Genomic DNA, 202,913 nt, shown 5'->3' on the forward strand with positions numbered 1-202,913 from the left:
AGTTTTTTAATCAACATAGACGTAATGAATATCAAGTTTTGTGATCACATTTGACAAGAAAAACACACAATGACACAAAATGTCATCGATTTTAAGAAGGTATAGACACAGATTCCAGAAACAATTTTATGCTTTCTGTGGATATTTTCTTGATCGGTTCCACTGTTGTCGAATTAACAAAAATTACCAGACTTTAGTAAAGGCATTCTACGTCACAAGCTTTCACATATTCGAATGTTTACTAAGTTTCGAAGGGTGTATTTCTGAAATTTCTGAATTTTGAAGCGAATCTTTCAGGTGTTGGATAACTAATGGAAAAGGGTTTCCATAAATAATTTTAAATTCGATTTTGGAGTTTTAGGAAACTTGCCCACTCTCGCGAAAGCCTTGCATAAGCAAGTTTTCGTGGAAAAAAACGAAAACTGACGCTGTCCGGCACTAAAACCAAGGCCACCTAAACAGAACATTCCTCTGCAGGAAGTAATGAACCATCAATTAGCCCGAAACGGAACCCCTACCTTTTTGCCGAGCGGCACTACTCTTTTGAACTCTCGAATGAATAGGTGAACACGTGAGCTGCCCCTTCCACAATATCTTCGCCTCTTTGTCTGACGCATAGGTGCCGGTTAACCGGTCGAATTCCAATGGGGTTGGAGAGTGTGAGCTCTCGAATTTTGTATCTGCGCCACGACCCTTCGAAAGTCCCCGAGGCGTAAGAGCCTTGATAACGATATGTGATTTCGTATCGAAGAAATATAGGCCCAGAAGAGGCAGATGGTAGGTTTGGGACGTTCTCAAAGAGCTGTCGGATGCAGATTTTATTTTCGATGGTTGGCTTTGTGAATGCTCTTTTCGTCGACGAACAACAGGATGGAAGGGCCTGGAAGAACGACAAGGGACGGTCTCGGTTGGAAGAATGTGAAAGGAAACTTTATTCAGGATTTCCGTTTGACCCGAAGAGCCGAATTTTTGGTGGCTCCTAACTGTTGCTGCCTTTTCTTCGTGCACGAACATTTCATGTTACACCATTGTGATTTACTAGAATAGAAAGCCTTAGAGATCTCTCCGAATACAGAGTTTATATCGTTCAATTGTTCACAGTTTCAGAAGAAATTTGAACAATATTGCTAAACAATAAAAAACGTGATATTGTGGATATTTCTTGTGACCGGCTGTTGTGGAACAGATCAAATAGGCCAGAAACCTTTACATCGGCTGCATAAATTAGTTCGGTCCGTTTTTTAAGCTCAAAAAGGCATTTAGTCCAGAACAAACTGAAAATTTTAATTATACAGAACTAATGACTATTACTTTTTTCTACCTATCAGAGAATTTTTGAACTCCATATCGAAAAAAGCCTGGGTTTTGAGGCATTCCTTGTTGGAAGTCAAGTCAAGATTTGAAACATCTTGCTGCATCCTCATGGGAAGATAGGTTGTCCGGAGAAAGGCTTGTCTTCAACTCTCAAATTACCATTCTTGAAAGGTCGAAAGCGTTCCCTACATGATTTATCAGTTGGGGCATTGTACCGCAAACTAGAACAAGCATTCGATGCATGTCAGCTGCACTTCTCACCCAATTGAAGCAGAAAACTTCCACAAATACTGTTTAGGTAATACATAATCCAGCATATTCAACACAGTAAAAGAAGATTTTGCATAGCATTCACCTACCACTATGAGGTATTGATAACTGTCGAAGCCTTTTCTCCGAAACGCACAGAACCAATTTGTTCTCCTAATATACAGAGTGTATTTGAAGATGAGACTTTTTTCAGCAGAAGGTAGAACTGGTCAAATTGAAGCGTTTCACCAAAAATCACCTATAGAAAACTTTCAAAATGACAAGTTGAAAAAAAATGTGAAAATGATTATTGAAAGAGATGCTAATACGACCGTAGACAGTTTGTTAGCTGAATTATCGCAAAGCGGTGGGAAAAAACTTATCTCTTGATTCAACCATGTCTTTTCGTTTAGGATATTGGCTCGTTCGATATTTACGTGATAATGAAAATGGAAACTTAGGATTGCTGTATTTTTCTCATTATTTTCTAGTGACTTACACGATTTTATGAAATAGCTCATTTCGATACCGACTAACAGAAGAGACACAAGTGTAAAAAATAGAATACTTCAAAATCTCACCATAAAAATTCGTCTAAATAATTCACGAATTTTTTCACAATGGGCATCACAATTTTCTTGTTCGAACATTCCAACAATTTTCGTAAAAATGGGATGAAATGGGGAAAAACATAGCACCTTTTTTCAACATAACTAACATAAGCACTTTCAAGAAACTGCCTCGATGAACTTGATACTGAACCATTCAATGTCCAGCCATATGTTTATGTTTTATTTCGTTTTTGCGATGCCGGAGTCACCTTCCACAGTCCCGTACTTGAAATTCAATGAAATTTTGTCAAATTTCTAGGGGTTGTATCTCAGCCATCTTGGATAAATATGCTATAGAGACAAGTTTTGGTTGAATGACTTATATTGATGAGTTCTACCTTCTGTCAAATAAAGCCTCACCTTTGAGAACACCATGTATATGAGCTTCGGAAGTGTAGAAGTTGCAACCTGTTTTAGTCTTCAGTTTTTCGAATTTCTTTCTCTTTCCTATTTTCCAATAGATAACTACTGATATAGGTATGATGTATATATATGTGTGAAAATAGAAACTTCTACATAATTTAGTTTAATACAAATGTTGATTAGGCATACAAATGCGTCTTCAGATGTCAATCGTATTGAATCAGAGTAGAGGAATACATTTTTGAAAAAAATTCAACTTTTTTATAAATACGGCAAATTGAAATTAAGTGCACTTTTGTTTCAGTTTCAAGAATTATTTCAACCATCTGTGGTTGAATGAATTCATCTGAATATTCTAGATTTGCTACGTGAAAAAGTTTATGGAGGTCACTCATACACCAAGTATAATATATTTTTTTATCGCAGAGCTCATTTCCATCATTGTGACTTATCACGAGAATATTATCTTGAATATTAGCATGCGAATGTTTGCCCACCCCATTCATGTTCACACAATTTTGTCAGAGGAATTCTTAGAATCCGTATATTACATTGGAAATTTCATGCAATGAACATTCCTCACAGAATGCAAATAGACAAACTGACTTTTGACTGTTTCTGATCACTTATTTCATTTCTACTATCACATTTGCTAAGGATAGCCCAATTTTTTTAGGGATCGAAATATATGTGGTACCAATTTTTTGAATGAGCTTGGAGTAGACAAGTTAAAGTTTCTCTCCATTCGAAACAAATTGACGATCAATTATTTTTTTTTTGGAGGCTAATATTCACAACAATAAGATCATTCGATATTTTTCAGGATTCATTTTGAATAAACTTCAGAGGAATTTCTTTTTTATTTTAGTTCCATATAATAAACTTCCATCAAGTAGAGACTGAATCAATCCAACAAAATCCTCTGTTGATTGTCTCAGTACAGAAACACTGCTAGACGAACATCAAAACAGCATCTTATATATGGGGTTTTAGTATACTTTAATAAATGAAGAGTTCTACTCTGGGTATTGAATTAGCAAGGCAATAAACTTGAAGGGAGCGTGCATAAACCAGCACGAAGGCATCACTTATGCATGCAACTTTATGCCCCATTTCTTCCGTATATAATGTTATGGTCTCGCACTTTTCAGCTTTGACACGATTAGGAAAAGCGATAATTTTACTTCCACGATAAGGGAACCACTCCCACGAATTTGTCGACTCCGCATTTGATCGATTGTTTTTTATCAGTGAACTGAATCGGGAAATCCCAGTGCACTTTTTAAGGGAAATTCAACAGAAGAAAAATATGACGTATGATATTTTGATTTCGTACTGTTGAAACAGGAAAAAAAAGCTTTCCACTGAGACCCGAAAAACTGATTCTTCACATTTTTTTAACATTTTTCATTCAGTGTTTTTGTCTATGTAGACTATCATAAAAAATGGTGCATTTATTCCTTCAGGCAACAATGCACACAAAACAGTAACACATGATTCAACATTTCGACGAATAGTTTTTTACAGTAAGTAGAAGAGCGAAACCGTTTCCGGACCAAAAGTGTGAATGAAGTAGGTATCTCTATATGAGGACTAAAGGAGAGCACCCACAAAAGTAGCGTTGCACTGACATGGCACATACATGACAAAGGTAATGCAAAATAATAACTTCACTCAGATGTTCGACTTCTTAAAATTATGAATCGCATTTGTCATGTATGTGTCATGGTCAGTTCTACGCTTCTTTGGTGGGCGCTCCCACTAGAAATTGTTTACAACCTCAGTAAAATTGAATCAGGATTTATTAATTTCAGTCAAATTTCCCGAGTAACAATTAAATTGTTGTCATATTTCATTCCAAAAAGGTTTTCGTAATGTTACATTCTTCTATAACTTGAGTATCATTCATCCTCAAAGGTTCCACAATTCTCAAAAAGTCTTCCAGGTCACACTCAACGCTACACTTCTTCATCTTGAGAACTTCCAATCCTTCCTCTGTCTTATACAGCAGTTGAACAAATGGCTTCGACGACTTGGTGTCATTCCTGAGTTCGAAGATCAACGCACTGGCAAAGGGCGCTTCTCTGAATACTTTCAGTGCATTAGATATATCGCAGATATTCGTTTGATGCCCAGTAAACAGAACAATCTTCTTCGCAATCAACTTCTTGGTCAAGTTGGTACTAGCGGCCTCGAAGTGCTTCGAGATTTTATCGAAGAAAGGACCAGTACCAAAACGAGCCAATTCGCTGTCGTAAGTTGAAACCTTGAAGGTCTGATCTGACCATTGCTTCATGACGTCCGGATAAACCGAGTGCGTCCAATTGGGTAGTGTTAAGTTATTCAGTTCTTCAATCCTCAACGTATCGTACCATGGCTGGATATCTGTGAAACTTTCAATCTTCACCCCCAGGTTAGTTTCGAGATATGCGTAAAGCGCGGAGTTCAAAGCGTCGATTTCCTTGAACTCAACGGAGTTTAAGAGGTCCTGGTATATTTCTTCGTATCTGGGGCAGATACTGCCCATCTCGAAGATGTAATCTTCAGATTTCGGCTTCGAATGTATCGGTATCGGTCTCCAGGGTAAGTTCGGATTCCAGATTTGGTCTTCTGTCGGCGGATAAAGGCCAGCCAAATTGGATGCGGCTGACATGAGGCATCGATCAGCGGAAGCCGATCTCACGTAGATGTCTTTTTTGTTGTATTTGGACGGGATGAAATCTGCATATCTTTCTCGGAGCCATCTGCCTAAATTATAGTGCTGCTGAATTCCCACCTGAAAATTATTTTTACGTGAGTTTTTTTTTAACCCAAGATTTCATATTATACAGGGTGTTTCATCAGTCGTTAGCCATAGCCTAATTGTGAATGCAGATCATCCAGGCATTTCAGAAAACTTGCTTGTTTTGTATCCTAAGGCTATTAGTTTCGGAGATACAGGGTGGTTCATGAACATTGGCCTGAATTTTCGGTAGCCTTAACTCTGGAATGCAAGGTCCGATTTCGATCAAATTTTATGGGTTTGTTCACTTCGGAATGCTCTTTCAAACGGTCCATGAAACATCAATATTTTCAGGGCAGTACTCGGAATATCATGATTTTTCTTTCAAGCCCCAAAATCTATATTTTTTACATTCCTTACAGAAATTTAGTTATCGCCATGAAAAACTACATAATTTATTCTAAGGAATTCAATATTCACTTTGCATAGCACACTCGTCACAAGGGAATAGGGACCGGTCCAATTAATATTTTATGACATTTTTTCGAAATGCGGTCCTGTTTTTATTCCTTCGGTGATAATATTTATTGTTCTTTGCCGAGATTCTCGATTATTTTAAATTCTGTTCGATTCTTTTTCATTTAAAATGAAAAAGGGTTGAGCAGAATTAAAAAAAATTCAAAATCTCGACCGAAGACAATGAATAATATCACCGAAGAAATAAAAACAGAACCGAATTTCGAAAAAATGACCTAAAAAATGAATTCGTCTGGTGTCTATTCCCTTGTGACGAAACTAATAGCCTTAGGATACAAAGCAAGCAACATTTCTGAAAGGCCTGGATGACCTGCATTCACCATAAGGCTATGGCCAAAGAGTCATAAAACACCCTGTAGAAAAAAGTGTAATTTTTTTGTGTTCTCATTAAGGACATATGATTTATCTCTACTCATCATTGACGTAAAATAATGAAGAAACGGACAAAAATTAAACAACTAATCAACTTTTGGAATATTGATAATATAAGAATGAATTTCACTTGAATTTTAATAGTGCCTTAACTGAAAGGCCTTAACTTGAGCCCTGCCTTGAATTTGTTGGTGCAAACTACCATAGAAATTCCAAATAGTTACAGTAAAAGTCATCCAAACTGTTCTTGGTGCTTCAACTTCACTGTAAAAAAAGGTGTTTGATGAAGATGAAGCAAAAATGAAGAAGATGATCGCTTGTCCTTGATATGAAGAAACATGGGGTCAAATATGCATCCCTTCTGAGATATAGGGTGTCAGAAATGGGAACGCAACAAAACTTAAGATTTGTGCATTCTTGATCCCACTTTTCTTCAAACAATATCAATGGTTTTTTTCCGCAACTCCAGTGAAAACCCTGTAAAAATTAAAAAAGTGCGATTTCTTATTCAAATATTTCATACAATTGTTTGGATCAGACAATGTTGGAAATATGTGAGAATTAAAAGTGAATCTTTCATAACAGCAGGTACATCGACCTTTCATTTCTTCCAATCAATAGTTTGGCTATTATTCTCTGGAATTCAGCTTCGAATAGATATGAAATTATCTCCAAATATATCAAGTACGCACGTGTAGCTGACAAGGATCTTTTTCAATCAAAATTTCTATTACAATAAAAACTACTTCATTTGATTGCCTGTTTACATACTCCAATAAAAATGATAATGATCTCAAATTGATCTTCAGCAATCTCTATAGTAAATATACATATTGTTAGATATAGGTGAATGTATATTGTAAACAGTGCTTCAATAGTTTGATGAATCAGCCAAATATTTGGGAGAGAGTTTTGGTAAAATCGAAAAGGAGTATTCACGAAATATCTTGTTTCTGTGGAAAAGATAAAAATGCCATTTTTACCAAATCTTGCTCAAATGTCTCAAGCCGTTTCGGAAAAATCTAGGAATTCGTAGGTATTTACATATTTGGAATACATTAAACGCCCTGTATCTTGGCAACAAAGCATTTCCAGATAAAGGCCTACAGGACCTTCCTGACTGAAAATAATTCAGAGAAAAATATCCTGAATTTGTTCGCAATACGGATTAATTCAAATGCATACTACCCGCTTATATGAATATCAACAAGTGTTACGATCTGAATTGAACTAGCCAAGTTGCCATCATCAGGACCCCAAATGGACTACGCTACATAGAAGAAAAGCAGATGCTGACCATGGTTTCGGTCTCCTTTGACCTCGTCAGAGCAACATAGCTTCTTCTCCGATGGAGAACGTTCAGAATTGATGGACTCTTATCCAATACTGGCAAGTGCTATCGAGTACTATCTAGTGAAGAGAGCACTGCTGAGTACTGTACAGTAACACAGAGCGCAATGTTTATGAAACACACTGTATATGAAAAATAGCGCGGTTTGAAATGAAAACCGAAAAAATTGAAATTTTTATACAATTTAGTTTTTCAGAAGATATCAGTTTTGTGCGTTACTTTTCACTCACTCCGTGTGCAAATTTAACTTGAACTTACATTCGTCAATTCGCCTCTTCCTGCTGGCCAATATTTGTGGTCGCTGTAAGGATCCAGAGGTGCAAACTTGGTTGGAGTACGATCTCCATGTCTAGCGATCTGCAAGAAGTAAAGTTGGATTTTAAAATTGAATCGAAACTTTGGTGGAAATTTAATGGCAGAAATTCACGAATGTCTCGTGTAGATAGTGTGCAGCACGATTGGTCTAAGTTTTACGATTGCGTGATGGCAACATTACTATGATTATGAAAATTATTCGTCTTTCAGGAGCCGTTCTTATGGAACACTTTCATTTTGTCGTAAAACTGTGGATTATAATAGCTACACTCAAAACTAACCTGACACCTTTGTTAAACGGCTGATGATTTCAGCATGCTCTGCCGAAGAATAAAGAAATACATTTAATTTTTTGGTATTGTATCATATATATTGTGTCGTTTGTAACTTTTCTCAGAAAAATTTTATGCACCTACAAGAAATCAGAGTCTTGTAATTTTTTCAAAGAAGTGTCTTGAGGACCATATTTTGTACGTGTGCAAACATACGCCTCTTCCAGGTTTTGAGCAGTGTACTTTCTGTGAACTCGAGAATATGAAGGTCACTTTTATAAATCGATTCACTCACCACAACAACTGAGATTAAATTGCTGTTATTCGTTGCCTGAGCAGCTACACAAACTATAACTAAACATATTATTATTAACGACTTCATCTCCATCGTAATGTTGCACTACAACATCAATACCAACGGCACTATTATATTGGTTGATAACGTTATCTCTAGCATGCACTCAACAGAATTTTCAATTACTAATTGTGCGGAGAGTAATTCTCATCTGTCTGATGGATTTCCCAGTTTGCTGATTGAATAGCTCTGATTTCTACAACTGGTGATGTGTTTCCATTCGTCTTTTAAGATATGTTAAGTTGTGAATATGTTAGGAAAGGTCAATTTTAAATTTCCCTCTTTTTGACAAACAGTATATGTCTCAATTATTTTTTTTCTTCAATGGAAAGCTTACATACTTACTTACATATTTTATGACTCTTCTTTGGGGGTATATCAAGTTAGACATTAGTACCAACATCAAATTCTCATTCTTTGTTAGTAAAAATGATAAGTGAGGAAAGCAGATCTTCTCTCTAAATGATGCTACCCCCCCATTTGCAGTTTAATTTTTTTTACAAGAATGATGAACAGATATTTTGTTTCCAATAATTATTCAAAAATACGAAAGCTTAACATAACGGATAAAAAAACACGAAAACTCCGTTTCCGTAGATTCCACGACATTTCATAAAAATTAGGATTTACTTTGCGATAGGAAATTTAGCACAAATCTTTTTGTGAAGATGAAGTAACGAATCTTTGTCTTATTTCTCTGCTTCAAATGCCTTTTCATCATGTAAAGCAGAACATCGTAGTGATCGCACAAAAAAGGTACCTATTCATAAAAATCGACAATCCTGGTATCAAACGATGATCAGGGAAAATCGGGAGGGTGGAAAAAAATGAGTGCAAATCTTGACACACCAATTCTACGCCGAAGACGTGATAGCACATTTTTCACGTATCAATAAAATCCCTATCGCGGGTTTCATAGCGCAAAATTGGTTTATTTTTCCGCTTTCTCATCATAAAATGTCCATATCGTCGAATAGGCGATAGGAAATTTATGTAACTTTCATTTTCTCCCCGAATTACCAGTGTATCGATCGACGTATCGTTCACGGGTAACTGCCACTTAACAACCACCCATTTGTTACGCGAAATATTCAATAAAACGAACCTCGATGAGGTTATGATGGAGTTATTACACCGATAAGGACCAAAGTCCTTTGTCAGTATCTTTCGCACGTAGATAAAATGATACTGGAGTGGTGAATATAAGAAATTATGGTTGGTTGGTTGGTATAAATTTGCGCACGACAAGGTTTTTCAATCAGGAAATATTATTGGTCGCATTCAGCGGACGAAACAGTTGCGCAACTGTTACCAAACGCTAGCGTAAACGTTCGGTGACATATGCGCTACATTCTCAACACGTTCTGGAGCGGACGCCACTTTTGGGAGCGGATTTGATTTGTGCTAGGTAGCGGTAGCGGAAAGGAGCAAAAGTTGGACTTGAACTGAGTAGGTAGTTGTTATTTAGTGTGGAAGATGCACGAGCTTGAGTTTGTTGAGGAAAATAAAATGAAAATTGATGGAAGGTAATAAAGAAGGATGTTAAATAAGTTATAGGAAATATACTAGAGCAACAAAGTAATTCGTCAGAATTCTAGGTTATGTTTTTCACAAAAAAAAACTGACTTAACCAGCGCAAGGTTAACGAAACTTAAAAAATCCGTTTGTTTACTTCTTTCCTACAGACTTCTCAACTAATCAGCTGATAGTGACAGCTCGTTGGACTGCCTTATCCTATCTCGGCTTGCCAGCGAACGTTCAACATGTTCCCGACCGCTACCGCTACCGATGGGTAGCAGAAGCGTTTTGCGCTCCGTCCGCTGAATGCGACCATTGGTTATTTGGGGGTAAAAAACTCATAGCTATATGTTTTTATAGGTTCAGACGAATTGCAATAAATCCAGGACATTTCTTCGCTGAACGACAGGAATACAATAATATTATTTCATCACCTTTTATGTACTATTATACAGAGTGACTAAAAATCATAGTACAAAATTTATGTTTTCGGTGAAGATGATTGGAGAGAAGACAATATTCGACTACTGAAATTCAAGAGAAATATCCTTCAGCAGTGAATTTTGTTTCATATGATTCCGAATCCAGTGTAGCGGTGAAATCATGTTTCTCTCACCTCTGGCCAATTAATTTTGGGCATCCACGTGAGATCTCTGAACCGCAAAGCTGACTGGTCCTCTTTGTTATCCTCAATAACAATTTCGACCTCTTATGTTCTTTTTCCTTATTTTGCTCAGTTTATTGCTTCGCAATACTGAAGGATCTTTCTCTTTCAGGTAGAAATTGGAGTGAAATTTAGAAATATAGTTTAAGTAATATGAGGACCATTTCGATAACAGGTGGAGTATCTATTGTTATTTGACATCTATCGTCCTTTTTTTTTTCATCAAACTATCAAATGAAATTAGGGCCTAGAACCTCAATTGGTTTGTTTATATTCAGTATCCTGATTTGATTCATACTACATTAAAAGCTGTGGGGTGAGTGGATATTTTCCACAAGATGTAGTGAACTGATAGGCATAAAACACATAATCTGGCAGAGCTAATCGTTTACAATACATTAAGCTGCTTGAAAAACGAATTTTTATTTTGCATTTATTTGTTTTTTCTCTTCAGTAAAACCCAATTTTTTTTCTTATATGTACAGAAAATATGTATTTATAGTGGCAGAATGCAAGAAATGCGGAAATTCTCCTAAAAACTGGAATTCTGAAAATTCCAAATTAATTATTCTATTCACATTCTATACAAAGCTGTCCTCTGCGTGCATAACTACCTTCTCTGCGTACTTTTCAAGTACCAAGTTATTGACAAGTTGTGGCAACAGATTACGGAGTTCTTGAAGAGTTTCTGGATAGGGTCTGTGGGCATCAAGACCTCTTCAAAATTGGTCCCAAGCGTGCTAGATTTGATTCAGCTCAGGGGAACTTGAAGGCGATGCTTGATTGAAATATCCTGGTTTTATCTAACAGTTATTTTAACCAAGAGCTGCTTGAGACTAGTCCGTTCTAGAGTTTATAATCCTTCGGAGTACTAATGAACTCTGCCATCGAAAAAATATCTACTCCAAACCACAATTTCTCCTACTCGAAAAGGATATACTTCCTGGATAGGGCAGAGGCGTCTCTTTGCAATCTGGACCCTTCAGTGAAGAGTACCTATCGCCATAAATCTATCTAGTTAACCCGCTTCAGTGCCAACTCTTCAACGAAAGTGAGTTAAACTCTTCTTAGCAACCATGTTGATGTTGAATTGTGTTCATGGGGACTTTTTTTTTACCTGAAGCATTTTTAGAAAACAAACACAGTTCTCCAAGTCAGTGAGTCTGTCTTCTCGTCAAAAGAGTTAAACTGCCTTCTGCGGGGGTTGTAACACGTGGTCTTGGTCTACTACTTCTCCGTTAGCATCGTCATCGGATTAAAATCAAAATTCGATTTTTGATTGCGTAACTGGCTATAGGCAATGAGATCACTTCCTATGGGTGTCGTGCTATTTTGGTATATAAGAAAATGAAAAAACCGATGAACGCGCCGCAAGGGCGTCAAAGTTAACGCTTGCCTTAACTCGTTGTGGGCTTGGAATAGACACTGATCTATCAATATAAAATGAACAATCGTACAACTCTCTGGAAGAACACTCCTAGACTCGCAGAGGTGAAAAAGATCATAGTACTTTCACAAAACTATAACATAAAGCTCCCGAGATCACCACGACTTGAATTTAGGGTAGAAAGTGAGATTGCTTTCGCATGGGTGAGTCAGCAGATAGAACGTGGATTGGAAGAAGAAATAGCTGAACACGTTATACGCAAGTTTTCAGAACTCCTGTCTTGCTATACATATGGGGAAACATCGAGGTAACAGACAAGGGTGGATTTACCAGACTCTATAATGATAATCAATTACGCACAAAATTGTTAATCAAAGCCTGATAGTGCTAATTTTTCAGTTCAATCAATTATTGGTAAAAACGGGTTACTCTAAAATCACGTAACTTAGAAGAAAACAGGCGTATTAGACAACTAGCTGAAATTGTTAACAAGTCAATTGAAAAATCAGTCAAAACTTGTTTCAGACATCTTAAAGCCTCTACACAAGCTCAGAGTGAAGGCTACATACACAAAGTCACGTTCCTCATCAATCATTCTGTGACAGGTGTCCTAAAATTCTTCCAATCGCCTAGAATTTTCCTCTATACTCTCGATTCAATCGAAAAAACAACTTTTTTCTTCGAATGAGAATCCAGTAGGCTGTACGCTGTGCCCGCAGAAGGGGGAATATTCATGATTTGTCCGTGTCATCTGTCGCAAGTTGAATACAGGTCGCGTCGTCGGCCTGAAAATGAAATTAGAGCCGGCAGCTAGGGATTCTCTCGGCAGCCAAATATCTCCTCCAGTGGCACGTTCGATTCCGCCGGAGATGCGCATGCTCCCGTTCTAAATATAGCTGGCGGACCAACATCAAAAATTTAGGAGGTTAAGGATACTACGTTCCGACTTCATGGCTGGATCAGATTGAAACGAGAGTAAAAGCCTGAATGGAGAAGAAAAAAAATTGAGAGAATTCAGGGTTGAAAATCCAGAGATCGTGAATTTAAATGCTAGGGTAATCAAAGAAGAAGAGCAGTCATATTTTGTTTTTATTAAACTTCAATGGAAACCATTCTCAGCAATCTCCTGATTGTACTGAAGTTCAGAAAAAATTCCTTTTCTTCTTTTGGACTTGATTGATTTTGACCTGCTAGTTTGTCTAGCTGTTTTATATATTCGACATTTTCGCCACCTGTGGTGTTAATCTTGGAGGAGTATCCCTGATATATGATGACATATTATTGTCGAAAGCGATCGTTTCTTATCAATAAAAGACTTCACACTGAAGTACCGACTTTTCTTCATGTCTGTTATCATTCTCCCTCAACACCCTTTTGCATTGTCAGCAAAACGTTCGATGTAGCAAGCCTTAAAATTCCATCCCATGCCTTCAAGTTTCTTTTCCAATCTTTTTTTGTTGTCCTTTTGCACGTGGTTTACTATTCATTTTGAATGTTGTCTTTGTTATTTTTCAAGGTTTGTTAAGTTGTATTCTTTAATATTCTCATAATTTTTTTTAACCTGTTGTTAGTGTTTTGTTAAAATCGATTTTTTAGTCCTCCCATCAAATGAATTTCTTGTTATTCTTCGTCCATTGAATAATTTAATGCTTTACGCCTTGTTTTTTCCAATAATTGGAAGATTTGAAATAATTTTAATAATTCTATAGTCGATCAATTACGTTCTTCTGCCTACAAGCTCTACATGACAGGATCGATGCAATTTGATCGAATAAAAAAGCTTCGAATCGAAAATCATTTCCAGCTTAGGAAATTAAGTTCCCTAAATGTGTTATGATCCCGAAAAACGTGAATGTTGTCTGTCAAATCATAACCTATGAAGGCCATTCAACCCCTGTCAACATCAGCATATTTTGCTCAGTATTTTTTCACTGTGTAACAACAATAAGGTCGAACATAAAAATTTTATGTTGAGTGTCTGCGATTGATGTTGTCGCAAATTTGCATAACCCCCTTTTCGCACTCCCACGCTCTCTATTCTCCCTTCATTCCCTCCCGAATTCTGGGCATCACCAGATCGTGCGAATGCCCTGCATGCTCGAATGTTCCGACCTAACCGATCGTTAAAAACCGCAAATGTGCGGTAATGGAAACATCAGAAGACCCCGGTATATTCTGATGCTCCGTTCTGGTAATAAATATTGCATAAGCTATAAATTCTAACCAGCAGCTCACCGCCTATCTAGAACTGGGGATAGAATTGCTCTCCACCTTCAGGTCGCTTCATTATTGTTCACCCCAAATCTCACAGAAACAGAGAAAGATTTTTGCGTTATTTGTCTGCCTAATTACTTGGGAACTAGATTCACCAAATTACCTGACTTTCTGGTCAACTAAATAACCTGTCATCGAAGTACTCAAGTCAATGTGTTACTCATTCTTCCGAGTCATTCATTTTTCCAAGTCAATAAAGACAAATTTCAAAATAATAATTCATAGAAGAAGATTATATGCGAATAAGGTGGAGTAGGAAGAAGTACTCCAATAATCGAATTTGTAGCACAAAGGAATCATTAGCCATTAACTATCAGTTAATGATTCGATAAAGCAGAAAGAACAGTTAAACAGTAAAACTCCATTTGTGGAAAATAATAAGTTTATTCATCAATGTCAAGAAAAATGAATATAGGTCGAGAAATAACATTAGCCACATAAAGAATTCAACGGCAAATGCATTTCCATCGCGTAAATAAAACAAAGGAACTATGCAATTAGGGTGAATAATTTATTGAAGTTTATCTTTGTTGTCTCAAAATTTCATATTAGTGATAGTGAAGAACTCGTTGTGATCAATATTTGATATACTGAAACGATAATATGCCATATTTTTCATGGCACCGGAAGAATCTAAGCTTGACATCCACTTTATGTCAATGTTTTGGCAGAGAACAACAGTTTGTCTCTGGTTGTGGGTTCAATATACAGAGTGATTCTTTGACATGTACATATATTTTAGCAGAGGATTACTGATATCGGGGGATATGCTCCTACACCCTACCATTTTGCCCAATTCCGCTCGGTTGAGAAGATACATGCTGTTAAAAATCCATAAAAAAAATAGTTATTTTTGTACCAAGGACGAAAAACAGTCTATTACAGTCGAGCCTGCAGATTGTTAGCCGAGGATATCAGCAGGCGAGACAATATAGACAGTTTTTTGCCGAGGTGCATATTGCATTTTTCGTCGACCTCACATACCTTTATGAAAGTAAGAAATTACCCGCTTTATGGCCCCATCTAGGTAATTGGCAATTCCCTGAGCTCTGGTGAAGTGTTACTGTTATCCATATCGCTATCAGTATCCATTTTTGATCATACTGAACACTAACATTCAGACCACGTTCCTAATTCACTGGTAAAATCTAGCTGATTTCGTAAAGAATTAATTTGACAACATCAACTGACAGTTATTGTCACAATAACTCATGTTTTTATCAAATTCTGTATTCACAAAATTGATTCAATCGGCCCGGGATCTGATATATTGCTTAGTGAAACAGCCGGACGAAAAGTGAATCAGGACGAAAAGTACCCGCCTTAAAGAATTGTCGATTTTTCGTTCGGAAATTAGTACGTTAAATGTCATTTTTTGTTCTGATCGATGAAAAAAGTAATTTTCAGTAAATCTCAAAAACGGCAAAATAAAACAGAATCATTTTCGGAATTTCAATTGATATTTTGAATCTTCTGCGGTAACAAAATTCCACCCATATCTTTTATTCTCTCATTATTACTATTACATTCGATGGTATTTACTATTCGGTACAAACAGGTCGATCTTTTATCGAGATTACAGAATCGTATTACTGAGGCATTCACTCGAAATAGGAACAATGAACTAACATCGTTAATTTTCTCTTACAGATGGCACAAACAAAATCGTCCAAAATTCTCGAGCACAGAACTGATCCTAAAAGAGAATTAAAAAAAATTAATTGTCTAACAGACTCTCTCGCGTAAGAACCACAGTGCGATAAAATGCGCTTCGGAAGGGTGATAGATGGAGACGGCAGGGAAAGGGCCTTCTTTCCAACGATGCCAAATCATCCCCACCAATCCCAAGGCACCACGTAATGCTGAAGTCCGAAAAGTGCGAAACGTTGTAGCCCCGAAACGGTTCCAATTGATAAAAGTGCGGAAATATGAGTGCGTTCGGTCATCGGGTGACAAGATAATGTGTGACAGTGCATCGTTCAGATCGATATGCAGTGCGTGACAAAATGAGCGAAGAAATAAGACGCGTAGTGGACCATGCTTCGGATGCCATGGCGCCTGCAGTCTCACAGAACAAATACGAAAGTACCGACGATTACGTGATCAACGAGTACATGGAACGTCTAGGTACTCGCTTGAACATTCTAGAAACCGAGCTGAAGTATGCGTGGCGCGCTCTTGACCTCCTGTCGCAGGAGTACATCAAGATGTGGGAAAGGCTCGAGAAACTCGAGGGCCTCCTTTACGAGCAGCAGAGCGTCATATCCCAACTCCTCGACCACTATACTTCTGGCGGTGGTAGTCACATGGGACCAATGGCTAGCGGTGCGGTGGCTCTGCTCGAGGGTCGTTTGAGTGAACTGGAGGTGATCCGGGAAATCCTGGGCAACGGTACCGTTGAGGATGGCCTGGAAGAAGGCCTCGATGTGACAGGTGCCACCACCCATCCCCAAACCGCTGTCATACAAGAACTCGACGAGTGTGACGCAGACGAGTTCAACGTCCCCGATGAGGCCTTCTACAGAAGCCTCAACCAAGCTTACAGGGAAGATTTAGTTGGCTGTGATCCTAGCATTCAAAATAACCAGTTAGATCTCATCTGGGAGGAGAAGGAGGAGGCGGATGAGATGGGGGAGAAGACTGAGATAACTCAGGATCCCAACAGTTGCGAAGAGGTTTACAGTTCCATGGACTATAGGGAATACAAGGGCAATTCGCCCTGCGTAAGCGAACAGGATATAGCTCAACTAAGTAGGATAGATTCTTTAGACCATGTTGCAATCGAAAAACTCAACGAATTAGATAGACTGAGTAACAAATTACAACAAGATTCGGCTAATATAAGGCAACTTCAGAGGAAACTGTTGGAGTCTCCTTTGTCAGTGGCTGGCCTACCTAAAGATATCGCGGATTCTAAAGAAAAAGCGGAACAATTGGACGATAAGATAAGGCAGATGTTCGCGAGTGAGAACTGGAGCTTTTCAAGCGAAGCCAAGAACCACAATGACCTCATATCAATGGCTAAATGTGAACTTCCTAACGCCATTACTAACGTAGGTTACAATACTAGACCTAGCTCGAGACCGAGCTCTAGACTCTCGGTTTCAGATAGCGTCATAGGTACTGATAACGAGGTAGCAGAAGTTTTTAGCGGTAACATCAGAACTCCAACTTCCCCTAGGAGAAGAACGATAGAAATAAGCACATGTACCACTCCCTTCACTACCGTTACTGGTAGATTGGCCTATAGCAATGCCGTGCAACACGCTGAAAACGCAGAAGCGGCTGCAGCCATGCAAAACTCGAAGAACCCCTTCTATTGCAGCGCTTCAGAGTTGAACTCAATAATCGCTGCGACATACGAAGCGGTTACAAACTCATCCCCAGTGTACAACGTCAGATCTGAAAAAGTAAACTCTCCCACACTTTCAATATGCAGTATACGAACCAGGCAGGATGGTTATATTGGTTCGTCGGACAAAAAAGACGAGTCCGTTCGGCCTTCTTCAAGAGCGAGTCCAGCTCACAGCACGACATCGAGAGACATAAATTTGTCGTACAGTCCCAAGTATGGTGACTCTCAGTCTGCATCCAGTCAAGTCTTCCTTGGAACTCATAGCATAGTTCAGCCTTCGTCAATTAGTAGTAAGGATCGTGGTCACCTCAGTCCAAAAGCTCCAAACTCGCCCAGATCGCCAAAAACATCTCCGAAGAAACACAAGTCCAACTCTACGAATATTGTTGCCGCGAAGTCCGACTCTGGCCTGTCTTCGATGAGCGGATGGTCTAGCCTTGAGAAATCTCCGGGTTCTCCGAAGAATGGCTCGCTTAGGTCCTATGTAAACTACGGCGACAGCAGACACTCAAGTTTCGACATGCAGTATAGAAACGTATCCCCCGCTCCTTCTATAAGAGGACAGTATTTGGAGTCCAACACTGACTCGGTGATAGCGCCCGAACTTTTTTCAAACGGTTCCATCTTACCAGGGGGTCATCATCTGTCAGCCTTCACGTCTGTGAAGTCCCCATGTAGCCTTGAAACGTCTGAGGGTTATGGAACGTTCGTTCCTGCCCCAGCTCCAGCTTCAGACATCAACGTCAGTCCCAGGAAGAAACCGAAACACCAACAAGTGTCCGACCCGAACACATACGGTGAATACATGTATAGAAATGATCAACCAGCAATTTATTCGGTGGCAGGTAATCATTCCCAAACTTACACATCGGTGTACACCAGCAACAGTGCTGATTATATCAATCAGACTTTGAATTATCCCGATTTGATCGAGCCTTATGAAAACAACGAATACCAAAACGCCCAAAGTTTACAAGTATACAATACTTTAACGAATACTCAATACCCCGATATTGGTGCAGAATATGCGGAAAGCCACAGAAAATTGGTGAGGGTTCACTCACAACCCAACGATTCTAATAGAATACACAATAACGGCAGTTACAAACCGGGTATCTATCCCACAGCGCTACCATCTGGCGATACTACCTACCATACTTCGCCAGTACGATATGGCACAGAGCCACGTGAATCCAGAACACTAGAATACAATGACGGATCATGGAGGCACAATCAAGAGAACATAGAGTACAGAGATGGAGAATACAATTATCAAAATCCCAATACAAGGGATTATTATGACAGCCCTTACAAAGATAACAGACAACACAAGGATTCCCGAATCCCAGAACAACCCATATACGAAAATCAGTCTCAAATCGACCAGTATAATAAGCAGTGGAACCAAAGACAGGAAATTCCTTTCCTCGAACTGGACCTGAGGAATAGAAACGTCCCTGATTACGTTCAGAACGCTCAAAGCTCTGAAACTGACAATGTTATCATAACGCAGTCTGGATACATCTCTATTTCTTCGGGTATGACGGACTCTAAATCGGAAAGGAAAAAGATCCGACGTAATAATACACTGAAATCAGCCATGAACTCAGTTTCCCATTGGTTGCCTGATCTCCATCTGCCGAAACGTAACAGATCGTATTCCTTGCCTCCTGGTGCGCATCGTCAGGAACTAGATAAAACTCGTCGAACTCTCATGAAGTCCAATGATAGTCCGAGGAAGAAGAAGAAGAACGCAATCGTTTCCACTGTATCGGGAATTTTTCAAAAGGCCAAAAAGAGGGCTTATAATCGGACTCAGTCTTTGTCCGATCCAGAACAAACTGAACACGAATGGATAATGAAACGGGCAAATTCTCTCATTACAGATGTTGACGGGGATAGAAGCGAGGACAGCAGTAGCGCCTTCTCAGAAAACAACTACGATAGAGATAGTTTGTTTCAGAAAATGTCCACCAGCAGACACAGTACCAGAAGAAGTAGCCCCCACGAGCTCCAGAATCAGTTTCACAATCAAGGAGAACAGAAAAATATCGAAAATACTGGAGAAGAAAATCGTACAGAAATGGGTTTCGGAAATGTCGATCAAAAAGAATCCTCACCACCTCTCCGAACAGATGAAGAGGCCTCCAACGAGAATGGAGCATCTATATTCGCGAAAATAGGTGACAATAAAAGAAACTCAACATCGTCAGAAAAGAGCGAAGACGCTGCAGCAGCTGAGCCGAAAATGAAGATTCCAGTATGTAATCCATCTATGGAGTTTGCAGTTTCCAGAGCCCTAGGAAAATACAGACAAAGACAGTCCTCGACAACGTCAGACGAACAATATAGTAACGGTGATACTTCCCTGCCTGAAGAAGATTCAAATATGCACAAACCAAAAACCCCACTTAAATACGATGGTCTCGCCCCACAAAAATCATCGGATAGTCAGTCGAGCGAGTCCAATAAGCCTCATGAAATTGAAAATAACGTTCCTGAGAGTAGTCCATCCTCCATTCCTATGAAAACTCAACTCAATAGATTTTTTCCAAGACATCAACAAAGCTTAGAGATTCCAGGTTATCGTATGAGCCACGAAGAAGAAGATAATAGAAGCACCCACTCCTGGAGAAGCACGTCAAGGGTTTCATCGCGGAGACAGAGTACCGAAGACAGTATAGACAGTGAAGATGAGTGGTACTGTTACGAGTTGAAGAAACTCGAGGAAATGGAGAGACAGTCACAGCTTGAAGCCGAAATGGGTCACGCACTCCAAGAAGAGCCTGAGTTAGAAGATGAATCATACGAGCCCTTAGAAGATGTTAAGGAGAAGATGTCGTTTGTTCTACGAGAACTACGTATGAAAGCGAAGGTAGTAGAAGGTGTTTTGGACGAGAAAGAGAATAACTTACACGTCGTTCAGTCAGCTAAAAGACGTGAAAGCTCTAGAATGTCGAGTGAGTTTGACTCTTCGATTTTTGCCAGGGTCAAACCCCAAAGAATGGGCACTATGGATTCCAGAGACGAATTCGAAGTGAACATCAAAGAAATCGAAGACATGGTCAAGGAGCAGGATGAAGAGCATTCATCTGGAGATACATCTGGTCCAGACAGTCCACACCATAGCACCGATGAATACGAAGAGAACGAGGCTGCTTTCAACCAAGCTTTCGCGCGTTGCATGAGCATTAGAGATAAAGAAGACGAAGAAGAAGCGAAACCAGAGGAGATTCCACCTGCAGAAACAGATACCGCGACTGTTCCTAAAATAACAGTTGAATCTGTTCAGCAAAAAGCAGAAGGCAAAGAAACCGGTCCCCTTGGCAGCAAATGGAAGTTGCTTAAAGCCCTGAAGGAGAAGAAAGCTGAAGAAAAAGAGAAGATTGTCGACAGACCCACAGAAACCCCAACAGAAAAAGATAAAGTGAGTATGTTGGGGTACATGCAAAAATTTTATGAAATACATGTTAGAACCTGAACTGTCCCTATCTCATCAATCCCTGGAACATTTGACGACCGAAATAGCTACAGCTATTCTAGACGAAAACCACTCAAAGCTAGATTGATGTATTGAGAAAACTGCTTATGTATTTAGATTTGTGATAGTAAAATACTCTGACAGCCGCAACCGCCTATTGCTATCCAAAACAATAATATTTATAACAATAAAGTAACTTTGTTAGAAAATTTTTAACGCTTGACATTTAGGTATACCTACTTCTTAGGGCATAAACTTCATTCGTCACCTTTTTAATCGAAAATCACCATGGAAATCAAGATACGAATATGATAATATTGCAGAAAGAGAAATTAAGATTTGGAATATGATTGTTGTTTTCATATGGCACTAGACAGATGTTAAGTTTGTTCCTACAAGTCATACGTTGGAACAATATGCCTTTTCCTGATATTCTGTCCATACCAATTATGCATGCTTATGCTGCACTCCTAACTGTTGACTGTTTCAATTTCTACTTTATTTGTTGAATCTCTGCAATTGAAGTCATCTGTAATTTATTGTTGATCATATTTATGAGAAACAAAATCTTGTAGAAAAAAAGCAGATTGCTGAAAACCTCTAAAGCAAATTGATAAATAATTCTCTGAAAGCGAAATATATAAAGGTCAGTGATTCTGCCAGTTACCTACACAACTGTAGCAGGACCAATCTAGTGAGTAATAAAAATAGAATTAAAATTTAATTACCTGTAAGGGCAACAAAATCCTTCCCTCTTGTGGTTCAGTGCCTAAATATACCCAATACTTACGCGAAATTGACAATCCTAAAAACGTGCACTCCTAATACTAGTTGTTTTCGAACAGATAGTGAAATTGAATGTCACACATGCGCCGAGAACCATATTGACCTATGATTCATCTATCACTAGATTGCTTCTGCAGCAGACATGCGCGTAGCCGGTTTTAGGGACCAACCCAAGAAAGGCATAGCAAAGTCTCGATTCCGAAAGTTGGAAACTACACATTTCATTCAATTATTGTTCTTCAGGATAATTGTTGACTAGCAAAGTTCTATTCTGATGTCTGCTCCACACAAAATCCGTTTCTGTTTTATCGCCTCCTGTGATAATGCTTCAAAATAATGCATGACAAAAGTATCAAGACAAAAGCTGACTGGCATCTGAAAGTCAATTATTCCATGTCTAATTATCTTAAGATTTCCTGTTGATTTTCGATTATTAATTCATGAAAAAAACTAAATAATATTTACTACAAGCATATATCATAACCATCATCATCATATCCATTTTCATATCACAAATGAGTAGAATTGTTTGAAGGAGCACATTAAAAATTCATTTTCCACTTATGAAAATTTCCCTTTATGAATAGAAAGAGAGAGAAAGAAAATATGGAAAAGCATTCAGAAAAATCGATTACTCGAATATTATCAATGTGTTTCGAAAAATATCTTGAAACGATACTCGGCTACTAGAAGTGATATTCGACAAACCTTTCTACAATGAAATCTGTTAGCAGTATGTTCCCCTCAACTGATAGAAATCCAAACAAAATCGTCAACAATTGGACAAGCTAGAGCGTTTTCAAACCTGCCACTTCTGTGACCTCTAGAGCCACGTATATATTAAAAATTTATGACATAAATGCATTTTCCATTTCCATATATTCGATTTTCGATTTTTTTCAATGCTATTCACATGCACTCATAGACCTGATAGTATTCCTGAGTATTATACACAATAACATTGTAAGCAGTATTATTTTCAAAGCTTGAAGGTGATGTCAATTATTATGTTTAAAATTCTGGAACACATCGAACTGTTACAAATGCATTGTTGGTACAGAATAATCCCTACATATCGAACATAATGGAGTTTACCTATCCTGTTACAATTTAATGGCCAAAAAATATTATCCTGAGAATATTTGTTCAATTTTCCAGACCCACTACTGTTTTTTTTTCCTCGAATTGTTGTTTTGCACAAATGTATGTAGGTGTCATTTCAATTATGATTCATTCGTTGAAATTAATGTAATTTGCCCGAGTGCTAAAATTGACCATTCATTTATCCCCATTCATGGTGTTGCATTGTTTAAATATAACATAAATATTCGCGTATTTGTACGATTCGTTAGTATTGGCTTTCATTAAACGAATTATCCTCAGCGAATAATAGAAACAATCCATCTTCAATTTTGTGACAGTTTTATGTGAAACAGATCTGATATTTTTGATAGTATATTATTCATGTAACTGTGCATAAATATTGTTGAGAATTTATTGAATAAACCTGTATTTTTGACCCTATAGTGGATCACTTTGTTGCTTTTTGTTAATGTATTTTTTTTTTTTTTAGAATGGCTCTGGCATTGGCGGGGATTCAACAGGAAGATCAAATGGGTAAGTTTGCTAATTTACTTTCAATAGTGAGTTCTTGGACTTAACGGATTAAGAATGTTTGAGAATGCACTATTTCGCAGAGAAATAATGTCCAATTTCTAATGGAAATTCATGAACCATTTCGTATGAACCAATCTAGAAATATAACGGCGCGAATAGAGCCTCATGACTCATTCCGATGCACCTCAATTTTTCAGCAGATAAACCCAACCTCTAATTAATATCCTGAAACCCCAAATTTGATCTACGTCCGCTTTTACGCTCAAACTATGCCAAGCGTAAAACTAATCCTAATTAAGGATGCCAAAAGCGGAAGCCCAACCTACAAGTTTGCGATTTAATCCAAGATTTAATAATTCTCGATTGTGGAGTAGCTATTCGTTAGGGCGACCCTGAAACTTCACTTTTTATGTATCTGTTGATAAACGGCCAAAAAGATCGGTTGGAACTGTATAAGGACTGTGAGACTATAAATTGTCGTGCAGAAAGAGGAAAATGGTGCCTGCAAGGAAGATAATGTGTTATCATAAAACACAAATCAGATACCTATCACCCTTTGTGCCATATGGTAGCTACAGGGTGAGCCTTGAACTTAAACATATATTTTAACAGTAGAAAAAAATATTTTTTCCTTCCACCATTTTCTCATGAAACCACTCACTGAACAGAAGTTATATTTTGTTCAACCAAAAAGACGTTTATCGTACTTCACTCACTCTTTTTCTCCATCAAATCTATCTCATACTGATGTATACCTTATCTGGCTATCCCTCTTGTTCATTGTATCTCAGTCTATCGAATCTATGCAATCTGAAACCCACGTAAAAGAAAACCTTGTGATGATACTGATGCCTTCTCCAATTCCTCTACACCCTTGTTCTATGAGAACGTAGGGCGGCACGTCTAATCAGGAAAAAGGTGAAATGTGATTATTGCCAAAAGTACAGAAGGAAGTTGAGGATCCTACGCTCTGATGAAGTCTTAATTACTGAAAATCTGCCTCGTATTCAGCTTCCATTCAGGTTTTTGTTCTTGTTCCCGATTGATGGAGTCTTTTCTGCTTTATTCATCGAACGAAAATGATATCGAAGCTGGATTTTTCCTGCTTCCATCTATACAGGGTATCGAATTGTTTTGAGTCAAAAATAAGGGTAGCATTGGAAGAAGAAATCCACGTCAAAAAATTGCAGCAAGAACTTTTCCACCACATTTTTGGACACGAACTTCTTAGGTCTTGGAGAACCAGAATGCCGCCATTCCATCGATTGTTGATTTGTTTCTGGATCGTAGAAATATACCCAAGTTTCATCCATAGTAACAATTCGGTTTAAGAAGTCTATATCGTTTTTAAATCGAGCACAGATCGATCGCGATGCTTCTACCCTTGCACGCTTTTGGTCAACATTCAAACATTTGGGGATCCATTTCGCAGCAATTTTTCTCATGTCCAAATTGACGTGAACTATATGATGAACGCGTTCGTATGAAATATTCAGTGCTTCAGATATCCGTTTTAGCCCAATTCGACGGTCTGATAAAATCGTGTCATGAACTGCATCGATATTTTCGGGGACTGACACAGAAACTGGCCTTCCCAATCGGTCATCATCTTCAATGGAAAATTTACCTCTTTTGAACCTTGCAGTTCAATTTTTCACGGGCGCATACGAAGGACATTGATCACCAAGGGTATTCAGCATATCTTGGTAAATCTGCTTACCTCTTAACCCTTTTAGATACAGGTACTTGATGATGGCTCGATACTCCAATTTTTCGATTTTCACAATTTCGGTCGACATCTTTTTTCTTTTAATTTATTGCGTAACTCTGCTTTACTTTTTTGTTCATAGATAAACATTCAATGAGTTATTGTTCGTTGCTTTGGTAGCGCAATATTTTTTTTATGCATGGAACTGGTCTAGACTAACTAGATATCAATACATCCCTGTATAGAGATATAGCCATTTTAAGTTTCCATAATGAGCTGTGCCACCCCTAGAAAAACTTCAGAATAAGTAGCTCAATCTGTGACACTACACATCTGTGGATCTTTCGAACAGTGTTGTATGCAGCCAAGTACCTAATTCGTCAAATTTCACAGATCATTTTTAATTTTTGATCGTCAAATTACTCGAAAACGTCGCATTATTCGAGAGAATATGAAGAATACTTTCATTTTGCAAAACGTTCAAATATTCATTAGATAGAGTCCAACTTAGTTCCAAGATTTGGGTTCTTTGAATTCTTGGTGAACCTATATTCCGAAATTCATTCCATTTGATGAAACCGTTTGTGAAAAAGAACTTAAAATATTATTTTTTTATCGGTTTGCAACAACCTGTATCTTTCAAACCGAGCAGATATGGAAAAAATGGTAAAAAAGTGTTTGTTTTGAGCTCAAGAAATATTTGTACGAGTCAAAGGCTCACCTTGCATATATATTTGGTAATGTGCTCGTCTAATTGAACTAAATAACTAGTTTCAAAGAACCAATAGGGCTATGTAAAATATAGCGGGGAAAGTATCAACAGAAAAGAAAAAATTCTCAACGAAATTTGTATCTCAGAAACTGACTGTTCCCTGATGACCCTCAGATTGTGCAAGAATCTCCAAAACATTATTTTAGGGAAAAGTGTTATGCTCGTCATGAAACTTCTGACGTCAGTGCTAACCTCTTCTTTATCATGCCAATTCTACTCTCTTGAAGAGCTGCATTTTATTTTTATTTCACTCGCTACAACAAAATACCCACAACTCTCGTATTTACTTTGAACGCTACTGAAAACATTACCGAAATGGTAATGGATGTCCGTTGAGCGACACGAAAAACTTCGGAATCGAGCAATAAAAGTCACACACGCCAAACAATGGCGCGACCGATAAGATCTACGTCTTTCCTCGCCGATTGTACTGATCCGGTACCAAACACGCGCGAAACCGAAAATGTTCAGGCTCGAAATTCGTGAAGGATTTATCACCTCGCGTGTCACCCAGCCGTGATTTTGAGGAAAGCGTTAACGGGTGACCCCTTCAAGTCGCTGAAATACGAAGACAATAATGAGTGGTTTTGGGCGATGTTTTCATTTGTGCGAGATTATTAAGTTTAGCACATAAGCGTGCGCCTTTCCTGTTTTTTTCCCTTAAAGAACCAACAATTCGATTTTGTGTCACGAAAATAATATCATGAAAAGTTGATTCTAATACTGTCTAAATGAAAGAAAGAATTGTTGAAGTCGATATCGATTGACTTGATTTTGAGTCAATTCCAGACTTGAGGAGGTCAGAAACTTTTTCTGGAATGAAACTAATATTCTTCTTCCTAATAGTTATTCAATAAGGTGACCGGTTTCGTAGAAGCTAAAAGCTCCACATCTTCAGACCTATTGCAACAAGAAACACATCAGTAAAACAAAGGGGACAAAACAACAGACATTACCGATATATAAACTATTCCAACTCAAAATATTAAAAAGGGTAAAACACACGGTCAGCTGATTTTGACAAATCGTTAGAGTACCCTATTAACGTCAAATCAAGTTTCACAATGTTAGGTTATGTCAGAGAAAGAAGTGAAACGTCATAAAATCGTCTAAAGAGCACAAGCAACACCACAGTAAAGAATTTAAAATATGCATTTCATCAAAGTCTAATTATAAATTGAGTATAAAAGTTGGAAAAAGTCTTTTATGTTTTATTATCTCATATTTTTCTAAACAGTCCATAATCTTGAAATCAGAGCCACTGTGAAGGATTCTTATCGTCCAAATTGAAATTGCGTCCTTGTTCAAACAAATAGTTACCGAAATGGGAGTCATTACAATGTTTTCCCAACCTAAGGATTCTCAAATGTTCATTTATTCTCTGTTTGAAAGTTCTACTCGTTTTTCCAATGTATAAGACACCGCAAGTTAGAAATTTTTTGACCGTTGCAAAAATTTACGATTCTTGTCCACCAAATATGTTCATTTACGAGGAATCAAATGTTTGCTCCCTCCTATATGTTATCTGAATGGTTTATTGTTCCTCCGTTGATAAATTTATCAGTCTCAGGCAAGTTTGCCTTTCTAAGAATTTCAGATCAGTCATTTACTCGCGATTTCACCATCACCTTTGATTTAAGCTCTGAAAATTTGTTTCAAAATAATGCCCCAATGTAAACTTTGTGCGGATGAAGCCAATAGGGCTAATGAATTGGAGAACGGAATTTTCGTAGAATTTCCGTTCCGAACACAACTGTAGTCCGGTTTTTGGGGTGATTGTCTCTCATCACTACAGTACAGTGCTAGATAGGGGCTTCAAGCGAAACCGGTGGGCCGCTTTGAGAAATAGCTTCAAATATCATCACGATGCGACACCTGTCCGGTAAAGACCGAACCAAACCTCACTTACTGTGCAGACTCCTACATATCCAGTCATATGCAGACGGCTGCGCACTTATCGCTAATTCGAAGGATCTACAGATGATGTTGGACACCTATAAACATATATACGAAGCTTTAGGCCTTACACTCAATACTGACAAAACCAAAACCCTGGTAAGTCCGCCAGAAAGCCTTCAAACAGATATCAGATATATCTGAACCAGGTCAAGCAGTTCAAATGCTTGTAAACTTCATAAATGCTAGGGCTAACCTAGACACGGAAATACACAACCAAATCCATTCGGCATCACGGGATTCTGGAAGCTGAAGGACAGAGTGTTTCAAAATCACGACCTCAATCTGAAGAAAAAGACAGCTGTTTCCAAAGCAATGGTCCTCCCAACGCTTCTTTACGGAAGCGAAAGCTGGACGCCCTACAAGTGACATATTAAACAGCTTGAACAAACGCAACAACGTCATCTAAGACAAATAATGCACATCAGATGGTTCCACAAAGTTTCAAATGCAGACGTCTTGCAGCGCTCGAGTTGTATAACAGTTGAGACTCAAGTAACGAGGGCCCGACTCAGATGGAGCGACCACATTCTGAGGATGCAATACACAAGACTCCCCAAAATAGCTCTGAATGACGAATTCACAGAGGGTGCTCGGAAACCAGGAGGCCAGTATAAAAATTTGTATTTGTAGTTCTATCTCACAAACGGTTATATAGAATGGAATGAATTTCGGAATGTAGTTCGTCATTGTTTTGATTGATCTTTTTCGACCACAAGATATCACTCACGTCTTTCAGTTTTTCCATTACAACCATAACGCACCATAAAAACACCAAAAATTCAAAGAATTGGGTTCTTCTTCTCTTGAAACTATGTCTAATGCGTATAATGCGCAGTTTTCGAATAATTTGATGTTCAAAAATCTGTGAAATGTGAAAAATTGGGTACTTTGGCTTTATACACCTGTGGATCTAATGATCCACAGATTTAGCTAGTTACTCTGAAAGTAATTTTGTTTTTCCAGGGGCGGTACAGCTAGCTCATTATGTGAAGGCTATATCTTTTTATCAGGGCTGAATCGGAAACAATGTTAAGAAAAAAAGTGTTTCTTTTGATCTCAAGAATCCACTGTTGAAATATTTTTACGAGTCAAAGATTCAAGTTGTATATCCGGATTCAATATTCTCCAAGCCCAACCCATTTAGGAACGCATATTCCTGAATCAAAAAATCGCACAAGATAAACTCCGCTGGAAACATCGAAGAACACGGTATCGCCCTCAAAACCGACTCATCTTCATTAGCGTTGGCTGGATCCGATTCGGTTCGAAGAACATATACAAAAGGAAAAAACGTCGAGTGAAACCAGATGAAAGGGGCATACATGCCGGCTGTTTCTCTTTCTCCCAAAATACACATTTTCATTGCAATTAATCCCTTTCAAAAGAAGAAAAGCGTTAATTTCTGGCGTGGGCTACCTCAGAGCTTGACCAGCGACCGCGAAAAGGGCTCAAGGGTTGCGCAATTAGAGGAATGTTCTCTTCATGATATACATTTTATTTCTGGATTTCCTAAGTTCGGTTTTCCAGTTCTGCAAATTTATGGGGGAACTCGTTTCAGTCCCGAAACAGAAATGTGTTCTAGCTGAAAACTGTTAATTGGAAGTACAGAAGCATAAATTTCAAACAAACAATTATTTTTCCAAACAAATTATTTGAGGCATCTATTGAAAATTTCGCTCATGGGGATTCTTGACCATGAACTATCCTCATAAAGCCTCGGAGAAAATGTTGATGAGAATCTTATACATTCAGAGAAATTTTCGAGAATTATTTATCAGTTTGTCCTAAGCTGGACCTGAAAACAAAATCAGTTACTGTGTCAATATAAACTAGTTGTTGCAGAAAACAAACGTGCCATGTATCATCAAAATATATAGGGTGGTTCTTTATGGGTAATTGAAAAAAATTGGCAAAATCAAAACACTCTGTATCTGGATTAGAAAGAGATACTCTATTTAAATATAGGTTATTCTCACTCACCTTATTGTCCTCTATCTACCCTTAGCTTCCTCTCATTCACCAATGAATCACCTTGTATATTATTAGATGTACGCGAATTATCCACTTCAACTTGTGAGCAGTGTATTTCGAGCGTCCGATACAGGGTGGGTCTTTGACTCGTACAAATATTTCAACAGTGGATTCTCGAGGTCAAAAGAAACACTTTTTTTTACCAATTTTTACGAATCGGCTCGGTTTAAAAGATACAGGATGGTGAAAACTATAAAAAAATGTTATTTTCAGTTCTAGCTCACAAACGATTCCATCGAATGATATGAATTTCGGATTATAGTTTTCCATTTATTTGATGAATCTTTCTCGAACACAAGATATCACCCACGTCTTCCAGTTTTTCCATTATGACCATTGAATAACATAAAAATACCAAAAATTCAAAGAACCCAACTTCTCAAACTAAGTTGGACGCTATCTGATAAATATCGCTAGCAGCCCACAGGATCTACAGATAATGCTGGACACCTTTAAAAATATATACGAAGCGTTAGGCCTCAGACTCAATATCAACAAAACCAAAATCCTGGTAAGTTCGCCAGAAAGCCTTCAAACACATATCAGCCTGGAGAATGAAACGCTAGAACAGGTCGAGCAGTTCAAATACTTGGGTAGCTTCATAAATACTAGGGCTAATCTAGACACGGAAATACACAATCGTATCAATTCGGTATCACGGGCATTCTGGAAGCTAAAGGTCAGAGTGTTTCAAAATCACGACCTCAATCTGAAGACCAAGACAGCTATTTACAAAGCAGTCGTTCTCCCAACGCTTCTTCACGGAAGCGAAAGCTGGACGCCCAACAGGCGACATATTAAGCTGCATTCACAATCAATTCGCGGGCCGAAGTGCACTTCGGCACGAAATTTACCATTCGCAATAATCTTGGAACCAAATACTCAAATGCATCAAAAATGTAACTGATCAAAACATAAGCATCAGCATCATCTATAGCCGGCACGAAATTCCTTGCCGAAGTGATAGTTTGCGACTTGCAAGAAATTTTGTCTTGAATTTCATTGTGAATGGTAACGGAGAACGCCACCTGCTAAGCTTCCGTGCCGAAGTGCACTTCGGCCCGTGAATTGATTGTGAATGTAGCTTTAAACAGCTTGAACAAACGCAACAACGTCACCTAAGACAGATAATGCACATCAGATTCCACAAAGTTTCGCAACGCGCGAGTTGTACAACAATTGAGACTCAAGTAACGAGGGCCCGACTCAGATGGAGCGGCCACATCCTGAGGATGCAAGACACAGGATTGCCGAAAATAGCTCTGTATGGCGAATTGACAGAGGGAGTCTGGAAACCAGGAGTCCAGTATAAGCGTTTTAGGAATACACAACATCAATCCCTAAAATCAGTTAATGCCAATCATAACTGGGAACAACTGGCTTTAGACAGGTCACAGTGGAGGTCTTTGGTCCACAGCTATAATGGAGACTCGAGAAGAATACAGCGGCGGCCAGATCTGGTTGGTGACTATCCATGCCCGGAGTGTGGAAGTTTCTGTAGGTCACGGTTGGGTCTCTTCAGTCACAGGAGGGCACACAGTCGCAATTAGCCCTAAGAAAATATAAGTCTGTTCTTTTTTTATGTCTTTTTGTAGATTTATTCCCGGTAACGGGATACTGCAATGAATGAACGAATGAATGACTGACTGTTTTGTAAAATAAAATTATTCTTCATATTTTCTCTTATAATGCACTGTTTTCGAGTAATTTGATGTTCAAAAAAAAAAAATATCGATGAAATTCGAAAATTTGGGTACTTTGACCGAATGCAACCCTTTCAAAAGATCCACAGACGTGTAGTTTTCCAGATTAAGCTAGTTATTCTGAAGGAAATTTTGTTTTTCCGGGGGTGGCACAGCTTAAAAATTGAAATGGCTATATCTTTTTATCAGGGTCGGAGCGGAAAAAATGGTAAACACAAAGATTGTTTCTTTTGACCTTAAAAATCTACTGTTAAAATATTTGTACTAGTTAAAGACTCACCCTCTATATCGAGTAATGTTCAATAAGTATTACAGTTCCTTCGGATGATCAATCTTTTAATGCGATAAATGATTCAAGAAATGCTTCAAATATGCATTTGAAACGATCAGTTCTTAAACAATACGTTCTGTCCTGGTATACAATGTCCCCATGATTTCATTCGTTCCGCCTGCAGTGCAAAAAATAAGAGCAATTTTCCAACAACCAAAATTGCTGTCATGAGTATCACCTACTTTGCATGTTCGTTAGTCAGTGCGAGTTTCTAACTTGAAATAATTTCAATAAATCGAAGACATTTTTTCTGCGAATATGCACCAAATTAAAGCAACAAAGTTGATTTCATTTCGGCCTGAGGAAGGCGGTGCAAATACACGCCGAAACGTTGCTCATCCACTTGTTCCCTCAACCGGAAATTCGTTCAACTAATTAAACACGGAACGATAAAACGATCGAGGAGCATAGTATCAAACCTCCACCCCATACTTCCAAGTTTATTTCGACACAAAATCCGCTGCAACGGCAAAATGCGCACATTCATTAACTTCCGTTGTAATACGTTCGCAACCCCTTTGTGCCCGTGGCCGCAAATGATATTTCATCATGTCGCAACATCGCAACAGCGGAATTATTAATGGTGTTTTCTTTTCCGTTTTTTGCAGGCATCCTGGGGACAATCCGTTCTACAGCAATATCGACAGCATGCCGGATATCAGACCCAGGAGGAAGTCTATACCACTCGTATCGGACTTGGTAGGTAGCGTTATTTATTGTCACATACCACCACGCGTCGTCCTTTATATGATACCTAATTAGTGGCGGAGAGATTTAACGGACGATGCTAATTGAATCTTTGTCGATGGGGTGGTGAAGAAGCTATATATTTTCTTTGATGTCCATGATTAGATCTTCAACTATTGTTATTAGTTCTTCCAGTTCACTTTTGAGGCTTGAGAATAGTATTCTGATATTGATCACTATAAGTCCATTTTTAATACAGTTCAGTCGAACAGAGCAAGAATTGAAAGTAATGTACATTATAGTATGGATAATACAATGTTAAGTTAGAACAGAATGGTGGAGACTGTGGAGAGCCTTCATACCATTCAGTGGCTGTAAGAGGCTGTAAAAGGAGAGTGTGATGTGGCGATGAAAGTCTTGAATGAAATGATACGACAATAATTTCAAAAAATAATTTCTTATTTGACAAGCAGTGCTTAGGTTGTTTTACCATTGCTGTTCTGGAATTGACATGAATTCTAGGAAAATAAAATGAAGTCTAGAAAAATAAAATAAGTTGTGAAAAAATTTTGAAAATTCTAACAGAAAATAAATACGAATTCTGAAAAAACTGAAGCCAAGTCGGAGGCTTACAAATTCAAATTCCACACTGAATTGCTTAGGTAGTTCACATTTATCAATATTTGGTGACTTTGATGTGTAAAACTATTTACCCAATATTCTGTTCTCTTTTAACACTTCAATTATTCATTTTCATGATGCTCATAACTTTCAATTCTTACAGTAGCCAACTGGACCTGAAGTTTCCACAACATCTTTTAAGTCTAGAAGCCCAAATTCTCTGTAATTTGCATCGCATAAACGAAAATAAACACAAAAGATTCACTTTAAGTGATATTGATTTTATGAATCGAAGAAGCAAGAATTTCAAATATTAGGATACAAATGTGCTGAAAGAAAGATTACTCTGTTTGGTACAGAATATTAAGCAGAGAATCGTGCTTGGCCCATATGGAAAATTGTATGAAATTCTTGTGAACATAAGCAGTTCAAACATTCTTAAAGAGGAGAGCAAATAGAAATTCCAAATTGTACCGTATATTGATTATATTCGAATGAATGTGAAACTTATCATTGTGGATAAAATCTAAAATAAGAATAGCAAAGAAAATTTGTTCTTCTTTCTGAAAATAATGGGGTTGAATTGTAAAATTATTGAACAACTTATTTATTCATCCCCAGAATTAGGAAACCCACAAATATCACTGCCAGAGAAAATATGTATGGCTTCTTCACATCAGCTCATACACTTCTCAAAATGAGATGTTCGAAATAGGGTCTATTTTTTTTAAATTCAGGTATCGATGATTTCAGAGAATATAATTCCAAATGAAAAATATTTGAAATGATTCAAAATCAGCAGCAAGCTCATTTTACATTGAGTTTCACTCTTTCATCTTTCGAATTCAATTCTCAGAAGTAAGTTCAGGCATTATGGAAAGTTTCTGAAGTTCCTAAGAAGGATTGCGGATGAAAAGTATCGTTATTAAGGTTATTCTGAAGGAATCTATCAAGAGAGTGATTCTGGAAGTTAATTAACATGCCATTCCCGAACACTTTCATTTCAATTGGAAATTTTTTTATGGTTAGCCTGAACTTTATGTTGGAACCAACCAATTTCAACGCAATTTTCACCTTGAATAACCTGTTTATCATCTAAAAGAAAAGTCAGAATAATTATGATTAATGAAAAGGTCTTCAGAGTATCCAGAAGATCACAACAGATTTGGAGAAAATATGAAAACCACTTTCATTCGATGAACTTATATTTTATGTACCTTATATATAGTATTCCAGTTGAGGACTGAACACTTTTTATAAAAAGTTTTTGTACTCCACTCGTAGTTTTCAACAAAAGTACTAGGTGTATAAAAATTTAGTAATTTAATAATATTGTCAGAATTCTGGATTCTCAAATGATCTATCAAATCTATAATTGATTTGTTGGCTCAAATTGTATTATGAATAATATTTCAATTTCTTCGTTGTCATTGTTCAGTACTTAACGTTAAATGTCTCCCATTATCTCCCAATCATTCCTTACTCTGATCATTGAACCTTCAGGCACTTTGTTATCCGAAAACTCAGGACCTGTTGGATCATGGCAACACTTTTTCGAAATTTTCAGTTAAAATTCGTTTTTAAAAATAATTCTAGTTGCTTGATCAAGTCCTGGGTACTACCGTGATCGTAAAAAATAAGATATTTTCCCTATATAAGAGACAATTTTTGCTCTCATCGAGTAAGTACTTTGTAAATGGGTTGAAGTGTTGTTTGAAGTTGGGTGTACCTAAGAAAGGTGAAAAAGCTCCTGATTTCAAAACCTTTATTTTTTGCTATCACGAATTTCATACCTATCCTTGTTCACAACACTCCTATCCTGATGTCTTTGTTTTGTGAGTGTTGAATGTACATCCCTCTTTCCACTGAATCATTTACTAATGTGAATGGTCGTTTGTTCTCTGTTTGATGGTTTGCCCTGCGCGGCTTCTAATCTTCAGGTGCTCAAGGTATTTGGTCTAAACTTCCTACTATACATTCTTTTTCTCTCTAAAATTTGATCATGAACCGCTTGGAGTGCTTAGCAGCAAAAGGAAATCATTTATGTGCTCATTTATACATCGATAAATTCCCAAAACGGGAAGAAAAAGATTGAAGATGAATTGAATACTTACGTTTATGGACAAGCTCTTTGGATTTTCTATCGGGATACATAAATTCAATATTTCAATCTTTTGGTTTCAAATTGAATTTGAAACTACAATCATAGGGGTCTAAAAAACGTACAAGGGCTCAGCTGTCAACTAAATTGGAGGGACTAATGCACTAATAGAATATTTATAAGTATGGTAAGGGTTATAATAAGTGTGCTCACCTCTCCAATGCCAAAATGGATAAGATTTAACAGCTCTAACATTATCTGCCTGTTTCCATGTTGAGACATGGGAAACTTAGAGCTTCACCCACCTGAGGATGGTATTGTGATAGCGAAACACGTGTCGTGGTTTGAAAACTAATTTTTGTGAAAATCATACAAACTGTTTTAAGTTTTTACATTCCATCTGCAGGTTATAGTTTACATATTAACTTGTGCTTGAGACAATTTAGCTCTGATACAGAATCTGGCTGTTTCTATTTTGAGATATGGAAAAACATTGACAAAAATCCTTCCTTCTGGGGGTCTCCTCTGAAGAACCTATAGGTTGAGCTAACTAATGTCTCATGGATTATTTGGCTCAATCATGTATGACCAATATGCTTGATATCAAATTGCACTGAGATAATATCATAAAATGAATCTCAACCTGCATCATTTATTGGTATGCTCAAAGGGGTTCGTGATTGGTATTATAAAAAAGATCTGTTTCCAAGACATTCCTCAACAATGAGCAACCTTATAATTAATTTCTTAATGAATCCGAATTTGCAGTTCACCGAATGTATTCTGAATACGTTTATTGAGGGGGTAGAATTTCTCGAGTTACAGTCACATAAATGATTTCCATTTGATCAAAAACTGGATATTCAAGTTTTTAGGCATAGTTGAATCGTTAGAAACATTTTCACTTTGAAAGTAACGAATATTCCATTTGATCCTGTCAGTTCCTCTTCGAACAAATAGCTTTTGTTTAGACATTTCTCAATTGTAACACATGCTTACCTGCCAACTATTCTGTTTTTAATTCGAAGTGGATTAACATCATTATTCAAGTAAAATAAATAAAATACGATAAACCTTATCTTGCTCTTGTTGATATGGATTGAATAAGGCTTTAGCAACAATCAATCAAAGCGACACCTTTCATGTTATTCAATGAATTAGATAATTATCTGGAAAGTGTTATTCGAAGAAATGAACCTACTCGCCTTTCTGGTTCATGGGTTAAACTTTCTTCTCATGAATAAACATTTATTTAACTCACTTGTATGAGTTAATATTATGGAAAAATTGCAGCTTACCTTTAGTCGTTCCTTTTGGAACTGCTGAATATGTCTTCACGGAGAAAACAATGAATATTTGGCATGTAAACGTAGCACATAATCATCATATAAAAAAATAACCACTTCTTTCCAACTTATTAGTAGACTTTTTATGTAGAACTTGGCATGAAACTTTCCAGCTATTTCCAATCGAACATTTCAATACACCACCTCAAATAACCACCACAAAAGCAACAGGTAAGGCTTAATGAAGGCTTACAGAAATGATAGCTGCAGCTGATATACACTTAATCACATAATGAGAGGTTATAGGATTACTATCCTTAGAATAGTGCATTGCTAGAATTATTGAACTCTGAATAACAGAGTTCATCACAGCCTGTCGGTTGTTCACACAATTATAACTATTGAAGGATACAATCAATGAATTGATAAACAGGATTTCTACGTTATACGACAAAATTATCTAAATTTTTTGAAGGGCCAAATATATGGTTTTGCTAGACAAATTTGAGTTCTATCAGGAATTGTGTGAAAAACCCTTAGGATCACTTATGGGTGCCGTACACACTTCAACTCTTTGATCGTGTTTGTTAGTTGAAGCCTGTATGACACCATTAAATTGTTGAATTTTTTAGGAAATATTTTTTCTGCTTATGACTCGCTTGGTACTAGTGTAGATCTGGCGACTTTTTATAGAATATTTAGTGATATTGTGGCTTTGAATTCAAACTGATGAAGTTATGTTATCCAGACTATGGCCGCCACCAAGAGAAACGCAGGATTAACATCAGCTGTTCCAAGAGCTACTCTGAATGATGAGGAATTGGTAAGTTGAAATTTGCTATATTCATTAAGCAGTCGATCGAGGGACATCCATGAGAACACTTGAATTAACGCTGTTAACTTCTCTTCTATGTTTTATATGTAATTATGGATCTGCTAACATGCTGACTAGACTGCTTGACTAGCTACTGTGGTGCTTAAATTAAAATAGCTCTGCGAAATTTCAGAGTTGCAAATTATCTCAAAGATAACTTGTACAAGAGATTTTAACTTTGTTCTGCAGAATTCTAATTAGAATTCAATACATTTGTTGGAAGAAAAATCATCTTAGAGCTGAAAGTGTCATTGTAAAGAGTAACTCTTCTAGTTATCTATCAATACTCCATTCACTTTTATTTTAGCACTCGGTTGGCCATGAAAATTTGACACATTTCACTCTCTATGGAGCGAAAATGTGGGGTTATGACGCTTGTCAAAACATTTTTGGGTTTTAAATCAACGCTATGTTGCCGGTTTAACGTAAAAGTTTCTGTTATTACGTATTTCATCACAATGTCGAATCTCTTCGGAAAATATGTGACGAACAAAATTGAAGTTTATACAATCTGATTGAAAGCATACCAAATCCAGTTATTTGCATAGAAAATACAAGAGATCAGTAAAATATTAAAATATGCACTAGCTTGAGGAGAGTTAATGTTCGTTATCTTCTTTGGCTGAAGTTTGAATACGTTACATCAGTTGCAGATTTCAAAAATATTAACCTGAAGATGAAATGCATATAATGCAGTGGTTGGGCATGGGTATCTTCCGAAGTAAGTAACAGATAATTACTAGAATGTTAAATTCTTCAACAAAAATCATCTTGCATCAATATAAGTAAAAGGAATAGAAGAAAATTTCAAGTCAAGATGAACTTTGACCTTTGACCAAAAATTTCACATGAATAAACAATTAACAGGACAACTGGCTCGTATTTGTGGCTGTTCATCTTAATACATTGATATAATAATAATAATAAGGTATTTATTGGTACTGGTACCCTAAGTCATTTACAATGTATAGGATAAGTCTAATGAAAAATAGAAAAATCAATTTTCGGCAACTTATTCTACGATGACATTCATCGAAAATTCTGTAGTGAACTTTTCGCACTAATTCACTCAAACATAAAAGTCTCAAATGCCACCACTTTTTTGTGTCTCTCAATAGAAGGAAATTCTTTGTCATCCTCTTCATTCACAATCTTTCTGATTGTAGCAATATTCAGCTGAAATATAAGTCGTTTAGATTGAGATGAAATATTACATAAATTCTTTTACATTCAATATGTTCGCTACCGTCTGACGTATTCTGGATTTTAGAATATCAGGGTATAACTATTTGAATGAGCGGACCTGAATTCTTAATAGCACTTCCTGAAAGCCTGTCTCTTTTTTCAATCACTTTCAGCATTTTTGTAATAGTGATTGATATTAGGTTATCTATGGTTGTGGCAACGGCGTTATGACATTAACGACATTCTAAGAAAATTCTCTGATCCCCTTCTATTACTATAGCGACAACCACCCTGTTAAAAACCATGTCTGTATTTTATCATCCATTCAAAAAGGTCTGTCTCCTTGTGGTACTTCGAAATTCAACATCAAAATATCCCCTTTAGCGCAAACGAAACACGGTAAGCACCGGCTATATTCCGCTTATTCGGTTACATCGATGTTTACCCAGCTTTACCAACAACGAGAAACATTTTTGAACGTCAGTTTTACGGGTCAAATCCAATATTTGCCTTTTCCCGATCGAGGGAGCTCGAAATCGAAGTCAACATGGAAATAAGGCATCGTCTACTGAACCGCACCGCCATCCGATCGATCCAAAAATGCCATGTAATTACGTCGAATACGCCACAATGATACTTATTTCATTGAGTGTGCATTTGCCTAATTGTGTTTGTACAGAATTCGAAAAATATCGTAGGTGGGTCATTATACGTTGACAATATTTCCCGCGTATTGTTTGTTGCCGATTGATTGATGATGTATTGGGGTACCGAACTCGTAATTTGTTGATGCCATGAAAATTATTGGTTATTCTTTGTATACAAAAATTCAAAACTTCACTAATATTGTTCTGAATTTCATCGGGGACAAGGTCAAGCACAATAAACAGGAAAATCCTTCAAATCTAGAGTGATAGAACTGCTAAAATCTTTTCTGGTTGAAAAGTTCGATAATATATATATATGTATAGGGTGAGTCTTTGACTTATACATATATTTTCAAAAAAGATTCCCCTCTAAAATTTTTTCTTTGGTCCTTTATCTGAATGCCACTGAATCCACAGAATAACCTCAAGACCAAACACATTACAGATAGAGATGTGTACTCTCATATGTAGATTTAGCTTGTTATTCAGCAGAAGGGAATTTTATTTTCATCATTCATTCATTCCTTGCTGTATTCCGTTACCGAGAATAAATCTACAAATAGACTCAAAAACAGAAGTATCGGAGCGATCAAACTTATAATTTCTTAGGGCTACTTGCGACTGTGTGCCCTCCTGTGACTAAAGAGAGTGACTTGCAGATCCTTCCACACTCTGGGCATGGATAGTCACCAACCAGATCTGGCAGCTGCTGTATTCTTCTCGAGCCTCCATTATAACTGTGGAACAAAGACTTCCACTGTGATCTGTCTAACGCTAGTTGTTCCCAGTTATGATTGGCATTGACTGATTTCAGGGATTGATGCAGTACCTATATCCTTAAACCGCTTATACTGGCCTCCTGGTTTCCGAGCTCCTTCTGTGAATTCGCCATACAGAGCTATTTTGAGGAGTCTCGTGTCTTGCATCCTTAGAATGTGGCTGTTCCATCTGAGTCGAGCCCTCTCTACTTGAGTTATACAACTCGCGCGCTGCAAGACTTCTGCATTTGAAACTTTGTGGAACCATCTGATGTACATTATTTGTCTTGGATGACGTTGTTGCGTTTGTTCCAGTTGTTTATTATGTCTCCTGTAGAGCGTGCAGTTCTCGCTTCACTAAAGAAGCGTTAGGAGGATCACTGCTTTGTGAACAGCTGTCTTAGTCTTCGTGACTTTGAAACACTCTGTCCTTTAGCTTCCAGAATGCCCGTGATACCGAATTGATACGGTTGTGTATTTCCGTGTCCATGTTAGCCCTAGTATTTATGAAGCTTCCCAAGTATTTGAACTGCTCGACCTCTTCTAGAGTTGCATCCTCCAGACTGATATCTGTTTGAAGGCTTTCTGGCGGACCTACCAGGATTTCGGTTTTGTCAAGTTTGAGTCTTATGCCTAAAGCTTCTTACATATGTTTATAGGTGTCCAACATTATCTGTATCCTCTGAGCTGCTAGCGATAAGTGCGCAATTGTCTGCATATTAAAGTTCCGTGATAAACTTTGTACGGGTTTTGCTCTGAGGCGCTTCAGGTTAAACAGGCCTCTATCAAATCTGAAACTTATTCCAACACCTCTTACATGCATACTCATGTCAACAATTATCGAGACAGCTATGGCGAAAACATTGAACAGTAAAGGCGCTAACACGCAGCCTTGTTTTATTCCAGAGTTTTCATCATAGTTTTTTATGGTATCCTTATCCTGTTTCAAAAACATCATCTCAAACCGAATCCAAACAAGTCGAACAACGAAACGTGGATAAGAGCTGTCGTTCATTTGAATAATGCGAGTTTCCACAAAACTCACAATAGAAAGAAATTCTTGGGTAGAATCTTGAAGCGACCCTTCCTAACACCCATACCGTCAATCTCCTACAGCAGCTTTACGATCCTGTGGAATATTCTTGTTGGGTTTGGCCCCATTTCCGAACTGGGAGATGTATGTGACGGAACTGGCCAATAAAAATGTCAACGGAGTTGAAGAAACGGTTTTCGAAGTGTCCTAATGGTTTGTACAAGAAATAGGGCAACGCTTCCAGTGGATTGACCTTGACTCCAGCAGTTTAGGTAGGAATAACAACTCCTGAAACCAACCTCGTTTGTGTAACGGACGATTGGAAATATTTGGCAAATAATATAATTGATTCTAACTGTAAAGGTACAGAGTGAGTAAAATGTAACACATAAAATTCATATCTTCAGTATTTTCACCATTTTACAGAAAAAGGCACGTCAATTTTCATAATAGTTGAGTTTGTCATACTCAACGAGAGGTTGAGAGTTGTAGAATCTTAGATGAATATCTAAATTCTCAACCAGAAGGGAATAGAATGTTTGTTGCTGGGAATTATTTGGTCATTGATGAGTGTTTTTAGTTTTTATCAATCCTTTTTTAATCAAATTTTTTCCTTGCTCAACCGAATAATATCGAAAACATGAATTATTCCTAGGGCACTAATTTCACCTGAACTCTCTAAGCCTGAGGTCAAGAAACATCCTGGTCCTTGAGAGGAAACAACTGAGTTTGATGACTTGCCTTCATACCAAAAGTCAGTCTTATTATGTTATTGAAATTACATTGTTTATCAATTGGTACTCGTTACTCCTTCAAGTTGAATAATGAAACTATAGAAGGTTGGAACAGTGAATATTGGAAAATAGCTAGTCCAAATCCTACATCACGAGGCATTACTTAACCAAAAAGTCCAACATCTCATCAAGACACGACAACCATCCAGTACGTGATACGACTAGATAATTGTTGAATCTAATCCGCAGATACGCTTCCTCAAGACCAGTAGTAATACGTTGGATTAAGTTGGAATCAGAATAGGATTTGAATATAAATGGAGGTGTCAATACACCTTGTAATTTCGTTCGAAAATTGCATGGAGCCCCAGATGAGAACGAGGAATTGCAGTTCTCATTTCCTCCAACTGGAAAAAAAACACTGTTGCATTCATTCTACGGTGAATAATATCATTGCATAACTCTAATTGCTCTTTCTCTTTGTCGAGGAGATATAAGCTTTGAATAATGAAGCAGTATTCGAAATCCAAGTTCACCATTCTTTCATTTACTTCCCAAACAGAGAGCTTACATCTGTAGATAACACTAGAGTTGTTCTCCATTATTCTCTATCAGGATGTCAATTCTGTTACCCTGCTCTTCGAAAACTTTTTACTCAATTTCTGCAACCCCTGTTAGACTACTGCCAATTACCCATTGAAATTCATCGAGTAAAAATATGAAGAGGATATTTTCTTGATAACATCTGTAACGACAATAAATATAATTCGTCCAAAAAATCCTAAAAAGCTCGTAGTTTAACCCAATTGATAAAATTGTTCAGATTGTCAATTCAGGTGTTTCCTCAATATGTTTGTAGAATATATATTCAATATTTTCGTATGTTAACACATCTTTTTATAACCAGAAGGAATTTCAAGAAAGTGTTCACAAATCTTTCGACCTTGGATGAAGAAATAATCGAGCCTAAAAAAACTGTATAACTAGAAAACCCAACTATCCAACAAATATAGCAAGAGGTGAACCTACTGAATCTGTTATATGCTTCACTCACTCTTTCTTCAGTGAAAGCCATTATATTCTCCACAAAACAAGCCCTCAAATGAAATAATCCTTTTGGTATAGACGAAATCCTCGAACTCACAATTCTAGGTACTTATACTTCATGCATATGGAATTCTCACTTCGTCAGCATCGAACTCAGATTTGAGTGTAAATGCTGGAGCTAATGTGGGGAGCATTGCCTTTGTCGTTGCTCGGAGTGAAAGGGTAATTAGTTCCAGTAAATTGGGGGAATAGTGCGCAGGTGGTCGTTTTCCAGGACAATTAGTACGCTAAAATAGCAAATCACCGACATCCACTTGGGTGAAACTTGAAATGTTCCCCTTCTCCCAGATTCAAACCTCTCGTTAAGTTAAAGATATTGATGGTTTTCGAAAAAGACAACCTCTTAGCAACTGCAGAATGTCCAATCATCACAGGAACTTCAATTTCCCTAAGCAATGTCAGAAGATGTCCCCATAAAGTCAATCTAACATCGACAGTCTTGATAAGAAGATTACCTACCAAGCGTTTGCGTAAACAATCATGGGCAATGAAGTGGGGCGAAATGGATGTCGATAGGTACGTGACGTGTAGTTTATATTTCCATTATTCATCAACATCTTAGCTACTCATGGTCTCTAAGAAATACAGTGTGCTTTTTTTCTGCTCTATTGTCAGCAGATCTTCAGCAAGATCGGCTTACTCATCATGCGCTGATTCTATTTTAAGATGGTCTGAAATAGTCCTCAGTCATTCATTCATTGCTGCATCCCGTTACCGGGAATTAATCTACAAAAAGACATAAAAGAACAGACTTATAATTTCTTTCGGCTAATTGCGACTGTGTGCCCTCCTGTGACTGAAGAGACCCAACCGTGACCTACAGATCCTTCCACACTCCGGGCATGGATAGTCACCAACCAAATCTGGCCGCCGCTGAATTCTTCTCGAGTCTCCACTATAACTGTGCACCATAGATCTCCACTGTGACCTGTCTAACGCTAGTTGTTCCCAGTTATGATTGGCATTAATTGATTTTAGGGAGTGTTGGGAGGACGACTGCTTTGTAAACAGCTCTCTTGGTTTTCAGATTTAGGTCGTGATTTTTAAATACTCTGTCCTTTAGCTTCCAGAATGCCCGTGATGCCGAATTGATACGGTTGTGTATTTCCGTGTCTAGGTTAGCCCTAGTATTTATGAAGCTTCCCAAGTATTTGAACTGGTCGACCTGTATGTGTTTGAAGGCTTTCTGGGGGACTTACCAGGATTTTGGTTTTGTCGATATTGAGTCTAAGGCCTAAAGCTTCGTATATATGTTTATAGGTGTCCAGCATTATCTGTAGATCCTCTGGGCTGCTAGCGATAAGTGCGCAGTCGTCTGCATATTGGAGTTTCATGATAACCTTTGAACAGGTTTTTGCTCTGAGGCGCTTCAGGTTAAATAGGCCTCCATCAAATCTGAATCTTATTCCAACACCTCTTACAGGCATACTCATGTCAGTCCTCAGATTCCATAGTTCGGAGAAAGACGTTTTGACAGATACATGGATAATTCTTATAGGGTTTTTTTCCTGCCTAATTATAAAAATATATCACAGTAATAGATAAACTGTACACAAAAATCTAAATATCATGAAGATATTGAACGAATTTAACCCAACCTAACACGAAGAGAAAGCAGCAACATATTCTCAATGAATATACTCAATTCATAGTGTTCTCAAGCGTTTGATCCGAATGTTACTTCGAGTTACTTTTGATTTTATGACTGACCATCAATCGATTGATCCAACAGAAAATGCACGTGTACAAGAAGACTCTCCAGGCCCTGATCTACCCTATCAGCAGCACAACGCCGCACAAGTTCCTACCCTGGACCGCCACATCGCCCACCTATTGCTACGAGTGCGAGGGGTTGCTGTGGGGCATAGCCAGACAGGGAGTTAGGTGCACCGAGTGCGGGGTCAAGTGCCACGAGAAGTGCAAGGATCTCCTCAACGCCGATTGTCTGCAAAGTAAGTCCCTCTTTCTTTGTGCTATTGTTCTTATTCGTTTACATTAGCTCATAAATGTTGTCGACCTGCTCATCCATTCGGAATGGGGAAGCTGATGAGCATTATGATTTTATCAATGGCTCTCTTTGAACGGAAATAAACAACCTTAAAACTGTAATGGGGGGTCATTCTGCGTTCATCAAGATTTCCATAAAAAATTACCTTTTTTCTCATCAGAAGATAGAACTGTTTAAGTTAAACCTTCCTTCAAAAAAAAATCCCGATGAAAACTGGGTGTAAAAAGGAGAAGCAATAATACCACCACCTAATGAGAATAAATTCAGAAGCATACCACTCGCCGATATGAATATCAACAAGTGTTACGATCTGAATTGAACTAGCCTGTTTGCCATCCTCAGGACTAATTGGAAAACGTTCCACCCAAAAAGAGCAGATGCTGCCCATGTTTTCGGTCTCATTTGACCTCGTCAGAGCAACACAGCTCCTTCCTCGATGTAGTACTCCAGCGTCATCCAGTATGAAACGAAATCCGGTTCAATCCCCCCCCCTGACCGAAACCCAGACGAAGACTATGGCATATGTCCCATATTTCCTCTAATTCAGTACTCTGGCCTGCTGATTGCAGACAACATGCGTGGAAGAATTCAGAAGGTGGCAACACATTCTTATTATTGTATTTATGGCTTCCCTGTTGAGGCGTTATCATTACTCCATTAGTTTATCGCTGGCAAAATTTCTGCCGTAAACTGAACGTTTACTAACCTTCTCAATTCTTTCAAGCATGTTGTCGGCAATAAGCAAGCCAGGAATTTGAGGAAATATGCGATTGTCTTCGTCTTCGGTGGAACATTCTCCATTTAAATGTCCTGACGATGGCAAATTGGATAGTTCAATTCAGATTGTAACACTTGTTGATATTTATATCGGCGAGTGGTGAGCATCTGAATTAATTCTTATTATTGCTTGAGTAGATATATGTAAAAGGAAACACACCAAATTTTATTATATTTTTATTCTTAGGCGATCGATTTCGGATTATTATTATTCCATCATCAGGCCAGCTGTAAATACACAATAAAAATGGATATTTCTTTTTTATTTTTATTCTTCAGGTTGAGAGTATGCAACTTATCGAGACTTACTGTCGTATGAAAGTTAAAATGGAAACAAATCGTTCTTCATTATTTATTGTTTCTACTATTATTTGTCTACTTTTCTGTTTCGTTCTTTAGTTTTTTTAATCAATCGTCTGAGATCATATCAAATTATTTTATTTGTTGTTCTTAGTAGCGTGGTGTCAATTGGAAATATGCTCTGCAATACCTATTGTTGCATTTATACACCCTATCAGACCTTCATTCTTCTACACTGTTCATCGCCCGTTCACAGTACATCAAGAGGCCTTTCGATGAGTGTTGCCCGGTAAACATACGGTAGCAATAATGGTACTTTGACATCGAAAACGAACAATTTTGCGAGCAGTTTTAGTACAGGGTTAATTTATCTACATTGTCTTGCACGATCATCTTAGTTTTTCTGATAGCCCCAAAACATTATTCAGGTAGTCTCGTATTATTGTGAAGAATGATGGTTAATTCATTTGTTTCATAGTCCTGGCGCCGGCATCGCCTTCCATACTGCATTTAATTAAATCGCATTGAAGTTAAGGTGATTATAACTTCGCCATCTTAAATAATCTTTATGTAGGTAATTTTTGGTCATATTATTCAGTTTTTCACTCTAGTCGGCCAACATTATGGTTTCGGGAAATATTTCAATGATAATGTCAAAACTGAAATTTATTTAAGTAAAATAGCGCCAGGTTTAATGAAATTAGGAAGAAGACTGTCTCTGCCACTTAAAAGCTTATAATCAGCGGCGCACTGCATGTACAGGATGATAGTTTTCGATTGACATCACATGCAACGTTCCCTGAACGTTCATTTACCTGTCTCTCGCGAAACGATTGTCGCGTTACGTAATGCGACAGAAACGTACGTGTATAAACGGCTACATGGATTTACATCAAGTTTAATTGGGAATAAATGGGCAAGCAGACGCCTCTCGGATTGGACGGTTAAGCGGGATGCAAATGGGGTAGTTCGAACGAACGATTATGGTTTCGTTCGGATACACTTCACGTTTCCGGTTCACGTCTGATGACTGTCATTCTGTCGTTGACGGTCTCCTTGAATATATATCGTTTCCGTGGGATTCCGTTATTGTCAGGTGGACGATCGTTATTGGTTTGTGCGAGCTCGTTCCGGGCGCAATTCGAATTGTGGAATTGGGATGACCGCGGATGTTCAGCGATATTTTCCGGTGGGTAGTAAAATAGAACTGTTGTTAACAAGCGCCGCAGCTAGCTTTTATGGGTAGAAAATTTGGTTTAAAACGAAACTATTATGGAATCCCTTTATAAAAGGATGTATATCAGAGTCCGAAATAGCCGAGGCTAGCAAGCATTCGCGACAATAGTGGTCGAGGTGCATATAAAATTTTTTCATCGACCGCACATACCTTTATGAGTATTGATATCAATATCACTATTATTATCCATACTGATTATTATTAACACAATATTCGAACTACGTTATTGAGTAACTTGTTAAATTCAGCGGATTTCGTAAAGAATTATTTTGACAGCATCAAATGACAGTTGCTATTACGGAAATTACCCAAAAAAGCGTAAGCAAATTGAAAATTTTTGACGTCTACTAAAACTCGAGTGACATCTCACAAAATTCAATTGTTTTTTATCGATAGAATATTTGGTGAACTTTGACAATCAATGTCAATTTATAGTTAAACGTCAGTTCTGACGGAAGCATCTTGGCAGCGATCACAGAACGGAGTGCACGTCACACTTAGTGGGAGCGCCCACCAAAGTAGCGTAGCACAGACCTGGCACATGCATGACAAAGGCGATTCATAATTTTCAGATATCGCACATCTGAGTGAAGTTTCAGTATTTTGCATTGCATTTGTCATGTATGTGCCATGTCAGTGTTAAGGTGCCTACAGATTAGTCTGAAGTGACGTGGGCGCACGTCATAATGCGCATGATTCAAAAATCTAACACGGGATTTTGCGCGGAAGCGTTCAAACTGTTCTGACGTGACGTTGGACGTGCATTCCCCATAGACTTATAATACATGGACTCACTGTCACGTGACTTTTCAGTAGATCGAGAGGTTGGGTGCATTAAAGAAAGAAAAGCTTATGCGTTCTAATCGAATAAGAAAGAGATGAACTGATTCCGTGTGGGCAATGTCAAAATCATATGATGGATATAAACAAATATGTGACGCAGACGTTGCCCACAAGGTGTTCAGTATTATTCACATTATATTTATTCTTGAATGAAACTCACATAATTTTTATATTTTCCATTAAGAAGGAATGTTAAGGAATTCCTGAATTGCCATTCTCGGAAGCTTGTTGAACATTTATTATGGAAAATTTTTACAATTTTCGCAGACTTTGCCCACAAGGTGTTGATACGTTGATTATTATTCTCATTACATCTATTCTTGAATAAAACTCACATATTTTTTGACATAATTCATTTCAAAGAAATGCTATGGAATTCCTGTGTGTCTTCTCGGAAGCTAATTGAAAATTTTCGCATAAACTTGTGTTCTATAACCTTTTGACAGCTTGCCCACAAACTCTCCATCTTATTCAACCTACCGACTTCTCTCTCACAGGCGGAGTCCATGTTATTATAAGTCTATGGCATTCCCACGTCACGTCAGAACAATTTGAACGATTCCGCTTAAAGTCCTTCGTTAGATTTTTGAATCATGCGCATTATGACGTGGTCCCACGTCACGTCAGAGTAATCTGTAGGCACCTTTACGCTACTTTGGTGGTCGCCCTCCCTTAGAATAACGATTAACCTGTCATAACTCGCCAAATACTCGTTAGAAAACTATGTTGGAAAAAGCATTTTTGATCAAAAATAAATGGTGCAGCTAAGGGCCACATCGATTTTATTTCATGAATGTTTATGATTATATTAATTAATATTATTCTAAATTTATTTAAAAATGTTATAATTCTATCAATCTATCGGCCATAAAAACCTGAAATCAACAGCTTCATGCACGAATTATTCAGAAAAGTTCTATATTTTTCTTCATCTCTACATTATATGAGAATAATACACGAAAATCCAATTTGATAAATTATTCACACTATAGTGAAATTTCCATCAAAATTGGACATCTGGTTCCGGAGTTATGGAAATAGAAATACATAAACAAACTAACAATCACACGGACTTTCACATTCATAATATTAGTGAAGATTATGCTCGGTTTCACGAAAATGTCTCAATCGCCGTGCCTTTACCTGGCCGTATCATAGTTACAACAGCCGCACGAAAAGTGTTCGCGGATGGAAAGTATCTGCGGACGAAGAGTAGGCCATCAAAAATAGTAGACTGGTACGCAGGTAATTAATTCAAAGGCTTGGCCCAAATGTTGACGGAAATAGGGATGTAATAACTGAGTAAGCTTCCCTCTCAATACTCCACGAACTGAAGAGGATTTTGTTGATATTGTTTTCCCCTTTTGTGGAAGTTCGAACCCGCAACATTTTCATTGCAGTTTCTTCAAGAGTTCATCGAATCCACAACAAAACATCGGGGGCTTCGTGCCACTTAACGCGAATCCATTCATTCCACCCTGGCATGCCTCCAACATCACCATGCACTTGTTGATTTCGTCGAAACCAAACAGCGAGTACAACCGGTAATTTTCCGACGAAATATTACGTATGAGTTCATTCAATGCTGCTCCCCCCGCCCCCGACCGATCGATGCTCCAGATCGTCCCGAATATGCCCCGAATACCCAATACCAGCCGGATGGCGAAATGCCCTCCTTGATAAATCACTCCAGACGTCTAATCGCGGACGATTAATTGAATTGTAATCGTTTTGAATTGTACGAAGTTGCCCCGAAGTTGCCGCGCCGCACGGGGGGTGGATTGATCGCTTTCCGAAAGGGTTCCAAGGGGACTGGGATCGCGAGAACGATGCGTATGGAAATTTCTCGAAGTTATCCACTACTTGCGACGCCTAAAGTCCCCTCTGGTAAGTGGTTTGAGGCCGGGGGTTGTTTGAAAATCGGCGAACGCGGTCTGTGAAAGTCTAGGGGTGGTTTGGCTAACGACGGGTTTTAGGAGAGGCTGTGGGGGCCATTTGGTTGGGGATGGCAGTATTTGTTGACTTGTTAAGATCTGGTTCGTTTGAAATAGAATAGAAAACATCTTTATTTCTAATTATTCCTTATATTGTTATATTGTGTTTTTATCTTTAAAAAAAAACTTTATATGCTGATGATTTACTGAACCTGTTTTGTCGTTTGTTCTGTTCCTCTAATGAGGTATCACTTATTATATTTTAGTGTAGTATTTTTGTAGCCCTGATGAAGAATCAATAAAGATTCGAAACGTTGGCAATTTTAACAAGGGTTTTTTGTTTCCTGTTGATGTTTCACCAGTCCTCAAGCTGAGATTACCCATTATTGACCAATTATAAGGACGAGATTTGATAACCAATTTATTTCTAATCACTACATACCTACAAAGAGCAAAAAGAAAATAGTGTCAAAACAGAAAAGAATTACAACTTATTATAAAATTCACCTAAATCATAAGGCTCCAATGTTATTAACATTTCATATATTGTCTTTTCAAATTTTTTTACATTTGTTTCCCTTCTAATATAATTCGGCAGTCGGTTGAACATTTTCAAGCAAGAATAGTAACAACCTTTTTCAGTCATTGTGAGGTGATGCTTAGGATATATGACAGACAGGCTAAGCCTTTGTGGGAATATTCTTTATTTGTGGAGCATGTATTTATAGTTTCTGCAAATAAAATTATTATAAATTATTATTATTATGTAGTGTGGGTCTCTTATCTCAAAATTGCTTTTGCCCAAATCATTTTCGAAAAGGTGCTTATTCTGATGAACAAAACTTAGGCATTCTTGGATGTAAACTGCATAGACTGTGAGAATCTTATTCTCCCTGAATAGACCTCTACAAGATTCTCTATACCAAAAATAATCCTCAGAACCTTTTTCTGTGTTAAAAAGATATTATTGATATTTCTATTCGATCCATAAAAAATTATTCTGTACCTACCTCATTTTTGATTCAAAGTTAGAGAAACAGACTGTTTTCAACAGTTCTTTCCTCAGGTATTTGCACAGCACTCGGTTGGTATAGCATACTGAATTTAAGCTGGTGTTTGTTATTTCTATATGCTCTCCCCAAGTGAGATGTTCATCTTATGTCAATCCTAGGAATTTTGTAGTTGTTTGTAGGTTAAAAATATCGACTGCGAGATTTTCTGTCGAAGGAACAGAAGCAAGTATGACCTGTGTGTTGACCTGTGCACTGTGCGATGCGTACTCTATTATCTACAATCAAAATGTCTAGAGGTCACAGAACGAAAAAGCTGTCGAAATTTTTCGTGTATAATGATGGAACGATCTCGTCTAGAACCATGCTCAGCATCTGCTCTTCTTCGGTGGAAGTTCTCTATTTAGTTGTCCTGATGATGGCAAATTGAAATAGTTCCATTGAAAATTGCAAGCTGTCAAAGTGGCTAGTTCAATGCAGATCAGGGAATACCAACACCTGTTGGTACATGTGTTGGTATTCATATCCGCAGGTAGTATGCATCTGAATTAATTCTTATTTATGGTGAATTTTTTTCAAACATTTCTGTAGTCGGGGCTTGACTTTTGGGGCATCTACGGAACGCATATCTTCTATTTTTCTTCTTATTCCTTTAGTAGGGGGAGTCAGGGAGACTTGCTCAGGGAGGAGACTTGAACCACCTCAAATATTTCAATTAAAATTTTGCGCTACCGGTATCGTAAATATCTTGCGATATACTCGTAACAAGGCGAAGTACAAAATATGTAGAGTCATTCGGGGCAACTGTGCGCACTTTTGCCTTTCAATCCATACCCTGTTTCAAATGTTGAAGCTAGGAAAATTAAAACATATTCATGAGATAGAGAATTTTCTAATCTATAAGAAAACATCAAAATGCAAACAAACAAAAACGTTTTCTCTCCGCAAAAAAGAATTTAATAGAGAAAGTCGGAGTGCGTTCACATGCCCCGTATTGCGGGTAAGTGTGCGCACCCTCACGGGGTAAGTGAACGCAGTGCTTAGTGAACCACACAATCAAAACAAATTACAAAATAATGTCATCAAAATGTTACAATATTAGAGAAATGCTGTTTATTATCAATACAGAAGCGCCTTTTTTCAAGCAGTGCATTATTGTTCGTGCCACAATTCTTGGTGAACACAACCCTTGATACATTTCCCTGTTGGTGGCTCTTCATATTTTTCTGAACAAATAGGACAATATTGATTGAGTCTTTATCAAGAATATCAACAATGCCATACTCTATTCCTTACTGAACTTAGCCCATATAATGAATCTATGCGCACACTTACAGGCGCACACTTTCCCCAGTAAGCCAAAATTTGAATTGACGTTCTTATAGAGTTGAGCAGCTGAGAGAACCTAAAATTTTTCATTATATATTTAGATTAATATGCCCATGATCGAATAAAATATTGTTTAACACTGAGAGACTCGGAACTTGGACCTGGCAGAATATGCGGGGATGCTAAAAATAAACAAAGTAAACAAGAAAACTAGTGAATTTGATTGATTGCAAATAAAAAGTTAAAGAAACATGGCACGGCGCAATCTTATGAAAAACTATTATGGCGATTCTGCGCCCTTGCTTCACCTAAATGAACCCTTCTTTCATACATTGCATAGTCGAGATATACGCACTGCGCACACTTACCCACTGCGCTCAGTTACCCCGAATGACTCTACTTCATACGCTGATACATCTGATGATGAAAACCTTGACATAGACAAACGTTGGTCATTGGAAATTGTTTTCTTTCAATGTTTTATTGATAAACTAACTTATGGTCAAGTCTCTCTCGCCCCCTGTTCAAATTTCTCATGGGTTAGAGAGGCATGAGCCAATTTTTGGTTCCTAAAAAAAGAATTGCTGTACTCAAAATGTACATCTCATCATCAATCTAATATAATCTATCGTTACCTATTTGGGCATGATATCTTCACGCACAAAAATGAGTTGCTACCATTCACAGATACAACTGGAGTGGCTTCAGAGTGAAAAGGGGTTCAGCTCTCCTTACTGACTAGTACTCTTATAGTTCAACCTTTTTGTTAGATCCACCTTCAGAAGCTCATTCGACCAGCTTTAACAAGGCTCGGGGCTTCAGCCCCCGCTATTCTACTGTCTTATAATTTGCTCCACTTTCATTGAAAACTCAAGAAAAATCATTATATGATGTCAGGCTCTCGACCAATTTAAATATCGATGCACTAATTTCGCAGTGTCGAATTTATACCGGATAATCCGGAAAATTCCTGATGGGATATTAAATGCATAACTTCGTCACGCGTAGGTGTCGAATCTTCTCATCCCACGTCCCAAAATTCTCGACGAGATTCACGGCAGGGCTTCCTAAAAGTTTTTGCATTCCAAGATTCGCCGGCGTTAAGCCTTATCCAAAGATCGAAACTCTCCAACTCTTCGCGTAAATATTTATAAAGACGTCCGTCGGTGCTATCATTCGAGTTGGCGTAGTCGCGATTTTGACGAGATAATCCATTACGTACAGCAGCGGCTAGGCTTACGTGTTAACGAAGACCGAAATGCGACTATTCAGGAAATGCAGCGTACGAAGAACAATGTAAATTGGATTAATTATAAGACTGCTAAGCCCTGATGGGCAGTGACGCCTCGTTTTCATCGGATCAGGCGATCTAATGAGCAAAGCGATGATAACCTTCAGCGATACGCAATTACCTCAGGAACGCACCAAATAAAGTATTGTTCGGAAACTTTGACAACTCTTCTGACCACAGATTTTGTGATCAAAATGGCCGCCGCAGTTTGACCGTATGATTCACTCAAGCTGCGCCTGATTACCGATGGTCGACAACCAACAATACACCTTCAGTTATAGATGGTCATGAAGGATTGAGATGTTGTTTTATTGAAAGTAAAACTCCCGATCGATGGCTAAAATCGATTCTATGGATGAAATCAACCCGCTGACAGAGGTTATGAAGCTCGGTCTATTCTGCTATAGTATTCGCTAGAAATAGAGGTCTACGAATACACCTAGAAGTTCTAGAAGTTCAGAGGTACTAGCTTAGAGCTAATAAAGAAGTTCAAGAGTTTATTGTGTTATTAGTTATATCCCTTGTGTGCTGGAAGAATTTCCTAAATGAAACGATAACTCCAACATTTTTATCCCCAAATGGTTATATGAAAGTGTGAGAAAACTGACTATTCAACTGGAAACTACAATTCCGAAGCTTGTCGTTCCAATAATTCGAGCTAGTCTTGAAAAGGCGTAGAAAATCCAAGAGAAATCGAAAAATCTAAACGCAACTGTAGACCGGTTTCAGGCTCATTGTCCTTCGTCAGTACAGTGTAGCGCTAAATATTCTAACCGAAGGATGTTGATCACAGTGCGCCACTTGTCTCGCAAAGACAGGAGTCTACAGAGGATGTGAGGTTTTGGTTCAGTCTTTGCGATACAGGTGGCGCATAGTGATGAGAATTTCTCAAAACGTCGCTTCAATTTCTTTTATGACCCCATCCTTCGGTTGGAATATTCAGCGCTACACTGTACTGACGAGGGACAATGATCCCGACTGGAACGACACTTTTTCGGAATTGCTGCTTCTAGATTGACACTTCCGACGTGCCCGGTTGGCACTCGGAATACTGTGTACTTCATTTAAACTGACTATTATCGACAATATTGACTCGTACAATTCAAAGGTTTGTGGTCATGCCATAGAAGATTGTGACGTGAATCCGAAGTGCCTAAAAGGAAAGAGGCGAAATAAGAGATAAATAAATAGAAATAAGAGACCTGTTATGAGTTCTGTTTAACATACCTCATGATTAAGAAAATTTATTCAGGATGATGGTCAAAAGAAGGTAACCCAAGTTTTTTACATTTTCAGAATTAGCCCCCTTAGAGACAGAAAATAGACAACTGAACAATGTTCACTTTACTAAAAGTACCTACAACTTGAATAATTTAAGAGCCTCTGATATTCTTCAACGCTTAAGAAACTGAAATTATATTTCTTCAAATTTTTTTGTAGAGATCCGAAACGCAAGCATTTTCTATCTACGTAGTCTTATAAATCCAATCCTGGTAAAAAGTATTCCCCATGGTGAGGGAAATGAATTTCCTCCGTAGAAGCTCGCATGACATATTCCATTACAAATAAATTCGTGCGTTCTCCAGAAAACAATGCAGATCCTTGACTGGGATGGAGAAAGAATTATTTTGTTCGAGTTTCATCTATTCCGGGAAAAACGAATCTGGGGGTTTTCCTATCATCTTCAGTACTAGGTCAAAGGAAAAATTACGATTTTTCTCAGCAAATACAACATTTCTCTTTATTCGACTATCTGGCAGAAATGATTCATATAATAGCCTGTAATGTCCACCAATGTAATTCCTGTTCGGGAGTTGCCTCCTATACAGTGTTCTCCTGTCTCTCCTTGAGTCACAACAGTGCGTTGAATATGAAGGAGTCAAGTAATTTTAATTTGTTTTAGCCTCGGGAGTTCCACAGGGTTCTAATTTGGGACCCCCCTTATTTTCGTTATTTATCATTGCATATATCTTAATTGAAGAAATTTCTCTGTCCACTCTTATTTTATTTGAAAACATCGCTATACTTTTATTTCTACTCCTACAAAAATTTGGTCATCTTCGGGCTTTTAAAATGCATGTCAGGTTGTGAAATGAAGTTTGAGACATTATTTTTCATAAGCTGTGTTTACTTGAACATAAAACAAATTGGTATCTGCTTTTACGCCATTTTGCAATATTCTCCTTACAAAAACCGAGTTGAGAATCTTCTTTTCTGAATATGCCAGTTTCAATATGACATTCTTTATAATTACTGGGAGTGTTTTGCTAGATACTCAGGAAAATAGACAACCACATTTCTACACACTCTCATTTCATTATGGGTCGGAAAATTAAATATACCATCCGTATAATTCTCACTATACGTATTTTATTTCAAAGTGAATAGTCAGATTCCAAGCTATAATACATTGAAAATGAACTATTCCATTTTCTAATATTTCAAATCTATTGGTTTATTCATGAAGTTTGACTATATCTGCATATTGCGCACGCAAACGACAGATTTAGTTGTGTCCATTAAATTCGAAATAGGGTCACGCAACAGGGTCTTCTAGAGAAGATAATTGCCACTAATTCATTGTTGTGAGTTAACTGATTCGAATTCTACGTTTCCCTTATGAAAATGTAGTGTTACACACTGAAAATGAAGCGAAAAATCTCTTCTGCAAATAAAAAACAATATTATAATCTAATAAATTCAAATGATAAAGTATTCTAGTAGAAACATCAATTGATATTTTTCTGAACATAACAGAGAAAAAAGAACTTTGAGATATTATCAGAAGAAAAGAAGTGACCCTGGTTGAAATAGAGCGCTTGGCTACTGTTCTTCGACAATACGAAAATAAAACCCATCCGGAGTGGAAGCTGGGAACCTATAAACGTCAGCTACTTATCTCAGATTCTGGCAGAATGTCCTACCTACTTTATGAAATGTCTCGAGAAAAGTATAGTGTTAAACTCAAACTGAAAATTACTTTACCACCCCTACCCACCCTTCAATTACAATATTTCATCCTGACAACATTCCAGACAATCCGCAAATCGTATAAAGCCAAAAATAAAATCTAATTAATGCCCCAGACTTCCATCTGTTTGCTGCAAACTGCAGAATACCGATGGTTTCGTTTACATCTTTTATTTGTCCCAAACTCGTTACAAGTTCTGACTTCAACCGAGTTGTAGGACGTAATCCGATTTGAATAAGGAATTTTGCATCCAGAATCCGAATACCTAATTTGCCGGATCGCATAATTAGATGTCTATAAATCCGGAACTTCGTACTGCTGAAACATGTTGTGCATTTTTCAGTCATTTCTTAATCAGATTATGTATACGAGATGAAGCAAATCTGGCAGACGTGAGCTTGAAATACTCTTGGTGAACACAAACTGGAGATGGAATGTGAAAATAGGAGTGGTTTTTGAAGGAAATTCAGAACAACAGATATTGACGCTTTTCTACAGAGTGGTGTAATTTAATTCGAAGTCCCCTTCCTTGGAAATTGAATGAAAAAATATTTTCATTTATTCTTTATTCTTATATTATATCAAATTTTAAATTCTTCTACCAAATTGCTTCAACTACTCGGGTCTTTCGTATAATTACGTCCAGTTCTCCAGAAAAACATTTGACATTTTTTATCAGAATTATGCATGCATATGTTATCCACTTTCAACGGTTTTCTTCAATACAGATGTTTTTTCCCAGCGGAAATAAAAAAAGATGATATTATCAGATTTTGAATGTATTGGCTCCATTCTAAAATCAGTTGTTCTCGATCAATTCTAGTGATCAATAGTTTTTCTTTCGTTTGAATTTCTACACTCGATCGCTATGCAACGCGAAACACGCAATTTGACCCAAGAGGAATGTGCCCAAGCGGTAGTTTTGCGAGAAGAAGGGTGGACATACACAAGAATTGCAGAAAGGTTTGGAGTTTCCCTTACAAGTGTGTCCAGAATGTTGCAGCGATTCAGGGAGACAGGTATGAATGTCCGAAGACCAGGACATGGTAGACCACGGGTAACAACTGCCATTCAAGAACGTTACTTGAGAGTTTCTTCGTTGAGACAACGGTTTTGCAACCGCTCGCCTCCTTCAAATTCAGCTTGAGCAAACTCATGAGGTGCAAATTAGCACTCAGACAATAAGAAATCGCCTCAGAGAATATGATTTAAGGCCTCGTGTCGCGGCAAGAGGCCCAGCTCTTACCCCAGCCCATCGAACGGCGCGTTTGGATTTTGCGAGAGAGCATATCCATTGGGAAGAGGCCGATTGGGAAAGAGTTCTCTTCACAGATGAGTGTAGATTCTGCCTCTTCCATTGTGATCGACGTTCCCTTGTATACAGACGTCCACATGAAAGATATGCTCACTGCAATTTCCTGAATACTACTGGTTTCGGCGGAGGATCGATTATGGTATGGGGTGGAATATCTTTGACTGCTCGCACAGACCTAGTGGTCGTTGATAATGGAGCTATGAATGCTGATAAGTATATAAGGAACATTCTTGAAGAGCATGTAGTGCCATTTGCCCCATACATTGGTGAAAATTTCATTTTTATGGACGATACTGCCAGACCCCATCGTGCGCGCATCGTTCAGGAGTACCTTGAAGAGGTTGAAGTCTCTCGAATGGAATGGTCAGCAAGAAGTCCAGATCTCAATCCGTTGAGCAGGTTTGGGACAACCTCAATAGAAGGCTGAGAAGTTCAGAAAATCATCCAGCTACTCTCAATGACTTAGGAATCCAACTCGGGGAAATCTGGGAAGGATTAGATCAGAACATTTTAAGATCACTCATTTTGAGTATGAACCGTCGTTGCCGAGCTGTAATTAACGCAAGGGGTGGAAATACCAAGTATTAAATCACTTATCAGCATTTCAGTATTTTGAAAATTGTTCATTTCTCTTCTTTCACATAAGATTCGGTGAAATCCTGAATTTTTCTTCCATTTAATGTGTCTTGTTTCGTTCAAAACCTTCCCGAAAGAACATAAAAAATAAGTTATAAAGTCAATGTAGAGTTAACATTCATTAAAATTGAGATTTTCAGAATGTGCGTTAATTTTTTTGCGCAGTGTATTTTCAAGCAAACAATTCACTGATAAATCTCATCCAAACATTATCTCAAAGATGTTTTTTTTATTGCTTCAAACCAAAAACTTTCGTCGAACTCATTCTCGCGCTTCATGCACGTAATGAAAATTCTTGCGGAGGCTTAAACTTCAAAGGGGATGTATTCAGATCCCGCAACACCTCTGCATCGTACTAAAGCTGAAGAATCGCATTCATAACCTCACTTATCTCGTAAGAGATACAGCCACATTTATTATGCTCACTGTCATGCTATCCTTCCGCATCTCTTAATTAATCCCTGCATCATTTGAAGCTGCAAATTAGCCGGCAAATAGGTCAGATGCTACGGTATGCCCATATCCATTTACAGGCATACCGAATGAGGTTGATTATGAATATCCTTCTTGGTTTGTGATGAAGAGAACGTCCTGGTTCGGTGCCGCCATTATACGACGCTGTTGCGAACGATAGGGTTGCTTCAATTATTCGAAGGATTAAAAGATGGAGTAACAGTGAGATTGAAGCAGATAATGATGGGGGTTCATGCAGTTACAAAGGAGATAACTCGAACACAACAAAACTTTTGTTGGGAAAAGATAATGTTAGAAGGACTCAATTCAGTGAAAAATAATAACTCGTCAGTGTTGCCAATCATTTCAGAGTAAAATCAAAATGGGAATTCCAAGTTGAATGCAAATAATCAATAGTGTCGAGGTTTTTCATACACTGCGGAAAAAAATTAACGCACATTAAGGAAACCTCAAATTTATTCTACAACTGAAGGTGTTCTCAATGATAATTATTTTTATCAGAATTATGCATGCATATGTTATCCACTTTCAACTGTTTTCTTCAATATAGATGTTTTTTCCCAGCAGGAATAAAAAAAGATGATATTATCAGATTTTGAATGTATTGGCTCCATTCTAAAATCAGTTGTTCTCGATCAATTCCAGTGATCAATAGTTTTTCTTTCGTTTGATTTTCTACGCTCGATCGCTATGCAACGCGAAACACGCAATTTGACCCAAGAGGAATGTGCCCAAGCGGTAGTTTTGCGAGAAGAAGGGTGGACATACACAAGAATTGCAGAAAGGTTTGGAGTTTCCCATACAAGTGTGTCCAGAATGTTGCAGCGATTCAGGGAGACAGGTATGAATGTCCGAAGACCAGGACAGGGTAGAGCACGGGTAACAACTAACAACTGCCATTCAAAAACGTTACTTGAGAGTTTCTTCGTTGAGACAACGGTTTGCAGTCGCTCGCCTCCTTCAAATTCAGCTTGAGCAAACTCATGAGGTGCAAATTAGCACTCAGACAGTAAGAAATCGCCTCAGAGAATATGATTCAAGGCCTCGTGTCGCGGCAAGAGGCCCAGCTCTTACTCCAGCCCATCGAAGGGCGCGTTTGGATTTTGCGAGAGAGCATATCCATTGGAAAGAGGCCGATTGGGAAAGAGTTCTCTTCACAGATGAGTCTAGATTCTGCCTCTACTATTGGGATCGACTTTCCCTTGTATACAGACGTCCACATGAAAGATATGCTCAGTGCAATTACCTGAATACTACTGGTTTCGGGGGAGGATCGATTATAGTATGGGGTGGAATATCTTTGACTGCTCGCATAGACCTAGTGGTCGTTGATAATGGAGCTATGAATGCTGATAAGTATATAAGGAACATTCTTGAAGTGCATGTAGTGCCATTTGCCCCATACATTGGTGAATATTTCATTTTTATGGACGATAATGCCAGACCCCATCGTGCGCCCATCGTTCAGGAGTACCTTGAAGAGGTTGAAGTCTCTCGAATGGAATGGCCAGCAAGACGTCCAGATCTCAATCCGATTGAGCAGGTTTGGGACAACCTCAATAGAAGGCTGAGAAGTTCAAAAAATCGGCAGCTACTCTTAATGACTTAGGAATCCAACTCGGAGAAATCTGGGAAGGATTAGATCAGAACATTTTAAGATCACTCATTTTGAGTATGAACCGTCGTTGCCGAGCTGTAATTAACGCAAGGGGTGGAAATACCAAGTATTAAATCACTTATCAGCATTTCAGTATTTTGAAAATTGTTCATTTCTCTTCTTTCACATAAGTTTGGTGAAATCCTGAATTTTTCTTCCATTTAATGTGTCTTGTTTCGTTCAAAACCTTCCCGAGAGAATATAAAAAATAAGTAATAAAGTCAATGTAGAGTTAACTTTCATTAAAATTAAGATTTTCAGAATGTGCGTTAATTTTTTTGCGCAGCGTTGATTTTGGAACTAGTGACCTTATTCTTGTGTTCTTCAATGAAGTAAGCAACCAAAAAAATTAGTAGCGACTGTGAATAGCCGTACGTTTCATTATTTCGCTTGGACCATAAGCCTCTATAACACGAAACCTCGATGAAAAACGGCGAAGCGTAGTAAAAATGGAAATAATTATACGGATGATTAAAATTCGTGGCGTTAACCCCGCCAGCACTCAACCACATTTTTCGACACCAAATTACGAGCCTCGCCACTCATCGTGAAATTTAATGAAACGCCATTCCATCAGATTCATTTGCTCCTTTCCATATCTCCCCGATACGTCCGGGTTCGTCCATTTCGTCGGTTTTGTGTTTGTTGTCCCTCGGAGACCCATTCATTCCCGCCAAACTTTAAACATTAATTATTTCTGGAACAAATGTCCGCCATCAAGCAATCTACGAATTTTCAAGGAGGGATGCCTATGCCCCACTCTCGGTTTAGAGGTCGTTGAAGTTTTATTTCATTATCATTATGACATCTGTATGTAGAACTGTGGATTGTTCTTCGGAAAATAAAGTTTTCACTACGTTCATTAAATGCTGAACCCTCTGGAAATTGCATAACCGTACCACAGAATTTCAATTAGAAACAAACAAATGCATTCCCAACCTCAAAATGAGTCCATGGAAGACAAGAGCAGGAAGAATAAATTATTGTACTCAGGGCGCTGGCTCAACTTTTATTGGTCTGGAACTGGAGCTTCCGAACTGTCGTACATCTGTCAAGAGCTTCTTTGTGAGATGGTTAGATAGGAAATTTGCTTCTGAATGGGAAGAGCCAAAGCTCATCACTGCTTAGTCCTGTACTTTTCACTCTGCCCTCAGCAATTGAGTCTGGTGACAGGTTTTCTAACCATAACCATTTGATAAATTAACTGGTTCTTCCTTAGGCAATACCTCACTGAGGTACAAACAATATAGATAAAAATATTTACTCCCCTCTCATCAACAGAACCCTTAGAACATAGATACATGGAAGGGACATTCAGTGCTCACAACAATGTTTTGTAGTACACACATTCGATGTTTCTCTGTCTAGCGCGGCACTAAGGCAGTGGCGTTATATTGAAAAATGCACATACTTCCTATCTATTCCAACTGAATATTGATGTGACCCTGATGTCCAAATCAACTGTCTCAATTGTGATTGGCAACACTAAGCAAATATCTCACTGTAGTCTTTGGAATGTTTATTTTCCATTCCATGTATCTGTGCTAAGACAGTACCCATTGAAAAATTGCTTCACTTCGGGTTTCTCCTCATTGGATTAACTACATGGTCCTCGATCCATACAGGGTGACAATTCAAAAACTTGACAGGCCAAATATGTCGCGACAAGGATGTTTTCAGAGAAAATGCCGGAACAGGTCAATTTTTATTCGGAAGGGGGACATATTTTGAGCAGAATTGTAAGCCGAAATCTCCTCAACCCTAGGTGTAGGCGCTATCACCCCTAAATTCTTCATAGGGAATAGAGGGTGAGCTAAACCTCAATTGGAAAACAATATTTCTCTCTACGTAAAACTATTGAGTGAGGTATAGCTCACCCTCTATTCCCTATTAATAATTTAGGAGTGACAACCCCTACACCTAAGATTGAGGACATTTTGGCGCACAATTCTGCTAGAAACATGTCCTCATCCGAATAAAAATTGACCTGTTTCAGCATTATCTCTGAAAACATCCTTGTTGAGACATAATAGGCCTGGCAAGTTTTCAAATTGTCAGCTCCTGTAACTACTTCAAGGACTCATTAAATATTTGCAAACCTTAGTATTCATGTAGAGGGTCAAGTATTCTTTCAATTGAGGTATAGCTCACCTCCTATTCCCTATTGAGAATCAGAATATCTAACAGCTCTATAATAAAAAAATTGCTAAAAATAAATGAAAAGGGTTTAATTTAACCCAAGTTCTACTAAACCTAGCCCCAGATTAATGCCAGTTATTGTATTCCAACCCTTGCTAACGTTCAAACATCCTTCCCTCAATAAGTGCCCAGAATCAATATCAGCTGTGAATGGATGGCTAGGTCTGTCGGTGAACAGTGTTTGCTGGAACAGGCAGGCTGTCAGCTCCGGAATCATCAATTTTTGCTGAATGGCCATCTTGAACGTTCGTGAACACATGCCACGTAACGTTTCTTCCTTGCCTTTATTCCAGGAGCGAAGCGAAAGGTTGAAATATTGTCCGTGTTAACCGTATCACCCTCTGTGTTCGTTTTCAAAACGATTGTCAGTCACCTTTCTACGAAATCGGAAAGGTATCAGATGTATTTTTCCGGAGGTTTATGTTCGGACTGGAGTACAGATTTTTTGAATCTCGCAGGTTTTTGATACCTCATTTCTCATACTTCAAAAAATATTCTTCTGTTTTGTTTTATGTGGTCCACCCTATATAGATGAATGATCCCCGAAAGATATATTATTATTATTTTCGTACAACACTTTTTTCCTGAGAATGTGGAGAAGGTGGACATTTCTACTATCCTTCAGAATTCATTCATTTATCACCAATGGTTGCTGTCATCCACATGAAATGAAGAATACCATCGTGAGTTAACTGACAGCTCTTAATGAGTTCCAAGAAAAACTTAGTAACGAACAAGGTACATTCAGTCCGCAATTAGATTCACTCGAGTGGAATATTCAGACTTTAAATAATTCATTTCAATAGAATTTACATAACACCTACAGGTTGGCATGCCATTGACAGGAATGAATGACATAGATGGAGGTACAATAACAGCAATTATACAGTGCAATTACGTATTATTTTCTTTCATTTCTGTATAAGAAGGAGCCATGTCATTCACGAATAAAATAGTTATTTTTCTTTCTTTCGTAACGAAATGAAAACTCTGAGTGAAACAAACCCTAAAAGGTATCGATTGTTGGTGTGCTGCACAGTACAATCACCCTGCAGAAATAACCAATGCAGTATACTAGATATCCCCAAGTATATTCGTTCGTTGTTTGTATTCTTCCCCAGGGAGTTGAAATTACGTTTGGCAGACACAGCTGAAAGCATCCATTGCCTTTGATGCCACTGCGACCTGGTACCAATACTAATGGCAGTCAATGCCTTCGCCTAATTACAATAAATTGTATTTGCGTTTGTTCCCTGAAACTGCAGGAAATCGGTTTGCAGGTTGACCAAATATTGTTCCTCTAATCAACACGTCTGCCTCGTTTCTTTAAAGGGTTCGCAGGCTCCAACGAGAATGTTTGCCTCAAATTTGAACAAAATATCAAAATACTGAGGTTCACTTACATAGAATATAACCACAGTCCTTGTGGGTACAAAATAATACTTATATTTTCATCATCAGGACAAGTAAAACAAGATACACCTACTACCATAATGGTTCAAAAAAAACTCATATTCACCTGGTTACAGAAGGCCTCGCCAATGCAAGCCTGCACAAAAAAGTCTTGGACGAGAAAATCATAGGAGGAATGAAGCCCTTTCTGACTCTGGAGTTTATTAGAACATCTCTGATTGGTGGCACAACAGACCTTAAGGTCGCAGAGAAAAGTTACCAAGCTATAACTACTACCAATTCTGTTGAAACTTCATGCACTCTTGAGAATGTGGTTTAAGAAGATCGGTTGATTTTTGTGCAGGTGCAGGTGGGTTTCTGTGGCGGTTCTGTATCCAATGGATCGAAATAATCTTTTCCGAAAGGCATGAAAGTACAATAGGTAAAACCACAATAACGAGCTGTTCAAAATGAGATTGACGCGTGACGTTTTCGAATTCGAAATTCTGCCTCATCGTCGGGGTAGAATGTGTCGTGATGTGAGAGGGTTCTGGAATCCCGAAAGGAAATGAGAGTGCTGATTCGCATTCTGCCCATGATAGAAGGACAAACTGCGTCCTGATTACATTAGTGCCGCTCCTGCCCGTCGTTCATCGCAGGGAAGGATAATGAACTAAAACATATAGTCGAACAATCAGATGTAACCCGTTTCGGGTTCCGCAGGATGCTGTTCGTCATTCACTTCGTCAGTCCTGCTGACGAACTCCTGCTAGTTTTTCGTCGGAATCAGCGTTGGAAATTTAAATCACGTGGTTTTCAAATTTTTTTGCATTGTTGATTTTGAGAGGCGAAAGGTAGGTTTGCAACCGCTGTAAATACTGAACGCAAACACTGATTTTGAAATGTCGCGGATGCAAAAAATTCATTCACAAATATTCAGTTGAACCTTGTAAGCATTCATTAGTTGAAATTTTGCAAACAAGACATCTATCCACTGCACTGTCCAAGTGTATTATATAGGAAAAATTGGGTGTAGATTTTAGTTCGTTTTGAGAGGCTTCGATTTCGAATTTGCTTTTCTCCCTCATCAGAGCTGTTGTCGATATTCTAGGTCAAAAATTACAGAGTTTAAAGGAGGCTGCTACCTTAAGATCTATTGTGCCCCCATCAGAGTTCTTATGAAGTCCAGTATGTGGGATGGTTTCAAGGACATTACCTTCAAGCTCAAGGACATAACCTCAAGCGAGCTATTCTGTCACCAGGTGATCTGGAGCTTCAGCCTCTTCCTAACCACAGAATCTGAATTCGTCATTTTCTGCTAGACCCGTTCTCATTAGATGCTTCCTGAGGTAACAATGCCCTGTTGTAAGGAAAATCCAGTATAAGTAGGTCTAGCATATTCTTGCTAAGATTCAGAAACTTCTTAAATCTCGCAGTATCAAAGTTCTCAAGAAACTTTTTGGATTTTTCCAGACATTGGACATTCTTGTCCAATGAAAAGCTTTTTTGCTCGGTTTTTGATAAGTGTATTTGCCCTCTCATTTTCTTTAAGATGTCAGACCAAGAGGACCTTGTCTATTTTATTGAATTTCATTCGACACTTCTATTTTGTCTTCGAATCGATGACTTTGGTACTAAGTCCTTTAAGAGTAGCTTGACTATCCAAATGGATACATCTCTGTTACTTTCTTTCTGGATTTTTTCAATTCAAAGTTTTTGCCTAAGAAGCTCTTGAAGGAGAACCTGATGATAGTGGGCGTGATACTCCAGCACCATTTTCTGTCGTAGTTTTCGAACCATCTTGGAAGTTTAGGCGATGGATTTTTTTTTCCTACTCATCATTTTAGTGAAGGTTGTTCATACGCTTTTTTCCTGATAGTTTCGTAACTCGCCAATGAGATGGAAACCAGGTATGATAACTTCGATTGACTACATAAGGTCGTCCATCTTTTTCTGCTAGAATTAGGGTGTTGAAGCTTGAGCTGAGATACATGCGGTAAGTTTGTTTGATGTCTCCATATCGCGAGACACCCGAGTAGTATGTATTTGGATTATGGCTTAACGCCAACACAACACCCAACAAATTCTCCTATAACTCAGGAAGACGGAGGTATTGTTATCAACTGGCACTCCTTACGCTTCCTATTCATTTATGTCAGCGTTACACGCGGAAGCACTCTATGGCAATGTTTTCTTCCACATTAAGCACACGTGTAACCCTCAATTCTCACTTGAAATGACAATTTTCCTGATACCACAAATTTCATTGTTTACCTAGATCTTCGATCTGAATCGAACTAGCTAAGCCTCATCAGTCAGAGTATTAGTAGAAAACCTTTCATCGAAAACATGCTGATCATGCTTTCGCTCTTAGTTGACCTTGATAGAGCCATACAACTCAAAAACGTGAACGGGGTTCAATTCACTTCTCTAACGAACAAATTGAATAAATTGGAAGATTGGATAAATGTGGGTGGTTCATCATGAACGAGGAGGAATAGTCCTTTAGACCCACAATCTTTATTAGGTGTGAATGACGACTATAGACTTTTCTAAACAGTCTCAATTTCAAGTCATGAAAAAATACATATAAGCTTCAATGCTAAATTACTGACACTTTAAAATCTAAAATTTTATTCTCCTGACAGGCTCGCATTATTCATAATTAGCAGAGTCGCATTACAAATTGTATTATTGCACACCTACCAAACTCCAAGGTGATTGCGATATCGAACGATAAGTTCGCATGAAACAAACTATTTAAGACTAACTACCCTTTATACATTTCAAACTCAGCAACTGTTCCCTGGAAGTTTATTCTTCCCCAGCCATGAATGTTGTCATAATTTAATTATTCAGCATTCGTTGCTGCATGAAATACCATTCTGGAAACAGATGGAGGTAATCAGAAGTTAATTAATTCATTATTCATGCGAACGTTTCAAAACAGAACTTCCTTTAAAGCACTACAAACGGTATGAGCCATCATTGCTGGCAATGCGCTTCTATTTCTTCATCGAATAATTGGCAGTTACTGTAGATGAAAGAGAGTATTATCTTGGAATTACCCAAATAATTGACCGCAGGAAGATTTTCTTGGAGGGTTTGGAGTTAATGTTTTGAACGAATGGTTCATTTGAGTATTCTAATGGTGGCTTATGCTTCTCTTAAGTGAATAACCTGCAGTTTTATTCCAGGTCTTCATTAATCGAGAACTTAAAATGAAATGAACTTATCTGTAGAAGTTATTGGACGATATTTTTATCGCCCTGCTGATGAAAACTTCTACAGTGACGAATTGTTCTTTGAAAAAAGTTTCCAAGACAGTTGATACTATGGGTATTGTGTTTTTCTTCGATGGAAAACGCTTTTCTTCATTGGCATGAAAGTCATCAACAGAGGATATTCGAAAACATTACAAACGATCGTAGTTCACATTGATCTACCTAGTAGGTAGATCTGGCTTGAACAGATATTTTTAAACAACGAATCTCTTGGCCTACGCTGATCTACCCAACAAATGGTGATTATTTGTATACTATTTCATCAAAATCACCCATAAAGTACAAGGCAAATGTGATTGGTTGAAATTTATGTAGAGATACCTTGATTTCTTCCCAGTAACGAGAAACTTTCCATTCTCTGTCGTATTGGTTCAGCATTCCTCAATACGATAAAAATTTCATGAGGACGATTGGCTTTATTGTTGTCGTCGAATTTCAACGGCACAAAAAGTTGCACGTAGAAAATCCACGCTGAAGGAAATTGTTGGAAACTCTTCGGGAATCCACCCTTTGAATCATCTCCCAACTGCATCGAATTCCAGAAGGGATTTGGTAATAGATTTTCCACCAGGAAAACCGCCTATATGAACATCATTGGTTGGGTGTTAGCATAACATTACAGTTGGAACGAGAGGTACTCGAAATTCGATAAATAGTTCACAAACAACTCGAATAGCGGTGGCTATTCGTTTGTCGAATTTTATACATATTTACGCGGGCCAAAATCAAAGCGTTGGTTCGGATGAATCGATAGAGAGGTGTCAGAGGGCCAGTTTGATCAATTTTTATGTGGTGAGAATTAATTGAAAATGGGGTGAGAGCAGTGGCTCTTTATAGCGGTTATTCGTCAGTCTTGTTCATTCAATTTATCACATCGAAACCACTATTTATATCTCTGCTGTTTTTGAATAAACAAGTGATGAGCTTGTTTTTTTTTTCAATGGATGTTGGGCATGCATTCATTCCTGAATCGTTTTACAAATCTAACATTAAATATCATTGAACGATGTATATACATTTCTGATAAATACAGATACGTGGAAAAACCTTGCAAAATCTGGAAGAAGATACAAGGCTTTATCAATAATCACGTGGAGAACTCAGTAGATTCATGTTACCTGGTAGCAGATTTTCTTGCAGATTCAGAACAGCTCAACTATTGCATCTTCCCGCTCAACTTCTGCTTCTCTACCTTCAGCTATAAAGAGTTTTTCTTCCACTAAACTGGCAAATTGTGAATCACAATCTCGTCTGCTGTAGGTACTTCCCTCTGTGTAACCTTCAACCCATCGAAAACTGGAAATGGAAGGCAACAATTTTTGGGACATCATCTTAATGACATACCTCTGCCCTTTCACGAGCTCTTTCTTCAAAAAATAATATGATAAATAGAAGTGGGTAGCTTCATTGAAGAATTTGAAGCCCCCATTTTCATTTCTTCACGAAAAGTTGCGTCAGATGCAGTATTTTGACTGATAAATTATTTATTCCCGCTCTCTTCAACCTTTCCCCCATAGCAAAGAAGAAACATCGACCATCAGCGTGGGATCGAACGAAATGGAAATTTTTTGCGGCACATAAATATCATTGTGTCCTTCTCAGGTCTTCCGTATAAAATATCGTTCATAGATATCGGGAATCTTCAATAACCCTGCGATGTTTATGGAACGCGACGAACGAATGAATCGGCATAAATTTGAAAATGGTAGCGCATGTTTCGATGTCAGATGTCAGCGGCTTTCAAGGGCTGATAAAACATGGCAGGTTGAAAAAATAGATCCAGGCCCTATTTTAAGAAAGGAAAACGAATATAACTTGCGTTCGTAGATATTCAAAGGCAAGTTATTTAAATCATTTAGAAGTTTGATGTTTTGTGTTGCGAAACAGGGCCTATTCAATAAGAATTGTCAAATACTGTCAAATAGTTACAAATGATCGATATGCTCATCAGACCATACATTCCCCAGTAAGTTGAATTCCAATATTTCAAGAAAGAAGAAAAAGGAAGTAATTACTATTCGTCGTCCTCTAGAGTCAGTAGTAAACAAACCAAGGTGACTCTGTAGGAGAAAGTCACAGAAGACGTTTTCAGTTTTGTTTTTCTGTAGGCAAAATCTGCATAAATATTTTTTCTACGATACCAAGTTGATGGAGATGAGCTTTCTGCGTAAAAACATCTGAAAGGGATTCTCAGTTTGTTCTGAATTCATTTACATTTCATAGATCATCTGGTTATAGTTCTTTGACATTGACGTAACCGTTCACCTTGAATTTCCAAATCAGCTACAGTATGTACACTCATGTACCTACTAATGCTGTGTTGTATTTGTCCATTGTGGTGGATTTCATCCCAGCTTCACTGTCAATGAGCACTCTCATGGATTTTAAAGTTCAGTTCTTTCCTAAAAATATCTTGTAGATTTCGGTGGTGAATATTTCCGCCTGGAAAATTAAATGACAGATGACAAAAGACCAACTGGATAATTTACCTCGAAGGATAGTTCTTGGTCAGAAAATAAATCTATATAAAACTCACTCATTTTTCTCATGAAGCTTGAATGGAAGAGAGCTGGACAAAACATTGAAATTTCACGAATGAACTCCATCAAACAATCAAAATATCCCTTTCATTCCATTCGTTCAGTGTCGAATTTGGACAGTGACAAGGAAATGGCGTATATAGACCATAGAAACAGGAGACCAACAGCGGCATAAAAAACTGTGGGACGTAACTGGTTATTTATGACTTCCTTTTCCATGTTTTTCATCGACAGAATGTGGTATTCTATCCATTTCATGGCGAGTTATTTCTCGAATACATTTATACGAAGCAAAATCGAATCGAACTTATCTTAGCGATAGATGTACGAACAAAGAATATCCCTTCTAGATGAAGATCCAAAAACTGCCCACATTTTGAATTTGAATATTCACAGAATTAACGAGGACAAAAGATATACTTTGGAAGAATAAGCTGAATGTTGAAATGCAAAAGGAAAAAATGATAATGAAACTTGAGAAACACCTTAAGGTTTTTACATTGAATACCTACTTTTCTGTTCCTTTAATGGTCTGGTATTTCAACACTCATAAGTTGTATACTAATCCACAAAATTAGTCATGTGACGAGACCATAGAAGGCTGTAAATTTAACGTCAAAATATTTGGCGGGAAGATATTTCGCATGTTCTGAGAATTCCGACGAGTTAAAGAGTCGACGAGGAATGTTGCAGATTCTAGATGTAGTGAGACAGCCGAAGAATTGAGCTTCAGATTATTGGCTGATTCTCAGTTTCACTCTTCGATCCACCATGAATAGGAGAAATAGCGGAAATCGTAAAATGTTGAAGGAGTGAGATTTTAATTTTGATGAATGTCTTTGCCGTATGAAGTAAACCTTCTTGCCTGACTTTGAATGAGATTATAAAAAAACACACGAAAATCGTCAATATTCCAAAAGTCATCAGAGGAAACCATAGAATTGTCGGAGTTCGGCTAACTTCACGTTTATGGCCATACCACGCTGACAATGCCAGTTTTCGTCTGAACCAACTTCGTGTTATACTGTTCCAAACATGATTCGAGTATGCATGAGAGAAGAAATATCTCTGCCAATAAAAACTTTGGCATTAGTGATTGGAAAATATAGTGTGTTCACTGAAAATTTGAACTGCAGTAGCTTTTCACCAAGAAATATAACTTCGACCAAAGTGTAGAAAATTCTTTGTTTGATTTCTCTGATGGTCGATTTTGTTGTAGAGATTACCCAGAGAAATAAATAAGATATTTGCATGTTTTCTTCATAATTTTCTGAATTCAATATAGCGAAAAATTTTAATATCCTTGAAGGGAGCAAATGAGTCTGGTCGTTAGTAAGGTTTTGTATATTCGTCGAATACTTGATTTGTAGGCATTACAATAAAACGGTAGTGCTCACCACCATATTTCAATGAGAAAATCCCTAAATAATGTAACAAGTGAGGAAAATAACTGGAGAACATATTGTTCAATACTTCTGGTTAAGACACATTTCAACATCAAAATTACGTTCATTATAGTTCTCAATGATCGAGGTATCGAATCATTATGTTCACTGTAAATTCTTCTCATGATTCTCACCAAAAATTAGAAAAAAAAATATTGTCAGCTTACTTCTCCATCTAATGTAACAATTCACCTTATTGAAAGACTTCAAAGGAAAGGTAAAGGAGACGTTTGAGTGGGGAAGATCCTGATATGGACCTGAATCAGCTTTCAATCGAACTCATTACCGTCCCATTGAGCCCTGTTCATTTCCCCCATCAACCCCACCCCCTGTCTGTCAGGGGGCGCGATTCATTCATCGCAGAAATATATAGGTCAATTTCTGGACGTTTCTCTCGTTATTTATAACAGACTTCCGTTTCACGTCCGACGTATAAATTGAACGTTTTTTCCGCCAAATAATTCCGATTGATTTATCGCTAGGTGTTGGACGGAAATGGTTGCAAGAACCAATTTCCAATTTTCGAACTCGAAAGAACAATCCGCGCTGGTTGAGCGGGGGTAATCCATTCGGAAACTGCGGGTCCGGTACGTTTGTAGTAATGAAGCTTGTAGGTCAGAAGCTTCGAAAATCGGGCTAGAGTTAGAGTAGTGTAGATCTAGAAGTGAGTACGAGACCCGTCGTACTATGTTCCTCGAACTGGCATGAAGAGATATTTGTATTCTTATTGGTTTTCTTCAGAAGAATTAGATGAATTGTACGTCAGAAAAATAATTCGGGTACTTTGAACGATCTTACAGTAGTTCCGTTCGTTTGCATAAAAAGTGTAGCACTTTTTTACACTCGATTTGATTTACACCAGTGTAGAGTAAGTGTAGTTTATCTACACATAGTCAAAAGGAGATGTAGATAAACTACACCTCCTCTACACTAGTGTAAATCCAATCAGCAAACGAATACTAAAATAGAGTGTAGAAAAGTGCTACACTTTTTATGCGAACGAAAGGACCTAGTATTTATTGCAAATTTACGAAATTCAACGTTGATATAACAGTTCTTAAATCATTTTGATGAAACATTGAGAAGACGATCGATCGTTAAATTAAAGATCCTTGGATGTGTACCTGCTCTGTAATTACCCTTAATGTTCCGGAAACTACCAATATTACCATTACCTGCTCTTTCCCGATTTTTACTTGTTCTGAAATTACTCGTGAATGTTCGGGAACCATCATTACCCACTTTAGATATTTAGAAGTAAAGTTAAATGCTTGTTTATATATCATCTCGTTCAGTACCAAATATTTCAGTTAACCTTAATAGCGAAGCAGGTGTCGTGGTTTAATGACTTATGTAAGTGTTCAATTATGGATTTCCATCAAGTCTCGGCCGCATCAATTCAAACGATATACGTTTGATAGTGTAAAAAAACGATATTTGGGTTAATATGAAAGTTCTATAGTGAAACTACTACGAAAACTGTACAGTTTTCGTAGTAGAAACAGTTTTCTGTTTCAATCACAACTTTAGTACATCAAACATTCAACAGTTGTCCTTCTGTCAAACCTAGTAAACCACTTCTATTTTGGATTCCATTTCTCTCACCAGAGGAGAAATTAATCGCAAAAAAAGCACGAATTTTGATCCTTGAGACTCAAACACTTCAGAGGTTCATTCTAGGATCAAGATTTATAAACAGTATGTTTTCAAAGGAGAGGCTTTTTTTGAAAGAAGGTAGAAGTATATCAAAATGAAAAATGTCTGTATAAAATATTCAAAATGGCTGAGCTGCAACCCCTAGAAGTTCGACAAAATTTCTTCATCTGGTCATCATCAGATCACTTGAACAAATATTTGTATCGTGCGATTTAGGGTGTAAAAACTTGAGATAGTTAATTCAGAGTGCTTATGTTGACAAAGTGCTTTTATTGTCACCCTATTCCATCCCATTTTTACGATGGAGGGTTTCAACAAGAAGAAGGTTGTGACGACAATTGTGAAAAAAATTGTGAATAATTTAGACGAATTTTATTGGTGAGATTTTAGACTAATCGTTTGAGTTACTAAATAATGAGAAAAATTCGGCAATCCAAAGTATCCATTCCCACGTAAAAATCAAACTTGCCGATATTCTTAAGGCAACCTTATGGTTGAGTGAGTCATCATGAGATCAGTTTTTTCCCATTGTTTTGCGATAATTCAGATAACAAAAATCTAGGGTCGTATTAGTGTCTATTTCAGTTATCATTCTTAATTCTATTTTTAACTTTGTTATTTTTAAAATTATTTATCGGTGACTCTTAGTGAAACGCTTTATTTTGACCACTTCTAATTTCTGTTAAAGAAAAGTCTCACCTTTAAATACCCCCTGTATATTTATTAAATTTTTCCAACACATTCTGACCTCAATTCGTTGAGCTGCACTTGAGCTGCAAAATGGCGTATGCGGTGGTTTGAAATAAGGTTACATTCAAATGCATCAACATCCGAATTAATATTAACCATTATTAATGTCTTGAATGAGACTGCCAATCCATACTTGGCCGATCAAACCTACATTTTTTATTAAGTTAATTTCAATCAATCAACGGACCTGTTTGATAGGAATAGATTCAGCTGCAACTTTTGCAGGGCAACGAACAAACAATCTTCTCTCCAACCTACATTCACTGACATCTTTTTTTCTCAATTTTCAGGAGCCGCAGAAAAGAGTACGAAACATGGCGCCGAAGATAAGGCCAACAGCATCATAACGGCAATGAAGGACAGGATGAAAACTCGAGAGCGAGAAAAACCGGAGATATTTGAGCTTATCAGGTAACCCCATTCGCATTTTTTCGCCCTTTGACTTCGAATATTGCTCCCTAGTATTTCACACAATATGCCTGATATTTGAGAACGATGCTCTAGGTTCCTACGAACTTATGAGATTCAAAAATGGCCGAGATATGCTTCGTGAGTTTTTTTGTTTGAGAACTGTCTGTGATAGACAATATGGTACTCTGAACAATTCTTTCGAATTATTTATTGGTAGGAAGGTATGTTGGGGAAAGGAGATAAATATTTTTTCCAGTTGGCTTCCTTAGTTTGTGAAAATGCCCATATTATTCCTCCAGAAAGTTTTTCCTTTTTAATTTTTTCATCAAATCGTAACAAAATAAGTCCTTTCTGAGAGATTCTTCTTCGTTTTCACAAAAAAAGTTATGGGAAACTAGATTTTATCCGGAAAAATCCCCATATGATTTTATGGGTCAAGCGGAGCAATCTGAACGAAAGAACATTCTTGCAAATCCCATCTCCTACTCACTACGGGAACGGAAATGCGACAAATTGTAAAGAGAAAAGTTTTCTCCGAGTTTCAGTAATACTGTCAGCGTTTCGGATTCCTCGTCCAACTCAATTGAAAATTACAAGAATCAAAAGACGAGTAGGGCTCCATTGTCTTTCTGTTCAATTTGTGGTTTTCACTGAAGAAAGAAGCGATGAGGATATATACTGAAGGACAGTGCGCGTTAGAGATCAGTTTTATACCGAAATTTGTGGGATTTTTACTGGTGCTGGGAGTTAATAACAGAAAACTGTTATAAATTGAATTGAGTTTCAGCGTAGTTTGCATAAAATTTCGATTAATATGAAGCCCAAAGCTAATAATAATTTAACAATTTGGAAATGCCCGCCAAAATCGTTATTAAAGCTAAACAATTACCAAAATCTACCTCAATTGAGGCCTTCATGAATATCCATAATATTTCAGCGTGAATAACATCAGCGGTTCTCTCGTATATAAAGTAATAAAATATAAATGGTATACGTAAGTAAACTACCCTTACGGGTGAGGCAAACATAGAAATGTGATAGGTAAACGACATTTCAACGAGCGCTTTAATTAAAATCCAGTTAATTAAGCAAGGAGTATTTACACTGCATACGAATAAGTACCGAGGTGGGTTCTCAGGAAAGATACAGTATGTTCCGCGATATCACAAACTTCAGATCGATATAGCTCATCAAAAAACACACCAATAATAATTCGAAAGAATTTTTAGAGAGGAAGAACTAACTTTAATAATATTTAGTCACATATTGTGTTCTGTCATCTAAAATCTGAATTCTTTGCACAGTGACTTTTTTCAAGATCTTAAATTTCATGGAGGCATATCTCAAGGTATACAATGATTGGAATAATATTGGTTATACCTATTAGATGAATTTTCTTAAGAATGTTGAACTGGGCTCTTTTCCTATTAACTGAATATTTCTTGCAGAAAAGAAGTGTGCCAATTTTTATTCAATTTGACCCTTGATCGATGGTTGACGAATGATATTCAGAAAAATCTTGAATGAATTGAAAAATTTGAGTTGAATATAGATTCAAATTTTCTATCAAAATATTTCCTTTTTGATAAATATTTTGATACAATATATCCTACATCAACTTCTTCATTTTCGTTTTTCACTTCTACAAATGAAATTTTGAATCGCATTTTGAAAAATAGAAAGTTCGAAAGATAGTATATTTCAATCAGTTATGGTCTTGAGCCATATAGATCACAGATAATCATAAGAATTAGCGGAAAATTTTATAAAGTTCGAATCACAATACTGTTCATCCGATTCTGGAAGAAATGTTATTGCAAAATATAATCTAATGCTCCAATAGAACAAATTCAGTGTTGGAAAATTCAGAAACAAATCATATAATCAAAAACTTCAAAAATGTCATGAAACTCATGACGAAGATTGTTAAAAGATTCACAACTTCTTCTTTTAAACCAACTCTAATGAACATAATGTTACTGTAACACTCATCGGGATAGAAATCTTCGAAAATGAATTAATAATCCATAAGTTATGAATTATCTGACCTTAAAATTCTACAAAGTTTTTTTTGTTTTCAAGAAGAGTCCCTGCCTCGTTTCCAATGAAACATTGTTTAATTAATTATTCCCATAAGACCAGGCTCGTGGGCGGACTGTAATCTACTCGAATTTATAATGCGGAATTAACGAATTAATTTCGAAATATCTTTTCGTCCTATCAAAGCCAATAATCCTTTCCAAATGCCAGCATAGCAGTACTAGGATAAACGGAAAACGTTCGGTTCCATTGAGAGCGACAACATTAAAATAATTGCTGCCGTTGAATGGCACATACCGCAGTCGGGTGCCTTCTGGCGATATTTTCATACTAGCGACGTTTTTGTCATTTCGACTATTGTTTTTCAATTAATCTACCGCTCTGTACAATCAATTTTCCATGCACTTTATTTGTCGTTGTCCGTGTTTATTGTGCGCAACTTCGATTCTAGTTGTTCCGACGAATCTGTTTGTTTTTTGAGCGAAAAAGTTTCCGGATATATACACAACTGGCAGAACTATCATTCGAATGTATATACCATTGCGCTTCCATGAAAAGCCGAAATATGTGGTGGACTTCTAAGAGAAAAGAGTAATTTATTTCAGAACCTTCAAAACAGAAGGGTCGTAGACGTATACGCATTCTGAGGTCAGAATGATCCAGAACCAATAATATATAATAGATATTTATGACGGCAAATGATAATATATTAGTAAATTGATGACCGATTTTAGCAACCAGGCGAGACAATGGACAGTTTTTTGCATATTACATTTTCTAGTCGCCTTAGTTGCCAATTAACCAGCTCTGGAGAATTGTTACTGATATTCATATCACTATCACTATCTGTTTTTGATTATTATGAACACTTATATTCAAACCACCCTAATTCATCCGTAAAATCTAGCAAATTTCGTGAAGAACTAATTCGGCAACAGCAAAACTGACAATTATCATCACAGGCACCTACGAAAATGAATCATAGTAAAAGTGGAAAAACAAAAAAAAATATTTCCTCCTAAACTGGGCCGGAAATTTGAAATTTTGGTATGAAAAAATGGGTTTTCGAACACGCTGAATCTATTGAGAGCAGTTTCGTTGAGATTTTCATCTAGAAAATGGCATTTTTCAAAAATTGCGAATTTCATTTGAGAATTGGTCAAGACGGAACGAACGGTTGCGCCGAGATGGATTACATTATCGGATTTATGACTAGAAGAGTTGCTCTTTCAGAATATGTATCACATTTCCATCTACGGTTACTTTTATTGGGAAATAAACGACTCGAAAGCTGACCTACGAAAAATCCTTAAAAAACTGGGTTCAGTTAAAAATTCGTCAAGACCGAAAGGTTGCGCCGAGATGGATGAAATTCTCAGATTTGTTACTAGAAGAGTTGGTCTTTCAGAATATGTATCACATTTCCATCTACGGTTACTTTTATTGAGAGATAAGCGAGTCGAAAGCTGACCTTCGAAAAATCCTGAAAAAGCTGGGTTCTGCTAAAAATTCGTCAAGACCGAACGGTTGCGCCGAGATGGATGAAATTCTCAGATTTATTACTAGAAGAGTTGCTCTTTCAGAATATGTATCACATTTCCATCTACGGTTACTTTTATTGAAAAACAAACGACTCGAAAGCTTACCTACGAAAAATCCTTAAAAAACTGGGTTCAGTTGAAAATTCGTCAAGACCGAAAGGTTGCGCCGAGATGAATGAAATTCTGAGATTTGTTACTAAAAGAGTTGCTCTTTCAGAATATGTATCACATTTCTATTTACGGTTACTTCTATTGAGAGATAAACGACTCGAAAGCTGATCTTCGAAAAATCCTTAAAAAGCTGGGTTCAGTTAAAAATTTGTCAAGACCCAACAGTTGCGCCGAGATGGATGAAATTCTCAGATTTATCACAAGGAGAGTTGCTCTTCCAGAATATGTATCACATTTCCATCTACGGTTAATTTTATTGAGAGATAAACGACTCGAAAGCTGACCTTCGAAAAATCCTGAAAAAGCTGGGTTCAGTTAAAAATCAGTCAAGACCGAACGTTTGCGCCGAGATGGATGAAATTCTCAGATTTGTTACTAGAAGAGTTGGTCTTTCAGAATTTGTATCACATTTCCATTTACGGTTATTTTTATTGAGAGATAAACGACTCGAAAGCTGACCTTCGAAAAATCCTGAGAAAGCTGGGTTTAGTTAAAAATTTGTCAAGGCCGAGATGAATAAAATTCTCAGATTTATTATTGGAAGAGTTGCTCTTTCAGAATATGTATTACATTTCCATCTAGGGTTACTTTTATTGAGAGATAAACGACTCAAAATCTGACCTTCGAAAAATCCTTGAAAAGCTGGGTTCAGTTAAACATTCGTCAAGACCGAACGGTTGCGCAGAGATGATTTTCTTCAAAACAATTTGTTCAACAAATTTCGCAATGAAGAAATATAGAATATCAAAAAATGAGGAGCTTAACTTAACTTAACCCATTTTCGGAAAATGTTTTACAAAATAAACACTCCTTTCATTCAGTCCAATAAAAATTAACATTTCTGAAAAATAGTACACAATTAGCTACAAAAGATCGATAGGAGGAACTTAAAAGGTCCATTCCCCAATAATGGGCTCCCCACAATAATTCATGGATATTTCTCCATTGCAAGCCGTAATTTCAAATTTACATGAACATCCATATATCCTGATAAACCGTATGTGAGGCCAGTATACGATCATCGATCTTGACTATGTGCCAAATATAATGTATGTTCCGATGGCGTAATTCAAATCCGCTGTTTGGCATTCACGAAATTATTTTGTCGTTCATTTTCATACGTCAAATGAAGTGGGTTACTGGGTTATCGAAAAACCTGTCGGGGTATTGTATGAGAGTTGAGAGCTCTCCCTCAGGAATTGTTATTCTGGATTACTTTGTGCGAATATGCTGAAGAATAAGCTGAATGTTTCTCATGAGGTGTGACCTGCAGAAGAGGTTTATAAACATCTGCTTAGATGTTATCGTTCTTGATTCGCAAATAGTTAACATTAATATTAGAATCACGAATAATCCAAAACAATATTGTAGTCACGGAAACGTGCTAAATACTAATTTGGAAGCTGCGGAGGCCAGCAGCAGTCCATAAGGTACAAATTGGATTTTCAGGTCCCTCCGGTTATTTAGGACCGTCGCTGGCTGCCGGGTTATTTGGGGCCTATTTATAAGAGTTTTTAGGGGTAATTTCTGCTCACGCTGGAACAACCGAGTCATTTGTAACGGACCGAGAGATCTGAACGAACGTTTTGCCGCTCAGGAAAAAATTATCTCCGTCCTTATACTTTATTGATTGTTCCCAATTACGGGTATTATAAATGACAGCTATTATCCCGTTTTGGATGTCGCACGGTGCTGCAGAGCCTACTGAGTATCGAAGGGCTACAAAAGAAATAGTAAAGTTGGAGAAAAACGAAAAGTACTCAAATTTGGAAAACGAAATCGGTAAAATGGCGGCCGTCTACTGATCTAGTTGTTTCTGGCATATACGAGGATGTACTGATGTCTAGTTAGCCTAGACCAGTTCCATGCATAAAAAAATTTTGCGTTACCATACCAACGAACAATAACTCATTATATAGAAGTGTCAGTGTGAAGTTTGAGGTCAAAAAAGTAAACCAGAATTACGCAATAAATTGAAAGAAAGAAGATGTCCACCGAAATTGTGAACATCGAAAAATTGGAGTATCGAGCCATCATCAAATACCTGTATTTAAAAGGGCTAAGAGGTAAGCAGTTTTACGAAGTTATGGTTAATACCCTTGTTGAAAAATTGGACTGCAAGCTTCAAAAGAGGTTAATTTTCCATTGAAGATGATGACCGATGGGGAAGGCCAGTTTCTGTGTCAGTACCCGAAAATATCGATGCAGTTCATGACTTGATTTTATCAGACCGTCGAATTGGGCTAAAACGGATATCTGAAGCTCTGAATATTTCATACGAACGCGTTTATCATATAGTTCACGTCAATTTGGACATGAGAAAAATTGCTGTAAAATGGATCCCCAAATGTTTGAATGTTGACCAAAAGCGTGCAAGGGTAGAAGCATCGCGTTCGATCTGTGCTCGATTTGAGAACGATGTAGACTTCTTAAATCGAAGTGGTGCTATGGATGAGACTTGGGTACATTTCTACGATCCCGAAACAAAGCAACAATCGATGGAATGGCGACACTCTGGTTCTCCAAGACCCAGGAAGTTTTGTGTCCAAAAATCTACTGGAAAAGTTCTTGCTTCAGTTTTTTGAGATTGTCATGGAGTAATCATGCTTGATTTTTTGGATAAGGGTAGAACAATAACCGGATATTACTATTCGACATTACTGAACTCTCTACGGAAAAAAATTTAAAAAGAGAAAACACGCGGAAAGCTATCCAAAGGTGTTTTGTTTTTGCAGGATAATGTCCCTGCACACTAATCTCATGTTGTCATGCAAAAAATTCGTGATTTGGGGTTTGAATTACTAGAACACCCCCCTTATTCACCAGATTTGGCTCCATTCAACTATCAACTCTCTCCTCAACTGAAGAAAAGTTTAAAAGGTCGTTAATTTTCTTCCAACGAAGAGGTAAAAGAAGCTGTGGAGGTCTGGTTTGCAGAGTAAGAAGAAACATTTTTTTTTTAAGTTTAGAGACGTTGCAGGTTTGCTGTAATAAATGTATCCAAGTAAGAGGTAAATATGTTGAGTAATAAATTATTTTGACATTGAAATTCTGTAAGGTTCTATAGTAGGCTAAGAATTTTTCAATATATCCTCATATCGAGCGGTATAGACCGCATTTCTTCGGTTATTCGTTGCTTGAGTTGAGGCAGAGTGTGTGGACGATGTTTTAAGACACTATCTTTGAGATAGCCCCAAAAAATGAAATCTCAGATGCTCAAATCAGGTGCAAGCTGGCCACCCCACGTCTCCTCTCAGTAGAACCAGGCGCCCTGGGCACATCTGTCTCAAAACAACTATCAAATTCGAGCTGTAGCCCTATCCTGGAAGAACAAGATATCGAAACGTACCGCTAGGAACTTACTGTGAATCGATGCAGTCTGTTTCAAATCATGGTACCGACGAAAATCAGCAGATCCTAAGAAACACAAAGAGCCCTTCCGCACCACCACCCTTCAAAACTCGCCATTCGACTCTGCCACACCCTGTGCAATTCGAGTGTTCAACAATTGGACCAACCAATTGCGTGAACTGTCCTTAAAAAAAATTTATTTCAATATACAGGGTGAGTCTTTGACTCGTACAGATATTTTAACAGTAGATTCTCGAGGTCAAAAGAAACACTTCTCTACTTTACCATTTTTTCCGAGTCAGCTCCGTTTAAACGATACAGGCTGTTCAAAAATCATAACAAAAATTATTTTCAGCTCTATCTCACAAACGGTTTTATCGAATGAAATGAATTTCGGAATATCGTTTTCAATTCATTTGATGAATCTTTTTCGAACACAAGATATCACCTACATCTTCCAGTTTTCTCATTTGACCATTACGTACCATAAAAGTAGCAAAAATTCAAAGAGACTCTTGAAACTAAGTTGGACGCTATCTAATAAATATTTGAACGTTTTGTGAAATTAAAGTATTCTTCATATTTTATCGTATAATGCGCTGTTTTCGAGTAATTTGATGTATAAAAATATCTGTGATAGTCGAAAAATTGGGTATCTACTTTGGCTGAATGCAGCTCTGTTTAAAAGATCCACAGATGTGTAGTGTTACACATTTAGCCAGATATTCTGAAGCTTATTTGTTTTTCTAGGAGTGGCACAACTCATAATGAAAACTTAAAATGGCTATATCTTTTTATCAGGGCCATTTAACCTCAAGAACCTACTGTTAAAATATTTGTACGAGTCAAGACTCACCCTGTAAAGATGACAAGGTGAATAAGATGATGAATTTTTGGAAACTGGCTCGATATTTCAATCAATATTAAGATGCTTCATTGTTCTACTAGCGCCTTCAATATTGTGAGAGTTTAAGATTCAATTAGTAAAGATCAGCTCTCCTCAAGAAATCGTTCAATTTTCATCGTCAACCATCGATTCAGCAATATTTCACAGCGCTAACACATCAAAGAGGTTTTCTTTGTTATTCGAAAATAGAAAAATATGAACATGTTTCTTGTGTTATTCATAACTTAGGGAGGTGTTCGGCGTTGAGGAGAAGAGCCATGCGGGCCACATGAAGTCCGTGAAACAGTCGGTCTTGGATGGGACATCCAAGTGGTCCGCCAAGATAGTCATCACAGGTTTGTTCACGACGATGTATTGAAGACCTAGAAATGGAGATATGTCGATGTATATATTTTGTTCTATGCGGTGGAGACGCGCATCGGAGTGTAAACCATGCATGCGCGTATTTAATCGGCTTTTTTCTAGGTCTGGTTTGGACTTCCGATGTCAAGTCTCCACCGGAATGCAGAATGTTAAAGTGCTGCTTTTGCTATCATGGATATATAAACCAGATCCTTTTCCCATACTGTTCCAATAATACCCAAACATTGACTTTCACATGCCTAGTCATAAAATACAACAAACAATACACACCAATTAGTCATTTCAGACGTACCTACAAGTTTTGTGTGGCAAAGAATAGCCCCAATAAGAAACACTCCTTCTGACAAAAATGATGTATTTTTTATGAAATATCTTTGAAACGTGACATTTTGAAATAACCCATTTCCCAAAAGCACTTAAAAATGAAAAACAAAAATAGGTATTTAAAATTTAAAGCGTTTCATGTGGATTGCACAAGTTGGCAACATCAACTGAAATATGCCTTGATAATAAAGGAAAACAAATACATTATCTTGATGAGATAGACAAAGATGGCTGTCTATGAAGTCTGCGACGAACGAGGAAGGTCGTAAAATTTTATGGGATTTTTATGGCCGGTTGCAGTTGAAGCTCGCCAATAAGTAGGCGCCTGTAGATCAACAGCTGTTAGTTTATAAACAAGCTGATCGGACATTGTTCTTTTCATTGTCTTGTATGCGTTGCTGCCAAATCGTAAACTCCGCACAAAGAGATTGAAATTTTAAAACCCCATATTCGAAGGATGATTTTGAATAGTTTCCGCGGTGAATTTGAAAAAATCGTGAATGAAACTCATAATTATTCAGTTTAAACTTGCATATGCAGTGATAACCCAAATTGAGGAGAATTCCCTATTTCAGGTATCCATAATGAACTGGAACTATGAAAATGAGTGTCTCTCTTTTTGTAGTCGTTGGCCTCAGCAATGTTGATGATTTCAATCGGATTGAACAAATACAAAATACAACAATTGTTGCGTTCATTGATGTATTCTCGAGACTTATTTTGCATCAGATGTATGTTTGGTCATTGATGTTTTTCGAATCGTCAATTTCAGTCTTTGCGACTCTAAAAGATCAACAGTGCCAGCGACCACTTGCCCTTCTAACTTCGAGACAGTTTTACAAGATAAGTTGTTATTTTCACGAACTGAAAACGAATTTCCATCAAATTAAACAGACTCAACCAAATGAATGAGTTCAAAGACTGAAGCATCCGCCTGCAGAACGCAATCATTATAATTACGGTATGGAGGGGACCAAACTCTGCGATATTCGAATCGGGCAAGAAGTTTAGAAGATTCAGTGGGAAAATTGGATGTAATAATTCAATTCTTTGTTGTATTGGAAATCTCATTTTGCGCTCACCTGAACCTGCAACACACCGGATACCCGGCATGGGGCGATGGTTGGTTGGGTGGGGGGTGGTTCACGGTTGAATTTGGGGTTGTACGTGATCCCATTGTGTCACGGAGAAAACTGGATATTGACTCTCTTGGCGCCGAAGAGGGTCGATTATGAGCGAAGATCTCTATTCAGTCGTAAATTTTTCTGATAAAATTTGATAGGGTAATAATATTGGTTACTTCCTTTGAACTTTGCTTTGTATCTGTTATTGGACAGTCAAGCTTATATTGATATAATATACTTGTGTGTACTTGGATACAATGGGGAATTTCCCTCAATTTGGGTTATCACTGCATATGCAAGTTTAAACTGAATAATTATGAGTTTCATTCATGATTTTTTCAAATTCACCGCGGAAACTATTCAAAATCATCCTTGAAATATGGGGTTTTAAAATTTAAATTGCTTTGTGCGGAGTTTAAGATTTGACAACAGCGCATACAAGACAATGAAAAGAACAATGTCAGCTTGTTCATAAAATAACAGCTGTTGATCTACAGGCGCGTACTTACTGGCGAGCTTCAACTGCAACCGGCCATAAAAATCCCATGAAATTTTACGACCTTTCTCGTTCGTCGCATACTTCATAGACAGCCATCTTTGTCTATCTCATCGAGATAATGTATTTGTTGTCCTTTATTATCGAGGCATATTTCAGTCGATGTTGCCAGCTTGTACAACTCTCACAAAACGCTTTAAACTTTAAATACCCATTTTTATTTTTCATTTTTAAGTGCTTGAAATAATATTTTTTGGGAAAAGGTTGAATGGTTATTTCAAAATGTGACGTGTCAAAGATATTTCATAAAAAATACATCATTTTTTTCAGAAGGTGTATTCCCTATAGTAATCCCAACTTGGGTTTCTTTTTTGGAGCAAATACCTGGGAAGTTCATTAGAAGACCACCGAAGATAGTGAATATCTTTCTCGATATTTCATAGATTTAGTCATGACCCCCTACTGATCATAAGTACCATTATTACATGCTTCTTTTTACCTAAATCAGACATTAAAATCTTTGAGGTTGACCTTGCATATTTCTCTAAAACCCTCTCCACGCTTTCTACCGTTTTTCGGCATATAGCAAGCGGTATGGCCCATATGTCTTCGGTCAGGCGCTGCTTGTGTTGTGGCAGGGTGTGTGGACGATGTTTAAAGACCTTATCTTGAAGGTAGCCCCAAAGAAAGAAGTCGCAGATGCTCAAATCAAGTCCCCCCACGTCCACTCTCAGTAGGGGGACTAATTAGTAGGTACTGATTACAAGTACCAGTAGTACATACTTCTTTGTACCAAAATCAGACTGAGGTGGACCTCGTAAATTTCTCTGAAAACCTTTCCATGCCATTCAATACAATGATAGCCATCATTTTCGGTCTGTTCAATCCTAATACTAGGTTGTTCAAAGTGATCAATTGAAGTTAGGGTGTAACGAACTCAGAAAGTGTTTGATTTATCCTTCATACTATCAGTTTTTTGTTCGTTTGCGATACCATGATGATTCCAAACCCACAATCAGTTCATCTCCTAAGAAAAGAGTATTTCATATTGCAGGCTGAACTATATGATGTCCTTGGCTGCACGCTGGAGAATACTCTCAGATGATAGGTACTCCGGAAAACACATTTACATACAGGGTGTTTTCAAAGGTGAGGCTTTTTTCTTGACAGAAGGTGGAACTCATCAAAATAAGTCGTTTAACCAAAAATTCTCTGTATAAAATATCCAAGATTGCTGAGAAATAACCCATAGAGGTTCGACAAAATTTCATTGAATTTCAAGTACAGGACTGTGGAAGGTGACTCCGGCATCGCAAAAACGGAACAAAACATAAACATATGACTGGGCAATGAATGGTTCAGTACCAAGTTCATCGGATTGGATGCATCAGGTCACTTTTTAAACAATCATAATTGGTGTATCGTGCAATTTAGGGTGAAAAAAAAAATGTAGAAAATCGAGGCAGTTTCTTGAAAGTGCTTATGTTAGTAATGTTGAAAAAGTGATATGATGTTTCCCCATTTTTGTGAGGATTTTTGGAATGTTCGTACAAGAAGATAGTGATGCCCGTAGTAGAAAAAGTCGTGAATGATTTTGACGAATTTTATTGATGGGATTTTGAAGTATTATTCTATTTTTTACACTTGTGTCCTAAGTCTCATCTGTCAGTTGGTATCGAAATGAGCCATTTCAAAAAATCGTGTAAGTTACTAAAAAATAATGAGAACAATTCGGCAATCCTAAGTTTCCATTTTCATTACCACGTAAATATCTAACAGGCCAATATCCTAAACGAAACCACATGCTCGAATCAGGAGATGGGTTTTTTCCCACTGCTTTGCGATAATTCAGCTAACAAACAGTCTAGGGTCGTATTAGGATCTATTTCAGTAATCATTGTCAATTTTTTCAACGTTGTCATTAAGAAAGTTTTGCATAGGTGATTTTTGGTGAAACTCTTCATTCTGACCAGTTTTACCTTCTGTCGAACAAAATGCCTCACCTTCAAATACACCCTGTATACTATGAGAGTCTGAGAGCCCTGAAATCCCTTTTTGAGGAAAAAGTCAATTTCGATTCCGTAGTAAAATGGAGGAAAGCAGTTAAGCGGAGGGGCCTCTAAACTTTTGCTCATCCAGAACCAGTGCTGTCCATCTGTCATACATCTGTCAAGAATTTCTTGACCTTATAAGGTGGTTACTTTCTTTGGATACAATGTGTACAGATGGTTTAATATAATTGAATTTCAGCTCGAATTCTTCTTCAATAAGTATATTTGTTTGAAGTCTATTTCGCGTATCTGAGATAACTCAAAATCCGCTCACACAGTTTCAGTGATTCCAACGTGTTATTGGGTATTGCAGATGATTTTGTTGAGCTCCATTTCTGCGAAATATCGACCTTCAAACTATAGCCCATTAACACAGATTGCTCCAACACGATTGTCACCAAAAGCAGCGTTCGAAAAATAAACCCCTCGCAACTTTTCGTTATCTCGACACTCCTTTTTTTGCACTGTTCGAAGCTGGAGCATTTTTCCATACAACCTGACGGAGAATACCGGTCGTAAATGTCAAACTCCGGTCCGAATCAGAAAATGTTGCAATTATACGGCAACGCGTAATTCTTCGGAAAGCGAAATTCATCTCGCCGAACCGTAAATCTCATCTAGTTGGCACTTTCACATGGTCATAGTTCCGCGGCTCGCCGAACAAAAGGCTCCCTAAAAATCCCAGATGTGTTCATGTATTGTGGCGAAAAGTCGTAAAATACGTCATGTTTTCCCCCTGTTGATACCGAAGGCGAACTCGCGATTTAATATGGCGCAACGACTTGTGTAGAGAGGAAACTTCGAAGTGAAAAATGTCGCATGTGGCAAAAAAAATTAGCGGATGTATGAACCGTAAATTTGAGTTAACATTCTGCTTTTGGAGACGGTGTGGAATTTTTTGCACTGAAACGACCCAGGAAGGTTAGATCTGAATACCGGGAGAACAGAGTGGATCAATGGGAGTAGAGAGATGATTTTTTCATTACGACACTTGAAGGCACTCTTGGTAAGCATTTGGTGGTAGAGAGTTCAATCACAAAAAAAGTTATTCTGGACCGAATCAAGCAGTGCATGCGAAATGGTCATCGTTTGCACCATGTAACATATGAATTATTATTATTTGAACTGCGGTCGTTGTGGCACTATTTAGCCTTTCGGGAACTGCGACCATGTAGATCTTTTGTTCTCTACCCTACTCATTCATAGGAACCTAAGGAGGTCGTCAATGGTGTTGATAAAACTGACAACATTATTAGGGGCCTTAGCCGTTACCTCGTGGGTATCCAGGACAGGTTTCCCCATATGAGTGGTTCTTAGGTCCGCCAGCTCTGGACACTTGCATACCGTGTGTTCAGCTGTATCTGCTTCTGATCCACAGAGCCTACAAATCTCATCTGCTGACTTACCAATACGGTGTAAATGATATTTGTACCGACAGTGCCTGTCAGCAGTCCCACCATCACCCGAAGCTCAGCTCGTGACAGCTTTAGCAGTTTTCTGGTGTAGGTCGGTGAAATCATCACGAATTTCTTTGAGTGTGTAAGTCCAGAAGTGTTTTTCCAGAGGGTTAATCTATTGTTCAACTCCCATTGTTGGACCGCTGCCTTGTATTGGTATTTTCCAAGCCCACAGAAAGGCTCAGGTCCAGCAGGTTGCTCTTTTTGCAAGTTCATCAGCTTTCTCGTTTCCTTCAACCCCACATTGCCCTGGTACCTATAGCTGAGTCACTTTGTTGTCTCTGGCCAGTTGCTTTATGGTATTACGGCACTCCCATGTCAGCAGAGATCTTTGGGAGTGTGATTCCAGGGACCTCAGCGTGGCCTGGCTGTCCGTGGTGATATTAATACGCGCACCTTTGAGGTTAATTTTGAGACACTCCTGAGCGCAAACGTAAACAGACAGTGTCTCGGTCTGTACAATAGAGGGTTCGCTTCCCAAGGCTTTGGAAATCTTCAGTTTAGGTCCATATGCGCCAATGCCGGTGCCCCTTTCTGATTTTGATCCATCAGTCAACCACGTGGATGACTTTTTGTCCAAACGATTTACGAAACTTATTGCACTAGGATGGTCAGCTATGACCGTTTCAAAGGGTCATATGTAACATATGTATCTTCTCACCTTGAATAGAATTCAACAGGGTCTAGGCTGTCTAGAATCATGAGGATTAATCCTTCATGATCAATGAACTTGAATAGACTCAAACCTTATATAGGCATGAAAGATTTTTTTTTCAATGAAGTCTTGAGGAATCGTATTCCATCTTCTTTCATCGCAGTTTTGAGCTCTACGATACTTGATGGAACCGTATCTCTGGCTCGAACCCTATGTTTGAGCTCACCCCAAGAATGTTTAATAGGATTCAAGTCTGACCTAAGGACTGGTCACACCATTGTCCCAACTTCTATCTCTTGAGGAACCAGTGAGTAACACAACAAAATTTTCCCAGATAGATATACCCTGCGTAAAGCACAACATGATCAAGGAAAATGTCTACAACGTATTATTAGGCGATCAGACCTCCTCTCCGACCAACACCAGGACCAAAAACAAGCTCGGTCCACATTTTGGTGGATATTTCAGTCCACAGCATTACCAAAACCGTGTCCCTGGAGGTCTATAGGCCGTCCTCTATTGTCGTTGCCATAGAGACACATTCTGATCTCTCCAGTGAACAGGATGGAGCTTCATTTCTCAATAGTCCAGTTAAGATGTTCACGAGCAAGTTTAAGCAGGACTTGACAGTTACCTGCGGTCATTTTCAGGCCTCTGGCTGACCGTCTTGGTGGCAAGTTAGCTTTCTTGATGCGTCGTCTTATTGTCCACTGACTGACAACCACGCCTCGAACCCTTATATGTCCCTGTTTCACATCAACGCTAGTGAGATGACTATTTCTCAGCAAAGATGTGCTGTGATGTCTCTTTGCTTGTGATCTCCAAGTGAAGCCATGTGTCTACTCGTGAAACAGCAGATTGGCTCATGTTAAGTTCACGAGCGACTTCTCATTGATTATAGCTTGGTACAACTTGGAATTTTGTGGACATGTGTATCAGCCAATGTCTGATGAGTGACAGATAAGAACTCGAGTAATTTCTACACCGTAGTTTGTAGATATAAATACCAGGCTTTCAAATGGAAAAAGTTTTATGGAAATCGGAAAAACCTTTTTCCGAAAAATCAACCCTTTATCCTAGGGTTCGTCTTAAGTCGATTTAATTGCACGAAAGTGTAGATTGCATTTGGAACACCAAACTTGTCGGAAGCTGCTTCAAGACTCATACATAGAGAGGATCAATTGATTCATTGGAGGCAAGAATGGAGTCCAACAAGGTACTATTTCGGGGCCAACATTATTGTGCGCTTGTGGCTAGGAACAAGAGTTATATTATCCTTCATACCAAATGCTCACCTGCATCATCTACTGCTTTTTCTTTTAACAGAAAACTCGCAACTACATCAATTCTTTAAAAAGTTGCGAGCAATCACTCTGACCAGTCTGGCCTAAGAAAAATTCTGGATACTTTGTGATGTGATTCGTGAAGCCAAAGGTTCTCAAGAATTTTCATCTCTCATACTAGCACATACCTTCCGTCATCTACTTGGGGTGGAAAAAACTCAACCCCTGGGAACATAAAAGCCCACTGAAACGCATAATACGATATTTATTGGAGATATCAATTTTTCCGTCGACAAAATTCAATTTGGAATATTCAATAAGAGACACTATATGAAATGCCTACCTAAAACACATGTATATCCTGTTCCATCGAAAGAGAATAAATCAATTGCATCCTGCGATGTTATTGGCGTATTCGAGTGCTATAAATCATAGGCGGCCATGTCGCGAGTACGCGTGATATAATTTGCATTACGTTTCGGTCATGATTTCGATCGTATCACGACTAGAGCTGTATTTACTCGGTTCAAATAGCCCTTAAAACATGACTCGATAGCGTTCAGTTTCACGTGGTTTTTGTGCTCAGTTTTCTGTAATCTTGTCTCTTTTTTTACCATCTTCTTTTCACCATGCAATTTTGTACTTCAAATATAATTGGTGGTTGAAATTTGAGAGCATATACCTAGAGCAATTGAAAATATAACGTTAATAATATAAAAAAAAATTTAAGTGCATGTTCTTTGGGAGCTACTCAACGATAGCTCTTTTTAAACGGTATGTTCTTCAGAATCTTCGAAAGGTTATGAAAACCTGAAAAGTATTACGTTACATTCACTTGTTATTTGATACCAGATGAAATGAAATGAAAATCACCAATAAATTATTCAGAGGTGTATCAAAATAGGGTGATAAGGAGTAAAAATATCCACAACTCTTTTGCACATCAAATATCTACTCCTTCGACATGATATTGTGAAATTTCAGCACTCAGGTATGGTGTTCAAATAGAGTAGCTGTCTACTAAAAGACGTTCAAACGAATGTGGTATAAGGGACTATCTTCATTGAGGTTTATTTTCAACTGCATATTATATGCTTTCAATTTTTGTCCACCTATGTCAGAATCATCACAAAAAAACACTATAGTTGAGATCATTAATTTTTCTGTCCAAATATTTTATCCATCAAGCCAAACCCCCGCTTTTTAATGAAAAAAAATCAACAAATTTGTGCCAATAAATCGCTAATTGGAAAACTTTGTAATTCCAGCGAAATGTGGGGAAACCAGGCAATCGCTTAATTCTAGCAATACCAAATGCGGCTCATTAAATGACCCTTATCACCTGCTGTACATTTCCAACTCAATAAAAATAAATCTAAACGGCTTCCTAAACCTCGACCGTACAGCAACTTTTATCTCCCGAAAGTCGGCACCAATTACATCCCACTCGGGAATCGATAAATTGAACAATACTAACTCCTGCTCTCCGCTGTCCTGCAGGACCCCAAGGAAGGAGTATCTTAATGACAGCCGTAGATCTTTGCGTTTGTACACTTTGTTTTGTGTGTTGGAATTGGCAATTGTCGATCCCGACCGAGTCACACTTTATTAGGTCCATAGGGATGGGGTCCCTCCCCGGTCGAGGAGTAGTTTGTGGTGGTTGTATTTGCATATAGCGGTGGTGGATCGGCGGGATATAGAGAGCTGTAAATTACCCAATAATTTCATAACGTATGCAACATTCCAGCTGAGTAAATGTAGATACAATTGATAGTTATAACGTACAGTGTGGTCTAACGAAAACTTAAAACTATTTTCCGGCTTCAAATTGAAAATGTGGAAAATCCCTCGGATCCGTCAATTTCCGATTCGAGGGGAAACAACTCCGGTTTTCGCATCCTCGTAACTCAACCCCTATTTTGAATATGGAAGAGGGGTACTGCGATACCTCATGTTGAATATCTTATCGAGTTCTTTACTACATGACCTAAAAGACAGCCACGTTGTCCCAAACCTGCTCAATCGGATTGAGATCTGGACTTCTTGCTGGCCATTCCATTCGAGAGACTTCAACCTCTTCAAGGTACTCCTGAACGATGCGCGCACGATGGGGTCTGGCATTATCGTCCATAAAAATGAAATTTTCACCAATGTACGGGGCAAATGGTAGTACATGCTCTTCAAGAATGTTCCTTATATACATATCAGCATTCATAGCTCCATTATCAACGACCACTAGGTCTGTGCGAGCAGTCAAAGATATTCCACCCCATACCATAATCGATCCTCCCCCGAAACCAGTAGTATTCAGGAAATTGCACTGAGCATATCTTTCATGTGGATGTCTGTATACAAAGGAACGTCGATCACAATGGTAGGGGCAGAATCTAGACTCATCTGTGAAGAGAACTCTTTCCCAATCGGCCTCTTCCCAATGGATATGCTCTCTCGCAAAATCCAAACGCGCCCTTCGATGGGCTGGGGTAAGAGCTGGGCCTCTTGCCGCGACACGAGGCCTTAAATCATATTCTCTGAGGCGATTTCTTATTGTCTGAGTGCTAATTTGCACCTCATGAGTTTGCTCAAGCTGAATTTGAAGGAGGCGAGCGGTTGCAAACCGTTGTCGCAACGAAGAAACTCTCAAGTAACGTTCTTGAATGGCAGTTGTTACCCGTGGTCTACCCTGTCCTGGTCTTCGGACATTCATACCTGTCTCCCTGAATCGCTGCAACATTCTGGACACACTTGTGTGGGAAACCCCAAACCTTTCTACAATTCTTGTGTATGTCCACCCTTCTTCTCGCAAAAGTACCGCTTGGGCACATTCCTCTTTGGTCAAATTGCGTGTTTCGCGTTGCATAGCGATTGAGTGTAGAAAATCAAACGAAACAAAAACTATTGATCACTAGAATTGATCGAGAACAACTGATTTTAAAATGGAGCCAATACATTCAAAATCTGATAATATCATCTTTTTTTATTCCTGCTGGGAAAAAACATCTGTATTGAAGAAAACCGTTGAAAGTGGATAACATATGCATGCATAATTCTGATAAAAATAATCATCATTGAGAACACCTTCAGTTGTAGAATAAATTTGAGATTTCCATAATGTGCGTTAATTTTTTTGCGCAGTGTATTATATATTTTTTTTTACATCACAAATACCAGCAGGCTAGGATTCGAATATTGATCTCCTCATTGCAACTTTTACATCCTCCTGCAATATCAACTAGTCAATATTTCACCAGGTGGTCGAAATTCCATCAGAAGATTGCCTGTCCATCGAGAAAATTCTGTCTCGTTGAAATTCGCACAGAATGCAGGGGAGAATCTGATAAAAACATTCCTCCAATTACTCGGCGAAAAATGCAATAAAAATCTGGTAGATACTCTACTCATTATCCATTTCCAGAAGGGGAGTACCTTCCGCGAATATTTTATGCGTCTACCCTGAAATTCATTATTTACCGGTCTTGCCAATAGCATCCCTTATTGAATCCTGGAACACTGGCGGAATTTGAAATATTTCCTAATGAATTCCTTTCATGGTTAACGGAGATTAAGAGAACGTCTTGCTGGGAATTCGATCGATGTTATATTACCGCCACAAAGCGTACACGCTGGCGTGCTGAGATCCCATTGACCTCCAATGGACCACGGCCGAACAATAAACAAATACCGGCGGATTGTTTTCATTGGAAAAATCCCGGATGGAGGGGAGTTCTTCTGACCTACTGGATAGATGGGGGTCAAAGTCGTTTCGGGATACTCGAGCTTAGGAATAGGTAGACATTTTGTCAGTCGTTTTCTTCTATGATTGGTTTTCCGAGTGATGAAGGAGCACAACATTTATTCGGTCTTTGGTTTTTGAACAAATTTTCTATTTTGGGAATTTTTCCCTATCTACTGATCACACAAAACCGGTCATAAGATGAAACCGTTATCAGATTGACGTCAAAAGAATTTTGGAAATGAAGATGGTCTTTCTGAGAATCCCAAGCTGAAAAGGGTTGATGTGGAATGAAGTGAATATGGTAAGAAAGCCAAATATTGGAATTTTCCAATTTTCCCAGAATTTGTAATGAATACAGGTAGTAGCTGAAAATCACTCAATTCAGATGTGCGATATCTGAAAATTATGAATCACCTTTGTCATGTATGTCATATGTGCCGTGTCAGAGCTACGCTACTTTGGTGGGCGGTGTTTTCATAAGAAACATAAAACGGGGTCTTACTTTTGATATCCATCTTCAAAATATTCATCAAAACACAAAGCCAACTAAACATTTGATATACTTACACAAGATTTACTCTATAATACATCTCCAAATGCCCTAACAAGTGTATCCCTCCTCCTCCTCCTCCCAGCTTCCCCAACTTCCCGCCTGCTGTGCTCAGATGTTTTGTATTCGGTATTCTGTTGTTTCCGGTTCCTTCGATGCGCAGAACTACATTTTCTGTGGACCCAGACACACACATTGATTCAATAGAGCAAGCGGAGCAAATGACCATTGAAGGCACATCCAAGTGGTCGTGCAAGATTGCTATTACAGGTATTGCTGGCTGCATTCTATCGGGAGGTTCTGTTCATATTTTGATCTATATTTACCTATTGTCTTTGTTATTTTCCGCAGAGAACTCTTGTTCGCGTTCGTGCATAATGCCAAGCAACAGGAAAATCTTGTTTTGGGTTCTTACACACACGATGAAGCAATGAAATTTTTAATTGGGGTTCGAAAATATGTGTTGTCTTACTCGTGAAACAAATGAAATATTTCAGAATTCTATGATATAAAGAATTTCAATAAAACACAAAAGTGTTTCATATTTCTTCAGAAACTTCATGGTCTTATGAAACAGATTATGTGAAGCGAGTTAAAACGCTGATTTTCATGCAAGCACAAAATCTGAACGAATTTGCATGAATAAATGCTGCCACACTTTCGCTTGTGAACTCAGGAATTACTAATTTACATTTCAAGCTGTTGGAGTTTACTTTCCAGTGCGAGTTGTTGTTGGATGAAAATGAGCCCAAGCGAAGGACGATTCAACAAAAATTCGCTGCACTTGAAAGGGTTCTCCTGGCGTGTAATGCAGACTACTTTTCGGTGTCTCTCATTCAATGAAGTCGAACATTATGATAGAGATCAGATTCCAGAACTATTACATCATGATAGGGTGGTTTGTTCTCATCTGTCAATTGGGAACATTACCACTATTGAACAATTTAATGATCATTCAAACTGTATAATGAAGAAAAAGGTTCATTATGATGAAGAAATCATCAGCAAGCTTGATTCGGACAGTTCCTTCCTCACATACACACATCTGCTGAAGCAAACATCAGTACAAATGAAGAGACATCATCAAGGCATATACAGATGGTTGCGCCACCTATCGAGGGATGGGGGTTTAGAAGGCCGTGGATAGGCAGACCTGCTACCTAGACCATACTTGGTGTCTGTAGATATCTTGCAAATATATATGAGCACATATTCTCGGCAGAGCTTTGAAAAGTTCAGGCGAAGCTTGAAACAACATGACTTCAGAGTTCTCGAATGGTTTCTGGAATTCTATCAGTCACTGAACCTTTCATTAATTTGAATTATCGGTACAAATTTCTTTCAAAAGTATACGGAGTGATTAAGAAATAACGTTTAAATATATCATTCTTGATGTCTAGCAAAATCTCATGAAAAATGGTCTCTTTCTGTAATACGCCAGATGACTACAAATGAGTTTGGTTGTGTGCATAACAAAATGTGTGGAAATGATGACTTCTTGATGTCCTTGTAGATTTGATAGGGATCCATTGAGCCATTCTAATAGATGCTGGAATAGTTCCAAGCATTAAGGTTCAACGCCTCATAATAATATATTTCTTTGCGTTCTTGGATCATTGCCAACTAAGAGTGGAACATTCGGATGTTATAATAATTCTAATGCGATATTCTCGCCGACTTTTACCTACGAGTGTGGCAGTTAAAATTTATGCATAATTTCCCTACCTGTTCTTCTTTGCTTTCACGTTTTTCCGTAATTTTTCTGGTAATAAAAATGAAAAATAGTTACCGTTTGGAAACATTACTCCAGAAATTCATAAAAAGTAACGGAATATTTGGAGTTGTTTTCCAGGCCATTTCTCAGTCAGAAACTGTGCTTCACCTTCGTTTAACGTCCAAGACCTAAATGAAATATTTCGCCTATTTTCAATTCAAATGAGGAAGTTGCTTGACATTACGCACCATGAATACTTGCTAAGTACCGAATGCCTTTCTCCAGCTTGTCTGAATTCTTCCACACCAATGAAAACACAACAGAAGGAACTCCAGAAAAAGATTCAATAACTCCACGTATTTTTCACACCCAATAACACCAAAACCCTTCTTTGTAGTTTGAGCTTTAATTCTCTCTTCCTGTATCTCTCGTTGAAGCTTAAAATTCCGATACATGGATGTACTGGATTATGTACATTGCAAGATACCGAAATCTTTTCTATCCTCTGAAACTGGAAAGTCTTCAAGCATGTCCCTTAAGCATGTCTCAATACTGAAAATTACAAACATAAACCAGAAAACATGAACAAACAGTGAAAAGATATGCAGGGGGTGTATTTCAAAAAGAATATAGAGGGAAGGATGAACTTAATTCGATGTGAGAAGAAGAGAAAAAATTCATCAAGTATTCGAACTCTTTCTCTAAGATATTGAAATCATTAAATGTCATAGTGAAACTGTTTTGAAAAACTTATGCTGAAAGAATCATTCATAGGGGGATGATGACAGATTTCAGTTAGGAATAGTTCTCACAAATGGAGTTATCAAAAAATAAATTTACTAGTTTACACGAAAATTTATAATTACATTTAAATTCTGGTTTATCAAAGTTTTTCAATTTTTTTTTTTATTTTCTAATATTGGATATCGAATCAAATTTATGTGAGCAATATGGCTAATTTAACGGGAAGAATCAGTGTATTATGATATTTTGATATTTCTTAATCAGAATAGTTGCAAAAACAACAATTTCTGATTGGACTGTTCTCTTGAACTGCACAATAAATTCCAAAGGAAAGGCTCTGTACTCAGCAGGTTTAACGCGTTCATTTAACGGGCTATTCTCGTGAAAAATATGTACTGAGGCTTGCCCATAGAATGTAGCAATTGACCTGCCTGAAAATCCGATTTTGAGTAGAAATTTCTACAGTTGGAAAGCACCTTACTAAGAACCGCTTACTTTTTTGATCTTCAACAGTTAACCACACCATCATCCTCAGAGGACCGATGCTATTTCCACCCATCAGTTTTTTCAGGGTAACATGCTGAAGAAGTCAATCGCAGATTCCATATTCATATATATTTTCATCTTTAGCCGTAAAACTGAAAGAATTTTCTAAATTGCCTTTCCACGAGTAACAAATTCATCATAGATAAAAACCATGAGATTGACATTTTCAGCGGATACTCGAAAAATAGTTCCAAATTTTCATAGTCCATTAGTGATAGCTAGTTATATGATTATTTATATGATAGAATACCTTTAGATTCACTTTGAAATTATTTATCAAATTTGTTGTCTTCCTTGATACAGAATGCCATCATGTTATTTTAATCTGAAACCAATATATTTTTATGTATTTTCTCTTTATTTTTACTACTGCTCTGATACGAATAAAGATACTATCAATAGTTTGTTTTAAAAATTTTAGAGGAATGTTTAATTGTTTTTTAGTATCTAATTATTTCTCATTTCTATACGGTAGTCCAAGACAAAAGTGAAAAATTTGGAACGCATTAATCTCACTGAACATGCACTAAAAATAACCACTGACAACTTCTCACAAATCTTACATATTTTTACACATTCTTTTCTATTCGACACTTCACAGAAATATTTTTTCAGGTTGCTAGTAAAAGAGTTTATTTGAAATGGTGAACGTTGAAGAATTTGGTTTCAAATATAGAAAAATCTTATGGAAGTAATAAAATGATGGTATCTTTCAAAATATCCACAGATTAGAAATTTCAATTCCATAAAATGGGAATAAATTTTATCCATGAATTTTTCGAAAAATAAACTAAGTTCAACAAAAAACATTACACAGTGAAAAACGAAACCAAATTCAACAACAAGATAAAAAGAAATAGTATTACTTGAAAAGAAACTTGTTACAATTTTGCAGACAGAAACAATTCAATCTGCGAAAAACCGGATACAATATTCGATTCAGAATGAATAAAATCAATTCAGCTACTTTCAGAGAGTTTCAAACTCTGAAAGTTTCGCTTCATTCACTCTTTTCTTTTCCGATGCACGCTAACAAATTTCCTCATGCATGTCTCACGTTATTGGCGTATTTCTTATTTCGATGGTGCTTATTGGTTATTTTCAGAAAAGTGATAGCCTTAGTAAGTACTAACTGTCCTTTATTCAGCTTGCATCCATAATAAATATTTCTCTAGAGCCTCATCTATATGAAAAATTGGAGCGAACAATGATGAAACTACTATTGGGTTATTTCATTATTTTTTTTGGAACTTTTATTCGAATAATGAGCCCTTAACGCTAAATCTACACTCTACAAGTTTCATCTCTGTGTATATTTCGTATAAAAACTCAACTGAAATGTTCCTCGCTGTTCGCTCCAATTTTTCCCACCCTTACACGTCTAGGCTTCCAAAGCCCCACTAACATACTTGCTGTCGCCTCCCCCACCCCTGAATAATTCGATAAAAATGCAATTGAATGTTCCAGTCAAGTCTGCACAAGGTCTAATCGCCAAGGATAAGAGCGGAACTTCCGATCCTTATGTCACAGTGCAGGTCGGAAAAGTGAAAAAACGCACAAGGACTATGCCTCAGGAACTCAACCCAGTCTGGGACGAGAAGTTTTACTTGTAAGTTGATATGATCCTTTTTCTAGGGTCAGATAGGAGGTCAGTCGATGAGTTTCATGTTTGATTCAAATCGAAATTTATCAAATTCAATTTTAAATTATTGGATTTCGTGAGGGATTGCTACAAACTGGATTTTTATAGAGTTTATATTCTGCTATAATAAAGGAATGATTACTTCTTAACCGAGAGGCAATGAATAAAGTTATAAGAATTAATTCAGATGTTTACCACTCGCCGATATGATTATCTATCTAGCCAATTTACCATCATCAGGACAACTAAATGGATAAATGGAGAACGTTCCACCGAAGAAGAGGAGATACTGACCATGATTTCGTTCTCATTTGGATGGTACTCGAGTACTTGTCGATAATACTCTGAAGCGACCACTAGTATTTAATAAGGATTCATCAATTCCTAGCGTTTTCCATCGGAGAAGGAGCTGTGTTGCTCTGACAAGGTCAAATATGGCCGAAACCATGGTCAACATCTGTTCTTCTTCGATGGAACGTTCTCCATTTAGTTGTCCTGAAGATTGCAAATTAGATAGTTCAATTCAGATCGTAATACTTGTTGATATTCATATCGGCGGGTTGTATGCATCTTTATTAATTCTTTTTATTATATTCTGCAATGTTTCGAAGGAATTTTCATCTGCCTTTTGGCACATCAAGACATTGTATGTATTTATGGGATTTTTGGAAAGTTTTCTCCATATTACGCCCTGAGTATGGGCCATTTTTTGTACCATTTGTTATATTTCACTTCGATGCATAGTTGAACAGTAAAAACCTGGAAATACATAAGCTAAACTTAAAGAAAATTCAGAAAAATATGAAGATCAATCAAAGTTGGCGAATTAAAATATTTCCAGGAATTCGGACTGCCTTGAATTTTGCAAGATAGTATCCTACAAAATTTTTTCCCACATCCACGAATAATTCAACTTTTTCCAAACTAGTTGGGTGAAACTCACATATTTCTTCTTGAATTTCTCCTTCCCACAGTGCTCCTTCCTGAATTCGAAACTGGGTTCCCTCTGCGATGCAAAGAAGTGGTAGCTATTAAAACAGAATGAGCTCGAAAAAATTCTATAATGCTCAGACAATTAGAGCGAAGAGCGTAGCACGAAATGGGTACGAGTTATTAGCGCAATCAAGATGTCACTGGAGAAAATGAGAAAAGAAAGTCGTATTTTAACCCTTTAGAAGTAATGCACTCTAACGTTGGAATGAACGGTAGTTTTATCGACTTATTTCTCCATATTTGGTCCAGAATACGTTCTTCGAATCAATTATCTGTGTTTGAACTTGTTTAGTTTCCTGACAACGATTTGCTTTTGTTGAATTTTTATTTTTTTCTTGATTTCTTACTTTGCTTATTTGATTTATTGAAATTTTTTTTCTATTCTGTTGTGGATGCCATGCTCTCTAAATATTACCCAAGAGTGATCTACAACCAGTTTCAATTCAATTGAATCGGATTTTGCCCATCAACCAACTCAATAACCTCTCCTAAAAAATATCAATCATTCTCCTGCTTTCTTGAGGGAAAATAGTATTTTTTAAAGATTCATTTCGTAATTCATACGATTCCAACTCAGACTGTCAAAATATTATTTGTACGAACTCCCCTCTTCCAAAAAAAAAAAATGAAGCAATATTTGTCGAGAATCTGCAAACATCTTCGTTTTATATCGGATGTTATTACATTACTTCGGTAAATAAACATGTTTTCGTTCCCCTTTTTCAGCGAATGCCATAACTCATCTGATCGAATCAAGGTGAGGGTTTGGGACGAGGATAACGACCTCAAAAGTAAACTTCGGCAGAAGCTCACCAGGGAATCGGACGATTTTCTAGGCCAAACAATCATTGAGGTGAGTTATATCTTAGACAAACTCAGTGGCGGTTCGTCAGTAGGGGCATAAGACAATGCGTCCCCTATACATATGCTCATAACTGTTCTGAGAATTTTGGACGTCATTGAAATTGAAAATGTTCACACCCATTTTACGCCCTTTCCTATATTGTGAAGATATGTAGTCTTCTAGAAGCAATAAGAATATCCCTTAACGGGAATCTCCTAACCGGAAACTGGGTTGGATATATGAGGATATGGAATCAACTGGACTCAAACCTCTTGCCAAAACCGTCGGATGTTATGCCAATCATCTTTCGATTTCGAAACGCCCTTAGAAACGGTCATAACTGACCGTCCTAGTGCATTAAATTTCGTAAATCGTTTGGACAAAAAGTCATCCACGTGGTTTACTGATGAATCGAAATCAGAAAAGGGCACTGGCATTGGCGTCTATGGACCTTAACTGGGGATTTCTAAAGCCCTAGGAAGTGAACCATCTATTTTACAGACCGAGACACTGGCTGTTTACGTATGCGCTCAGGAGTGTCTTAAAACGAACCTCAAAGTGGCGCATATCTCACCATAGACAGCCAGGCCACGCTGAGGTCCCTGGAATCACACTGCCACAGATCTCTGCCGACATGGGAGTACCGTAATACCATAAAGCAACTTGCCAGAGACAATAAAAGTGACTCTACTATGGGTAAGGGTATCGTGATGTTGAAGGAAATGAGTAAGCCGATGTACTTGCAAAAAAAGCATCAAGGTTAACACCTGCTGGATCTGTTCTGTTGTCTTGAAAAATATCAATATAAGGCAGCGGCCCAACAATGGGAGTTAAACAAGAGAATAACCCTCTGGAGTAACACTCCTGGACTTACTCAGTAAAGAAATTCGTGATAATTTCACCGACCCACATCAGAAAGCTGCTAAAGCTGTCACGAGCTGAGCTTCGGGTGTTGGTGAGACTGCTGACAGGGCAGAGTCCAGACCTGGCTGACCTGAGAACCACTCATATGGGGAAACCGGTCCTGGATACTCACGAGGTAACGACCAAGGCCCCTAAAGATGTTGTCAGTTTTATGAACACCATTGACGATCTCCTTGAGTTCCTATGAATGAGTAGGGTAGAGAACAAAAGATCTACATGGTCTCAGTTGCCGAAAGGCTAATCGAGCCACAACGACCCCGGTTCAAATAATTATATGCCCTCAACATTCGTGTCTACATTCAGATACAACATTCCTAGCGCTTATCTTCAAAGTTTCCTATGAAGGAGCCTCGACTGCCTGAGACCACTGCCCTCGCTCTATTCAGAGGAAAATTTTCCTGTCTAGCCATGTTATAAAGGAAGTTCCTGACAGATTAGCAGTGCTGGTTACAAATCAGCAAAAGCTGAACAGGCTCCCTGCTTAGCCAGTATGTCTGAAATTCTTAATTCTTCTGGCTGCCTCATTGGACCTTTTTACTTTCACGTTGATCAAACCAATCTAGAGCCCATATCCAACGCTCCTTTTCATGTTCTTTTACAAAGCCCTTCGGACTCAAATATATCAAGTTATTTCTTCTGTCTGAGGCATACTGTGATTAGTACAGGTTGCGGCAGAGCCAATTAATTGACTAGTTTCAATGGGCTTTAAAAAAATGGTGAAAGTTGAAGAAAAACGGTTTTATTTATTCGAGTCAGAAAGAAATGCAGTGTTTGTACTAAGAACGATATCGTTAAGATGGCGGCTGTCATGATCGATGCACTGATGTAGTCAGTTATTCTCTGCTTGAGTTGTGGCAGGGTGTGTAGACAATGTGTGGACCTTATCGTTAAGGTACCCCAAATATAGTAGTTACAGATGATCAAATCAGGTGAGCTCCATCACGGGTTCAACGTCCACTTCCACGCCCATCGATAACGCCCGTTCTTGAAGGTTTTTTCATCACTTTCATATGAAACACAACAGCTTCACGCCCATTTCCACCTCAAAATCCAACCCCTGCAACCTATTCTTGTGTTTTTCAGGTACGCACACTGTCGGGCGAGATGGACGTCTGGTACAACCTGGAGAAGCGAACCGACAAGTCGGCAGTGTCGGGCGCCATCAGACTGCACATCTCGGTGGAGATCAAGGGCGAGGAGAAGGTGGCCCCTTACCACGTACAGTACACCTGTCTGCACGAGAATCTGTTCCATCACCTGTGCGAAATGAACAACGGGATAGTGAGCCTTCCCCAGGCGAAGGGGGACGACGCTTGGAAGGTATACTTCGACCAGGCGGCCGAAGAGATAGTGGACGAGTTCGCCATGCGATATGGCATCGAGTCGATTTATCAGGCCATGACGTGAGTAGATTCGTTCAATGGTTTCCTAGTTGCGGACAGTGATTAATGGTTTTGTTGGCGCGTGGGGTCAACGTTATTCGGCGAAATTTCGACATGTTGCTTCGACCAAAACGTGCTAGTCTTAAATGGCGCCACATAAACTCTTTCATCCACAAGAAAAATGAATTTTGAGGATTAATAAATTTTTTGCTAACTTCCTGAATGGATAATGGATAGGAAAATAAACAAGAACACACCTAATATCTATATTCTATAAGTATCTACAATATGTATTAAATTATTCACTCATAATATAATTGATAATTGAAATTATTGATTTCATTCGAAGTTTTCGAAGAAACAGATTAAGATTCCCAACATTTGTAATTAAATGTATAGAGAAAATATCATTTATTCATTTCTATAAAAATGAGAGTATAATTGGGTTGTGTTTGAATCTGGTAACTTTTGTATGAAACAACGATATCAAATGATTAAATATTGGAGATTAATATCAAACCTAATATGGTTGGTTGCAAACTAAATTTGTTATTATTATCGCAAATAGGGAATACTCCTTCTGGCGAAAATGATGTATGTTTTATGAAATATCTTTGAAAAGTCACATTTTGAAATAACCATATCAACCGTTTCCCAAAAAAAATTATTTTAAGTATGTACTTAAAAATTAAAAATAAAACTGGGTATTTAAAATTTAAAGCGTTTCGTTTCTATTGCACAAGTTGACAACATCGACTGAAATATGCGTTGATAATAAAGGACAACAAATACACTATCCTAATGAGATAGACAAAGATGGATGTCTAAGAAGTCTGCGACGAACGAGGAAGGTCGTAAAATTTTATGGGATTTTTATGACTGGTTGCTGTTGAGGCTCACCAGTGAGTACGCGGCTTATGATGGCTGTAAATCAACAGCTGTTATTTTATAAACAAGCCATTGTTCTTTCATTTTCTAGTAGGCGCTGTTGCCAAATCGTAAACTAGAAACGAAGCAATTTAAATTTTAAAACCCCATATTTGAAAAGTTATTCTGAATAGTTTCCGCGTTGCATTTGAAAAATTTATGAATGAAACTCATAATTATTCAGTTTAAACTTGCATATGCCGTGATAACCCAAATTGAGGAGAATTCCCCATTAAATAGGACTCGAGAGAATAAATACTACTTCGTTCGCCAAATGGAATGGAAAAAGTGGGTTTATCTTTGTTGATTTTTTTTTTGACATGGTAGCTTATGTCCACGGTTCAGGTGGTATATTCGATTGGAAATACTTCAGTGTAAGGTTTCCGGGGGTGGCATAGCCCCCAAAACAACACAAGCACATTCTATGGACATCCCAGGGACGTCTCTCAAAAAATTGGAGTATTTCCCTGGGACAGTCTCTATTGGGACATAGGACATACAAGGAATAGTCCATGGACATCCCTTAGCTGCCAAAATGGACATATTTGGGACGTATCTTTCGGTACATGCTAGGGATATAACAGGTACTACCTACAACATTCCAAAGATATCCCATGGTATATCATAATATACTCTTACCAAAATGGTGAATACGTTGAACATCCCTGGATGTTCCAAGACTGGTAAAAATAAAGCGTTTCACTGAAAATTACAAAATAGGAAACTTTCAAAATGACAATGCTGAAAAAAATTGAAAATGATAACTGCAATAGATCCTTATACGACCCTATATCATTTGTTTATTGAGTTATCGCAAACTATGGGAATTATTTTCGGGAAATGAAAATTGAAACTTAGTATTGCCGAATTTTTCTCATTATTGAGTTACTTTAAAGATCTTATGAAACGGCTCACTAATTAAAATTCTCACCAGTAAAATTCGACTAAATTATTCACAATTTTTTTCACAATGATCATCACAATCTTGCCTTGTTCGAACCCTCCAACAATATTCGTAAAAATGGGATTAAATGGGGTAACAAAAATAGCACTTTGTCAACACAAGCACTCAATAAACTCTCTAATATTTCTACAATGTTTTTCCCCAAATCGTACGATACAACAATTTTTTTATGCGACCTGATGTAACTAATCAGATAGACTCGGAGTCACCTTCCACAGTCCCGTACTTGAAATTCAATGAAATTTTTCCGAAATTCTAGGGGTTTAAGTTCAGCCATCTTGAATATTCTAAATAGACAATATTTAGGAGAATGAGATATTTTGATGACTTCTACCATCTGTCAAATAAAAAGCCTCACCTTTGAAATCACCCTGTGTTTTCATCTAGGCAAAATCGGGAGAATCTACTCTTACAATATACGTACAAGACAAAGACTCACCCTTTATGTTTCAAAATTGGTTGCATTTTATCCAAGAGAAATTATTATCGAGAAGATTAGAGTGTGCAAAAAAGTGAAGGCCGACATGGCTATAATAAAATCTTTCCTTAACTTTCACTTACGATCCCATACAAAATCAGAGGACAATAAATCAAACGAGGACAATTCAAATTTTTTGCCTTTCTTCCATAAGGAAGCGAACTCGCTTTAACCTGGAGTTTGAGTTTCCGCTTTTTTTGGGACACTAGAATCTTAATCCGATTGCGAGAGGGGGGAATATTGGAGTGAGATCTCTGGGATGGAAGTAACGGCAGCGTCAGTGTACATAAGGGAATACTGGGGAAATTTTTAATTCGAATTCCTGGTCCAAATCGGATATGAGACGGGAATGCATTAGGAATAAGGGAAAATTTATGCACAGGAGGAAATGGGTGGAGGTGTAGGTGGATTCTTTGTCGAGATTGGAATAGGCTTACTGGAAAATTATAAATTCGGAATCTCCTGCAGAAGGTGTAGCTTCTTGTCAAGAAAACCTGAAATGCTCTATTATTCATTAAAGTTTTAATTGGCTGCAATATCTGCACTACTGAAATTAATCTCAATAAAAAATATTGTTTCGTGAGACCACTAGATGTGACCTGAATAATCCTAGAATTCGCCATCACGTAGCATAATCTCACCGCGAAACGTCGTGCTCGCAGAACTGATACTACCAAATAAATTAAAATGTCAAGAATCTCAACAGGTTATGGCACCAGACATCTCGTAATTCTCCTTAGTTTTCAATAGGTTGAAAGTCTTGAGGCAATATTACTTCCCGTATGAATCTTTGTCATATTTGTGGAACGTTCTACCGTTATCCCAGCTTTCAAAGGAATACATCCTTGAGTATGCAGAGTACATTGTCGGCATGTGCTGCAGAGAAATCATCTCGACTTCAGGCGTCTCAGAAACACCGTCATAAGCACGTGAATGCGGGGAAGATTACTTTATTTGTATTCATACCGGCGGCTTGGAATTTGACAGATTGTTTTGACGTTAATGTGTTTCTCCCGAACGGGAGGCGACGATCTTCGACGTGTATTTCTGCGATAAAATAGTTTGATGGAATTTCCCGGCGTTGTTCTGGATCGGAAATTGGTTATACAGGCTGTCCCACGATCGGCGGCCTATTAGGTTAGGTTAAGGGGGGACGACTCAGAAAATTGTTCTGAAAATTTTTCTACTGGGGCTTACGCTCCTGATCTATCTGACTAAAATATTTCCAATGTTTCGACGTTGCCGCTTATTCGAAAAATTAGATTTTCTATGTTGTCATAGACTTTTTCACACTGTGTCAGCTCCTTGCTTTTGCTCGAGTGTCAGTGTAGCAATCAGTGAAACCCCACGTCTTTCACAGAATCTCAACAATAGAAAGCCGGGGTAGACATTAAATATCAATGGAGAAGTGTATCAGTGAAGACTAGGGTGGTAGTGTCTTCAAGTCTCTACATTTCAACGGGTTTTGAGTATTGAAAAGAGTGCTTATTTCTAACTAAAAACCTGGTTGTAAGTAATTTCAGAACAAACTCTCACTGGCAATTAATGTCTACAAAATGAATACAATATCAACTCGTGGAACTTATAGGTATGTGGGCTGTTAAGAAATTTGTTACAAATAGGCTGAAATTAATTCAAATTTGGAAACCTGGCAAGTAACACGACCTTTCGGCGTGGATCTGTCACAGCTGTTGGTACCTTAGTCAAGATGCAGTGCGAGAGAGGGCTCTCTATGTCTCTTTCGCTCTCACTCGAGGGTCTTTTCAAGATAGCTGCCTGTTTTTTTTTTGGTGTAGCAGGGAGAAAATCTGCAAATCAGACGAACCACCCTCTCCTGAGGGGGAACAAGTGTGGGGATTCTCATTCTTCTGAGCTCGAGACACACTAAAAACCCTTAACTGCTTCTTGAATATTGGTTCCGGGCATTTGCCTATAAACCGTTCATCTCTTAGTCGGTTTTCTTCTCGCACACTATCGTGCTGGGATTTCTGTGTTCATCTTCTAATGGATAACCGTTTATTGGATTTTTCAATAAATTTGTGTTCTTATTTTAATCTCTTCTTAATTGATCTCTTGGTCTCCTTCGGTAAATTCGCATTCTCCTTTTGTCTTCCTCTGGGTCGTAGTCCACTAGTCTCCTGAGTTCTTGATTCGGATGGTTTTTCGCTGTTTCGTATAATTTCTCTGCTTTTCTGTTCATGAATTCCGTTATGGTTTCCCATTTTAGGTCCCTATAAAGCTGCCTATTCCTGACAAACCAAGGTGCATCTATTGCACATCGTAGCAGCTGGTTTTCAGTGGCCTGAATTTTTTTGATGTGGCTCTTTGCCGCGAAACCCCAGGCAACTGATCCATAAGTCAGTTGAGGCCTAGCAACGGCCCGTATTATCTTCAATTTTGTCTCTTTCGGCATGTGGCTTCTTATTCCTTTTAAAGGGTAGAGTCTATTCATCGCTGCTTTCGTTTTGTCGATTGCTTGTTTGATATGACTTTTCCAAGTAAGTCCATTGTCAAGCGTTATTCCTAAATAGTTGGCTTCATTTTTCCAGTCGATTTCTTCGCCGTCAACTCCTAGATTCGCTGTGGGTCGCAGTCTTCTCTTCTATAGTAATATTGCTTGGCTCTTTTGTCCATTGGCCTTGATTTTCCAATTTATGCACCAGTCATTTGTTTCGTCAATCGTTTCTTGTAGAACTCGTTCGTTACTTCTGGGTTGCGGAATAGCTGCCTATCATTTAGTGGCCATAGAGTCCGGTGGTTGAAGTTGACGGAACCCTGTCACATTTCTGTGATCAACAAAACTAACCTAGAACCATTATCAAGTTTATTAATTTTAGTTCAATAATCAAAAGTCGAAGCTGGAACCTAATCTGCCGGAAATCGGTGGGGTAACGAAAAAAAGATGTAGATTATGTCGATAATTGGCCCCAAAGTCCTGCTGGAAGCTAACTGCTAGCTTCTTCTTCTTCTACTGGGCTGAACTGAGGCCCAGTGACCCATTGTTCATCCGCTTGTACTTGGAGAGATTCAAATCCTGAGACACGCTGACAAAAAAGCCACAAGTAGACAGATATGAGTCCCTCGCACCATAGGAATCGTGAGTGTTGTGTTTCCTTGGTGTCCATCCTTAACTCTTCAAGGTTGCTGCAGATAATCAGAATATGTTCAACCGATTCACCAGTGCTCCTGTACCAGTGGCACACGGAACAGCCAGTCAGTCCCATTCTTGTATTTATAAAAAAAAATGGCCAGTCATTGTTGCAGTCACCAGATTCAGCTGTTGCCTCTCAAGAGCCAGAAGTTTTTTGACCCCAAACACAGAGGACGGTCTCTCAATGAGAAGCCTCGACTGCCTGTCGAGTATCACGTAACTGATATCTTACGGTGCCAGAAACTGGCAATCTAACACAATATGATATGCCTAGATTAAGCATACTTTGAACTGCAGGTCTGGATGTTCAGCTACAGAGAAAATGGAAAATATTACCCCAGAGGTGCACTGAGAAAACAAAAGGGCTGCAGTACCTTGATTAAAAAACCTCAGTTGGTAAAGCTCTTTTACAAAAAACACTCCAAAACTCTCTAACAATCTCACACTAGATCTCGAACTCCAATTAAATTTCGCCTCACCTTGCAGGGCCTCGGAAAAAATCTCCCTTCCTCACTCAGAAAATTCTCCCCTCCGGGCAAACTCATAACCCCATTGAGCAGACATAACTTACACTGTTATTCAATAATTCCAGAGAGAGATGAAAACTAACTGTGAGGAGGAAGAATTGAAGATGTTATAAGAACTTTGAAGAGTATCGTAAAAATCTGCAGTTGGTACTCTTCCGTTTTCCCTGCCAGTCGATTCTCTAGTGGTCTTCTCTTGGTCTATTTTGTGGTTTTCTAGGTTTTCTAGGATCCTTCTCATGGATTTCCTGATAGAGGAGTGTTGTTGGTTGCTCGAAGTTTTCGGGTTTCGGTTGAGAGGGGAGGCTTTTAGAATGATGAAACAACGTGTTAAACTCACAGCACCTCTACTCAACGAACACCGAGCAATCTCCATTATGTTTCTCTGCCGAAATGCAATCAGCGTTCGTCAACAACGCAATCTGTGCTGAAAATTGCAGAATTAGAATTCTCGATGCAAAATGATTAAACTCTTCCATTTCGCAATATAACGAGGACCTATCTGAGATGTTTGTTCGACAAAAAAGAGCCTCCCTAATCGCAACTTCGGTGTCTTCAGCCACGGCGAGACCAAGTGGCACTCGACGCCTGGTAATTAATTTCGAGATCGTTTCGCTGTTTGTAGAGCCGAATTTAGTCTGAGAATTCCGGCGAGAAATAGTTCGGGAATCGGCGTGAATAATCGCATTTTCCCGCTGAAGGGATTTCCATTGGCCCAGAATTTAATCAGGTCTTACACTACTTCCGCCGTTTGACGCTTTTGAAAGAGGTGCTGTTGTTCCTCCTAGTTGGAGCAGTTGTTTATATTCACAGTACTAAGTGACTGGAATTGGACCGTTAGAGGGAGAATTAGAAAGTCTGGGTCGAATTGGATGTTGAGAGAGAGTGACATTCTAAACTTTTCCTTCGATTTCGGTAAAGCCTCATACAAAAGAGCTGACAACAAATTCGATGTTCCAGGAAGAAGTGTGTTGTATTGGAATGACACTTAGCTGATGATGCGCCGAATGCAATAATCAAGGGAAAAATTATCCCATTCTGGATATTCTATATCTGGCACGAAAACTTCAAAAGCTGTAGATTTTGCAGGACTCAGAAAATAATGATGAAGATCATGATGAATTAATCCTGTACTACAATAGATATTCAGGTTCCAAGGACGTCTATTATGGTCGAACCTGCAAATTAATAGCCGAGGCTAGCAAACAGCTCTGGAGGGGTGTTACTGATATTTTTATCGATATCGCTATCCAATCCATTCTTTAAATCGTGGATTAACAAAAATGACTACGCGCCACGCCGCTCTCGTACCTTTTCGTATCACAGTGACGACAGAGGACGAAAAGTGTCTGCGGACGAAAAATACTCGCCATCAGAAATATTAGACCTTTCGTTCGGAAATAGGTACAATTTCGTACAAATATTTCAAAGGTAGATTCTTGAGGTCAAAAGAAACACGTTTTTTCTCTATATACCATTATTATATACTAAACAAATTAATTCAGATGCATAACATCCGCAGATAATTAAATCAACGAATGTTACGATCTAAATCGAACTAACAAACTACCATCGCTCGAAGTATTACCAGAATTTTCATTTCGTCGACAAAGAGTAGATGCTGACTATGGTTTCGGTCTTATTTGACCTCGTCAGAGCAACAAAAAAAGGAGCCGGCAATTCATAGCATTTCGTTGACGAATGAGTTTTGTTGCTCTGACGAGGTCAAATAAGACCGAAACCATGGTCAGCATCTACTCTTTGTCGACGAAATGAAAATTCTGGTAATACTTCGAGCGATGGTAGTTTGTTAGTTCGATTTAGATCGTAACATTCGTTGATTTAATTATCTGCGGATGTTATGCATCTGAATTAATTTGTTTATTATTTACCTGCCTTACTGTTGAAGGCGTGATCCATTTCTTATTATTATATACCTACTTACTTTTTATTTTCGAACATCAAATTACTCGAAAACGGCGTATTATTCGAGAAAATATGATGAATACTTTTATTATACAAAACGTTTAAATGTTCTCTAAATAGCTTCCAACTTAGTTTCAAGAGTTGGATTCTTTGAATTTTTGGTATTTTTATGGTAGGTAATGGTCATAATTAGAAAACTGGAAGACGTGGGGGATATCTTGTGTTCGAAAGAGATGCATCAAATAAATGAGAAACTATATTACGAAATTCATCTCATTCGATAAAACCGTTTTTGAGATGAACTGATAATAACATTTTTTTATAGTTTTTCAACAGTCTTTTAAACCGAGCCGATTCGGAAAAAAAGCTAAGGGATAAAGGTGTTTCTTTCGACCTCAAGAATCTACTGTTGAAATATTTGTACGGGTCAAAGACTTGCACTGTATAGAAGGAAGAAAACAATATTCTGAAAGGATTAACCCAGAAGGAAAATCCACAGCTCTGTTTTCGAAGATATTCACTCGAAATATATCATACTTGAGAATTTTCTCCAATCCATTAGCGCAAAGATACTGTTTTCTTCATGCAATAAAAACACAGTCAAAAATTTTACTTTTGTTTCCTTGGCCGGATCGTAACACCAATGGGGAATTCTCCTCAATTTGGGTTATCACTGCATATGCAAGTTTGAACTGAATAATTATGAGTTTCATTCATGATTTTTTCAAATGCACCGCGGAAACTATTCAAAATCATTCTTCAAATATGGGGTTTTAAAAATTAAATCGCTTGGTTTCGAGTTTACGATTTGGCAACAGCGCCTACTAGACAATGAAAAGAACAATGTCCGATCAGCTTGTTTATAAAATAATAGCTGTTGATTTACAGGCGCGTACACACTGGCGAGGTTCAACTGCAATCGGCCATAAAAATCCCATAAAATTTTACGACCTTCGTCGCAGACTTCATAGACAGCCATCTTTGTCTATCTCATCGAAATAATGTATTTTTTGTCCTTTATTATCAAGGTATATTTCAGTCGATATTGCCAACTTGTGCAATCGAAATGAAACGCTTTAAATTTTAAATACCCATTTTTATTTTTCATTCTCAAGTGCTTAATATTTTTTTGGGAAACGGTTGGAATGGTTATTTCAAAATGTGACTTTTCAAAGATATTTCATAAAAAATACATCATTTTCGTCAGAAGGAGTATTCCCTATAGTGGTTAATGTGAACCCGATGAGAGTCAAAAACTAACCAAGTCATAAAGAAGTGATTCTGAAAGTTTCGCCCAACTTCGAGTGGATACTCTAATCCATCTGCATCTCTGAGAACAAACCTGAAAAGCAGTTACTCCCACTATAACCCATATAATGCGATTTCAGGGTTGAGGAATTCCACGAAAACCATCCGTTTGCCTGCATACCTGACCTGTTTCGAAGAGCTCGGATTTGAACAAACAGACGTCCCTCCAATGCTCTTCCACAATCGGACGATTAATGCAGAAACCCAGGAGTTATTACAATTCTACCTCCACCTTCGAATCAATTGTTGAAACTACCCGTTGTTGTTTGCACCCAACGTTTTCCTACTTTGTCTCACTTCTACGAATTATCCATAATTCAAGGGTTGCATTGAGGACGCGTCAAACAATTGCTCGAAAAGTCTCTAATGAACGCGTTGTACAAAAGTGTTGGCTTCGTTAATAGTTATTGCTTCTCTTATCTGGGTAGCTTCATGAAATTCTCCACTGAAAAACTGGAATAATTCAGCGGATCAGATTTATAGTCATGCTTCTGATGGATCAGCTATCGAAATCTTTGTTGAACCCTCGCTTTTTAGCATTTTCTAATTATCCTCAATCACTTTAGACTATACCATAGGTTTCCGCTGTTTATTGCAATTAAGAGGAGCTTATACCACGGGACTTTCTCGCCATTTGAACGATAAGAAGTTACGAATATCACACTTTCGTCGAAAAGATGGCAGCTCTTAATGAACGTCTTTTTTCAATTTCACCAGGATACGAATTGTAGCCAATGGCAACACTCTTCGAGAAATTTTTTCATGTAGAAATTCATAGAAGGGAAAATTGAATCTCGGAAAGTTGATAACATGAATGAGTATTTGTTCTTCAATGAAAAAAATTTTTTTTTCGTTTGACGAATAAAAATTTCTGACTTTCCGAGGTGACGAACTGATTGAGTTGAATTATAATGAAAACCCCATATAAATTAGTGGTTTCTGACGTGAGATATTCATTTTCTCTTTTTGAACTGACCACTGAAACGGTGTAGACCCTTCTTAAACGACTGTTTGAAGATAACAGTTAGTAGTCTATATAGGTACCTATTTTGCTTTTATATTCCCAAGATGTTCTCCAAGTGGCAGAAAGTACCTAAGCAGTTATCTACAGAATTATTGAGTAGGATAGTGTTGTGACCTTCACAGTTAGCTATCCAGGTAAATCAAACCCGAGTGTTTATCGGATGCATTAACGGAAACTCTTTTAAAATATGACATTTGACAGAATTCAATTCTTTCCCTGCCATTTCGAAAATGTACAGCCCTATGTTGCTGTTCACATTTATCCCCACATGTGATTTGAGTACCATCAACAGATATTTCAAGAGTAGGATAACGCGTTGAATTGAAAGGCATAGACAGATATTTTTATGAATGTTTTATATGCTACCCATCAATATGGCCACTATAACCCAGAACGAACAAATCTGAACAAAAACTGACGCTAAAGCATATCGTAACCTTTATGAGGTATGGAAAATTCGGGAAAATAATTTTCAGTACACCGAGGGATATTTATGACCTTATAAAAATAGTGATGGTGAATTCAACTTTTTATTCTTCACCGTGCAATCTGAAACGAACAAATTGATATTCTGAACACAAGAAAATGAGTTAGTTCTGCCCTGAGAAATAACATTAGTTTTCTTATAAACGGAAACTTTTCACCGATGTAGAATTTAATTTCCGAAAATGATTAATTAGTATTGAGCAGAATGATAATTATGTTTATTCACAAGTAAAAAAAAAAAAGTGTTTACAACTATCAGAGAAAGTGAATGAAGAAGCTCAACACAGAAGCCTAAGCTCAAAAAAGCTATCACTTATAATTAGGTGATATCATCTACATATATCCAAATTGAAAAATTTAATGCATTCGCCCTGTTTAGGATTAAATCAGAATAATGCTGAAAGATATCGAGCTAAATCGTCCACTGAATCGATTTCGACTATTGATTGGTTTTTTTTTTCAGGCATTTCCACTGTCTTTCAACGAAATACCTGTGTCCCGGAGTACCTGCAGTTATGAGTATGCTACTAGCCAATATCAACGCCTACTACGCCCATACTACAGGTCTGTCGGCTGTATCAGCAAGTGACCGTTTTGCTGCTTCGAATTTTGGCGTAAGTATCGTAAACTTTCTTTGAAGAGAGCCCGATGGGGCGTCTCTCAAGGTGACTCATTTGTACCGATATTTCACACTGTGAAAATGCCAGTTTACCCAGTGATGAGATCATTTGAACACTGACACTTATAGTTCGAATTTAAATGGACTCAAATTTCGGATTCAACTCAATTTTTTTAAGATGAAGTGGGAATTCATTTGAATCACTGTCATTATAGGTGGCGCTGGGATATCATTAGTATTTTTCAGCATTCTGAAGCCACAAATTGATGATTGTCCTCAGTTTTTGTCTGCCAGCGAGTATTCGATCATAATTTCTGGATAATTACCGCTATAGTTTCCATACCTAAATTATCAACTCAATGCGAATGCCGAGAGTGGTAATATTCCAGGTCCAAACTAGTAACTACTCGGCTTAATTTGAATCCACTCTCCTAATATCTTCGCTTTATCGGGAAATTTGTTAGTCACTCGGCTGTTCATCAAGGAACTTTGACATCAATCTTGAAAGTTTCAATTGGCTATAATTCGTAAATAGCTACTCGAAGTGGAGCAGCTAGAAGTTCTCACCATTTCAGCAACGCGTTAATCATCCGGTAATATGAATTCGAGGTTAATGAGCATGCAAGCCACGGTTATTGCTTCGTTTATTTCGGTTATTGTGATTGAATATAGCAGAATCATTCGTAGGTAATAATGAAACGGGCGATGAATGGCGAGCTTTATTTTCGGTTTTAGCTGAGTATATTGGCTATGCTGGGAAAGCATATTTGAAATGATTGAGTTAGTGGTTCGTGAAACCGGTGCATTCGAAAGCTTTGTATTTATTTCCAGCTATTCATATGATTAGGACTTCGCATAAAGCAGTCATCATGAAATGAAGGGTTTGAATACCCTTTTCAGGGCTCAATATTGTTACGAACCCTCTGCCTTGCTCATAGTTAATTCAAGAACCAGTTCTTCTATCTTTGGAGTCCCATTTTCATCGTAAAAATCGGATTACTCAAAGAAGACCGCAGCAGTATAAATGAGTGGAGCAACAAGAAAATATGTAGTACATATTTTCGTAACCAAAATTGTGAATTTCTAATCGAGTTCTCTTATCTGAAGCTCAAATCATGTCATGTCTCGAATAGTATACTCTTCAACTTTTGGATGTAGTTCAGATCAGCAGTTCAGTACGATTTATTGACCCTCTTTATGTATTTCTAGCTGTGAATGATGTTCAGCTCTACCCAGTGAGGGTTCTGGGACATTTTTCATCCCTCTGTGTACCATCAGCTAGGTGATGTGGTGCTGGTCTTCCTGCGAGTGATTGTGTTGAAAGAATCATCTTCTACAACGTTTGCAGTTGTGAAGAATTCAGGGAATAAATTTCACTCCTTTCCTGATTCATTTCCAGTGCTGTCCTTTATGCCAGATATTCGATTATAAGACTGATGTCCCCTAAACCTTTATGTTGCAACTCTCTTCTTAAATTCGAATATAAGGGACAAGGTCATTTGACAGTCCGAATGGATAACTGTACTATTTTCAACAAAGGTCTAGAGATCCTTCGAATAGAGTTCCTGGTTTTGATCTTCCCAGCAAAATATGGTGTAGTCAAAATCGTATAAGAACAAGTCACAGACGTTGCAATAGCATGCTTTTCAGGTGGAATTCAGGAAAGCCCTAATTGTGAATGCAGGGAACAAGAGAAACAATAAATCATTCGGTTAATTATTGTTCCACTTATGAATTTCTGGATGGTTTCGAATCATTTTTGAATTGGGTTGTGAATTTTAGATCAAACTGACATGTTCGAAATCATGGCAGTAACCTTTCTCGTCGAGATGGTACACATTTTGACCACGTCATGTTCAAACTGAAAACATATGTGTTTACCTCAAAAAGCCCCAGTAACAGCTATTTTATGTAATCTGGGAATTAAATATGCTGTGTCCCGTACAAACAATCAAAATCAATCTATATTTTCTTTGCAGAAAGAAAAATTCGTCAAATTACTCGATCAACTGCACAACTCCCTCAGGATAGATCTCTCGATGTACAGAAACAACTTCCCGGCCTCCAGTCCGGACAAGCTTATGGACTTGAAATCCACGGTAGATCTTCTGACGAGCATCACCTTCTTCCGTATGAAAGTACAAGAATTATCCAGCCCTCCACGAGCTAGCACTGTAGTCAAGGATTGTGTCAAAGCATGCCTTAGGTAAGTTTGTGAAAGTATCAGCTACTTCTTCTTCCAGCATCGAAGGCTCGACATTATTCCATACACGTTTTCAGATCGACATATCAATTCTTGTTCGAGAACGCCCACGAGCTGTTCAATAGGGACTTCATGGTGGAGCCTAATGAACCAAAAAGAGAACCAGAGGATCACGGTCCAAGACTGGACAGTTTGAAATTCTGGCACAAACTCATAGCTCTCATCGTGTCGGTGATCGATGAAGATAGGAATAGTTACGGCCCTGTTTTGAATCAGTTTCCTCAAGAGCTCAACATTGGACAGGTGAACATAAACCACTCTCTACATGCCTATAGAAAAGCTCCAGAATGTAGTAAACTTTGAAAAGTTTTCCAGTAGGTTCTAATGTATGCTTTACGTCGTTATTCCAGCTGTCTGCGTCAACCATGTGGTACTCATTCGGATTGGACATGAAGTACGCGTTGGAGGAGCACGAGCAGCATCGACTCTGCAAATCTTCAGACTACATGAACCTCCACTTCAAAGTCAAGTGGTTGTACTCGAACTACGTGAAAGATGTACCTCCATACAGGGGTGCTGTACCCGAGTACCCTGCTTGGTTTGAGCCCTTCGTGATGCAGTGGTTGAACGAAAATGACGACGTTTCCTTGGAGTATTTACATGGTGCCTTCAATAGGGATAAGATAGAGGGCGTACGTATCTTAGTATTCTCCTGGTATACCATGTTTGGTCTCAATAAGACATAATTTCTATAGTAGAGTATATAAATATAGGTTCCTCTGTTCAAACTCAACCATATCTTTCCATCCAGTTTCAGAAAAGCAGCGAACACTCCCTATTTTCTAATTCTGTAGTGGACGTTTTCACCCAACTCACGCAATGCTTCGACGTGGTCTCTAAGTTAGAATGTCCCGACCCGGAGATCATGAAGAGGTACATGAAGAGATTCGCCAAAACAATCGTCAAGGTCCTCATAGCCTACGCTGATATTGTCAAAAAGGAATTTCCGGATCATCTCAGGGAAGAGAGAATAGTAAGTTTTGAGATTAGGTCTCTTCTCAAAAAAAAATGTTGCTCTTTATCTTACTGTCTTACACTCCTTTTGGTTACCATATGCATGCTTCATAAGATGCTAATTTTACAGGCATGTATTCTCATGAACAACATCCAGCAATTGAGGGTTCAACTCGAGAAGATGTTTGAGTCGATGGGAGGTGAAAAATTAGAAAAAGATGCAGCAGATATCTTGAAGGATCTCCAGAATACGCTCAACGTTTGCCTGGATGAGTTGGCTTCCCAATTTGCATCAAGGTACGTCCAAATTGTCTAACTTTCTAGAATCCATGTATCCTTAGTAGTCTTATACTAAATTTCGAATATCTTCTCACAGTTTGGAACCAAGAATAACTGCCAGTGTTCGTGAGCTCGGAGATCTGCTTCTGGCTATCAAAGGTGGCGGTCAACAAACCAACCTGAACCAACCGAATGCCCGTAATACGGTGGCAAACGAAGCTGACGAAGTACTCAGGCCTCTAATGGACCTTCTGGACGGGTCTCTTTCTCTATATGCTCAATCTTGCGAAAAGACTGTACTCAAAAGACTGCTGAAGGAACTTTGGAAGATAGTCATGCGGATTTTGGAAAAAACCGTGGTGCTACCTCCAATGACTGACAAGACGGTGAGTCTGATGTTTTTTTTTCCGAAAATATAGAGCCATCGAGTAGACAACAGAAAGCTCAGTAACAATGCATTATTGTATGATAGGTTCGCTTGTGCAGAGAGGGACCAGATTTGATAGTAAGATACTGTGTCAGCATGAGAAATAGATGTCGATCCCTTGAATTTGCACAACGCTATAACCTAGCTTCACAGTGTCCGCTGGGGGAATGTAAAGAATTACTTCATTTCTTATTTGGTAGTATAAATATGGTGATGGTCTTTGACCAACTCAGCATTGATTCACCTCATTCTGAAGTTCGGTATTTCTCTCCGATTATAGCTTTGTGGTCTGGTTTGACCATGCACTTAAAATTTCGTCAATTTCCGAAGTGGTTGAAAATTATGCAGCATTCTTTCAAATGACTCTCATCGCCTCAATGAGAGATATTCTTTACATTCCTACTTTTGCCTCTACTGAATGTATTCCAATGGTATTAGCGAAACAAAGATTGACACAAACGATCTCGATACTTTTGAGATCAAATAATGATCTTAAAATTAAAAGATCATTATTTATTAATTTTCTTTATGTATATTTAATGTTATACACATTTGAAGGAGTTATATTAAAAAGTGTTCATAGATACGAGGATATATTGAAAAATTCTTAGCCTACTATAGAACTAAAGAAAATTTCAATGTCAAAATATTTCATTACTCAACATATTCTCCTCTTAATTGGATACATTCATTACAGCGAACCTGCAACGTCTAGACCTTTCAAAAAAAATGTTTCTTCTTGCTCTGCCAACCAGAATTTTACAGTTTTTTTTACCTCCTCGTTGGAAGGAAATTTACGACCTTTTAAATATTTTTTCAGTTGAGGAAAGGGATGATAGTCGGATGGAGCCAAACCTGGTGAATAAGGGGGGTCTTCTAGTAATTCAAACCCAAAATCACGAATTTTCTGCATGGCAGATCAGTAATGTCGAATAGTAATCTCCGGTTATTGTTCTATCCTTATCCAAAAAATCATTCATTACTACTCCATGGCAATCCCAAAAAACTGAAGCAAGAACTTTCCAGCAGATTTTTGGACACGAAACTTCTTATGTCTTGCTGAACCAAAGTGTCGCCATTCTATCGATTGTTGATTTTTTTCTGGATCATAGAAATGTACCCAAGCCTTATAGTCCCATAGTAACAATTCGGTTTAAGAAGTCTACATCGTTTTCAAATCGAGCACAGATCGATCGCGATGCTTCTACCCTTGCACGCTTTTGGTCAACATTCAAATCCATTTTGCAGCAATTTTTCTCATGTCCAAATTGACGTGAACTATTGATGAACGTGTTCGTATGAAATATTCAGTGCTTCGGATATCCGTTTTAGCCCAATTCGACGGTCTGATAAAATCATGTCATACATCGATATTTTCGGGGACTGACACAGAAACTGGCCATCCCGATCGGTCATCATCTTCAATGGAAAATTTACCTCTTTTGAAGCTTGCAGTCCAATTTTTCAAGGCGGCATACGAAGAACATTGATCACCAAGGGTATTAAGCATATCTTCGTAAATCTGCTTACCTCTTACCCTTTTTGAATACAGGTACTTTATAATGGCTCGTTAGTACAATTTTTCGATTTTCACAATTTCGGTGGACATCTTCTTTCTTCTAATTCATTGCGTAACTCGGGTTTACTTTTTCGACCTCAAACTTCAGACTGACACTTCTAATGAGTTATTATTAATTGCTATGGAAACACAATTTTTTTTGCATGGAACTGGTCTAGGCTAACTGGATATCAATACATCCTCGTACAATGTTCCTGGTTATATGTTATAACTAATGTTCAGAATAATAGGAATGTTTACGTTTCATCGTGACTTATCAAATCGAGTGAAAATGAATCATAAAATTTTTCCACGTTTCTAAAGCGGAAGCGCTTCCTATATCTGTTACCCCACCCCCCAGAATGGATCTTCTGTAAAGAGCATCACAACATTGCCCCTTCTCAATTTTCCAGATGATGTTCAAGAGCATAACCGACAACGCCAAAAACCTCGCGGCCAACACGAAGATAGAAGACATGTCCAGGATATTCAAGAACAAGATGACGGGCAAACAGGACATGAAGCAAGCGCTGACTGGCGTAATGGACATCTCCAAGGAGGTGGAGAAAAATCTTTCGCCGAAACAGTGCGCGGTCTTGGACGTGGCCCTGGACACCATCAAGCAGTACTTCCACGCCGGCGGTAACGGACTGAAAAAGGCCTTTTTGGACAAGAGCGCTGAGCTGCAGAGCTTGAGATACGCGTTGTCTTTGTACACACAAACGACGGACACGTTGATCAAGACGTTTGTTCAAACTCAGAGCAATGAAGGTATGTTCGATATTTTGACTGGAAGTGTGGGATTTTGTTCGATTGCCACGAGTGTATCTATTGATGAAATTCAAAAATTTATACAGCTACTGACAATGATATCTCTCACATATAACTTGTGCCAGCAGTGAGCAGTTTTCTTTTGAAATACGTAGAGTTGTGCAAGTTCGAATAAAATGATAAGATTTCGTAGAAATTCTGTATCCTCGGTAGCATGAGACATTATTGAAGACAGTATAAAATTTTTAGAAAAACTGGAATTAACGAAATTTCAAAAATTCAGCTCACCCACAACTCAATAATGGAATTCACGAGGCATTTTCTCTGCGTACTTTCTCCATCAATTTATTGTTTCATTGATCATAAGCGAAATTTTTGAATTTCATCCCCTTTTCTGTTGTCTTATGGGCTTCACACCCTTACTCATTGAACCTTACTATTCTTAAGTGCCGCTTAACACTAACGAAACAATGCTACAAAGACAATTCTCGATAGAGAGGGAAGAGACCGAAGCAGGAATGGAAGCTTTGGAAGAACCCCTCAAAGCTAAAAAGAGAAGGGAAATTCGTCAAGGTATAAGAGTATTGCGATTTGCGAAATTTTTGCTAGTTAACGAGCTACGTAGCACCAGTGGATTACTCTATTGGCTCAAAGGCTTACTTGGAATTAGATCGTCCAAAAGCGTAGATGACTCATTGAAAATGCAGTTTGAAAACGCTTATTTTTCTCCAGAGAAACTTTTTTTTGCTTATCCGTTTCTTGTTTCGACAGAAAGGTAACGCTGTTTTTGAAAATCGATTTCTTTTCCTCATCGTCAGTTATTCATTATCAAGAAATTATTTGGTGAAATCCAATTTCTTTAATATTATGGAAAAAAATATGCCTCTCGCTCATATTGAAATACTACAGGGTGTATTTCAAGGTGAGGCTTTTTTTAACAGAATGTGGAACTGGTCTAAATGAAGCGTTTCACCAAAAATCACCTACCTATGGAAAAATTTCAAAATGACAAAGTTGAAAAAAAACTCTAAATTGATTACTGAAATAGATCCTAATACGACCCTAGATCGTTGGTTAGCTGAATTATAGCAAAGCAGTGGAAAAAACTTATCTCCTGATTTGACCATGTGGTTTCGTTTAGGATGTTGGCTCGTTCGATATTTACGTACGTGGTAATGAAAATGGAAACTTAGGATTGTCGAATTGTTCTCATTATTTTTTAGTCACTCACACTCTTTTATGAAATGGCTCATTTCGATAACAACTGACAGAAGATACTTAGGACACAAGTGTAAAAAGTTGAATAAAATACTTCAAAATCCAACCAATAAAATTCGTCTAAATTATTCACGAATTTTCTGACAATGGGCGTCACAATCTTCTTGTTCGAACATTCCAACAATCGTGGTAAAAATGGGATGAAATGGGAAAACATCATCAACATAACCAACATAAGCACTCTCAAGAAACTGCCTCGATTTTCTACTTTTCTTTTCACCCTAAATTGCTATACAATAATTATGATTCTCTCAAAAGTGACCTGATGCATCTAATCCGATGAACTTGGTACTGAACCTTTCATTGTCCAGCCATATGTTTGTTTTGTTTCGTTTTTGCGATGCCGGAGTCACCTTCCACAGTCCCGTACTTGAAATTCAATGAAATTTTGTCGAACTTCTAGGGGTTGTACCTCAGCCATCGTCGATATTTTATATAGACGATTTTTGGTTGAACGACTTATTTTGATGAGTTAGTTCTACCTTCTGTCAGAAAAAAGAATCACCTTTGAAAACACCCTTTAATAATTTTGCTAAACTGAATTGACGAAACCGGTAAGTGCTTGAGGAAAATCCAAAATTTAACTGAAATAAGTACATACTTTTCACTATGATGGGTTTTTTACTACTACACGTGTTTCGCTATAACGATATAGCTTCTGCAGGTAGGTGAAAGTGAAACATAAGTATTAACTCAGGTGACATCTGGATGTTAGTTGATATAAGTGTTACACGATGGAAAATAATTTAACATTGAAGCTTCAAAGGATTCCGAATGATGAATCAAAAATAACAAGAAACAAAACTGAATTTTCTATTTCAAACGCATTTTCAATGGTCCAGGCAAAATATCTTCTAAATAGCTTACAGGCTTCGAACTATCAACTTAGACAAATGAAGATGTCACCACAAAAATGTGTGAATTTTTTCATGGCTTTATTCAATAAACATTAGTCGCAATATCTTAGCTAAAACAAGTTCCAACGTTTTTTGCATGGAAGAGCTTTGACAAATTGATCGGCTAGCACTTGATGAAAAATACAATCTCGATTTATTATGTTTCCTATAGGTATATTTCAGAAAATAGATAATCATTTATAGCAATTTTTCACCCAGTATTTTTCGTTTCCTCAAAATAGTCGGTAAATTATTATTTTAAACCCCCTCTGTTTCTACAAGCATTTTTTTAGCCCCGGTTCGAATGTAAATATTTCCTTTACTCTTGAGAATAGGAATGAAAGGAATAGATAGCATGGGTCGAGTGAAAGTAGCAGTATCAAATAGATAGTAGAGGTGTAGTTAATTGCAAAGGATGAACAGTCGTCCTTATTCAAGAATTTCAAAGATTTTTCATATTTTATTTATACACAAATATAGTCAACGTACTTGTAAGATAGCTAGATCAATACTTCAATTCTATTAGTATTTCGTATACTTGGTATCCCAACTATAACCTGCCATCATTTATGGTGATGTTTTCGCTCAAAAATATCATTCTTCCACTACAAAGAGAGATTTCTTGTGCACATGCTGTAAAAGTAATTCTGAAGACTTTTTGAGAATTAATCAAATCTATATTATGCAAGTATTCGTGTTTCCATACAAACCGTCACATACCCTAGTCTTACTTACCTCCTAGCCAATTCCCTATGAGTTACAAACATTGTACACTAATGTTGCAGGTAAGCGAATTATCGTCACCGCTGTATACTTGTCAGCAATGAATTGTAAAATTTTGAGTAGTCATCTACCATGCCGATTTTTCGAAGTCCAAATTCTCTCCATTCATTGAGCAATTTAATCGACAAATAAAGTTGAAGTGGGTTTTATTATCCCAATTTATGTAGTCCTAATGCGCTGCATTTACCACAGAAGAAGGTTTTGAATCCAGTGTTTGGATATCATTTTACATTTTAAATATTTTCAGATCTGTCTGGAGATGGAAAGGAGGGTTGTGTTGGTGAGCTTTCAATACAAGTTGAAATTTTCACTCATCCTGGCACTGGCGAGAATAAAGTTACTGTAAAGGGTGAGTATTATGAATCTGCCGTTTCACCTGATCGTAAATTTTTCAAAGATCTTTCTTTTATATTATTTTTGAATATAATTTACAGTTATTTAGCGTTTTTTTCAAGTTTAATCATCAGCCTTTATTATTTCATGGGACAATCTGTTGGGAATTTTTCCAAGGTCAACTTTCGACACGCGTATATCATAAAGATATAATCGTAGACCTAAATATGATACATATGCTGAAAGAGCAACTCTTCTAGTGATATATCTGAAAATTTTATCGAGCTCTGTGCAACCGTTCAGTCTTGGCGATTTTTAACTGACCTATCTTTTTCGAAAACTTTTGACACGTGTATCTCCTAGAAAAATCATCTCAGATCTAAATGTGATACATATATTCTAAAGGAGCAACTCTTCTAGTAATAAATCTCCGAATTTAATCTATACAGTGGTGGTTCCAGGAGTGATGGTGAATTTTATATTTGCGTGATATTCGAAAAAATTGGGGGCATTGAACGTTCATTAAAATTAAGTATTTAAAGGTGAAAAATGTACACAGAAATCTTCATCTTTTCAGTTGTTGCTGGCAACGACCTGAAATGGAATGCCCCTTCGTTCAAGCCATTCGTCGAAGTCAATCTAATAGGACCCCATCTAGCAGACAAAAAACGCAAACACGCAACTAAAACAAAATCCAACAATTGGTCGCCTACATATAATGAGACGTTCCATTTGTGAGTATATTTTCATCGGACGTGGCGTTTTCTTCTGTTTACGTCGATTCAGTTGAATTAATTGAATGTATTTGTTCGAATTTCAGTATGATTGGCAACGAGGAGTCTTTGGATTTCTATGAGCTGCACATATGTGTCAAAGATTATTATCTGTTGAGGGAAGATAGATTAGTCGGAGTAGCTGTTATGCAACTGAAGGATATTGTGGATAAGGTAAAAACAATACAGATACTTAACGAAAGACTTGAAATAAGAGCTATGCAGTCTACACCAAATTACTTTACCTCTTGAGTATTGATTTACCTAGTATGTTTTTGAGTTTTTGGGATTTTCTGGAATTTCAGGCACCTTACTCGGAATTTTCCTGTTTTGATCTTACATTGTTTAAAGGGGCAATATCGTCTTTCTCGAAAAGAATGCAGCGTTCTTATTCGTCGGAAAATTCAAAAATTTTGAGGTACTTGTTAACGGGCTCACTCGATTTTGAACAATTTTAAATAAAATATTACGAAACCATTTTGGAGGATATAGATGGAGAATCCGTGAACAAGTTTTATCTATTCGGAACACTTTACATGTCGTAATTTTTAAGCTCAAATTTGGTAATCAAGGCTGTGGAAATCGGAAATACCTTTTTTTGAGTGAATGCCATATTTTTCGAAAAACAATTTGTGAATAAGCTATCGATGTGAAATTTGTCACATCTGGAGCGTGGCGAAGCTTTCAGATTCTGGTTAGAATCGATTTAGCCGTTGTAGAGTTTCTCAAATATCACATATCATTTTTTATCTTACTTTTGCGCGTCAGGTATAGAAATATTTTGAACCTACACCATGTTCCATGAAGAAAACACGTGCCTCCAAAAAAAAACAGCGTGCAGGGCGAATACACAAGCGCCAGAAGAACGAACTATCCTTTTTTTCTTTATCTGATCAGATTTAGTAGCATATAACTCATAAATATCAAATACTACTTAAAAAGAACTCTGAGAATTTTTTAAATATCTCGAAAATAAACTAAAATATAGTGGACATACGACATATTTCAAACAAACATTTTTCAGTAAACTCAAAAACGAATTGAATAATTGAATCATCATTGGTTTTCTTTACGAAATCTTATCACTTCAAAAAAAAAGGTTAGCATTTGAACATTTTTCTCTTACTCTTATAATTTTATTCGACATATTTTATTCTCGGAATTTCTATATTCGTTAAAAATATACTGAGACATTTGTCTTAGTAAACTATGTATCTTCCAAAAAGACTTTTTCAAATTTAAAAGGACACAGGGTATTGAAGTTTAATTCAAAAAACGCAGCATTTTGTCCTATATTCACCCCTTTTGTTTCGTTATCTTTCCATCATTAAGATAACCTAAACCGTCCTTATGTTAAACGTTCGCCATGACAAAAGGAAACGATGCATTGCTTAGTTAATGATGTCATTACCGTTAACTATAGAAAATTAGACACCCGAAAGCATTCATCCGAAATAAGGGACAAATGTTCGAGCTATTGTATTCTTATTCTACATTATTAGCTTGAACTAGTAATTTTGTTGTTTCTTTTTTAGTTTTCAATTCAACTTCATTAACTTCAATTATGTTATAACACCCTATAAAACTGAAATGGAGAATGAAGAAGATTCATAATGGGGGTTTATGCTTTTTATCGTGAAATAAAACACTTGAACCCCATACAATGTCCTTTTCACAATATTGGTTTCAAAGATCGATTTTTGGTGGTTATTTAGAAGGTGTTGTCTGTGACGAAACGAAGTCTTCTCTCTGGATAAAAAAACATGAATTTCTTTGTCTATCTAAAATAAATAATCCAGAGCCTACTATGTTTTTGAGCTGCGATTTCCATGGCTCAGTTAGAATGACTTTATAATAACAATATTACCTTTAAGAAGGATAGCCACTGATGAGATTCAATAAGTTTTTTTCATCACCAGGCGATTCAGTTCATTCGAAAATCTCCATATGTACTGAATTTCGTTCAGTTGATAAAACGATACCAATTGTTTCACACAAAAACTTTTTTTCTTCAAAATCGAAAATACGAATATTATTAAATATTGGAGTGAAATCTAAAAGGCGGATTTTTGTTCTTGATCGCCAAACAATTGGCATATGTTCTCAAAGTACGGAATAAAAATTGATTTCAACTTCAACCAGAAACAAGGGGAATACCGCCAGATGGAAAACGATCAAAAAGACCGCTTTCTACTCATAAATAACTGTCAAAGTCAGCCTGTAAATATCTCCACCTCAGCGGCCACTCACTGTCCCTTTTTTGAGATATTGCCTTATTGCTCTCTAGCCAGTCGGTCTCTTTGATAAACGTCACGGACTGTATAGTTTTTGGGACGGCTTCCAGGATAATTCAGAAATAATTTTTATATTCTGTTTGCCAATCCGAAATCGAAATGTTGATTTCTGGGAGGGACTTGAGAAAAGAGAGTACCTATCAACCCTTAACAATAGTATATCGTGTTTATACGAATTGAAACTGTTGTAGATTTTTATATATCTATCTCTTTATCTGTGGAGAATTTCAAATTGAATCATATTGAATATTGAAGGTCAGTTCTATATCTGTATTTTTCAAAAGTTTCACTACTCTTTTGTATTCCTTTTTTTCTTATTTTTTTTTTTCAGATTCAAATTTACTAAGGCATATCAATTTATAAAAAGGCTTATTTCTAAATATCTACATTCTGAACATGCTTTACGTTATTTCATAAAGAATGACGTACTCAAACTCAATATACTCACAGCAAGGTGGCAAAATATCAATTTGCGGTGGCGGCAAAATGTCTGGGGGCGGCCCTGGTAATTTTTATGACTTATTATGTTACTATCATCTGAATAGATACAGAAGGACAGCCCGTTCTTCCGGCGCTTGTAAATCCACAGGGTTGAAGCACTTAATCAATTCATCTTCTGATCCAATCTGAATGTAGATCTACTTTTTGTCTTATCGCTACTTAATAGATGGGTCTAGGTCGAAGGTTCCCTTGTTAAGAAATCTGGAAGCTCTGTCTTCACGCCGTTTTTGGTCAATTTCAGAATCACACTTAATTTTTTTCCAGGGTACCCGCGCATGCTGGCTCTTGTTGGGAAAACGGATACAAATGGACGAAACAGGCTGGACCATCCTCAGGATCCTCTCCCAGCGCACAAACGACGAAGTAGCCAAGGAATTCGTCAAACTCAAGTCTGACATAAGGCAGGAGAATCCGCCTCCAAATCAGTGAATAACCCGCGATTTCAACTACCGTTAATAAATTTTAAAATTAAGTGACAACTAATAACTGTGTTCATGGCTGTACGCAAGCAGTGCAACAACAACAACAAAAAAATGATAAATGTTTGGACCGTCCTCATTATTTGACTCGATATAAATATACATATATACGTTCATCAAACGAGATGGGACTGTTTGATATATCACCGTGATCTTAATAATATTTAATGTGCCTCCTCAAATGAGTATGAACAATAATCTATTATTGAAACGTTTATAATCATTAACTCTGCATCTACTGACGATGTTCTTTCTCTCTCACACAAAAATGTTCTTGTTGTATGAAGTTCGCAATAACCGAATCATTGGAATAATTTCGAGGGATGATTTTGTCGCTTCATTCGAACTTTTTTCTCCCAAGTTGAACTAGACGGATTAACACCACTTCACCCAAACTTCGTCGTTCAAATTTTGTCCTTTCACGAGAAAAAAAAAACGGGAAATTAGAGACGTAACACAATGAAGGCGAAGGAATCAATCTCTCATTCTTACAGGTGAAGGAAAAAATCAAAATCACAATTCTTCTGAAGGTAGGTACTGCAATTCAGAAAAAACTCATTAGATACCATAATTTCCTGACACGTGGTATAAAATAATTAGACAGGGTGACTGTTGACAACGGCTTAGTGGAGATGAGGACCTCAAACTGGATGAGGATTGGGAGTTTAAATGTCCCACATAAGGATGTTGCTTTATGCTCCATCAGCTCAAGAAAACAAACATTTTGTACGATTGTTCTTAGGTTATCGTCCATTTTCGCTCAACTAATGTTGGTGTCATTCGATAGTATTTGATCTACTGTATCGTGGTGTGACATTTGATTCACTAGTTTTGGAACACCCTGTATAAAGAATTGAATCGCCGATGTCACATATTTTTATCGAAATATGTCGAAAAACCATCAAAAAATGATTGTGAAAACAAGTTTTATTGACACTAAAGTTCAAGTTTTTTTCTCATAAAAAAACAAACAAATTACAAAGAAAAGAGACGGGATGACATCAAGGCGTCCCTCAACTTCAATTTAAAAAAAAATCAAGGCTTCACGTAAGAAATTGAAAGCGCAAATTAGGAACTAGTGAATGCCGTTTTTGAATGGAGATTCTTGAGGTTTTTACTTCCCCTCAATCAACATCTCTGTTGATATTCAATGCTAATATCAAAAACTGGAATTCAGGGGCGTATCATTGAGGTAGAAGGGCATTTTCATTCACTAACAACTTCTACATCTGTTTGTCGAAATTTTTGGCTTCAACTTTGAAATTCTTGAATTCCAGTTTACGATATTAGTCATCGTACAAGATGTCGTTGTGTTAAATGCAGCCGTTTGGATTACCTATCCTCCAAACCATAAGAATGGTGTTTAACCGGCATCTTGGGGGTCCCCGGTCCAAACGAAGCATTTTGGGTCTATGTGCTGTAAATCTTGTTAGGAATGCTGCACAAGTTCGTCGGTCAAATTTCTGGACATTTGTGTACTTATATTATGGCCAGAAGTCAAAGTGAAAGGAGATTATGTTATTCCTGTACGGTTTTTCCCTGAAGATCGTGCTTGAAGAACGAAATGAAGTCATACTTTCATACCTACCTGGAATCCTTCAGGAGCTTAGTTTGTTCTGAATAACTTCTGAGAATATGCCCAATAAATATGGATAAGTGTACCGGTCGACGTATTTGCATATTTCGAAGAACATTTTATTATCTATACCTGCTTTGAAACAGCTGTTAATACTCCGGGTACTTACCAAAGAACCTTACCTTTATGGGGGGATTATTTATGGAGTTGAAGTTAAGTGGTGTTAATCCTCCATCCATAAAGTACCGAGAAATACAACATCTTCAGTTATAAAAATTCACTCACCCAAACTGTAAATAGTCACGGGACAAACACTTCTAATGATTCCTTAAATTCGACATTATTGTACTTAAAATGTGATTCAACTAGACTAAGGTTATTCGTGTATTGAAATAATAACATACAATTATTTTTTTAAGCATACAGAGCGATCCGAATTCATCGGGATTCGGATGGGACTCTTGTTGCACAAAAAAAACTTCGATTTGATCCATTTGCTTAAATCACCTTGAGAATTTCGGGCTGTATACTGTGGTGTATAATAATCTTACTATCTGATAATGACTACTAGACACGAAAATGTATCTATTTTATTCTAGCTTCTCTCTTGTCGTGAATGTGATGCGTTCTTCTGGAAAAATTCCTCTCTGTGATAACGTTTTCTCGTGGAGTTGATATCAGGTGAAGAAGAAGAAGATTGACGATGTCATCTAAGAAAATTTTTTTCGCACTCGAAAGATCACTTTAGGACCGTCAATTGACAATGGGTAAATAAGGTCATATGGAATCGTTGACTAAAAAATTATACCTCTGCCCATAATTCAATTTTTAATTGCGCCCACAGGAAATATAAAAAGTTTAAATAAAATCATTTTTACTTTATTCATTTTCTCCACTAATTTATTTTAATTCTTTTTATATAATATATATTTTTTCTAATTTGAACGTGATATTAACTCCAGATGAGAAAAGATGGATTCTAGTTGATTTGTAGATTGAATATCTCATGAATTTCTTCTTCTACAAATCATCTTATTTTTTCAACCTCATTTTCGTTCGGTACCTATTCGTCTGCATTATTCTACAAAATTATGAGACAATATATATTGGTATACTTGTAAAACCATAAATTTTTTACCTATTGAAGGTAATTTCTGAATAGGTTAAAACTCTTATTTTCTTTAAAAATAATTCGTGGTTATGTTAGAAATTATGGTTTAATCCAATTACATTATAGTCACTCTATTTAATCTCAAGTCATCATAATTCAAACAAAAATCACGTACATATCATCTAAAAACTGAAATACAGTAGATATCATCGAATACATAGATAGATCGATTTCTGGAAAAAAATTTTGAAAATACGGATACTATGAAAATATGGCGGTTAATCAAAGATTGGCAGTATGAAGAATCCGAAGAAACCTCGAATCATATGCACTTCCGGCTTGAATGGAATAAATAATATTTTATTTTAATCAATTATGAATCAATATAAATAAAAGAATATATGAATAATCAGAGATATGAGCGAATAATATAATACTTTTTTTTTCATCTATATTATTTCTGAATGAAATTATAAAATTCTGTTAAATTTTCAAATAATTAGGATTGTTCGAATTTCGATATCCCTATTCATTTCAGCATGAAGTGCCAACATCTTTGTACTTAAAACAGTGCTTAATCATATCTGGATATAGGTGCTTATGCCTTTCATTCTGTATACCTATCATTATTTGAAGAAAGGAACCGTTTCGATGTTGCTTAGAAGAATATGTTTATAAATGTTGAGCAATTTCATGATTAACATACGACATTCATCGATATCGAAACATTTTTCAGTACTTATATCATAAAATTGCTTATCGTCACAATGTTAAAAATCGTCGACTTATGGAGAAAGTATATCAACTCCTTTCATATACTTTATACCTGTTGAAATAATTTTAAAAATTGTAGTTTGTTTCCTTTCAGTTTTCCAGAATGTTCTTTATATAAAAAAGCGTACAAAATGTTGATTAGTGAAAATTCTCCCGTTTTTTGTAAATTACTAGTTGTCATTTATTAGATCGTTATCATATAAATATATTATGAATCATACATTTACACGACTTAATTAAATATAAATCTTTTTTAATTTTTCATTCTTTCACAAGAAAATGACCAAATGAGTGTAAAATTATGTAAGTTTAAATGTTTTTCTGTAAAAAGAATGATGTTGATACATGACTGTAAATTGAAAGTCCTGAATGTGAACCAGGACAAGATATATATTATACATAATTATTATGATGTAATCTTGTTGAAATATTCAATTTGTATATCAGATTGAAAATTCCTATTGTATATACTTAATACATCGCTGTAAAAATTATGATTTCGATTTCAATTAATGCTACACTTTAAAATGAAATGGACCATACTCTGTTTGTTTCATTTCCTTACGTGTGTTCCTAAAAAATACTTTAAAACTGCGTAGTGCGTTGCCCACTCCAGTGGCGCAAAAATTATTATCGGTATGATTAGCATGCGTTGCCTACCATAAATTTCAGTGCGTCTCTGTAATCTGTGTTGCCTGTACAGATGGCGCTGAAATGATCAGAATTATGATTCGGATTTCAATTAGTGCAACGTGTAGCATGTGTTGCCTACTACATATTACAGAGCACCTATGTAATCTGTGTTGCCTACTCAGACGGCGCGGAAATGATCATGATGTTATCAAGAAGGAAGAAATAATACTAAATTTTGAATAAGAAACAGTAGCGTAAAAGAGGGACAAGACAAAAAAATACGATAAAACAATTAATTAATTGATTTGAGGTAATTGAAAACTAGGTATAATTTTCGGTTAACCTCATAAAGAGAGGTACCTACATAATTGATCATTTTGGTGTATGATGCAAATCCATATTATTATTGATAATAATTGTATATTCGTATCCAATAAAGCTAATAAAGCAATAACAACTGATGGTTGTTAGGTAGATAAAGCGCTGTAGCATTGAGTATATAAGCAGTTTTTTTATATATACATAAAACGAGCCAATACAAGGCGAACCATGAGGGCCGAAGGCCCGAGCCACATCTAGACGAACCATGAGGGCCGTAGGCCCGAGCTACATCGGAGACGAACCATGAGGGTCGCAGGCCCGAGCCACATCGGAGACGAACCATGAGGGCCGCAGGCCCGAGCCACGTTCGAGGCGAACCACGAGGGCCGCAGGCCCGAGCCACGGAGCCCGAGAAGGCGAATCTACGGGCTTACTAGTATACACATATATAAAACAATCAACAATGTCGAAAACGAACAGTCAAATAACAATTCACAATTAAGAAGATTGAAAACCAGTGGTCAAATTACTGTCTAGTCGACGTAGTGCTTAGCTTGTACTAGGACATATAATGCCCTAAAATGGAGATATTTAAACTTGACCTGCTTATAGCAATTCTACATTTTAATGACCTTTCGAAGACAAAATATAAGCAAATCGGTGCAATATGTGAAATATTAATTATGTGTTTTCTGTGACCACGAAATAGTACATTAAAAGCTAAGCAGTAAGTTCAAGAAGATCTCTGACTGAGCCCATTCAACAACGAAGAACCCATTAGTCACACAAAAACGCTACCTGCAGAAGAAGATTTGGAGAGAAAGTCTGTGACAAGTAGATTACTTGAACTGAACCTTTGCGCTACTCCTTATTAGTGTTCTGTGCATGCAAATTTGAATTTATTCATTGCTTGCTTGCACGTCGTGTGAACAACTACGTCGGTAGAGCTACTAGCTGAGAAATATTTAATCAAGTTTCTCTGTTATACATCATTTCGCATCGTGTTTCTCGAATAATAGATTTTCGGTCAAAAATCCAATAAAAACTAGTCGTAGTTCTAGTATCCTACTATCATTTGCTGCAGTTGACACATTCGACTCTGTCAATTGTCAGTTGACTCCTAAACGTCAGCTGGTGAGGTGCTAGGTGAATGTGTGTGAGTGAGTGCGAAATAGTGTAATAAAGCTGGACAGAAATGGCGACCCTCTGTCCAGGGATTCAATATGGTTTGTCATCACAAAAAAATTTCTGTGAGACTAAAGAACTGATTTTTGTGAAATTAACGGATTCCTCTTTGCGTGCAATAGAAGAATACGTGAGAAATAGGGTGAGTTATATTAACCTTTCCATTATTAGTAGATCACCATCCAATCTGTTGTAAGTCAGTCAGACAGGTCGCCATATTCAGTAATTTCATTAACCTATTATTTTTAAAAATTCGCTGTAACCATCAAAGAATTGACACGATTTTGGTTTTTTAAATGGTTCAGCATATATTCTAGATTTTATTTTTTTATTGTTTATGGAAAAACGGTCACGCCACGTCAACATATCGTCAAATTTATTTCGACATTCTGGAAAACAAAAAATTGGTAATTTTTCAAGAATAATTAAGTTTAACGCAACTGAATGGAGCGGTTTTTTTTTTTTTAGACAAACTGAAAGTTTTATTCTATATCCTTCTTTGTGGGCGATCAGCTGTTGGTAACAGTCTATTTAAATAATAAATTCTTAATGTAGATATTAGAATTCGAATGGGAGAGGAGTGAGATTACATAAAAATGACTTATTTTCAATGATATTATTTGATTTTTTCGATATATTACTTATATGTTGAAGGAAATTATCTCGGAAATCATAATTCGTTGTGAAAAGCATACGTTATGTGATCTAAAAATCATTTAAAAAAAGCCTTTATAAAATCCTCTTCATAACCGATTTTGGATAATTTTTTTGGGAATTCAATGGGGAATTTCATTTATCATAATTCACCAGAATTGTACCAAAAATTTAGTTAATTTTCAGAATTTCTGATTGCCACCTTAGATACTGCTCTCATCTAATATCTATAAAAAGACTTCTCTTTTTAATAGCAATTGAAATAGTATTCTATATTATATTTCTGAGTATTTTATTCAGGTCATTATTAGGACACCTTTCAAGGTAATACATGACGTTCGGTTAGGCTCACTTTGCATAGCCTCCTATATTACTTGATTTATAATGAAGAAAAATATGAAAACAACGTTTCAGACAATATTTCGCTTTGAAAATTTCAGCAGCAGTTTTGAAATTTGTAGAACAAAGGTAAATTATTCTTCGACACTTTCTGCAACTTTTTACGCAATTAATATCATCAAAGTTCGTTACATAATTGATTCTTGGATAAGTTTTGATGAAAATATTTGGTGTGCGTTCAGTGCCTACGATCTTCAGAATTTTTTTTTCTGCTTTTGAGAGTGATGTGCAAGACATTTCAAGTTTCAAATTCTCTTTTTACTGCTACTCCATTAATCCAAATATTGAGGGCCTATGTTAAATTTATAGTAGTGTCACCGACTCAATATTTTTTATAGGTTTTGTGCTTTATGAGTTTGAATGTTTACAGCTGTGAGGCGATGCATAGAATTCATCCAATTGGTGCTTTATAATTCGAACGATGAAATACCGATATCTGGAAGCGAAGAAATTGCATACGTAGAAGTGTCCAGAATTACGATCTTTTTCAAATTTCATCTTAATCTGTTTTTTTATGTAATTAATTGTTTTCTCGATTGTTTTATAATTCTGAGAGCACCTCACCTGTTGTAATTTCAGTTCTAATATAATCTGAAAGTGCATTCATTCCTGTCATTTCAAATTTGTAACAATCAGATAAATTCCAGACGAAAAAAAAACAGAACTTACTTATTTTTCGTTTTTGGCATTCATTTGAACTCTCGGGAGCTTATCTCAAATCGTATATCGAAGAATAAAGATAGGATTCAATGTGATAAAAAACTCTGAAGAATTAATTTGCTGCTTATAGGTAAATTGCTCGGTATATTGTTATAACGTTTTTCATTTTTAGTTTGATCAATATGTCCCATATAGGTAACGATGTCCGAGAGAAAGATTATCCAATATTGTTTTGAGCGTTATCTAGCTTATTCGGCATATTATTTGAGACTTGAAATATTTGTATTACTCGAATTAACATGATCGATCTTTATGTAACCAAATTATCTAGAACGATACACCGATTGAAAGCATCGTAAGAGGATTCAAGTTATATATCATTCGCTATTTGTATTGTATGTATAAGTTTTCTGATAAGGAAAAAATTGACGAAGTCTGTAAATTTCCTTGATGTTGTTATCTCGTAAGTCGATGTACCCACTCCTAATTTTCTCATGTTTGTTAACGAATCGAACGAAGAGAGAAAAAATATGATTCATGGGAAAAATCACATTGTAACAGTGTGAAATGCCTGCTAAATTGTACTTTCTATGCATTCTTTATTTATTTGTACTCGGGGTTATTCAATGTATTGATTGATTCGGAAGAAGGTACATATGAATGAAAATTCCTGATGTTCTCTCGCCTCTCTCGTGTGGCCGAACATGTATATTCCTGTATGAAAGATTATATTAAAAATTATTGGAATGTTTCAACTTTTATTTCACTGAAAAAATAATAAAGTTTTAATTGAGCTAGACACATGAGGAAAATCGCTGAATATTATCATTTTGACAATTACTATTCGAAATTTGACTACATTGCCGTATAGTATTCAATTTTTCCAACCAATTTTAAATGTGTTGTAGTTTCCATGAAAACGCACTTCTATTTCAGAATTTTTTTATCAAATATCTGTCCTGGTAAAGATTTGTGTTGATAAGAAGTAAATTGTTGGAATTCTGATTGAGGTTTCGCTGTTTTTTCAGTTGACGGATTTCTGTTACTTTTGTTGATATCGACGGTGTTCATAAACGCTTCGAAGAATATTCTCCATTGCTCTCTCAGGTACCTAAGAATCAAAATGTCAAGTGTTGAAGACGAACTGAAAGAACAACTTCTAGCAGATTACGAAACGCCCCAGGCTTCTCGAACGTGATACAGAAAACGTTTACGAACAAATCTTACGGCTCAGGCCTCATTTAACAGAAAGTTCGTTGATAATTTCGCTGAAGCAATTGAAATTGGTCAGTTTAAACTACCTTCCAGGTATTAGGTACTTAGGTCATACCATAAACATTTCAGGGGTTTTGTAGTGAAGGCGCATCCCTTATCAAGTCATGTACCTGGTGGTCTTAAAAGTACTGAAGCGGAATTGCGACTCTCAATTTGAAACACTCCGTAACGTACCTATCTCTTGATTTATTACTCTAGCTTTTCTATAACTCCACGTTTGAGATCCGAGCGAGTTTTGAAGAGTTTTAGATTATGATATTATGACGCGTTTGTTGCCAAAAATAACATTGAACCTTTTGAATTGTTTGCGATACGATAACGTTTCATAATTGGAAGATCCCGATCAACTTATATTGTGTATATCATTATTTAATTCGATTAATGTTAAGAGGGGTTTACACTGTTTAAGAGAGAAAATGAATATCTTACGTCAGAAACCACTAATTTATATGGGGTTTTCATTTTAATTTAGTGCCATCAGTTCGTCATCTCAGAAAGTCACGAATTTTTTTATTCGTCAAACGGAATTTTTTAATTGAAGAACAAATATTCATTTATGTCAATGACTTTCCGAGATGAAATTATGTCTTCTATGAATTTCCACCTGAGAAAATTTCTCGAAAATTATCGCCGTTGGCTACAATTCGAATCCTGGTGAAATTGAAAATAGAAGTTCGTTAAGTGCTGCCATCTTTTCGACTACAGTGGAAACTATTGTGATATTCCTTACTTTTACTTATCGTTCAAGTGTTCTGGCAACACCCGACATTCTGGTAGTCTTTCCTTTCTCCCTTTACGCCTTCACTATTTTGAACAGGTCAATTATTTCGCCAATTTTCATGTATACTGGAAGTATTTGTTATACACCCTCTAGAAGAAGTGGTTTTTTTCATGGCAACCGTTACATTTCGAACCTGACTTAGTGCTTTTGTTTCTGAGGTAAATTTATAATTTTTTTCATTATAGGGATGAAAAAATGTAAAACTTCTCCTCAGAATGTTTGTGATTCTGATTTTTATTTCAGATGATCCACCACCCCACGAAAAAAGCCTGGTTTTCGATAACATTTCAAAAACATCAATCGCTGATGAGAGTTTTATTGACCGCAAATTAGAATTCAATTAGTTGAACAATTTCATTCCTATAGTAATAAAGGGTTCACGAGATAATTCATCTTCAGTAACAAAATCGACATTGGTTGCTTTACGGATGCTACCCCAAATACGAAAATGTGTCACATCTTTGAGCAATAGCCTGAATTTCGTACTGAGTCAGTTGAAAAGTAAAAATTACCACGTGAGAGGTAATATTACGAATATTGAATAATTTTCAGTTATTCCTGAATTTCAGCGTAATTTTGGCATACATCGCTATGAAAATCTTTGCAATATATAAACAATTGAATCGCCGATGTCACCCCGTCGTTATTTCTATCGAAATAAGTCGAAAATCGTCGAAAAATGATTGTGAAAATAAGTGTTATTGACACTAAAGTCAAGTTTTTTTTCTCATTAAAAACAATTAATTGGAAAAAAAGAGACGGAGTGACATCAAGACGTCCTTTAATTTCAATTCAAATAAAAAATTAAGGCTTCACGCGTAAGACATTTAAAACGTAAATTAGGAACTATTGAATGCCCTTCCCCTTAACTCTATGAACTTTCGTTCTGCCAAAAACTGATGATTGACAACGCATTTGAGGTTGAAAGCTCACTATAATAAATTAAATAGAAAAACATTTATTAATCAACATTAAAAAATTAATAAGCTTGTAACAGAAACTATGTGAAGGAAACTAAAAACTTAAAATTACCGAAAGATTAAGGCAATCTTCCTGAAAAAAAAATTCAGCTATTTTTGATAAATTTGCGAATTTGCATAAAAATCGTTCACCAGTCCCAAAGAGACCGACAACACGGAAATAGCGGTAACCCGCCCGGATGACGAACAGAAAACGGACGCTCGGAAATAGACGGGCGTCATTTACGTGTCAACGATGGTTTTGACGCCCTAGTCGCCCCCGCCAAAACGGTTTCCTTGGGGGCGAGTACGAAACGAGGGATGTACAAAAGGGGCTGCCGAAGGGTATTTACGTTCTTCGTTCCAGCGTAGCGTTGGTATTTCCTTAATTATTGTCGCAACCTGGTCTAGCTGGAGGAAGCGCGCACGTACGGAAAATGGATATGGAAATTTGTTCCTTCTTGAAGATTAGTTTATAATTTTCCGCTACGGATTCATTGGGGGGTAATTAGAGTAGTTGTATGTATTTAAAAGAGTGAAGATGAAGCCAGCGGTACGGTCTTGAAGGCTGTGTATTACCTTTTCGGTTTATTATTCGCAGTGTTTCAATCTTCCCAAACATTTCTGTGTTTTATTTCTCAATTTTCGTCGTCAGACGACGGTCCTGTTAATTTTTCGAGCTGTCAAACGAAAAAAATATATTTTCCGCTATTAACTATTGTATATGAGTAGTTTCGAAAAAATTTGAGGGGTGATGCCTTGTCAGGCGTACGTAAACATGTTTACCTTCGCCTACCTAAAGATGCTATTGTGATAGCGAAACACGTGTCGAGATTAAACAACTCCTGTTAGTGAAAATCATTCTTGCCATGCCAATAATCTTCGATTTCGAAATGCCCTTTGAAACGGTCATAGCTGACCATCCTAGTGCAATAAGTTTCGTAAATTGGACATAAAGTCAGTTACTGATGGATCAAAATCAGAAATCGGCATAGGCATTGGCGTATATGGACCTAAACTGAGGATCTATAAAGCCCTGGGAAGTGAAGCCTCTATGTTACAGGCAGACACTGGCTCTTTCTGATGAGCTCAGGAATGTGTTAAAATGAACCTCAAAGGGGCGCATATCTATACCACCACGGACAGCCAGGCCACGCTGAGGTCCCTGGAATCACACTGCCAGAGATCTCTGCTGACATGGAGTGTTGTAATACCATAAAGCAACTGGCCAGAGGCAAGAAAGTGACTTTACTATGTAAACCAGAGCATTGTGGGGTTGAAGGAAACGATAAAGCTGATGAATTTGCAAAAAGGGCATCAAGGTTAACACTTGTTGGACCTGAGCCTTTCTGTGAGCTTGGAAAAAACCAATATAAGGCATATGTCCAACAATGGAAGTTGAACAACAGAATAACCCTCTGGAGAAACACTCCTGGACTTACTCAGTCAAAGAAATTCGTGATGATTTTACCGACCTACACCAGAAAACTGCTAAAGCTGTCACGAGCTGAGCTTCGGGTGATGGTGGGACTGCTGACAGGGCACTGTCGGTACAAATATCATTTGTACCGTATGGGAAAGTCAGCAGATGAGATTTGTAGGCTCTGTGGATCAGAAGCAGAAACAGCTGAACACATGGTATGGAAGTGTCTAGAGCTGGAGGACTTAAGAATCACTCATATCGGGAAACCGGTCCTGGATACTCACAAGGTAACGGCTAAGGCCTCTAAGGATGTTGTCGGTTTTATCAACATCATTGACGACTCCTTGAGTTCCTGTGAATGGGTAGGGTAGGAAACAAAAGATCTACATGGTCGCAGTTCCCGAAAGGCTAATCGAGCCACAACGACCCCGGTTCAAATAATAATAATAATAATAGTGAAAATCATATTATTCCGTTTTTAGTTCAATTATTAATTTTCATCAAGTATCGGCCACTTCAATTCAAATAGTGGTGGAAATTTTTTGGGTAGCCAATGCTTAGATAGAGGCTCCTTAATATAAATTTCATTCCTAGAAACCAAAAAACTGACAGAAATATCATTGAGCTAACATTCGCCCACTAGATAAATTAAGGTTCGACGATAATTCCATTTAGTCATTCAGCGTTAAATCATAGACTATTTTTTCAAAATGAATCGAGATGCCATCTCTAGGGAGCACACTATTTTCTACATCCCCACTTTGTATAAGTATTATTTGACGATTCAGAATCTGGAATAGTAATAAATTGAAAAAGTATTTCTTTTGATGATATGATCATATTTTACAGCAAGCATCGCCCTGTATTAGGGAATGAATACCTCAAAGACTTCCTTTCTCAAAAATCTGTACCTACCCATCAGTTTAAACCTTTAAACGAAGTGAATTGGAGAATGCTCCACCTGGTCTCATTCTCACTTGTCTCTACCGGCAGTTGTAACATCTGTCGAAATGGTGCGGTAGAATTTGGTAGTGTTTGTGCCCAGGAACGTGAGGCGAGGGTTGTTGGGAAAGTTACAGGTTGGGATTTAACATTGGGGTGCCAACAGAACAGAAACACTGACCTGTCTACTATAGGCGGCATGTATACTCTCGTTCTGTTGGATCAACGCGAAGTACTTTTATACCTGCATTTTTACGCACTTTATCCATTTTTTATTTTTGTATTGGCCATATGTATGTAACACTCTCACATCTTACGTGAAGGCTGTATCTCTAAAGAATTCGAAACGCTTACAGAACAATTCTGCTAGTCCTATATACAAGTTGATTCATAAACATTGCAAACAAACTTTCGTTGAATATGTTCGATAACGTCTGATATACAGGATGAGTCTTTGACTCGTACAAATATTTTAACAGTAGATTTTTGAGGTCAAAAGAAACACTTTTTGCTATATCATTTTTTCCGATCCGGCTTTGATGAAAAGCCAGCTGTGCCACCCCTGGAATAACTAGCTAAATCTGTAACACTACACATCTCCGGATCTTTCAAACACAGTTGTTTGTAGCCAAAGTACCCAATTGTTCAAATTTTACAGACACTGTTAAATTTTTGATCAAATTACTCGAAAACGGCGCATTATACGAGAAAATATAAGGAATACTTTTACAAAACGTTCAAATATTCATTAGATAGCGTCCCACTAGGTTTCAAGAGTTAGGTTCTTAGGATTTTTGGCATTTTTATGGTACGTTATGGTCATAATCAAAAAACTGGAAGACGTGGGTGATATCTTGTGTTCGAAAAAGATTCATCAAATAAATGAAAAACTATATTCCGAAATTCAAGTGTTCATCAAAACCGTTTGTGAGATAGAACTAAAAATAACATTTTTTCAGGTTTTTCAGCAGCCTGTATCTATTGAACCGAGCCCATGCGAAAAAAATGGCCTTTGCCATTTTTTCTTAAAAAAGTGTTCTTTCTGACCTCAAGAATCTAGTGTTGAAATATTTGTTCGACTCAAAGACTCGCCCTGTATTGTAGATTTTGGAGCATAGACATAGAGACATGGACTGTGCCTTCCCTTTATATCTATGCATGAAATACGGTCAAAAAAAGTGACAGAGAGAAAAACACGTCGGGAATGCAGTTGTCTTTTTCTAGAATTTTGATTGGTCTACACTCACCTCTATGTCAACAAAAAAGAGAAAGGTAATGTCCCGACGAGCTTTTCTCTCTTTCTAATAAATAGCCAATTTCATGCTGGCATTGCTCAGTCCATGTCTCTATGTCTATGTTTTGGAGTATCAATTCTAAATAGCACTTCCTGATACTCTGTCTTCTCTCTTTTTCAATCACATTCGTAATTTTTGTAATAATAATTAATATCAGTTGTGGCTACGTCGTTATGATCTTAACGACATTTCATGAGTGCCAACCTTACTCCGCCTTAGTTACAAAAATTCAAGAAAATTATTTCATGGCCAACCGAGTGCTGAAATAAAAGTGTTGCAAAATAAGATTGCAGCGCTAGGGTGAGCAGTAATGGCTGTCGTTGTTATTGTGTTCATAACCTCAAAAGTATATCGTTCTTTGAGTGTTTGAGTTTGAATGCGTGTTTTGTTGTTTGAATAGACTAAAAGTGAATATAAGGACATTTTGCTTACGGCCGGTTTCATAATCAAACATAAAGTCCCTTTAATTTCAAAGCTTCCTTTATCCCTACTTATGTCCAGTTTCATAATCGAATTTAACGTCACTTTAAGCTTCTTTTAGTGTCATTTTTACGGCCGGTTTCATAATCAAACCTAAAGTTCCTTTAATTTTAAAGCCTTCTTTAACCCTACTAAAAATGGCAGTAAAGAAAGCCTTAAGCTTAAAGTGACTTTAAATTTAATTATGAAACTGGACGTTAGTAGTGCTTTGAAATTAAAGCGACTTTAGTTTTGATTATGAAACTGATCGTTAGTGTATTTAACCCTTTCCAGCCCGAATTATTATCCGCCTATTGAAAAAAAAAATTTCTTAACAATAACTATGTATAAGAAGTATACTAAATACATTGGTGATAACCCAAATTTTGGTAATGTCATCTACCAATGAACGATAGATCCAAATCATACAGAGCTCATTGTGGAACAGCTTTCTGTTTTAATGAAATGGACACTCTTAAAAGTCTTAACCCAATGATCATCATTGGGCTGGAAAGGGTTGATTAACTGTGTAAATTATCATTCGAATCTAGGCACTACTCCTCGGTGCCCGATCTCTATGGTTACCTTGGCTGCCACCAGAGGGCTTATCGCTTATTTTGCAACGCGTATAGGTTATGAATTTGAAGAACCGTTAAAAAGCTCTCTCGACTGAATGAAAAAGTTTTGTGGATCAAAATCGTGTCCGATTTGTTACTCCTCGTAGCTCGGCGCTGGGACTCCCAAGGTTTCGAAGCAGCAGAGCAAACTACCGAACTTTCTGCTCCTGCATCATCCCTAGGTCCTCTCGGAAACGTACCAAAAAGAACGTTACGTTCACCCGGGGGCAACGACGGATCGACAGGTGCAAACTGCGACGCGAACCCCAAACTAGAACGTCAGCCGTCGGCGAGTTCAACAACTCTTCCGCCGCAGCCTCACCCATCTTCGAACGTCTCTCTGCTGCCGCCGAGCGAGAGCCGACGTCGTCGTGACGATCAGGTGGCTGGATGTCGGGGTCCTTCGGGTCTTCGCGCAACCCGTCGAACATCTGCCATTCTGCCGTTTCTCGCTATTATTATTATTTGTCTCGGGGTCCGGAAAGACCGAGGGGCCATTGTAACGATTTGCGCGAGATAATGGGGCTAGAGGATTTCGGGCCCGAGCTTTGTTTAGCCGAGGTTTCTCGGGGGATGGATGAGACGATGGTATATAGCCAAGTTGTCGTGTGCGCGGGAGATGCATTGGCATCCGTATGGGTTCCGTATCGAAGCCGAAGGATTCCAGGTGCTGCTTTACAGCAACGGGGAACCTGTTTAGCTCCCAGATTAATCTTATTTATTTCAGTGAGGCGGTGTCGTCAGGAATCCCCAAGAAACATCGTTGCCAGCCGATCGCACATCAAATCCGTTGATTTGAAGATCAACAATTCGATCCGACTCGAACCAGCCAACCACCATCGCTCGGAGTACCAACAGAAAAACGATTCCATCGAGGAAGAGTAGATGGGGTCTTTTTCGACCTCTTCAGAGCAACACAACTCGCAACTAATTGCAATCGTTCGGTCTTGACGAATTTTTAAGTGGCACAACTTTCGACACTCGTATCTACCGGAAAAATAATCGTAGATCTAAATGTGAAACATATTTTAAAGGGCAACTATTCTGGTAATAAATCTGGTCAAGTTAACTCTCTGAACCTTGGACTCCTATCGAAAAAGACCAAGAAAATCCGAGAACATTGAGATGTTTGACGTTTAACAAACGCAAATTAAACAAATCTACGATCACAGAATAAACTCTCGCCTGACGTTTCTTATAAATACAGTTTTACGTGATTAAAAGACCCGTTTGCACCAAACGCACTAACGTCCGGTTTCATAATCAAATTTAAAGTCACTTTAAGCTTAAAGCTTCCTTTAATGTCATTTTTAGTAGGGTTAAAGGAAGCTTTAAAGTTAAAGCGGCTTTAGGTTTGATTATGAAACCGGCTGTTAGTGATAAGTGTCCCTTAAAGTGAACCCTTAACTTAAATTACGTTGCACCAACTGTAAAGTGACATTTAAATGGCTGAAGCTAGCCTTAAATTTAAACGCTCCTGTAATGACCACTTAGGTATTTAAGGGCGGGATTCTAACCTAAAATGATTTGTTGAACTCATAAACTGGCTGCAGAACTGCTGTGGTTTTTCTAATAACGTCAAGTACCTTTTTTTTGACAATCCATTTCATTATCAATCATAATGCTAATTCAGCAACAAAAAGTTGTCACTCTTTGATATAATAGTTTACTTGACTCTGACTGAAAGGACAATAAAGTTAGGTTAATGAAATGGCAACGATCATCGGCAACCGGCCAACCAATGAAAAGGCTTTATTAGACTAGAATGAAGTTGCACCAAAATAAAAAACTGAAATATCACTAGATATCAAAACTTAAGGGCCCCTTACTTGAGATTCTGTTAAGCCGCAGTCGTACAACTGACAATAAAATTAAGCGTCCATTTACTTTAAACTACGCTTAGTTAAGTACTCATTTTAAGGGGAATTGGTGCAAACGGGCCTTAGACAAAAGTGAGGTCAGCACCAGTTCTAGAAAAAGACAGCTAGCATGCCCGATGTTCAGTGTGTCTCTATATCTATGGTTATAACCCAAGCCCTGAAATAACCAGATTTTAGTGGAGGTTATTATCACAGGATATTGATTGACCGGAAACCATTGCCGACTCTTTGAAAACAACAATTTTAACTTGTTTTTAACGCAGCTGTTGGGGTGCGGTTCCTACGTCTGGATCCAGCTTTAGGTTTCACTAACGCCTTTTACGTTGAGCTACTACACTGTCATGGGAGCATAGAAGATCGGTTAATTTGCTTTCAACTAAACGATTGAAATATTCCAGAATGTAATTATGTATTACCTTTTCCGGTGGTTGGCTGTTGTCCGTCCACTTTCAAAAAGAAATCTTCGCGATCCGTAGACGTCAGCTGGAAGATTTCTTGGAGGACGAATACGAAATTTGTTGTGATAGATGGATGTATAGGTTGACCGTCAGATAAATGGATACCAACAGTGATATTTACATCTTTAGTTGGTAGAGTTTGTGGTTATTTTCATTTCCATTATGAATGGATAGACGATGAAGCTACTGGTATGGTAGATGTGCATCAAAGGCGTACTTGATCCACATAAATCTACAATTATTCAGTTGCGAATACATCGATTTTTGATTTGGAATATTCGAAAAGAATTGTAAGAACTTCGTTATAAGAAGATGGTGTCTAGTTCGAACCTATGAATCTATACGAAAATCGTCGCTATAATAAAGCAAGAGCAACTACTGTCGCGTACAACCTTAATTCGGCTGTTTCAACTGGGTCAATGTATTTTTCAGTTTGCTGCGTCAGCGGTTATTGTTTCGCCAACACGATATGGGCGATACCTGTTGGATTCTTCGTATGTCAAGGTTCCACACGAGTCTCGACCTAGCCGATTATGAATTTGCCAAGTGGACGTCATTTGATTTTTTCCAATTTTCGAAATGCACCTTCGAAACTAACCAAACGTGTGCTACGCGTGCTGACGGTTCGATAGCTGACCAAGGAGTTTGTACGGTCGGTACAGCATGTAGGCATTTCGACTGGACGGTTTTTCCAATTCTTCGCCTCGTGACCTTGCAGATGTGACAGTCCGATATAACTGGTAATCAGGTGGCGGTGACGTACGATGTCCTCGTTTGGTGCAACCAAATCTACGTACAGCGCTAAGCCCGGTGCACACGGACTTGCGCGAGTCGCGCATCATGGCATTACCATGAACTTGCAGTTTTTCACTGTCGCATACGAAAGACATTGATCACCAAGGGTATTTAGCATATCTGCGTAAATCTGCTTACCTCTTAACCCTTTTAGATACAGGTACTTGATGATTGCTCGGTACTCAAATTTTTCGGTGGACATCTCCTTTCTTTTAATTTATTACGTAACTCTGGTTTACTTTTTGGACCTCAAACTTCGCACTGTCACTTCTAATGAAATTTTGTTCGTTGCTATGGTAACGCAATATTTTTTTTATGCATGGAACTGGTCTAGGCTAACTAGATATCAATACATCTTCGTAAAGAATTCAACAAATTCAACTCCTGCCTAACGTTCCTTGCAGTTTCGGGAGCATTTCTATAATTCTCGAGTAATTGCGTCCTTTTCTATATGAAACCAACCTGGAAAATCCTTCGGAAATAAAAAAAAGGCAAAGCCAGAAATCAGCTGATTTAGAGGGTTCGCAAAATGGTCTGTTTGTCCAAACCGCTGCGTCTCGGCAGTCACGATAAACGAAAGTCGAACAATAGGACAGTGCCTAGGTGATCTTTCAAATCTACAGAGGCTTTGTAAACGGTTAAATTGATTTCCCCGTCCTCGCTGCGTGTAAACCTGGCTTAAAAACGCAACCTCGACGAGATCCAGCTGAAGTATCTCGTCAAAAATTGAATCGTAAATGCCGCATAATGGCCGAATCACGGGTTTCGTTCAGGGATTATTATCGGCAGACGGAATCTGGTAAAAGTTGGCGTATTTCGACCGAAAGCCTCGATATACCAACGACCTTCGGTCGGTAATTAAGTAGTATGTCGGCCAGACATTTTTATCGAGTCGCAGGCTCTCGATCCCCGCGATTCCCCAGAAAATTCCTCGGGCGAATTCCGCGAAACATAACCTCAATCGCGAATCGTATAGGAAAAAATCGGAAGTGAAGACCCCTGCACGAACGTGAGAAACCAGGAGATGGATTTGTTGATGTGTCGTTTGAGTTCAATGGTCTAGATGAGATAAGGAGCGCCGATAAAATTACACACTCTATCGCTCTAATTATTTCCGTCATAACATGGTTACAGTTTCGAGGGAATAGGCGATAGCTTGTGGAAGGGAATCCGCAGGGAACTTCCCAAGACAGGAGCACAGCAAGAGAAAAACCAGCGAGATCCTTTGACAGATTCTCCTGTGCTAGCGTAGTCGTCAAATTGAACTATAAAAAATGATTCGATTTGTAATCCAAAAAGTTGGTGCACCATTCTCTGATGGCAACCGCGAAAATCCAGTGCGAACGTCAACGTCAAGTTCCTTAGTTGTCAAACACTGAATTCTCTGGTCTTCGAGAGTTGTCAAATTCTCGGAAGACGTCAAAAATCGATCATTTTCTGGCATTTATCCTCGAAAACGTGGCAAAAACAATCTTATCCATCGAGTTTCAATGATTGAAATGTGTAAACACCTATAAAAAATGATTTGATTTAGAATCTAAAAAGTTGTGCTGCATCTGGTGAAGACCAATGGCCGTCCATTCTCTGATGGCAACCGCGAAAACCTGGTGTGAACGTCAACGTCAAGTTCCTTACTTGTCATGTGAATTCTATGGTCTTCGAGAGTTGTCAAGTTCTCGGAAGACGTCAAAAATCGATATTTGGCAAATGACATCTTCATTTCGATGACATATCATCGAAAAGAAAGATATCCAAATATCAAACTTAGCTCTCGATGTTCCTATAACACCCAATCTGACAGCGGTGTGACCGTTGGTTATCACAGAAATGAAGTTGGGTCATAGACCCGAATCAACGTCCTAATTGATCCCTTCCTTCTGGCCGCATCCGTTGAATTCCGTAGCCACGTGCCTGGTGGGATGACCCCGATGCAAGGAAATCGGCATCGTGCCCCGGCAACCCTTCGTTGGTCGATTTCGGTGCACCTATGCGAGTCCTTGGCCTGGCCCGCGTGCCTACCGGAAATTACGCGTGCCTATGGATTCCGACCTACTTGCCGTCGGTCTCTATTCTTAACGTGACAGTCGCGTAGCCTTGTGCGCCCGGCCATCGAGTCCGCAACAACCGGATCTCTCTATGTTCCGTCAATTTAAATAGATGCGGGGTTGTCACGTGAACGTAATTGTCCGGAACTATGGATAAATATTGTATAATCACCATATATTTGAGACAAAAATCTTTAGAAGCTAGTGTTTCATTATTAGTATACAATGTTTTAGAAAAATATGTCATATTTGACAGATCATAATAGTTAGAACGATTTGGTATCTGAAGAGCTTCATATTATGTATATCATGTATATCAGTCGCTCATGTGTAATTGCTTGATTGAAAAATGAAAATATTGCGATTAAAATTGTCGCCGATTCTGAGAACACCGCTTGAACAGCTCAATGTTCGAGCGTGATGTAACTTATTCGTATTGGTGAGGAAAGTACATTCCTTTCTTTGGGTCAACGCAAGAGAGAGAAAGAGCAACTGCGGGTTTGTGTGTCTTCATATATAGTCGAAACTCATTTCCATTTTTGCTGGCTTAAAATTTTCCTTCATTCATCGACATAAAACAATTTATAAAGGAAATAGGACAATGCTTAATATACCTACTCAAAAGTTCCTGTGAAGAAAATCTTGTCATAGTAAAAAATCTGTGACATTTGAGAAAAAATTTATGTATCTATGATGCTTTTTGGGCTGATTCGATTTTGTATGGATTGTCGAAGTAACAGCACTTCTTATCCCTTCAGGAGAACTTTATCAGTAAGAAATAGGTAGTGTTACTGGATAATTCCTTCCAAACCGAAGATAGAAAGCAACTTTCTTTCTATTTTCAGTGTTTGGAACGTTGTATTGGCAATCCAAATAAATGGAAGGACTGGCAACTTCATTTTTCATTGATTAAGCTGCGATTTACAGTTCTTTTATGTGTGAGAGTGGATGAAGAAGCTTCCAAGTGATGAATGATAAAGATAAAGGACCCCAATTCAGAACCTTGGGGAACCCCTTTTCTGCATTGAATTCTCTGGATAGCTTTGCTTTCTGGTTCATTATAATATCTTCGTTTAAAACCAGGTGGCTACGACGTGTTTTGTATAGTTTGAAGCCGAGTCCAGTGTTTCAAAAAATCCAAAATCAGCAGGATGCCCAAGCTGCATTTAAAAAATAACCAGCATTATCGAGAAACAACGAAGTATCTGAGACCATTTACCTTCAATCTGCCTACCTTGAGGTATTCCACGTGTGAAAATTCAATCGATTAGTCTTATGTTCTCCATAAATGCTTCAATTTCGAACGGAAGAGATGACTTAGTTTCGTGTATTGTCCAGTGGCGCCTCTAACGGTAAGATTGGCGACGCATTCATGTAAGACTGGCCCGAAATGCCAATCCGCATTCTTGGAAATATACGCAAAATTCCTGCTTCGATGGTGACTCAGGAAACAGGATATCTGTTGTACCGGAACTCTCGAGTGACCTCAAGCGATTAAGTCCATTTACGGTCACAGGTGTCTTAAGAGTTGAACACGAGCCGATGCATTTACTGCACGGGTAAAAGAAAATTCACATTTTTCTGTCGGATTGTTGGAAACTGTAGTTTCTGGGAAAGATTGTCCGGAAAAACTTGTATTTTCACAGTTCAATCTTGTCTCAACGAGTATTAAGTAACAATTTAAACTTCTGCATGATAAACGTTAGGTTTCCACCTTTTTTTGACCGATTTGTCTTTGAATTTGATAAGTGTTGCGGCTAAGAACAATACTCGGTACTACCAACCTCTAGCGGTACTCGGTGCTAACCTCACTTTTGTCTAACTGGCGTAGACGGTCGAGGTCGGCGAGATGAAAAATTGTTTGCTTCTATAGTTGCATCTTTGCTCCTCCCATCGATCGAGATTCTCGTTAGTGAGTGCATAAAACATTCATCAACTTTTCTAGATCTTCTAGATCATATTATGTGTATTCTTCCCCAACGATTTATGCGATCGTCAATCAAAGAATCAGATCTGAATTCAGAACAGCAACTTCCAGACAGGAGAAACTACCAAAGTTAACGTAGCGCAACGTTGACTCAATTCACGTTTCACAAAGTTATCCACCGATGAACATCACCTTGCGTAATTATCGCTAGAATTCGAATCGAGCTCTACTTCCTGAACTAGTCCACACCAACAAAAAGAAGAAAACACTGGCGGTAAAGCGGCTTTTGTTCTCCTGTCCAAAATCATAACCAAGGCGGTCACCCATCCAGACACTGAACTCGACCAACGCTGCATGGCCCCAAAAAGAACTTCTTTGATAAGTGGATGTTGACATATTTCGAAGACATCAGAATTGATGAATCCTTGAGTAAATTTGCAAAATTTTCATTTCCAAATGCAACCTTTAAATTATTGTTGAACTTTCAGTTTCGAGCGCGGATGTCTTATCTGTTGGCTTGTGCTCGCGTGGGTGTCTAGAAGAACCTGTTTCGAGTGTTACATATTACCCGATCTCCTCTTGGGTAATTTCACGTGTACGATTAGATAACCACTCGTTGCGGAGATAAAGAACGTTGTTGAAGTTTGACGTTCAACTTTCCAAATTACGAGCCTATTCAAGACTTTCGTCGCTACAGCAAACGTCGGATTCTGCCGGTAGTTTGGGGAAATTCGTGTCGATTCGGCAGCAAAGCTTGAAGAGAATTATGGCTACATTTTAGAAGGAAATTTATACGTGAAAGAAGTGAGCAGTTCTACTGGAAATGAGTTGAGTTGAGCTTTGGGATAACAGCTAGTAAGATGCACGATAGATATTGGAAATTCAAAAAGCCTGTTCTTCTAGATTTGGAGACGCCTTTATCACTGTAATTCATCGAAAACTGGCGAAACTCATCAAAAACAAATGAAATAAATCTGCTACTATTTTCATCAAACACTCAAAAATTATAGCTTGAATTCAATCATATTGATATGAACTATATACACTGCTCAGTAAGAAAATATTCGTTGTAATTCTTCAGCGTATACAAGGAAATAATGCAGTCTGTATGGATCATAGAAAGAATAGGAGAAGATTGTAATTGTCCTAGTAATTTGATCGAAACTGCATTGCAGAGAATTGGGTAATTGACATACATGGTCCGTAGCTTGGTGGTAAGTGCGTCGGTTTAGTAACCCCAAGGTACTGAGTTCGATCCCGGGCTAGAGAAGAAATTTTCTAGTCGATACTGGTACGGGCCATCGTTCACTGCTGGGTTAAAATTAACAGTGTTGTGCCTAAGGTGGCGTAAGGACACAGTAACAAAGCCTACACAGAACATAACTGGTTCTTCGAACTCGTACAAGCTCAAAAAGCTTGTGAGGGGTACTTCGGTACCTATGGAGAATCAGGATAATTATAATGAAGTCTTACACATCGAATGTGTGTGTATGAGTACATTATCTTGTATGTACTTGTCTGTTTCATCCATTCTTCCTTTATTCCCCATTCGTAATCTTTCGTGTTGCTTTCTGTGACAACTCAGCTGATAATACTATCTCGAAAGGCGCTGATAATTGTGGTTATGGAATTTGAAGAAAAAGTCATGGGAAATAGTACGCTGTTGAAGAATTGGTGGACTTTTCGACTAAGTTGTTAGATAGCCCACGAAATATCATAGAAAATTGTCGATGTTGAATAGGGGATAGCCATCAAGATCTCTCACCTCTTCTACTACTGAAATATGATTCGACATCCTAATATTAAGGGCGTACATAAGTAGCACCACCCATAATTTGCTCCTTATCCGTTTCCCTGGATTCTGAAATGAAGAAATCCATAAATTTAAAATGGAATATCAACGACAATGGGTTTTTCTTGCGTTATTATACTACTCGTTCGTAACAATTGCATAATAGTTGTAGCAAGTCTGTGGGAAGCTTGGTTTAACGCTTGATTTATTTATTTTTTTCACGTCACTGGAAAATAGAGAATTACTCTGGAATTATGTCGCTAATAATTGAATTGTCCCGTATTATGAACGGTTATTTCTCGTTAGTTTTTTCGTCGATCAAACTGAGACGAAGTCGAACTCTAAAACAGAACATGTTTATAATGTATAATGTCTCAGATTGAGAGACCTTGTCTAAAAACTTATTTATACGCTTAGATACTGGAAAAAATTATTAATTATCAATTTCAATTTGTTTCCTTATAAGCACAGATGCTTCCTAAACCTTGAGATGCAACAAAAAGAAAAATGTTGCTTTTTAAATGATTGAAACAATTTTTAATTTACTAGCACAGTCGTAGACAGCAATGTGTACGAAAAATTTTGAATGACTCCATATTATCGTGTTGAAAAGGCTTGTTATCGATGAGGAACTTTCCCAATCGCTTTATCCGACACACACACTGACCTAGTAGGTCAAGAACGCAGTTGGAGCTTTGTTCTTGTCTGTGCTGAAAGATTTTGTTACATTCGTTAAGACGGTTACGCATCGTTTGCCCTAATACTGCGTCACCTGAACGCTTTAATCCGATTCGATGTTTGCAATCGTGAATCTTCGAGACGGATCATGCGTGAATTTGTTCAGAGATGCCAGTGATGCAAGGAACAAATACTGGAAATGGTAGGGGATGAACCAACATCAAGTTTAAGATCACTTGTAGGTGTTGTGGAAGTTATCCACTGCAATGTCTTGAAGACATCAAGTGAAGAAAAATACTTGCCAATATCAGAGTATACGAACATAACAAGGCCATTGTATAACTTTGAACATAAACTTTGCAAATTTGACTTCTTGTTCCTGTTCCTGCGGCATCGTGTTTCGCTCGGAAAATAGTGGACATTTTCCGGGAAACTTGCAACACGACAGTTTCCCATGAAAAGCTGATCAATTCGAAGTGCTCGAGCTAGACGAATCGTGGTTGTAGACATCGTATTAATCAGTTCCGTAGAAAACGTGTTCATTATCGGCATAATTCACTACGCCTCTGTTTACATTCGGAATGAAGCAATCAAAGGATTCTTGGAAAAAAGGTACACGGCGGGAAACTCCCCGATTATCGGAAAGCGATTCTACGGGTTTTCTCGACGCTCGCCGCTTCCAAAAGGTATTTCCCAGACGGTGAAGGTTACTCTAACAACAAACCGTATTCGACTCGCGTTCTTCAAGGCCCTCCAATAAAGATGCTGCATTTCGAATTAATCGAATCGTCGTTGTAACGTTATAAAGTGATCATTTTTCATCGTGTACTTGTCACATAAATAAAAACACCAGTTATATTCAGAATATCCGTCTATATTCAGCATTTTCGAACTTGTGGGCCAGGAGACCCCGGGACCAAAAAAGAGCTTATCCCGCTCTGTGATTCGAGGTTATGTCACATGTCGTCGCACTCTGTGATTGATGCCAACCTGTCATACGTCATATTGACATTAACCGTTAACCTATATACGGTGAAAAGGGAGAATACAGTACTCCTCCAAGTGCCAACCGGGCACATCCTAAATATCCAAATTGGAGGCAACAGTTTCGAAGAATCGCGTTCCATTAATGCGAGCTAGTCGTGAACGAGAGTAGGAAATCCCATAGAAGTTGAATAATCTAAACACAAGACCGGTTTCGGGATCATTGTCCACTCGTCAGTACAGTGTAGCGTTAAATATTCCAAACGGAGGATCGGGTCTTAAACGAAACCGTCGTTTTGAGAAATATTTGCAAATCTCATCGCTATGCGCCACCTGTCCCGCAAAGTCTGAACCAAACCTCACTTTTTCTGCAGACTCGTGCAAAAATTAATGCCTCCTATATTCAACTACTACCTGCAGTCATCGAATGTACAACAATTCGTCAAGCGACTGCAGGAGAATCGAGAGGGTTCGCTCGCTAGACTCCTAACTATTTAACACTACACTGCACTGATGAGTGGACAATGATCCCGAAACCGGTCTACAGTTGCGTTTTGATGTTTCAACTTCTCTGGGATTTCCTACGTTCGTTCATGACTAGCTCGCATTATTGAAACGACAATTCTACGGAAGTGTTGTCTCCAGTTTAGTTAACCTATATCCTGTCCTGCGATCTGACATCGATTGTCAATCTCTTCCGACGTCTACTGTCGGTGGATCAATGATAGTGCTCCTGATGGTTTTGTTTGGTGGAAGAAACCTGCAAATTAATGCATATTTCTAACGTTCACCCTATACAACCGATAGCACTAGTTTCTTTAAGGAAATAATTATAATTGAACAATAAACAGTGTGTTGTACCCGACACAACACACTTCTTTATGCAACAACGCAAGTTGAGAAATCCTTCTAACAAAGGATAATATATTCGATGGACAATTAAGACGGTAATGGCAGTGACATATAAGCGAATAATTTTTTTGTGAATCTGACGTAACACATCGAGAGAGGAGATTGTTATGAAATTGTGGTAGAGGAGTTGGTGAACCTTTCACGCATTCTTCTGAAGGGAAAGTAAATCTCTCAATACGATCGTTTTTACTATAAATTGTTTCCTCGAATGACAAAAGGGACAAATGGGTAAACAAATTATTTTCATTTCGTTTCAGATCTGATAACAGGGATGTTTTTGAAATATCCCGCTTATCCTATAAATTTCGTTACGAAAGAAAAAAACGATGGGTATGAAATCGGTAAACACTCTACTCGTTGAGTATCATTGAGTACTGGAGTTTTAGAGTTCAAGGTCGAATGTATTTACAAATTTTAGAAAAGCAAACACGGTTAATGCGCCTCGAATACATTGTAAATGACATGTATTACTTAAACTCTGTAGGGACGAATGTTGATGTTTGGTGCACGAATGGGAAATTATGATAATTAATAGACAGAGTCTTCTTCGTTACCTGAATAAACATTAATCTATTCGTAGACTCATTGAATAGCTCCAGTATCGGTAAAAGGTTTAAGTGATCTGATATTCTAGAATCTTCGATCATGGAAGGATCGCTTATTTTTCAGTTACTACTAAGGAGTAGGTATCCACAAATTGAGTCGTTAAATGCACCATGAAATTATGTGCTTGAACGTAATGGTTGACTTCTACAGGAACATTTTATGGTTAATTTTCGAATCGGATAAAACTATCAAGTGATTTTTGACGTTTAATACACGTTTGACGTTCCTTATGAATACAAGTCAACTTCAATTTGCCAAAGTGAGGTTGGAACAGACCACAGACAGTGGTAGGTAGTACCTATTTGACTCATAGAGCGGAGGGTAGTATTTCGGCTTGGGTATTTATGAAATTCATTTTATTATGATTTTTTCAGGCAAATTGGGCCCTTGAAGGTCTGTCCTACTAGTATGTAGATGTAGATTTGGTACATACAGTACATCAGAATGTTTTTTATCCTTTGTGTTCTTGAAATTTCATCAGTTATTTTTTCTATTATGTGTAATCGTCCCTGCTTATTTCTCCTCATCTGTAAGACAGGATGGTCTAATAAAATTTTGAAAATTGTTTTAGTCATGAATCGCTTTATTTCTCTCAAATGAAAGTCATTCGAAATTCGTTTTGGGTTGGAGTATCGTCTTTGAAATGACTAGACGAATTTTCATAATGCCAAGATAATTTGCGATAATGATTACGCCAATAAGCGTTTATATTTTTTAGGCGTCAATCTATTTCTTCAGCCGTGCTGGAATAGATGGATTGTTTCCGTTTTCCATTGATCATTCTCATATTTGTCTGAATTATGACGGTTGATGGATATTTAACGACAACGACAGATTATGTTATTTACGTAATGACTGGAGTATGAGGAAATAAAATGCGTCATTTACGGGATAAACATCTAACTATTCAGAATAATATCATTTGCAATTTGAAATGCTGTTGAAAAATACTTTCTCCAGGTTTTGCAGACTTTTTTCAGGGTAATCGTTGAAAAGTTACGACCGTTTATGGTATTGGTTGGATGGCGATCTATTGTGTCACGAAAATATGAGAAATTTTTTTTTCATTCAGTCTTACATGTCGTAATCTGTAGCTCGAACTAATGTGAATTTTTTTTTATTTTCCAGAATAAATTTAATCTTCAACAAACACCAACGATACAGTTCCTAGGAAATGAAGGGGTAAGTTGTTCAAAGCTGATTTTTTGAAATTATGACAATGATTCGCGATATTTTGGCAGCTGTCATTTTATGACAGATGACAGCTAGAAACTATGCCGTTCGTCAAAATGGTACACCAATTCATCCGAATGTTTACGATTCACTGAAAATTTTGTTGAAGCAGTTCAATTGGAGCTCGGAAAGCTCACATAATGATAACCGAAAAGCCACCCCGTCCACAACGTGGAACTGGTGCTTTTTTTTTTGTTAAATTCAAATGAAAACTGTAACTGGAGATTCATTGATTTGCTTGAATTTTCCTCGTCGTCTCGATCAGCATCCCATGATTCTTATTTTCAAGAATTATCTGCCTAAACGTCTCCAGAATTCTACCGGATGCTGTGGAACTTCCCGCTGCAGAATCGATATTCAATTAACAAGCCGGTACGTCATAGTCGAATGTGACGTCTCCCGATCCAGGGGTGGCTTCTATGAATAAACCTGGCTATCGACATGCAAACCTGCGTTAATTTTAATAGAATTTGATATTTAAACCACCCCTTTTGACATACAGAATAGGAATAGGAACGTTCATCGTTAACCAACGCTATTTCTACACGTTTTGTGATGGAATCCAAGAGGGTGGTAGGATAGAATCGAACACATTGTGCGTACAACTAGTGGATATTTATGGATGGGCGGCCCTATATTCAATCCGAGATACAACTTATTGAAAGAAAACAACTCACGAAAAAAAACCTATGTGGAACATTTCGAATGGCGGAGCTATCATTCCCCAAAGTCAAATGCGATTTTGGGAATTTTAGAGTACGGGCCTGTGAAAGGAAGTACACGACTCAGGGCTCGTATTCTTGATATCAATAGAATAGAAAGCGGATTTTTCATCTCACTTAATGACAGATGGATTGTGTATTTCCATCTCACTTTTATCTCTGTTGTTGTACTTGAAAACGTCGGATCAATGAGATCATTGGTGTGATTTATTTTTCGAATTTCCTGAATTTGCTGAAATGCAGTGGGACAGTTTGAAATCAAAATCAAATCACTCGAAAACAGCGCATTATACGAGAAAATATGAAGAATACTTTTATTTTACAAAACGTTTGAAGATTCATTAGATAGTGTCCAACTTAGTATCAAGAGTTGTGTTCCTTGAATGCTTGGTATTTTTGTGGTACGTTATAGTCATAATGAGAAAACTGGAAGATGTGGCTGATATCTTGTGTTCGAAGAAACCGTTTGTGGTTTTTCAACAGCCTGTATCTTTTGAACCGAACCGATTCGGAAAAAAATTTAAAGGAAAAAAGTGTTTCTTTTGACCTGAAGAATCTACTGTTGGAATATTTGTAAGAGTCAAAGACACACCCTGTATTTCGCCGAGCCTCAAGATCCTTTTTTGTCGTCAGATTCGGCGGATACTGGGGTCTTTGAATCCTTTAAATAAACTGTACTCTTTCCTCCACTCCGCACTGCATATTCTTCATCTCCCAAATGCACTTTCTATTTTTTTTTTCGTGACCGTCACGCTGGCTAACGTTGACGGCATTAGCGATGCATTGCAGGTGGCCGATAGAGGAGAAAGAAAGTCGTTATGTCACACGACAGTTGCAGCACGTAGCCGACTTATCTATTCTAGAGAAATATCTAATGCCGATATGCACGGTACCGTCTTGGAGACGGTGGACGATACACGAGAATAACGCCGTTGTTAATTATCTCGCAATTTTTCATCTTATCGTGTTCTCAGGCCCGGATCTACGATTTTTTCTGACCGGGGCAAATATTCATGATGGCGCCCCCCCCCCCCCCTCTAAGGTTCGTAGGAAAAATCTAATTGCATATTCGTCATCACTTTCAACCCGAGTTTTTTTCACTAGTTCGAGGTCGTATAGATTACGAATATGCAATTAGATTTTTCCTAAGATGAGTACTTTGGTAAAAAAATCACTCATATTTTTTTCCCATTGTTCCATCAAAAGATATTTTTTCTCATTGTTCCATTAAAAGTTATTCTTTTCCCAAAATACTCCCAAAAATTGCATAAATAAAAAAAAATTTAAAAGTTTGTATTTACAAGAATGTCGTTTGCAACCCGCCATCGTCTATCGTTTTTACCCGCGCTTCATGAACGAAATTATTCCGAACAAAAATTTATTTTTGTAACTACATATATCGACCCGGATCATTTTACATATTAATTCAAGGTAGATCACGAATATGCAATTAGATTTTTGGAGGATCAGTATTTTGAGGAATAAATCACTTTTAGTGCAAAATTTCGGAAATATTGGTCAACTTTGAGGAGATGTAGCAGCTAGAAAAAAGGCACTAGTCATATGCTGTTTAATTTTTTGGTGATGAATTGGTTCTTTGCAAATATAAAAATCCACACTTCATTCATCTATCTCGAACGGATCAGATTTTATGAATTTTTCCGCGAAGGTCAAAAATTTCCGATTTTCCATCGACCATAACTTGAAAAGTAATTTTTTTTAAAAATATCTGTTTGCATATTCGTGTTCTACGCCCTCGAATTAGTGTACAGAATGAATTCGGTTTGATCGGAGACCAAAAATATTCTTCAGAAAACCGCCCACTTTGTATATATTTCATTTTGTGAAAACATTTAAAAAAAACTCAATTTCGTGAAACTTTTGTATAAAACATTTTTTTGTACCTCTCTTAGTAACAAAGTTAAAGGGAGGCTCAAATTATGGTGAAAAACTCGGTATATCTATGGAAAATTTGAAAAAATTTCGATCTTACCGATTTCCACCAAAATTGGTGTTTTTACTAAGGCATAGATTACGAATATGCAAACAGAATTATGCTGAAAGGATTAGTTTTTATGTTATGGTCTATAGAAAATCGGAAATTTTGGCCCTTAGTTCCAGATGAGAAGGCGATGAGTCGGCAATTCCCCAGGCAAAGAAATTACTGCTTTTGCGACGCAGTGTAAACATATCAGATCTTTCAACCTATTTCACCCAACTGTGGCGGTCATTCGTAGATGACTGAATAATATGCAGTTAATTGATCCCTCATTGATTTTAAATATTTTAGGCATAGTGATGGTTTATCATGTTTCCATTCTACAGTTTCCATTTTAGCACTAGGAAATTAATTTTTTCCGAGAAAATCAAAAGTAAAAAAATTTCAACCTCTGGTTGATTTTGGATTTTGGCGCCCCCTTAGGCTGGCGCCCGGGGCAAGCGCCCCGCTTGCCCCCCCCTAGATCCGGGCCTGCGTGTTCTTCTTAAAAATCTGGAGACTGTTATTGCTGTTATTTAGGTCTCGAACCGGTGAAGCCGAGCAGCGTCGGCCGAGGATGGTATCTGGATGGGCGACTGCCTGAAAATTTCAAATGGAGCTTCTTGGCTCCATTGGCAATATTTTTTTATGCATGGAACTGGTCTAGGCTAACTAGATATCAATACGTCCTTGTAATAATGGGAATACTTCGCCATAATCAGTAATCACGAGATAAATCTGAAATTTGACTTCAAACCTTCGAAACTAGCACTGTTTCGGCTAACGTACCGGGTACGTGTAAATCTGTTCTTGAATTACATGTTATACCAAGAACATCGGAGATATACTATCCATAATAATAATAATGCTAGATAATTGACGGACCTTGCCAACGTTCGACTTACTACGCGAAGCTGCGTCGCTGAAACCGATCCCACACCGCGGAAAAGCCAGAATGAACGCTCTCAGATTGGCATCTATACGTCAAACTATCCGTTTACGAACCGGATTAAGGTCCGGACGTACCGCGGAAAAAACTGACGTTCACGATGCCGTTAACGGTGCGAAAACGGACGTCGATCGAGCGTGGGAAACGGGCCTCAGATCGATTCATGGATGAGCGTGACATCTAGCCGTGTCCACTACTTTATTTGGATATCTTATCCTACCGTCAGATCTGGGAAAATACGTACATACTTTACTTCAATTGAAATATTAATCAATCCCGCATTTATTCAAATACATTTTTTGTGCATTTTCCTAGAAGGCCGGAGTTATTTTTATGTCAAATAGTTGGGGAGCCCACGATGATGAATCGGGATTTACTCGAGCGTCATGGTAACAGGGTGGATAGAACCCACCACCATAATGAAATGGCTTATACATCCTGCACTCCCGCAGAAGTTTCCTAAGAACTTAAAGGCCCATTTCCATCACGGTGTAAACTCGTAAGAAGATGTATTGATATCTAGTTAGCCTAGACCAGTAAAAAAATGTTGCGTTACCATAGCAACGAACAATAACACATTAGAAGTGTCAGTGCGAAGTTTAAGGTCAAAAAAGTAAACCACAGTTTCGCGGTGAATTGAAAGAAAGGAAGATGTCCACCGAAATTGTGAAAATCGAAAAATTGGAGTAACGAGCCATCATCAAGTACCTGTATTTAAAAGGGTTAAGAGGTAAGCAGATTTACGAAGATATGCTTAATACCCTTGGTGATCAATGCCCCTCGTATGCGGCCGTGAAAAATTGGACTGCAAGCTTCAAAAGAGGTAAATTTTCCATTGAAGTTGATGACCGATCGGGAAGGTCAGTTTCTGTGTCCAGTCACCGAAAATATCGATAGAGTTCATGACACGATTTTATCAGACCGTCGAATTGGCCTAAAACGGTTATCTGAAGCACTGAATGTTTCATACGAACGCGTTCATCATATAGTTCACGTCAATTTGGGCATGAGAAAAATTGCTGCAAAATGGATCCCCAAATGTTTGATATTGACCAAAAGCGTGCAAGGGTAGAAGCATCGCTTTCGACCTGTGCTCGATTTGAAAACGATGTAGACTTCTTGAACCGAATTGTTATTATGGATGAGACTTGGGTACATTTTTACGATCCAGAAACAAAGCAACAATCGATGGAATGGCGGCATTCTGGTTCGCAAAGACCTAATAAGTGCCCTGTCCAAAAATCTGCTGGAAAAGTTGTTGTTTCAGTTTTTTGGAATTGCCATGGAGTAATCATGATTGATTATTTGGATAAGGGTAGAACAAAAACTGGAGATTACTATTCGACATTACTGACCGCTCTACGTTTATGATGCTTATTTTTCATCGAATCTGCATTCAGGACCGGACTTCATTTTCCGACACGAAACGATCAACTAGCCTGTTTATGCAACAACGGATCCGTGCAGATATCGAAAGCGCAAACTGAAAGTTACGAACAATAACTCATATACCAGTACAGAATGATTGGATGCACGATATAAAGGTTAATAGCGTTCCCCAAGGCCCTACGATGTTGGATAAGACAGCGATGTAGGAGAACGAAGGCAATTAATGAAACGGCCAGTCGTTTTACTGTCGACAACATCACAAAACCATGGTTGGCAACGAAATTTGTAGCGGGTCGAATTACCACTACCGCGCAGCGGAGTGGTTCGAGAAATCTCCATCTCTTCGGGAACGGCTGCACATCTATGTCCGCGAAAAATGGCAAACGAAAGACGAATAACCGGAGCATAAGCAGCGAATGCTGTCGACCAAAGAGCCAGATCGGAAAACCTGAAAAAAATCCGTTGGAAATTTGTGATTTTCAACGTCAGTTGATATGACTGACAGATGTGAGGTTAGCACCGATCGCAGACAGGGGTGGGAATAGTGTTTTTGGCCTCGGTTTTTATGGAATTCATTTTATTATGGTTTTTTTAAGGCAAATTGGACCGAAAAGGTGGGTCCCCTGGCTCTTAAGTATATTTAATGCTTTGAAAAACTTCAGTGTCAGGTTTCCAGGGATGGCATGGCTCATTCTGAAAGCTTAAAATGGGTATATTTTTTCATTTAGGCCGAATCGAAAAAAATGGCAAAGAGAAAAAGTGGTTCTTTCGAGCTCGAGAATCTACTGTTGAAATTTATTTTCAAGACTCCACCTGTATACATATATACAAGGTGAATCGCGTACAAATATTTTAACAGTAGATTCTTGAGGTCGAAAGAAACACTTTTTACCTATAACATTTTTTCCGAATTGGCTCTATTCAAAAGATCTATAGGGGATGTTGAAAAACTATAGAAAAATGTAATTTTTAGTTATCCGCCGAATCTAACAAAAAAGGGTCTTGAGGCTCGGCGAAATACAGGGTGAGTCTTTGACTCGTACAAATATTTCAACAGTAAATTCTTGAGGTCAAAAGAAACACTTTTTTCATTTACGATTTTTTCCGAATCGGCTCGGTTCAAAAGGTACAGACTGTTGAAAAAACATTAAAAAAAATTATTTTCAGTTCTATCTTACAAACGGTTTTATCAAATGAAATGAATTTCGGAATATAGTTTTTCATTCCTTTGATGAATCTTTTTCGAACACAAGATATCACCCACGTCTCCCAGTTTTCTCGTTATGACCATCATAACGTACCATGAAAATACCAAAAATTCAAAGAACCCAACTCTTGAAACTAAGCTATCTAATGAATATTCGAGCTATTCCTCATAATTTCTCGTATAATGCGCCATTTTTGAGTAATTTGACGTTGAAAAATTCTGTGAAATTTGAAAAATTGGGTACTTTGGCTGTATAAAACTCTGCTTGAAAGATCCAGAGAGTGATAGTGTCAAAGATTCAGCCAGTTATTCTGAAGGTTATTCAAGAATGTACTGTTAAAATATTTGTACGAGTCAACGACTCACCCTGTATACTATTAACCGAACAGCAATCGTCGGTGGATTGGATTGGATACACCAAGGCCTATGAAATTGATAAGATTTCAGAGAATCTTCTGAAAGGTGGCTCGAACAATAACTGAAAATTACTATTCGACGTTTTTGACGTCTGGTTTTGGACAATCTCAGGGGGTTCCCCCGAATAAAATCCATCACAACCATTTCCATCTGTCCATAATTTCCAGAACATCGATCTTGATCGTGTCCAACAGCCACCGGCCAATTGCAGCTCGTCGACGCATGTGAATGCACCTGAAATCGTGATTATAAAATTTAACGACGGTATCGGCGGTCGACTACCATCGATTAGCGCTCCCGCTACGACAAATTCCACCGAATTGCTCGAAATAGCTCTTTATTTTCGGCGGTTTCGGTATATTTTTAATCGCCGGAGAAATGGATGCAACAGGACAAAAGTGGATACGAACGTTACACAGGTAGATCGTCGCTGGATTGTTAGATGGAGGTGCAGAAGATAGGGGTGCATAAATTACACGTATTTTTTGAGGGCTCACCCCTTGTTGCTGCTCGTTGTTTTACCCTAATGTCATCGAACGAATGTCGTTAATTGTGAATATTGTCGGCATAATCCTACTGGTCTAAAATACTTCTGACTGCGGTTTAAAACTCCTAAAGAGATCTTTGAACGTGCGCGCCATCTATCGTCCGGTAGGCGGATGTGCTGCCTACAGATAGATACCTGTTAAATATATATACAGAGTAGATTCTTGAGGTGAAAAGAAACCCTTTTTTCCTTTACCATTTTTTTCTGAATCGGCTCAGTTTAAAAGATACAGGCTGTTGAAAAACCATAAATAAATTATAGTTTTAGTTCTATCTCACAAAGGGCTTTATCGAATGAAATGAATTTCAGAATATAGTGTTTCATGTATTTGATGAATCATTTTCGAACACAAGATATCACCCACGTCTTCCAGTTTACTCATTATGACCATTACGTACCATAAAAATACCAAAAATTCAAAGAACCAAACTGTTGGAACTAAGTTGGACGTTATCTAATGAATATTTGAACGTTTTGTAACATAAAAGTATTCTTCATATTATCTCGACAAATGAGCCGTTTAAGAGTAATTTGATGTTCAAAAATAAACATTATCTTTGAAATTTGAAAAATTGACTACTGGGCTAAATACAACTCTGTGTGAAAGATCCACAGATGTGTATTGTCACAGATTTAGCTAGTTATTCTGAAGTTAACTAGCAACTTCTCCCTCCTATCCACTCAATTTAAAGGTAGAAAATTGAGAAGAGAAAAAGCAATAAATATAACATTTTTCGAAAGTTTCTGAATAATAAATTATTAACGAGCGATTGCGGGTAGTTGATAGATGTTCTGGGGTCGGTAAAATGAAACAATAAAGCAGAAGGCGCTCAATATGCAAGTCTCTTTTCATTGTGAGTTTCTAGTTATCTCACCTCTTGTTTCATGTTGATAATAACAATAAAGTTGAAAGGTGCGGTCTCTTTGGCACGTTCAATGTTCATGAGTCTATGTAGATATATGTGACACAGGCGGCGCCACTGTCGGTGCACCCGATTGATTTAATTTATCGCATAATATTGATATAATAGCGTTGTCACGTTTTATCGTTCAAGCAACATCTTGAGCGACGATATTTATAGAATGTTTCAGTTTTACGTTACATCATTTCGGTTATCAACGTGTTACGTGTGCTTTCAGCTAGCGGAAGAAGAAACACCTGAAAGGGTATCGCGTTTCAGTCCTTTCGCCGTTAGTATCGCTTAGTATCGATTTTTTTTCAGATGATTTCAGGAAATTTTGTAGGAGCGGCATCGATGCTAAGACCAGGTTTGTCGGATCTGGGGATTTCTCCCTTTTTTTCTTCTTTTTTCTCCCGAATTGTGTGTTTCCTCCAAATCGAAAAGAAAACATGTCTCTGTGAGCGATTCAGCTACAGCACTGTGTTTTCCTTTCACTAGCATTGAATTTCTCGGTGAAGAGCGTAAAACCTCCAATTCGAGTCTTATGATTCATCCATTATTACCGTTTCCTGTTGTTCACGTTAATATGGAATATAGTCGATGGAAAAATTAATATTAATATATTTCAGATTCGGAAATTAGATCTAGGACGATTAATGTATCGATAACCTGTTTGAGTTCATCGTCTCTTTATTCTTCGGTGCTTCTGAAATTCGAAGACATTGCTGGTGTCTTGACTTACGAATAACCACATAGGATTTTCAGGTTTCAAAAATTATACAATATTTTTGATGTACCTATTTCATGATATTTTGAGTTTGAAGATATGTCATAGACATTTATTCAAAATTAAAAAAAAAAGGTTAGGAGTTCTTTTTTTTTCGAATTTGTTTTTATTTATGAATATAACCTCTTTTTCTGATATATATGTAGATATTGTATACTTATCGAATAATACAATATTAATATCGTGATATTTTTTGTACCCTGTTAATTTCAAATTCTCGAAAAATACTTGACTTTGTTGCAATTCTGCCCGAGATTCGTATTAGCTCCGTATGAAAATCATGATGTTTTTTCATCTCGGACGGTCTCTAAATCCTAGAACATCTCAATTAAAAACAACAACTAAATAATTTGTCTACGTAAATGAGTCCATAAATACATTTGTTATCAATTATCTTTGACAAAGTGCATTTTGATGACATTGCGAAGTTTCATCAGATAAACTCCTTATTGTTTGGTCAGTTTAAGTTTTGAATTCTATTAATTAGGTGTTAATTAATTATCCGTCGGTTATGAAATTTTTTTTCAGTGTGGTGGGCATTTGAAGAGGAGATGGTCTCCACGAATTAAATATCGCTTAAAACGAATTGAATCATCACTCCCTAATTGAGTGTCATTAAAATGTTCATAACCGATCACGAGACTCATCATTAGGTGCTTGAATGATACATGAAATTACTTCAATAGTTTTTCTCCGAATATCTGAAAACATGATGCAACTTCTCCACAATCGAAATTTCTATACTTTTAATATAACATTTTGATATCTTAATTTAAAGTTGATTTTCCTTGTGAAATATATTGTGGATTCTTCGTATAGGTATATTCTGTTTTGAGCAGCCTTTGCTTAGAAACAGCTCACTAAATAGGCCACATGAAAAGCAATTTTTAGTTTTTAAAGGGTTGAAATTGAAAATGCTTTCGTAAGAATCTCTTTCCTTCATTCATATTATACCAAAATTGAAAAAAAAATTTATAGCTTAATTAATTTTGAACAAATAAGGTCTCCTCTAATGTCTTGGGAAAACTACATAAAGGTTTTTGGGAAAAAAAACTATTCATCAATTGGTACGTCGATATTTTTTTATTGCCTTCTTGCTCCAATAGAATGCTGGCTCAATTTCATTTGTGTCAGTTTCTGGTTTCTGAAAAAACTGAAAATTTTCAGGTACCACCCTATCTAAGCAGGGGCTGCTCAAAACAAAATTATACACACTATTTTTCGGCGAGGAAACACCCTGTAGATGATGACATTTGACATTGGTTTCGGCAATCAAACACCTCAACTAACCGTGAAAACATCAGAACTTCATGAATGAATCGAGGGTCAATAAAATACAGACGTAAAAATCTCAAACGCACCCTCAAAGTATCCGTCCACTCCTGGTTCTAACAGCAACATTCAATATTCCCTATTTTACGCCCAAAAGACATCTCCCAGTGTTTTATTTCCACGACCGAACCACTTCAGGTCCGCAGGGGTGAGGATATATCTTCCGTGGGGTGGGGAACCCCAAGGAAAGTCTTCGCCCTCGTTATTTCAGAAAACTGGTTTCGGAAAAAACGATCACGTTTGAGGATGCCAGACGGCAACGTAAGGACTTGACGATTGGAGGGTTGAATATCCTCAGGGTTCAGGGGGGAGTTCGGGGTTGATTCTTTCGTGTTCTACAATTAATAAATGCGTTAATTGAATACTTAACTCTGTGCACAGTCTGAAATATTGGAAATTTGAAGAAGGAATGGGTATAAATTAATGAGAAATAGGTAATGGGTTGATTTTCAGCAGAATCTGAGGGACATTTTACAATAATTTATAGGTACTAGCAAATTCACCTGAGATCAAAATAGGGATCAGAATATAGCAATAATAAATTATTTTCATTCAAAAGTTTATGAGAAAATATAATAGCCAACCAAAAAAATTACGAAAAATTTCTCAATTCTTGTTAAAATTCGAATACTTAAAAAGTTGGAAAATATTATATAGATTCATTGTTTCACCCTGCTCTTTTTATATTTCAGTATCAGGAATATCGTGAAAAACTGCAATTTTTTAGTAGGCATAAAAACTGGTTTCCCCTTACTGTAGGGAATTGTTGATTACTTGAGGGGGAAAGGGTTTAGAAAATCACGTCAAAATCTTATTTCCAACTGAAAATAAACCCTCAAAAATCAATTTAATCTAATTGATAGCATCATCCTGTGTAATAAGGCTTGTTTTCTCCTTCAAAATACATGAAATAGAGAAAAGATTTTGGAACTGTGATGTTTTCAAAATTTGAATATAATTGACACCATTTTATGCGAATTGAATTTTTTCTTCTTCAATACCAAAATTTTCCATTCTCAGTTGTGACACTTGTGTGATTTTTTATACACTAAGGCGGCTCCTAATTTTTTATTAATCGAGTGTTACACATATAATTTTACCTGAATTCATTGACCTAAATTTCTAAGTGATTCTTGCGTCACTAAAACGATCGAGTCACTTTAGTGGTAATTTATTTAGTCTCCACTCAAATGGACTACTCAAGTGAAAACTGTGAAGCACTCAAATGTTCGATTAACCTGAGTGATAATTTATTTTCACTTGAGTGACACTTGGTGTTCCGAGCCATTCAAGTGATCAGTCTTACTCGTCGGATTGGAATGAATTGACGACGCTAAAATGAACCCGTAAAATTCTCGAGTCTCCAAGCATCATGGGGTGAATCGTACAGAAAGAGGGTGCGTTCCACAACGGACCGATTCAACCTCGTGTATCGTTTTTAGAGACTGTCGACCCCACGGACGTTCCGACGCCATTTTCTTCGTATAGACGCCTCTCATTCCGTCGATTCCGTTGCTTATTTATCGTGCTCCAGTGATCCGAAACCATGAACGTCCTTCGTACGTGAACTGCACCGTCGGACGGACGTGAACTGAGGCGCCTACGTCGCGACGCCGGACGCCGCGATGGCGCCGGATACCGCTGAAAAAGTGTCTTGATACAGTGGGAGATGTGGATGTATCTGTAGGAGGTCGAGGTGGAGTATTTCGAATAACGGAAGTCGAACTTCGCGAATTATGGAATACATGGGCGTCGTTTGGACTGGAGCAGGGGTTCACAACTCCATCGACTCGCCATGTATGTAGGAAGAAAAAAAATTCGATAGTTATTATTTAACTTGATCAAAATTATGTTAACTTTCACGTTTACTGATGTTTGTTTGTTTAGAGCGCCTTATTAAAAGAAAGACAAAATATAAAGTCATTGTAATGAGATGAAAATCATTAAAATGAAATAAAAGACAATGAAATAAGATAAGATGTGTTTGAACCTAGGAGGCTTTCGTAGAACGACGAGGCTGGTTTTGTTGGAACAAGGGTGGTTTATACCCATGTGCTACAGAGCGACAGGACCCAGGACCACAATTTTTTTTTCAGTAAAATAAGTAATTTTTCCGAGAAACAGTTAAAAATGAAACTGCCTGTGGAACCTTGTGTGCGTGGACAACTATATCCTGCTAGATCTTTTCAATCTCACGAGGATATGTTGAAAAATTCTAAGCCAACTATAAAACCAAACAAAATTTCAATGTCGAAATATTTTATTACTCAACATATTCTCCTCTAAATTGGATACATTTATTACAACGAACCTGCGACGTCTCTAGACATTTAAAAAAATGTTTCTTCTTGCTCTGTAAACCAGACCTCCACAGCTTTTATTACCTCCTCGTTGTAAGAAAATTTACGGCCTTTTAAACTTTTTTCAGTTGAGGAAAGAGATGATAGTCGAATAGAGCCAAATCTGGTGAATAAGGGGCTGTTCTAGTAATTCAAGCCCTAAATCGCGAATTTTTTGCATGGCAACATGAGATTTGTGTGCAGGGCCGTTGTCCTGCAAAAATAAAACACCTTTGGATAGCTTTCCGCGTCTTTTCTCTTCAATTTTTTCCTGTAGAGTGGTCAGAGTAATGTCAAATAGTAATCTTATCCAAAAAATCAATCATGATTACTCCATGGCAATTACAAAAAACTGAAGCGAGAACTTTTAAAGCAGATTTTTGGACACGAAACTTCTTAGGTCTTTGGGAATGTCGCCATTCCATCGATTGTTGCTTTGTTTCTGGATCGTAGAAATGTACCCAAGTCTCATCCATAGTAACAATTCGGATTAAGAAGTCTACATTGTTTTCAAATCGAGCACAGATCGAACGGGATGCTTCTACCCTTGCACGCTCTTGGTCAACATTCAAACATTTGGGGATCCATTTTGCAGCAATTTTTCTCATGTCCAAATTGACTTGAACTATATAATGAACGCGTTCGCATGAAATATTCAGAGCTTCAGATATACGTTTTAGCCCAATTCGACGGTCTGTTAAAATCATGTCATGAACTGCATCGATATTCTCGGGGACTGACACAGAAACTGACCTTCCCGATCGGTCATCATCTTCAACGGAAAATTTACCTCTTTTTAAGCCTGCAGTCCAATTTTTCACGGTCGCATACGAAGGACATTGATCACCAAGGTTATTAAGCATATCTTCGTAAATCTGCTTAACTCTTAACCCTTTTAAATACAGGTACTTGATGATGGCTCGATACCCAAATTTTTCGATTTTCACAATTTCGGTGGGCATCTTCTTTCTTTCAACTTATTACGTGACTCTGGTTTACTTTTTTGACATCAAACTTCACACGGACACTGCTAATGAGTTATTGTTCTTTGCGATGGTAACGCAAATTTTTTTTATGCATAGAACCGGTCTAGGCTAACTAGATATCAATACATCCTCGTAAATATAATGAAAAAAAAAAAGAACAGAAGCTTTCATTACATTAAATGGATTGAAATAATCCTTGCTCAATATCCGCTTACTCTTCTTTCTATTATACCGAGTCATAGCCTTCTTATTCTGTGCAGAATAAGAGCCGCCACTGGTTCGGGGGTTAAAGCAGCGACCCCACGCCGCTGCCAACTTTGTCACTCTCGCTGGTTGCTGAGAGGACATGAAATAATTTCAGTGAGCTTTCGAAATTTAGAATGTACGCGATCTTCTTCTTTTTTCAGTTGTGAATGTCACGTCATGTCTGAGTCGATAGCCATCGAATGATACTCGGTTCTCTGTTGTTTACCTTGTACGTCTACCGACCACAAACATCTTAAGGAGTACCTTTCACTCGATCGGAAAACGAGTAGTAAAAAGTAGAAGATCGTTCGCTTGTCTGTCGTTCCGAATCTTGGAAGATGTCGGATTTGCGCTTCTGTAAACTCCAGACGGAATGATTAATTTGTAATTTTCGGAGGTGTCGTCCGGTGATGATAATGAGTGGAGGAAAAATTGAAATTGTGGTTTTGATTGCGGTTTAGCCAATGCCGAAATCCATTGCGGCATGGCCTGGCAGAAGCGCAACAAGGAATATTATTCGAAATGATTCTAGATAATTCTTTGTCCGCATTTCTCGTGGAATATGCTCTTGTCTTGTCTTGCTGACTGCAATCAACATATACTTTGTTTTTTTTCGAATTTTGATTACTCACAGCTACGGACAAATAGGATTGTATTGAATCCACCGATTCTTCATCAATGAGTCTCTTATTTCTAGTTTCTGTAAACAAGTACGCTGAAACATTAGAGAGTTGAAGTGCGCCCAGTACGAGGCCCAGTACGTTAGCCTGAACGCTAAACATGAATTTTCAATCAGGCTCCATTCTACTACCTACATATTTGATTTCATTCAAAACTGAAAAAGTTGTTCTTTTATGTTCTAATATTGAGCCTCGACAGCTGGAGTAATATTTGTAAAATTTATGTTCTAATAATTTATACAGGGTGAGTCTTTGACTAGTACAAATATTTCAGCAGTAGATTCCTGTGGTCAAAAGAAACACTTTTTTTTTACCTTTTTCTCCGAATCGGCTCGGTTCAAAAGGTAGTGGCTGTTGAAAAACCATAAAGAAATGTTAACTTATCTTATCTCACAAACAAAATAATCGAATGAAATAAATTTCGGAATATAGGTCTTAATTTTTTTGGTTATTTTTTTTCAAACACAATATATTAACCACGTCTTCCAGTTTTCTCAATAGGACCATTACGTACCATAAAAATTCCAAAATTTCAAAGAACCCAACTCTTGAAACTGAGTTGGACGCTATATGAACGTTTTGTGAAATAAAAGTATTTTGGCTCAATACAACCCTGTTTGAATGATCCCCAGTGGCGTAGTGTAGATTTAGCTATTTATTCTGAAGGTTATTTTGGCCCAGCTCTTTATGAAAACCTAAAATGGCTCATATCTTTTATCAGGGCCGAATCGGAAGAAATGGTATAGGAAACTACTAGTCAAAGACTCACCCTTTTCCGAATTTTGATTACTCACATCTACGGACAAATAGGATTGTATTGAACCCACCGATTCTTCATCAATGAGTCTCTTATTTCTAGTTTCTGTAAACAAGTACGCTGAAACATTAGAGAGTTGAAGTGCGCCCAGTACGAGGCCCAGTACGTTAGCCTGAACGCTAAACATGAATTTTCAATCAGGCTCCATTCTACTACCTACATATTTGATTTCATTCAAAATGGAAAAAGTTGTTCTTTTATGTTCTAATATTGAGCCTCGACAGCTGGAGTAATATTTGTTAAATTTATGTTCTAATAATTTATACAGGGTGAGTCTTTGACTAGTACAAATATTTCAGCAGTAGATTCCTGTGGTCGAAAGAAACACTTTTTTTTTACCTTTTTCTCCGAATCGGCTCGGTTCAAAAGGTACTGGCTGTTGAAAAACCATAAAGAAATGTTAACTTATCTTATCTCACAAACAAAATAATCGAATGAAATAAATTTCGGAATATAGGTCTTAATTTTTTTGGTTATTTTTTTTCAAACACAATATATTAACCACGTCTTCCAGTTTTCTCAATAGGACCATTACGTACCATAAAAATTCCAAAATTTCAAAGAACCCAACTCTTGAAACTGAGTTGGACGCTATATGAACGTTTTGTGAAATAAAAGTATTTTGGTTCAATACAACCCTGTTTGAATGATCCCCAGTGGCGTAGTGTAGATTTAGCTATTTATTCTGAAGGTTATTTTGGCACAGCTCTTTATGAAAGCCTAAAATGGCTCATATCTTTTATCAGGGCCGAATCGGAAGAAATGGTATAGGAAACTACTAGTCAAAGACTCACCCTGTATACATAACAAAGATAATTTTCGACTAGGAAGTTTTTTAATCGGTTTTCTATTATCTATGAAATGGAAAAAGTACCACTTAGAAACATGAGAATAGCAGTGAAGTTTCAATCATTTCTTACTGAATGCAATCTGATAACAAAGTATTATAAAGAAATCCTTTTGATGACTCCAGAATCACTTTCCTATAAAATGTATCAACTTTCAGTTATTATGAGAAAATAGACGAATGAAATAGAGGAATGTGAATAAAGCCCTTCTGCTTTGGTGCTATTCGTTTAACGTACGTCGATGTTTGAGGTATACTTGAGACAACGCTAGTTTACGTAGTTTAACGTTAAAACTTTCCGAATGCGCATGCGCAGATGTCAATTATAACGTTTACTTTCATGGTATCACTTAAACTTTCTATTATGTCCATTACATCTATTTTTGCTGCATTTTTAAGTCGTCAGGTTTTTGTGCCGCACCCTGTATCGAATAAAATGATTGGTGAGGTGGAACCACAAGCTTATTCTTCATTAAACGAATTTCTGGCTCTTTTTCAGACTCATAGGAACACTGAAGTGGTAGGATCCACCGGGGGTTCCTGTCGTCTAAAAATACTAAAAAAACACTGCGACCATGACTTACGATACTGGTCCCCTCACCTAACCTTATCCAATAAACGTGCGGCAGGGTAGAACAGCTGTTCTCGACATCCACTGCAAGGTTACGAACACCAGGGGTATCTTTTTCAAACGTCGAGGAGGTATAGATATTGATTGCATTGTTTTGCGTATTAGGCTACATTTCAAAATTATCTTATACTGACGCTCGTGACGCGTGCCTCCTCGTGCTTATAATTGTACACGTATGCGGGCAAATCCAACAGGAAAAATTCAGGGAAATTTGGAATTAGAAAAAGTGGTCGACTAGATTTTTCTCGAAACTCGATAAAATATGGTACAATAATCGACAGTTCCTTCAAAGTCTTTGTTATGATCTATTCCTCTGAAGGGTTATAGTTTTAACCCTTAAATTATTCCCATTTTTGCCATTTTATCGAACTGTAATAAAATGCTGATATTCATCATACGGTCAGTTAGATTATGAGTCGAATTGAAATTAGGTTCAATCGGATTTACATAAAAACATAACGAACGGTATTTTGCATTCTTCTAGAAATGAGTATGAATAATGAATTATTGGTATGCTGCATATTATTCGTGTTCGATATTTTATTGAAAAAGGTTTAGCACTGATTATCACGGATAAATTAATTATTGGACGGAATTTCGTTCGACAGAAACATCAACATCTTGATAACTCTTTGCACCTATGGTATGACCACTGCTAGCTCATATTGGGAGAGGTTACGTAATTTTGACAACCGATGTCATACATACGTCATTTTGACGTTTGACAGATGGTCACCTATCACAGAGTGCGATGTGACATTAAATCGAGTCATAGAGAGTGGTGAACTGTTTTTGGCTTCGGTAAACCTCAGTTTTTACATTTTTAACACGTTGACTGTCCCATGAATCACATATGATACATAAAAATTTTCGCCAGGAGTCCATGAGTCGTATGTGATTCATTGATCCATTTGACGTTCAAGATAAATATGGTTACTTTTCATGAACGCTGCAGTTTGATCGGTTCATATGGGCTTAACGTTTTGTAGAAATATGTATTGATAACCCCAATCATAATTAATCATACGTGATTCAAGAAACGTCAGCATCAAGCCTTCCATTGGACTTGAGGATTTTGAACAAGAACACTTCCTTAAATGGCTGCAGAATTAATTTTTCATAGAATATATATTTTATCACTCAAAAGTAACCCTTCTCTTTCGATAAATGTGTTGGACGTGGGGGGTGAAAAAAAAATTAGAATGGGGACAGTCAACGTGTTAATATGAATAGAGTTGTTAATCTGTAGCAAGGCAAGAGGCAACAAATTCTTCCGAATGCAATCGTGTTTGGCGTGTTCTGGCGACCGTTGCCCGCAATTTCTGCAGTCCAATGTTTCGTCCATCGCCCCTGAAGTCTAGCCTCAATTAAATACACGTCCTAATTAATATTCTTTCACTTCATGGTTATCCCGAGAGGTTCGCCCTAAAGTGATTACTGCCCGTAAAAACAAACATGAGGTATCCTTGGAGCAGAACGTGAACGCTTTGATCGGAGTAAAAGTATAAGTGGATCATAATTTCAGCGTTATTGTATATGCGGTAAGCTGTCAGAGGAGCAAATATTACTGTTTATACTAGTGCGGTTAAGTGCGTTTCACCCCATTGTTTTGATAGAGTGGAGTTTGAATAACTCCTGAGATACCTTGTCGGAAAATCTGTTTCCCCAAAGGGAAACGTTGGATTCACCCATAATCCCTATTCAATCACAGAACATTTAGTATGATGAATGCGCCTTGTAGAAACTTAATATTAATTGTGTAAATGCTCAGCTCAAATGCTCCACTGATGTACTGAAAAGGATTACCTACATGTTTACCAATTTCCTAACCTACCCATCTTATCAGTCGATTTACGAAATGAATAGAACAATAACCGTATTTCTTATCTGCCTGGAATATACTGCATCACAAAAGTTAGGTTAGTTATAATTTTGCTACTGGAACTTTGATTTGAAACCTGAAAATTTATTTTTTTCAATAATGACTAGGAGTAAACTTAGTGGGAATGGAGCCAATAGGGCTAGTATGATCGACGAGAGACGCAATCAGAGGGATGTTGCTAATTTCTTACAAGTTACAGTGTTAGAACAACTTACGGATTTCCTACAAGAGCTTTGGATGCTCATCAACCACCTCCACATACACTTCAAAAACTCGGACGGCTTTCACCTCAACTCTGGAGAGAAATTAATAAGGGCTACTTCAACCATCTGATCGAAAGTATGCAAAGGCAGTGGATGCATCGGTTATTTTCTAGAATACCATACTATTTACTTACCTCACCTATTCTTCAATTTTTTTAAATGAACTGATTTTGTGGTATAAATACTAAAATTGAATTTTCACCAGAAACCATCCATTAATCACAATGGTCAAGAGATAGATTAGTTATTAAAATTTGGAATTCCCATATTCAAAAAAATTTGGAAACTCTTGAAACACATATTTCAGAAATATCTGAAATATTTCAGAAATACTTGAAATATTTCAGAAATACTTGAAATATTTCAGATATTTTTGAAATATTCCAGATATTTCTGAAATATTCCAGATATTTCTTAAATATTTCAGATATTTCTGAAATATTCCAGATATTTCTGAAATATTCCAGATATTTCTTTAATATTTCAGATATTTCTGAAATATTTCAGATATTTCTGAAATATTTCTAGTATTTCTGAAATATTCCAAATATTTCAGACATTTCCGAAATATTTCCTATATTTCTGAATTATTTTCGATATTTCTAAAATCTCGGGTTTCCAAGAAATTCCCATATTACGAGTATATCCTAGAAATTGTTCACGTATTTTCGAACTGAAAATCCCCTCGTGATCTAGTTTAAATTTCAATTTATCGCTTATTTGATATCCATACTTGAATGGCCGATCTGTTGCCTTATTGGTCCTCCAAAAAGGTGAACCTACCGATCTACTCAAATGGCAAATCTGTTTGATCTACGAAGGGAATATGTTACTTTTTTTATATAAGTATCGTATAAACCTCATCAATTATTTTCTCGGTTACTTATATCTGCTGATTCGAGCCGGAATCAGGTGTCCCAATTCGGGCACCTTTCGGTATCGCCGATTCTCAATTGTCGATTATGCACTCCGACCAAGATTCCTGACGTTATAAATTTAACTTTCACATTCTCGGCCGATGCGGAAGCGGCTCGGACATTGCGTCCGTAAAAATGAGCCGTTTAGAAGAAACGAAACTTTCTAACGTTCGGTTTTTGTGGAATACGTGAGCGCGGTCTCGTTTCTTCGGTCAGCTCGTCATTCTGCTGGTAAGATCGGAGAGTAGACGGATGTTGGCTTCTCTGCGGTAGGGCTATTCGGACGCTGTAAAGTCCTCGCGAAATTCGGGGGTTGCCTATAGATCTACGACGATTTTTTGGGAGATACACGTGTCAAGTTAACCTTCGAAAAATTCCCAAAAATGTGGGGTCAATTGAAAGAACGTCAAGGCCAAACGGTTGCGCCGAGATGGATGAAATTCTCAGATTTATCACTAGAAGAGTTGCTCTTTCAGGATATGTATCACATTTCTATCTACGGTTACTTTTATTGAGAGATAAACGACTCGAAAGCTGACCTCCGAAAAATCCTGAAAAATATGGGTTCAGTTAAAAATTCGTCAAGACCGAACGGTTGCGCCGAGATGGATAAAATTCTCAGATTTGTTACTTGAAGCGTTGCTCTTTCAGAATATGTATCACATTTCCTTCTACGGTTACTTTTATTGAGAGATAAACGACTCGAAAGCTAACCTTCGAAAAATCCTGAAAAAGATGGGGTTCAGTTAAAAATTCGTCAAGACCGAACGGTTACGTCGAGATGGATGAAATTCTCAGATTTATTACTAGAAGAGTTGCTCTTTCCGAATCTGTATCACACTTCCATCTACGGTTACTTTTATAGAGAGATAAACGACTCGAAAGTTACCTTCGAAAAATCCAAAAAAAGATGGGTTTAGTAAGTTCAGTTAAAAATTCGTCAAGACCGAACGGTTGCGCCGAGATGGATGAAATTTAGCGATTTATTACTAAAAGAGTTGCTCTTTTAGAATATATATCACATTCGGATCTGCAATGATTTTTTTGCGAGATACACGTGTCGAACTTCAAATATAAAATTATGCCCCCCTCGAATCACTCCTGGAACAGCCACTGGGGGCTCCACTTGTCGGTTCATTATCGCCGCCACCTTGTTTCACGCGACCGATGAAGCAAGCGGTTTAGCCACGCTCGTAACGCGTAGAAATCCACCGGGTCAAGTCGCAATAACGACCTTCCCATCACATACGCACCATTGGAGCGCTAAAGGAAACATCGGTGAAGCAGGAGGCTCAACATGGGCCCGCGAAGGTGCGGATAAGCGATTAACAGCCCCACTCGGGACGCGGTTATGGCTATCGCAAAGCTGCTGATCAATCACGCCAAAGTTGCGCTAATTGCTGGCAACAGGTCGAACTTTCAATTCGCTACAGGTATCTGGGGCGGCTGGCAACGGTGGAACGAAGGGTGATTCGTGGGAGTAGAGCCAAAAAGATCGTCATTTTTCTCTTCTCATGATGGGTTTTCTCCACCAACATCTAAAAACAAGACCATCAACTAAGAAACCATTGAGTACAACACAATTAATTGAATAATTCCATATCATGAACAGGTTAAGTCCCTCATATACTTTACTGAGACATTCAAATGGATCATTCACGTATATGCATGAAGTAATATCGATTTAAGTAAGGCCTTCGACTCGGTAAATAGGAGAGCGCTTGGAGTACCCGAAAAATTCTTGGCAATGTGTAAAAGCCTCCATACCAATAACACCGCTAGAATACAGCATAATGGCTCTACAACCGACCATTTCTTAACCAACTCTAAAATAAAACAAGGCTGCGTGTTAGGGCCTTTACTTTACAATATTTTCGCCATCTCTGTTTCGATAATTGTTAACATGAGTGCCTGTAAGAGTTGTTGGAATAAGATTCAGATTTGACGACCTCAATCTGAAGACCAAGACAGCTGTTTACAAAGCAGTGGTCCTCCCAACGCTCCTTTACGGAAGCAAAAGCTGGACTCCCTACAGGCGACATATCCAACAGCTCGAACAAACGCAACAACTTCATCTAAGACAAATTATGCACATCAGATGGTTCCACAAAGTTTCAAATGCAGAAGTCTTGCAGCGCGCGAGTTGTATAATAATTGAGGCTTAAGTAACAAGGGCCCGACTCAGATGGAGCGGCCACATTCTGAGAATGCAAGACACAAGACTCCCCAAAATAGCTCTGTATGGCGAATTTACAGAGGGAGCTCGGAAACCATGAGGCCAGTATAAGCGGTTTAAGGATATACTGCATCAATCCCTAAAATCAGTTAATGCCAATCATAACTGGGAACAACTAGCGTTTGACAGATAACAGTGGAGGTCTTTGGTCCACAGTTATAATAGAGACTCGAAAAGAATACAGCGGCTGTCAGATCTAGTTGGTGACCATCCATTTTGGAAGGATCTGTAGGTCACGGTTGGGTCTGTTCAGTCACAGGAGGGCACACAGTCGCAAGTAGCCCTAAGAAATTATAAGTTTGATCGCACTGATAGTTTCGTTTTTCATTCTTTTTGTAGATTTATCCTCGGTAACGGGATACAGCAATGAATGAACATGTAATAATATACAAGGTGTTGCTAAAGTGGAGGTACAATCGATGAGGGGAGATTTCTCAAGTAGTTTGAAGAAAACACGTTTAGTTTTCGATATACAGGGTGTTAATGTTTGAGTTTATGGATTGGTATCAAAACAAGTTGTGAAAACATATTCATTATTAGAAAAACCGAGTCTGCACCGGTCTGTAGGGACTTACCCTTTTCTTACTAATTTTATTTATCGAAGAAGCACTCAGAATCGACAATTTATAAGTCTGTTTGAAGTGATTTTCGATATTATTTGTTATAGACCTGGGTATTCATCTATATTTTTTTTTCAGCTACTGGAGTTCCCGTCTGCCAATTCCTCGACTTCTTTCTCCTTCTCCATGTCCTCGACGCAGGATATGGAGGGTCCGGGAGGGAGTTTCGAGTGCATCACACAGAACGGCCCCCCGCGCGGCCCCCTGGAGCTGCTCAATTCCATCCCCAACAAAATACGCATCCACGCCAACGACGACATTTACGCAGCTACAAAACAACGGATGACTGTGGCCGAGGAAACACACAAGAATAAATGGTGAGTGAAAATGCTCCAACACGATATCTAATCTTTACAAAACTGTAAAAAAAAAGAAAACTACCATTATTCAAAGTTTTAACAGAAATACTATTTCATCTAGAAATAGTATATATAACCATGGTTTCGTTCTCATTTGACATCGTCTGAGCAACACAACTCATACCTCGACAACAATTTAACGAACTCATTCGATGTCAGTAGTCGGTATGGTCATCTGTCAAAAACCAGCACAGATTCAATTCACTTTCCTAATAAATAACTGTAAATCTCAGAGAAATTGCTCTCGAATTAATATTTTAACCAGTCTAAGGGCCTTAGCAACACATTTGAAACACAGATGGCGCTCTCATCATTTTAGTCGCTTCGTTTTCCATCTTTCTAGTCTGTAATCTTTGCATGACATGAATGATCTGCAAGAAGACGAGATCCAGTTGTGATTGTTAGTTTTATTTTTTTTTAATGATGTTTATGTTTTATTTGTTCTTAATTAGGAATGAGTAGGTCTGCGCATTTTGTTTCAATGGCTGTTAGAATGGCTCTGATCCAAACCTCTACCAAAAATTTCCTGCGATGAAATATTTTATTGAATATAAATCTACTATTTCTCTGAAAAAAATGTATTCGTGTATAGTAAACTAATGAACTCTTCCTCCATATCTCTGTCGCTAAGAGAATATAAAACTTTTTATTACTCCATTCGATGCAATAATAACAATAATCAATATCGACCATTTAATGTATCAGTAGTTTATTTTATTACAAGTTTCAAATGAATTTATGACATCTCCAACAAGACTGCAGCAATGTACCTACGTTATTATTACTCGTATATTTAGTGTTGCCACCAGATAAGATGAAATTCATAAATCATTACTTTTTTCCGTAGTCTCGCTGATTATGTTCGGTCCGATGGTCCTCCAATAATAAATAACCTGTTCTGGTCTAATGGTGGGTTTCGAAACGTTGAATTTCCCCTGGGTTTCATCAACAACCTTTAAATCCGACATTATAATTGTAACCTTGATATTTCAGTCGATATGAAATGAATCGAACGATTTCGATATATGCTGTACGACTGATCTGATGTTACGTTATTTTCTCTCTGCGGCTCTTTTGAAAATCGGTGGGGACTGCTAAAATAAACATACAATTTTGTCATCGTCACTAAAGGTTGCTCGAAATATGAAAAATAAAATAATGAGGTTCTATTTAAAAATCGGAATACAGTGAATAAAAAAACTTTTTATATTATACATATGCAAAACAATGCTTGATATGTGCACCAAAACCAGGCCCGGATCTAGGGGGGGGCAAGCGGGGCGCTTGCCCCGGGCGCCAGCTTAAGGGGGCGCCAAAATCAACCAGAGGTTAAAATGTTTTTACTTTTGGTTTCCCGGTGCTAAATGGAAAACTGTAGAATGGAAACATGATAAACCATCACTATGCCTAAAATCTTTAAAATCAATGAGGCTCAACTAACTGCATATTATTCAGACATCTACGAATGACCGCCACACTTGGGTGAAATAGGTTGAAAGATCTGATAAGTATGTTTACACTGCGTCGCAAGCAGTAATTTCTTTGCCTGGGGAATTACCGACTCATCGCCTTCTCATCTGGAACTAAGGGCCAAAATTTACGATTTTCTATAGACCATAACTTAAAAACTAATCCTTTCAGCATAATTCTGTTTGCATATTCGTAAATTCTATGCCTTAGTTAAAACACCAATTTTGGTGGAAATCGGTAAGATCGAAATTTTTTCAAATTTTTCATAGATGAACCGAGTTTTTCACCATAATTTGAGCCCCCCTTTAACTTTGTTACAAAGAGAGGTACAAAAAAATGTTTTATACAAATGTTTCACGAAATTGAGTTTTTCAAAATGTTTTCACAAAATGAAATGTATACAGAGTGGGCGATTTTCTGAAGAATATTTTTGGTCTCCAATCAGAACCGAATTCATTCTGTACACTAATTCGAGGGCGTAGAACACGAACATGCAAACAGATATTTTAAAAAAAAATTATTTTTCAAGTTATGGTCGATGGAAAATCGGAAATTTAGGACCTTTGGAAAAATTCATAAAATCTGAACCGTTCTAGATAGATGAATGAAGTGTGGTTTTTTATATTTGCAAAGAACCAATTCATCACCAAAAAAACAGCATATGACTAGTGCCTTTTTTCTAGCTGCTACAGCTCCTCAAAGTTGACCAATATTTCCGAAATTTTGCACTAAAAGTAATTTATTCCTCAAAATACTGATCCTCCAAAAATCTAATTGCATATTCGTGATCTACCTTGAATTAATATGTGAAATGATCCGGGTCGATATATGTAGCTAAAAAAATAAATTTTTGTTCCGAATAATTTCGTTCATGAAGCGCGGGTAAAAACGATAGACGAGGGCGGGTTGCAAACGACATTCTTGTAAATACAAACTTTTTTATTTTTTTTATTTATGCAATTTTTGGGAGTATTTTGGGAAAAGATTAACTTTTAATGGAACAATGAGAAAAAATATCTTTTGATGGAACAATGGGAAAAAAATATGAGTGATTTTTTTTCCCAAAGTACTCATCTTAGGAAAAATCTAATTGCATATTCGTAATCTATACGACCTCGAACTAGTGAAAAAAAATAACTCGGGTTGAAAGCGATGACGAATATGCAATTAGATTTTTCCTACGAACCTTAGAAGGGGGGGGGGGGGGGGCGCCATCATGAATTTTTGCCCCGGTTAGAAAAAATCGTAGATCCGGGCCTGACCAAAACTGTTGAAATATGTAGCAATGAATAATAATTAGTAAAATGAAATTAACGCTCAAATCCATCTTTATAAATAAAAATGGAGCGCTGTTTTGTATTGTCATGGCTTGACGTATAAACGGCCGAACCGATTTTATCCATTTTTCTTTGAAACCTTCCTCACACCATGTAGAAAGTTTTAACGGAAGACAAATTCGAAAAAGTTGCCTGGGAAAACCAAGAAAACTGAACGAAATTTAAATTAAGCGCGCAAGTGTATGTTGGGTAGTCTACCTTCCCCGGGAAGTGATTGACACTTGCGGGCGGTTGACAGTTGAGATATGAACTCAACTGAATGAGTAGCACGATCTTAATATTCTTCTCAAAGTTCAGCAATTTTGTTATGAGTTAGTTGATTGTGTGTCTAAGAACGGGTTTCACAAAAAATTATGTCTCTTTTTACTTCCAATTACTGAATACGAGTATTCCATCGCTATGACAGGACTGCTAGGTCAGCCAGTAAAGTAAAAAAATTTCGAAGATCCCCAATCTTTGGAATTCGTCCACAATAAGTTTGTTCATTTAAAATCAGCCCACAATGAGTTTATTTATCGATAGTAAATTAACAATTATTCACTCTGTACGTACTGCCCTCTCAGAAAATTCACGTTTTTGATATATTGATCGAAAATTAAAGGTCGAAATCTGTCTATTTCGATCGTTATCCATAGTACAAATCAGTTTTTGAGTATTGCGTCTGTGTTATCTTCAATTTCCTAATTAGGATAATGAAAAACTCAAGCCCCTAAAATTAAGTGATGAATGAATGATTTCAGATCATGATTCATCTCACTTACCATTTCTGTTTGCTCAGTTCTGTAAAGCGTTCGATTATAATTAGTTTCATTAAAATATTTCGAATCGAATGGGATGAATGAACTTTCTATCTGCTGAATAACTTTTTTTTGTTTGGCAACAGTGGGTAAACAATAAAAATTGCAAAAAAAAATTAGTCAATTCACCTTTCATTCGGTAAATATTGTCGATAAAAATAATTAAGGAAAGATAAAATTCAAGAAAACAACACAGAAAACATATTTCTGTTTTTGACTGGAAGGCCAGGAGATCCTCCTTTACGTTTACCTTGAAAAAAAAAATTAAATGAATTCTCCACTCACTCTGTGCTGAAGAAATTAGTATACCGATAAATTTGTGTCATCGAGGTATGACTAAGACAGTTTAATATTTATGTTAATCAATAAGAATGCTAAAAGCTTAGTACATACGACATACAGGTCATATGACTTCTTTAATTAGATTCTAACCGGAAGATTCCTCCGTATTTGTTCAAGTGTGAAATCGGCATTAATCATTTATCTCAAACAGCCTTTTTTCTTATCGTTCAAGCGCCTTTCGCCCTGAGAAAACACAGTTTCGTTTGGTGGTATCGTAAATAGTATTAGGTTACCGGTAACAAGTATATTGTCGGATTTACTTTTACGAGTACAGCTATGGTTCTTTAATTAAGCGTATCCAGAAGCCGTGAATGTGTCAATATGCAGGGTAAACAAGAAAAGTAATTAGTTCGAATCCGACAGCACCGAATGTTTGTCGAAGATTGATACTTCGTGGTAGAAGCGATTAGCACTGTTTCCCTCCCAGTTTTCCCGGTATGCTGAAGCTTCACTTGGAAATCGGTGGATAAATTGAGGTGTCTGAGAAGCTTTTGATGCCCATAACAGATAGACCCAGATAAATACAACAGATAGAGAGGCATACACTCCATAATAATTGCTGTACATAGCACATGGAGAGACATCAGTTTATGTATCTCACAAACACAAAATATGGTCCTCATGACACAATGGGGAATTCTCCTCAATTTGGGTTATCACTGCATATTCAAGTTTAAACTGAATGATTATTAGTTTCATTCATGATTTTTTCAAATTCAATGCGGAAACTATTCAAAATCAAGCTTCAAATATGGGGTTTTAAAATTTAAATCGCTTTGTGCGGAGTTTACGATTTGGCAACAGCGCATACAAAACAATGAAAAGACCAATGTCCGATCAGCTTGTTCATAAAATAACAGCTGTTATTAGTACGCAGGCGCGTACTTACTGGCGAGCTTCAACTGCAACCGGCCATAAAAATCCCATAAAATTTTACGACCTTCCTCGTTCGTCGCAGACTTCATAGAAAGCATCTTTGTCGATCTCATCAAGATAATGCATTTGTTGTCCTTTATTATCAAGGCATATTTCAGTAGATGTTGCCAGCTTGAGCAATTCTCACAAAACGCTTCGAACTCTAAATACCCATTTTTATTTTTCATTTTTGAGTGCTTAAAATAATTTTTTTGGGAAATGGTTGAAATGGTTATTTCAAAATGTGACGTCTCAAAGATATTTCATAAAAAATACATCATTTTCGTCAGAAGGAGTATTCCGTATTATGGGCTATTGCAACTCATCTAGCGTTGCGTAGTATTCATTGTGGATTAACTGTCTCTAGTTTAACATGCGTTATGAAGCCTTTCAACTTGAACAATTAGTGTGTTGATTAAACGAAGGCTCAACCCAGGCTGATACAGCCTGGAATCGTTATCGTAGTAGTGCTGCATATACTGATGGGGGTGGAAAAGTAAGAACTACACCTGTCGAACAAGATCGGCTGATACGTTCAACTGCACGACCTAATTGATTGCTCATTCCGCTCAATGTAACAAAATTCTCCTTTTCATATTTTCTTCATAATCGCTACAAGTTTTCAACTTGTGTCCTATAACTTACAATAAAAACTCAAAATCATTTCAGAGAACTACTATTAAAAGAATACACCGAAATAAATAATTCTTCTTTCCTAACGTTACTCTCCCAATTATTTAAATACGTAATGTAATAATGAATGGAAGAAAGCAAATGAAGGTGTGTTGAGAATACTATCTAAAAAAGAATACATATGTATTCAACTGACTCTGCTAATTATATCGATAATTGATGTGAAAATTCACATGGAGTGTCGGGATATTTATGGTATAATAATATTCTACCTTTCTTACACTATAGTAATTTGTATCAACACTCAGTTCGTGAGTTTCATTCTCATTTAAAAAACTGATATATTATGGAAACGAAATACTTTCAATTATTCATCAATAATCACTAATTAAAGAAATTATAAATAATATACAGAGTGTTCCTTGAAATTGCACAATTGCAGGAGTTCTTGTTTGAAAACATTAGTATTACGTGAAGAAACATCTCTTATAAAAATATTGGCTATAAAAGATTTTGAAAAAACATGTGTGAGGGCTATAAAGAGCAGCATCTTAAAATTGGAAGACAGTGATCCAAAATGTGAATAGATCTCTAAATGTTCTCAGCTTAAAGTAAAAATATTAGGCTTGTTCGTAGAGTGGTTCACAACGTTTGTGTAAAACTGTACAGAGCAAGCGCAGGTAGATTTTCCCTTACCCAAAATAGAATTGCGCTTGCTCTGTACAGCCCACAAGCGTTGTGAACCACCCTACCAACAAACCTATTTATAATTTGCAAATTTGGACCGCTTCTATAAAGAATTTATACTTACCAGAAAGTTTTCATCTTATGTTTTTTTTTATCAGTACCTAGATTATACAGAATTGATTTCGGGTAAATTTGTTATCTTTGATTAGCTCATTTGGTAAGGGCTTCAAATGTCGAATGTAAACAAATTCAAATGTTTATTGGATATTGCGTGTTGATTCCAGATAGGAAAACAAGAGTCGAAACAAAACACAGGTCAAAACAATCTCTACTTAACCTCGACCAACCTGTCTGTCTAACAAACATTTTATTCAAATTCCGATATTCACGTAATGTTTGTAATCTTGAAAAAGACTGTTTTTATCTCATTAATTAGTTTTCATCGATCTGTGGCAAAGTTCAATTCAGATTGTAACGGTGCAAACTTTTATAGATAACCGGACCGAACAATAACAGAAAACTGTGTATTTACCCCTCTCGAACGTATATTGAGCTTGTTCAATCTAGATAAATTTGGAAGAATAAATTGAAACAATAATTGATTTGGTGATGTTCAGATAAATTGAGTCATGAAGAAATTGGTCGAGACAGGAATAGAAATGAAGTTAAGATAATTGATTAGTAGTCAATCAAAGACAAAAACAACAAGTTTAAACAGGTCTGTAACTTATATGCCCCGATATGAGCGTAAACGGAGCATTTCAGTTGTTATGAATGGGTATGCGAATCAATTGTAGTGTTAGAAGTTCAAGTGAAATTTATGTTAGGTGTCTTACTCTTGTTGTGTGTCCAATGGCAACCTTATCTTGCATAATAATCTAGAAATTATCTTGCTAGATCAACAAGCAGAAGGTTATCCCAGTATAAATTCCCCATGTGATGTTTTCCTCCATTGTTATGAAAATTCAGCTTTCTCAAAACAAGGAGGAATTCCACTGGGTCACAAAATTAAATTGTCCATCAATTTAATGGAAGGAACACTTATAAAGGAAGGAAGTTATCCATCATAGAAAAAATCAAAAGTTTACTGCAGCAACATTTATTCAATCACTAAATAATTACAATGTACTACTAATTCTATTATATGAAATATTTGTTTTGCATCTTACCAATAAACTGCACCTCTACCTTGGCCTTCTCGTTCTACACCGCACTTGTTACTGACTATTCCACAATTTTAGGTCCCCTTATATGGCCAACCAGGCTGCTCCCCACCTCTTAATGAGCCATAAGATAAGTGTTTCGTATAGAGTGGGAGAACTGTCTTATCGAATCGCCACATAGCTCAGTATCGATTCAGAGAAACTTGGAATTTTCCTAGATTACCCAGATTGTCGAGTTGCTTCTCATCCTGAAACATTGAAAATTTAATTGATACTTATAGATGGATTAGTTACTAAGAAACACTTTCACACATTAGGAAATTTTTAGAAATACATGTTGGTAAATATTTTTTCTGGGATCTGAGCAGCTTTGGAATAGTACAATACCTGGATGGGTGGTTATGAATGTAATAAGAATATTTTTCGATAGTTGACCTTAACCTCTGATGGACTGTCGAGTGCTCAAATTACTGTGAAAATCGTCGGTTAACTTTTTAAGACGAGCATCGGAAACTTTTTAATTTGAGTTGAATTATTGTCTGTTATTGCGATGGATAAAGTTGTATTACAATGATAAATAATGCTCCATATCAGAGTGTTATAAATGTTTTGGTGTTACAGCAATCTGTTCGTATTATTGTTTTGCCAATAATTACAACGGTATGTAGTTGCGAACACTCAACTTACTCCGATTACACTTGCTCAACTCAATGTAATGATTTGATTAAAATTGTCGCCGTAGAGTTTCCCCATTTTCGACGTTACAAGCAAATTCAAAGATTTATCGACCAATGGGAAATTTTTATTGCATGTTAACTTCAATCATGCACTGATGTTTTCGGAAATTGTCAAGAAAGATCACTTGGAACATCTTCAGAAAATATCGATTCATATCATTCGTAATTACTTGATAAACTGTTATAAGCTTCTGTGGGTGAAATCCACAAAAATTTTGGACAAAATTTGTTTTTTCTGTACGGTTCTGCATTATGAAAAAAGAAAGGTGGGCCTAAAATTGAGCCCTGCGGTACCCCTCAGTTAATATGAAAGCAGTTTTGTTCGGCTAGCTTTCTTTTCGTTCATAGACTACCATCCTAACTCCTCGAAAAAAAGCGAGAAGAAAATTCATATTTTTAAAATTATATCACATAAAGGGTCAGGTAGGGGTCCATACCTGATAAAAAGGTAATCGTCTCATGATCTTGAGATTTTATAATATCTGAGGTGCTTTCAATTCGTCATCAAGTAACTTATTGGAAATTTGAAGGTTGATATTCTGTGCTTGACCATAAAGCTTAGCTACTATATTAACATTTTTGTCATAAAAGTGTAAAACCAATAATTACGATGGCGGTTAATGTTATTGAGATGTTTGCATATTTTTACTCATCGAATAATGTGGTGGTACGAGCTAAACGACACCTTTAAACACAGAACAATAACTTTCAAAATTCCACAGCCTAGTTGATGACGAATTTTTCGAAACGCACGTTGTGATGTCGTGCTCAACGAATGGGATCGCGTTAAATGTACTATTGTTTGACGTATGATCAATTCCAAAATTCCTACGTGGTACGGGCCTCTCTCCTACGTCAACTCTCCGTGTTATCGATATTTTAATAATAAACAATGTAGCTTGATGCCAAAACCGAAGCAAAATTGCCAATGTCCCCTGCGTGCTCATGCACGTGGGATTCCGTAACAGTGATTCGATTTAGTGGAACGCAGCCTCCTTAGACTCTGCCTTATTGGTTTCGAGGGCACGGCGGTGGGAGGCCATAATAGGCTATTCTGAAGATATCGAGTCGATGGTCCGCTTAAATGAGGTTACCGCGAAAGTGGTTCTATGATCTACCAGAGAATCTGATTAGGTTGCGGTCCGGAATATCTTCTTTGATTCGTCTGCCTCGGCCTCTGAGATTGTGAATTGAATAGGGTGTCCATCATCATTAATAATTCCATTGATTCTCTATTCGCATAGCTTGCCGGATGTATTCTATATTCTATGGAACACTCGACTGAAAGATGGGATGATAAGCTTTCGATCTAGCTATGGGGAATGATCTACAAAAAGCGATGTTTTATATATTATCTTCACTTTATTCCATTGGTCGACGTTTAGAACCTGGATAGAGTATTCGTTAGAACTCTTAAAATAGATTCAACAAAGAAACTTATAGGAATACAAAGTATTTCATCGCATAACAAAATCAGATTAATAAGAAGACCAACTACAAGGACGTTATTAATCATATTTTCCTTTTCAGCACGCGGGAAATAAAGCCCAATCAGACAGACATAGGAAGGAAGGTGAAGGTGAAGCAGACGCAGAACAACGGTCGCAGTTCCATTCCTCAGATCCCTCCTCGCATCAGCAACGGCAGCATCGTCAACGAAAGACCAGCCCAGTCACATCCCTCCATGCGGGAGAGTCTAATGAAGTCGTCTTCTTACCAGACCCCCAATCCACCCGCCTCCAAGCCGCCCAATTCGAACGGTATGCCCTCCAGCAACGGTATGCAGCAACAGCACCATCTATCGTCCAACGGCCTCGGCAGTAACCACGTGAGCAGTACCAAACCGCCGCAGAACAAACCGACTCAGCCGGATATACTGAAAAGGCCCCTTAAGTAGGTTGAAACTATCAGCCTACGTTCACACTGTAGGCTAAGGCAATAGGTGGCTTGAATTGATTCAATTAGAACAGCGCCAGCTATCTGCAGAATGCTAAGTAGGCTTCACGTTCGATGGTTAGGGTTTTCAGGGTCTAGTTTGGTTAGGTAAATAAATAGTCCTTCGTTCGCACCAAAAAAAAAAAATACCATAGAATTTGAAGTTACTTAGTTGAATACCTGCAGTGTGTATGTAGGCTTTTCATATGAGATAAATTAGGCATGGTAAGGGATTATCCATTTTGATTTGGAAAACTACTCGTTTTTTGTATGGTCTATTCATTCTAGCAGTGACATGACAAGGTTTCGAATTGTGGTATTTCTATTAATAAATGTATAGGATGATTTGACTTGTACATATATTTCACAAGCTTCTAATGCTGAAAGGGGTGAATAATTTTCATGTAACATTCCTTACTATCCGTGCACGAAAGAGCATACCCACCTCCTTCACCCCCTTTTTGTTTATAGGTTAGTAAGGGAGCACACTCCATTGCTAAATTAACATCTGTGATTCTCACAACTACCCCATCTAGAGCCCGCCCTTCAACTCCAATGAACTACAGCATTTGAGGCTAAGTCATAATTCCTCCTTTAATTTTCTCGCCCAAGACATTCTTTACGTTGGCTTGCAATGGTGCGGCATTCTGTAGCCAGGGGAACAGGAGTTTCCTCGTCTTTTCAGTCTACAGGGAAAGATACAGATTCTAATCTGCAATCGTCCGTTTCTGATAAGCTCATTCTCATAATATGCGATAATGTCCTGTGAGCAAGCCAGTGGGGGGACGCAGAAATCTTCCTTAGATACAAATGCTTCTTAGATCTTATAGTTTCCAAATCCTGAAGGAAATTTTTGGAATGATCCATACCTAGAGGATTCCTTCCCTAGATATTCTAAGGATAGCCTCATGATCTACCCAATCAATCACCAGATGTAGAGGAGTGAGATCTGTGATGGCCTCAAGTGCTCTATTTCGGCACGGTCTGATAGTCCCAGTGATGGAACAGGCAAACCTTCTTGAGTATTTTTAACGTGCTTATCTGCCCTGCTTTAGCAAACCAGACTACTGCATTATGGGTAATTATTGGTCTCATTATCATAACGTACATCCATCGCTGTATTTTTGGGTTACAGAACTAAGTCTTAAGGATAGACTTCTTCTGGCCCTTAAAGCCCTTATTGCAATACTAGCATTGGTTTTAGCATGCTTATTCCACAGAAGCTTACTGTACAGGCTTATTCCAAGATATTTGAATTCGGACCATTTTTCGATACTCCGTTAAACGAGATGGATGTCAAAGATGGAAGTTTTCTTTTTCGAGTAAATGGAATTACTCTGGTCTTTGTTGGATTAATGTTTAGCACCACTGTTCGATAATTCTGAAGCCTTTCTGTAACAAATCACCACCCGAATTAACCTCGTACTATTACTCCCCCTTATACGCAATTGAAACAAACAAAAAAGTTATCCCATTATTATTTTCTAATTAGTTAAAATTTTTCCAGAGAACGACTGATTCATCTGCTCGCATTGAGGCCGTACAAGAAAGTGGAACTGTTCGAACGTCTCACTAGAGGTTTGTATGAGTAATAGACGTAGTGGAATTTTTCTTTATCGTATGATTATTCTTTCAGAGGGACTTCGTGAGAGAGGCAGCATGAGTTCTGTATTGAAGCAAGTATCTTTCATGAAAGACAACGCATATCACTTGAACAGAGCATGCTGGCACGACGTAAGAGATAACTGGCCGTTCTACACCGAATCCGAAAAGCAAATCTTGAAGAGGTAGGCATATGAGAAGGAATTATGATTCTCTTTCATTGATCTTTATATTTGTTACATAATAATAATAACAATAACTTTTATAGTTATATTGATACTATGGGACTATTTTACATTGAAATTTCTGTCTTCCTTTCAGGCGCAAACCCCAGAACCTCACCCCACCAGGCAGCAGCGACAGCGCAAGTTCAGGCAGCGGACAGTCGCCCACCAGCACTCACCCGGGCTCGCCACCTTTACCCGTTCCCGTACCGGCATCTACCAAACGGCCGGGCTATTACGACGGCGCGGACGGTTTTCCCACGAAACGTCAACGCGTGTCCCATTATAAAAAACCCGCCGAACCATCGGTAAACCCGCCGCCGGCCGAGAACAAGAGCCAACGCAGGCCCATAACCGATTCTAGGGATTCCAGCAACATGAACCCCCGTAGCAGGGAATCGCCATCTACCACCACCGCGACACCGTCAATCGTCAATCACGGACTGACCAACGGCCATCACATGACCAACGGCCACCACATGACCAACGGTTACGCGAACGGCACGGCGCGCGAGAAACGCAGCGCACTGAGCGAAGACGAGGACGAAGAGGTCGCGTCCAACAGGAAACGTCACTGCGACAGCTACAACAGGGTCGGCTTCGACCCCGCGCGACACGACACGGTCGAACGTAGCCCGTACGAAAACGGTTTCGAGGAAAAGCGCGAGATCGTGGACTACAGCGCGGTCGACGACGTCGCTAAAGAGGCGGCTTATCAGAACGGAGAGGCGTTCGGGACCGAACGATGGGCACCGGAAGCGAAGAGGGAGTCCGGCAAGTACGACAGGAATGTGACGTCTTCGTCGGGAGCGGAAAGGGTCAGTCCGGACAGTCAGACTGAACCTTCACCGGCTCCGGAGACTCCCGCGGAAGAGGATCATGTTCCGAAAACGACACCCGACTATCTTACGTAAGTCCATTTAATGCCAGTAGGAAATTTTTTTTAGTTAGCGGGGTTTGAAACAGTGTAACACACAGTATGGAAAATAATCTTAGAAATATGGGATTAAGAATGTTTAAAAAGAGATGGCCAACGCGCCAGTCGATTAGAACAAGTTAAAACATCCCGTTCCTACGGGATTGCGTTCGGTGACAGCGGTGGGATGCGAAAAAATTCCGAAAATTATGAAATGGTGCGACTTGTCTTTTCGATTGTCTCAATATAATGGAAGTAATTTCCAACTTAACGGATCAACTCTCTTCTCGAAAACCGTTCCGAAATACTGAAGAAAACGGGATTGCGTTCGGTGACAGCGGTGGGATGCGAAAAATTTCCGAAAATTATGAAATGGTGCGGCAGATCTCTTCGGTTGTCTAAATAATATGGAAGTAAATTCCAACTTAACGGATCAACTCTCTTCTCTAAAACCGTTCCGAAATACTGAAGAAATCAGAATGAAACACGCATTTCTATCGAAATTCCTGACAGATATTGATCATCTATGATCAGAGGGTTTTGGGTGATAGCGTTTTCTATTGATAAGAATAGTGCATTGTTAGTGCATATTTTGATGTAACTACATTCATTCTAAAAGATTTAAAGCTAGTTCTACCAGAGGAATTCGCTGTAAATAGAAAATTTTATTAAAATAAAACTGGTGCGCATTAAGTGCATATTATATAGTAAAAACAGAACAATAATTTCAAGATTTCCTAAATTAATATCTGATGTTCTGTAATCCAGTGCAGCCGAAGTTTTACCAATAGGAATATTCTCTGTTTTTAGACATTTCAGTTTTAATAATATCAGCTAACCTTGAGAGAACTGTTGAGGGGCACCAAGTGTTGGTTAGGTTCATGTTATTGTAATTTCGAGTGGTTTTTTTAATTCCTCTTCAATTTTCTGACAAATCTCCTGGCCTACTACAATAATATCGATATTATCTATGATAATTTGGACTAGTCGACTGGCTAAAAACCGCGATCTTTCTTATGCGTCAATCCTATGTTTCCAATACTATTTTCCAAACCGGTATACAGGGCGTTAGCTGGAGGTGCGATATAAATGAAGGAGAAGATTCCTTTTCGGAAAACATCAATATTTCGTGAGTAAACATACGATCAGATATGCACCCCTTTGAGATATAGGGTGTCAAAAATTCAGAGATGTGTAACACTGCGTAATGTCGCGTATTTGCGCCAAATCTATTCACTCACTGCGCTTAATGTACCAACTCACTTTTTATGTAGCGCAGTAGCACACGAGCTGGCTATCGAAGTTGATCGACTACTTCTATGGCGCATAGCTGTTTGTCTAAAAATTGCACCGTAGGCGTTTTTTTTAGTCTCAGCTTTTCCTTTGTTTTTGCCACTTACACTTACTTTATTGCTTTACTGTCCCCATTTTCTTTTCCCTTTTTTTCGTCCTTGTTGAGTAGGAACACAATTACGAATCTCCAGTTTTTGACGCAATGTTGGAATTCAGGGGGCTGTTCGTGATTCTCGATATTTTATTATTTTCTACTCGCAATGCTTTCAGATTTGTAGCAGTAATAACCGCATTATTCTTTCTTACAGAGAATATACAACAATTACTAATTATGATCAAAGAAAACGATACAAAGACGATTTCAATGAATATTATAACGAGTATAAGGAACTCCATGAAACTGTCGATAGGGTGTCTAGGAGATTTTTAGAATTAGAAGAAAGGCTGAAACAGGAAAACGCAAAAAGCCCAAAGTACAGAGTGAGTAAAAACATTTAAAGGTGTTTTCACGAAGAAACAATTTTATTTACCTTTTTTCTCATCGATGGTGATTGTGATATTCATTTACCTATTTCAGGATTTGAAGAAACAAATTATGAAGGAATATAAAGAAATCAAAAAGAATCCGGATCATCAAAAGGCTAAAGCGCGATTCCAATATTTACACGAAAAGTTGTCCCATATTAAAAATTTGGTAAAGGTGTATGATGATTCGATAACGAATCAACAGCAGTATACTAATCACCGGTACTGACCCTGGATGGAATACTTATTGGCTCTGCTATCTACCACTCGCTACCAAGGACATTCTCTCTATCCCATAACATCACCACTTACCGTACAATTATCTTTATGTTACTATAAGTATCATAACTACCGAAAGAAAAGACAAAGATTTTAATGAATCTTCAAAAGTGATTGAAGTGCCCTGTCTCTGATTTGTACAATGGACCAAAGTGTTTTTTGTTATAGATGTAATTTATTTTTGAAAATTGATTTCTTTTTTTACCGTTGAGTTATCACACGGCACCGTCTAGCAAGTATCGAACTTTGGGTACTCACAAAAAATGATGGAAACTCTCTCCTCTCAGAACAGGAAGAAGTCACAGTTTGGATTGATGGTGATTAAGTTCATTGTTACTATACAACTTGGCTTGTAACATACCACATCTGTAGACAAAAAGTAAGTGCTTTTTTTAATTTTTCATTTTAATCATCACCATTTGCTTTATTTCATAAAACATTTCGGCAACGAATGAAAATACACAGTAACAAAAGTATCACTCCAAAATCTACCTAACGAAAAAAGTACAGTTGCATTCATTATTGGTGAAAATTAGAGGAATTCTAATTGCGTATTTATTTCAGATTTCCTTATAGTTTTTTGCTCAAATCTATATCCGCAAAAGGAACACAACACAATTTTCCAAATATTGCAGCGATTCAGATACAAGGAATTACATATGGAAGTGTACAACATATCCGCGGTACTTGAAAATCCATTATGAATGGGTTCTTAGATCATTAAAGCAATTGAAACATATGTTTTGCCATATCGTTAAGTAATCGTTTTGTATCAGTTGTTCCAAATACATATCCTTTTCGAAGAAGGAATCTCAATATCAAAATGGTTTTTAGAATTTCTTGAACCCGAAAGATAAAATGTTTGTTCTGTTACAGTTATGAAAGCCAATGAAATGTTGAATTGCAAAGAACAAAGGACTTAAAGACTGTAAAAAAGTTTCCAATTTCTTAGCGTAATATTATCACCTCTACATTTCTTCCTGAATATCGTCTCTCCCTTTTATCTAGAACACATTCCATTTTTTGTGACCTAAGTATTCGAGCTTCCAAGTTCTTTATATGCGGTTAAATGGAAATTTAATGGAATGATTGGCTGTAAATAGAGTTTATTTAAGAAATGCATTTATTATTTTCAATAATTATGTTACAATTATATTATATTTTTATAATTCCAAATTTTAATAATTTCTAAAAACCCGAAAACCAATAAATAACTTCAGTTTTTTATTGGCTTTGTATTTTATTCCATTCTAGCTTGGGATTGAAAAACCTACCCTATGATTTTATAATTTGATTGTTATAGCATTATGGATTTACTAAATGCATTTATTTTACTTGTAAATTTGAGTGCAAGGGTATCTATTTATTGATTTGAATTGAAGAAATTCAACATTTCAGAGGTATATTAAATTTTGATTTCAATTGTTTCCATTGTTATAACTTCTGTTATATATTTTATACATGTTTTCAGTAAGAAGTGTTATTGCAAATTTTGAATCAGCCATTTTAGACAGTTACCAAGTTACTCTTTATAGTTTTTTCGATATCTGCTATCCTGAAGTTTGAATGTTGGTGTGCCAAAAAAAATTGAATCGTTAGCGAATTTGGGTGCGAACAACTTCAGGGAATTCACTTGGAGAATTCGTATCTTGAATACTTGCCGAATATCTCAGCTGTTCCGGAGCTGAACATAACAGTATGGCATACTTTCAAAGTTTGCTATTCTTCATGATCTTGTTGTCTTATTATTCTTCCGTGATTTGCATTCGCTCGTTCTCTATTGCCAAGTTTTTTCGAATGCAGACCATGAATTGCGATGCCAATAAGAAAGTTATTTATTTGTATAAATTTGTCTAGTTCAATTTTTGTAATTTAGATTGTAGTTTACTTTCTGAATTTTTGCTGTTAACATTCTTGGAGTCAAACTTGAATCAACTAAATACACCAAACGGAGGAAGAACCATACTAAAATATTTTTGGTATTTGAGTACACTATTATCTCTCCTAACTTGGGTTGAAAAATTGTATATAAAATATTTATTTGCCTCTGCAGATATTTGCCTGCATTTTTAATCGAAAATCAACGTAATTTCAATTTTTTTTTTGTTATACATAATTATAGATGTGGAATTTGCTCCATAGGCTCTCATGTTACATGAATACATATATAATTATGTGTAATAAATATCGTTTATTACACGTCCAGTAGTTGATAATAATATTTTGCGTAGTTTCGAGTTGAACATTTCAAATAAAAACTCTTGAAAGATTCACTTTATAGACTGATTCACTAAGAAAAACGATCAAACGTTGTTTAATGTAATTCTGACTTATTTTTTTATAGCATTGAATCCATGCTGAACCACAAATTTCTGAAATTTGAAATGAATTTGCTCAGAGTTGCCTAACAAATGAATTAGCCTTAAAATGTATATAATCACCATGTTGTTTAGAATTTTTTAGGCAGCCGTTAATCAGAATCTCTGCTTATTCTGTATAAAGTTATATTTATTAAGACAATCATATCTCAAACCATCCAAAACTAGATGTAGAATGACTATCGTTCTTCCTCCTCAAAACCAAATAACCAAGAACACAAAACGGATTGTTTGCTCTGCAAAAAATATTGTATCCAGACTTTTGGATTGAGTAAATGAATACTAAATTGCTGCAAATAGTACAATTCTTTTCCTCTGAAGTATCTATGAGAAGTTGTTTAACGTTCAGTTAAACCTATTAATTCTTATAAAGTCAAACAAATTTTCTTGATAGTTATTCAAAACATCACCATAAAAATGAAAATTATTATTTTCAATTTTTAGTACAATTCGCACACTGACCCTCGCACAAAGTTTGTTTCATCAATTTGAAAATGCTTCACTTTTTGCAACAATTTGTTGGGTTATGCTCAAACTTATTTAAATTTATGTTATGTCTGAGCGAACAATCGTTGTTGTTGGTAAGAAAATAGAACAATTATATCAGAACTGTGATGGTCACGCTCATTCCAATAAGATTGTTTTGTCCGGTAGCAGTGTCCCTTTTCTGCCAAACTGACTGTCCGACAGTCGCTATTTTTTGCGATGTGTGGTTGTGATTGTACATATGACCTCCGATGACGACCTGGCCTGACCTTGACTCATCAATGTTTATAAATATATGAAAATTATATAAATATAAATAAATATATATATACATACTTATACAGTACCATGTATCTATACTATTATTACACATGTTATATTGATTAGAATATGCTTAAATGTCTCTATTCTGTCTTCTTGCTTATGATTTTTGAAGAACAAGCAAATATGAAAATCAAAAAAAAATTAAAACTCGTAAAATAATTAAATGTCGTTAGTCCGGGGTTGTGTAATTCTTTACGTACTGAGTCAATATTTCAAAAGAAAATTCTCGATTTTGATATTTTACTCATTTTGACTGATTGCAGCAAATCATGTAATTCGATTCACAACTCGGTAATATCTTGGAAAACTTATCACTGATGCAAGTATTTTACATATCTAGGGTTATAATTAAAGGTGAACGATCTGCAAAGGGGAAACTGATCAATCTGAATCAATTCAAGGAATCTCTATGGTGTACATTGTTTTTAACAAATTTTCAAATGTACAGGGTGGGCAAATTTCGATGTTTTAGCACTACAGTTTTTAAACCAGAGGAGATAGACAAAATCTGATACCCCATTCTCGTTCTCTTTTTCTGAGAAACTAACAATAGTAGTAGTCATTTTTGGCCACTTTCTTTTGTTTTCGAGTTATAAGCAAAAAGTGGAAAAATGGCGATATCGAAATAAATTTATATCTCCGCTAATATTGATGATGGAGCTCTGAAATTGAAACATTATACAGGCACTTTTTTACGTAGAATCCAGTGGCGTGCTCGTCTTTTTAGCAGGATTTTTAATTACGAAGCTATGACCCAAAGTTATGTTTTTTTAAATGGGAACACTAGTTTTTTGTGCAATTTTTTGAAAGATTAATTTTTACTGATTTCAAAAATATATAACATCATATGGTTTGTATCAATATAAATAATAGAAAATGGTCAAAAACCTTTTTTCTCCATATTTCTATGGTTTCAACTTTTGATGAGCATAGAAAAATATAGCATCGTATGATTACCAGTGTCTCTTTCTATAAGTCCTTTCAGTATTATGAAAATTTATGAAATATATCTTGATTCAAATTTTGTGAAAATTGGTAAAAAGCATAGAAAGAATGACATTGCCGTAAGGAGACTTCTTTTGTTATAGGAAACTCTATTTTTCTGTGCTCGTCAAAAGTTGAAACCATAGAAATATTGAGAAAAAGTGTTTTTGACCGTTTTCTATTATTTATATTGATACAAACCATATGATGTTATATATTTTTGAAATCAGTAAAAATTGAGCTTTCAGAAAATTGCACAAAAAACTAGTGTTCCAATTTAAAAAAACATAACTTTGGGTCATAGCCCCGTAATTAAAAATCCTGCTAAAAAGGCGAGCACGCCACTGGATTCTACGTAAAAAAGTGCCTGTATAATGTTTCAATTTCAAAGCTCTATCATCAGTATTAGCGGAGATATAAATTTATTTCGATATCGCCATTTTTCCACTTTTTGCTTATAACTCGAAAACAAAAGAAAGTGGGCAAAAATGACTACTACTATTGTTAGTTTCTCAGAAAAAGAGAACGAGAATGGGGTATCAGATTTTGTCTATCTCCTCTGGTTTGAAAGCTGTAGTGCTAAAACATCGAAATTTGCCCACCCTGTACATTGTTTGATTATCAGGATCTCATGAAGTGTCCCCTATTAACTACATATCTGTTCATCGATCCAAGAATATCGAGTTGAATATCGAACCTTCAAAAGGCTCTGCTGCCCCTTTACCCCAAAATTACATAACGCATGGATTAATGTGATAAAATTCATAAAATGTGGTTGATTGGTTTTTATTTTTTAGTTCATTTGGAATTGAATTGTTTTGAAAATTCCGATGACTGTACGTAAACTAACAAGTTTCCACATGTTTCCAAATCTAGCGGTTCGGAGTCCTAAATGATTTGAATAAATCTAGTTGTCCATTTTGTTAGAATGCCAAATATATCAAATGTTGGGCTCGCGATCCGCTGGTTTGTACACATGTTTCCTTACCGAGTGCTTAATGTGCTCCATTTGTTACGAATCGAAGGACCAGCCGCTTTGTTGCCAAGTCATGATTTTTGTTAGCTCGTTATCTGTAAAAGATCGTGTTTGTATATTTATGGAGAAGCGATTTGTAAAAAAATCAGTTATTGTAAAGAACCTTGTGTACTGTATAGGATTCATATTGACTCCTATTTTTTTGAAACAAGTGGCATTGGTTTCTGTAACAAACGACATGTTGTATTGTAAATTTGAAATATGCAATATATTGAAAAGCATCCTGACTTTGTGTTTTTTTTACTATTTTGTTTTTTCGACAGTTGCTGGAAATGACTGAATTATACATCGATTTCAAGCGATGAACCTGGTCATCATCGGTAATTACCTACAATAACAAACTGCATTCAAAAGCTTTTCGTCATTGTTGGTTATAAAATCGTGACTTCATGAACTAACCCTTTAACGTCATCATTTTGGACCGAAAATAACCATACTCGAGAGCTGGGTTAAACTTCTGGTTATTGAAGAGAAGTTAGAAGTTGTGAAGGGACATAACCAAGGGCAAAACCAGCAATAACCGCGGTAATTACCGGTTATTCGCTTGAAATCGATACTCAATGATCTTCAGATCAATTGATTAAGTAAATGAATCAGGACATCATAAATTGAATATGTTTGGTCGAAATAATACAAGTATGGAAGTTAGAAGACAAATTTCGCCTCCCACATGAAGTTGAAAAAGTATAATGTTTATCAGAATACATTCATACATTGCTTTATCCCGTTACCCAGAATACATCTACAAAAAGACTCAAAAAGAAAACTATCGGCGCGATCAAACTTATAATTTCTTAGGGCTAATTGCGACTGTATGCCATCCTGTGACTGAAGAGACTCAACTGTGACCTACAGATCCTTCCACACTCCGGGCATCGATAGTCGCCAACCAGATCTGGCCGCCGCTGTATTCCACTCGAGTCTCCATTATAACTGTCCAGTTATGATTGGCATTAACTGATTTTAAGGATTGATACAGTATATCCTTAAACTGCTGGTTTCCGAGCTCCCTCTGTGAATTCGTCATACAGAGCTATTTTGGGGAGCCTTGTGTCTTGCATCCTCAGAATGTGGCCGCTCCATCTGAGTCGGGCACTCGTTACTCGAGTCTCAATTGTTATACAACTCGCGCGCTGCAAGACTTCTGCATTTGAAACTTTGTGGAACCATCTAATGTGCATTATTTGTCGTAGATGCCGTTGTTGGGTTTGTTCAAGCTGTTTAATATGTCGGCTGTAGGGCGTCCAGCTTTCGCTTCCGTGAAGAAGCGTTGGTAGGACCACTGCTTTATAATCAGCTTGGTCTTCACATTGAGGTCGTGACTTTGAAACACTCTGTCCCTTAGCTTCCAGAATGCCCGTAATGTCGAATTGATGCGGTTATGTATTTTCGTGTCCGGGTTAACCCTAGTATTTATGAAGCTTCAGACGATTAGCCACAATCTTCGAGAGAATTTTACCGGCCACACTAAGCAACGATATGCCCCTGCAATTGTTGCAATTTGACGTATCACCTTTGTTCTTATAGAGATTGATAACTTAAGCGTCTCTGAAGTCTGGCACATCTCCTTGTTCCCAGACCTTACGGAATAGTATTAGGAGACTACTGACAATGTCTTCATCCAGGGCTTTGAATATCACCTCTGGAACGCCGAACAAATATAACAAAGTCTGAAGATATCAAATTGGAGAACAACAATTCCGTAGAACTGTCGCTCAATAATGCGACCTAGTCATTCAATTTGAATTTCCGAGGTTACCGGTTGGCACCTGAAGGAGTACTGTGTACCTACTCCATTTCCATGCAGTCTGAAGAGTTCTGACAGAAGGCGCGTTTTTCTCCATTCATTATTATGCTTGTAGGTACTGCAAGACGCCACTATTTTGTATTCTCACCATGTTTTCCGAACGGCTTACTATGCTAATTCATTCCAGAAAGTGCTTAGTAATCGTGGATATTTAAAAAAAAATAAGAGTCTGGTCAACTCTTCATAGCTTATCCCTCAGGCCTGATTCACAAATGTCTCCTTATCAAATGGGACATCATTCGAACTGAAGCAGTCTGTAGATTTCATTGGTCAGTTTTGTAGTGTCGAATGCGAAATTTCTAATAGGCAGTTGAGATTCCTGTCCCTAAACGTCAAATCACAGATAGTTCTCAAACGAAGATACATATTGTACCTTTCAATAAAAGTAGCAATTACAATTCGTCAAAGTACGAGATCAGTATAGATGGTCGATTCGAAAAAGTATGAGTTAATTTTGTCAGAAATTGTTGTATCAATTCCAACCAAATCTTGAAATCACACAAAATTTTCAAAATCAGTAAGTATTGTGAATTTAAGTTCCAGTTCGATAGTTTCAGTACAAGTGGGGCTTCCGACGGTCTATTTATTCAATTCATGATTCATTTCCTCGAAAACTGTTGGATCAATTCGAATCAAATGCATTTAGATGCATATTTTGAATTTGAGTTCGATACTTTCAAAACAAGTTGAAATCCTTATGATCGATTCGAAAAAGGAATCTGTTGTACCTATTAATTCGAACTAAATATGAAAAAGATATAGCGACGACCTTCTCGTTTACAGTATTTTTCCTTGTGAATTGACCAGTGGAGATTCTCAAATAAGTTTTGAGGTACCTTATATAGGAAGGATATATAGGAAGGAAAAAAGATCTCTCTCAGGGGTGCATGGTAACAGGTAAAATGAAAAGTATTTACAGAGTATAAATGTTTGGAAACAATTCCTAGTTACATTATCCGAGTGATTCGTCGATCGAGATTAAACAAGTTCTCATGTCATTTCATATTCCAAAAATTTTTTAAATACATATAGCATCGTCCTCATCAATACTGGGCTGTTTTTCACATTGTAACCGTTGATTGAAGTACTCAGTCAACGATGAAACTGAGTCAAAATATATAAAGGTATTGATTGTAGTATATATATACTTTAATCAACGGTAAAGGTGATGAGGTAGATTTTTAATCGTTTAAATCTTGACTGGAGTTGGTCAATTAAGTCGTCTGTACATACATGCACAACC

At 37.5% G+C, this 202,913-nt stretch overlaps 3 protein-coding genes across 3 annotated transcripts; 2 read left to right on the top strand and 1 right to left on the bottom strand.

The window, feature by feature from the left end:
* Window positions 1–4,321: 4,321 nt before the first annotated feature.
* On the bottom strand, window positions 4,322–8,560 carry LOC123318508 (lysosomal acid phosphatase-like). The gene is made up of 3 exons (XM_044905142.1): window positions 8,402–8,560; window positions 7,778–7,876; window positions 4,322–5,313 (listed from the first exon to the last, which is right to left on the bottom strand). The coding sequence occupies exons 1-3, from the start codon at window positions 8,492–8,494 to the stop codon at window positions 4,390–4,392; spliced, it is 1,116 nt and encodes a 371-aa protein (XP_044761077.1). The 5' UTR covers window positions 8,495–8,560; the 3' UTR covers window positions 4,322–4,389.
* A 2,020-nt stretch (window positions 8,561–10,580) lies between these two features.
* LOC123318378 lies at window positions 10,581–128,962 on the top strand. Its single transcript, XM_044904986.1, has 25 exons — window positions 10,581–10,818; window positions 15,955–21,128; window positions 23,500–23,543; window positions 32,656–32,746; window positions 35,296–35,304; window positions 37,491–37,565; window positions 44,813–45,032; window positions 74,419–74,539; window positions 82,778–82,884; window positions 99,060–99,201; window positions 100,954–101,080; window positions 103,079–103,398; window positions 114,629–114,779; window positions 116,764–116,990; window positions 117,065–117,290; window positions 117,398–117,679; window positions 117,799–118,020; window positions 118,132–118,298; window positions 118,378–118,666; window positions 120,679–121,036; window positions 121,484–121,609; window positions 124,241–124,342; window positions 124,904–125,060; window positions 125,147–125,273; window positions 128,159–128,962. Exons 2-25 carry the CDS (start codon window positions 16,311–16,313, stop codon window positions 128,321–128,323), a joined length of 8,673 nt encoding a protein of 2,890 aa, XP_044760921.1. The 5' UTR covers window positions 10,581–10,818; window positions 15,955–16,310; the 3' UTR covers window positions 128,324–128,962.
* Window positions 128,963–133,893: 4,931 nt separating this feature from the next.
* LOC123318212 (RNA polymerase II elongation factor Ell) lies at window positions 133,894–196,949 on the top strand. The gene is made up of 10 exons (XM_044904827.1): window positions 133,894–134,115; window positions 156,643–156,696; window positions 179,520–179,758; window positions 189,412–189,774; window positions 191,324–191,394; window positions 191,453–191,603; window positions 191,740–192,552; window positions 194,160–194,331; window positions 194,429–195,034; window positions 195,220–196,949. Exons 1-9 carry the CDS (start codon window positions 133,984–133,986, stop codon window positions 194,603–194,605), a joined length of 2,172 nt encoding a protein of 723 aa, XP_044760762.1. The 5' UTR covers window positions 133,894–133,983; the 3' UTR covers window positions 194,606–195,034; window positions 195,220–196,949.
* Window positions 196,950–202,913: the final 5,964 nt, after the last annotated feature.

The sequence above is a fragment of the Coccinella septempunctata genome, chromosome 8, assembly GCF_907165205.1.
Source record: "Coccinella septempunctata chromosome 8, icCocSept1.1, whole genome shotgun sequence".
NCBI classification, from domain to species: Eukaryota; Metazoa; Arthropoda; class Insecta; order Coleoptera; family Coccinellidae; genus Coccinella; species Coccinella septempunctata.

What these genes read in the sequence shown, in the direction of transcription:
- LOC123318378 (XM_044904986.1), top strand. Translation starts at nt 16,311, where the DNA reads ATGAGCGAAGAAATAAGACGCGTAGTGGACCATGCTTCGGATGCCATG. An exon ending in AAGAGCTCAACATTGGACAG is followed by an intron (nt 117,291 to 117,397) that starts GTGAACATAAAC and finishes TCGTTATTCCAG; the next exon opens with CTGTCTGCGTCAACCATGTG. An exon ending in ATCTCAGGGAAGAGAGAATA is followed by an intron (nt 118,021 to 118,131) that starts GTAAGTTTTGAG and finishes CTAATTTTACAG; the next exon opens with GCATGTATTCTCATGAACAA.
- LOC123318508 (XM_044905142.1), bottom strand. Translation starts at nt 8,494, where the DNA reads ATGGAGATGAAGTCGTTAATAATAATATGTTTAGTTATAGTTTGTGTA. An exon ending in ATTTAATCTCAGTTGTTGTG is followed by an intron (nt 7,877 to 8,401) that starts GTGAGTGAATCG and finishes TACTTCTTGCAG; the next exon opens with ATCGCTAGACATGGAGATCG. An exon ending in GAAGAGGCGAATTGACGAAT is followed by an intron (nt 5,314 to 7,777) that starts GTAAGTTCAAGT and finishes AATAATTTTCAG; the next exon opens with GTGGGAATTCAGCAGCACTA.
- LOC123318212 (XM_044904827.1), top strand. Translation starts at nt 133,984, where the DNA reads ATGGCGACCCTCTGTCCAGGGATTCAATATGGTTTGTCATCACAAAAA. An exon ending in AGTTCCTAGGAAATGAAGGG is followed by an intron (nt 156,697 to 179,519) that starts GTAAGTTGTTCA and finishes TTTTTTTTTCAG; the next exon opens with CTACTGGAGTTCCCGTCTGC. An exon ending in CAAAAAGCCCAAAGTACAGA is followed by an intron (nt 194,332 to 194,428) that starts GTGAGTAAAAAC and finishes TACCTATTTCAG; the next exon opens with GATTTGAAGAAACAAATTAT.